Source organism: Cupressus sempervirens, chromosome 9, assembly GCF_028749045.1.
Source record: "Cupressus sempervirens isolate cs-2001-9-10 chromosome 9, ASM2874904v1, whole genome shotgun sequence".
In the NCBI taxonomy this organism is placed as follows: domain Eukaryota; kingdom Viridiplantae; phylum Streptophyta; class Pinopsida; order Cupressales; family Cupressaceae; genus Cupressus; species Cupressus sempervirens.
This window is the reverse complement of record NC_143126.1, coordinates 71,774,281-72,062,638: the sequence shown is the minus strand read 5'-3', so window position 1 is coordinate 72,062,638 and position 288,358 is coordinate 71,774,281. Positions and strand designations below refer to the sequence as shown.

At 34.1% G+C, this 288,358-nt stretch overlaps 2 protein-coding genes and 2 pseudogenes across 4 annotated transcripts; 1 reads left to right on the top strand and 3 right to left on the bottom strand.

The window, feature by feature from the left end:
• Positions 1-94,928: 94,928 nt before the first annotated feature.
• Positions 94,929-135,015, bottom strand: LOC149537672 (monooxygenase 2-like; annotated as a pseudogene).
• Positions 135,016-155,280: 20,265 nt separating this feature from the next.
• On the bottom strand, positions 155,281-220,410 carry LOC149537671 (uncharacterized; annotated as a pseudogene).
• Positions 220,411-224,381: 3,971 nt separating this feature from the next.
• On the top strand, positions 224,382-227,766 carry LOC149537670 (monooxygenase 2-like). Of its 2 annotated transcripts, none has more exons than XM_089799014.1 (6): positions 224,382-224,617; positions 224,880-225,026; positions 225,105-225,170; positions 226,093-226,273; positions 226,381-226,609; positions 227,059-227,766. In XM_089799014.1, the coding sequence occupies exons 1-6, from the start codon at positions 224,493-224,495 to the stop codon at positions 227,583-227,585; spliced, it is 1,275 nt and encodes a 424-aa protein (XP_089655140.1). In that variant the 5' UTR covers positions 224,382-224,492; the 3' UTR covers positions 227,586-227,766. The 2 variants fall into 2 exon arrangements, with proteins under 2 accessions (XP_089655140.1, XP_089655141.1); XM_089799015.1 differs by having other exon boundaries at positions 224,869-225,026.
• Positions 227,767-257,269: 29,503 nt separating this feature from the next.
• LOC149537669 (monooxygenase 2-like) lies at positions 257,270-260,125 on the bottom strand. 2 transcript variants are annotated; one of them, XM_089801500.1, is made up of 6 exons: positions 259,781-260,125; positions 259,516-259,662; positions 259,361-259,426; positions 259,001-259,181; positions 258,665-258,893; positions 257,270-258,135 (listed from the first exon to the last, which is right to left on the bottom strand). In XM_089801500.1, exons 1-6 carry the CDS (start codon positions 259,903-259,905, stop codon positions 257,594-257,596), a joined length of 1,290 nt encoding a protein of 429 aa, XP_089657626.1. In that variant the 5' UTR covers positions 259,906-260,125; the 3' UTR covers positions 257,270-257,593. The 2 variants fall into 2 exon arrangements, with proteins under 2 accessions (XP_089657626.1, XP_089657625.1); XM_089801499.1 differs by having other exon boundaries at positions 257,270-258,126; positions 259,781-260,043.
• Between the last annotated feature and the right edge of the window lie 28,233 nt (positions 260,126-288,358).

Here is a 288,358-nt window from a genome sequence, read left to right as displayed (position 1 = left end):
TTTCCACTCAGCATATGCTAGCTGATCTGCATGAAGCAAAAATGGGAAAAGACATAGCTGAATTTGTTAGCATTAACCAACCTACAAATGAAGCCCCAATTTTTCTAAGACTATTAATGTTCTATGAAAAAACTCAAATAGATTTGACACCTAAATTTATGTTTTGATTTATGTCTATTTCAACAATATACAATTAGCATCTAAATTTTTATTTTCAGTCAAGGACCATATTTTATTATTTACTAGCTCAAATTTACTAAATGTCTACCCAACATCATTTCCACCAATGACTTCCTATTACACCTCATATTGTGATTTTCTATGAGGCAGAGAGAAATTCCCCAATCCATTGAGGACCTAATTTTATATCCCTAATGATCTTTTGAATACATATCTAGATATTTGAATTATCATGTAACTCTATAAAAATCATTCATACCACTAATGAGAATTATGCCATCAATGCCCTTGGCCTTCAACTCATCGGCCTTCTCAATAAACCTAGGGACATGCTTTAGGCTCCAACCAAATAATTGAATTGTAAAAAAAATGTTTTAATGATTTATCAATCACTTCTGCATGATCAAATAACAACCACCACCATAAAACCTTTAATAAACCCTAAAAGCTTTTTTTTTTTAAATTACTCCCAACAAGAGTCATGTAGAGAAAAAAGTGAGGAGCAAATCCTAATTAATACTTTCGACAAAATTTAGAAACAAAAGTACCTACAGGTAGGAGTGAAGGCACCAGGAATGCCAAAGAGAATGATATTCTTGCCAGCTACAAGAGAGTGAATAGACACTTGCTACATATTACCTTCTTCATTGAAGTAAGTGAGGGTTCCATCTAGAATCTTATCACCAATAGCAATCGGAGTCATTCTATGATTTGATCTCTTGTATGACATAACATAATTCATAAACTATTTTCTTTTTTTGTTATGACCCCGAGTTGGTCAAAATTTTGACCAACTTGGAAAAACATAAGTTGGTCAAAATTTCAACCAATTCGGGCATAAAAGCATCATTTGGTCAAAATTTTGACCAATGCAGAGATGAGAATGAGAAAAATAAGATGAAATCATAATTTTGGTCAAAAAATTTGGTAGAAAAACAAGTGCAAATGTACTAGTGGAAATTTCAACCGAGTGCCAAAGATTGTCAAGCATTGACAATATTTACCATGAATTATAATATCACTGATTTTGTCTTTAGAACATGAGTTACAATAGTTGGGCTGACTTTTTGAATTATGATTAAATTGGTATTGTAGACAACTCCAGTAAGTTTTGATTTGGGTTGGTATATATGTAATGCATTGTATCACATCCAAGTAATAATAAGAAGGATAATATGATGAGGAGTGTGAATTGAAGAAGGCTACAAGTAGTATAATGGACAACAGATATTTATCTATCACTATTAGGTGATCATTGAAATATAAGGAATCTCATTTAGCAAATTAGAGTTGTAGATCAAAGATTGGCCACTGGTTCATCCTAACAGGTGCATTAGTAAAATCCTTTAATAGGGTAGAATTAGTAGTCTTTTGTTAAATCTCTTAATCAAGTGCATACTTCATTCTATGTTTGTAAATCCTTTAACAAGGTGGACCTCATAGTCCTTATTTCTCCTAATAGGGAAGATCACCAAAAGTGGTCAATCGTAAGCCTTAACATGTTAACTTTATAGTGCAGTACTAAAGCTTGTGGGTATCATCCCCACTCTAGTTTTACTTTCTAATTGGAAGGTTTTTGGGTCACCATATCTTGTGTCAAAATGTTATGAATGTTAAAATTCTTTCATTCTTTCATGTGTACAATTAGATAAGAATATTTTATGAAGGATTAAAAAAGTAAGATAAATAAATTATCAGTTCCTAATTCACCCCTCCCATCTCAATAACCTTGCTTACCTTATATTTCCAACAATATGGGGAAAGGGGTTAGTTAGACATCAAGATAGCATACAGTCTCTTCTCATGGTGAGAAGAGGGAAGAAATTCAAGGTGTATGGGCCCTTGCATGCCAATTTCATTGATCTTTCTTTGGGGGGATACGGAGGAGAAAGTGTGCAAGTTTATGTGAATTTATAGCCTTGGAAAAGGTATGTATATTGTATTTTTTACATTGAGAAATCTCCTAATTGGTAGTCAATTCTCACCCTTACATTATGGGTTTGATGTGAATCTGATTGTGTAAGCCTTGGATGTGTGTTTTTGTGTTGTGTTTCATGTTGTGAGAATTGAATTGGTTGTCTTCTATCTCAGTGGGTGGTCTCTTTTGAGACCTATGATGGGAATTGAACAATACATGGTTAGTTCTATATGTTTTTGTAGATTTTGGATTAGCCTTATGATGGAGCCATTTTGGAATTGGAGCATTGAAGGTGTTCTTGATGTCATTGTGTTGGAGATTTCTCCTTTGTAATACCTTCTGTGTATTGTGCATTCATGTTGAAGATGAATTTGTAAGGAATGGATTAAGAGTTGTAAACTTAAATGTTGTTAATAGAAATGCAGTTATTATATGAAAATAAGCAAGTTATGTGATCAAGTTTCATTGGAGTGTAAATCGTATCTTACCTTCAAATGTATTTCTTTGCAAAAATCTAAAGTTGGATACTCTCTATTTCCTTATTGAGATCTTGGTTCAAAACAAAGTGATCAAAAGTTCATGTTACAAAATATTGATGTATGAATTATTTAAATTAAAGTTGCAATAATCTATTCCTAGGATCATTATTTTAGTACAATATTCAATATTTATTCATTTACCCAATATTACACCCTAAACTCTATCTAGGGATATCATGATAGTTCAAAGGATTATTGACCATATTGCAAATTAAATAAATAAATTACCTATTATCTATATTCAAATAAATAATCCACTTAATGAGATACATAAAACAATAATCTATAATACTACCACTAAACACCTAGCAAAGAAACACCTTGTTGAAAAGGAGAAAATAAAAATACCACCCCATGTATTTGAGAGAGCCAAAAAGGCTTTCTAGAAAATGTATTGCAAAAATTTTTAATCCGTTTGGTGATAGAGAATATTCCTCCTAAGGATTCCCATCTTAAGTATAAAATGATTATATAAAACCTATATACATAGACAATATTTTAAAATAAAACCTCTTTAAAAAATATATATATCATCATGGTGCAAGGAGGATATGAAAAATTAGGGCCAAAGCCACACCTAACTGTCCAAACACCTTACTGAGTAAACACAATGGAAGAAACACACAAAGAACAACACCAAAGAGAGAGAGAACACAACACTTTACTGATTCATCAAGTTATCAACATACATGTCTAGCTATAAGGCCTTCTAGGTTACAGTTAGATACAAAATACAACTTCAAGATCTATAATCCAACTTCAACTTTGCAATTATAGAAAATATCTTCATTGACTCTCCAATTCCCTCCTTGATTAAACTAAACCAAATACCTCTACTTATACTTTCCAAAATGGCCTACAAAATATTCTAGATTATTACATAATAGAAATCTGACCTAAAAATGGTCTACACTCATCCCAAGACATGATCTCACATTAAATTCATGATTCAAATTAAATATGAAATTCAGCTCACACAGAGAGCCAATCATAAAAAAAACTCAATCAAGTAATGAATTGAGCATCAAAAAATATTAGGTTCACTTGGAACATAAAGGAACACTTGGTCAACATTGGACTACTCGGCCAACAATGCATGTACTTAGCTAAAACTATGGGTACTTAGCTAACACTACAAACTTGGTAAAAAAAACTTCCAGAATGAACAAAAGAGTAGGATTACAAGGAAACCTAGGATGCTCTTGCATTAGACTACCAAAGTTTAAAAGAAAGGATTCTCCTAAATCATGGAACTATCACAACCTGAGCTGAATCCAACTTAGATTGAGAAATTTATGTAGCAAATTCAATTGGTCTATTCTTCCACTTTGCCAAATAATCATAGTAATACTTTCCTCCTATTCTCATAACAACTCTACATTCCATAATCTTTTCAACCTCTTCAATTTACTTCCCAAGATAGTCATTTGATACAACAACTCTATCATCTAACTCATGATACTTATACAAATCAACAACATTGAATATAGGAGATATATCCATGTCATTAGGTAACTCAACTTTATAAGAATAACCACTATAAAAATTCCTCAAGACCTTATAAGGTCCAAACTTCTTCATCTTTAGCTTACTATATGTTCCAGTAGTAAATCTACCTTTCTTCAAATGAACCATCACCTCATCATAAACTCAAAAAAACATGATGTCTTCTAGACTGATTAGGATTCTCCTTACACTTTTCATTACTTTGTTCCAACTTCAACTTCACTTCCTCATGAAAAGACTTCATAAAACCAAAAAAGTATTTCCCTTCAAAACTTCTCTTTTCTTCACCAACAACATCCCTCAAATATGATATTCCTCTAGGCTACATTCTAGTAACAATCTCAAAAGGTGCTTTCTCTATACTCCTATTTACATAATTATTATATGCAAACTCAACTTGTGCCAATACTAGCTCCCAATTATTTGGCTTATCTCCAACTATGAATCTCAAAAAATTACCCAACCTTCTATTCACAACCTCTTTCTCTCCATCTATCAGTGGATGGAATGTAGAACTAAATCTCAACTCAATATCCATCCTTTTTCACAAAGTCCTCCAAAAATAACCAACAAACTTATTGTCTCTATCAAGAATAATATTTCTTGGTAATTTACGCAATCTGATAATCTCTTTGGAGAAAATCTTAGTAACATGTACAACATCTGATGTCTTCTTACATGGTATAAAATGAGCCATTATATAAAATCTACCCACAACAAAAAATTTGCAATCATGCCCTATTGTTGTCTTAGGTAATCCATGAACAAAATCTATACAAATGTTACTCCAAGGTTTCTTAGGAACAAAAATAGGTTTATACAATCCATTATTTTGACATACTCCTTTTGCAACTTGATAAACTCCACAAATCCCTACAAATTTTTGAACATCCTTATACCTCTATGGCCAATAATACTTATCTTTTAGAAAAATCAATGTCTTATAAATTCCAAAATGTCTAGCCAATCCACCATAATTCTTTTCCTTAATTAAATTAACTCTTATAGAACTTCTTGGTATACTTAACAAAATTCCTTTAAATAACATACCTTCTTGAATGAAATACTCATCATACTTACTCATTTGATCTAATATATTTGGTGCTCTACACTCTCTCCATGCCTCAAAAAATTTAGTTTAGTAGCATAAAACTCTTTCATTTCATCAAAACCAAGAACTTCAACCTTAAGCTCAGTTAGAAAAGAACGTCATATGCTCAATGTATTAGCAACTTGGTTAGTAACTCCACTTTTATGCTTGATCACAAATGTGAAGCTCTACAAGTACTCAACCCACTTCATATGTCTTTGATTCAACTTATGTTGACTTTCCAAATACTATAAATCTTTATGATCAGTAAACAACACAAACTCATTAGGAATCAAATAATTTCTCTACTTCTTCAAGGCCTGAACAATAGCATAAAACTCTTGATCATACACAAAATACTTCTTTTTAGCATCATTCAACTTCTCACTAAAGAAAGAAATAGGTTTACCTTCTTTACTCAACACAGATCCTATTGCACTACCACTTGCATCACATTCAACTTGAAATACCTTATTGAAATTAGGAAATGCCAATATAGGCAACTCAACAACCTTTTTATTCAAATTTTAAAAACTCTTATCAGCTCCATGTGTCTACCTAAAATCTTTTTTATCTCCTCTCATTATCTTAGTCATAGCATTACAAAAAAAATTAATATTCTTTATAAACTTCCTATAGAAACTTTCGAAACCATGAAATGATCTTACCTCCCCAAAATTCTTATGTGTAGGCCATTCCAAAAAAAATTTAACCTTCTTAGGATCCACTCTCAAACCATTAGCTAAAATCACAAATGGCAAATACACAATCTCCTCTTGCATAAAAGAACATGTTTTGAAATTAATCATCCACTTCTCCTTTTTAAATCTCTGCAATACTTGTCTAACATAATCAAGATGTTATTCCTTAGTCTTACTAAATTTTAGAATATCATCCAAATAAACAATCATAAACTTACCCAAAAATATTTTGAGAACTTCATTCATCAACCTCATGAAAGTACTAGGTGCATTAGTAAAACCAAAATGCATTACCAACCATTCATACAAACCATCTTTTGTCTTGAAAGTAGTCTTCCATTTATCACTTTCTCTAATTTTTCTCTAATGATAACCACTCTTCAAATCAATCTTGGTAAAATACTTTTCCCCACTCAAATAATCCATTATATCATCCATCCTTTACATAGAAAACCTATACTTCATTGTAATTTTTCTAATAGCTCCAGAATTAGTTCACATTCTCTATTCTCCATTCTTCTTAGGTGATAATACAATAGATACAATACATGGGCTCAAAATTTATCTAATCAAAACTTACTACAATAACTCATGCACTTGTTTGTTAAGTTCCTCATTCTTTGTAGGCGTCAATCTATATGGTGCTTTATTTGGAAAACTAGCTCTAGGAATCATATCCAAACAATGATGTATACTTTTTACTAGTGGTAAACCATAAGTATAACCTATGCAACATTTTTTTTATACTCATTAAAAAATCTTGAAAAATCAAGTATAACCCAACAAGGTCACTAAGCCAGCTCAAGCCAAGCTAGCTCCAGCAACAAGGGCTACTACAAGGGCCTCCAAAAAAAAGGCTAAGGAATAATCAAAAGAGAAGAAGAAGGTCAATGACCAACCTACTAAAGAGCCAAAGAAAAGAAGAAAGTATGTGGCATAGCCAGATACAAATGATGAGGAGAGAACAGAATCAGAGGACCACAACCAATTTAGAGTGGTAAGTCATCCTCTAAAGTCTACAATTGATAAACTTTGTGAAAAAGTTAAGAACATAGATATAAATGATTTAAAGACTCTTGATTTCAATAAGCTTAGTAGGGAAGATCAAAATAAAGTAGAGGAATATGTGTATACCATGATGGTAGAATTAAAAAACACACCACTAGAACTTGGCAATACCATGCCCAAGGAACTGTATGAGATAATTTAGAATAAATGGCATTATTGTCTAAAAATGGAAAGGGAGATCAGAGAATCTACCCTAGCTCAATTAAAGCGTAATATGAAAAAAGGTTAAATAACAAAGGCTAATAAGAAACATGGTGGAAAATTTGTATCTAAGTATAGAGCCTTCAGCATCCTTCAAAACAAGATTGAGGATGTAGTAAATAAATCCACACAATTGTGGAAAATAGTTTATATGATAAATGATGACAAGGTAGATGAAACAAATAAGGAAGAAACCAATGCCAGGGAAAATCTAGAGGAAAAGAAAATAGAAGAGAACAAAGGAGAGGAAGAGAAGCAAAAGGAAGGAACAACAAGAGCTAAAGAAGAAAAGAAGAAAGAAGAGGAAGATAAGAAAGATGAGGAGGATAAAGAAAAAGGTGAGGAGGAAGAAACACAAAAAGAAGAAACTATAGCAATAGCTAAACAATAGCAAGAAGAGGAACAGAGTATGCAAAAAACACAAATGCCACCTCCTAGCCCTCCTCATACAATCATCACTCCAGCAAACACAATAATTATTAAGGATGTTCCTGACAATTCAGCTCAGAACATCAATCCCCTAACTATAGAGGATCTCTCCAAGATCCCTCACCAATGCACTTTACAAGAATAGTTATGCACAAGGCCTATATTGGTGAGTGTAGATGAACTACAAAAGGTAGTAGCAAAACCACAAAGAGAAAAGGTGAAACCAAAGGAACCACCTTTTACTTATAAAGATACTAGCACCAAGATTTTGATGCTTCTACCTCCCCCAGTAGCATGAGATACATTGTATAAGCCTAGTATAGTAGAAGGAAAGTTAGATGAGAAGGAGGATACCTCAAAAGAAAAGGAGTAGCCTTTCATATAGACATTGGTACAACTACCAAAAACTAGCACTCCTAAAAAGACTCTTCACAAGTTGAGCACTGAAGTAACACCTTTGCAAATCTCAACTCTAGGCTCGAGCTCAACTAGAGTGGCTAGGGTACTTCACTATGGAGACCCTAAACTAGATGAAGACATTGTAATACCTTCATATGACTCCAAGACCATCACAATGAAACAAATCAAGGAGATGCAAAATGCATTAGATAGAAGGATGAGGCAGGAAATACTCAGGAAAGAGTTCAAACACAAGAAAGAACTACATGAGATTAAGGACATCATTATGGATGCCTTCAATTTGCAGTCACCAGATGAAGCAAAACCAATAATAGAGCAAATATCAGATATAGTTGACCAGGTGACCAATGAAGACTAGGATACTAATGCTAAACTCATGGAATCGTTGGAAAGAAAATTTCAAGGGAAAGTAAATGAGAAGATATCAAGTGGAATAGCACTTGAACAAGTTGAGTTGGCCAAGAAAATAGGCAAGGTCAAAGTTGTACTTGAGAACATTTTATCATTGTATAGAAAACTGTGTGATTTTTCCAACTTCACACATGAAACAAGTAAAAGAATAATGAGCTTGGAAAGAAATTTGAAAATCTCTAACATGCAACTGCCAAAGGATCCAGCTCAAAGTGAGAAGCATTTTGCACAATCACTTCACACTCAAAGGGAGTTAGTTGTACTCATAGCAGAGGAAGCCAATATAAAGGCTAAATTGATGCAAATTCAATCCTCTATCACCCCACATTTGGAAGTCCTCCACAAGGAGCAAGTATATGCAGAAATAGTTTTAAAGAAAGATCCAAATCTTTCTACACTTGATGGACTTGTACACCTTGCTACAAAGACTGTCATCCAGCACAAGTCACTTGAAATTTCTTTGGACAATTGGGATACAACTCTAAAAATAATAATGGAGGTAAATAGAAACTTTTTGGCTAAGTATGGTATTAATCCTTAGAACCCTTTGACATTAGTGTCAAAAAGGGGGATATATATGTTTTAGGGGAAATATAAGGGAGATATAATAGTTTTATATAACTAAGGGGGAGAATACTATAAATTTTTTATAGAAAAAATGGGAGATAAACAAAATACAAAGTGAGGGGGAGATATAAATTTTTTCCCAATCATATGGAAGATACAGATCACAGGTACAAAATATAGGAATAGGGCAAAAGACAAAGAGTATTAGGCACACAGAATTTTGGTTTCAAGAATGTCAACGCACAATTAGCTCAAGGGGAGTAAACAAGGTATTTTGAATAAATTTTGAAATTTTGTACATATATAGAAAAGATTGGATAGGGTGCTCATAAGGCTAAGATTAATAATGCATAGTTAATTATTTTTGACACTCATGTCAAAGGGGGAGATTGTTGATCTTAGAATAGTTTTGACATTTGAGTGTCAATGCACTTAACCACTTCTTACATTGAAGCTAAGTACACTATGTATGTTGAGTCACAGTATGTGCGGAGTCAGAATTCCAACAAGTGTTGAGTAATCTTCAGGTGTCGAGCATTATATAGGTGTCAAGTAAGCAATAGATGCCAAGTGATATATAGGTGCCAAGTCACAATTGATGCCAGGCAAACTAGTATGCTTCATATGCTAAGTGAGTTAGAACTATACATGTGTTGAGCAAGATAGAATGTAATAGGTGTCAAACAAACTAGGAAAATATATGTGTCAAGCACCAGTAGTCCAATATGTGCCAAGTAACACAGAATCAGCATATGAGTTTGTACCCTCACAAAATTAGATGTAAACCACTTTTGGAGCCAAAATAGAAGGATTTTGAAGGAGAAAAAGGATACAAATGAATCTTTTACATTTCCTATGTGATTAGCATGCAACCAATCAGAAAAATTGAAAAGGGATGCAACCAATGAGAAAAGTGCAAGGAATAGGCAAGAATTTAAGATTCTATATGGTTCGTAGATCCATACCTAAACCTAAGTCTTCACAAGATTTAAAAGGAGGTCAAAAACTCCATTGTAAGTATGGAAAATAATAGTAAATGAGGAAATTATAATTCAGAGTGAAGTAAGAAAGACTGAGGGGAATAGAGCAGCAATTACATATCCAGTTGATCAAAATAGTACAAGGGACAACGGACACGATTAGATATTAAATCTCAAAGGATCAAGATTGGAAAGAGAAGATCAAGTGCCTAAAATAAGAAATTGAAGATTGTAAGCAATCAGGTCAAAGTTTTCTAATACTTTATTGCCAATGTATTAGATGTTGGAAATCCTATATTGATAGGTTAGCTTAATAGCTAGGTTGGAGAACGTTAGAAGAAGGTGATTGAAAATCCTATTGTATTAAGTGGGTTTAACAGGCTATTGTAAATCCTTCAATAGGGTAACACTTCATGTAAAGTGTTTTCAAATCCTCTAACTAGGTCACTATTGACATAGTGTAAAGCCTTTAACAGGCCAGGCTTTTTACAGGGCAGACCATTAGAAGTGGTCAAACATTTATTGTTGCAGTAATTTTTTGTGGGTATCATCCCCACCCCAGTTTTACCTTCTTATTCCTAGAGGGTTTCTAGGTTACCAAATTTGGTTTTATGTGTGTTATGTGCATGTGTTTACTTTACGGATATTTGATGTATTTGCATGCATGTAGTTTACTTTCAGTTATTTTCTTTAAAGGATTGTTGAAAAGGTTAACAGAGTGGTACTTCTAATTCACCCCCCCCACCCCCTAAGAAGTACTCTTCCCATTTTGAAATTCCAACAAGTGAGGTATGACCTTTCAACCTAGTGACTATAATTTTCACCTTCCTATTATCATGAGTGTTTTCAAACTCAAAGAACTTATCCATATCATAGATAAAATCCAACACAACATTAATGTCCAATTTTTCATCATAAGGAACAACTTCTACAACAAGATTTGAATGTACCTTAGACAATACCCTTAATAATCTTTCTTCATCTTGATCTTCCTTAGGTTCTAGATTAGGGTTTGGTGCTATAAGTTCATCATTGTTCACATCATCAAGATGTGGCCCTCTCCTTTGGGTTGTCTCCACATCATCTAATTTGGCTACAATTTATCTCAATGTATCAAATATGACATTATCAACATTTCCTCTACCTTGAACCATCTTTATAATTAGGTTCATGTAAGATCATAACCCTCTACAAGTTATAGGTCATATTTGTCACTTTGCATGCCTACAAACAAATTCAAATTAGGGTTCTACATGATCCAATCTCTACAAGGATGAACCTCAAGATTTTATATCATCTGGTGCAATGAGGGTATGAACAACTAAGGCCAAAGGCAAACATAGCTATCCAAACACCTTGTTGAGTAAAAACAATGGAAGAAAAACACACAAAGAACAACACCAAGGAGAGAGAGAGAGAGAGAGAGAGAGAGAGAGAGAGAGAGAGAGAGAGAATTCAACACTTTATTGATTCATCTAGTTATCAGCATACATGCCCAATTGTAAGCCCTTCTAGGTTATATCCATATACAAAATACAACTTCAAGATATACAATATAGCTTCAACTTTGCAGTTCTAGAAAATATCTTCTCTAACTCTCCAAGTCCCTCATCCCTTAAACTAAACCAATACTTCTACTTATAATTGCCAAAATGGCTTAGAAAAGATTCTATATCATTACATAATATAAAGGCTAGCCTTAAAATAGTCTAAACTCATACCAAGACACAATCCCATCATTGTATTCATCATCCAAATTAAATATAAAAGTTTTCTCACACTAAGAACCAATCAAGAAAAACTTGGTCACAGAAGGAACCAAGAAACTCTTGAAGTTGATGAAAGATCAACCCCACAACTCCCAAGAATCGCCTACATACAAACACCTTTCATAGAAAGAGAGAAGTAAAAAGCTATGGAGGCTAGAATTGCTAGATCCATAGATGAGACATTCTTGATGAGCAAAAAGAAAGATTGCTATTATAAAAAATGAATTAGTTAATAATTACAAAGAAAGATCATCCTTATAAAGGAGATCAAAACCCTTTAAAGGTATAACCTTGGGTGCATCATAATAATTAATAAAAGAAATAATTATTATATGCCTAAAGTTTAGCTTAAGAAAACTAGAGTTAATTAGAAAATATCTAATTACTCTAACACCCCCCTCTTAAGATAAACTTAGGGAGTAGCTAAAAACTAAGAAACTACTATATAAAGTAGATTTGGGTCCCAAAAAACAAATCCTAATGAGGTACCCAAGCACAACCAAATCTCTGAAAAGAGAAGAAATAGAGAAAATCAAATATGAAAATACCTACTCCAAAAAGGGGTGGAAATAATGCTAAAAGAACTAGTGAAGGAATGGAGAAGCCTCCAACTAGGGAATGTCCCAAAAGATAGGAATATAAGATGATCATGAAGAACATCACTGAACCATGTAGATGTTGTAAAGCCCTATCAAAAAGAATTACTCATCTAAAGAACCTTCACTAAAATAGAACCTAACTAGGTAGAGAAGACTGTAATCTGTATCAAATCAAAAGGCACATAAAGGGAAAAAAAAAAACTCAAAGATAGAGATGGCATGAAACACCAAAGCCTAAAGAGTTGATCAATTGAACATGGAAGGTTGTAACTAAAGTATAAATGAAAGGAAGAGTTTATATATGGTAACTAATCCATCTCACTGAAATGCATAGGTACCTAGCCATTGCATCTACCTAGTATATAGGAACACAAAATTGAATACATATCTCACTCCATCAAATCAAGGAAGCATGAGGAACAATAGAAGAACCACCCCAATGCAAACAAGTGTGAGGTGACAGCTAATTGGAAAAGTGGGCCAAAAGAATTGCATGTTAAGGAACCATGATCAAGATGCACTAAAGAGTACATATGTGTGTACTGTTGTGATTAATTTCATACATTTCATGAGGCTAATGTCACAAAAGGGAAGCTCACTAGACAAAGGAAGATGGCAAACAAAGGAAAAACATCAACCCCCAGGGAACTTTAATCATTAGTAGTGCATGTACAATAAGACACAAAGATGAATCCTAAGAATACAATAATCTACATGAGTGTCCTCAGATGACACTACTCAAATCAAAAGGAAAAACAAGGAAAAATAATTGAAACAAAAATACCGATGGAGTATGGCACTTTATCTAAGTCTGTTTCCAAGAATGCATACAAATGATGTTTAAATAGACTAGAACAGACATAAGACTAATATAATAAATATTACAAGTCATGAAAAATCATCTAAAGCAATGAAACCAATCCCAGACCTAAAAAATCCAAGATATCTGCTAGGATACAAAAATGCAAAAGATTAAAAAGAATGTACCAAGAGAAAAATCTGAAAAAATAACTAGCATCACTAGAAAGATCTTGAAAAGACCTTTCAATGAAACAAATAATTTCCAAATCAGAGATCAGATGCTCAAGATATGTCTCTCAGAGTACAAAATGGAACTCCTAACATTGACAATAGAAAAAACTATCAAAAAAATCAAAACTGAAAACTAACTATATTACTGTGACAGGCTCGGAACTAGCTTTTCGATGATATGTTGTTTTGGGAAAATAGAGTCTATATGCCTAAGATATGAGAAAAAATGTGAAGGTAGGTCCAAACAGAGCCTACAAAGGTGATAAAAGTGATGATGCAATGCTGATATCAGCAAGTGAAGAGCATAAATTTGATGGTCAAATAGTCGTTGAGGAAAAAAAGCCATAAAATGAACCCTATCAAAAACAAATTTGATCACCAAAAATAAGGTAGAGATGTGAAAATATTATTGTCGATAAAATGGTCAATGCTAGAGAAAAATCCTCTAGCCAAAATAAACTCCATGTTTGAAAATACGCCATGAGAGCATCTCACCCAGATGCAGTAAAATGCATCACTAGTGCTAAAACACACATTCAAGTCAAGTAACTTAGATAGGGGAAATATAATTTGAGTGTCTTCAATATTTTCTTAATCACCAGGCATGTAAGTGGGCCTTGGACTACATGGTAGGAGATCTATGTGAGGGTATTAACTTTAGATCACACCTTTATCATTGCTAAAGACATTGGCCTGGCAAAATTTGTGGCAAAAGAGGAGCCACATGGAGGTTTTTGGTTTAAAGAACATACACAATTAAGGGAGTACGAACCTCTAACAAAATGTCACCAATGCCCTATCTCCATAAAATTCACCCCCATGCACATAAAAAATGCCAATAAACAAGTAGCAGGGCCACTCAATGTAGCAAAAGAGTCTAATGTGGCAGTGTGGGACTGATGGTCCAAGTACCCATGCAAGTAAAACCCATAGCTCTTCCAAAATAATAGGCAAAGCCAACTATGCCAAAGAAATAGCCACTACAAAATAGTGGAGGTTCTAGTTGAGCTTGGGTGGATATGGGACACATGCGACATGAAGGACATGTAAAATCAACAACTCCCATAAATAATCATATAAGCCACACCCACCTCCCTCAACTATTTCATTTGCTGCTAGTTTCATTTCAGCACAAAATTATTGAATCTACCGCAAGACCCCTATCACCAATGACCAGAACTAGGGAAACTTTCTTCACAGACCTCACCTAAGTTAATGCAATATCCACATCCTTTTTCTAGAGCTGCTTATTCAAGTTGTAGAGAACTTGAACCAAGGGCTCCAAAAAAGGCCACTTGTTAACCACCACCTCCTATGCCTTCCAAACCTTTGCAGCAGGCACAATCTTCATTGCATCTATGATCATCTTGGTGTTCTTAATGTATTCTATGCACTACCTCATGGTCTACAAATCTCAGAACACTAGGGGAGCTCTCCACATCATCTTGATTTGTGAAAATCAAATCAAAAAATTTCTCCAATAAGAATGTGTGCATGCTTTAAGATAGAGCCCATGAATTTTTTGAAGACTCCCAATATAGGAGGTGTGGCATTATGGGAAAACCCATACATTGTAAAAAAACTACATTGATGTGTAGCCCAAGAAGAAAGTTTGGCCAGAGAAGGATGCATTTTTAAAAATGCATTTTGTGTGCATTGAGGAGGCCTCATCTATGACCAAACATCATGAATCAACAAGGCATGGGTCCCAAAATTATTGGCCCAATATCCTTAAAAAAAGACAAATGTGCATACCCATGCACATTCTTAGACTGCATGGTGAATGAATGGGTATCTTGCTTGTGCACTAAGTACAAAGAAAGTCCATGTTTTAAAAATATCAACATCATCATTTTTCACAAAATGTTCATGCTCTTTCTCTAGAAAATCATATGCACATTAAAAAAACAATTTTGATAAATAAAATAAAAAAATTAGTGTCTTGAAAATTGTGGCCACATCAAAACATCTTGGATGCAAAAATATGCCTCAGATTTCAATAACATCCAAACTGGACATATTTTGAATGGAAATGGGGGTTTTTAGGTGCTCTAAGATCAAGGGTAATGTCCTTTTTTTCTCAAAGTGCCTTGAAAATCAATGAATCCCCAAATCTAATAAAAAAATGTTGAAAGTTCAAATCTAAAAAATGATGCCAAATCTCTCTAGAACAAAATAGGGGCATAAAGATCTAGAGCTCTGATACCATGTTGAAGTTGATGAAAAATCAACCCCACAGATACCAAGAATCTCCTACATGCAAACACCTATCATGAAAAGAGAAAATAAAAAGGCTATGGAGGATGGAATTACTAATCCATAGATAGGACATTGTTGATGAGCAAAAAGAAATATTGTTATTATAAAAAATGAATTGGTTAATAATTACAAAGTGAGATCATCCTTATAAAGGGGATCTAAACCCTAAAAAGGTCTAACCTAGGTTGCATCATAATAATTAATAAAAGGAATAATTATTACATGCCTAAAGTTAAGCTTAAGAAAATTAGAGTTAATTAGAAAATATCTAATTACTCTAATAGCATCAGAAAATACTAGGTTCACTTGGCACATGAAGGAACACTTGGTCAACACTTGATAACTCATCCAACACTACATGTACTCAGCTTAGAACACTATGGGTACTTGGATAACACTGCAAACTTGGTGAAAAAACTGCCAGAACAAACAAAATAGAAGGATTACAAGGCAACCCAGGATGCTCTTACATCACATCTGATGGCCTAAATTTTCACTAAACCTTAAAAAAAAAATTCTTATGAAAAATAGGAAGAAATATGGTTTTATGACTAGGGTTTCTTAATTTGTCATTATTTTTTAAGAAAAAACCCTAACTTCTTTTACTCACACCTTATGGTTTGCAAGGTCATTGACACAATTCAAGGTAGGAGAATCCCCACATGAGATGTCCTAGACCCCAATAAATAACCATGTAGTGGAAACACAATAACAATGCAAGATCTAATGCCAACTTATAATAATTTATTCATACATATAATTGATTAAAGGTAATGTGTTGGGCTATAAGGCCTTCTCGGTTATAGTAAAATATAAAGAAAATAACAATTTTGTAAAATCCATCAATATCCAATCCAAACACTTGCTAGTCCAGATCCACACTCTGGTAGAAACCCCCAACGAAGATCTTAGCTTGTGTTCACAAGCCCTCCAAGAAATCTCCTTTTTTTCCATATGCAGCCCTACCTCTTCTTCAACTTCATCCAAGTGTAAACTGCCTCACATTCGGCACTTTGTTCACAAACTCAAGAAAACTTACTCTTTAGCTACTCTCCACACTCACTCCCCCTTCAAATGAATCAATCCTCTAAAATTAATGTCTAAAAGACTCCACAGACCCTAATTTATACCCATCTAAGCCACAAGTTGACCACAACACAAATTAAATACTCATACATAAATTAAATGCCAAAAGTTGGTCTCCAAAAGAAATTAAATGTCTAAAAATTGATACGTGAGAAAAATTGTGATATCTCCTAGCCCCAATTGAATTATAACTTGTGCTTTGAATTTAAGGTAGTGCTTTAGGTCCTCTACAATTCCTTAAGCTTCAAAAGGCTAATTCCTTAAGGATGTCTTTTCATTCATCCTAGAATTCACACACAGAAACCCACTACGCAAACTACCAAAAATTGATACTCCAAGAGAATTACCATATCTCCCAACTTATAATGAATTTAGATTTTTAATCTTAATTAGTGATATTAATCTAGGATCTTTTTAGTCCATTAACTTTGTATCCACTAACTCATTACACAAAATTATTTATATGGCCTACAATAGGCACCCAAAAACTAGAAAACACATCTCCAGCAGCAAGGTAAAATGGCTCAAACTTCAACTCAATCCATCTAATCTCTATGTAATCATGATTAAAGGTTCTTGAATGTCTCTCCAACACATCCCTAACCATGACAAACATAACTCCATCAAAATCTAAGCTTGATTCTCCTACATTAGACTCCCTAGGTAAATAGAAAAGTATGTCTCATACTTTGATGCCCAAAGAAAGATATGTGACCTTCTTCATCTTCACCAAAGGATTCCACTTCATCAAAGTCAATAGAAAAAAATCTAAAAATCAACCATCTATGCTTCATCCACTAAAAAATTAGAATCAAATATATATCAACAACCCAATTAGCATGCTCAAACCCAAGAACAAATTGAACATAATGCTTCATCAATAGATCTTTATCCATATCAGCAACTAGTGAATCCACACCAACAACAAAAAACTATGCATCAATAGCAACATGTAGATCTCCATCAACACATGAAAAACTCAAAATATTGGAAATCTCATTGTTCACAACAAGATGCTTTAAAACATACAAGTCACCATCAACAACAACTAGATCATCCATGACCAAGTGCTATGCAATTTCCATGTCAGACCTAACTAACTAAGCATGAAAATCAACCTCTATCCAGGAATATCTTTAACAACAACCTCCAACTACTCTACAAGTTTTGTATCAAACTCCAAAAACTAATCAAAAAAACCAACCTCTTCCACCTTGACCTTGTTATGCCATCTTCTTTCTTGAACAAGTCTCTTAACTGGCCAGACAACTCTCTTCTAGATTGGTAAACTCTGGTACCACAAATATCTATAGAATGCCTTCCTCATCTTGTCCTTATCTTGATCAGTCAAACTGGTTTCAAACTGAGCAACCTCCTTCTTAGTTTGATCAAACAAGCTAGCTTCAACCTAAGCATACATCTTAGAAAACCTCCTTTCCATCACATCATGAATATTTGAAATCATCTCAGGGTCCAATCCTCTCAGAGTCATCTCCCAGGATCTTTGTAAACCCTCTGCAATAAATCCTTCCCACAATCCTTGCGACAAAAAAAAAAATTTGCAAGTCAGATTGCAACCTACCACCTCATATGAACAATCAAAAACCACATCACAAGTCTAGGACCATGGATCTGCAATCCACAAACTCTCTAGGATCATGTCTCAACAAGATTAGTCTTTGCAAGCCCTCTATAATTTCAAGCTAAGACCATGATTTTCCACCTTGCAACTAAGAGATCTAGGACTCCACAAAGAAAATCCACCAACAAATCAAGATCAAATTAGATCTACTTCTCCAATCCAAGTCTTGGTGCAAAGTACCACAACTTCAACAATCTATCTACATGCTTAGGAACAACTGTGCTCTAATAAAATTTTCCCAACTAATTAACTTGTACAAGATTCCTCTCCTAGCCCCTAGCAAATAACCACATAGTGGAAACATAATAACTGTGCAAGATTTGATACCAAATTACAATAATTTATTTATAGATATAACTGATTACAAGAAATTTAATAGGTTGTAAGGTCTTCTTGGTTATAACCAAATGCAAAGAAAGTAATAGTTCTAAAAGATCCCTCAAGATCCAATCCAAACACTAGCTATTCCAAATCCACACTCTAGTAGAAACCCCCAAGGAAGATCTCATCTTGTGCTCGCAAGCCCTCCAAGAAATATCCTTGTTTTCCAGTCATAGCTTTATCTCTTGTCCAATGTCATCCAAGATTCAAGTGTAAACTACCTCAATTTTGGTTCTCTATCCACACATTCAAAACTCCATCACTATCCTACTATAAACTGCCTCACATTTAGCACTCTATCCACAGACTCAGGAAAACTTGCTCTTCAACTACTTTCCACACTCACTCCCCCTCTAAATGAATGAATTCTCTAAAATGAATGTCTAAAAGACTCCACAAGACCGCTTACTTATACCCAAATAAGCCACAAGTTGGTCACAACACAAATTAAATACCCATACATAAATTAAATGCCAAAAGTTGGCCTCTAATAGAAATTAAATTTCCAAAAATTGATACCCAAGAAAAATAGCAATATCTCCTAGCCTCGATTGAAATAGAACTTTTTCTTTGAACCAAAGGTAGTAATTTGGGTTCTTTACAACCCATTAATCTTTAAAGTTCTTATTCATTAAGGATATCTTCACATTCATCCAAAAATTCATGCACCAAAACCCAGCATGCAAACTACCATAAATTGATACTCTAGGAGAGTTTTCCATATCTCCAACTTATATTCAATTAGGAATTGTGACCTTATCTAGAGGTATTAATCTAGGCCCTCTTTAATCCCTAAAATTTTCATCCTCTAACTCATTACAAAAAATTAGTTACATGGCCTACAATAGGCACCTAGAAACTAGAAAACACATCTTCAGTAGTAAGGTAAAATGGCTCAAACTTCAACTTAATCCATCCAATCTCTATGCAATCATGATGAAAGTTTATCCAATGTATCTCCAACACATTCCTAACCATGAAAATCATAACTCCATCAAAATCCAAGCTTGATGCTCCTGCATTAGTCATTTAGGTGTTGGTTTGCAAATAATAAAAAAGGAATATGATAAAACTTTGGTTATACATATAAATATTTTGATCCCTAAGTTCTTTGTTTTATTTCATGTTCTGTAAGGTTGTAAACCTAAGTTTTTTAAGTCATGAATTCATGAAATCATTTTGATCTCTAGGTCTCTCCATTATGCTTTCTAACCATTTTGAGGGTATCAATGTTTTAAAGTAGTAAGTCATGAGGTTCACACTACATCTCGGGCAGCAACCCTCCTCATTAAGTTAAGGTCATGCAGTGGAGAAAAGCCACGTAATATAAAAATGGTGATCAAAATCCATTTTTTCACTACATCGATTGTAATCAAAGATGAAGTTGAGAGTAGAGAAGTGGAGATAACTGGTGGTTGCAACATCACAAGGTTAAGTTGTGAGTTAGAGTTTGTGGATGCAAAACTATGAAAGGGATAACAATTAGCTCCAAAGTTAGTGTTTGCATCATCGTGCAGGTTAAGGATGACATGTGTTAATCATTGTGAAGATGTGAAGAAGATAAGATAAGGGTTTCATAACATCACCAGTATGAAAGATGTTAAGCTCTAAACTTTGGAGACTCAGAGATGTATGAAAAATAAAAGTTTCTCTTCTTTGCAAGGATAAAAGGTGAGTAAAGATAGTAGTTTTTGATGAAGAGATAAGTTGTTCTCACAACTTCATGAGCTTCAAGTTTTTGTAAGGTTTTAAACACGAGATGTGGAGATAAAGGATAAGTAACCATTCAAGATTATAAATTGTTGGGTTGATGTGGTTAGTAAGATGGTTAGTTGAATAGTTGGGAAGCTATAAAATTGTTATGATAATTTAATTCTCCACTTCATCAGTTACTTCCAAGAAACTTAAATTTGAGTTGTGATGGAGCGATAAGGTTCGATTTGAAAGTTAACACCACATCTCAAAAGTGTTAAATGGTAATCTTTTAACTAGTTTAATGTCACATAGAAGGCTATGAATCATGTTTCACAGGTTTACATTGTAAAAATAATTATGTGATCATAGTGCCTGCCCTCGTTTACATTTTTTTTCTAGTTACATTGTTTCTATCATGGACGAACTCTATTAGACTAGTTTTGGGTTGATAGTTAGTAGCATTGTTTTGAGACTATTCGATATTGTGCTATGGATTCAGTTGATATATGATGAGATTACTTGGACTCTACATTTCATATATGCATAATGATTATTACATTATTTCTAGTTATTGATGATGATTAGTTAGATGGTTTATTATCACATGTGTTCTCTTATGGATACTTACCCCATACTCGCATGTGTATGGTGTGCGTGTTTTTTTTCTTATGTATGGCATTTCTGATGTGGTTAAGGAAGGGAGTCGTAGTCACCTGCTAGTCAAGATCTACATGATGCACCACTTCCTACCATTGCCTATTTAGCTTAGCATATATATATTATATGTACATGCATGGATTTTATGCAGGTTGCAGGTACCGGGTATCGACTTCCCTGAATTGTTGGGATGAGCGTACCCTATCACACTATCTCAATGGTAAGAGAGGGGAGATAAATTCTCAAGTCCAAATCCTAAACCCTTAAACCTTTTGTCCAAGAAAGGTAGGACAAGTCTACAAGATATTTTACCTTTCGAATGTGTCGGATGACATAATTCATGATTTTAACCCTTTAGACTGATTTTGTATGGATTGTTCTATGATGGGTTCTCATATTTTATTTTGGAAGTCTATGGTGAATTCTTTATTAATTAAGTCTAAATTAAAATATTTAATTAATAATGTAATTATTTTGGGGAAAATTAATATAATGTCATGATCTTTAGATATTTTGATTAATTAAATGGGAATTAATTGAGAAAAAGAATTAAATAAAAGAAATTAAAATTAATAATAATAATAAATAATAAATAAATAATAATAATAGAAATGGTAAAAGAATTAAAATAAAAGTTATAAGTCTACCTAGGAGTAAGCACCTCTCTTGATTGCACATATGTCAACAACGCAGGAGTTAGCGCACAAATTAAGCACATGGTGTCTACAACCTTGTGACTCATCTAGAAGGTTGCAAAAGGCTCGTGCTTAGTTGTCAATGTTTATCTCATCTTCTGGTTGTTTCTAGAAACATTCTAGATGCTTCTTGAGAGTTCTTTATATTTAGGCGCTCCTAGAAGCTCGGAGAGCATGTTTGGAGGACCCGAGAATGTTGGAGAAGGAAGGAGCTTGCTCTATGGATTTTGAGGAGAAGTGAATTAGCATCAGTGTCCAGGTAGACACTTGTGAATTTTGCATATGATAATTCGCTTCTTGCACTTCTTGTCTTCTTCATGTCTTCTAAATGCTTTCTGAGGATTTTCATATGTTGAATATTTTGGTTGTATGCATTTTGTCATGGGTAGATAAATTTTATATGAGAAAATTCCACATGCATAGATCTAAGGAATATATGAGATTATGGTTTTCTTATGATTATGGACAAACCTATTAGAAGGAATAAAGGGTAAATTTAGAGAACAATTATTTTTAAAGGGAAATTCTTAACTTATAGATTTGGAAAGCGCTTTTTGTTTTAAAACTATGTATATGTTCTCTTTTAAATATACAAATCTACATACATACATACATACATACATACATACATACATATATATATATATACATGATGTAGTAGTAACATTCTCCATGTATATATACATATATACATATATATATTTATACATATATACATACACACATAGATATATATTAAAAAATTCTATATACATACATAAATGCTACTTATTTAAAAAATTCAGTGGAAAGATATATATTAAAAAATCTGAATTATTTTGTTTGGAAAAGTATTTTTGGAAAATGTTTTTAAAAAAATTATTTATACATATATATATATATATATATATATGGGAGGGGCGGGATATACCGCCCCCTGTACCCCATGCTTACTATTGTAGGCTGCGGCACCGTACCTATAGTCATAGGTACTGCGACAACCATCATAGGCCTTGCAACGGCAGCAGGGTCGCGCAGCTTGCTGCCCAAAGGTAGCGGCCTTTTTAAACAAATGTCAATGTCTGTGTTAATTCGGTTTTTTTTAAAATAAATTTTAATGTTATGTTATAAAAAGTTATGAAATCAATTTTTGATTAATTTGATTTTCATAATTAACATTATTAAATATTATAAAATTTTAAATATTAAATATTATAAATTTTATTATTAATAATTAATAATTATTATATTTATTATAAATATAACTTAATTATTTTAATAATTAATTGTCTTTTAGATTATTACTTTAGTCTAATAACATAGATTTAATTTAATCATATTTAAATGAATAATATATAAATGTGGATGAATTGTATTGTTTACATTCAATTTTCTTCATGTCTTAAGGGAATGATGGGGGTCTATTTCAAATGTCATATACTCTTAGAAACATCTTAAAATATAGATTTAATGGGTAATGGGGAGAATACTTTTATCTACCAAACATATACATGGGTTAGGAAAAAATGTACAAATTTCTCCACTCGATATCTAAATTTGAAAATGAAAACTGAGACCCCCACACTTTATTCAATTGTGTAATTTTAGCAAACCAAAACATGTTCTTGCATTTGTGTTTTCTCTATGCTTCTTGTTTTGGGTTTTTCGGTTGACTAGATTTTTGACCAGTTATAGGATGTCTACCAAAGACCTGGGGGTTATGATTGTGATGTCATGATGATGTCTCTTGATCTCGATCTTTTTAAACCCAACCATGGTTATGTGATGGCATGCTCTATGGTATGTGTGTGATTTACTTATTGATATTGTTTCCAGTCCTCTTGTGTAAGCTATGACATATGTAACCATTTATGAGTATCGATCAGTTGTATTTGTATTACTTTCCAATTACTTTGATGGGATTGAATTGTTTATCTAATATTGATGATGTCATGTTGTGACATGTTTTGACTCGACCATTTTGGAGGCTTCAATCAGTATTACTTGAGATACTTTTGGTTGCTTGTTGAGAACCAATGGATATTTTGATTATCATTGATGCCTTCAATTGCCAATAAAGAACTGTTGTGGTCATGATTATCTATGGATGCTTTTTAATTGCTCATGGAGATTTGATGCTCTTATTGTGGATTATCTTTTTGGTATTTTTCTAGTCACTTGTATAGGACTGTGGTGATTTTTTGATTTATGATTCCATGACCTTAGGGTAGGTTATCTACTTGTAGTGTCAGGAAGTGGCTTGCAATGGGGGTTGGGGCCCTAAGAGGCTACTAGGGTAACTCATTTTAAGTTGTTTTAATAAGAGAAAACATTACACCTAATACTGACTTAATGAACCTAATAAGATAATTATTTCTTCTCACCCATGCCTCAAGTGCTAGTACAGACTAGGATGGGAGTAGAGAGAATGCTTGGTTGCAACCTTGCATTTCATAGTATGCCTTGTCAGTATGAGAGGATACTAGTGGCCGCATAGGGATCACTAGGGGATCGGGGTCTATAGAGAGACTACTAGGGTAACTCTAGCGTGATCCATGCAATGACACTTTCCTTCTTACATAGTAGGTTTCTTACATGTCTTTGTTGTGCCTCTAGGATTAGATGTCAGTTTGTGATTGGAACTTTTGAGTTAGTATACTTTTAGGATTCCTGGACTTAGAGAGTATTTGTGCTATGTGAATTGTTAGCTTGTTTGGGACTTGAGATTATCTCCTTACCACAGTGGGAGTGGACCATTTAGGTTCCATTTCATCAAGTGGTAGTGCTTTTTCACTCTTACCATTTGAGATCCGATTGAGACATTATGGCTGATGTATTCTTTGATTATGATGGTGGACACATATCCTTATTTGATGATTTGCATCTGTTAGATGATGTTATCTTATGCTTTATCTTACATGTTAGATTTCTTTTTGCATATGATGTAGTATGTTTTAGGAGTGACATTTCTATTATGATAATACTGATGATCTCTTCGGTGATTTGGGATGTTATGCACGAAGGGATGGCTAGGGCCCACGATGGTCTAATGATGCTATTTATAGTTGGGAGGAACCGTGCACTTAGATAATTATGTGTTGTGATTATTGGTTATCTTTTATGATGGATGTTTATATCTCTTATGATGATGTATCATGTATGGTATTTGGTTTCATTTACTTTATTGCATCATGGACTAGAATTAGGATGAAGATGTACTTTATTTTCACATATGTATATTCTTTTATGTCTTTCATACCTTGTTGCATGTACAGTGGATGATTGAGCATTCTGAAAATGTAATTTACTAAAGGGACATTTGGAACAAAGTATATTGTTAAATAACATTGGACTTATCATTATTATTTCATTAGGATGTGTTGTTAGATGGAATCATTAATAGTTAAATTAGATGTGATTCAATGTTAAGGGATCCTTAAGGAATGTAACTTGTTATGTATGTTTATGTTTACTTTTAGTTGAATGATGTTATTGCTTTCACTACTATGTTATGAATGTTTTACTTTCATGTATTAAAAAAAAATGCTACCAAACTTAGTGAAACTTTAGGTCAATTCTTTGGAACCCTTGGTGGGGCATTACAGTGATGGTGAAGTAGAGATAAATGAATAATGTGACATCTTAGGGTGAAGTTGATGGTTAAATGAATAAGTGGTGAAGTAGTAAGGAGGTTATGGTAACCATGTTTATTTTGTATGGCCAAGATTAATGAAGGTCATGGAGCTGTTGAGAAGTGGAGAAAAGGGTGTCAATCACCAAATTGCTACCTTATGTTTTGAAGGTAAAAAAATAGAAGATAAAATGCATTTCCAAGATGGCACTAAGTGATGAGTTGGAAGTAGGAGCGACATACAATTTGAATGCAAGACAGCTTCTGAAGTACAAAAAGGATTTTCTGCATGCTATTTTAATTCCACTAATGCCATGCTTTGATTTAGAAAAAGGAGCTAAAATGTAAAGATATCAAGAATTTTATCACCAATTCCAAAAATTTTGAAATTACAGAGTAGAATTGAGTTGTAGAGAAAATCTTAGCAGAAAAAGTTTAGTAACATTGTGATAAATTAAAATTGTTGGTGTAAATAAGTATTTACTATTTACACTTTACTTAAGTTTACTTAGGTTATAGAATTTTCATATTAGTTATCATGTGGACACTTAGGAGTTTGCATATTCATATGAGTTGTCATGTAGACAACACAGTAGTTTGCACTCTAATTGAGCACATGTTGTCTACTGCATCTCTTTATGAGATACTCATTTACATTGTTGTATATACATTCATGCACAATGGAGGATAATCTACTCTTTGTAGACATGTGCTTAGTTGTTATGCTTATCTCTTTGTTGATTCCTAGTCATATCAGTTGCCTTCATATACAAGGCACTTCTATATTGTATTCATCCAATTATTTGAATAATCCAATTATTTGATATAGATTCTCATTTTATCATCATTTGTCTCTCTTGTGCTATCTGCTAAGCTTCTTGATCTTGGCATTTCATTCTTGTCTTAGGAAAATTCTTACATGGTATTAGAGCTATACCAAATTCTTAGAGCCATAGGAGTTTCATTACATAGCCATTAGAGAGTTTTTTTTTAGGTGAAGATTGGAGCTTGTTGGTGCAATTCATATGTTGGCATCACATTCAATAGGTCAAAAAATCCCTAAATCAACTTTTATTTCATCAACATCAGAAATTTGAGGTGAAATCTAAAGTCATTTAATTTTTGGAGGTGTGACAATGGTGACTGAGGAAAAATAATTACAAAGGTGATTTTCAAACAATGATATCTCCCTCATACAGACTTTGTTTTTTGAGCAATTTTTTTTTGGGGTAGAATTTCATGATATACACATTGTTGCAAATTGTTTGCAATCCTTGTTACTAATTTTTTCTAAAAATTGGAAATCCTAATTTTTGTAACTTCAAAGGCTTAATTCAGGGTCATCTGGACACATATTCAGGTGCTATTTTTCTTAAAGTGAATGAATTTTTGTCTACTTTCCAAATCTAGTATTAGTTTGGAGTATTTTTAGTAGATAGTACTTTCAATATTTGGTCATTTATGGCCTATTTTGGCACTTGTAATTAATTAGATCCTTGAGAGTTTTTATGTCTTATCTTCTTTGAGTTTGATATAGATTCATATTTTTTATTGTAACCATGAAAATCAAAAGTCCACTTTGATTCATTTTGATAAGTGGAAATTGTACACACACTAAGTATAAACTATCAAAATCATCCATTTTGGGTAGTTCTTTAATTGATTTATTTGGGGGGTGTATCTTGAGTGTTTCCACTTCTCTTTCTCTTGTGTTCTTTTAATTTGCATCACGGTTTCTCCTAGGTTTCCACTCTTAACTAAACATTATTATGCTAAATGGAAAATTAGAGCATGGAGTAAAATGATGGAAAAATTTTTAATTGATTATGTTGATGGAACCATAGTTGCACCATGTGATCTCGATAAACTAAATGAATGGAATCATAAAAATAAGGTTTCTATAGGTACTTTGAGGAAGTATGTACATGAAGATATTATCTTCTATATTGATAGCTATAAAACAATAAAGGAAGCATCGGATAAGTTTTCTAGCTTGTATGCAAAAGTAGACAAAGCTAGGGGTTTTGAACTTGATGAAAATATCATGTCATTAGATCCAAAGGAGTTTAACACAATTTAATACTATATATCCAAGGAACATGAGCTAAGTTCAATGGTTAAGAATTGTGTAATTAACATGGAGGATGAAATATTGATCTATAATTTGATTAGAAAACTTCCTCCAGAGTATGCATCATTTGTTTCAAGTTTCAAGACTCATAAGTTAACCTTATGTTCTTCCTAAACCATGCCTTCATTTGATTCCTTCACATAGATGTTGATGGTAGAAAAATTAAATTTGATGAGCATGGGGATTCTCAAGTCTTAAAAGTCTAAAGCATTGATGGATAGTAAAGGGAATCAAGGAAAATGGTCTGACAAGAAGCCAAAATCAAGGCAACAAAATTCACAACAAGAGAAAGAACACTCAACCTCCTCACTACAAGACAACTCCAAAAATAATGGAAAATCATCCAAGAAGGAGAATAATGGTCATGACGAACATCATTGTTACAAGAAGGAAATTGATGAACTCAAGAATCTTCTCAAGAAGAATCAAATTACTCTACCTTCAAGAATGACTACTTTACCCTCTTCTTCACATTTATATTTTTGTAAAGGAAAGGATCACATGGGAAAAGTTCAAGCCTTAGTAGCTACTTCAAGTCAAGATTCAAATAGATGGCTTCTAGATTTAGGGGCTTCTCGTCAAATGGCATCTTCATAGTCTATGTTTTCATCATTTGATCCTTTTCATACTCCACCTATTTTTATGAGAAATCATACTTACATAAATATTATTAGGAAAGGAACTATTGATAAGGGAGAGGCATACTTCAAAGATGTGTTGTGTATACCTCAACTAAGTCATAATATTCTTTCCATCTATCAGCTCACTCATGGAGATAGAAGAAGGACTATGAAATTCACACCTGATTTAGTTTTTATTAGAGACTTGCCAACTAGAGAGATCATTTCTAAAGAGGTGGTTGATCATACATCTTGGCTATACTACTTCTCACATTTTTCTCATGATGATGAAAGTGATTTCTCAGCAGATTCTTCAGTAGATTTTGATCACACTTCTAGTGTTGATTTAGACTTTAAGGAGGACTTTGTCTACTTGAACTTGGGTGTTCTCACATGTAATCAAGTTCTTGAGCCATCCATTTCTTCTCCTCCCATTGATATTCCATCTACTATTGTTATTGATGATAGTTGTATTCACATAGCCATGCATTCAAATGATTCTGTGTTGTAGGATATTCATTCTCTTCCAGACTCAACCCCATGGGATGACTACTTGATAGGTATTTTCTATTTTTTTGTGGAGACCTAAATTATAGATTTGGGAGACACTATTGTTGACATTCATCTTCTCTTTGGTGAATATGATCCTTCTTTAGTTATTGTGAGGGATAATTCTAACCCTCATCTTCATTCTCTACTTGATCAGTCTTTCGATGTTGACATGATAGTAGATCCTTTGATATAGTTGATGGAGGAGGTCACTTTATTTTTAGAGAAGATATTTGAGACTTTGATACATGTTCTACATTCATGCTCAGTTGAGCCTAATTTGTCTTTTTCAGTAGATTGGCATAGTACACATGATTTGAAGGAGGTACATTTCAATATCGACATGGGGACACTTGAGCAGATTTTAGAGATTTCATACATTTTGAGGTTTTTCCCTACAGATGGGAGAGGCTTCATTGGTACACCTTTGGTTTTGTTTCTTCCTAAGGGTAGGAATTTCATTACACACTCATAGTATAGTTTCTACATTGATCCTAGAGCATCTTTTATTGGTGTACATTCTACATTGGGGGGGGGGGGGGGGGGGGTTACTTGGTCTATCTTCCTCTTCTTCTCTCTTGTGGGGATGGATCTTTTCCTCACATGAGGTATTCTCTATTGTACTTATCTCTCTTTTTGGAGGGGGGTTTTCCCATGTGGGTTTTCCTCTTTCTTTGCTTTATGAGAGATTGCATTGCATATGTTTTGCAATTGTAGTTTGTATATGGGCACCTAATATGGCCTAGTAGCTGAGACCCATCTTGCATTATTATCTAGGTTTTGTGAGCTTAAGTACATTTCCCTAAGTTTCACTTAAGGGGGGGTTTTCATATAAATAAGTATTTACTATTTACACTTTACTTAGGTTTACTTAGGTTAATGCATTTTCATATTAGTTGTCATGTATACACCTAGGAGTTTGCATATTCATATTAGTTGTCATGTAGACAACACAGTAGTTTGCACTCCAATTGAGCACATGTTGTCTACTACATCTCTTTATGAGATACTTTTTTACATTCTTATACTCTCATTGTTGCATTTAAATTGAAGCACAATTGAGGATAGTCCACTCTTGGTGGACATGTGCTTAGTTTTTATGCTTATCTCTTTGCTGACTCCTAGTCATATCAGTTTCCTTTGTATACAAGGTACTTCTATATTGCATTCATCCAATTATCTGATATCCATTCTCATGTGATCATAATTTGTCTCTCTTGTACTATCTACTAAGCTTCTTGATCTTTTCATTTCATTCTTGTCTTTGGAAAATTCTTACATGGTATTACAGTTATACCAAATTCTTACAAAAGCAATGGCACAAAAGGAGGGAAAATTGATGGCACAGGTTAAAATTGAAGAATCTCCATCAAGTTCTTTAAAGGCCAAAAGTCCTAGCCCTTTTACTGATGAGTGGTTACATTGATTTCCAAGTTCATTAAATATTTAATCTACAAATCACCATGCTTTGAGAGATCCTTATAGTTTTTATAGAGATGCAAAGGTGCCAGACAAAATTGGGAATGAATTGTTTTGGTTGTTTTATAACAAAAAATTAAGGTCCCTATAACAAACCCCTGGGAAAGAAATTTGGGAAAATTGGTTATGCCTAAGGTTTTTGTTGATGTTGATTTGTTGAAGGCACTGATCAAAGCATACAATCCTATTAATTGTGCAATCCATAAAAGCGACAGAATTATACTCTTCGTGTTGGACAAGGAGACTTTTATTGAGGCCTTTGACTTAGGGGGGCATATGTCATTTCTTATTGACTTGGAAACATTTAATGATGATTTCAAAAATAACAAGAATTTCTACACTAAGAGGGCCATGTTGAGAGATATTCCAAAATCGAAGAAGGAACAAGGAGGCATATCAAAGAAAGTGGGAGATTACATTCCTCTAGGGAATTTCCAAAGATATCTTTAGAATATAGTATTTGGTTTGAACAAGGTCTTTGAATGGGACTATGGATGGTTATGGTAGACTCTATGTCATGGCATTGAATATTCAAGATCTACATACAAACATTGGGTATGACTTTGTCACCTACATAGAAAATTGCATTCATGATGAGATTGTTTCTACTCAGCAAGGAAAATCAAAAAAAAATTAATTTCATCATTATTCTTTACTGATACATTTGATTTTGTACAAGAATGTGGGATACATTTATCCAAGTTTCATTGAGAGCACACAAGAATTTGGAGAGAATCTTCCTATACAATGATGGACTAGGGTTTGGTAGTGATTCTACTCTTCCTCAAATTCAATTTCCTATTACAATTATTTTGTTTACCCTATATTAAATATGTTGGGGGTTGTAGTAGAAAGGATTCCTAGAGATGTTAGGAAATTTCTCAAACCCTCTAAATGCTTTGATAAAGGAAAACAATTAGGGCATGATTGTGGAAGTATTTTTCTATTATAAAATTGCACAATCATTAGGGTTTTTGAGTACCCTCATCCACCACATGTCCTTCCTAGATTTGATCTAGAAAGGCTATGAATTGTTGAATTCTTTTGACAATTGATATAAACAAATTGGGAGTATTTGGGTTGTAATGTTAGGAAGGGGAAATTCTTGTGTAGATGTTACAAGTGTGGGGATTTTGGAATTGGTAAGAATGCAACTCAAGAGACTAATGCATTTCTTAGGAATTATAAATTTCCAAGTTCTCCTACAAGAACATATGATCTTTTTGATGTTGTTAGAAATGCTTTGAGGCAAATAAGGGGATATAACTTGCCATTAAGTAAAAAATATTGGGAAGAGGATGTCATTGCAAATTTTCTAGATGAAATTATATGTAGAGATAGGACAATAAAGTGGAGAGAGATAATGGGTTTTGAACAAGAAATTAAGAAAATCAACCCTCTTTTATGGGGTTCTATCATGAAGGATATTGTCCTAGATTTGATAGGTGGATTAAATTTTTTGATGAAATTATAGCCCAAGTTCCTAATGAAATAAAGAACAGAGTGAATCCTGAGTCTCTTGATCCTAACATTATATTAGAAGTGGATGATGATGAGGAGAAGCCTAAAACCTCAACATGGGCTTGGGGAGGTGGGAAGAAATAGAAAAGGATTGAGATTCCTCAGAAGGAAAGGGAGAAATCCTTATAGGTTATGCCAAGGGGTAGTCAATACTTCAATCATGCAAGGTGAAGATTTATGATGGAACAAGAAAATGAGGAGGAGAAGAAGGCAAAGAAATTGGATATCTAGAGACCAGGATGATAGATGATAGAATCATAGAAGCTAGAGAGTCTATGAAAGATGAAAATGTAATAAAAATGGAAGAGTTTAAGAGATTCCTTTTTAAAATAAAAGAAAAATAATTTTCATTGCAATCAAATCCAGGTGACTCCAATGAAAAAGTAGCAAAGATGGTCAAAAGGCTAAAGGAGTGTGATCTTGAGAGTGAAAACTTAACTATAGAGGAGGCAAGAGAGTTGATAAAGAGAAGTGACATGATCATCTTTATCAGATGGGAAATTAGTTCTTCGTTATTTCTTGACCAAATGAGAAGACATGAGAAGACAATTTCTTTTGAGGATGTGAATCAGCATGGAGAATTGAGAGGGTTTGGTTACAAAATTGATGCTTAGGCTATGGAAATATGGAGCTTAGCTCCAGAAATTTTTTAAAAAACAACCCTCATGGAAGTTAAAGATTCCCCTAGAGGGAATGTAATTTTCTAGAATGTTCACTCTACATCCAGTGATTAGATTTATGGATTGTTGAAATCAACATGATTGTTGGGAATAATTAGAATTGATGTGTTACAAGAGAAACTATACACAAATTTTGAGAGATATGTGGATACAAGGAAGAAGTATGAGGAGGAAATGAGAAGAACATATGTTTTAGAACAAAGAAATCTTCAACTGGAGAATGAGGTGAAAACATGGAAAATACTACTAGGCCTACTATTGAGGTTGAAGACAAAGGTGTGCAAACAAATGATTATGCATTAGGTATAGGTGATATAGCAGACCAACCTATGGTCACTAATTTGGAAGAGATAGAATCAAGAAAAGAGACAAAAGTTAGAACAATGCAAAATCTGCTAACTCATAAGATAGACTCTTTGAAACACTCGTCACAAAATGTACACATTAGCTATATTGTTTTGTAGAGAGTTGAATATCAGTGTTCTGAAGCAATTTCATTATTATCTCCTTTGTTCACAACATGGGGTCTATATACATAGTTTTTTTCAAAATCTTATACCCATGCTAACACAAAAGGAGTTACCTAAGGGAATAAGTATCCTTATTAGAAAATTGATTCATAAAGTAAAAGAATTAAATAGTTTCTTCTTGGAAAAATTGCAGCTGATCCAGAATAAAATGAAAAAAAAATTGCTATAGGGACTCTCATCTTTGTGCCCAACATTATAGATGAAAATGGAAATGTGAAGGAGATGCAAGAACGGTCATCTTATTTTGATGACATTCTAAACCATGTGAGATTTTTTGCATACTATAAAAAAGAGGTAGATACCACAATAGTTTATGATATGATTGATTTTTTGTATAAAATAAAATCAGAGATGGGAAAGGTCACTGCAGAAGTGAAGGCCATAACAGATGTGAAATGAAATAAGTACCTTGACGAACTAAATACAATCAGATATGCCACCTAGCCATATGTTGACACTAATATAGCCATCTAGGAGGTCATAGCTAGTATAAAGGTCGTACAATCCAAAGATAGTTATTGAGCAATTAGAAATCATAGTTGAATGGAAAAAAGATAAAATAGAGAAAAGAAATTGATTATAACAGGTTGTTAAAATTGCACACATGCTCATCTTAGAAACAAACTTAGAGTGTACCTAAGGAGCAATCACCACCTACCATTTTTGGAATTGATTTATATCTTTTGTCCAAGTACAAAGAATGTTTTGCAAGAGAAAGTATCTGATGTCTTTGTACTTATTTTTTAATCAAGTTTTGACAAGTGTGTAATGCCTACCCCTAGTTTACTTTTCATGTTGTATTGTCATATTCTTTTAGGCCAGTTTTATGATTATGTTTTATGGTTAGTAATACTTGGTTACTAGATTTGATTGGATGTTATTTCAGACTCAGTTTATAATATGTGATGAGTTAGTTATTTTATGTGTTCATGATTATTTTGATGATGATATATGTATGTTCATATAGTGATTCAGTTATTTCATGATGATACTTAGGTGGATGAGTTATATGCAATTTCTATGGTTACTTACCTCATACTTGCATGTGTATGGTGTACTTGTATGTTTTACTTTATGTTTGACATTTCTGATGTGGTTGAGGGAGGCAGTTGTACTCACCTTCTAATCAAGATCTACATGATGTACCACTTCCCACCTTTTCCTATTTAGTTTAGATTTATATGTGTATGTACATGATCAAATTTTATGCAAATTGTAGGTACCAGGCATTGATTTCCTTGAATTGCCAAGATGAGTGTGCCCTATCATAGTATCTCAATGATAAAAGAGGGGAGATAATTCTTGAGTCCAAATCCTAAACTTAAGCCAACTGTCCTAGAAAGTAGGACAATTATCTGAGTCATTTACCCGTCTGAATTTGTCAAGTGACTTGTATTTGTGATTTTGACCCTAGAGTTTGAATCTATGCTTTATCTTTCTATCCAATTTTTAGATTTAGTTGTGGGTCTGTTATGATTTTCAATTAAAAAATAAATCAAATAAAAAGGATTATTAAATGATTTAATTTAACAAAAAAATTAGAAAGAAAAACCAATATTTAATTATATTCAATTAATTGAGAAATTATTTAAATAAAATAATTAAATTTAAATATCTAATTAATTCTAATTTTGGCATAATTATATTTATTTAATTTAATAATTATTATTTAGGAGTTTCATTTTTTTAAATTATGAATATTATTATTAGCTAAATTAATAAATATATTATTAAAGGCATCTTGTAATTTAATAAGAGAGAGAAAGAATTAATTTAATAAATTTTATTTTAATTAAATTTCAAAAAGGTTGCACATGAAATTAAAGTATAATAAAATAATTAAGAAAAAAAATTCATGTGATTGCAAAATTGAAGCCCTAATTGGAGAAAGCTCTATATTAAGAAATTAGAGCCTATTTCTCCACACATAGATTTAGAGGAGCCAATTTCTAAGAAGAGAGTTTTTGAAAGAAAGGGAATTTTCTTGTGAGCTTCATGCATCCATTTATTTAGCATTAGATTTAGATAGGATCTTGTCAATTTTTTGCAATAGTTTATTTCTTTGAAATCTCTCTCTTCTCTGTGTCTGAATGGAATTATTTTTAAAATATTTTTGAGTTGAAACACTAAATGATAAATTTACTTTTCATTGTTACCAAAACCCTTATTTGGTAAATCTTAGAGATTTGTAGTTAGATTGATTAAAATCAAGATGGGGGTTTGGAAAAGAGATCAAATTTTGATATATAAAATTCGATTGGTTGTTTGTGTTTTCCCTATTAGATCTATTGACAAAAAATTTATTTAAAAAAATATGTTAATAAAAATTACCACAATAAATATTTACTATGATAATTTTTATCACATGTTATTTGCTGGAAATCATGGAAATATATAATTGTAAAAAGGGTCATTACTTCCCCCATCCCCCTTCCCATACTAATATAGCAGTTGGCCACAAAGACAAATAGGGATGTCAACTACAGCCAAGGATTCCAATAGTAGGTCTGCTGATAGCAGCCAGTGCTGTTGTTAGCAGTAGGGTCAAATGGACCTAAAATGTTTATTTTTTAACAAATTATTTTTTAAAACTTATTATTCATAATATATTTAATATTAAATAATTATTAATATGATTAATGTTAAATATTATTATTAATTATTAATAACTTTTATTATTAAAATGATAATTATTATTATTAGATAATGTTAATATTATTTTAATAATGATTTACTCATTATTATAATACTAATTTTTAAAAAATAAAATAAAAAATAAAAAATACTAATTTAAGTTATTATTTAATTTTAATAATATTTAAAATATATATACTTAGTTTAATTAATTACAAGTTTTGGGATTGAATTTTAGTTTTTAAATCAACTAGGTATAATGGAATTCTTTGTTTTAAATCTAATTTTGATTTAATTAAATGATCTTTGATCTGTAAAAGGGGAAATTTATAAACTTTTGTAAATGGACTTTTAGGGATATATTTTTTAATGAAGTTAAAAAACTTGAACCCTGGTTGTTTAAATCAAAATAATTTGTTGTCAAAACCAACCAAAATCTATGAATCCACTCTTGATATGATGTATGTATTAGTTTGTGTTGGGTTTAGGGTTGACTTAGAGTGTTGACCAATCAAGATGTTTACCAAAGGCTTGGGGGGTATTCCTCTATGATGTTTTTATGGTTATTATTTGGTTACGAGCTTTTGTACATGACTATGTTTGTCATGTATTTTATATGATGAGTTTTGATTAGTGCTTGTTAGTACTTTCTAGTTACTTGTATAGAAATGGGGTGATTATTGTGATTTTCCTGGTGTAACCATTAAGTTTTGATTAGTTGTCTTTTGATGTTTTCTAGTTTCTTGTATAGGACTGAGGTGATTATTATGATTGGTCTTTAGGTGCTTTCCAGTTGCTTGTAAAGAACTGGGGTGAATATTATAATGTACCTTTAGGTTTTTTTCAGTTGTTTGTAGAGGACTGAGGTTAATATTGTGTTTGATATATAGGTTCTTTCTAGTCACTTGTAAAGGACTGAGGTGAAAATTGTGATTTTATGCATTGTACTTTTTATGAGCTTAGGGTAGGTAATCTATGTGTGCCTTAGGAAGTGGCTTGCAATGGAAGCCAGAGCCCTAAAGAGGCTACATAGGTAATCCATTGTAAGTTGTTTTAATAAGTGATAAGATTTTATTAAATGGGAGTAAAATGAATTAATAAGTCTTTTTTTTTCTCGCCCATGCCTCGAGTGCTAGTACAAGCTAGGAAGGGAGTAGAGAAGATGCTTGGTTGTGACCTTGCTTCATTAGTATGCCTTATCTGTATGAAAGGATACCGATGTCACATAGAGACACTAGGGAGCTAGAGTCTAGAGAGGCTACTAGGGTGACCTTAGAGTTGGCTCATGAGATGACACTTTCCCACTTGCATAGTAGTATTCCTATGTCTCTTTGTTTCCTCTAGGTTTAGATGTTACTTGTGTCTTGAAACCTTTGAGATATTTTTCTTTCAAGTGTTTCCATGACCTAGACGTTGGTTATAAATTATGGATTGATATATGTATGGGACTTGAGTCTATCTCCTTAGCATGATGGGAGTGGGCTATTTAGGTTCCACAAGGTTGGGTGGTAGTGCATTTTACTTATACCATTGAGATCCAACCATTGGATACCATTGCTAGATGTACCTGTGCAGTTGTTCCTTTCTTTCTAATCTTTTTTTTTAAGATGGATGGTTATACTCTATTGTATTGTATTTGATTTTCGGAGATCTTATGATATGATGTATTTTATTTATAATGTATATTGTTTGAGATTTTCATACTCTGTGACTTGTACATTGGATGATTATGCCAAGTGGAATCCTATGTAATTGTTTATTATTTTAATGGATTTGTACTTGTGATTATTCTATGATGTGGATTTGATTGTATTGGATTTAGTATTAATAAATCTTATATATATATCTATGTGTGTGTGTGTGTGTGTGTGTGTGTGTGTGTGTGTGTGTGTGTGTGATTCAACATCATGGAGCCCTTAAGAGATGTAATCTATTTATGATGGTTGTATGTATGTGAGCTATTGCTTCTGCTATATTATCTATTTTTGTTATTATCTTTTAAACAAATGTTTGACAAACTTAGTGAAACTTTAGGTTAATTTCTTTTGAGTTCCCTAGCAAGGTGTTACAAAGTGTCCTTCCATCTATAGCTTGTGTGCAATTCATGTCTTATAAAAGGATTTCCAAGATGTGGAGTAAGGGTCTGAATTCTATTCTCTTTTAGTGCTAATGCTATTTATAGTTAGTCCAAATTTTGTGTCAATTGTATGTTATTTTAGATTTGTATTTCAAGAAAAAGATGATTAATGAATAAAATTCCTATCATATTTTGAGTTATACTTTGATTCTTGTATCAGATAAATGTATCATTTTCAAGAAGATTAATACAAAGAGGGGAATTAATAAATATCTATATCCTAAGTTTTTGTCTCCTTTTTCATAAACTTGTTATTTTGAGACTAATTGAGCAAGTTTAATGCAACTTGGATAGGTTGTATATCAATTCATTGTTATTTTTAATTTGAGCAATTAAGTAAATGCTTTTGTGAATTGATAAGGTTTCTAATTATATGAGGGGGATGTCATAAGAATAGGATTTAGGATTAATAGCTAATAAGTTTAGTTGCAAGTCAATTCAATATATCAAAATTCACTAATATGGCTTTGTGTAACAATGGATAAGGCATTGATCATTAATTAAGATGCAAATTGAAGTAGCCTTTGAGTAGCACAAATCATTTTAAAATCAAATCAATATCTATTTTTTTAAGAGAGAGTTATATGTCAGCCATACACTTATTGGAATAGATTTTGAATATGTAGTTATTTAACATTTTAATTAGTCCTAAATTGGTTATAATAATAACCAGAATCAAGTATTAGTATAATAAAAAAAGTGTAAAAGATATCAAACCAACCTAATGTGCATAAGTGCACCAAGTTGTGGCGCCAAAAAGATGACACCCTTTTTTTCTAACTTTAGAAAGCTCATAGTATGCACTTTTTAAAACCCAAAAATTTTATAAATGGGCTACAAACCCACAACCCATTTATTTTTTCCTCATTTTGTAACTTCCTCTCCTCATAGCACATATGCAAATTCAGAAAATTGAAGATTTTTTCCACCTACCTTGTCAATATGCCTCCTCGTGGTCAAAGTTTGAGATCGCAATCACGTCGTATGTTGTCTAGCCTTCCTTTTGCATTGTTTTATATGTTTTTGTATTGTTTTGTAGGTTTTTTTCAATTTTTATTTAAATTTATTTATTTATTTAGATTGCAATTGGTTTCTTATCAAGAAATGTGAATAATGAATTGACAATTCTCCAACAAGATCAAAACCAAAACCCTCAACAAGATCCAAACCGAAACCTTCAACAAGACCCAAACCAAAACCCTCAACATAATGATAATCAAAACCCTCCATAACAAGAACAAGAAATTCCACAACCTACACTGATTGGAAGACCTCCTCCTAGCACACAAGACAACATCATAAATGAAATAGAAAGAGGCAAAAATGAATTAGAAGAACTCATTGATAGGGTGAAAGCTTGTGGACAAATCAATTCAATGAGAGCTTAATTGGCATCCTCCCTCGAGTCCATTACAACCCACGTAGCTTATGTTAGTGGTCTATTGGATATGTGGTGGCTTAAGAGGGATGATTAAAAAAGATATTATGCAAACAAATTATCATATCAAGATGTAAAAAAAAAAAATTAAATACCAAAAGGTAGCATTTGTGCATTGTTTAGAAAGCCCGGTGAACAAAATACTATTTAAGAGACAACTAAATGGTTCCCCATCCATTGGTGCATACATGATGGTATTAGAAATAATTTTTAGGATAGATGGTGGATGGTTTTTAATTCCCCTCCCTGCAATAATCATGAGGTCCCAATTTAAAGAAATTGTATTATGAGTTCATCCTTGGGGAGATCCCCAATAATTTTGATATATTAAAATCTCAAGTTAGAGGTGGGGGGTCATCATTTGAGAGGTCAAGGGCACATCATGACCCTAATGTAGTTGGGGCATCTGTTGTCAAGCCACAGGGTAGGCATGTGACTATTCCTTCAGTTATGAAGGAACATGTAGGGGTCAGCACTCTAGGGACTATTAATGCTTTGACACAAACCCTTATTCATTGCACGAGTCCATTAGTTGAGGAGGAGCCTTTTGTGCATCACGGTCACATGTGCACATCATGTGGATCCTTATGCACATTTGGCAGTCATGCTAGAGATAGTGTGGATGATGGGCTAGTCACTAATTAGTTCCTGAATGAGACATTTGGCATTGACACATAGGTAAATTACAATTATAATAAACTAACTTGATCACATTTCATATGTATAGTGAATGACTAATTAATTAGCATGTATTGACATTATTCAAAATTTAGGGTCAAATTGTTGACGGCCCTAGTAGCAATCCCCTAGCCCCATTTTTTGTCTCGTCTACAAGTCCAGAGGTATGTATCAATTTAATAATTTAAATTAATACATATATTTATTAAGTAATCATATGAAGGATTGACAAAAAAAATTATGCATATGCATCAGTTCTCTACAAGACCGTTGACATTCACTAGGGACTCTGAGTCTAAACATGATACGAGCTTCATAGAGGTACATTTGTTTCATGTTAATTTAATTCATTTGATTATATTTGTTTTATGTTTCATATTACATGTAACATGTATTGTATGACATGCAGCTCTCGACATCTAAGATTCCTCATTTTTGGCAGTCGATTCATCGTGGAGTGGCTGCAGCTATGGCTAGTTCATAGCCATTAACTGTGGTATGAAAGAATTTTGTTGGTTTTAATTGTCATTTATAATAGTTAGTATCAAAATTTCTAATGTTATTTATAAGTGATTATATTGATTGAATTTTTGTAGGGTCTTGTTACACTCGATCGTCCACAAGCCTTTGAGATGGACTTGCAGAGTGACTATTTGATGGTGGTAAGAAAATAATTAATTTTGTTTGTACATATATTTGATTTCAATGTACAATAATTATTGATTCATATCTACTTTTTTTGTATCAGCTTGAGTTAGAGAAGAGCCTCAACAAGAGGATGAGAAAGCATGTGAGGAAGACCCCATCATCCCTATCATCTCCCTCCACATGATGACCAAAGACCTCCAGAGATTTATTTCCTTCCCCTCATGGGAAGAAAAAGATATAGTTGATAGACACACATGTATAGGCATCAGCGGACATATATGTTGGATTTTATGTTAGTGGACATATTCGATATACATTTGATGTAAATATGACATTTTATATTTGATGTATGACATTTATTTGATGCATGACATAATTAGACTTATGACATTATTGGTTAATATATGATATGTTTTTTCATGTACAACATAATTGGTTATCATAATATATTATGTGTTTGTTAATGTATGACATTATTGGTTATCATTTTATATTATATGTTTGTTCATGTATGACATTATTGGTTATCATAATATATTATATGTTCCTTCATGTATGACATTATTGGTTAACATAATATATTATATGTTCATTCATGTATGACATTATTGGTTATCACAATATATAATATGATTGTCCATGTATGACATTATTGGTTATCATAATATATTATGAGGTTGCATGGGTACTTGTACCCACACCCCTAGTACTCATACCCATGTACCCAAGTACTAGGTACATGTATCCCAAGTACCAAGTACTTGGTGGAGAGCATCATAGCTAAGGATCTTGATTGAGATTTTGGATTTTTTTTTAGTTTTTGGTTTGTGTATCAACTCATTGTTTATAAAGCTTAATTCAATACCTAATTAGTTTGAAACTTTGATAGAATATTGATTAACAATAAACCTTATCACCATTCAAGCATAAGTTTATCATTTCCAATATGTCATCGTAATATGATTTATGATCTTGTTCATGTTTAAAGTTTTCCTTCTCTATTATTTATTTATCAAGCTCAATTCAAGACCTGATTAGTTTGAAACTTTGATACAATATTGATCAACAATAAACTTTATCAGTGTTAAAGCTAGAAATTTATCATTTGCAATATGTCATTTTCATATGATTTATGATCTTCTTGTTCATGTTTAAAGCCTACCTTATATGTTATGCATCTAAAAATTTATCATAAATTATTATTACAAACATTTAACAAATCTGAAACTGAAAATAATACATTACATTTGCAAACTTTATCACTATTCTTGATTTGAAAAGTCATTGTCATGACTCATAAATTTAGGTTTTCTATAAATATAAAAGTATAATTAAAAATAAAGTTTGACATACCCAAGTAGCCCTATCCCCTATTATTAAAAATAGTTGTACCTATACCTGTACCCTAAGTACTCCAAGTACCCCCATCCTCATACAACCTTGTATATTATATGTGGATCTTGGTTTTTTCTCCACACCTATGTGGTCTATAGGATCTCTTGCTACTTAGAACATCCCCTGACCTTGCCCAACCTCCTCACCAGGTTAATTGATCCAAACTTGCAGCATCACTCCCTTACTCTTCTAGGAACAATATCCTCCAAAAGTTTTATAGGTCTACTAGGGTACAATAGCACTCCCCAATCCAACTAAGGTTTTCATGATACTCTAAGGTTTTATTGGAACACTTTTAGTATGCTTGAATGGATTAAAACAATTTGTTTATACCATATTTCAAGATTTCTTCACAAAAGGGCTACAAGGAGAGCCCCTAATTAGGCCTCCATCTGGATTTCTAGGGTCAATAGCTCCTTTTTCTTAGAGTTTCAACACCTTTATCCTTAAGAAAAATTGATACATAGGACCCATGCTCAAGGATTTTTAGGGTCTCAGGGTGCATACAGGTTGTACAAAAAAGATAACAAATTTGAGGGTTTGGTAGGGTTTTCTCGGCTCTTTGTTGACAGTCCCTAGTTAGGCATTGCCAAGCTCACCTAGGGCTTGGTCAAAGAATTATTTGCACTTACTTTTAGGGCACTTTCTTGCATACTATAATACATCAGGATCTATAGCCTTGAAATCCAAAAGACCATGGAATTTCCATGGTGGAGACAAGACTTACATCCCTTTCATGATATACAACTCCAAAACTGGTAGCAGACAGGTATCTTTGAAGAAATTTACAAAACCTTCCAAAACTTGGTCACAAACTATAATTAATGCATGGAAAATGAAAAAAAGTAAAAAAATAAGACAACTACAACATGCAAAAAAATGATAATAGGCACATGATTTTCCTCCAAACAAGATTAAAAACTAGTAAAATATGTGCTAAAATAGTCAAAATCTGCTACATACATTCCAACAATATGGATTCATACAATAAATGAGTTGCCAACCCTTGATTAGGGTTCCTCCAAGCATAAATAGGTTACTCCTCAGGTTAGAGATAGATTTTAGGGCTTTTTCAAAGCTTCTTTACAAAGTACATGAAAATATTATACCTATGTTGGAACCCAATATTGGTTTTCATGACAAGAAAGAAGATATTCTTAGTCAGTTAAATATTCTTTCTTGGCAGTCTAGGAGAACTTGAGAAGATTAGCTTAGAGCTAGTAGAGTTCTCAAGGAGGAAGAAGATATAGATGAGGTTCTTAGACAAATACAACAACAAAGACAAAGACAAAACTGAATAACCTCTAGAAAGCAAGAATCCCAAATATCTTAGTCTGTGAACTGCTAGGAAAATTGGAGTTTGCTTTCTCTAGACAACAAAATAGATCTCAAAAAAGGGAAGGTATTCCTGATTCTATATTTCAATAATTACAAGACCTTAACTTCTCACCAAACCTTACAGGGTCTAGGAGAAAAGCAAAAAGTAGACCATCTCCTTTGAAGGAAACCCAATCAACTCCCACCCTACAATTTGGAAAACTTAAACTTTACATGGGACAAATCCTCCACCTAAAGTCACTATCTCAACTCTAATTGCTACAATGGCTCAACCATGGGAGCTTCTACCTCTTATGTGCTAATATAAACAACCTACCTAAAGGAGCTAAGGAAATTCTACCCAAGTTCAATGGTAATTCCTATCGAGAGATGGTTGAAAATGTAGGAAATCCTTAAAAGTTTGTCATCTTTATAAATTGTCATCTTAAATATAAATTTGATGTAAAAAAATAGGGCAATATCCTAGTAACATTATAATATCCTACATGCACTATTCCAACAAGAAGCCAATAGATCCTAAAGACTTAGGGCAATACATTGTGCCCAAAGTAGCTTAACAAAGGTAAACATCATTTTCGTCAAAATTTTGGTTCAAAATTTCAAAGTTCAATGACTCCAAAATCTCATTTGCTAAAAAAATCCATACTTTTTTAAGTCATCCAAAATTTAAAAAATCTCCCCTATGAGTACCTTAGATTTAACCCTAACAAATTGGATAAGTTGATTGAATATGTCATAGGTCATTGATTTGTACCTAAAGTTGTTGATAAATAATTAACTAATGTTTTATCTTTAGAAATCGGTCAAAATTATGTAGTTCATTCCTCCATTGTTAAATTTGAGGCTAAAGTTGTTTCATATGACAAATATTTCTCATTAAATATGAAGCTCAAACCATTCTATATTTCTATGTTCATACATAACCATAAGATCAATAATTGTATAATTGACTCTAGGGGCTTTGACAACACAATTCCTTGTATGTTTTGAAATATTTAGATCCACCCCCCTCCCCCTAGCTAAAATGTTTGGTAAATGGTCTTTTATGGATCATAAGAAGGATCCCCTAGCACAACAAATAGAAAATGCTCAATTTGCATTAGCCACTCATCTAGGCAAGACACTAAGGATAACTATTTTGGTTCCTAATAGCCTAGTTAGTAATGACATGTCAAGAAAGAGTTTTTGTAGGGACTTAGGATGAAAAGTTAAATTGTATTGGTCCCAAGATACTATACTAGTGGGTAAGGAAATTGTGACACTCCAACCAAATAGAAAGTATATGTACATGTCTTTCATCAAAAGATCCCTGAGCCCAACTACATTATTTTAGGAGGGGAAAAATTCAATCTAAAGTTAATAATAAGGATTCCCTATAGGATATTGAGTTGAATGGTAATTTTTCATCCAATAGTATAGGAGTTGGTGTAGTGTTGGTATCACCACAAGGTGATAAATTCCCTTATTCTTTTAAACTATAATAAAACAACACAAATACAACAATGGAGTATGAAGCCTTGTTGGTAGGAATTGTCGACCCTTATTGTTAGGGAAATATTAAATGTGAAAAACCCAAGGTTAAAGAAGTATAAAATAGGGCATGGGATGAAGTAGAAATATTTGAGGATTACCTTATAACCATAAAAAAAATCATGTTCAAAATGATTTTTATGATCACCCCTTTACCTTCTATCATGAGTCTCCATCATTGGATGAGATGACATATCTAGCTGCCACAGTCAAAGATTGTTACCCTATGGCATTTAATGAGCCTTAGGGATGTTTTAGTTTGGCATGCCTGAGAATGTTTAAGCACTCAACAAGATAGGATGAGCTTGGGGCTAGTGTTTACCTAGCCACCCGGAGCTAAAAAAATAGACAATTTGATCCCATGATGAAAGGTGAGAGAGATTTGGCAATTGGCAACTTTGTACTGCCCAACACAACAAGTTTCAGCATCGCCTGAGATGGCATCACAAAATTGAAATGAAGTAAGATCACCAAAAAGTGAGAGTTTTTATTGTAGGTCTCCACAACATGGTCATGTAGGACCTAGAATTGCATCCATACCTTGCACGAGCTCTAAGATATGCCCCATCAAAGATCATTGCCCTATGGCATTTAGTGATCCTTAAGGACATTTCAGTTCGGCATGCCCAAGAATGTTTGAGTGCTCAACAAGATGAGATGAGCTTAGGGTTAGGGTTTACTGGGCTACCTAGAGCTAAAGGAATAGATAGTTCAATCCCATGAAAATGGTCAGGGATATTTGGTAGTTGGAAACTTTGTACTTTCCAACACTACGAGTTTTAGCATCACTCAAGATGGCATCGCAAAATCAAAATGGAGTAAGATATCCAAAGAGAGAGAGAGGTTATTGTAGGTCTTTGCAACATAGTCCTATAGGACCTAAAAATGCATCCATACCTCGCACAAGATCCAAGATATACCCCATCAAAGATTTTTGCCTCATGGAATTTAGTGACCCTTAGGGACATTTTAGTTTGGCATGCCTGAGAATGTTCAAGTGCTCAAGGGGATGGGATGAGCTTGGGGCTAGTGTTTACCTAGCCACCTAGAGCTAACAAAATAGAGAGTTTGATCCCATGATGAAAGGTGAGAGATATTTGGCAATTGAAAACTTTGTACTGGCCAACACTGCAAGTTTTTGCATCACCCGAGCTGGCATCGCAAAATCAAAATGGAGTAAGATCATCAAAAAGTGAGAGGTTATTGTAGGTATCTACAACATGGTCATATAAGACTTAGAATCGTATCCGTACCTCACATGAGCTCTGAGATATACCCCATCAAATATCACTACCCTATGGAATTTAGTGACCCTTAGGGATGTTTGGGTTTGACATGCCTAAGAATGTTTAACCACTCAAGTGGATGGGATGAGCTTGGGGCTAGGGTTTACCTGGCTTCCTAGAGCTAACAGAATAGATAGTTTGATCCCATGATGAACAGTGAGGGAGATTTGGCAGTTGGCAACTTTGTAATGGCCAACACTATGAGTTTCAACATCACTCAAGATGGCATCGCAAAATCAAAATAGAGTAAGATCTTCAAAGAGAGAGAGAGAGAGGTTATTGTAGGTCTCCACAACATGGTGCTATAGGACCTAGAATTGCATCCATACCTCACACGATCTCTGAGATATTCTCTGTCAAAGATCGCTACCTTATGGCATTCAGTGACCCTTAGGGACATTTTGATTTGGTGTGCCCAAGAACATTTGAATGCTCAACAGGATGGGATGAGCTTGAGGCTAAGGTTTACCTAGCCATTTAGAGCTAATAGAATAGAAATTTTGATCCCACAATGAAAAATGAGGAAGATTTGGTAGTTGGAAACTTTGTATTGGCCAATACTATGAGTTTCAGCATCACCCAAGATGGTGTCGCAAAATCAAAATAGAGTGAGATCTCCAAAAAGTGAGAGAGGTTATTATAGGTATCCACAACATAGTCCTATAGGACCTAGAATTCCATCCATACCTCACATGAGCTCTAAGATATGGCCTATCAAAGATCACTACCCTATGGCATTTAGTGACCCTTAGGGATGTTTTGGTTCAACGTGCCTAAGAACGTTTGACTGCTCAATGGGAAAAGCTTGGGACTAGGGTTTACCAAGCCACCCAGAGCTAACAAAATAGATAGTTTGATCCCATGATGAATGGTGAGGGAGATTTGACAGTTGGCAACTTTGTACTAGCCAACACTACGAGTTTTAGCATCACCCAAGATGGCGTCACAAAATCAAAATAGAGTAAGATCTCCAAAAAATAAGAAATATTATTGTAGGTATCTGCAACATGGTCCTATAGGACCTAGAATCACATTCATATCTCGCACAAGCTCCAAGATATGCCATTTCAAAGATTGCTTCCCTATGGCATTTAGTGACCCTTAATGATGTTTTGGTTTGGTGTACCTGAGAATGTTCAAGCACTCAAAAAGATAGGACAAGCTTGGGGCTAGGGTTTTTCTAGCCACCTAGAGCTAATGGAATAGACAATTCGATCCCACAACCCTTTTCCCACTAAGTTGCAAATTTGAGCAACTTTTACAACTTCCAATAATGCAACTTTGCACAAAAAGTATAAGTTTTACATTTTTCACTTGATTCCACTTCTAAAACTTGGAAAAGGTTGAACAAAAAAAAAAAAAATTATTTCCAAATGCTCATCCCTTCACCAATTCCCAAACTCGTGCCATTCACAAATCAACATGCTACAAGAGGTCAAATCCTTCATGGTACTTGACCTAGGGCTTGATTGGAAAAATCACAAAACACATCCTCTAGTTTTGAAACCCTAGAATCTTATAAAGGACCCTTCTAACTACCATTTCACAAGTGGCCATGAAATTTCTACCAAGGAAATTGCAATTAGGGGCCCATTTTTGTTGCATGCACCAAAATGTTGTCCTAAAAACCTAGTTTCACTAAAAATGCAATAACTTGAGTTAGAAAACACATAAAATGATGAGACCAAAATAAAAAGAAATTTGATTCAAAGATATATCTCAAAAATCCATCACATCTAGTCTAAAAGTTTGTACATTTCATGCAGCATGCAAACAACAATAAAAATGACTCAAAAACTAAATTTCTTTCATTGCAACTTCTTCCAATCCATTTATTAACTCCCTCCAGACCTCACAAATGAGTTATATATATCTCATATGTATATTTTAATGGTTAGAACCAATATTTTAATAGTTATAACCCTTTTTCCACTAAGTTTCAACTTTGACCAACTTTTATAACTTTCAACAATGCAACTTTGCACAAAAAGTGCAATTTTTACATTTTTCACTTGATTTCACTTCTAGGAACCTAGAAAAGGTTCCAACATACCTAAAACCAGCTAAAAAAAAAATCAATCCTATGATTTCTTCACCAAAAACATTAAAAATTATGAATTTTCCTAATGAGCAACTTTTTCTTATAAATTGCATAAACTTCCTTAAGCATACAAAATGGTGTCTTTATTTGACAACCAAGGACTTCTCATCCAAGGGTTGTTTATTCTAGCATAAGTAGGTAAAAAAATATGAAAACCAAAATATAAACCAAGTTTCAAGCACCTATCGGCTTATCAATTTCAAATTTGGTATAACACCTAAATTTGAGGTTGATGCTTTTTCATATTAGTATGATGACAACTCTACCATGGTTGTCTATCGTTCCATTAAATTATAGGAAATCTCATGATGTATTTGAAGAGGCCCTTTGATACCTTTGTATGTCTCTATGAACTTTGTAAAAATCACTAGATTGGGATAGTATCGAAGATCATGGAGGGAACATTGCATCTACTAATTCTATTTATCATTATAATGATGTATATTAGCATGTATATCTTTAAACTATTGTGTATTTTACAATTGATGATCTCTTTGCTTGTATCAATTGCATCATATGAATAATCCACACCATTGTTCCCACCAACTAGTCTCAAAACTCTAATTAGAAACTTCTACATTTGTGCAATTCTTGCTCATATGAATAAAGATCTCACAAAGTATATAAATATACCTCAAATGATTAGAAAACCTATCTCAACTTGCTCTATTAAAAAAAAAAAATTGTTACATAGTGCTTTTTTGGATTTGGCCTTGTAATAAGTTCCACTCTATACTCTAAAGATAGGTGTGAACCAAGTTCAGTAAGAATTGTGAACAAAACAATGTTTATGTCTCCTTTATTAGGTCGATTTGATATATTAGAATACAAATGAATTTGGAAAAGATAGGACTTGACCAAATGACCCTAAGGACTATTAAAACTTTCTAAGGATCACAAAAATCCTATTTGCATTGAAAAACCACCAAAATTGCTTATTTTTGATCCATTGGTACAATTTGGCACTCTGGCTTATAATGGCACCTAGAGCCCAATTGACCTTAAATTTTGGTCTTATTACAACATTCTTATTAATGTTCCAAATCCAAAACTAGAACCACTATCCATTTGCCTTGGTGCCCTACACCAATTTCCTTCAAGCAAAATGATGTAACCATCCAATTTCTATTCTAATTGTGACTTGGGGATGGATTATTAACATGTATCATATGTAATTATGCATACTAATGTAGGGAATAGTTAGAGGATGTAGATGATTGGTGCAAAGTCTACAGCCTTAATCCACCAAAACCTTCTTAAGTGCCTAGTAGCATGCAACCCATTGCAAGATACCAAACAAGGTTTCTAGCCTTTACCCAATGCTAACCTTTATCTCTTCAAATGGACTCCACTTCTTCAAGGTCTTACCCTCTCCCTAGGGTTCTTAGAAAACTTGGGCCAAAATAAGGCTTTAGCGACACTAGCCCTCAACTAAGCCAAATAGGAAAAATTAGGTAAAATTCTTTCAAGGGTTCAAAAAAAGACTTTTTTTGTCATACTCAGTCCTATCCCACATGAATTCATCCACTTTTAGGCTTCCCACACCACCAATAGACCTATTTCCCAAATCTAGGCCTAGAAATCCTAGTAGGTTTATTTTTAGTTTTCCAAGGTTAACTCCCAAACTCCCTAAACAATGTGGAAAAAAAAAACCTTTTTGGATACCCTTTTATAGGCTCTTAAAGAATCCAAAGACTCATGGGCTGATCCTACTCAAGCATACCCAAACATCAACTAGGATCACAGTCCTAATAGGCCTAATTAGGTTGGCTTTCCAAGCCAAGTCTCAAGAGATGGGGACACAAAATTAGCACAAGAACTTGGGACTCTTCCTCATCATGCCAAAAATCCATTTCACCCTTCACCTTGGTCATTACAACAAGTCTAAGAGTTTTACACCAATTTCTCTTTAAAACCGGGCTGAACACATGGTGATGTTCAACCTAGGGCCTAGAAGCATAAATAGTAAACAAAGTTTTCTGCCCCTAAAACTCTACCATATGTAAGAATACACCCATAAATTTCTTCCCACCAAATGGCATAGAGATTCCACAGTTCAATTGCAAGTTAGAGGGCCATAAGTGCAATCTAGTCAATTTACAGGCTTACCCAAGCAACCCTCAGTAAAATGGAAATATCTTACACAAATGAATAGATCAAAACCTTAAACCAAATGAAAATGAAATATACTTCAAATATCTATCCAACCATATCAAATTTTTACATTTTTCAATCTATACACATCTCTACAATAGCAAAACACAGAAAAATGGCAGAAAATCAAATTTTTATTGCTTCAAAAGACATCATATCTGTACAACCATCACCCACTAAGGCTTGTATGGTCATCTAATACATATATGTTTCCATTAAAATGGTTATAACCACATTTAAAATGGTGGTTGTAATGTACACTTGGTTTTTCAACAAAATTGCAAAGTTGTCAGCATTTTTGTAATTTTGCTTTAACAACTTTTGCAATTTTGTGCAATTTTTGACATCTCAACTCCTAGACACCTAAAACTTAACCCAATGACCCTAAGGACCTTTATAACCTTATAAGAAACATAAAAATCCTTTTTTCCTTGAAACATCACCTATATTGCTCATTTTTGACCCCTCGGTTCAATTTGGCACGCTGGCTTATAATGGCACCTAGAGTCCAATTGACCTTACATCTTGGGTCTTATTACATCATTTTTCAGAATTGTTTCTAATTCAAAACTATTATGACACCTATCTATTTTCCTTGGTGCCCTGCACCAATGATCATCCAACTGGACAAGTTTGGAGTGCTTGGGTGCATAAAAATGCATTAAATTTGATGTCATAGGTATAACAACGAGAGATCTGCCTAAAGGAGGCCATGGTTTTATGTAAAAAAATCAAATTAATCATCATAAACATGGTTTTGGATTAACTAATAGGTCCTGGAAGTGATTTCTTAGTCAGATTTAAAAAGGCCCTAGTTTTTGGCCTTGTTTGGTGATTGTTTCATAAAAAGCACATATAGGGAGTTGATGGGTTCAATCCAATTGAAGAATCCTCACTTTATGATCATATTAATATACTTTACAAATTTTTATGGTTGGGAGATAATTATTTCATATAGTTCCTTTGCAAATTGAGGGGTTTTTATGCCAAAAAATTGGCCCATAGTGTAACAATAGAGACTTGTCCCAAAAACAACCATACCTCATCTCTTGATATGTTATAGAGAAGCCAAATGGGTATCATAATCTTCAGTTTATTTTTTTGATGTTATGGAAAAATGTGGATAAAAATGCAAGAGGACAGCATTTGAGGGCTAATTGGGGCTTGTAGGCCTAGTAGGCTGGGATGATTGGTTTACCTTAGAGATAGGCCCTTTCAATTTGGTAAACTATTTATTTGTGGTGTATTAGGGTATTCAAAACCATTATATTACTAAGAATTCTTTGGATAAGTCATTTACTTGATTTAGGAAACTTAAGCCTTAAGGTTGCATTTTGAAACCTATATAATTCAAACTTCTACTACATGCAAAATACTTTCTAACACTTTCAACTTGTTAAATGGGCTATCCCTTTGCAATTCCATGCTATGGATCTTCCCTAAGCTATAGACTTATCCCTTAAGTTGCTCATTTCCATATGGTAAGGTATGCCTTGACTTTTAGGCCAATTAGTGACTCTTCTAAATACATTGTGACTTCCTACACCCTAGCTATCACACCTAGGTCTAATGACCCTTATTGATGCACAACACATAGTCTACTTTTTCTACTTAGTTCTTAAAACTCTAAGGTTACCCAAACCCACTTCAATATGATGTCTTAGTTTCCAGCCTTTGCCAAACGATGACCTTTACTTATCCAAGTGGACTCTACTCTCCTAAGGTCCTTCCCTTTTCCTACGGCTCTTGGCAAACTTGGATGAAAATATGGCTTTAGGGACACTTTCCCTCAACTAGGCCAATTAAGGAAAAACAAGTAAATAGGTTTCAAGACTTCAAACTTAGACTTGATTAGCATTTCTAGGACTAAACTACCAAGATTCATGCACTTTCAAGGCCCCAACACCTTTAAAGGATCAATATCCCTAACTTAGGCCTAGAAATCCTAGTAGGTCAAAATTTAATTTTCCTTGGAAAACTTCCAAACTTTCCAAAGGACAACACTAACTTATCACCTTTTCAAATACCTTTTACCTAGTTCTTGAAGACTCAATGAATTCTCCATTATCTTCAGATTAAAATATTACACAAATGTAAAAAAATGTTAGATTTCTAAGATAGATATCAACTTTAAACAACATATAAAATGGCACTAGCTTTTTATGTAGAATTACCCATCTCAAATGAAAACAACAAATAATTTCTACCCAAAAAAAAAATACATGAACTATCTAAACAAATTATAACATAAAATATACTATTTAGATGAAACCATGAATGATGATAATGTACCTAGATTGGCATGCACATCATCATCAACTTTAACATAGAAATCAGCATCCTATTTAGTGAGTGTTGTAGAGAAGTAGATCTTGGTATTTGTTGAGACTTGATGGTACCCTTCAACAAGTTCAAGTCTGATGAAGTTATTATGCTTTGCATCTTCTTCTTCAATTGCACGATCCAAAATGCCACCTAGTGTAGCATTGTGCCCAATCACAAACCTTATCACTATCCCCTTCTCCTCCTCCAACTTCTTTTCTTTGTCCCTGCCATTCTCATTTCCTATTTCCCATTCTATTCATGGTCTTCAAACAAGACAAAGTAATATTCAAATTTAAAAACTTACAATTGTTACAATTGCTTTAGTTGAGTATATTTGTTGACCTTGTGGCATCCAAGTCTATCGAACAGAATCACATCATTTTCTATTGCTAAAAGTAGTGTTAATTCCCACCAGAACAAGTGTTTTTTTGGCTAAAGATTTATTTTCTTTCTCCACTCCATTCATCTTCATTCCACTCACAACTCTTGCTGCTCCTAATTCCATTTCTAGTGAAGATATTATTTTGTCTAATGACCTGCATCACTCATGCCCCTTTATATTCTTCAATTGAATCTTAAAACTATCCATTAGAATACCACTTATCCCAATATATTCAGCTAATTTAAACTTCTCATACATTTATATACATCTTAGATGATGACACATCAAAATTCAATCTAGCATTATAAGATGGGTTTTATAAGTTTATGATTCAAAAATAAATTTATTTTGGAGTTTATCTAAAATAATTACAGATGACAAAACAAATAAAAGATAAAAGCATGTTAGTCATAATGTCATTATTGGTAACAATGTTCCAAATGCAAATTATTATTTGTTTGAGCTTGTAGCAATGATCAAGAGGCTTACTAAATGGCTTGATGAGTCTTGGAAACTTCTCCCAGTATATCCTTGCTTTCACCAGTTTCAAGTTTCTGGTTACATACACACAATCATAACTTTACATCATAAATCATTCACATTCTAACAATTTTCATGTTCTTTCATTACATTTTGATCTAAACAAAAAATTCTAAACTTTCACTTATTCAAATGACTAATTTGAAAATGGGTCCTATTAAAGAATATAATATAAATTCAAATAATGTACCTAGATTCTAAACAAATCAAAACATAAATCTATGATTTAAACTTATCTCATCACTTACACATAATAACAATACCCACCTTGTCATGTGGATAGTCTTGGGGGAGAGGTTGTAACATTGTATTTGGATCCAATTGATCACTTTCTCTCTCTCTCCCTCTCTCCCTATTCAATCTAATGAACCAACTAGATCTTCTCTACATTTTAATGTCTCAAGTATTTCCTTGTGGTCTAACTCACAAAATTTTCAAAGAATCTTATTATGTGGTTTTCCACCATATTTTATCAAGTGGACATTTGATGCAACAACAAGGTTTGAATAATGAAGAATCTTCCTCTCTGTTTTCCAATCCTCGAATAAACACAAGTTAGGGTTCTTCAGAAAATATCATCTAAGCCATGTGTTGGTTACAACCACCACACCAATATGGTACTCTAAAGCTTCACCATCTACAATCAAGTGATCCAAATTTTTTTTATCTTGGAAACAACAACACAAATAATAATTTGTCCCTTCTTCATTGTCTTCAGGTGCAATAATAGCAAAAACATGGCCTGCAGTGACAAATGTACAAAATGTGGTCATTAATTTAGAAAATACTTAAGTAAAGTTATAAAGTTACATATTGAAATTACAAAGATATATAAATATGTATATTACTAGGTTGCACTAGATCAGACAAGTAGTCAAATTCAATAGATGAATCAATCTCTACCATTTTCAGTGCTTGTGGGGGATGATAGGTGTCAATTCGGTCCAAAATTTGTATATCCCATTTGTCCACCCATTCAGTTGACTCAGAGTCATCCCAATTTTCCTCTACACATGATGGACAATAGCATGCCACATTTTTTATGTGTGGATACTCCATGAACTTGCATTAGAGCTTCTAAAAGAGTGCAACTCACTGGATCCTATTAGTGTGCAACAATCCTCATATGGTGCAATGTTAGTATTATCTATAAACCAAAAAACTCTACAAACCATAGACTCACCTTCCTTACCTAGACCCATTATAGCATTACACCACTGGATGATGCATTTTACATCTATCAATATTGCTCCATCTTTGTACTTTAGTTCTTCATGAGCTCAGGCTTTTTTGATGGATGCACCTGCACCATCATGCTCTCCCTTTCCATGACCAGCCTCTATAAAATTTCACATATATTGAATTCTACACAACTTGTGGATCCTGCTCAACTAATAGAACACCAGTGCATTCTTGAATTAAGATGTGCAATTATCTAACCAAATAATGTGTTGATGATATGTTATGCCCCTATTAACCAAATCTTCATAAAATAGTTGAAAACAACCATGTACAAACTCCATATAATGTGATCAATCATCACTAATGTAAAAATGGTACTCCCTCAAAATCTTCCTGTCATCCTCTGTACTTGTAGGTGAATGGATGAATGTTATGTAAACAAATATAGAAACCTGTTCAGAAGTATAATACTTTGCTTGCACCTCATTTTGTGGTTGTAGTGTGTAGTTTTTTACAAAGTCTACAACTAAAACAATGGTATCCAATGGAAACATATCCTTGCACAACTTGAATTGCAAATCTAGCCATCGAACTCTATGTGTATGCCTTGCACACCTGTAAATAATCTTTTCATAAAAAATATTCATGAACTTATACACTGGAATCTTTTCAATGACTAAATCGCATATTTTACCTTGTTTCCCATCTTTTAGAGCATATGTCACTATCTTAAATTTTTGATAATCTACTATTTCATTTCCAATTGCATGTGTACTATCCATATGTTCACATGTTGATAAAAGTTACAAAGAGCCACAAAATAAGCATGTACCATCCAAGCATGATATCTTGTAAAATTGTTGGGCATCCCCTATTTCACATAAAATGTTGGATAAGAATTCCCTTGAGGATCTTGGTGGCTCATTCATGTCACAATCTTGCAAAATAAACTCAGAATGCAAAAATACACATATATGCCTTAAAACATCAAAATGGTTAGAAAATTCAATATGTATCCTACAACAACAAGTTGTGTGTGTGTGATTTTTCTTCACATAAAAAGGTTTTCTCATTTAAAAAAAATCTTTGACTTATTCAAATTTGAGGATACATACCAATAAATTTTGCAAAAAATTATGTCTAAGTTGAGCCTAAAAAATGTTTCTCATGTGGTCATGATTTTGGCTACCAATCCTCCTTCTTACAACATCTCTTTGATTAGGGGAAACATGTGTGTTATTTTTTTAAAAATCTTTGATCAATGATTTCAAAGCTTCACTAATTTCTTTATCCTTTCGCAATAGTCTACCGCTAAATGTCCATAACTCATTTTTTGTTGGATCTTCCAATCTCTAATGCCTTAGCATGGCTCTCCTTAGAGCACCTCTACCAATTTTCAATGTTTTTTTTGTCTTTCTCATGATTTGAGCTTTCTTCATTTGGGTACTTACTATTGTCAATGTAAGTACTTGTCTTGTGATATTACTATCTTTGGTGCATGATTTAGAACCCACTTTTTCATAAGCACTGATTAGATTCTTTACAATCCTTTTTTTTATTTGAATCGTCCATTGTTCTTAGCCCAAGAATCTTCATGATAGGCCTAAATTTCAAATTCCTCATCATTTCAACAAATAATTGGCATTGGCATATAATATTTAATTCTTCAAAGAATAATCTCCACATACGATTAACTTTTCTTTGACAAGTACACTTGCTAATCTTGTCAGGCATTGATTTCAAAATATTAGTATCAATATCAACCAAATATTTTGGTCTTCTAAAATGAATTCTAAAAGGTGTTATAATTTCTTCCATTCCCTCAACATTTTGAACATCAACATAAAGTTGAGTTTTTTGCATACCATGAACCAAAGATGATGTGCCTTGGCAATAAGATGCAAAAGATGGAATATCACCTACTTGATATGTTAATATTGTGTCTTCAGCATGACATGATGGAGTGTGTACATCATCAGATCTACAAATTAGTGTCTTTGCAACATGAGAGGATGATATAACTCCAAAATTGGAAGGTGGTGTAGCTTCACAATTCAATTGTCTTCTTGAGTGTAATAGTCTCATTCGTTCTCTTTGTCTTTCCTATTCTTCCTCTTTGTTTCTTTGTATCAGTGGTTCTTTTTCCTCTTCAAAAGTTAATTCTTCATTATTGCTTTGCAATTTTCTTTGTTCACGTAGTAGCTTAATTTTATCTCTTTTAATTGCCAAATATCTCTCCCTCTCTTCATTTGTTTGAGTTTTTGTTTTCTTCCTTGGCATGATGATGATTTCTACATGTCAAATTATTCATACATCTGAATTACTTACAATTTGTAAATTACAAATCATTCAAATACATATAAGAATTACAATTATTTCAATGAATATACAATATATATCAAATAATTTTCCAAATTTCTAACCATTTCCAAATAACAATTCATTCAAACATACAAATTTCAATGAATTCACTATATATTAAACAAAATTTCAATTTACAATCAAATTTGTCTCTATATATCAACAAACAATATTTAAAAATGACTACACTAACCTTTTCTATAGAAAGAATATTCAAAAAGCCTTCAAATAGTGTATTCAATGATTGAATTTGGTGTTTGCTAGCTTCAAATAATGTTTGCTAATGTCCAACAGCTTGAAACCAGTATTTTCTATTGGAACAATAGAAAGCACAATAGATAGAAAGCAGAATATGGATCGAAAGGGACCCAGACTTGCTTTGTGACCTTTTTTGCTGATTTCACATAGTGTGTATGCACTATAGCACATACGCATTATAAAGCGTGTATGCACTATAGTCCGTACACACTATGTGAAAATACATCTCTTTCTATCCCACCATCCCCCATCCCCTACTCTCTCTACCTCTCCCTACTCTCTCTCTCATCTCCCATCCCCTACACTCTCTCAGTCTCTCTCTCCTCTCCCATCCCCTACTCTCTCTTTCTCTCCCTCTCCTACTCCCTCTACCATTGCCTACTCTCTCTCACTCTCTCTCTCCCATCCCCTACTCTCTCCCTCTCCCACTCCCTCTCCCACCACCTACTATCTCTCTCTCCCTCTCTACTCTCTCTCTCTCTCTCTCTCTCTCTCCCATCCCCTACTCTCTGTCACACTCTCTCCCATCCCCTACTCTCTTTATTACACATATTCCCATTCCCCCTCTCTCTCTTCCTCTCCCACTCCCTCTCCCACCACCTACTCTCTCTCCCCCATCCCCTACTCTTTCTCTCCCCTCTCCCATCCCCTAATCTCTCTCTTTCACACACCCACACACTCCCATCCCCCTCTCTCCTCTCCCATCCCCTACTCTCTATATCTCTCACACACTCCCATCCCCCCTCTCTCTCCCTCTCCCACTCCCTCTCCCATTGCCTAATGTTTCTTTCTCTCACTCTCTCGCTCTCTACTCTCTCTCCCCCATCCCCTACTCTAACTCTCTCTCTCCCATCCCCTACTCTCTCTCTCTGCCACCCCTACTCTCTCTCACTCTCTCTCCCATCCCCTACTCTCTCTCTTACACACACTCCCATCACCCTCTCTCTCTCCCTCTCCCACTCCCTCTCCCACCACCTACTCTCTCTCTATCTCTCTCTCCCCTCTCCCATCCCCTACTCTCTCTTTCACACAGACACCCATCCCCCTCTCTCTCCTCTCCCATCCCCTACTCTATCTCTCACTTGCCCTCCCTCTCCCACTCCCTCTCACACTACCTACTCTCTCTCACTCTCACTCTCACTCTCTCCCTCTCTACTCTCTCTCACAATTTCACACTCTCTCCCATCCCCTACTCTCTCTCATTCTACTCTCTCTCCCCTCTCTCCCATCCCTTACTCTCTCTCTTTCACACTCACACTCCCATCATCCTCTCTCTCTCACTCTCCCTCTCTCACTCCATCTCCCACAACCTACTCTCTCTCTCTCCCCTATCCCCTACTCTCAATCTCTCTCTCCCATCATGCACTCTCTACCACCCCTACTCTCTCTCACACTTCCTCTCTCTCCCATCCCCTACTCTCTCTCTTACACACATTCCCATTCCCCCCTCTCTCTCCCTCTCCCACTACCTACTCTCTCTCTCATACCCTACTCTCTCTCTTTCACACACCCACACACTCCCATCCCCTTCTCTCTCTCCTCTTCCATCCCCTACTCTCTAGATCTCTCACACACACTCCCATCCCCCCTCTCTCCCTCTCCCACCACCTATTGTCTCACTCTCTCACTCTCTCCCTCTCTACTCTCTCTCCTCCATTCCCTACTCTCTCTCCCCCCTCTCCCATCCCCTACTTTCTCTCTCTACCACCCCTACTCTCTCTCACACACACTCCCATCCTCCTCTCTCTCTCTCCCCTATCTTGATCCCTCTCCCACTACCTACTCTCTCTTTGCCATCCCCTACTCTCAATCTCTCTATCCCATCTCGTACTCTCTCTGCCACCCCTACTCTCTCTCACACTTCCTCTCTCTCCCATCTCCTACTCTCAATCTCTCTCCTATCTTGTACTCTCTCTTTTCCACCCCTTCTCTCTCTCATACTTTCTCTCTCTCTCATCCCATACTCTCTCTCCCATCCCATACTCTCTCTACCACCCCTACTCTCTCTCACTTCCTCTCTCTCCCATCTCCTACTCTCTCCCCTCTCCCATCCCCTTCTCTCTCTCTCTCTCTCTCTCTCTCTCTCTCTCTCTCTCTCTCTCTCTCTCTCTCTCACACACACACACACATACCCATCCCCCCCTCTCTCTCTCACTCTTTCTCTGCCTCTCTTATTCCCTCTTTATGCACTATTTAGGTCTCAATAGTGCATGCACACTAAAGCGTGCACACATTATTAAGACCCAAATTTAAAAAGCTTTAAATAGTGTGTGCACACTATAGGGAATACGTGCTATTCAAACCTTTGCATTCTACCAAGCCTAAGGCTTGGTTTTGCCTTGGGGATTCAACCCAAAGGTTTGGAGTCCATAAACTAGTTTGAGACGTGTTTTTCTACAAACATACAAAAATGATTGATTTTTCTTATGTGATCTCCTTCTAGATTCCTCGTGGTTCAACATCAATAACATCAGGTTACATGATATTGTAGGTCTCTGTGTTAGCTATATAACCATATAATTTATTTTTTATTTGAACTATTTCAAGCCTTTCATCTATAATTTCTTTTGAATGTATGTCTATTTTTTGTCCAAAACCAACATGTACTAATTGGTTTGTATATTTTAGTTCATTCATCTTATTTTGCAACAACCTAGTTTTTTAGAAACTAGACTCCATTCTACACACTTTGAAAAAAAGAAGTTTTGATTTTAGATTAGTTTTCAACCATTTCTAGGGGGAGCATATAGATATTTCATGTTTTTGGGATGTGTCTAGTTTAAAATATTATTTTTAAAAAATAAAAATTATAAAATTACCCAAAAAATCTAGGATAAACTACATAGTGTTAAGTAACTTTTGACCAGAGTGATTAAAGAATTTCAAAAAAAAAAAAGTTAAAATTTTAGGGGGACTAGACTTTGTATTGTGTTATATTTTTTTGGAATAAACAGTACCACTTTCTATGGCCCCCTTTTTTGAGGACCTAAAACTAAACTATTTTGAAAAAAAATTAGTAGTTTAGAAACTAGATTCAAAGGACTACTACTTTTTTTTTTGTGATATAGTAAAATTTTGAGTCTAACTATCTTCAAATTCTTGTTGAAATTCAAAAATTGCTAATTTATGAAAAAAAAAAAAAAAAAAAGGTGTCCACTTATACCCCCTCTTTTGGCACCACAACCTAGTGCACTTACCCACATAACTTATATTACTAATCAAATATTCCTTGAATATGATGTCACACCTTATTAAACATAAAACTAAGGTTTAATCAACTAACTTAATCAACTTGAACTAAGTGTTCTTGAAAACACTTAAACTTAGGGTTTCAAACCAGTGTAGTATATTGAACATTGACTATGCATCCTCATGCAATGCAATCAAAAACTCAATTGTTGCCTAGACCTTATAACTTAGAACTAACCTTGTCTTGTTGACATCCTTCTATAACATAGTCTATGTCAGTATGTGCTTAACATAGTTGTTATTGACTATATAAAAAATAGTATTCATGTATTTTTCCCCTAATTTTGGGCACGATAGGAAGGGGGCAACTATATAGACTAGTAAATAAGAGTAGAATGGCATGACATGACCCAAGTCAATGCAAGACAAAAAAATATGAAAAAGGTAAATGAAATACAATTGTAAATAATACTGCTAGTGGAAAAATAAAGGACATGAAAATATTACCCTTGATGTAACGCCCCGCCAAGGAACCCAAAATAAATTAACCTAAAATATCACTAAGTTTTTCAAATATTTTTTTTAAGATAATAACATCAATAGATAATATAGAAAAATAAATAACTCACATACATACAACCATCAAAAATATATTACATCTCTTAAGGATCCCATGGCATTAAATCACATTTATAAGTTTATTAATATTAAGTTTGAAACACAACAAATCCACATCAAAGAATTATTACAAGTACAATTCCAATTTAATAATATACAATTACATAAGATGCTACTAAGCATAACTAAAATGCATAATCATCCATGGTACAAGCCATAGGGTATGAAGAGCTCAAAGAATATACATCATGAATACAATACACCAACTCATAAGATCTCTGATAAAAGAATACAATACAAAAGATTAAAACCATCCAATAGAAATATAAGATTAGATAGAAAGGATCAATTGCATAAGAACCTCTCCTAATGACATACAACAGTTGGATCTCAATTGTATAAGTAAAAAACACTAGCATCTGACCTCATGGCAACCTAAATGGCCCACTCCCATTGTGTTGAGGAGATAATCTCAAGTCCCATACATATATCAATCCACAAGTCATAACCAACATCTGGGTCAAGGAAATCTTAATAAAAGAATATCTCGAAAGGTACCAAGACACAAGTATCATCCTATCCAAGAGGCAACAAAGACACATAAGAAATCTACTATGTAAGTGGGCAAGTCTCATCACATGAGCCAACTCTAAGGTTAACCTACCAGCCTCTTTGGACTCCAACCCTCTAATTTCTCTATGTGGCACCAGTATCCTTTTGTATAGACAAGGCATACTAATGAAGCAAGGTTGCAATCAAGCATCCTCTCTACTCCCATCCTAGCCTGTACTAGCACTCGAGGCATGGGCAAGGAAAATAATGAATCTTATTAGTTCATTCTAAACCCATTTAATGAAATTTTATCACTTATTAAAATAACTTACAATTGGTTACCTAGGTAGCCACTCTAGGATTTGTCCTCCATTGCAAGTCACTTCCCAATGTACACATAGATTACCTACCATAGACTCATAAAATTACAACTCATAAAATCATAATTTTCACCTAAGCCATTTATAAGTGACTAGAAAGAACCTATAAATAAAACACATTAATCACCTCGGTCCTTTACAAGCAACTAGAAAGCATCTAAAGACAAATCATAACATTCACCTCAATCCTATGGAAGCAACTAGAAAGCACCACAAGATAAATCACAATAATCACCTTAGTCCTATACAAGCAACTGGAAAGCATCCAAAAGAAAACTAATCAAAAACTCAAAGGTTACATTAGAAAAAATCACCATAATCACCTTAGTTCTATACAAGCAACTAGAAAGCATCAAAAGATAATTGATTCAAGGATCGAAGGTTACACCAAAAAAATCACTCTCTCACCTCAGTTCTATATGAGAAACTAGAAAGAATTAACAAACAATAGTTCAAACTCATCATGGAAACATGTGACACATCACCATGGTCAAGTATAAAATATTGTATACATAACACCAGTACATAACAAAATCCCCAACCCTCTGGTAACATCTTGATTGGTCAAAGTACTAAGTCAAACACAAAACCCATAGCAGTAAATCGCACATCACATAAAGTACATACAAAAGTAACTTTCATAATTCATTAGGTTTTGGAAACATAAAAGTTCAATTTTCACTATGGTTTCAAGTTTTCATTTTTTTTTTCGATTATTATAGTTTGATAGGGTTTTTTATTACAATTCAGGATTTTCATTCTCATCTTTTCAAAGTGGCACTTTTGTTGAGGCTTTTAGAGTTTACAAAATCTCAAAAGAACTTTTTTGGCTTCTCAATTAACAGCTTTTGAATAGCTAGTGATAAGAACAAATACACCTAGGGACAACTAACTCTCAAGCTCAATGCACCTATTCAGACACCAAGGCCAAATATAAGGCTATACTCTCCTTCTTCTTTAGGCTCTACAAGACCTAGGTGGGTGGACCTCAAATTCTTTATATGGTACTAGTGTAAAGGCATATAACTGAATCTATAAAATAGATAAAACCCCTAAATCTTCTATGTTTATGCAAGCATTCATGGACATGAAATAGCTAATAACAAGACACATGAACCTGATAAAATAAGTGAGGGAAACTTCCTTTTAACTCTTAAACTGGAAGGGAAGAGATATTAGATTAATGATTGAATCAGCATAACAGAGGTATGCAATAGAAAGAACATGCAATCTCCAAGTTGATTAGTCCCTTATCCATTAGGCATAAACCAAGTCAAAACACACACATGGATACCCAAAATACTTAGATATTTGATCTATCTATCTACTTTGAAAATAGACATCTATCTTCAAATGAATTTCATACTTATCAGATCCTCCTATGGTCTCTACAATTTTTTCAATGCATATCAAGAAAATTACTTAAGTTATTGACCCAATAGCAAGACACATAGTGGCATACAACTTCAAAACCAAGTCGCAACTAGATAGTATGCACTTTGGGCATATATCAACTAAAAACTACAAAACCATAGAAAAGGAGATAAATTCAAATTTGAAACTTTCAATGAAGTCATGCATTTAGTTCCTTGAAATCAATACATCATGTGTATGCAAAAATCAAAGAATAACACAAGGGATGACTATATTATTTGAATGCTTTAGAAAACTAAATTGCTGATGTTGATAATAGAGATATTGTTGAGAAATGTGGAATCACAAGTATGGAGGAAATTTCAATTAGATTGGAACCAATTAGACTAGAACCAATAGAGTCATCATACAGCTATGAAAATTTCCAAAACTGGAACCCCTACAATGAGAAATGAAGAGAGATTTATAAATAAGAAGAGGCTCAGATCAGAAATCTGATTTTTCCATGTGTCTGACTGAAAACTCTTCATCCTGTTCTTGTTAAACTAATCTTCTATCTCCATCTACTAGCAACCAAAACTGATTAATGTTGTTGCAGAGTATCTAATATATCTCCTTTAAAGTTAATGAGAAAACCCCTTTCTAAAGGAATGTCAAGTATCTAATAAGATGTGTGGAAATTTAATTTGATTTGGTTTGTCTTTATCTTCCCTCAGTCATGAATCTCTTCAGTTGCTTCTGTCAAAAAACATATCACTTGCAACTGCCCATTCAAAACATTCAATTCTTGCTTTATGATTGTTAGAGAATCTAATCCTATCTAAAGATCATCCAAATCTAATTATATTTCAACTGAAATAGTGATCTTCATTTATACTAAGGATGCCCCAAAAATATAAAACTAATTGTATCTTCTTCTGTTGAGACCTATGTAAGAACTGACTGCAAAAATGAAAAGTACATCTTCTATTGGTTTTGGAAGATTATTATACTACATGTTTCTGATGAAAAGAGTATCCTTGAAGTTGATTTGAAAATCCAAGCCTTGGGCCATGAACAGAGTAATTAAATGGAAAATTTTTAAAATGTTATATAGTTTGAACTATACAATATCATTAAAATCATTTGAAATACTTCAACTTTTCAACTTCAACTGTGCATTCAAATTGGAGATATTTGAATTTGAATAATTTGTTTTTCATTTTTATCCTTTCCTTTAGTCACTGGATGCCACTTGTCATTTCATCATTTTCCATCTCACCCAACTGGGCTCCACAATTTCTATGCAATATTTTTGAGACATTTGAATTTTATGCTTAACAATCTCATGTGCATACAATATTATGTTGAATCATAGCATCTTAACATTATAATTTTCCTCTCCTGATCTTACTTCAAACCTGGCAATTTCATAATATCTTCGCTCCCCTTAAACTACCTTATGATGTTACGATGGGCATAGCATCATAACATCATTTCCCCTATCTCTTGATCTTATGGTCAAGGCAACGCTTCTATCATAACATCTCCACTTGAAAATTCACAATCCCCGATCTTACTATACTATCGTATCATCTTAAGTCCTTTTCAATTTGCTTCACAATCTCCTAATGTCGTAGGATTGCGCCTCTTCCTTCTTCATGTCCTAAAGCTATGATGGGCCTCCATGATGGGCCATTTGGCACTTTCTTTGGCTTGCACTTGATTAGTCAAAACTTATTTGACTTTGCTGCCAATCTAGCCATAGTGTGTGCCTCCACATGTGCCTCCATGTTTTTTATAGCAGCTTCCTTGATGACATTTTAACTTTTGAGTGATGTGGGTTTTAAACATCTCACTAACCCATTTTGTGTCCAATGTGGGATAAAGTTTTATAGGTTACTCTTCATGTGAAAAACCTTGCAACATACGCTGACCTAGTAACCTTGTGCAATTTTCCATGGATTGCAGCTCCTCCCTTTCTCATGGAGCTCTGCTAAACCTAGTCATGGATTTCTCTACAAAACCTATTGCACAATTCCCTCACATGGGCCTCAACATGTATGAAACAGGACCTTCCACTATTGTGGGGAGAGGCCTTAAGCATCTTCAACAACACACACTCCAGGAATATGTTGCAATGTAATCCCAAACTAGTGGTCTTCGGCTTCAAATCTCACCATCTACTAGTGAAAGCATGGAATCGGAGGGCTCTACCCTTAAATCACTCCTCCACATATACTCTTCTCTTTCATGTCATCCTCTTTCCACTTATCTTGTCATGGGAGTGCTCACATGCCACATGTGCCCTTTTCCTCTTCATTGCATTATCGTGAATGCTCTTCCTATTCCTTGCTCTTTAGCTCTAGGGTCGTCTCCACTACTGTTGCTACTACCTGAGGTGGATGCTTTTTTTTGTTTGTCAATGGAAAACTCTATTCACCTACTTCCTATAGATCTTCTTAATGTCATTTATTATTTTGGGCATCACTATATGATGAGAATGTTATGAAGAGGTGAAATTGGTAGATTGCTCCCTTTCATGTTGTGCCTTCTTGTTGAATGTGGACACTCAAATTTTGTGGATGCTCTTTTCATTTTGGGTGTGAGTAATTCATATTTGACCACTGAGAAACATCCCTTCATGGCATATGCTGGATTATCTCTAGTGTCTTTCGCTAGAAAGCCTATAGGTGTAAACGTATGTGCCTTAGATGTAAGATGAGGTTGAAAAGGAATGAAAATGTGTTGGCACGACTAACAAATGTATATCATTTGGACACTATGAAGGGTGGAAAGCGGTATGTGCAGGATCATGGTGTGCCAAAAAGTGGCGATCTGAAAAATATGTAGTTCTAAAATGCCTCAAAGAATTTCAAAATCTATTCCAACTTTTTTCCCACCCATCCTGATACTAAATGAAAACAATTAATACCTTTATAATTTCTACTATATCTTTCGATAGCAACCTTATATGGTCATCTTTAAAACATCCCGAAAATGTGTTTTTTGCATGTTCTTATGTGTTTTTTACTTCAAGCATGTAGCTGACGACTTTTTTTAAACCAAAATTTGATGTAATGAAAAGGGTTTCTTAAGAATGTTCTTAGCTTTTCATAAATGTAAGGTTTGTCAAATTACGAGTTCAGTAAGTAATTATTACTTATTTTCTAATGGAGTTAGCTGCAAAGTGTTGATTGACATACTGGTTGAAAATTAGCTATAACTTTCAAACAGTATAAGATTTGTGAAATCCAAAAGATGCATCACATTCTATGCTTCAACTAGTATAAGAAAAAAAAAAAACTTAATTTTGATTTTTTTTGAACTAGTTAAGGTGGTCAGACACGGGAGTTTTTTAATTCTGAAAATAGTATAGTAGAAAATTCATAATTAATTATTTATTTGGAATAAAAATTCCCAAAAATATGCATCACATCTAGGCATGAGGCTACTTTTCATATTTAAAATTATATTTAAAAATATTATCATTTCATTATGATTAAGGTGGTCAGACATACACCTACTTTTTATTTTCGCCCTAAAATTTTTGTAGTACTACATTAAAATCCAAACTTTTGACCAATCAAATATTTTTTTCTCTAGATAAGGCCTTGTATTTTAGAAACTAGATTCAATTTCCTACAGATTATTTTCTTACAACTTTTTGCTATAAAGTCTAGAACCACTTTAAAATTATGTGTCAAGTTGACATAACCCTGATTTGCTGGTTTTTCACTGCCACTTAAGGCCATAGTTTGGTACACCATGATCCTGCACATACCCAAAGGAGGAACCGGAAAATATTTCAATAAAGAGTGGGAGCACTAAAACATCATTGCACTATGTTTTTGCAAAAAGTTATATAAATCTATGATTTGGGCTCATGACAAATAATAGGGTGCATTTTGCAAGCATTGAAAATGAGGTACTCAGAATTGCAGAATAGTAAACATCAGTAGAACTATGGTTTTCACAAATGGAATGGACTTGGGAAAGTGTGCAGATGGATTGGTCAAGACTCAAAAATTAGCAAACTTAAAGTATTTTTGGATTGGGACATAGTAGTACAATCAATTTGGTCTCATATATCATGGATATAGAGTTATGGCATCTTGAACATTGGAACTCATCAATCTGCATTCTATGATACCAGTTAAAACTTATAACTTGCATTTGGAATCATGTTTGAAAATTGATCAAACAGATTCGTCATAGGCTCAAATCTGAAACATAGAAACTATGTGGCCTTTAGAATATAATTTAAAAGGAAATTTCTTAGTATGGTCAATTGGGCTAAAGTTATAGTCGGTTAAACAAGGCCTCCCAAAATTTTGGGCAAATTGCATTAGCCTGACAAAGATAAGTAACCAACTTCAAGGGATTCAAAACCTAGCCAAAACTTACCAAAATAACATGAAAATTGAAACATAGGTCTAGTGATATGCATACTAAGTACTCCCAAAGTGGAGAGTCATGAAACATTACTAGGCACAAGCTACTCAAAAGTAAAATAGGCCTCCTATCATTGTTTGACACAAGAAAAAATATAGAATTGAACACTGCTCAAAATAGAATTTTACAAAATGACTCAGAATGACAATTTATCACTATAGGATGTATAGACTTATTGACTACAAGGTGCAAGAAACAGAAAACACCTTATAGCCCTCAAAATGATAGATATGTACATATGCAAGAAAAACACATATAGGGTACTCAAAAATGGGAATGTAATTTTGAGTCCCATCAATGGCTTTGTTTGGGGATGTATGTCCCTGGCATGGAAAGGATTTAGATCTCTAGAGGAAGAAGACCACTCCAAAAAAAACTTTCTCAAACATCTTATTGAAAGCAGAAAATCTACTCTAACTGTAGAAGATGGTAGCCCTAGGCCACCAAAACTTCTCAAAACTTCTTACCTCTATCAAACACATAATATGCATTTACATATCTCTGAGGTAAGTTTTAAGTATCATTTCCATCATTTTCACTGCACACATCATAATTATAAATTAATGGATTAGGTGAAACAAAATCATTCTCATAGTGCATATAAAACTTGAATCACTTTCTTCATCTTGCTCACTATGAAAATGCATATCAGCATGCTCACATAGACAATTATCAAACTAAAAACCATCATAAACATATGATAGATGCATGTTATCAAGAGGAAACAGAAAGGCTTCATATTCCACCTTGTTCACAAAGTTACACATGTCAAGAAATTGCAACTCACCTTGTGTAACTAGATGTGAGGATTATGTGAAATCTGATCCCTACCTACTTGCAGTATTGTTACTCATCAAATTAGATTTGTCATTCACAAAAACTCCTTCACACTCAAAAAATTGATCAGTCACCAAATTTGAAAATTTATCTTGAAAGTGTTGACCTAAAATATGTTGATCACAATCATTATCTTCATCTAACAAACTATGAGAATGAATCTTGAAATTATCAATACAAGAGTTATCAGCATATATAGAAAATTCATAGTCAAATTGACAACTTTCATTATTTTCCTCTTCATCCCATGAAGCATCAAGACTTATTGCAGCACAATCACCAACCTAAAAAGAAATTGAAATAGTACCAAAGCTCCCTTCAATCACATCCCCTGCATCTAATAAGTCATCATGTGCACATACATTTGAGGTATTGTCATATGCACCTCCAAAATTTGACAAAGATAGTTTAGATTCTGTATCTTTTTCTACATCAAACTTTGGGGAAGTGACTTGGCTAAATAAAGAAACATTATAAAGGAAAATATGAGCATCCTTAAAAGAACTTACTAATTTTTCAAAATCATGAGCCAATAAAGCTAAGATATCATCAGCGCTCAAAAAGATTGCCTCAGAAATCTTCTCCTCTTAGTTGTGATTATTATCTGGATGACATGAAGAGCTTACAATGTGAAAAATTGAAATCATCACTACACTCATTTTCATCATAGGAATCATTACCTCTACTAATGTTTTACACTTCTTTAATCTCATATTCACTATCACAAGACTCATTTTTAGTTATATATCCATCTTCCTCATGCTGGTTCCAATCATGTGATTCATTAAAAGTTGAATCCATCTTTTCAAACTCAAAAGATAGATTTTCATTGTTTATGGATTCATTATATTCTTTACTACCTTGACTTCCAGCACACTCATTATCATCATTAGAAGATATAGTATGAACTCTATTGTTATCACTTTCCATCTTCTTGATGAATTCTCCAACTTGCATAAGCTCATGTAATCTTATAGTTGTTGTCCAGTTAATAGAATCAAGCCCAAGGGAGTCATAGCGCTACCAAGGCAGTTGTGACTATCCTTGATAGCCTTTGCCTATAGTCGTAGGAGAAGAAGGAGAGAGGACTGGGGGGTTGGGGGTGGTGGCCCCCACCCACTATAAAACTATATTATATGTTTTAAGAAAAAATAGCAAGCCCTCTCTCAAAAACAAATCGCACAATCTATATTCAACGGTAATTTTCATCAACATTGTTTTACTTATATATATATATATATATATATATATATATATAAGATCCTCCCAATAAGATCTTATATATAAACCTGTAATAGACAATCGAAATAAATTAACAAATCTAGGTTTTTTTTCTAACCCCATAACCTAATTTTTAACATGTACCATCTTCTATTTATTTTACTCATTAATTTTTTGTTCCCACTATCTAGAATCAATAAGCAATGCTTCAAGGGGACTATTAATGATGACAAACCCTTAAGTTGTTGTTCCTATGGAAAATGAATGGAAGTAAGTTTAATCCTCTTGCTCATGAATAAATTTGATTTGATTTGATTTTAGGAAAAAAAATATAGGAAGAGGGGGGAATCATCAATGCTAATAAATATGGAATTATAAAATAACCTATACTTTTCAACATATATTAGTGAATAACAAGCAATGGATTGCCTAGAATTTCTTCAACACTAAGTATGGTCATGGATCAGAAAGTGCACGTGACATATGTGCTTAAATTATTTGGAAAGATGCCATGTCCAAGGCTTGTGCTCTTAAAAAATTGGTTGTCATAGTATGTGGCAATGTGCCATAATTGTAAGAATTGCTAAAAAAAAATAGACTGAGATTTCTTCAATGTTGAATATGGACATGGATCACAAAGTAAAAAATGACATGTATGGTGGTGGTATCAAATTCACATCAAACTACTTATGAATTAATCATCAATGGAGAATATTGGGAATGATTGTCAAATCTCAATAATTTTTATCTTAGAAAATGTGTCTAACAAAAGACAATCCAAATAGGAGGATAACTTAAATGTATATGAAATAAATGTAAAATGGTAATGTGTAAGAGTCTTTTGAAGAGTCAATTTATGCATGATAAAAGGAATTAAACCATCTTATTGTGATTCAAAAGAGAATTAAATGCTTTATATATTTTCTTGTCTATTGTTATTTGGTTTTTTTTTTAAACATTCACTATCTATTACAACATATTTAAATAAAATGTATATAATTGTTGGTTTATAATGGAACACCTTAATGAAGGCCAGTAATTGATTAAATTTGAACTGAACATTTAAATTTTTGTCTTGGTAGGTATAAAGAGAGTATTTTATTCAATTTGAGATGAAACTGAAGGAAATATTACAAAATTATCATCGAGAATCATTAATATTTACCAAGATGTTATGAAACATTTGTTGCAATTAAGAATTATTAAAATAGTAGAATCGTTAATATTTAGCAAGGTATTATGAAACATTTGTTACAAGGAAAACTTATTAGGTCACTAATTCATGTTTTTTATATTAAATCTATCCTTGCAAGCCTTTAATTTGATTCATTGTTGTCTTTTTTTATCACTTTGTAAGTAATTTTGTCCTACCTTTTTAAGTGTCATGAATTTCTTTGTAGTATCGGTGTAACATTGAAATGTTGTTTGGAACAAAATTAGGTCAAAGAGAATTGCATAAATATTAGATGCGGGTATCTAACATGTGTTTAAGCTTAGCACCTAGTTTCAACAAGAGTTGTGTTGCTACAACTAGAGTCCCTACTTAATGTTAAAAATAGATAGCTAATTTTAATTATAGTTGTATTTTTCCTAATTATATTTGTGCTTTTATTTTGCCAGTATAATAGGACACCTTGAGTTGTACATCAAATAATTTGGATTCAATTGTAAAAATGTCAATTGCAAATAACTCCAATATTTAAATATTAAGCTATGAATGATATACAAATAAGGTTGTTATGCTTTAAAAAAAAATGCATAATTATTTTTAGAAGTATCCCTATGATTTGTGAGAGGTTGTTTATACAGATTTGAAAGCTTATGCATTCATATATAGTGGTTTATTTATTTTATTTTAATGATCCAAATATTTTGTTAACTTTAATAAGTACATATATTTGAAATACTATGGAGGTCACTGACATAGATATATGCATGAAGAAAATAAGTCACTGGCCCAAATGTTGAATGAGAGGTAATATAAAGAACAAAATAAAACTATATAGATTATTACTATAACAAAGTGTCATAAGGCTTGAATAAGAAGCATTAAAGAAAACAAAGATCACATATTAATGTGTGGCTACATAACAACATTCGTATCTTCTAAATTACTCTATGTAATATGATAATTAAAAAATTTAGAAGATAAAAATGTTTTTATGTAGAAGATAATATGTGACTACATAAAAACATTTTTATCTCATAAAATATTTTAGGAGTGCATATATGAGATTCCTCTAGTAGCATTAGTAACAAAATAAAGCTTATTTAGAAACACAAATTTGAATGTAGAAAGTAGGAAAATAAGAACAAATATAAATGTAGAAAGGTAAAAGTCAATACAACTAGAGAGGACATTAGATCACTGTCCTTATTTTATCAATATTTATGAAGTTGCAATTGGAGTCCTTATCTTATATAGAGAATACCAAAGAAAAGTTTAATTTGAATCTCCAAATAAAGTCTCTTAAGGAAATATGAAGAAAATTGATTCCTTAATATTACCAAATAATATTAAATATATAGAATAATATATTTACTATACCTAAAAAATAAGAACATTTAAATAGAATAAGCATTGCAATTAACTTGAAAGAAATATTACTTGAACAATATTGAGTTAGAATCTAGAGGCAATTTCATTGGTGGAATCATCTCAATTTTAAAAATAACATTCCATTAAATCTTGTGTAAGTTTAATTAATTAGTCATAATTATATCCTCCTTTTTCCATTATTTAACTAATTAACTGAGAATTTCATCTTATATCTCCATAATTTTGTGTTAGTAAAAGCCCATTATATCATACATGACTATAGACCATGTAGAATATACCCAATTACACAATTTTCTAACATTTATTAATTAAACTAAAATTCACAATATAACTTTAATTGGAAGGAGCTTGCTATTACTATCCTCTAAAGCTGTAAAATGTAATTAATATGAAGGAGAACCATTTGGTTTGGAATTTCAACTAAAGAAACCTAAAATAATTTAATATAAAGACAATCTTTAATTGTGTTTGTTGATTGACAAAGTAGATGTCATATCTAAATTATGGAAGAAATTGTTTGATGTTAATTTTAGAGAACACATTTATCTCGATGTACATTTCATGTTAAAATTTTGATGTTAAATCACGATTAACATCAATGAACACATTTTTAATGAATTGAGTTGCAAATCATTGGCACAAAATATGCTTGCATTTATAAATATTTGTAAAGATTAGTCAAAGCTAATTTCTAGACAAAATTGATTATTTGTTTTGCATAATCAAACAATGCCTTTAATAGTTTCCTTGGTAGAGAAAGAAAAAAAATTAATCTTGTTTTACATACAGGATGGTGTTAAACTTATAGTGTGGGGAGAAGAGATGAGCTTAAATCTAAAGCATCTAGAGCCATTGGAAAGTTTCCCAATACTCCATCCAATCTTGATTAGTTAGTTTCAGGCATTAGAGGTGAGGGCTTATCTCTAATAGAAATTATTGCATTGTATGTGGTAATAGATCATACCATCTTACTCATATTCAATTTTTGTCCCCACCATCTAGAATCAATGAGAAAGGCTTCAAGGGAAATATTAATGATGACAAACCCTTAAGTTGTTGTTCCTATGGAAAATGAATGGAAGCAAGTTTAATCCTCTTGCTCTTGAATAAATTTGATTTGATTTGATTTTAGGGAAAAACAAAATAAGAAGAGGGGGGAATCATCAAAGCATTATCAAGAAATTAAATGCTAATAAATATGGAAGTATAAAATGACATATACTTTTCAAGATATATTAGTGAATAACAAACAATGGCTTGCCTATAATTTCTTCCACACTAAGTTTGGTCATGGATCAAAAAGTACATATGTGACATCTATGCTTAAATTATTTGGAAAGATGCCATGTCCAAGGCTCATATATTTAAAAATTGGATGTCATAGTGTGTGGCAGTGTGCCATAATTGTAAGGATTGCTAAAAAAAAATTGATTGAGATATCTTCAATGTAGAATATGGACATGGATCACAAAGTAAAAAATGACATCTGTGGTGGTGGTATCAAATTCACATTAAACTACTTAGGAATTAGTCATCAATGGAGAATGTTGAGAGTGATGGTCAAAGCTCAATAATTTTTATCTTAGAAAATGTGTCCAACAAAAGACAATTCAAATAGGAGGATAACTTAAATGCATATGAAATAAATGTAAAATGGTAATGTGTAAGAGTCTTTTGAACGTATATGAAATAAACGTAAAATAGTAATGCGTAAGAGTCTTGTGAAGAGTCAATTTATGTATTATAAAAATAATTAAACCATCTTATTGTGATTCAAAAGAGAATTAAATGCATTATACATTTTCTTGTCTATTGTTATTTGGCTTTTGTTTAAACATTCACTATCTAGTACAAAAAAATTTAAATAAAATGTATATAATTGTTGGTTTATTTCTCTGTAAATATATTAATATGAAAAGGAATAAAAAAATATATATTCAACAAAATGAACAAGAATATTGAGTGCTTTCAGAAATATTGATTGTAAATGGAGATAAATCTAAGATTTAGATTTATAATTTCTTGTATTCTCTAAATTGTTAGGTTTATTAAACATAAAATGTCTTTCCCAATGTTTGTAAATTGTGAAAAAAAAAAATTACTTTTAATGAGGTGAAAGTGATATTATTATTAAATACTATTATATAATAATGCTAAATAAATTTCTAAAGAATATAGACAAATATTTGTATAATATTAATATTCAATAGAATTATAGATAAATTAATCTATATATTTAATAACGGGTCTCATGTAGTAATACTGTAACAGAAGTAATAAATATAAAGAAAAATAATTATTATTTCAACAAGCTAAATTGTTAGTAAAATTCTATAAAAGAAATCACAAATTTGAAGTTATATGGTTTCATGTGTCATAGAAACAATCACAAAAGACAAAGAAGTTGATATGTTCAACTTGTTAAGATCAACCTTAGACAAAAATAACAGTTACATGCAAATATAACCAATATCAAAAAATAATAGATCGCACATAAGAGAACAAAAGACACCAAGATTTAACGCGGTTCACCAATTCCTGGGCTACGTCCATCAATAGCAAGTCCAATATTATTATGATCCAATGATTACAACCTGATTACAATCTATAATCCCTTACAACTCAATACCACCACAAGAACCAATTTTTGCATCACACCTTATGAAAACCCCTAACCCTAAGCTCCTTTTATACAAGAAATTTTACCACTTTAGGATTATAATTAATAGTTACATGTCTACCCAAAATCCCGATAAAATAGGGCCAAAAATTTTTTGGGCCGATGCCCCGAGCCCCAAAGAATTATGATGTACAATAATATCTTGATCAATCATGAAAAAATAACATGACTAATCAGTGAAATTGGCATGATGAAAAGAGAGAGGTGAAAGGTGATCCTTAACATGTTGTATCATACACTATGTGTTATCATTGATTGAGAATCAGTAGTAGAAAGGAGGAAACCATTTGAAGTCAATAGAACAAACAAAGACCTTTGCTAGTCTTACAATGATTGAGACAAGGCAATTTATACAAATGTCAAGCCTTTATAGAGGTACAACGTACAGTCTTAGGTGGAACAAATGGATGTTGAGTCACCATTGATGTGACATGATAAAAGCATAAAGAGGAAGTGTGATGTGACATGTTTACATATTAGAACCTTCAAAAACAAAAGGGTTGAAAGCTAGATAATAGGACTCTAGGTAGGCTGTTAGGTCAAACCAGTCTAGGTACCTATGAGTAGGTAGTCATGGGTGTCTTATGACTTACTTATATGAGAAATTCAAATTTGAATACATCGATTGAGTGAGATTTTGGATATGGTTTTGGCACCCAAAATATGCAGTCTAAAAAGGTTTTGTACATAAGCATTATGTACATTGTTGATGTTGTGAAGAGAGAGTAAGAGAAAAAAAGAGTTGTAGAGCTAAGGAGCCAAATAGAAGACATGTTTCTAAAGATAGAAAGGAACAAGAAATCTAGAAAGGTGATACAAAATTATTCACAAGGCAAGCCAAGGCAGAAGAAAATGATTAGAGGATCTCCAAAGATTAAACAACTGATCTACGAGACAAGTTCTATCATTCTTTAGATCAACCATTTAGTTTGTTTTCTGACCATCACAACTATGCTTTAATTGTAAATATCTATAAATCCTCTCACAAGGTACCTCTTAGGAGTGTTTTGAATCCTCTAACAAGGTAATCTTCATAGGCTTATTGTAATCCTAATAGATTACAAAAAGTCTTAATATGATAAGTTCTCAGAAAGAACATTGTAGCTCTTGATAGGGAAACCTTTTATCTACAGTAAAAGGCTAGTGGGTATATTAATCCCACCAAGGTTTTCATCCTCTCAATGAGGGTTTTCACATACAAAAATTGATGTGTCATTGATGTATGCTTTATTGTGTGAGCTTGCATGGTTCTATTTTGTTGTTCTTATCATTATGTTACTATTAAGGCTCCTGATATTGAAAATATTTAAGATAGTATCTCAAATAACTAGTTTTAGACTAAGTACTAATTCACAACCCCGCCCCCACCCACTCCCAACTAGTTTCGCACAAACATGGTTTACGAAGTTGAGTGTCAAAACTGTATATCGACAAAAAAAAATACTTTCCATATTTATTTCCATGAAAAGAACAAGATTTGACCATAATTTTGAATAAAATAAGAGAATACAAAAGTCCATGAACAAGAAAAGTTGTTGACCAAAATTAGTCGAGAAAACCATAAATATCTCAACACAAGGTATTACATGAAAATCAAAGATAATCTTGAAAACAATAGCTAGAAAACTATTAGCAAGTTTTGACAACCTTGTCTAAACAATTAATATTGTGTAAAAACCAAATCATCATGTATTATGTAAGCAATTACAAAACACTAAATTGTTGGTCAACTAAGTCAAGGGTTGACCATATACCAACAAGGCAAAAATAATTTCCATATTTTTTTCATGAAAAGAACAAAATTTGACCAGCTTGTCTAATAAAATAAGGAAATACATGATCTGAAATTTGGTTAGTAAGTAAATTATTTATAAAAATGTATTGAATCATAGTTATTTTAATTACATAATAAGAACTTCCAATAATTGAATTTTCTATAAAAATAAAAATAAAAAAAATTAGAACTTTTTAAGTCCTAAATAATAAGAAAATAAATTGAAAATTTATGTTTTCATTGACTGATATTTTGACATTTAATAGTTTTCATAAGTTCATAAATATATAATATTTATAAGAATCTGAAATAAAAAAAAAGTTATGATAATCTAGCCAATAGGCGATTACCTAAGCGAATCCTAGTTTGACCACTATGTCATCCTGACAACTAGTCCGATGGAGGAGCTTCCCCAGCAGCCACTCTTGGAATGCTAGCAAGTTGCTTGCAATGATGGGCTTTACAACAACTTGTCTATTATGTAATCTTCCATAGAGCTACTATAGTATCCTTGCCATCTAGTTTCCCTCGTCCATGTAGATTATTTGATTAGCATCAGAAATGAAGGTGGTTCGTGAAAATTACTACCCTGACTAGGATATATAAAGGATGTGTGGGGCATATGTTTACCACACTCACATTTATAGTGCAAGATTTATTTGGGGGAAGAAATTACAACATCAGATATTTGACAATGGAAAGAGAAAATGGAAATTCTTCTGTGGGAAGCAAATTGAGTAAGGGCACTAACATCAGTGCAATCTTGTAGCACATCAAAGCTTTCATCCTTGCATAGATGGTTTGCATTGCTAAAAAAAAATATCTAAAATTTAGTGTCATGTTTTGTTTGATAATGTTGCAGGGAAGAAATTGTTAGTAAAAATGAGGAGGAATTGGGTGAAGTAGATCTTCTAGCTCAAAGAATTCACTGTAATGATGATCTCTACCATCAAGGGTTTCTTTTGGTCAAACTCTTAGTGGATGTTCTATTGATTTGGGCTAGCTTAGTAGATCATGGTAACATGTAAATATTGTTATCTTCTGTTGTTTTGAAGATCTGCTTACTTGTGATGTATCCTTAACTTTAAATACCAGTTTTATGGACAAAACTATTGAAATGAAAAAAGTATTTAAATGCATGTAATAAGTGTACGTAGTTCAAAGTGTTGTTCAATTGAGACCTCATCAAATTCAATTACACTCTTGTCCCACAACTAGAACTTGAAACCAAGAATGTTGTCATTGATTTTTTGGGTCCTACTTCATAAGAAAAACTTTTTTAAAAATTTAATTGAAAATATATAATTTACTAAAGCTAGCAAGAGGACAATGCTTAGAGCTAGAAGAAAAGGTGAACATTTATAATTCAACAGATTATTTAGGAGGCCCAATATCTGTTGACCACAACATTACTAGAGATTATGCAATGGAGCTCCATGGAGGTCAAAAATATAATAGATTTTTCCAGAACTCCTTTGATTAATGAAAAGGATATTCCAAATATGGAGAGAAAATCTGAATTATGTTATCATAAAATAGATCAAAATTGATGTCAAACCAAAGGACATCAATCAATCTTTTAGAATTCTCATCCAAAACCCAAATAAAATAAAGTTCAAAGACTTAAAATCAATATCATCAGATACAAATCTTATAGAACCTTTGAATTTTTTCCATCCAAAAGTGAGTCATAATATGTCAACCCCATATTCCATTAAATTTTAAGAACCTTCCCTTTCTAGCAAGAGTAGCATATCTGGAAAAGGATGCCTTCAATCTAAGCTATGATGATCAAGTAATGAAAAATGCAATTGTTGGCATTAAGTTAGTATTGCCATTAGTGACAACACTTATCCATATCAGTATAGCTACCGAGCTCAGCACTTAATTCTCTACTCTCACCAAGCATTCTAGTGTTAACCAAGCTTTGAAGAGTTCAGTAATTTACACCAAGTAGATAGTGGCTACCGAGTGAATATAGGCAATGTGACGATCAACAGTGTCTACCGAGCTTCATAGTACCTATCAAGTTGTAACGCCCCACCAAGGGATCCAAAAGAATTAACATAAATTTTTACTAAGTTTACCAAACAATTGTTTTTTTAAAAGCATAAAAAATAAACCATTCATATCAAACACATAGTAGCCGAAGTAATAACATACAATCAATTATAAGCATACATAATAGGTTACATTCCTTAAGGATCCCAAGATGTTGAGTCACATTTGATCTAATTAATACTAAGTCTAACCACTACCACATCCACATGAAAGAATAAATAGAAATTCCAATGTCCATATTACACATTTGTTCTAAATGCCTCTTGGCAATCAAATTTGAAATGCTCAATCATCCACTGTACATGACATAGGGTAAGAAAGGCTTAAAAGAATATACATATGTAAAAATAAAGATACATCATCCTCATCGAATCTATGATATAAGTGCAATAAAGTAAATGAAACCAAATTCCATACATGATACATCATCATAGAAGATATAAACATCCATCGTAAAAGATAGCCATAAATCATAAACACAACACATAATTATCTAAATGCATGGTTCCTCCCAACCGTAAATAGCATCATTAGACAATCGTGGGTCCTAGCCATCCCTCCATGCGTAACATCCTAAATTATCGAAGAGATCATCAGTATTAACATAGTAGGAATGTCACTCCTAAAACATACTACATCATATGCATAAAGACATCTAACATGCAAGAATAAAGCATAAGATAAGTAAATAACATCATCTATCATATGCTAATCATCAATATAAGGATACATGTCCATCATCATAATCCAGGAACAGAATGAAGATAGATGCCAACAAATAATGCTCCAACCACGGTGTCTACAGATGGATCTCAAATGATAAGAGTGAAAAAGCACACCACCCGACCGCGTGGAACCTAATTGGCCCACTCCCACCATGCTGAGGAGATAATCTCAAGTCCCAAATAGGATATCAAATCACTTAGCACAAAAAATCTCTAAGTTCAGGAATCCTAAAAGTACACTAACTCAAAGGTTCCAACACAAACCAACATCTAATCCCAGAGGCACCACAAAGACATGTAGGAAACCTACTATGTAAGCGGGAAAGTGTCATCGCATGGATCACGCTAGAGTTACCTTGGTAGTCTCTCAATAGACTCCGACCCCCTAGTGATCCCTATGCGGCCACTAGTATCCTCTCTTACTAACGAGGTATACTACGAAATGCAAGGTCGCAACCAAACGTTCTCTCTACTCCCATCCTAGTCTATACTAGCACTCAAGGCATAGGTGAGAATATACAATTATCTTATTAGGTTCATTTAATCCCCATTTAATGTAAATATTTTCACTTATTAAATAACTTACAATGAGTTACCCTGGTAGCCATTTAGGTCCCTAACCCCCATTGCAAGCCACTTCCCAACACTACAAGTAGATAACCTACCCTAAGCTCATGGAATCATAAATCTCAAAATCACCACAGTCCTATACAAGCGACTAAAAAAATACCAAAAGATAATCCACAATAGAAGCATCAAATCTCCATGAGCAACTAAAAAGCATCCATTAATAATCATGACCACAACAGTTCTCTATTGGCAACTGAAGGTATCACTGATAATCACAATATCCATTGGTTCTCGAAAAGCAACCAAAAAGTATCTCAAAGTAATACTGATCGAAGACTCCAAAATGGTCGAGTCAAAACATGTCACAACATGACAACATCAAGAAATAAATCAACACTTCAATCTTATCTAGGCAACTAGAAAGTAACCCAAGTATAACTGATCGATGACTCAAAAATGGTTAAGTCAAGTATCTCAAATACATACACCTTAGCTTCACACAAGAAGATTGGAAAGCAATAACAATCAATAAATACAAACATCTCATAGAGCATACCATCAGATTACCATGGTTGGGTTTTAAAAGAATAGAGACCAAATAACATCAACATGCCATCACATTCACATAACTCCCAAGCCTCTAGTAGAAATCCTAATTGGTCAACACTCTAGGACCACCCAAACCCAAAACATGGATAGCATAAACAACAAAATACAAACACATATTTTATTTTTCTTTCGCAATCACATGGTTAAGCCAAATATTAAGTTTCAGTTTTCGTTTTCAAGTACACTTCAAGTGTATAAGATTCTTCATTTAATCTCCAAGTCAACCCATTTATCTTTTCGAATAAAACATAGAATTATCCCTCCATTACTTTAAAATAATTTCCTAAAATAATTAGAAGATAATTATTTACTTATTTAAATCATTAAACCAATTCCCATTGACTTTTAATAAAATCATTGCATTATTTTACTAAAAATCAATGTTACTAATAGTTAAATGAAACTCCCTTAATTCCAAGAGCATCTCCCATTATTAAAATCATAAGAATAATACTTATCAAATTTCAAATAATTAGTTTACAATTTCCTTAAAACACTTCAAGGACAAGCATTTATTTAAAATAATCTTCATTGATTTTAAGTGAAATCAATCTCATTAATAATTCAATTATTTAATTCTACTAAACACTTATTAATATCTCTTTTCTTTTGCCCTCATTTAAAAATCCATTTACTTAAGTCGACTTATAATTAATTACACTTCTTCTACTATTAACTAATCTTAATTAAATTTGATTTAATTAGATTAGATAATAAATCATAAAACTAATGCATATTAATAAGATTCTACTTTTATTCGAACCCAAACCCGAATCAATTTCCAAATCTTGATTATAAATGTCTTAGATCTATATTGGTTTAGTTTTTAATTCATTCCATGCTTTGATAGATTATTTTTGTGAAGCTTAAGCACAAAGAACTCCTGGTTATGGAAAATGGAGGAATGATTGTCATTGAATAAAACAGTCCCAGTACGGGGGCCATAGCTCCCTAATGAATTGTTGGATCGAGCCGAATTTGAAATATATTAGAGAGGGCCAAGTTTCGCCAAATCTGATCAGAGTGATCGAATAAATTTGGTATAGATGAAAAGTTATGAATGTCTGAGTTCAAGTCTATGTAAGGGGCAGCGACAGGGCAGTTTGTGATGAATTTCCTCTATAAATAAAACTGGGGTTTCTTAATGTTTCTTTGCAACCAAATAAAAATTAACATACATATCTAGATTCCAATTTCAAGATTAAAGATTCGTTCATGGAGTATATTCAGACACATATAATAGACACGGTGAAGATAGGAAGAGAAAGAGTGCAAATAGAATATGTAAAAATCACAAGTGCACCTAGATACTGATGCAAATTTGCTATGCCTCAGAAGTCCATAGAAAAATCCCTTCCTTCTCCAACATTGGCCATTCCTCCAAGAATCAAACCAAACGAAACCCCCAAGTGACTAGAAGTGCTCGTAGAAGCATATGAGCATGTAGAAGCATATGAGCTTCTCGAATGCATGTAAGCTTGTCCATACACACTAGGAGAGCCTCTATTTAAAGCCCTCTAAGATGCATCTACAATGTGCCTAGAAAGAACTAGGAGATAAGCATGACAACTAAACACGTAACTTCCACGACAAGAAGATGGACATGATGAGGTCTCTAGAATGTTGTAGACACCATGTGCTCAAATAATGTGCTAACTCCTAAGTGTAGACAACATGTGCATAATTAGACTGCAAACTCTTGTGTTGTCAACATGACAACTCCCAAGAGCTCGCATACTCCTATGTGAATAAATATTAAAATAATGCACATTAATTTATTTAATATTTTCTTTATTTATTTTATTAATTTATTAATTTTTAAATCTCATGCACTCACTTTAATAAATTCACTTGTTTTATCTTAATATTTTTATTTTTTTAATCGCATGCACACATCATGCAATCTAGAATCTTTTAATAATTTAATATCTTTTCCACTTTTAAATTTATTTTTGAAACTTAATTGATAAAATAAAAATGAGCTATAAATATATTATTATTAAAATAAATATTGTCACATTCCAAATTTAAACTTATAACTTTTATCTTCAAATTTAATTATTTTTATTTATTTAATTTCTCAATTAATTAAATAAAAATAAATATTAAAATATCATATTAATTTTCTATTTAATTACATCATTAATTAAATCTTTTAATTAGACTTAATTAATAGAAAATACATCAAGAACTCATAAAGTAAAATACAAAAATCCATCAAAGAAAAACACATACAAAATCAAACTAAGCGGTTAATATCACGAATTACGTCATCTGACATATTTGGAGGATACTCAACTCAGATACTTGTCCTAATTTTTAATTAGGACAAATGGCTTAAAGAGTTGGGATTTGGACTTGAGAATTTATCTCCCCTCTCTTACCATTGAGATAATGTGATAGGGTACGCTCATCCTGGCAATTCAGAGAAGTCGATACCTAGTACCTGCAACCTACATAAAATCCACACACGTACAAGCACAATATATACTAAGCTAAACAGGCAATGGTAGGAAGTGGTACATCATGTAGATCCTGACTAGCAGGTGACTACGACTCCCTTCCTTAACCACATTAGAAATGCCATACATAAAGAAAATAACATACACACCATACTCATGCAAGTATGGGGTAAGTATCCATAAGAAAACACATATGATAATAAATCATCTAACTAATCATCATCCATAACTAAAATCACTAAATAATCATCATGCATACATGAAATATAAAGTACCAAGTAATCTCATCATATAATAAGTTGAATCTGATAATTATCAAAATAATACTAGTAATCATCAACATAAAACTATCATAAAAGAGTTCAGCAACAATAGCAAAAATGCAACCTAGGGCAGGCACTACATGAGCAGTAAGCTTGTGTCATGCAGATTCAGTGAAAACCGAGCATTGGAAGAAATAGTGTTTACCAAGTGAAGCAAGGTAAAATCAGTATGCAGTATCTACCAAGTGACACTACATCTACCTAGTCACCAGTGGTCACCTAGTTCAGAACTACATCGAGTGATTAGTATGGACCAAGCCTTCACTTCTACTAAGTGCATTATGATGCCGAGTAATGTAGTGGGCACTGTGTATTAGAAGGTCACCAAGTCAGTTCAGTGAACCTGAGTTATTTACTATTGGGCTGACTTTGTAATGTATTTGTTCACTTGTGTTTTGGCCGACCTTGTAGTTTTGTAAATTTGAAAGGTATATATGTAAGGTGTATTGTAAGATATCACATGTATGTATGAAGCAATAGCGAAGTAATATGAAATATTTGAGAAGTACATGTGAGAGATTATCAGTAGTAGTTCAAGGAATACAGCAAGGTCATTATAGAGGTAGAAAGGTTATATCCATCACATAAGGTGATCAGTGCATAAATGATCTTATCAACAATTAGTTGTAAGTAGATCCACTGCTTCATCTTAATAGGTGAATCAATTTCTAAATCCTCTAACAAGGTAGACTTAACAGTCTTTGTACAAATTTCTTAATCAAGTGCATACTTCATTGTATGTTTGTAAATCCTCTAAAAAGGTGGACCTAGCAATCCTTTGTGCTCCTAACAGGGAAGATCATCAGAAGTGGTCAATGTAAGCCTTAACAGGCCAACTTTATGCTACAGTATTGAAGTTTTATGGGTATCATCCCCACCCCAATTTTACTTTCTATTTGGAAGGTTTCTAGGTCACCAAAATATTGTGTTCTTTTGTGTGATGAATGTCTTATCTTTTAGTACTAATGTATGTAGTAGCATAGATGGATGTGTGGTAAATTTAAAAGGAAGAATTTAGAGTTATTGATTCACCCCTCCCCTCTCAGTAGCTTATCATATATTGAATATTTCCAACAGCAATAATATACCTTTTACCTTTACTTTAGCTCAGTTTTGTCTTATATTGATGAATCTAGTCAAATTAATGAGTATTTATGCAAGTATCTCACACCTCGCTATAGTCTCAAATGTGTTTCTCTATCATCGAATTCTTCCAATGCTAGCGGGGGATTGAGAGATTATGGTATTAGTACACAAGTATAGCTATTTTTACTTTGGTGGAGATGGAGAAGAAGAAATATTATGCCCTTCAAGTGTAATGAATCGATTCACATCATCCAAATGAGGAATGGAGAATACTTGTGAGGCATGCACAAGGAAAAGGTGGAAAGTTATGATTCTTTTATGATTATTTTTATCACAAATCATATTGTTATTGTTTTTAGTTGTACAGAATTGTTATTGATTTCTTTGAATAAATAGAAATATAATTTTACATGAATTAAGTGGTCTTCTAAGTAGTACAAGGATTGTATAACTTTTATTTATCATTAATTAAACACCTCTTGGTGACTTCCTCATTGCATCATTTTTTCACCTATGATGATAGGACTTTCGCGTTCCCACACTAATCTGTTGTATAAAACATATTATTGTTTTGAGACACTGGAGTCAAGATCAACATCGATTTAGATATTGGATATTGATACACATTTCAAAGGATGATATTACTTTAGTATTGTTATTAAAGGCCATGTTACACATACATGCATTTTTTTTAAATTTCTAGAAGGCACATTCTATACTTCGAAAATGACACTTTTGTGAAGGCTTCAACATACAAAAACAAGAAAATTAAGCTTTTATGTGCGCTTGAAAATGGTGGATCTCTTTGTGGTGAGAGGTTTGACAATCTTAACAAGACAACCTTTTATCTATAGTAAAAGGCTAGTGGTTATATTAATCCCACTGTGATTTTCATCCTCTCTCTAAGGGTTTCCATGTACAGAAATCCATGTATCATTGATGTATGCTTTCTTGTGTGAGCTTGCAGAGTTCTATTTTGTCATTTTTATCATTGTGTTACTATTAAAGTAAATGATATTTAAATAATTTAAGATAATATCTCACCTAACTAGTTTTAGAGTAAGTATTGATTCACCCCCACCCCCCTACCACCACTATCGGTTTGGGACAACATGGTCAACTAAGCCAAGGGTCTAAGCCAAGGGTCAAAACCATATACCAACAAAATAAAAAATACTTTCCATATTTATTTCCATGAAAAGGATAAGATTTGACCATATTTTTGAATAAAATAAGAGAATACAAGAGTCTAGGAACAAGAAAAGTTGTCGACAAAAATTAGTCGAGCACACCATAAATGTCTCAACACAAGGTATTACATGAAAATCAAAGATAATCTTGAAAACAATAGCTAGAAAACTATTAGCAAGTTTCGACAACCTTGTCAAAACAATTGATATTGTGTAAAAACCAAATCATCATGTATTATGTAAGCAATTACAAAACACTAAATTGTTGGTCAACTGAGTCAAGGGCCAACCATTTACCAACAAGACAAAAATAATTTCCATACTTTTTTTCATGAAAAGAACAAGACTCGACTAGCTTGTTTAATAAAAAAAGAGAATACACGATCTAAAATTTGGTTAGTAAGTAAATTATTTATAAAATTTTATTGAACCATAATTATTATAATCACATAATGAGAGAACTTCCAATAACTGAATTTTCTATAAAAATAAAAATAAAAAATTTAGAACTTTTAAGTCCTAAATAATAAGAAAATAAATTGAAAATTTATGTTTTCATTGACTAATATTTTTACATTTAATCATTTTCATAAATTCATAAATATATAATATTTATAAGAATCTGAAATAAACAAGTTATGGTAATCTAGCCAATAGGCTTTTACCTGGGAAAATCACAGTTTGACTGTCACATCATCGCAACAACCTGATGGAGGAGCTTCCCCAGCCACCACCCTTGGAATGCCAACAAGTTGCTTGCAAGGATGGCCTTTACAACAACCTTTCTATCTCATGATCTTCCATAGAGCTATTGTAGTAGCCTTGCCATCGAGTTTCCCTAGTCCATGTAAACTGTTGGATCCGCCTCAAACACAAAGGTGGTTGGTGAAAATTACCACCCTGACCAAGATATATAAAGGATGTGTGGGGCATATATTTACCACGCTTGCATTTACAATGCAAGATTTATTTGGGGGAAGAAATTGCAACATCAAATATTTGACAATGGAAAGAGAAAATAGAAATTCTTCTATGGGAAGCAAATTGAATAAGGGCACTACCATCACTGCAATTTTGTAGCACATCAAAGCTTTCTTCCTTGCACAAATGGTTTCCATTGCTAATTTATTTTCTCTAAAATTTAATGTCAAGTTTTGTTTGATAATGTTGCAAGGGAAGAAATTGGTAGCAAAAATGAGGAGGATATGGGTGAAGTAGATCTTCAAGCTCAAAGAATTCACTGTAATGATGATCTCTATGATCTCTACCATCAAGGGTTTCTTGCAGTCAAACTCTTAGTGGATGTTCTATTGATTTGTGCTAGCTTAATAGATCATGGTAACATGTAAATATTGTTATCTTCTAGTATTTTGAATTGCATGCATTAAGAGAATCTGCCATTAATACCTACAATGGACAAATGCAAAGATATTGTGGTTGTACGAGGGGGTGTCGCGGGCCTAGCCATTGTGCTTGCTCTTCATAGGTAAGTACCAAATATTGCAACAATTCTTCAAGTTATCCATTGACTTAAAGCATTCATTTTTTCATTTTTTCAGATTTTGTTGGGTGTATATGTGAAGCCCAACAGTCTTTCATTTATTATTTACATTTTTTATTGTTTCCCTCCAATTTTTTGTCTCTTTATTTCTCTTGAGACTCTATATATATGTATTGGAGGTTCATTATTTCATATTGTATTCGAAGAGCTAAAGCTACAGTTGTGATGTAAAGTTTAAACTTTAACATTAATAGGAGATCTTCCTTGCAGTGTGGACGTAGTCATAATTTGTGGTGAACCACGATAAAATCATGTGTTTGTGTTTTTCCTCTTTCTTGTTGTTCTGTTCTTTCTCAGTTTGTACTTTCAATGAACTTCACAATTGGTATCAGAGCTTGGCATAGTCACTGGAAGTGATTTGGGTGTTTGAAAATCTAGAGTCATGGAAGATTTGCAAGTGTAAAAATTCTCAAGATAGAATTTTAGTTTATGGAAAGTTCAAATGCGTTCATTGCTAGTCAAGCAAGACTTGGAGGTAGCAATTGATGGAAAAGAAAAGAAACCAGTTGCAATGAAGGATGAAGAATGGGATAAAACTGATGAGAAGGAAGAGGTGGCAATCTTTTTTTCTTTATTATGGAATATTTTATTCAATGTACAAAATGAATCTACGACCAAGGAAGTTTAGAATAAACTTCAAAGTATGTACAAAATGGCCTCAGTTGCAAACAAAAATATTCATTATGAAGAAGCTCTACAAGCTGAAAATGAAGGATGGGAATGCAATGTCAAATCGCATAAATGATTTGAACACTTTATTATGTCAAGCAACCTTGGTTGGCATGACACAAGATGATGAATCTAAAGCTATCATCTTGTTGTGTTCATTACCTAATAGCAGGGATCCCGTTGTTATGGCAGTTAGCACTTCTAACTCCTCAAAGAGCAAGTTGGTCTATGATGAAGTAATGGCAACTCTACTTAGTGAGGATATGCAAAGAAGCAAAAAGGAATCCTCACCTAGTGAAGCCTTGACAATTGTCAACAAAAAAACTAGAGGAAGAAGCCAAAATAGGGGAAGGAAAAATCATCATAGAAGATCAAAATCAGCTAGACGCTTGAAGTCAAAGGAGAAGAAAGGAGGAGATTGTTGGTTTTGTGGCAAAAGTGGTCATGTGAAAAAGCATTCTAGAGGTTATAAAAGAGCACAAGAACGAGTGTGGGAAATTCAAGCCAACACCATCTATGACAAAGATGATAGTGTACTAATTTTATCTACAACCAATACTACTTTAGCCTCGTGGGTTTTGGATTTAGGTGCATCATTTCATGCCTCTTCGTGTATAGATAAAGCATGTGAAACAGTAGGCAAAGGAGATATTTTATTATCTTTGAAAGGAGGTGTTAAATGGCTATTAAAAGATGGAACTAAAGAGAAATTTAATTTTCATAAGTTAGTTATATGAACAAGGTTTTGTCTCTTCTCTAACCAATTCATGGAAAGTCACAAAATGATCCATGTTAGTTGCAAAAGGAGACAAGATTGGGAATTTATATATTATAGAAAATATTGGTGAAGTGGGGGTTGCCATGATAGTTGAAGATAGCAATTCAGAGTTGTGGCATCAAAGGCTCAGTCACATGAGTAAAAAGGGCCTTATTATGCATAAAAGGGAGCAATTACCAGGGCTGAAACCAGTTGACTTACAATTTTATGAATATTGTCTCTATGGAAAATAGAAGCGGGTCAACTTCTTAAGGACTAGACACAAAAAGAAAAGCACTCCTTTGGCACTTGAGTATTTCAATGTGTTCAGACCCATCAAGGAAAGCTCTATTAGAGGAGAAAACTTCTTCTTCACTTTCCTTGATGATTGCACAAGAAAGGTATGGATTTACATATTGCATAAGAAATTTGATGTTTTTAGCAAGTTTAAAATTTTTAAGGCTTTAGTTGAGAATTAGATTGGCCACGAAATAAAGTGCTTGCAAATGGACAATGGCAGAGAGTTTTGCTCATTAGAGTTTGATTCATTTTGTGTAGATAATGACATCCATAAAATCAAGATTGCTCCATTCACCCCACAAAAAAATGGAGCAACGGAAAGGATGAATAGAAAAATCCTTGAGAAAGCTCATTGTATGCTTTCTAATGTTGGTTTAGGCAAGGAATTTTGGGCAAAGGCATGTAATACAATAGTATATTTAACCAACTGAAGTTCCTCTTCTCAATTGGATTTTGGCATCCCAGAAGAAAAATGGCTAGGAAAGAAAATTTCATATTCTTACATCTGGGTGTTTGGATGCAAAGCTTATGTACATGTTCCAAAGGAGAAAAGAAGGAAGCTTGATCCAAAATCACAAAGAGGCATGTTTGTGGGCTATGGTGAAGACCAGTATGGTTTCAAAATTTGGGATCTGGTTGGGAAGAAAATTATCAGAATTAGAGATGTTGTCTTCAATAAGAAGGTATTTCTAGCTCTCAACATAGAAGAAAAATATGCAAGTAAGTATATCCCTTTCTCTATTTTTTATAATAATTCTAATGCTAACAGATATCAAAACAATTTTTCTCCAAGTATTTTATCTCTCAATTCAGTTCTAGCTCCTACCCCTTTGTCTACTTCATCCACTAGCATGTGGAGTCATTCCAAGACTACTAGTGAATAGAGTATTGATGAATCAGACAATCAAAATAGAGATGATAATTCTTTATTTGAGTATAGAGAAAATCAAAACCATACTAACCAAGGAACTCTCCCTACTGATGTTTTTGGTCATAAAGTTTTAAGGATGTGAACATGTCAATCATGGGTGAGGTGGACTCCACACAAGAGCCTCACCCTTGGTCTTCCCTACACCACACCAAGCATGGGCAAAGACTCCCTCACAGTGTACCATTCACCTCTACAGTCAGTCACATAGGAGAAGTTCACACAAACCACATAGGGAATGTACATACCAATCACCAATAGCATGTTCAAGTGGTTGAATTAAGCCTACTTAGGGTTAGAGACACACAAAATAACCATTGCACAAGGATCTCCCATATTGATAGGGAGGAAATCACTGACAGGGATGGTTCATGTGAACAGCCATAGGTTCATTTTCGCCTATATCAGCCTGGTCCCCATGTGAATCTAATAACAAAACCTGATACACATTTTCAAAATAGCATGAGGACTGTTCTTAGCAGAGACAAGGATGAATGTCATGGTTTTAAATCCCTACATCATGGTCTCTCTAATCAAGATCTTTACAACACTCAACCATAGGTTTCTCATTACCACATAGCTCCAATCTGGTAGGAATTGGGTGATATTGCTCTCCAACATGCAGGAGAATTGGATGACTCGAACATTGGATCAAGTCCACCCATGAGTCAGCATGAAGCCAGGGCTCAATTTTCAAGTGAGCAAAGTCAATCACATAGCAGTGATTCAATATGGGAATTGTGCATACAAATATTAATCACTCTAATTTTAAGAAGAGTCATTACACATCTTCAAAGGGAAATGACTTTGAACTCCAAATATAAAACTCCTAGGATAAAGCAAAGGGACATTCTGATCATAATGATAATGCTCGGGGATGGAGGAAATCAACTTGACAGAGAACGCTTCCTACCAAATTCTCTGGTTATGAACTATTATATTCTGAAGAAAGAGCCATAATGTTTTCTTTCAGACCAAGTTGAACCAGCAAGCTTCAAAGAAGCTTGCAAAGCATCTGATTCTCACGAATGGGAGGTAGTGATGCAGGAAGAGATGGATTCTCTATTGCCAAATAAAACTTGGGATTTGGCTCCTTTGCCACCAAATCAAAAGCACTCAAAAATTGATGGATTTATCGGTTGAAAGATGAAGGAAAAAATTAGAAGTGCTACAAAGCCAAGCTAGTTGTTAAAGGTTTCGATCAACAAAAGGGCATAGATTTCAATGAAATCTTCTCATCCATGGTTAAGATGACTACAATCTAGGCTATTCTTAGTTTAGTTGTTGCTCATGATCTTGAACTTGAACAGCTAGATGTAAAAATGGCATGTCTCCATGGTGATCTGAATGAAGAAATCTACATGATGCAGCTCGAGGGATTCATTAAATGTGGTAAAGAAAACTTATATTGTTGATTGAGGAAGAGCTTGTATGGTCTCAAGCAATCTCTGAGGCAGTGATACCTCAAGTTTGATCGATTCATGACTGAAAATAACTTCATTTGGTTTTAATTTGATCCATATGTCTATGACAATAAGTTACCTGATGGTTCCTTTATTCTTTTATTACTCTATGTTGATGACATGCTTGTTACAGGCTCATCTGTGAAGTTGATTTTAAAAATAAAATAAAAGATGTTACAAAGGTTTTCCATGAAGGACTTAGGGGTAGCAAAATAGATATTTGGCATGGACATTATCCATGATAGACACAAGAGGAAAATAAAGATTTTTCAAGAACACTATAATCTCAAGGTATTAGAAAGATTTGGCATGGTGGATGCCGAACCATCAACACTCCTCTTACTGATTGTTTTAGATTATCTTCAGCCATGTGTCCCAAGACACAAGAAGAACTAAACTACATGAAAAACATCTCATATTCTTCAGTAGTGGGTAGTCTTATGTATGCAATGGTTTGCACTCGTCCGAATTTTGTCCAAACTGTGGGAGTTGTCAACAAATTTATGAGTAATCTAGGTAAACAGCATTGGGATGCAGTTAAGTGGATCTTAAGATATCTTAAGGGCACTCTTGATTTTTTATTGTGTTATGGTGGCAAAGACACTTCACTTGGAGGTTATACTAATTCAAATATGGCTAAAAATTTAGATACTAGAAGATCTACTACTGGTTATGTATATACCTTTGTTGGAGCAGCAATCAGTTGGGCATTGAAGTTGCAACAAGTGGTCTCACTTTCTACTACTGAGGTTGAATACATTGCTCTCACTAAAGGAGCAAAAGAGTTGATTTGGTTGCAATGTCTATTTGGTGATTTTGATTTTCCTCAACAAGGATCAGCCTTGTATTGTGGTAGTAAAAGTGTCATTGACTTAGCCAAAAGTTTAACTTTTCATAACAGGACTAAGCATATTGAGGTACATTATCATTTCATTCGAAGTAAACTTGAGGAGGGCAAACTTAAGGTCTTGAAGATTAACACCAAGAAGAATCTAGCTGATGCACTCACAAAGGTTGTTCCACGAGAGAAGTTTGAGTTTTGCCAAGCTTCTCTCAGCATTGTAAAGAAATAACAGTAGGGGATTCAAGGGAGACTCATACATTACAATAGTTGGACTTCAAGTGAGGTTTTTTGGGTGTATATGTGAAGCCCAATAGTCTTTCATTTATTATTTACATTTATTATTGTTTCCCTCCAATTGTTTGTCTCTTTATTTCTCTTGAGACTCTATATATATATGTGTGTATTGGAGGTTCATTATTTCATATTGTATTTCAAGAGTTGAAGCTACAGTTGTGATGTAAAGTTCAGACTTTAACATTAATAAGAGATCTTCCTTGCAGTGTGGATGTAGCCACAATTCGTGGTGAACCATGATAAAATCATGTGTTTGTTCTTTCTCAGTGTGCACTTTCAGCGAACTTCACAAATTCTGCATTGAATTAAAGGAATCAATTATTTGAACATTCACATTCTGCATTGAATTAAAGGGTTAAGTTTTTCGAACTTTTAAATTCTTGATTGAATTGAAGAATTCAAGTTTTCAATTCTTCAACTCTCTATTCTCAATTTCTCACAGCACCATTTTAGGGTTGGATTGAAGAGTCGGTGCTTGAGCGTGCCGATTGCCTTCGAACTACCGGCGATGCCTTCATCATGTGGCCAAATGCCTGGAAAGCACTTGATGCTCTTGGTGTATCAAATTTCCTTTGCCCATTTTACTCTTAACTTGATGGGTAATTTAGCTTAATTGAGTTTATCTTCTCTTTCATATGAGTAGTAATGCAGAAATTCATTTTCAAGAAGTGGGTGTGCAGGATTTAGGGTTCTCCAGTTTGTACTGGTGTTTGCAAGAATGTTCCCCTGAAAAGACGATGTCCTAACCACTAGACGAAAGGGACCCCCTTCTATAGAATTCGTCGCCATAGGTACGTATCCCTCGACCGGGTATAGATTCTATCATACCGAACCCCTACCTAAACCACTATTAGAAAAGGGTGGGGGGGATTGGGATCCGAACCCCTGCATATCCAAACCGCTGGTTGTTCTAGTAGCAGGGTGGGGGATGCACCCGATGAACCCCGAGCCGAGCCGCCGGCGAGTAAACGAATGATTACTCGAAACGAGCGAATCTAATCATTTTGTTGTTTTTCAATCTAATTGCTAATTGAAAGAGTTGTAATTGATAATACCCAGCGTAGATCTGGGAAACTTGATTTGATTTGACTTTAGCATTGAGGAAATATTTGTAGGGTACATGAGAAATAGCTTAGAAAGCCAGAAAGTTGTGCTCAATATGTCTGGGTCTCTTTACTTTCAGCTTAAGATTGCCACTACTTATATTTAGGAAAATATTTTGGCAAGAGCAAAATATAGGTTTTCATGTAAAATTGGAGTCTCCCATTGTTTTGATAGAGGATTTACGCGCTGCTTGGGAAGTCGGGCTCAAAGTTTCCTCTACCTGTTTAAGGATTCCATTGAATTCTTAGTAGAGTTTGACCAATTTTGTTTAAAGACTGATCTTATTGAGTTCCACACTTACAATTTCTAAGCCAATGTTGCTATGGAGTTTTTAAGCTGTAGTACAATGAAAAACAAGTTTCTATGTCCTTGTATCCAATTTAAAATTTATTTCAGAGTTATTAGACAACTAAGCTACTTAAGAACTATCTACCCGTGCTTTAGATTTTCTGCCCTTCTCTTGAGCACCCACTAGAAGCCTCCATCTCAAAAGAGCTAGTAACATGGATACTCTGTATTTCTGTTACGCATTTCCATACAAGATAAGATGTGGTTTCAATGTAATAGCATCCTTATTTCCCTAGTTATCTATTATTACTCTACAACTCTTTATTTAATAGATTGAGAAATCCAGAAAAATTAAATGTTCTCAGTCGCACAAACCCTCCATAGGACTACAGCCTGAATAGGAACAAAATCAACCTAATAAAGATCCAGTTTAAAATGAGACTGATGAAAAACTCATTTTTATGTATTCATCGATACAAGCATGAAATTGGAAACTCGGTGCATAGAAAGAATGGCACTTTTGGAAGCACTGGCCAAGGAATTGCCTGTGGAGAGCATCAGATTCAACTCCAAAATCGTTTCCCAAAACATAGATACACTCTCCCCTTTCACCACATAAAGCTTGCGGATAAGGTAGGAACATCCCTCACAGCAAATGTAGGGACTATCATCTCCATAGTACGAAAATAAAGCTTTTTCACTCAGGTTTTCCAAAAGTCCCCTTTTCTTAAAATATACGTTCCTTATCCCATAGTATGGGTTGCAGACTGTGATAGGATGCGATGGAATTTACTCAGTGGTCCCAAGATATATGGACCTCCCGCCAGCCTTATTCTCAATCCTTTGCCCCAAACTTGTACCATGAGCTTCTCGAAATGGTGGCCTTGTGGATATGTGACCATACCCCTAATGGAAGTGCGTCCCACTGATTTTGCTGTTGGGAGGCCCATATATCTTGCAACAACTGAGTACACTCCATCACATCCCATCACTATCTGTAATCCACACTTCAGAATAAGGAATCTAGGTTTAAAGAAAGAGAGCTTCCAGAAAATCTGAGCGGAAAGTTTTAATTTATTATTATGAAGATAATAATTTCTACCTTTGCTGTGAGGGATGTTCCGTCTGCAAGTTCTACAATGGTGAAAGAAGAAACCTTGTTTTCTGTAGGGAAACAATTTTAAAGTTGAATCTGATGCTCCCCTCAGGCAATTCCTTGGCCAATGCTTCCAGAAGTAACATTCTTTCTATGCACCGAGCTTCCGGTTTCACATTTGAATCCCTGAACAAAGAAAATGAACTTTTAATCTTTTACCAGAATTCCCAATTTGAAAAACCATCTCTATCAGAGGGCTAGCTTTTGCTATTCACAATCTATAAACTTATGTATGGGGACCAACCCAGATTGTTTTATCCTGTGCTTTTATAAAATATAGAGAACATTTCCTTTCCTTACCTTTTCCCCTCTCTCTTCAGACTAACATTCTTGAAAACTCCAGTGCAAACTGAAAACCCCCGATTCCTGCACACCCAAATCATAAAAGTTTGAATCTAAATAACCCATGAAAGGGATAATAAATGACGAGCATGAGAAATTTAAAACATAAATTACCCATCGATTTGGGGGTAAAATGGGCGAAGAGAATCTGATACGCCCAAAGCATCGAGTGCTTTCCAGGCATTAGGCCACATATTGAAGGCAGCGCCGGCAGTTCGAAGGCAATCGGCGCGCTCAAGTACCAGACTCTTCAATCCAACCCTAAAATGGTGCTGGGAGAAATTGAGAATATAGATTTGAAGAATTGAATGGAGACACAGAATTGTTTAATTAAATGGAAATTTCTACAAAAATGTTGAGCAGTACTTACTTATGGAGTGCTAGTGCAGTGGCTAACCTGCAACGCCGCCTCCTACAATCACATTATCTTCTTCGCCAATCGATGGAATGATTTTCTGAATTTGGCAGAGGCAGAGAAAGAAGAATTCATCAGGAATATCTTTGCGGATTAGTGTGGAATGAGTAAAATTTGTTTGTAGTTGTTGACAAATTGAGCATGCATTCGCATCTTTCGTCGTTGCTGTAACGACAATGGAGAATCGCCAGACTCTATACGTTGTAAGAACACTGTTTAAATCACAATTTTCAATGTAATTTCTAGCATGAACGTCATGTATATTAGATGACTCGTGCTAAAATTTCAAGACTAAAATTGTCTCTTCATTTATTCATATTTATGTTCCCTAACTATATTTTTTTAAAGGCTCGCATATAAGATAAGAAGATGATTTGGATAGATTGTAAGAGCATAAACAGTAGTTTCTATCTTTCTTTATTTAAGTGCAGGTTGTCATTATAATTGGAGAGGTTAAAGTTCAATGGATATATATCATGAATTTTATCATTTAACAAATTACGATTTGATCATGAAATATATAATTCATATATAAACATATAGATATCTATGTGAATTTATTGACATATACAATTTTTGTGGAAAATTGTAAGATAAATAAAATTTGTTAGTAGTTTGTTAACGAATTGAGTGTGCATTTGTATCTTTAGTTCTTGTAATCATGATTATTGAGAGTTAATAGACTATATTGGATGTCAAAATACTGTTTAAATTAAATTTTCAATGTATTTCTAACATGAACGTGATGTAGCTTATTTTTAGAGAAAATTATGAGATGACATTTGACAAATTTTAAGACTAAATGTGTCCTCTTCTATATATTTAATTCATGTTATTCACAAAATTAGATTTTTTAAAGAATGGCATAAAAGGAGAAGGTTTGGATAGATTGTAGAAACAAAAACAATAATTATATCTATCTTTAATTTCTAATCTTTTTTTATTTGATTGGAGATTGTCACTATATTGAAGGTCAAAGTTGAATAGATAAATGTCATGAATTATGTCATTTAAGGATTATAATTAGTTCATGATATATATACAATTATTTTATATATATCTATATGAATGTACATGCATGTATGCATGTGTATATGTGTATTTCATTGTTCATTCTAATTATAAGTATTACTATAATAATCAATAATGAACATATTCTACTTTAATACCTGTTATGAAATTTTTATTTTCATTTGTCTAATTTTTGGCAACCACAAATATTTATTAAATATACAACACTAGGTTTCTTAACGAATGATCTCTCTCTCTCTCTCTCTCTCTCTCTCTCTCTCTCTCTCTCTCTCTCTCTCTCTCTCTCTCTCTCTCTCTCTCTCTGTAATGTCCCCATTTTAGCAGTTGACCAAGTGTGTGTGCGTTAGCCTTGTTCTACATGGTCCCGAGGGCTAACGAAGGGTTTAATGGGATCTTGGAGTGTTTTGGCCTAGTCATTTCCAGTTTGGGCCAAAACGAAGTTGATTTACTCAGTTTCAGGCATACTTACTATTTTTAGTAAGTCGGCAGGACACAGTGCAGGTCAATTTTGGTGATTGGATTCGATACTCCTCGGTGAGTGCTTTCCGATGAGCTATCACTCGCATTATTCGGAGTCCGATTGCTAATACATTTTAATGCTTGAAGTTTTATTAAAGTAACGTCTAATTTAATTGTAAAATATTAAAGTGTTACTTTAATATTTATTTTATGGTGATGTGTACCCAAGGGAGACATAAGGGGTATTTTAATATATGTTTTATATTACACATCTTTATCCCACATTGCCCATATGAGTTGAGCGGACCCGTGGGAATAGAATAAAAGGAAGCATTTGTAGCTTCATTAGACAAGTTGAATATGAGAAGAAATTGGTGTGTGAGTTGCAGCTTTGTTCTTGGCATTTGAGGACGTCTATCCTCTCTTGTAACATTCTAGACGTCATTCCCTTGGGGTTTGGCCTTTGGAATTCTTTCTTATTGGCTTCATTATCAGGCAATTTAGTTGCATTTCCGGCTACAGGCAGATTTGATATTTTGCTCGTATCTTCTTCACTACTTGTTCGACGCTTATGCTGCTTGGAGGGAATGGTATTATGAAGGTAGTGGACTGATTGGAGGACAAAGTATTGTAGCAGCAAGTTTGTAAGCATGGGCTGGAGTATTATGACAATATTGCTGAAGTAATTAGTGAGTTGATAAATCTGCCATGTATTTGGTTTTATGAATTCTGAAAATAACATTTTATTAGCAGCAGTTCATTTCCACTTTGCATATTATTGTAGTTTCTTTCTTGTTTATGTTGTATGATACCAATTCCATGCACGAAACACAACAAACAAATAAACGTTTGATTTTCAGAGTTATAAGGAGTTTTAAGAAGTTGAATGCAAACTGTTTGACATAATTCCTTTCAGCAATTTGGTTTAGTTAGCTGGGACATCCAAGGGTGTCCATTACAGTGGTATCAGAGCTATAAGTCCTGCCATCCTGTGGAGGTCTTATAGGGAATTTGGAACAGCCGGATAGAGGGAAAAAGTAAGTAAAAAACACAGGCTAAGCATTTATGTTTGAGCATGCGACAGGGGTCTTATAATTTCCGCGATACCAGAGCAAGACAAAATAGGATTTCAGACTTGCAAAGCAAACAGTCTAGTACATCCGTGTAGGGGGACATTGAATTCAACCATACAGACACAGAGGAGATATTCTGTGATCAGGACAATAATATGGGTGATCGAGATGACAGGAATACAGGATTAGGCGGAGGCAGAAATGCTGGTCCAGATCAGGGGGAGGTACTGTTCCGACAGTTACTAGATACATTAGAGCAGGGGCAACGTATGCAGCAGGAGAAGAATAGGCGAATGGACATGATGTTGCAGCTCATGGCTAGACAGATGGGTGTCAATATTAATCCAGGTGATGCCAACAACAGAAACAATAACAACGAGGGAAACAATAACAACGGGGGAAACAATAACCATGAAGGCCAAGGCAACAACAATGGTCCTGAGAATAACATTAATGGTAATAATGGACATGGCAACAATGGGAATGAGGCTGATAACTTTAGACACGTTGCACGCCCAACACGGACTGCGAGCTCGAGACCTCTTCTACCCACTTTTCCACCCAGAGATCCGGTTCATCCAATAAACGAACCGCAAATTACCGAGTTACAGGATCAGTTCAGGAGGGACTAGGAGGCTAGTGGACCAGAGTTTCAGGCGAATATTTCTCTTAGAGATTATATGGACTTGAGGATGAGACACATGCCTAAAGCAAGAGGGAGGAATCAAAACTTTGAGCTGAGGAAGAAAGTTGGAAAACTTTCTTTACCTTATTATGATGCTTCAGGGAAGATGACTGCACGAGCTTGGGTGCAGAAGGTAGATACATACTTGCAGCTAAATCCTATGCCTGAGGAGGAGGCTATCAAGTATGTGGCTATGCACTTGGATGGCATTGCACATGAATGGTGGCATCATGGCATGGTGACTTTGGGGCATAATCAGATTACATCCTATGAGGAATTCACCGAAACATTGATTGGGAGATTTGACACTAAGGATCCCGAGTTACATTTCAAGGAGCTAGCACAGTTAAAACAGTCAGGTTCTATGGATGCTTACATTGCCGAGTTTCAGCGCTTGTCTGTACTTGTTACTGATATCTCTCCTAGAAGATTGGTGGTGTTATTTTGTGATGGTCTTGCTGATCCATTACGAGGTTGGGTGAAGGGAAATGATCCACTCACGTTAGCTAAAGCAACTAAAAAGGCACGAGATTTAGCCCCTTCGGTATATAAAGGAAAAGACCATTCAACAGATTCTTCCTACCGCAAGGACAAAGACAAAAATCATTTCAGAAAGAGTATAGCAAACCCAAAGAAGGATCAAAAGGACTAGACAATAAAACCTTGAATGAACTTCGAAAGAAGAAGCTGTACTTCCATTGTAGAGAGCCTTGGGACTTATCTCATAAATGTTCTCTCAAGGCTAAGGCAAATCAAATGGAGTATTTTTCAGCAAAAGAGTCAGAGTCAGAAGGGGAGGATCAACACTCCGATTCAGATGAGGGTAACACTATAGAGGAGAGCAACATTCCTAAGGATGATAGATCGTTGGCACGCTTGACAGGGATCCAAAAGGCAATCACATTTAAGGTCAGGGGTACTATCCAGGGGCAGAAAGTGATATCTCTTATTGACACTGGGGCTACACATAACTTCATAGATGCACAGTTGGTAGCCAGGAGAGGGTTACAGACAGAGGAGCATGATGGGTTTAGAGTCATGGTGGCTAACGGTGATAAGTTATTATGCACTCGAAAGATATCTAATCTTCGCATCGGGTTTGGAGATAGCTACGAGTTGGAGAATGAGTTCTATGTTGTGGACATGGGAGATTATGATGTCATCCTCGGCATGACATGGATGGCTTCACTAGTTGAGTTCACACTCAATCTAGCGAAATTGGAGATGAGATTCCAGCATGAGGGCAGAACTGTGGTACTTAGAGGGCTTTCAGATGGAGGTTGCAGAGTAGTGTCCTTGAGGAGAATGCAGAGACTTTTTCATCATGATGAAATAGAGTGGGCGGCAGAGTGCCACATTATGCCAACTTCACCAGAGCCACAAGAAAAAAGTCATCCACTAGATGTCCAGAAGATACTGGATAGACACGCTAAAGTATTTAGCGATATTCCTCATGGGGTTCCTCTTGACAGAGGGATGGAACATGTTATTGAGCTTGAGGAGGGAGCCAAACCAGTTATGATTACTCCCTATCATCATCCTAAGAAACACAAGGATGAGATAGAGAAGGCAATTAAGGATTTGTTGGAGATGGGGCATATCAAGCCCAGTAAGAGCCCTTTTGCTTTAGCAATAGTATTGGTAAAGAAGAAGGATGGGACGATGCGCATGTGCATCGATTACAGGGCATTGAGTAAGAAAACAATTAAAAACAGGTATCCCATTCCTAGGATTGATGAGCTAATTGATGAGTTGCATGGGGCATGCTTCTTCACCAAAATTGATTTGCGATTCGGATACCATCAGATCAGGATGAGAGCAAAGGACATTGAGAAAACAACCTTCCGATGTCACTATGGCCACTTTGAGTTCATGGTTATGCCATTTGGTCTAACCAATGCACCTGCTACATTTCAAAGTTGTATGAACCAAGTATTCAGGAAGCAGCTGAGGAGATTTGTCTTGATCTTCTTTGATGACATCTTGGTCTTCAGTAAGACCTGGGAGGAGCACTTACATCATCTAGAGGAGGTGTTATCTATTCTAGAGAGAGAGTCATTGTATGCCAAAGAATCTAAATGTGAGTTTGGCATGACTGAGCTCCTTTACCTGGGGCATATCATTAGTGCAGATGGCGTTCGGGTTGATCCCGAAAAGATTAGAGCTATTGTAGAATGGCCTACTCCCACAAACCTTACACAGCTTAAGGGATTCTTTGGTTTATGTGGTTTTTATAGGAGGTTTGTTAAGGGATTCTCACAGATTGCTACACCCTTGACAGATCTTACCAGGAAAGGAGCCTTCGTGTGGACAGGGGCAGCACAAAGGTGTTTTGAGCATTTCAAGCAGGTAATGTCTTCATGTCCAGTTCTAGCTCTACCGAATTTCACGAAGTCTTTTGAGCTTCATTGTGATGCATTAGGTGATGGGATTGGAGCAGTATTGATGCAGGAGAAGCATCCCATTGTATTCGAGAGTAGGAAGCTCTGAGGAGTTGAGAAAAGTTATTCTGTCTATGACCGGGAGATGTTGGCCATAATGCATGCATTGGCCAAATTTTGATCATATTTGGTAGGTGGACGTTTTGTGATCAAGACTGATCACAACAGTATTAAATACTTCATGAGCCAGCGTGATCTTAATGACCGGCAACAAAAATGGGTGACTAAATTGCAGGCTTATGACTTTGACATAGAGTTTGTCAAAGGTAAGAAAAATGTGGTGGCTGATGCCTTATCTCAGAGACCTCACTTATGTGCTCTGGCAGAGATTTCAGGAGATTGGAGAGATCGGATTATAGCAGAGTATGTCGGAGATGCTTGGGCTTCTAGATTGATTTCAGGTACCATACAGGATGATCGCTATGAGGTGATAGATGGATTGATCAGAGTTCAGGACAGGGTTTATTTGATTCCGTCATCACATTTGAGAGAGGCGATACTGAAGGCATTTCATGATGCACCCACAGCTGGACATCCGGGGGTCTTCAAGACCTACAGGCAGATCCGAGAGCGGTTTTCATGGAAAGGGCTCAAGGATGATGTTCAAAGGTATGTCAAGGAGTGTGTGGTTTGTCAACAGAATAAGGGAGAACACACATTTCCTGTAGGTTTATTAAAGCCCTTGCCCATTCCTGATAGGAAATGGGAAAGTATTTCGATGGACTTCATCACTGGTTGACAACGAGTGCAGGGAAGGGATTGCATCTATGTGGTGGTGGACCGCTTGACGAAGTTTGCTCACTTCATTGCTATTCCGTCCACTTACACAGCAGCACAGGTGGCAGATCTTTTCTTTAAAGAGATATTCAGGTTACATGGGTTTCCCAGATTCATTGTCAGCGACCGGGATAGTAAGTTTATGAGTGTTTTTTGGCAAGAGTTGTTTAGGTTGTGTGGTACAGATCTTACACCTAGCACTAGTTATCATCCGCAAACAGATGGGCAAACAGAGATTGTGAATAAATGGGCGGAAGGATATTTGAGAAACTATGTAACTACACAACAAAAGGCTTAGATCAGATGGTTGCATATGGGAGAGTATTGTTATAACACCACTTATCATATGTCCATCAAGATGACTCCTTTCATGGCACTCTATGGTTATGAAGCACCTAACTTCATAGATTTAGTTTTGGGGGATAGTAGAGTGCCCAAAGCCAAAAAATTATTGCAGGATAGTTAGGACATCCTAAAAGTGCTCAAAGAGAATATACAACAGGCCCAGAATCAACAGAAATTGTATGCTGATCAGCACCGAATAGAGCGCAGTTTTGAGGTAGGGGATATGGTTTACTTGAGGCTACAACCATATAGACAGTCATCGCTCAAGAAGAGCGGAGCTGAAAAGTTGAAACCTAGATTTTATGGTCCCTACAGGGTGATTCGCAAAGTGGGCAAAGTCGCCTATGAGCTTGAGCTTCCAAAGGGCAATCGAGTGCACAATGTGTTTCATGTGTCTAGGCTTAAGAAAGCCATTGGTCAGAGTGTAGTGCCTTCTGCAGATTTACCCCCTTTGGATGAGGAGGGGAAGCTTGTGTTAGTACCTGAGGCTATTCTGGATACCAGAGAGAGGAAGCTTAGAAATAAGATAGTGAAGGAGTATTTGGTCAGATGGAAAGATCTGCCGGAGGAAGATTCTACATGGGAGAGTGAGCAGGTTATTCAGCAGGCTGGACTGAGATTGCTTGAGGACAAGCAATTTCAAGGGGGGTGGACTGTAATGTCCCCATTTTAGCAGTTGACCAAGTGTGTGTGCGTTAGCCTTGTTCTACATGGTCCCGAGGGCTAACGAAGGGTTTAATGGGATCTTGGAGTGTTTTGGCCTAGTCATTTCCAGTTTGGGCCAAAACGAAGTTGATTTACTCAGTTTCAGGCATACTTACTATTTTTAGTAAGTCGGCAGGACACAGTGCAGGTCAATTTTGGTGATTGGATTCGATACTCCTCGGTGAGTGCTTTCCGATGAGCTATCACTCGCATTATTCGGAGTCCGATTGCTAATACATTTTAATGCTTGAAGTTTTATTAAAGTAACATCTAATTTAATTGTAAAATATTAAAGTGTTACTTTAATATTTATTTTATGGTGATGTGTACCCAAGGGAGACATAAGGGGTATTTTAATATATGTTTTATATTACACATCTTTATCCCATATTGCCCATATGAGTTGAGCGGACCCGTGGGAATAGAATAAAAGGAAGCATTTGTAGCTTCATTAGACAGGTTGAATATGAGAAGAAATTGGTGTGTGAGTTGCAGCTTTGTTCTTGGCATTTGAGGACGTCTATCCTCTCTTGTAACATTCTAGACGTCATTCCCTTGGGGTTTGGCCTTTGGAATTCTTTCTTATTGGCTTCATTATCAGGCAGTTTAGTTGCATTTCCGGCTACAGGCAGATTTGATATTTTGCTCGTATCTTCTTCACTACTTGTTCGACGCTTATGCCGCTTGGAGGGAATGGTATTATGAAGGTAGTGGACTAATTGGAGGACAAAGTATTGTAGCAGAAAGTTTGTAAGCATGGGCTGGAGTATTATGACAATATTGCTGAAGTAATTAGTGAGTTGATAAATCTGCCATGTATTTGGTTTTATGAATTCTGAAAATAACATTTTATTAGCAGCAATTCATTTCCACTTTGCATATTATTGTAGTTTCTTTCTTGTTTATGTTGTATGATACCAATTCCATGCACGAAACACAACAAACAAATAAACGTTTGATTTCCAGAGTTATAAGGAGTTTTAAGAAGTTGAATGCAAACTGTTTGACATAATTCCTTTCAGCAATTTGGTTTAGTTAGCTGGGACATCCAAGGGTGTCCATTACTCTCTCTCTCTCTCTCTCTCTCTCTCTCTCTCTCTCTCTCTCTCTCTCTCTCTCTCTCTCTCTCTCTCTCAATGTCAAATTATGAGGTGTAGGAAATAAATAATCACTACGTACACCAACATTATATCGACTAACATCTTGTGTTATCTAGCTAAAAGTTAAGTCTATAGTATCACTATTATTTATCATACAAAGAGTGTACTAATTATGGATAATACAAATAAATGAAGATTATCTAGATTAGAATAAAAATTTAAGTGAAGGTCCATGAATGATATAAAAGTGGAGCAATGATGAACCAATGTTTACATGAAACATGAAGGATCATCTTATATGATGGAGATAATTGATTAAGTATGGATTAGATGCATATGAAATACATATGATGGTTGGAAATGAATCGAAAAGCTTATGTATTTAGGCGAAAACGGCAAAAATTGGAATCTCAAGAGTGGATTGCATGTAGACAAAGATGGGCTTTTGTGGGTATGGCCAAGAATGCAAGTTGGGATGCATATGGATGTATACAAATGGTGACCTTGGTGTTTCAAAGTGTGACCTTTTACAAAAATCAAGTTGTATAGAGGTAATTGCATGGAAAGTAATTTACATCTAATTGTTACTTAATATAAACATGTAATTAGGTTCAAAGGATGGAATTACATGTAAATGCAAATCAATGTAATTGCATATTTTGGAAAATGAATGAGATATGCTTTGATGTGTGTTATTCTAATTAAATAAGTACATTATGGTGGTTGTGTTCAATGTTATTCACTAGCCCTGCCTTCTTAGCTTTATAAGCAATGCTCTATATGCTATTTCATCCATCTCAACATTATTCATGTTCTAGGTAATTATTTGTCACTTTGTGATGACTTATATTTGTGTGTTCTAATGGGAGGTTGATCACAACTTGCAGTCGAAGATACAATATGATGAAAATCCACACTCATCGCATTTTGACACAACAATGAATAATGATATTGATCATGTGAAAGATGGGAAAATAAATAGCAAATGGATGACTAGGATAAAAGTTACAAGCTTAAAAGTAAGCAGAAGCTTGAGCTAAGAATCAAACCCAAATAATTCCCTACTAAATTTAATAAAGAATAAATAAAAATAAATGTTAAACTATTTAATCTATCTTAATACTTGTGATATTTTTGAGTCAAACTCATTGACCCATATATCATGAATAGTGATTCACACATGAATCCATGTCTCTCATGAGAATAAATGGAACACTTAGCACTCATTGGATCTAGGTGATGCTCATAGAGGTGAAGCATTGGGACTTCCCAGGAGGTCACCCATCCCAGTACTACTCCATCTCGAGCATGCTTAACTATGGAGTTCCCTCCACAATTAAACCCACTCTACTTGCAGCCCCATTTGTAAAACCTTCACCAAGTGTTGTGCCTTACCTCCTACTTATCTATATTAAGACTTGTTTAAATAATTGTTTCCTAAAAGCAATAAAGATTATAATGCAAAACTCCTTCAATGATATTTCAACAATCCTTAATTGATTTTCAGCATTACTCATGTCAAGTTATTAGTACATATACTTGTAATCATGTCTACTTTAAAATTATTTCTAGATTTTAATTGATGCAATTTTATTAATATTTCAACTTTAACAAATTCTTTAAAAAGTACATTAGATATATTTATATATTTAATAAATTTATTATTTGTTAATAAATTTTTAAGTCAATGTATTAAATAATAAATAAAATATAATGATGATTAGACTTTGGTGGTTAATATAATGGTTAGAGTTAAAGTTTTGATAGAGTTAGACTTCAAAGTGAGGATTTTGTTTTATGATTTATAATTTCACACAATAAACCATCAAAATAACTCTTATTTGCCCAAAAATGAAGATGCAAAAATATACCAACAATTGGGTCACTTTGCCATTGAATTATGCAAGCACCCTCTAAATTTTACAAGGTACAACTCCCTGATTAGATTTACAATGAATAAGATTTAAGAAAGATTTTAACCTAAAAGTGAAGGCTACCTACGCTATTCTTGGATAGGGGGAAAATTATTACAACTAAGATAGAAAGAAAAGATTTAGCATACAGCAATGGAAGCATACAATATTCACACACCTATATGCACTCTCAAAAGAAAGAGAAGGATTAGACAAACAGGAACAACCCCTGCAATAAATGAATACGGTAGTAGAATTTGATTCCATTATTTAGCTCGATTAACACCTAAACCAAGACTGAGAACAATATTAAGAACACAATCTTCAAGATGATAGAACCTTCATTCAACTCAAAAAGAATACTATTTCTAAAATTATTACTAACAATCAAATTATTTCAGAAACTAGAGAAGGAAAATAAAATGAACAATTCAGAAAGCAATCTAAAACTGCCCCCTTTACACAATCTAAATTTTCCCCAAATGTGCAACACATAGTTTGCAAAAATAGTAGAATCTTCAAGACTCTCTACACCCTAGAAAGGAGATGCACACTGTCTTGACTTTTTAGAAAAAGAAGAACCCATTTTCTTCCAAATTTCTCCCATTAAATAAACTTCTCGAGAGCTTTATTCAATTTCATAACTGATTCTTGGAAATTATCAGGAATTAAATCTCCTTTCCTTTGATCATTGTCCACAGTCACCTTCCTTTATTCATTTCCTTCTATAACATACAGTCTTTATAAACATTATAATTAAGAATTTGTGGATATCATTTTATAATGTTTATAAGAAGAATTTGACATGTGGTATTTACTGGTGATGAAATGCTATCATCTTTTCATAATTGTCATCATAGTTTCTATAGTCCACTCCAATACCAATAACGTTTGATCTATAATAAATATGAGAAAACTATTTGGGATAGTTTTAGAAGACTGGGACTCCTAAAACATATACAATAATTAGTCAAATCTAATAGTTATATTAAAGGTTATGGCCCCCAAAATATGACTCATTTTCTATTATCTACATTTTGTGACATTTAGTGCTGATTTGACAGTCCTGCACTCATAAAATTGTAACTTTTCATCCATAAAAAATTTGATAAAAAACTTTGGTTGATATTTATAGAATTAGATTTGGAAAAAATGTTTGAAATTCAGCCTGATCCAATGGTCGGATTGAGAAATTTAGCCCCCAAAATATGACTAACATTTGTGATTTGCATTATGTGACTATTAATGTTGATTCGATAGTGTTGTGAATAGACATATGTATTTCACAAATAAGGACACGTTCTAGAAATTTCTCTTGTTTTAATTTATAAAATTATGTTTACTCACACATATCCAAAGATGAGCACAATCCAGTGGTGGGTTTGAAAGTTGTGACCCTCATTCTGAGACCCAATTTTTAGTTTTTAGAAAATATGTTATAGTTGTTAAAACTGAATCTTTAAATTGTTGTACCTCTTGAATCACATGAACCTTCGAACTTGAACTTCAATTTTGAATCTAGAGTTTGAATCTTAATATTATTGAAATCTTCATTTTGAATATTGGACCCTAACCAAGGAACTTACAACATGAAACTACATTATGGAACCCCTGAACTTATTGAACCTATAAAAAGTTGGCCAATGAATTTGCATTTGAATTCACATTCCAAATCTGAAAATGGTGTACATATGAAAATGAAGTTGGAATTTGGGCTCTACAAACTCAAACTTTGAACCATTAAATCATTGAAACTTGTTCAGCAGGTACAAGAGGTTCAGGACCGCTTTGTACCATCTGAACCTATTTTCTCAATCTCAAGTTTTGGCATGTGTGTTACTACATTCGTTGTTATAACAACCAATCTAAAAATTGCCTTCTTGTAACAAGTCTCCTTAAAGAATTTTTGAACACGGATTAGGGGAGACTGTGAGGCAAAATATGAAAAAGTTATCAAGGGGACCGAGATACCAAGTTTTAAAATTGGGGATCAGAACGCCAACTAATAGATAACATCAATGTTAAGGTTGGAGTTAGGATTTTATTAGGGTTTAAAGATTTTTATTTTATTAAGAAATATTATTCCAACAAATGAAATATCTTCTATTAAAATAATATTTAAATTTAAAATGTATTGATATACCTATTGATTTTAAATGTTGTTTTAAATTAATGTCTATAACAATAATAATAATAATATAAGAATGTCTTTAATAATTTTTTAAAAATAAACTACTTAAAATTTAGTCATTTTGGAGTTGTGACTTACAAATTTATGTGAACATTTTTTAATAAAATGATGTATTAGACTTGGAATTCATGTTGGGCTTCATAGTCCTTTCCAATGAGATGGTGATTCATTAAGAATAAGAATAATTGTTATACAATGGATTGGAATCTTTTACTAAAGAATAATAGGAGGATTTTGAATTTGAGCAGGTTAAAAAGACAGGGACCTAAAAATTGCTCCATCAACTTAGACTTTTTTTTTCTCACACTCATTAATCATCTAAAATTTAGAAATCAATCTTATTATTAATTTATATCCATATAGTTTATTAAGGTGAATATATTAAATAATAATTTAAAAAATTATGAGGTTGAACATTTAAAAATAATCCTATAAAATCAAACCAATTTAAAAAATATATACTCACTAATAATAATAAAGAAATTTGCTTGACTAATTGACTATAATAAGTGGATAAAATATTTTTTTTATTAAATAAGAGTAAGACAATGGAGTTGTTCCTTACACATCCACAACCCAAAGACATTAAAACCAATAACTAGAAATGAACAAAAAATTCAATACTCTAACAAAATAAAAAACTTCAATAGTTCAACAACATATTGCAAACAATATTTAACAAAAAATACAATCAATTGAAATAGAGCCTAGTAGCATATCAATGTTATAACAATAACAACTAGCTTTAAACTACTAAAATTTTTACCTTAGAACTATAGTCCAGTAAACTGCAAGTACAACCAAAAGCAAACTATAAACTAAAATTTTGTCTTTAAATCATATGAAAAATATAAAAAAGAATTTGAACAAATATCCCTCAAGAGAAACTAACAATATTAACATTAAAAACTAAGAGGAAGTTATGCATGATTGAAATGTTTGACGTAACATCCAACATGATGGAGCACATGGCTACAATCCTATGTCAAGAGAATAACTCTTTATAATTTCCTTCATCGTCAACTTTCCTTTCCCAAAATCTTCATTGCATGAGGTACATGGATGTAGAAGAGTTGGGCATCATGCAAAAGATGATAAAACAATTTAAAAACTATGATATCTTAGTAATTAAAAGTTTAGCTGCACACACACACACACACACACACACACACATAATAGTTTACATAGTGATTTAAAATTCTTTTGGTAAAAAAAATTACATGAACTAGGAGCATTTATTTTTTCTGTTATTTTTTTCCATGTTGTTTTTGAGCTCATGTATTTGAAAGTAATATTTATATAATTGTGATTTTCAATGTGTTTGGATGTGTTGTCTCTAAGTGTCTTTGAAGTGGGGATGATTGACTACTAGTGGTGATAATAGTTAATTATTAAGTATTAGTGGCACAACAGTCAACCATGTTGGCCAAGGTGGATCCCTCGTATCACTTTACCAATTTTATTAGTAAGAATGAAGGCAAAGAAAAGGGACAACTTAAAATAGATGAAGGTTGATTTTCCATTAGCTTTATTTTTATTTTATTATCTAGATGTTGGGCACTGCCCATGTGACTTTATTTGAGGAGTAATCTTGGGTTCTACTTTTTTTTAAATTAATATGTGTATATATTTTTATTTAATAGTAACTAATGCACATTTATTAAAACAAATGTAAAGTAAGTCTAATATGACTAAACTCAATTAAGTTTACAAGAATCAATATTGAAAAGATTAAAATTGATAGATGACATTTTTATTTTTCTTAATGTAAAGTTGATGAGTGAAAACTCTAACTTGCACATAAGATCTATTAGGCTATAACGTACTTTGAATCTATGCTATGTGGAGATGATTCCATCACTGAATGAGAGGCATTTTCACAAGCAATATAATTTTACAGAGAGTGAAAAAGAAGTTGATTTATTCTCTATAGAGGGTAAGTGCACCAATCTAGCATAAAAAAAAGTGGACACCACACCGAAAAAAATTGAAATTTTCAATAATCCAATTGAGTTTCTTTAAAAGTGAAATGTTGGCCAAGCTTGGTATCCAAGCCTAGCCATTATACTTTACAAAACCTGATCAGGTTTTGTAAAGTATATATTTTTTTCTACTGTCCATGTTTAAGGGTATTTTTATACCCTCAAACAACAACAACAGCATTAATTGCATAGGAGAACACCAAAACCCGATCGGGTTTACCATAGAAAATGATTTTCAATTGCATCTCCATCTATCGCACCCCACAAACAAGGTAAGTCTTTATTTTATTTGTCATTTGTATATTTTTTTATCAAATTTTGTAATTTATAAGTTTTCTAATTGTTTTATAATATTGTTAATATAGATGCATCACAAAATCCAAGAAAATGAGGGAGAGAAGAAAGATCAACTTCTACACAATCAAACCCTCCACCCGTCATGACACAACCACAAAACACTCCACCCACTATGACACAACCACAAAACCCTCCACCCATAGTGACACAACTACAAAACCCTCCACTCAATGTTCCTATTCGATAACCATTGCCTCCTATAAACCATTCGTGCATACAATTACATCATTTAACTACTACACAAGAGGACCTCATAAATTTCCTCTCATAAAATATTCTAACATTACCCAAATGGCCAATAGGTTGTGGTTATCTACACTTGATCACCACTTAACCCTAGTGAATACACTGAACAAATAGCCCAAAATGCAAATGAGGTGTCTATGGAGGTTACAAAATGGGGTACATGGAGAGATAGGTGTTATACATTTTATGCCAATGGTTTATCATATCAGCAAGTGAAAGATAAAGACATAAAGAAAGGTACTATGTGTTCTCTTTTCATGATCCTATATTTGGCAACTCCCTAATACACACAATCAAAACTTTTCCTATTCATTAGTGCACTCATGCTAGGATGAGATCATGTTTTTGGGATAGGTGATATATGGTATTTGACCTACCACCATGTAATAATTATGAGGTGCCTCTATATTTTTTGAGAAAGCTATATTGTGAGTTCATCCTTGGCAAGAAGCCAAACTACTTTAACATATATCAGTTCTAGGGTAGAGGGAGAGGCTCTATGTAGGATAGACATGGGGATCATAGGGCAGTACCACAACATAAGATGAGATGTATAGCATGAAAAACTATGCCTTATGTTGTGCTCCCATTAATTGTAAAGGATTCTATTGATTTACAGACTCTTCATGCAACTGCATCATCAAGAAATGCTACCATTTAGCATGGCACATAGTTAGGTGGTTTTCCTTCACCTATGGTACCCTAACCATCGTTAGATGTACCTTTAGGGTCATCATATCATGCAACAGCTCCATCATCATCACCTATTGCACCAAGGTCATCACAGCATGTGAATAATTTATCATCATCACCTATGGCACCTCGGTCATCACAACCTCTGACAACTCCATCAACATCACCTACACCACCAGTGTCATCTTTACTTATGTCACCTGCACCACTAGTGTCATCTCTATCTCTAACACCTACACCACCAGTGTCATCCTCACTTGTGTCACCTACATCATCATCACATGCATCATTATAGTCTTCGAGGCCAAATAAGCATTTTTTCTTTAGCTATCAGCACATGTCTAATGACATAGATATGGAGGCAACTTAGGATGGAGTGTCATCTCATCCATGTATACATTGTGGCCATACTTTTTATTCATACAAAGGTGGAGATTTCATACTCACGGATGATTTGATGGCGATGGTCTTCGATAGACAAGGGACATAGGTTTGTTTGTTTGTTTGAGTCTTGACATGATATTATTTAATCAACTAAATATCATAAAAGTTTTTATTTTAAAAATTATAGATCACTCTAGATTGATATGTGAAAAAATATGTAATGCAAGGTGCAACAAGTAGTATGAGAACACCATAGAGTACTCATTTTTCTAGAGGTGCGAGGCTAGGAGCATGAACACTTGAGGTAAAGTTTTTAAAATATTCTTAAAAGTGCAATAATACATTAGCTTTAAAATATTGTCTCTTAATAGTATGACACTAACAACCCTCTTATAGATCCACTTTCATCTCCTACCATCATTGAAACCCTCTCATTCATCAAATCCATCCAATTCTCATCCACGTCTCTTGCTCCTAGCATTACCCAAACCCCATTTAATGAACCTCATCAGTTTTGAAATGATATTATTTAATCACCTAAAAATATCATAAAATTAAAAAAAAAATTAAATTTTATAGAGAACTTTAGATTGATATATTCAAACAATATGAAATGCAGGGTGTAACAAGCAGTACAAGAACACCACATAGTACTTGTTCTGCTAGAGATGTGAGGTTAGGACCAAGAATACCTGAGGTAAAAAAATTAAATATTCTTAAAAGTACAATAACACATTGGATTTGAAATATTGTTTCTTGATTGGAATTCTTAAAAGTGCAATAATACCTTTCCATCTCCTACCATCATTGAAACCCTCCCAAATTCATCAAATCCATTCAATTCCCATCCACATATCTTGCTCCTAGCATACCCGAACTTCATCTAATCAACCTCATGTGAGTTCGTCCTCCATACACCCATCAACATCAAAGAACCTCCATATCACATAAGGTGTCTTGCAGGAGTGTGGAGATCATGAATCTCCACTTTTATTTCTCGAAAAGGTGCCAAAAGTTCATTCATATCTCTCTTTTCCTTCTTAATCTCTTTGTTTTCAATTTCTAGTCCTTGTATTATCCTTCCAATATCATCCTTCAAGTCCTATTGTCTTCTTTCCCTCCTATGATCTTTTTGTTGTTATTGTTCCTTCTTTCCATTTACAACATTATCTCATATTTATAACAATACTCTTTACTATTTTATAGGGCTTGTCAGGGGCTAAAATTTCTCAAATTGATGATGCCATGCTTTCTGCCATTAACTTTGGCCTTGAGGGCTATGTGGTATCATAGTTTGCACACCTATCAAGTTTACAATTTCAGTTGAACTCATGATGTGTCTTGTTGATTCCTCTTGTGTTACATTTTTTTCCTCTTTAGGGTACTCTATATAGCTCGAGGTATGGAGGAAAGGGAAAGAAATCAGAAAGAACACCAAAACAAACAAAAAAAGGTATTAAATACAAGTCAAGTTTATATTTTGGAATTTATTATGAATGAATTTATATACATGTACTCAATATTGATGAATACTTATTGACTTATTTGTTGAATATATGTAGAAACAATTTAGTTTTGTAGAGTTGATGAATGCTCTTGAGACTGTCGATGTTGAGGCAATCGAAGAGATAAAATTTTATATTTTCCTTCTCATAAATTTTAGGTTATAGTATGCATTTATTCTATATATATATTAAATAGTTACATTTACAAATGAGTACATTTTTTTTTAGTTTTATAATAATTATCAACAATTTGTCTTATTAACATGTGTTATTTACCTTTTACCTATTACAACACTCTTTGAGACTTCGTGCAAATCCTTTCCCATTTCATTTTATTAGGAGTCTCAAGCATCAAGGATGGGGTAAAACAACAGAGGCTAGAGGTATGTATGTAAAGCCTTAGTTGAAGCCCTTTTGTGATCTCAATTTTGATTGCTTGTGTGTGTGATAGAAAACCCTAACGCCTACACTACAATTCTAACATTTTAATGCTTACCATGCAGGTTGTACCTCATAACAACATTGATTCATCAATGCTTGTACCTCTTGCTAGCATAGGAGATCTAGCTCAAGCTGTAGTATGTTTTTTGTTTTTCTACTCTATTTTTAGTCCCTAATGCCATTCTATAATGCTAACATTTTATCACTTATCATACAGGTTGTGCCTCCCGTGAGCATTGATTCATTGATAGTTGTGTCTCCCATCATCACTCTACCTCATCATTTTATGAGGAGTCCCACCCATCAATGAAGGATCCCATTACCACTATCATTTAGTCCAACTATGGGACAAAGGGATGAGGTAATGAACAACTCAACTATCCATAATTTAGAACCCAATTTCTATTTATTTTCATATTACTTATATATAAGATATTTGATAGTGTTGGTGAGTCACAAACTGCATCAAAGAGGCTTAGTTTTGATGATTCTACATAGTCATAGATATTGATAGTGATATACATATGTAGTTGTGGTCATCACATGACATTGACATATATTCAACTTTTGTATTGTATATATTCGAGATTTGTATTGTGCACATTCAACATTTATATTGTACACATACGTTATTTGTCAGGTATTCAACTTTTGTATTGTATATATTTGATATTTTTATTGTGCATATTTGACATTTCTATTATACACATTTGACATTTGTTGGGTATTTAACTTTCTGTATTATACCAATGAGACATAACATCTTTTCGTAACTATATGATTTATATGACATAATATATTGTTCATTTTGATATACATTAAACTTGGATTTCTATCCAACCTATTCAATGTGTGCATATAAACTTGTATTTTAGTGTACTTTCTTGTAATTAATCAAAGACATGAATGTTCATTATTTTATATAGAAAATGTAACATGTTTATCAAATTCATTATAATATGTAACCATATGTCAGTTATTTTCATGTAATAAGACATGAACGTAAAAATATGTCATGATTTTTGTATCTATGTCAAAAATTGCAGCCCGATAGTGCACAAAGACCCTTAGGGATGCTTCAATTCGATACCGTTAGAGGGACATTGTGGCTGAAATGAGGTTGTTCCTAGGCTAAACCTGACCAACTAGAGCTAACAGAGCATACGATTCAATCCTAAGACCAACAATTTGAAATGTACGCAACCTTGCTCATTTTAACTAAGCAACATTGTAACTTTTGGCAATAAGAAAGATGCAAATGCCAAATCCAAACAAATTTAAATTTCTAAAAATTAAGATAGGTTGTTGTAGGCCTAGATAATGCTATCATGTAGCACCTGGTAGCTCGTCAATACCTTGCATGAGCTCAAAGAAATGCCTGATCAAAGATCATAGCCTGATGGTGCTTAGAGAGCCTTAGGGATTCTTTTGTTCAGTGTGGTTGATACTGTTGGAGGGACATTTTGTTAGAAATAGGAATTAATGATAGGGGGTGAATTATTAATCTACAAGCTTTGGCCAACAACTAGATATTATTTCTTATTTTAAACCTTAGATAACAAAGTAATAAAGTAATGTTGAGTAGTAATAGTAACCATGCACAAAGATAACTCATAACACCATATTTTGTTAACTAGGGAAACCCTAGCCAAGGGAAAACCCTAGTGGGGATGATACCCACTAGATAATATACTGATATATAGGTTCCTTGTTAGAGGATGGACCCTATTAGGAGTCAACAAGAAAATTTAGTAGAGATAGTCCCTGTTAGGAGACTTTGAATCTCTATTAGGAGATTCCAACCCTATTAGGAGTTGTGCCAACCCTATTAGGAGTTGTAGTATAGTAAATGCATAATGAGCCCACTTCCAAAACATGCATTTCTAATTACAAGAAGAGCTCACTGCCCAAATAAGTAATTAGACTTCTGGAACATAAATTTTGTCTCAGTTTAATCTCGGATCACAAAATAACTTCACAAACTTTGCATTTATCTCTTTCATAGTAAGTTTGCATATCGCAATACTCACACAACTTACATCGTAATTTATTCACTTCTTATTGCAAGATGTCCTTTGCATTAATACCATTTCTTTACACAAATTGTTGCTAAGTTGGCTAAGACCATAATAGACTTTTCCAACTTAGAGTAAACATCTAGGATGTTAGCCCTAATTGAAAAAGTAATTATTTTGTAAACAAAATAATTATTTTCCTTCAATTTTGTTGTCCTATTTCACTGGTAAAATATGAATACCTCTTTTCCATATAGTTTGTACTAAATTTTGTAATTATACACATCACTATCAACATGTATACTATCTCCATCTAACTTCACTAATCATAATATAATGTCACCAACAAGTTACAAACAAAATAATACATTGTTGTACACCAAGTTCATACTTAGACAATTTTTCTGATGTCAAATGCTAATTATCTTTATTTTTGAGGTTTCCTGTAAGCATGTACATCATGTGTGGCCATAAATGAAAACAATTACATATCCTCATTAGCCAATTGTCAACAATCTCCTCCTTTGGCATTGATGGCAACAAAATAGGAAAAATTGGCTAAGTGACAAAAACTTTAAAAAATACAGTAACATTACATCTATTACAACTTATTCATTTTTCATATGCTCCCCCTTATAATATGATTTCATAAATTACAATACTATCTTTTCTTTACCTAATCTACAATTTTCTCATGCACTTTCTCCCCCTTTGACATCAATAACAAAAGTTAGAGTGTCAAAAATTGTCAATCTTCTGTCAAAATATTTGTAAACATCTACTTTAAACTGGTAGTATCTTCATGCAATCATCAAAATTTTCTTTCAAACTATCTAGACCTTTAGTCCATGTATCTTTGGTTACTTTAGTAGAGGTGAGAATTACACATAAGGCATATGATGCAATCTCAACTACATTAAGGTTGGAGTATAAAAAGTTAGAATAAGTGTCCTTGGCCTTGACACATTCCTCTAATTGTTTCTCAACAAAAGATATTTTCAGAGCAATAGATTCAATACTATTTTTAAAAAAATTTCCTTTCAAAGTTCTAAATTCCTAATATCATTGTGAATACTAGCCACTTGTCCTTCAAAATTATCAACTTTACAAGATGGATATTATATCTAACTAGATAGAGCTTCTAGCTCACTCATTTTTCCTCCAATCTGACTGTCAATATCCTTAGTCATCTTGTGAGATAGAGTAAACTTAATTTACAATATCTTTTCATCCTATTCACACTTTTGAAGTTCATTGATACAAGTACCAAGACTTGTCAAATAATTCATAATGTTTTGACAAATGGTTCTAAACAAGTTAGCATCATGTGAGATTTGTGCCTTAGATTCTCCAACATTCAACAAATTTGTGAATTCCTCATCAAATGACTTTAGCACTTCCTATACCCTCTATTTTAGATCTACCTATGTGTTTTGCATTACTAGAGTACTATGTAATCTATTAGTATCCTCCATCAAGGTTTTTTGTAGGCTCTTCACTATTCTGTTCTTTTCAATGAGTTTTTCTTGGATGAGATCGAATCAATTTGATCATCATCATTAGTTGTTAGGATGGCAAGAAAAAGTGGAGTAGATGAACTAGAAGGTTTAGTGTCATCTTCCCTTTTCTTATTGGTTGCCTCTTTGACTCTTCTCTCTTCTTCCTCTCTTTCTTCTCTTTCCTTCCTTTCATTTTCTCTCTTTTATTCTTCTTCTGATATCTTCTTCTTTTCTTCCTTTATTTTTCTTCTCTTTTTTTCTTCAATCAATCTTTTCTTTTCATCCTCTATTTTTCTTTTCTTCTCATCTTCAAGCAATTTCTACTTGGCCTCTTCTACTTTCCTCTTCTCTTCCTCTAATAACCTCTTCTTCTATATCTTTGAAATGAGATTTAGGTGGTTTTGAACTCTCAAACGGGTTAGTATCCTCAATGTTAATGGTAACATTGGTCTAATCTATCTACATTGTGTCACTTCTCACTAACACTTCCAAGGTTATGGGTTCCGGTGAAGATGTTTCCTTAGAATCTATCATCATTTTCCTTATAGCCACCATAGTCTCACTTCTTAATTTTTCTTTCTCACCCACCATAAATAAAAATGGTCTTACCTTGTTCCTCAAGTATAGTGCTAGATTGTTCAACAATCTCCTGATTTCTTCTTTGTCATCAGTCTTGCAAGTAGTCCTTAGTATAGACTTCTAAAGTTCTAAAAAAAATTCTCTAGCTAGGGCATTATTCTCCATAAGTCTATCATAGACCTTTTGGTTCATCTTGCCTTCAATATCCTTAAGTTTCATATTATTGGCTATAATGCATCTCATAGTAGAGATATCAATATGATCTTTCTAAAAGTTTTTATACAAATGATAGAATTTGTTCATCTATACAAAGTTTCCTTCATTAGAAATAGCTAAGTTTATCTTGTCTATCTTCATCTTCTAGGGTTACCAAGCTTTTCTTTTTTACTACTTAGAAGTTGTTACCTTCTCTACTTGTTTAACTTCTTCTTCTTCTTCATCTTCACTAGACTCAACAATCGTCAAAAATTTATTTTCTCTCTTTCCTGGTCATGTGGCTTGTTGTTTGACCCTTCTAGTATTTGTGGTTATAGCTTCTACTAATCTCTTAGGTTTTATCTTCAGCTCACTTGGTTACACATCTGATACTATTGCATAGAGAATGCATTGTTCTAAAGATATCTCTACAACAGATACTGACAAAGGTTGCATATTTAGTATACCTTGCTTCATGGTTTGTCTAACTACTTGTGACTCACTCTTAGTCATACCGACCTCTAGAAAAGCTTTCTTCATTATAGTTTTTATCTTCTTGTAAGATGCCTTCTCCAAGGATGCCTAATGAGCTAACTGCGTAATCTCATCACAAGTTCCAAATCTATATTTTGCTTAGTCCTTCTCTAATTTCAATAGTAAATAAATATATCCAACTATTGTTTCATCACTCAATTCATAACCTAAGGGATCAAGAATGTTTCTAGAGGTTCTATTGCTTGAATATAAGTAAAATCTATATCAATCATAACACAAATATCTTCCTTAAATCTGTCTACAATTACAGGTGCAATTCAAAATCTTTGTCTCATTTTATTTTGAAATGATTTCATAAACAAATTCCCACTATTCAAAATCTTATATGTTGGATTTCTTCTACATACTTATGTGATCTTCTCCATTGTACTTCTATCACTACTCGTAATCTCTATGACTAATAAATATGGAAATCTTTTAAGCACATGAAAGAATATGTGATTAATCAGTGACTGAATTCTAAACACACCATTCTTAGTCCTCTTGATATTTTCTAGGTTTTCAAGAAGTTGCATTCTTAGTGTTTCACTAAGATTAACTTGTTCCTTCTCAACACATATCTTGTAGGTTGCATAGATGAATCTAACTGACAATTCATCAATCTTTGAACTTGTACATACAGAGTAGGTAATGATTCTACTCAGGAATCTTACATCATCTTTCTTAATGGTGTTGATCACCATGACCTTTCCATTATAAATTACTTTAGTATAACTCTCAACTTTCTTCTTAACCAATTTCTCACCTATGGGTACACTACCTTGTTTACTAAGACCAGTTACCTCATGAATAAGGTTAGCTGAAATATCAACTACACTATCTTGCATCCATATTTTCCCATCATGTATTCTACCTAGTATAATTTGTGTCCATTCATCTATATCCAATTCATACTAAAAATGATATTTGAATAGGTCTAGTTCCTTCAAGTGTTCAAATCTGGGTTTCATAGTTATATCATGATTGAAAACTAATTCCATATCCTTTTTCATATATTCACTCCCAAAAGATTAAAACTTACTGGTAAGATAATTTCCTATATCTTCCAAATATACTACATTGTTTGGAGTAATGGATAATGCTAAGTTAGGGTTCCCTTCTATGGGTTTCATGGAAACAACCTTCAATATTGGTCTCTCCTCATTCTCAACATTGTGAACTACTAACATATCCATGCTTCTAAGAAATATGAACTTTTATTGAATAAATTCTACAGAAAAATGATAAAATACCTCTTTCAAAAATAGGGTTTGCTTCAAAATCACCTTGACAAGTCTCTTCTGAGTGCTCTCTACTTTGAATTTATTTCCAATGAAGTGGAAATCAATTTTTTACTCTATTTATTCCATAAACTTGAACTTGCATTTATTATGTACTTTACAAACATGAAAAAGTTGCCAATCACATTTTAAAATCAAATAACTGCTCAAGATCTTCTATCCAATTTTTCGATGCCAGAAGTTAAGTATCTTTATTTTTGGAGTTTCATGTAAGAATGTACATCATGTGTTTCCATTAATGACAAAAATTACAAATCCTCATTAGCCAATTGTCAACAATCACCCCCTTTGGTATTGATGGCAACAAAATAGGGAAAATTGGTTAAGTTTTTGTCACTTAGCCAATTTTCCCTATTTTGTTGCCATCAATGCCAAAGGGGGAGATCATTAACAATTAGCTAATGAGGATATGTAATTGTTGTCCTTTATGACAACACATGATGTGCATGCTTACATTAAACCTCATAAATGAAGATACTTAGCTTTTCACGTCAAAAAATTGTCTAAGTAGACCTTCGTATACAACAGTGCATTGTTTTGTTTGTAACTTGTTGCTGACATCATATTATGACTAGTAAAGTTAGATGGAGATAGTATACATGTTGATGATAATGTGTATAACCTCAGAAGTTAGTATGGATTGTACAGAAAATAGATATTTGTGTTTTACCATTGAAACATGACAGCATAATTTAAGGAAATGAATTATTTTGTTTATAAAATAATTACTTGCCCAATTAGGGCCTACATCCTAGATGTTTACTCTAAGTTGGAAAAGTGTATTATGGGATTAGGTGACCTAGCATCAATTTGTGTAAAGGCATGGTATCTATGCAAGGGACATCTTTCAATAAGAAAAAAAATGTGATATAAGTTGTGCGAGTATTGTGATATGCGAACTTACTATAAAAGTGAGATATGCAAAGTTTGTGAAGCTATTTTGTGATCCAAGATTGAACTAAGAAAGAATCTATATTCCATAAGTCTGATTACTTATTTGGGAAATGATCTCTATTGACATTTCAGTCAAGTTTCTTGATTAGTGACATACACTTATTCAAATTGTTAGTATCTATCAAGCTTATTGTACAGTTAACAGTGTTAACCAAGTAATTCAAGCTCTACCAAGTTCTACAATTGCTTCTGAGTACCAGAAACAATATTCAATTTGTACAAAGCAGTTTCTACTAAGTTGGTGATTGTCAATGTAAACTGAGCTTCTTAGTGTTTATTGAGTTTCTCAGTACAAACTAAGTTCTACAATGGTTACCAAGTTTGCAAATTCAACATTGTGAATCCAGAATTGACTGAGCCACATAATGTCAACCAAGTGATTCAGTTTATACTAAGCTCATAGTAATAGTGTTGACTGAGCTATGCAGTGTGAATCAAGTGATTCAATTTATATGTCAAGTTTCGTAGTGTTCACCAAGTCACCAATACAGACCAAATTTAGACTACTTAGAAGTGATTAGTATGGACTGAGCTTCTATGTCTATCGAGTGCATAAAAATTTCAAGCATTGACAATGGATGCCAACTATTATAACCTCAATGAGTTTGTCTTCATAACCCGAGTACCTACAATTGGGCCAACTTTGTGTATTTTGGTGAAACTTGTATTGTAGCTGACTTTGATGAATTGTAATTTGGATTGGTATATATGTAATGTATTGTATCACATCAAAAGGTTAAAAATAAGATTATTAGATGTGACATACAAAGAATAGAAGTGTGAAGTAAAAGGCTATAGTAGCATAAGGAGTAGCAAAGATTTATCTATTATAGCAAGGTGATCATTACACTCAAATGGATCCCATTTAGTGAATCAAGTTGCAGATCAGAGATCAGCCACTAGTTCATCCTAATAGGTGGAATAGTTAAATCCTTTCATAAGGTAGACTTAACAATCTTTTGTAAATCTATTTACCAAGTGTATACTTCATAGTTTGTTTGTAAATACTTTTGCAAGGTAGACCTAGTAGTCCTTATTGCTCCTAACAGGGTAGATCATTAGAAGTGATCATTGTAAACCTTAACAAGCCAACTTTATATTGCAGTACTAAAGCTTGTGGGTATCATCCCCACCCCAATTTTACTTTCTATTTGGAAGGTTTTTGGGTCACCATATTGTGTGTTAAAGTGTTATGAATGTTTTAATGCTTTCAATTTTTCATGCATGCAATTATATCATAATACACATAAAGGATTAATTAGTAAATAAATATTAAGTTTTATTGGTTACTAACTCACCCCTCCCTTCTCAGTAACTTAGCCTATCATATATTTCCAAAAAGCTCTTCTTGTAATTGGAATTGCATGTTTTGGCAATGGGCTTATCTTGCATCTACTATACTACAACTCTTAACAGGGTTGGCACAACTCTTAACAAGGTTGGAATCTCCTAATAGGGATTCAAAGTCTCCTAACATGGACTCTCTATATTTAATTTTCTCATTGACTACTAATGGACTCCATCCTCTAACAAGGAATTTATATATCAGTATATTATCTAGTGGGTATCATCCACATTAGGGTTTTCCCTAGTAAACAAAATATGGTGTTATGAGTTATTTTTGTGCATGGTTATTGTTATTATTGAGCATTACTTTATTACTTTGTTATATATGGTTTAAAGTAAGAAATGATATCTAGTTGGAGATCAAGTTTTGTAGATTACTAATGTAGACGCTTAAAATCGTCCCTAAACACTATATTAATTAATTTTAATATTACCCGTGACATTGTAGTTAATTATTAATTAATTAATTAATTATATTGGTCACATTTCGCTACTTATTTAATTAAATTATTTTAATTAAATGATTTTATTCTCTTAAGTATTTAAATCTAATTTAAATACTTCTAGCCTTAATGTGTTAAATTAATTTAACACATGATCCTCCATGTTTCCCCATTTTTAAATAAATTTTATTTATTTAAATCCTCACATCCTATTAATTCCTCTAAACTCATGATTAAATTAAATTTCATTTAATTTAATCTTAAGCCTAACCTAGAGCCTAGCCTATAACCATCATTTTCATCCTCTTAAGCCTAATTCTTCTCTAATCTTGCTTAATCATTCCTAATCATCTCCCTAATCCCCCTCATTAGCCTAAGAGTGTGCTCACACATGTGTGAGATGGCATGCCTACACACTCTTGTCTCCCACTCTTCTTCTCAAGTTTTCTCACACATGTGTGAGCAAACTTTGAATTCTTGACCATTTGCATGGCTTGCATGTCACCTTATGTGACACCTACATGGATGCCACCTCACCAAGTGCTCCCTCAAGCCTATAAATAGAGGCCTTGTCTCAAGCATTTGGCATCTCCTATTATTGAATTGTTACCATGCCATTTTGAGTTTTGAGTTTTCATGCTAGGGTTTTCATTGTAGTTTGAGTTTTCATAGAGATTTTTAGGAGAATACTAACCATTTGGTAGCTGGTTTATCTTTGCATTTGCATGGTTTAGCTAGTTTGCCTTTGCATTTACATGTCCTTTGCATTTACTTGTTAATTTAGGTTGCATATCTTGTTAGTTTCTTTTTTGGATTTCATATTTTCACCATTGAATGTTTTCAAGTATGGCTTTCTCCATAGCCATTTCTTGAAGTATTCTTCATTTCATGTAGTTTAAGATCATATTGCATACTCACTCACATTTGCACATTCACTCAAGAGATTCACTCCATTGTTGTGTTCGAGAGAGCACACCAAACATACCCTCCATCTTAACACACCAACAAGGCCTCTCATGGGTACCTTTATTGAGTTGTAGAGGTGGTTGGAAGACTTGATTCGTTGGCTGCTTTGAGTTGCAAAACTCAAGCAAGCATTAGTTTAGTTTTCTTTCATTTGATGAATTCTTATTACATGTTTTGATTTCAGGTCTTTAACTAATGTTTTTTTGTTGATTCATGCTCCCAATAGGTCACATTTTCTATTCAAACACCCCCCCCCCCCCCCCTTCCCCCAACAATAATTCCTATTTTTAACACATTGTGGCTAAAAGGAGGTTGGTCCTAGCCTAATCCCCACCAACTAAAGCTAACGGAGTAGATGATTTGATCCTAGGACCAACGGTTTGAAATAAACACAACCTTACTCATTTTAATTAAAAAATGATGCAACTCTTGGAAATAGACGAGATATGGATGCCAAATCAAAACAAAGTTGAATCTCTAAAAATTGAGATAGGTTGTTGTAGGGATAGATAATGCAATCTCATAGCACCTGACAGTTTGTTAATACCTTGCAAAAGCTCAGAGAAATGCTTGATCAAAGATCATAGCCTGATGGTACTTAGAGACCCTTAGGGGCACTTCCATTAAGTGTGGTCAATATCATTGAAGGGAAATTGCAGCTGAAATAAGGTTGTTCCTAGCCTAAACTTGACAAACTCAAGCTAACAAAGCAGCTATGGATTGCTATGAAAAGGAAAAATTGTCGATTAGGTCCTAAGTTGGTCAAAAGTTGCTCAATGAACCAAAAGTTGTTGAATAGGCTAAAATTTGTTAGGGATGGGAAATTGAGGTATTAGTTTAATACGTCCTAGGAATCTTAACTTACATCCTAGAATAGTCCTAAATGGACCATTCGACCAAAAGATGTCAAGAGTAAAAATTGCTCAAAAGTTTCAAAGTTTCTCAAAAAGTTGATTGAGCAACTTTTGCAATTTTAATTGACCCTGCCTTAAACTTAACCAGAAACCTTACCTATGGTAAAAACCTAGCTATTGAGATAATGGGTTTTGACACATTACATAATATTGTTATATTGTATTATTTTATTTTATAATGTAATGTTGCACCTAGATGGACATGCAACATTTAAAGATTCCCATGAGATATACATGATGGTTCATATTGTAACATTGTGATAATATTTCATGTAATTATTTAATATTGGGAAAAAGAATTAAATTTCCAATATTATATGTGCAGTCAATGAGTTAGGTAGCATATGGTTTATGTAATCCTACTTGGTGATTTTGTGGGACTTGCTACTATATAAGAAGCCACAAGGGTGGTGGTTGGTGTGGAGAAGATAGAAGGCAAAAGAGGAACAAGTTGAGCGGTACAATGCTTGACAGGTTAGCCAAGGGACCACTTGTGAAGCTTGGAAGCATGGCATGGGATGTGTGGATTCATGCTTGCTGACATGGATTTCTTGGTTGTGGCTATGGCATTAAATACTTCCATGGTTTTATTGTAATGGTGTTTTTTGCTAAATAATACATGGCGATGGACGCTTTTGGATACTGGGTTTTTTCCTCAATGAGGGTTTCCTAGGGTATATCTTGTGTCACAGTTCTATAGGTATGTTGTCAACTCTCTTGCATGCAAATTTTAATTATATATTTATTTCAGATCTATTATGGGTTATGTGGAAATGGTTATATTTTTTGTTGCAAGTTTCCCTTACAAGTGGTATCAAAGCTATGGTTTTATTATTGTAACCCTAGATTGAATCCATAGGAATGCATGAGCAGATAAAAGAAAGGGCAAGATATATGAGTTTTTATTGTAAATCTGGGGGTTTTGGATTTGCTATAGTGATGGGCTATTGGTAGATTTTGGGCATGTGAAATTTTTAGACAAAAGAATTTTTTAGATGTTTCACTTAAACGAGGATTTTAGGGGGAGCTTGCAGAAATGAGCTCCTTGGTAAAAATAGACATCATCATTGGATCTGGTTTGATGTTTCCATAAATTTTGATATATAATATGCCCTAGTTTGGCCATGTTCAGAAGAAATGAAGTAGTTTTTTTCATTTCATCCCATGATGGCTGTCAAATTTAATCTCATTGAAAGTTTTCGTCAACAAAATTTGCAGTGAAAATGGTAAAAAGATTGTCTTAGTAAAATGACCATAACTTTCTCTTAGGATATCAGATTTCAAACTTCTTATAGGCGTTGGAAAGCTAATTAAGAGAACTACAATTTTTTGTAGGTTTGGTTCTATGATATTGATATTTTTTTAGGTTTTAAGAGCCTAAAAGTCAAATGTTAGTTATTTTGAGCATAAATCAGGGCATAAATTAGGCATATAAAGTCAGATTTTGGAGATCAATTAGGCAATGAAAATCTCTTCGAGAGCTCTACACATTGGTTCAGATTTGGTGTTGGTTTGGCATGGTCTACTTTGTGATATATTGATCTAAACAATTTATGGTATATATTGACTATGGTAACATTATGAGTTTATGACATTGTATATAGTTGAATTTTATGTCATTGTATACTTAGTTCATATTTCAGATTGTTCTTATGGTGATATGGTTATCAGTTTTTGGTTTGGATATATATGATGACTTGTTGGGTCTACAAGTTGTGCAGTGTTGTAAGCAATCTATATTTACAAGTTGCATTTATAGCTTGGTTATGGGTTCTCTTTACTTGTTGATCTTTCATTATTGATGCATATTTAGATTGGTGTCTTGGATTTGGGTTTTCTATACCCTAAGTCACATGATTTGCTAATTTTTCTTTATATATAAGGGATGAGATATTGCTACCAAGGACAGTCATGGTGGAGGATTGTGGTTGACTATTTTATGCTAACAGGTTAGACATTTTGAGAGTTAGATGCTTGATTCATGGATGTGATCATGATGCCATAGATTTTTACATGACATGGTTGGATATAGAGGTACACCCTAGATGTTAATTGGTTTGGATTCCTAATTTGGTTATGGTGGTATATCATCTTGGTTGAGGATCATGGTTATTTTGTTTTTTTTGAGGAGCTCATGTTGTTGTAGAAGCATCTTTAACATTTGCATGGTGTACTTGTTATCTTCATGGTGTGTGAAGATGGTTAGATCTTGAGGACTTGATTATCTTCATGGTGTGTGGAGACGGTTCTTCACAGTATGTGGAGTTAGTTTTCTTCAATGTGTGTTGAGATGGTTGCATCTTGAGGACTACTAGAGTTCTTGGTAAAGGTGTGGTTTATGCTTTCATTTGACATGATATTATTGGTGTTAGGATGGTTTCATTTTTATGTCATGGTATACTCTTAATACATGTTTAGATTTGTGACATATTAGAATATGTTCATATGGAGCATGTTATCACTTTGGATGAGATGGTTAGATCATGTTGTCATGTTTATGTTCCTGAGGCCATGGTTGGAACTTTGGCAATTATCTTGGTTGAGTTTTTTGTATTGAGTACATTGATCATAAGTTGGATACTTCATGATATTGATATGTTGCATTTGGAGCTGCATGGATTGATTGGTTATAGGTTCTTATGGATACTTAGAGACAGTGGTGATGCTGATTTCTCTTGGATTAGAGAAGTATTTGTTGGGACAAATGATGGTTTCAACAAGAAGTCCAAGGGGAATTCACCTGATATGGACTTGAGAGGAGATTTTTCTTAGATGAATCTTGGTTGGAGACTTGGATATCTTGACAAGAATTCTGATTCTGCACTCTTGGCCTACTCAACAGTTTTCTACTTGAGAGGTATAGCCCATTGTTTCTCTCAGGTGCATTATATGTATACTCGTCTTTCATGGATATGGATATTGAGCTATGGTACATGAGTTAGTTCTAGAGGATTCTTTGGAGAGGTGGATTAGCATTTCTTATCTCCATTTTTCATATGTTTTTATGTTAGTTGAGTTTGGAAGATGTTTTTATATTGGGCATATTCCTTGGATTAGGAATGGTTTATGAGTTGATCTTCTTGTGAGAGGCTTACATCCATGATTAGTTATACGGTATGATTTGGGTATTGTTGAGGTTTCTGTTAGATTATGGTGACTGATTAGGAAAGTACTATAGATACTTCATAATTAGTGGGGTTCGGGGCATCGCCTCGGGAAAAAAAAATTGGTATTATTCGCCAATCATTTTGGTACTATTTGCCATTCGTAGATTCGCCACTAAAGTTATGGCTAATTATGGCCGACATGTTATAACCCTAAAGTGGTTTAATACTTGTATAAAAGGGTTTAGGGTTGGGTATTTTTCATTATGTTGTGATGCGAAATTGGTTCTTGTGGTGGTATTGAGCTGTAAGGGCTTGCAGATTGTAATCAGGTTGTAATCACTGGATTGTAAGAAGATCGAACTTGCTATTTGGTGGACGTAGCCTAGGGATTGGGTGAACCACATTAAATCTTGGTGCCTTGTTTTCATTTCTGTGTGATCTATTATTATTTTTTATTGGTTATATTTGCATGTAGTTTTTATTTTCTGTCTGTGGTTTATCCTAACAAGTGGTATCAGAGCGAGGTTGTCTTTTAGTTATCCTCCGTAGGAAAGTCTCATGGTTAAGTGGGAGTCTCACGGTTGAGTGGGAGCAATGGTAGATGAGAGTAAGCTAAGGGTTGATAGGTTTAATAGGTAGAACTTCCAATTATGGAAGATGAAAATGGAAGACTATCTATATCAGAAGGATTTATGGAAGCCTTTGGAAGGCAAAGTCAAGAATCAGGGAACTATGTCAGAGATTGAATGGGATGTTTTGGACAGAAAGGCACTCATAAGCATTTAGTTATGCTTGGCACCATCGGTGGCATTTAATATTACAAAAGAAAAGACGACAAAAGATTTGATGAAAACCCTAGCGACACTATATGAAAAGCCCTTCGCTTCAAACAAGGTATTTCTCATGAAGCATTTATTTAATATGAAAATGGTAGAAGGTGGATCTATTGTAGATTATTTAAATGAGTTTAATACTATTACTAGTCAGTTATCTTCTGTGGGTATCAATTTTGATGAATAAATTAGGGCTCTCTTGATTTTGTATTCTTTCCCTGAAAGCTAGAATGGCTTGGTAATGGTGGTGAGTAATTCTATTCCTGGATCTAGTACCCTAAAATATGATGATGTGATCGATGTTGTTTTGAGTGAGGAAACTCATAGGAAATCCTCAGGTGGATCTACATCAGGAAGTGCTTTGAATGCACAAAGCAAGGGTAGAATGACTAAAAGAGGAAGTAACTCTGGAAATCATGAGAAATCAAGAGGAAAGTCAAAGGGGAGGAGGTCTCAATCGAGAGGACCAAATGATTGCTGGTACTATGGAAAAACAAGGCACAAAAAGAAAGATTGTTGGAATCGAAAGAAAAATGAAGGAGATAAATCAGATGGAGACAAGGAGGCAAATGTGGTAAGTAACAAATCCGAAGAGGATTTTTTGCTTCTGTCTTTAGAGAGTGTTGATGATTCATGGGTTTTAGATTCTGGTGCTTCATTTCATGCTACACCTCATAGAGTTTATTTCATTGATTATGTCCAAGGGGATTTTGGGCTTGTTTATTTGGGGGATAATGAACCCTGTCAGATTGTTGGAAAGGGAAAAATTAAGATTAAGTTGCAGAATGGGAATCATTGGCTACTACATGAGGTAAGACATGTTCCAAGGTTGAGTAGAAATTTAATTTCAGTCGAGCAACTCGGTGATGAGGGTTGTGTAGTTACTTTTAATGATACAAATTGGAAGGTTTCAAAAGGTTCCCTTGCAGCAGAAAAAGGTGTGAAAGTAGGCACCTTATATCTTTGTACAGGTCATATTGTTCCTACTACTTTGATTGTTTTAGAGAAAAATGAATGTTCAAGAACAATTGTTGCAGTTGAGTAGGGAGAACAAATAGTTGTTGTAGATTTTGATACAGCGCTATGGCACAACAAACTTGGGCACATGAGTGAGAAAGGTATGAAAGTACTTCATTCAAAAAAAGTTTTACTAGGTCTGAAATGTGTTAATATGGATTTTTGTGAAAGTTGTGTGTATGGAAAACAAAAGAGAGTGAGTTTTGTAAAGACTGGGAAGGAAAAAAAAAAGAAAAAATTAGAGCTTGTGCATACAGATGTATGGGGACTAGCTCAGGTATCTTCCCTTGGTGGCTCTCATTATTATGTTACATTTATTGATGATGCAACTAGAAAAGTATGGGTTTATTTCCTTAGACAAAAATCTGATGTATTTCAAACTTTTAAGAGATGGAAATGCTTGGTTGAAAATGAGACTAGTAAGAAATTAAAATGTCTTAGATCTGATAATGGTGGTGAATATTGTAGTCATAAATTTGAAGATTATTGCTCCACTAATGGTATTCATAGACAAAAAACTATTCCAAGGACTCTACAAGAAAATGGAGTGGCTGAACGCATGAATAGGACTATAATGGAGCGCGCAAGGAGCATGAGGTTGCATGCTAGGTTGCCCTTACACATGTGGGTGGAGGATATCAATACTATAGTATATTTGATTAATAGAGGTTCCTCTACTCCTTTGGGTTGTGGTATTCTAGAGGAAGCATGGACTAGTAAGAAGGTGAGTTATTCTTTTCTCAAGACCTTCAGTTGTGAAGCTTTTGCTCATATAGACTCTGAAAATAGAACCAATCTAGAAGCTAAATGAAATAAATGTGTCTTTGTTGGATATGGCATTAATGAATTTGGTTATAGGCTTTGGGATTTTGAAAATCTAAAAATTATTAGAAGTCAGGATGTCAGTTTTGGAGGATGGACAATTAAAGCTGGAGAAGATACATACCAATGACAATCTAGCAGATATGTTGACAAAGGTTGTAATAAGGGAGAAGTTGAACTCCTCTTCAGCTTCAGTTAGTCTTTTAGACTGAACATGAATAAAAGAACAACAGAGTCTAGGGTGGTTTGATCCAGTGGAAGCCCCATGTGGTAGTGGTATTGCTACAAGATCAGTCTCCAAGTGGGAGATTGTTGTTTAGTGTGGAGCCTGATCAATCACCAAGTGAGAGATTGTTAGATTGTGGTGACTAATCAGGAAAGAACTATACATACTTCATAATTAGTGGGGTTCAAGGCATCACCCCAAAAAAAAAAAAATTGGTACTATTTGCCAATTGTTTTGGTACTATTTGCCAATCGTTTTGGTACTATTTGCCATTTGTAGATTCACCACTAAAGTTATGGCTAATTATGGCCGACATGTTATAACCCTAAAGTGGTTTAATACTTGTATAAAAGGGTTTAGGGTTGGGTATTTTTTATTATGTTGTGATGCAAAATTGGTTCTTGCAATGGTATTGAGCTGTAAGGGATTATGGATTGTAATCAGGTTGTAATCACTAGATTGTAATAAGATCGGACTTGCTATTTGGTGGACATAGCCCAAGGATTGGGTGAACCACGTTAAATCTTGGTGCCTTGTGTTCATTTTTGTGTGATCTATTATTTTTTGTTATTGGTTATATTTGCATGTAGTTTTTATTTTATGTCCGTGGTTTATCCTAACAGCTTCTTGGTTGTGGTTTTTTTAGAGGAGATCATACTTGCATAGTTTACATCTAGAGGTGTGTGTAGAAGGACATGATATAGGATATGATTTGCATAGTTTTTCTTTGATCTTGGTTATCTTCTTGGATGTCTAGTTTTTCTTACATTGGATTTGAGATTGGTTAGAGATTGTGATCACTAGTTTGTGCTCATGTATCTCACATGAGAGACGACATGGTTATTAATTTATCTCTTTCCTATGTTGGTTGTGGAGAGCTTGAGAGACTATTGGAGATTTTTTGTGAGATTTATTCTTGCAAGTTAGTGGTTTATGTATTGTGGATGTCCTTGATACTACATGGATTCACTTCTTTGAGATGGTGTGAGTGGATTGGTTATATATTTGACATTATCTTTTGCAGTGGGAGCTTCTTGGTATATATGTGGTAGGTATTGCTCTTAAGGCTTGTGATTGTAGGTTATAGATTGGATATGTTGATGATGTGAGATTCACTTGGTATACCTTTGGAGGTATGGATAGTTGGAAAGGTTTGACACTTGCTATGGGTTTTATTTTAGCTATGGATATTTTGACAACTATGGATACATGTGATTACCTTTGGATCAGATTTTTTGAGCTTAGCATTTTAGTTGGTACAGGTTTTTATGATCTTCTAATGTATTAGGTTGGGTGGCTCTCTCTTGGGATGGCTTCTATGTATGTTTTATGGTAGTGGCATAATAGGAGGTGAGATCATTCATGTTTGAGATGCTAGATACTTTGATTTTGTTCTACGTACCAGGATGGAGTGTATAGTGTACTTTGATCCATGATGGTGGATATGTTAGGATGTTTTTTCCCTTGTTCATTTATGTGGCTACAAATTGACCCTATGCAATATATACAAGTGGTAGATTGTTGAGGTAATGGGTGTTGCACACATTGCATAATATTCTTGTATTGTATTATTTTATTTTGTTATATAATGTTGCACCTAGATGGACATGCAACATGTAAAGATTCCAATGGGATATACTTGATGGGTTGTATTATAACATTGTGATAATATTTTGTGTAATTATTTAATATTGGGGAAAAGAATTAAATTTTCAATATTAAATTTGATGTCAATGGGTTAGGTAGCATATGGTTTTAGCACATATTTTATATAATACCACTTGGTGGTTTTGAGGGACTTGCTACTATTATAAGCAGTCATAAGGGTACTTGTTGATGTGGAGAAGATAGAAGGAAAAAAAGAAAAGAGTCGAGCAGGACAAGGCTTGACAAGTTAGCTAAGGGACCATTTGTGAAGCTTGAAAGCATGGCATGGGATGTGTGGTGTCATGCTTGTTCACATGGATTGCTTGGTTGTGGCTATGGCATTGAAGGCTTCCATGGTTGTATTATAATGGTGTTTTTTGATGAATAATACATGGTGATGGATGCTTTTGGAGGCTGGTTTTTTCCCTCAATGAGAGTTTCCCAAGGTATATCTTGTGTCACAATTTTGTGGGTATGTTGTTTATTCTCTTGCATGTGAATTTTAATTGCATATTCATTTTAGATCTATTATGGGTTATGTGGGAATAGTGTTTTTTTTTTGCAAGTTTCCTTACACTAACCCTAACTCTTCATTGACCCTATTGATTTCATGATAATATCATCATCATGCCTTGTGCCAATCAGAGGGCCATTTTAAGCCTTAAAAGGGGTGACATAGTGTAACAGCAAGGACATTGTCCAAAACAACCCTATCCAAGCTTTTCATATGTTGTAGAGAAGCCAAATGGGTGTCCAAATCTATAATTTATTTTCCTAGTGTTTTGGGAAATTTGGAAGAAAAATGCAAGAGGACAGCCACCTAAATCTATATAAGTTGAAGATAATTAAAATGTTTTTTTAAGGATGTCAACAAACTCACACAAAAAAATATGGCATACAGATATGCACATGTTACATATTTTCTCTTTCTTATATAGAAATTTTGGTATCTAAATATACACATGTGACATCTCTTATTGGATTTTTATACAAAATATGGTAGATAAATATGCACACGTTACATGTCTTCTCTTTTTTATATACAAAATTTGGCATCTAAATATGCAAATGTGACATCTCTTATCATATTTTTATACAAAATATGGCATACAAATATGCACATGTTACATGTCTTCTCTTTTTTATATACAAAATTTGGCATCTAAATATGCACATTACTGTGAAATTGCAATATTTCGCATAACATATATTAAAAAATTCAAAATTATTCCACCATATGTAGAATGATTCAGCTATATAGTACACAATCAATCAAAAGAACCTTTTAGATCAACTCTAACCCTTATTCTATCAAGTATTACCCCATAATCAGATTCACATACTTTCCACAACTTGTTAAGAGGCCTACCACGATACAGTATCAATTGAATATTTGTTGCAACAATAAGGTTAGAGTAATGAAGAATATGTTTGTGTGTCTCAAAATCCTCAAATAACCACGTGGTAGATTTATTGATGGGGTGCCTTCATTTAATTGTAAAGACAATTTAAAGTCAAAATTTCAATACATTATACATGACAAGTTGACTTAAAGAGATATTCATGGTAGGGGATAAAAATATAGTACCTTCTAAGGTATGTGCCTGTCACAATGATGGATCCTATTGGGTACTCAATATCCTCACCATCAATGACTGCAGCTATTAGTTTCTATTTGGGATCTATACACCGACATAAAAAGTAATTTGTTCCTTCATCATTATTCTCATATGAAATAACTACACATACATGACCTGCATTATATAGAAGGATAAGTTAATGGAAAAATTGAAATTAATCTATTTTAACCAATTATTAAATTCATAACTTAGTACCTAATTCAACTAGGTCAAATACATGCTCAAAATCCATTGATGCTTCAACCTAGTTGAGTTGTAGTGTTGTACGAAGTTGATATGAATCAATTGGATGCAAAAGTCTACAAGACCATTGGTCAACCCACTCTTTTGATTCACATTCATCCCATAAATTATGCATACACAAAGAGAAAATCATGCAAGCCTTCTAGTATGAATAGTTGGTGACATTGTATTTGAACTTCGAAATGAATGCATCTCACTTGATCCAATAAGTGTACAACAGTTATCTTACAAAATTTCAATGTTAGATTCATGTATTAACCAAAAATATCTAGAAACCATAGACTTACCTGTATTACCTAGTCCCATCGTAGAACTGTACCATTGCACAATTGTTTCATAATTTTCTAATATTGTGCCACCTTCATACTTTAATTCCTCTCTACTAAGGGCTCTTTTCACATATGCTCCAGAACCATCATGCTTTCCCTTTCTATGTCCTACCTCAATGAAATTTCAAAAGTGTTGCACTCCACTTGTCACATGCACCCTTCTCAACCAATAGAACATCCTTGAATTCTTGAATTATGTGGTGTAATTGTCTAACCATATAATGTGTTGATTGTATCTTTCATCTCTTTCCGTCAAATTTTCATAGAAATCTCTAAAATATCCTTACACACACTCTAATGAATGAGTTTAATCATCACTGATATAGAAGTGATACTCTCTTAATATTTTTCTATCATCCTCTGTGCTATCATTTTCATGAATAAATGCTATGTGTACAAAAATTGACACTTGTACAAAGTTGTAATACATTGGTTGCACTTCATTTTGAGGTTTAGTATATAGTTGTTAGTACCCAAGGTGGTCTCAGTTTTAAAACTTTTAGTTTCAGAGGTTGAACCTCTTTGAATCACTTCGAACTGAAGTTTGAAGCAGTTCAAAGAAGTTCAAAATGATCCAATAGTCCAAATTTTTCATTCAGCAGGTTTAGTTCAACAATTTCAGAATCTCATCATTTAGGTCCAAGTTCTGCCAATTCAACAGTTTCGAGAAAGTGCAAAGGTATAGGTCAAGATGGAGATCAGTTCAGTGGCTTAAAGATGCAAAGTGGTTCAAAAATTTTAATATACAGATTCAAAGATAGGTTTCAGATTCAATGTATTCAAGATCTATTATCTGGTGCAGAGGTGTAAGGACCATTTAATTCAGATTCAGAGTTTTTGAACCACTTCGAACTGAAGTTCAAAGTAGTTCAAAGCGGTTTGACAGTTCAAATGGGTTCAAAAATGAAAATTGATTAATTTAGAATGGTCAAGAATCTATGTTCAACTTAGTACTCAAATCCAATCACTGCTTATAATTCAATTTCAGTCAGATAACAGTTTCAGAGGAAGCAGAAGTGTAGATCAAGATGAAGATCTATTTCGATGGGTTCAATCACAAAAGTTCAAAAGCATAGAACCTGTCATTTTTTATATCAGTCTACATAAGAAGTTTTACAAACTCAAAATCCATTTTAGGGGCTTGGTAATGATAATATTTAGATGATTTGGTGGTCTCCAAATGCAATGTTCAGCCTTATTCAATATTTTGTTGATTTCTTCAATCATGATGGAAGATTCTTTTGAGGCAAAGCATAGAATTATAATGGATTATGGGAATTGGACATTGAGAAACCAAAGTATTTAGAAGTACAAACCAATCTCAAGGGACATACAATGATCTTACATTAGAATTCATCCATCTTAAAATGGAACAAACATATACAAGCAGAAGAAATCCTAGATTCTCTGATGGCAGAAAAATAGTCATATTTTGGGGGTCATATCTCAGAATTCAACAATTTGATTGTGCTAAATTTTGGATATGTATTTTAAATCCTATTTCTCTAAATCTTCACCAAATATTTTTTTTAGATCTGATATGGATCAAAAGGTACAGGTTCTTGAGTGCACCACTTCCGGATCAGCAATAACAGTGATGACAGAAAATAGTCATATTGCGGGGGTCATATCTCACAATCTAATAGTTGGACTGACTTAAATCTTGTATATGTGTTGTGAATTCTAGTTCTATAAATTGTCTCCAAATATTTTTGTAATATTAACTATGGATCAAAAGTTATGGGTTCCTTTTTGCACCTCTATTAGCTCAGCAACATCAGTTACAAAATTTAGACAATCAAATTGGGTCTTAGTGCAAGGGGGTATAACTTCCAATAGAACTATTAGATTTGGCTCAATTTTAGATATGTTTCTAAGAATCAAGTTATGCATGATCTGACCAAATATTTTTCTAAACTCATTCTTGGTTAATGAGTTACGACCGATTGAGTGGGGCACTATCAAAACTGTCAATGACAGTTACAAAATCATAATAGAACCTCATCACTAGCAAATGCCACTTGTCAACACGAGTATACCATAAGGGCCATGAATTTTCAAAGATAAAAGACTATTTTTATAATGATATAAACACCAAAAGAAAGGGGAAAACAAAAGTTTTTTCAAGATTCAGTTAGGAAACTGAAAAGCCATGGGAAAGAGCAGATTAAATAAGCAGCAACAGAGTAAGGGAGGGGTTCCATTTTTTTTCTCCAAAGGACTGCAGACTTTGTGCTACAACAGGGAGGAGAGGTTTCTCCAATTTTATTTCATTTTCTTATGAATTTTTGGAGGGAAAAGCAAGTTTTCATTTTCCTATTCTAAACTGTGTGTTAACAATAGGAGAGTTTTGATTTGTTACAGCTTTCTTTAATGGTGATTGTAATAGCAAGTGCATCTTTATGCTTTCAGAGGAGGGAGACTTGAGATTTAATTGTTTTTTAAAACTTTGAGTTTGAGCAATCTACTTTCCACTAAGTGTGATCTTTGTGTCACTTTGGTTTTCTCTAAAATATGTTGTTATATCTCCATATCTTCATTTCTGCACTTTCTCAAGAAGATGGATAATGTGTTTCTTGATTCTATCTATTGTTAGGGTGAATGGAATTTGTGTCATTTACCATTTAATTTCTTGTAGTTGTTTAGTTTTTCCCGCACCTACTCTGTATTTATAGGTAGATGTTTGATATCCTTTTATGCTTTCTGGTAAAAGCATTCACATTTGATTCATTGAATATTTCACACGGGGAGCTGTACCCGATAAAAATTTAGAGGAAGGTTATCAATCCATGATAACCTATCTAAATGTTGGTGTTAGTTTGTCCTCTCACTTGGGCATTCAGGGTCAGATTTGCACATGTTTTCTTGGAGGACAATTTGTTGACTAACAATAGTATTCAGTGAAGTCAACAACTGACACTATTGTACCCAAGGGAAAAAGTGTCCTTACACAACTTGAATTGCTTATATAACCATCTAGCTCTATGTGTATGACCTATGTAGTCATAAACTATTTTCTCTTGAAATAATTTCATAAAATCAGCTACACATACATCACTTTTCACTAAATCACACCTCTTTAATTATTTTCTGTCTTTAACACCATATACAACTTATTTGTACTTTCCAAAAGAAACTAGTGTCTTACTAATTTCATGCATTCTATCTAGATGTAGCATCTATGCAACTTTTGAAAACCACCACATTGAGGGAAAAAACCTCTTAAATACATGGTCTTATAATAAATGCACCCATCATCTCATTTACATAGTACACTTCCAAAAATTCTCTTGGTGACTTAGGAGGTAATTGTAGACCACAGTCCTGCAATATTTTGTTAGTATGCAAAGTACACCATTTATAACGATAAACATCATAATGCATAGAAAACTCAACATGATCCCTACAACAACATGTAGTGCGTATATGATTTATCATAATGTAGAATGGTTTTTTCATCTCAAAAAATCTTTGGCTGACTTTAATTTTAGGAAATCTTTGAAGAAACATTTCATAAAATTGTGTTTGAGTAGTATCCAAAACATGTTTTGCATGTGGCTCACGGTTTGTTTTACAATTCATCTTTTGACAACATCTTTTTGGTTTAGTGAAGCCCTTATGTTGTCACACCAAAAGTTTCTATTAATTTTCTTAGTGCATCAACAATAATTTTATCCTTACATAGGAGTCTACCATGGAATAACTAAAATGAAGTCTCATTAGAATTCTCAATTTTCTCTCACCTCACAAAGGCTTTGACTAACATTGTTCTACTTATCCTTAATGATTTACTTATTTTTTTACCATACGAGTTTTTTTTCATTTCATTTTCCATTATGGTTGACGTGAGAACTCATCGAGTTGTATTAGCATCTTTAGTACATGTTTTTGAACCAATAGATTTGTATGCATCAAAGAGATTTCTAACAATGGTTCTTTCACTACTTTTTTTAGATGTTCTTAATGATAGAGTAATTATATATTTTCTAATTAACTCTAGTTCACTTAAGCTAAACTTTAGGCATCTAATAATTTATTTATTTTATTGATTATTATGGTGCAACCTAGGTTAGACCTTTTTAGGGTTTCGATATCCTTTATAAGGATGATCTCTCATTGTAAACATTCAATTGAGAATTGAGACACTTTTCTTTTTATTATTGTAATCTACTTTTTTGCTCATCAACAATGTCTCATCTATGGATCTAGCAATTTCTACCTCCATAGCTTTTTTCTACTCTCTTCTGTAATAGGTGTTTTTGTGTAGGTGATTCTTGGGAGTTGTGGGGTTGAATATTCATCAACTTCAACATGGTATCAAAGCTCCATAACTTCATGACCCTATTCTATTTGGGAGAGGTTTGGCTTGGTTTTCAGATCTATATTTTTCTCTTTCAAAGGATTTAAGTTTTCAAAAGTGTTTTACATTAAATTTGGGGGGACCTATTTTTCGAAGCACTGTGAGCCCAAAAAAAAATCATTGTTGAGCTTAGAGCACTCAAAAACTCCCATTTGCATATAAAAGATGTCATGTTTGAACGTTGTTGAAATCTGAGGCAAAAATAATTTTGCACCTAGGTGGTTTTGACCTGAGCACAGAAAATGAGGCAACATCTTTTTATTTTCTGTCAAAAAAAACTGCAAGCCTTTTGGCATTTTGAAGGAAGTAGAGCTGTGGGGGACTCATGCTACTCATAATCTTTGCTAGCACCTTGGGAGTTGGCATATTTTTTGGGAGTACAATTTTCTTTTGTTTAAGCCATTTTTCATTGGCATATTTTATGGACCTGAATGGGTGGTTACTGGTTGTTATACCAGCCTTTAGTAGATTGGAGGCAACATTTCTTGGTCCACCTACCCATATAAACCATTACATGGTCCAAACAAGCAGATTGGAATTTTGAACCCAACTACCCACCTCTTCCTCATTCACCTTTAGTGTCCACATTTTTTGAGGCTCTATTGTGAAGGAAGCCTTCTTTTATTTGGTACCTGACACTGGTGCCTATTTTTTATAGAAGACTACTTGGTCTGTGATTTTAGAAGGTCTTTCTACTATCAATGTAGCTGCACCAACCTGTGACTACAACGAAGTGAGGAAGAGGCCATGGGGTCGATACACTACAGAGATCATGCCAAGAAATAGAGGGTTTGGCTTAGAACTTCTAATTTTGGCAGACTTGACATGCCAATTAGAGGTTCCTAGCCTATATGCACTCATCTTGTTTGCAACAGCCAAATTAGTGCATTATTTGGTGGTGGATTTGTGTTGGTTTATGATTCTTGGTAGATTTTAACTTTTGGTAGATTTGGAGGCATTTTTTTGGGGATCCACTACTTCAGTCTCTCATTATGCCACATGATTGGGCCATTACATAGTTAGGGGAGCTATTTGCATTGATTGGTGGTCTGAATAGGCCACATTGGACATCTTTCTCCTCCTTCCCTACATTTACCTCTTATCTTTTCTCTTCATTGGATGTACCTTGGTTTTGGCACATGTTTTAGATTTTGAATGCATGGTTTATTCATTAGTTTCAACTCACCACCATGGATGTCCTACACCACCATTGCCCTACACCTGTGGTTCTGATGACACTGTCCTCCTCCTCTACACTTCAAAGCTCCTTTGGCATCCCTTCTCTTATCTATCATCTTTTTTTCGTACTATGTTGACAAGATCTTCTCACACACGATGGTTTTGAGGTTTTTTGGTTTGGTTAGTAGTTTTTTATCATGCCCCTTCTGGTAGTTTTGACAAATCTTTTGGAAATTTATTAGACTAGAAGGTTCTTTTTGGCTTGCGCACATGTTTTGAGTAGCTACATCAAAAAATAATTATGCTCCACATCTTCATTTCAGTGAGGTTGTGCAAAATAAAAACTATGGGGCACACATTTGATTATGGGGCGTTGAAGCCACTTTAGATTTTCATTAGATTGGTAAGCACATTTTTTGGGTGGCTCTTGTTCTCCGTTTTTGGCAGTAGTACTTTTTGTTATAATTTTTTGATTAGAGGGAATTTCATTTTTGATGTCATTCTAGTCCAATAGATTGTTGACCTTGGAGCATCCATATTTAGGAGATGTAAAGCTCAGCAACACCAATAGGCTTTGATCGACCTACCTATCCATTTCTCAACATCACTAATGACCCTTTTGTTGGTTGGACTATATTTTTTATGCATTCCTAGTGTCAATCACAACATCTACAGCTTGCATTGGAAAATGATTTGTCTCCATCAGCACATAGTGGCATTTTGTTTTGGTCTCACATAGTTGGTGATTTTTTTTCAGGAAGTGGTTTTTATGGTGAAGAATATTTTCTTTTACAACTCACCTTTGTATGACATCAACTCAAAAACCCTCTACCTAATCACTATGGGCCTGTACCTAACTCCTCTATGCATGCCCATTGGCCATTGGATTTTTTTTGGCACTGACTCTTTTACTGGTAACACTATTTTTTACATTGTCTTATTTCCAGTGATTGGATATTTTTTATCAGTATAAGTCATTTTTCTGGCATTTTTTGCCTTGATGGCCTTTTGATTGTCAAATTTGGGCTCATTACATACTAATATCAGTGCCACATCAATACTACATTAGCACATACTGCCACCTCCTTAGCCTCTATTTAGACCTACCTTCACATTTTTTCTCATATCTCAATCATACAGACTCTATTTTTCACAAATGAGATATCCCCAAAAAGCTAGTTCTAAGGTTGTCACAATGGTATAGTTAATTTCTAGTTTAGATTTTTTTGGTGGACATTTCTGATATAAAAGTAAGGAGTTTCTTTTTGCACTCTTGGAGACATATCTTGACCATCTGATATCCGATTTGGGATTTCTTTATATCATTGGAAAGGTCTTTCTAAGATCTTTTCAGTGATGTTGGTTATTTTCTCAAATTTTTCTCCAAGCACATTCTATTCAATCTTTGCATTTTTGCATTCTAGTGGATATCATGGTTGTTTCACTTCTGGGGATAGATTTTATTGCTTTAGATGATTCACCGTGACTTGTACTATCTATTGTATTAATCTTATGTCTCTTATGGTCTATTTATACATCATTTGTATGAATTCTTACAAATGCATTAAGACATACTACATCTATATTTTTTCTTCAATTGTTTTGCCTTGTTTTGTCTTCTAATTTGAGCAATGTAATCTAAGGACACTCATGCAGATTATTGTATTCTTGAGATTCACCATATCTTGTGCCCTATTGTACATGCACTACTCTGATAAAGTGTCATGGGGGGTTGATATTTGCCTTGGTTTTCTATATTCATTTATCCAATGAGTGTCCCTTCCTATTAAGATCAGATTGAAAAATATCATTGTTGAGGGAGATTGTTGTGATTAGATTACAAGAAGGAGATTATTGAAGAATATTGCATGTTTCAATTATTATTTTGTCACTAATGTCAAGCTTGCCATCTGTTGGTAAGACAACTACTTATATGATTTAAGTACTATCACTTAGTTGATTGATGAAGAGGATTTGATCAAAAGATGTAACAATAGCACCTAGAGGAAAGGTTGAGTTATGATTATGTAATGAAGTACAAGAATCAGTTAAGATAAGGATTACATGATGTATTGGTAATCTACTTAAAGTTACAAAGACTGGTTACACTAAGAAAGTTTAGAATCTAACATGTTACAGAAAGGTTGTTTTCCAAGCTTGACCAAGTGGAGAGTAGGTGTTGACGAAAGACAGTGCAAGCTGAGCAGAAAATTAGTTGGAGCTGAGTAAAAGTTCATTCTAGTGTATGCCAAGTAGAACAATGGATGTCAAGTAAAGTTTAGTTGATGCCAAGCACTATTAAACTTTAGTTTGTGCTGAGTGATTTTATAGAGGATTTTGAGCAATGCAATATGTATTGAGCATTAGAAGCTAGATAATGTTGAGTTGCAACATTATTTTAAAGATTATGAAATCGATGAATCTAAGATCACAAGTTTGTTCTCTTGGAATTTGTAAACCAGGTGGAAGATAAGATTGAGGAGCTGGAGGCACATAATTCAAGGTAAACCATTTTTCGGCAAATTCAAAAAATATTCAAGGATAAGGTTTTAGAAGAGATGTAAAATGTGGGATAGATTCATTATATCCTACCTGATCTATCCTAACCCTAAATTGGATGATGGAAAATGAGCATGAAAAGATCTTAATTTCCTATTTATAGGAATGACTGGTCAAAAGAAAAAGTGCTAAGTGTGAGAACTTAAGGAAGACAAGAACTCAAGGTTTTTTGCTTCATCAAGTGACCTAAGAGAAGAGACTGCATTGGCATGTTAAGCAAGAAGGCTTAAGGATATGAATGTTTGAAGGGTGAACAAGATGTCAAAGCTAAAAAGTATGAAGGCCAAGTAGAATGCAGGACTGAAACAGTGATTTGTAATCTATAAATGAAGTTGTAAGTTGTTATCATGTCAAGTCTTACTATTACTCTCTAACAATTGTATCAGTCTAGGGTAACTCCTTTGGATTAAGGTTGACCTAATAGTCATTTATAAATCCTTTAATCGGGTGACATTCCAAGTGAATTTTCTAACATCCTCTAACAAGTCCCACTCCTAAAAGGGTGATTAAAATCCTTTAATAGGGTCACATTTAACAATTTGATATTGTAACCTTTAACAGAGTTATCCTTTCACAAGGCATCACTTTAGAAGAGTGAAAAAGAGTAGCATGTTACTGATCATTTTTCCCAAACTAGGTTTCCATGTAAATCATTATGTCAAGTGTGTTGATGAATCTATTATGTTTCATGTTCACATTTTTACAAGTTGATTTGACAGTAACCTACAAGTTTTTAAGGGATTGCATAATCTTATGGATGCATGCATGAAGGTAAATGTTTTATGGGTTCACTAAGCTATGAAAAGTAATTATAAAACTAGACTTTGGATAACTAATTCACCCCCCTCACCCCTCCCCCCAATTATTCTAAAAGTATTCCAACAAATGGTATTAGAACAATCTGCTTAAGAGGACTAGGTTAAAGGTACTAGAAGCACAAAGATCAAGATGTCAAAAGGAGAAGTACCAAAGCTCAACAGAGATAACTTTCCTACATGGAAAATTTTGATGAAGCTACACCTTAGAGGACTTGGAGATCGTGCACAACCTACCATTACCACTGAGCATGTTGACCCTTCTGGAGCCCAACTATTGAGGATATGAGAAAGAAGAAAGAACATAACCAAGCAATGTTGGAAATTGCCTTTGTCCTAAGTTATGTTGAATTTGACGATATCAAAGGTCTTGAGAGTGCAAAGAAAATGTGGGATGTCCTAGCCACCATCTATAGAGGAGACACCAATGTTCTTAGAGCCAAAGTTGAAAGTCTCAAAGGTATGTTTGATGACACAATAATGGAAGAAGGTGAAAATATTGCTCAATATGTTGCAAGAATAAAAGAACTTGTTAATTCAATAAGAGGAGCTAATGGCAAAATAGATGATGACATTGTGTTAAGAAAAGTTTTAAGAACACTACTACCTATATATGCTATTAGATTCTTTGCAATTTAAGAACGAAGATGCATACCAAGGAATGATCTATCACTTGAAGGACTAGTAGGTAGACTCACTGCTTTTGAGCTATCTAACTTTGATAATTAAAAACTTGAGAATATTGAATCTATTTTCAAAGCTAAAGTATCATTGAAGGAACTTGATGAGAAGAAGAAAAAGAAAAAGATAAAATATGTATCTAGTGACAATAATACATGTAAAAATTTTCCTAAGGCAATAATTCAATACCAAGATCAAGAAGCTCAATAGATAGCACAAGATAGACTAATGATGATCAAGTGAGAATCTCAATAATGATCAAAAATAATAATGGATATTAGATGAATACACACTAGAATTTCCTATATATAAAGGCAACTAGAATGACTAGGAGTCATCAAAGAGATAAACATCAAAAGTAAGCACATGTCCACCAAGAGTGGAATATCTTCCATTGTGCATGAACATATGTGCAATGATGAGAGGATAAGAATACCAAGGTGTATCTCATAAAGAGATGTAGTAGACAACATGTGCTCAATTAAAGTGCAAACAACTACATTGTCTACATGACAACTCAGATGAATATGCAAACTCCTAGGTGTCTACATGACAACTAATGTACTAAAGCATTACCCTAAGTAAACTTAAGTAAAGTGTAAAAGGTAAATACTTATTTACACCAACACCCCCCCTACTTAAGTGCAACTTAGGGGAATGCACTTCAGCTAACAAAAGCTAGATGAAAATACAAGATGTAATGTGGGTCCCAACTACTAGGCCATGTTAGGTACCCATGTACAAATGCAATGAAATACATACAATGTGATCCAATGCAATGCAATCTCTCTAAAAATGGAGAAAGAGGGAAAACCTCATGGGAAAAACCTCCTCCAAAAAGAGAGGTGAACAAATACAAGATGCATGCAAGGATGGAGTAATCAAAGCCCCCCTAGTATGACATACATCATGCATGTACAATCATATATCCCCCATAAGAAAAATACATGACGGTATCCCCCCATATTGAATAATCTCCTACAAGGATGTCATGAAGACAAGTAAGTATTCAATGCCTACAAAAGACATTTCTCCATTTAGGAAGAAGATACACCAAGTATAGGTGCAAGTATACTTCCCATTGTGGAAGGAAGATGGATTAGGAATCCATATGTAGTATGCTATGTATGTTACCTCTGAATTCTGCTCATATGTTGACAAGTCCTTATTGAATGTAGATGCCACAAGCCAATCTGGTGGATGCTCAAAAGAAGGTGGCAAACAAGGTAACATGTCCATGTATGAAAGTGAATCAAACTCCAAATGCAAGGAATTATCCTTATAGGAAGATATGGAAAGAGAAGCAATGTAGCCTCCTCTTAATGAGGAAAGTACACCCATAAAAGAAGCTCCTTGATGATTGAAGAAGCTACACCATGGAAACTGAATGATGCTCCTTCTTGTAGGAAGAAGTGCTGCCATAGGTGTAGTAGAGAATGCTCCCCAACTAGTAGGAAGAATCCTCAAAAGATATGATGTTTGAGGAAACTAGAATACAATATTTAAAGACTGATATATCTCCTTTGAAGTAAAAAAGTCCTCCTCCAACTACTAAAAAGAAGTGTTCACAATCATGTCAATCTCAAAAGAAAGATCAAGTGGTTGAGAGTTAGAGTATTCCCTCACAACAAGTGAAGAAGAATTCTCCTCAACAAAGAGAAGATGGATTTCATCAATAATGTCTCCCAAATCTTCAATGTAAGACTTCATAAACAATACTACAATGTCTGGAAGGAAGTCATCCCATAAAGTTGAAATAGGAAGACATGGTGTTTCCTACTGCACTGAATCAAGAGCATCTATGGCTGGAACTAGATTAGTAGAAGTAATAGGAGCATCAAGAAGTATGATCTCAACTAGAGTTTTAGGTACCACAACTAGAGTTATTGGAGGTGGAATGTCCTCTAGTAATGAAGGGACTCATGGATATCCATATGCTTTCTAGAGACACATACAAATGTCATGAGGACTACTTGCCTTACAAAGAGGAGCAAATGATTCCTTACTCATATTGTTATACATAAAGTAAAGAAGAAGATAAAAATCTCCCTAATTAGTATTAGGTGGAAATATCTTTAAATATAGATAAGGAAACACATCCTTATGTTCTCTTAGATGATCAATCATCAAAGCACTCCATTTCTGATAGTTCCTTTTTGTCAATTTGTGAATCTTAAACCAAAGTGACACTTTTGGCATGACTCCATGAGATCAAATAATGTATGCACCCCCAAAATGCAAAAGAAAAACAAATAAACACCCCCTAATGCATAATTTGGCACTTTATATTTAGCGCAATTACAATGGCCACTTACCAATTTAGGGTGTAAGTGGACTTCTGATTTTGATGGTTACAACAACTATGAAGCTATATTAGACTCAACAAGATAAGGCACAAGACCTCTGAAAGATCTAATTAATTACAAGTGCCAATAGGCCAAAATGAGACCAAATTTGGAAAGTACTATGTCTACTCAAAATTACTCCAAACTGATATCAGATCTAGAAAGTAGACAAAGATCATGTACTCTCAAAAAAATAGCACCCGAATATGTGTCCAAATGAGCCCAAACTAAGCCTTTGAAGTTGCAAAAATTGGGATCGGCAATTTTCAAAAAAAAATTAGGAACATGGATTGCAAACAACCTGCAACAATGTGTAGATTACAAAATTCTACCCCAAAACAAAAAAAATTGCTCGAAAAAAGGAGTCTGTATGAGGGAGATATCACTTATTGAAAATCACCTTTGTAATTATTTTTCCTAAATCGTCACCATTGCACCTCCAAAAATCAAATGACTCTAGATTTCACCTCAAATGTCCAATTTTAATGAAACAAATATCAATTTGGGATTTTTTATTTTACCTTCTAAATGTGATGCCAATATATGATTTGCACAAGCAAGCTCCAATCTTGACCTGTAAAAAAAATCTCTCCAATGGATATTTAATGAAACTCCTATGGCTTTGATACCATGTAAGAATTTAGTATAGCTCTAATACCATGTAAAAAAATTCCTAAGGCAACAATTCAACACCAAGATCAAGAAGCTCAATAGATAGCATAAGAGAGACTAATGATGATCAAATGAAAATATCAATAATGATCAAAAAAATAATGGATATAAGATGAATACACACTAGAAGTATCTATATATAAAGGAAACTAGAATTACTAGGAGTCAACAAAGAGATAAACATCACAACTAAGCACATGTCCACCAAGAGTGGATTATCCTACATTGTGCATGAATGTACATGCAACAATGAGAGGATAAGAATACCAAGGTGTATCTCATAAAGAGATGTAGTAGACAACATGTGCTCAATTGGAGTGAAAACAACTGTGTCATCTACATGACAACTCAAATGAATATGCAAATCCCTAGGTGTCTACATGACAACTAATGTGCTAAAGCATTACCCTAAGTAAACTTAAGTAAAGTGTAAATACTAAATACTTATTTACACCAACAATACAGATGAGGATGTTGAACAAATTGATTCACTACTAACAAGAAGATTTCACAAAGGTAAAGGTAAGTTCAAAGGTAAATTACCTATCATTTGTTTCAATTACAATGAGGTTAGTCATATTGCTACTAGATGTCCAGAGAAAAAAAATTACAGAGGTGGTGACAAGTACAAGAGTAGAAGAGATGAAGATAGCAATGACTACAAAGATAAAGGAAAAAAGTCATGCTACATTGCTAAAAAGGAAACATCTAATGAACATGATGATAAAGTGGTGCATGTTGTGATGAAGGATAAATTTGATGAAGATGATGCAACTACACTTGTGACTTGTGTGAACAAAAATGATAGATGGATCATTGATAGTGTGTGTTCATATCACATGACTAGAGACAAAAGTAAGTTCATTTCCTTAAATTGTTATGATGGGAATAGTGTAAGATTTGGTAATGATGCACCATGTTTGATAAAAGGAAAAGGTTCTATCAAGCTCACTGATAAGATTTTATGTGGCAATGCTTACTATATTGAAGGATTTAAGAATAATCTCTTGAGTGTGTCACAATTGAATAATTTGGGATGTAAGGTTGAATTTGAAAATAAGGTTGCTAAGATATATGACACAAATGGAAGACTGGTTGGAAAAGGTGATTAGACTAGAAGTAATCTATTTTATCTTGATATAGATGATGCTACTTGTCTAGTTGTAAAATCTGATGATGTATGGTTGTTGCACAAAAGGTTATGTCATGTCAATTTTGATAACCTAGTCAATATTTGTAACATGAGAAAGGTTAGAGGTTTGTCTAAGTTGAAGAAACTTGATAATATAAAGTGCAAATAATGTCAATTAGGAAAAATGACAAAGTCAAGTTTTAAGAGTAAAATTTATACCTCTAAAGGAATACTAGAGATTGTTGATGACTTGTGTGGACCAATGGATATACAAAGCTACAAAGGAGATAAGTATATTATGTTGTTTGTTGATGATTATTCTAGAATGATGACAGTTATGTTTCTTAAAAAGAAATATGATGCTTTCCAAATGTTTAAGTGGTATTTGGCAAGAATTGAGAAGGAAACATGTAAAAATTTGAAGTGTTTAAAATCTGACAGAGGGGGAGAATTACATCAAATGAATTTGAGATGTTTTGTACTGATAGAGGAATCAAAAGATAGACATTTTCCCCTAGAACCCCTCCAGAAAATGAAATTTCTAAAAGAAGGAATAGATCTATAATGAACTATGCTAGAACACCCATGATGGAGAAAAGTGTTGCTTTGAAATACTGGTGAGAAGTTGTAAGTACAGTTGTCTATACCTTGAACCATGTACAAGTCAAGAAAGATACTCATTCAACACCTTTTGAACTATGGTATGGATACTCACCCAATGTAAAATACTTTAAGGTATTTGAAAGAAAATGCTACATTCTTAAGGATTTTAGGAATGGTAAAATATATGCAAAAAGTGAAGAAGGTATATTCCTAAACTATTCCACAAGAATTAAATGTTATAAGTATTTGAATACTAATACGAACAAAATTATGGAAAGTGCAAATATGAATTTTGATGAATATACAGAAGTGTATGAGGCTAAACCTATGAAAAAGATTAGATGAATACAAATCATTTGTATACTCTTATGAAGGTATGCATGCTAAAGAAGATGCTACAAATCAAGCCACAAACCAACAACTAGTGTTAATAACTGTCAAGTCACAGACCATGAATGTCGAATTGCATTCGGGAATCTAGCTACATTCAAAAGTTGAGTTACATAATGAAGTTGAAACACATTTTGATTATGATATTAGTAGAGATGTTGAGTTACCTGACAAAGATGTATGAAATTATTCTTAAATAAAAGATCAAATGAAGAAACAAGAGTTGAACTAACATTGTCTAAATATGTCAAAAGACATCATCCTACTGCACAAGTTATCAGAGATAAAGATGCTAGATCAATGACAAGAAATAGATTGAGAAATGATACATGTTTGTTGAGCATGAAGGAACCCAAATTAGTAAAAGATACATTAGAAGATGAATACTGGAGTAAGGCCATGGAAGAAGAGATAGAACAAATTGAGAAAAATAAGTTATTGACTCTAGTTACTAGACTAGAAGACAAGAATGTGATTGGCACCAAGTGGGTATTCAAAAACAAGATAGATGACAATGGTGAAGTAACAAGGAACAAGGAAAGATTAGTCTGCAAAGGATATGCACAAGAAGAAGGAATTGACTATGGAGAGATGTTCACCCTTGTTGCTAGATTGGAAGGAGTAAGAACTTTACTTGCTTATTTTGCATACAAAAGTTTCAAAATTTATCAAATGGATGTTAAATCTACATTTCTAAATGGCATATTAGAAGAAGAAGTTTTCATAGAATAGCCATAAGGTTTTTTTGATACGAACAACAAAAATATGGTATGAAAATTACACAAAGCTCTATATGGTTTGAAACAAGTACCAAGAGCATGGTATGAGAGACTTCATAAGTATCTTGTGAAGATTGGATTTGAAAGGACTGATGATAACAGAATTCTATACATAAAGACAGAGAAAGGCAAAAGTATTTTGTTCTGTGAAATTTTTGTTGATGATATCATATTTGGAGGGCAAGTTGCCTTATGTAAAGCTTTTACAAATGAAATGAAGTAAGAATTTGAAATTTCTATGTTTGGAGAGATCAAATTCTTTGTCAATTTGCAAGTATACTAGGTGAAATATGGTATATACATCACTCAATCAAAATATATAAAAGAAATACTGAAAAAAATTGGATTAGAGGATTCAAAACTAGTAAGTACACCTATGGTGACAAGAAATAAGTTCTCAAAGAATGATGATTCAGCTTAGGTGAATCAAACATTGTACAGGTTTATGATTGGCAAATTGCAATATGCAGTACATAGCACACCTGACATTGCATTATCTATAGGGACAGTCACAAGATTCTCTACTTATCCCAAGGAGAATCATTTGATGGTTGTAAAGAGAATAATGAGATATCTGAAAGGAACAAAGGAGTTTGGTCTATACTACAAGAAAAATGAGAAATTTGAATTAAGATCCTACACTAATGTTGATTGGGCTGGAAACATTGATAACAGAAAAAGTACCAGTAGAGGAGAATTTTGCTTAAGCAAGAGGTTGGTTACATGGACTAGCAAGAAACAAAATTGCACCTCACAATCTATTGTTGAAGTTGAATATGTTGTTGCTGCTATGAATTGTACAAACATTGTATGGAGCAAACAACTACTCAGAGGAATGAAGGAAGAGATCATAGAACTAGTAACACTTTATTGTGACAATACAAGTGTTATCAATATATCAAAGACTCTTATGATGCACACAAAGACTATGCACATTGCAATCAAGTATCATTACTTGAGAGAGTTAGTTCAAGATAAGGAGGTGAAGATGGAATATGTCAACACAAAAGAACAAATTTTTGATATCTTCACAAAAGCATTAACTAAGGATGCTCATGAATATCTAAGAGGTAAACTAGGGATGATACACCTATCAAAAGCTATCTAACTAACTAACAAGAGTTTCCTGCATCAAACAAGCTAATTTTCATATGTTACAAATTGATTCAGAGGATCTTACTTTAGGAGCTGTTTAAAATAATCAAAGAGCTAAAACTTCAAATTAGTCACAAGCAAGGTGATAGAGGGAGAAATTAAAGAAGCTTATATCTACATGTTAAGATGACAAGTCTTTGGGATTGTTGTCAAAGAGGGAGAGATTGTTGATCAAGAGGGAGATATCAAGAGATAATTGCCAAGGAAGATGGAGAGATTGTTGATCAAGCTAGTATAATTACTAAGGGAAAGTTTTACTGATCAGAAGGAGAAATACAAAATAGATCTTAGAAGGAGATAATTTTTTATCATAAGATTTACTAAAGAGAGAGAAATCTTAAAGAGGGATAAATTCTAACATCTACCTAGTAAGAGGGAGATATAGTAAGAGGGAGTTATAAGAAAGAGTTTTGTAACCTATTCAGAAGATGGAAGTTGTTGATAGAGGGAGAGATTTCAATACAAGGAATTATTTTCTTTTTTGTATTGTCTTACTATTTTAACCTAGTAAGTTTGGTTGAACAAGGTGTTTTTCCATTTGGTTGATCAGTTTGTTTTTCCATCAATGCCAAAGAGTGATATTGTTGAGATCATATTGAAAAAGATCATTGTTGAGCTAGATTGTTGTGATTAGATTACAAGAAGGAGATTGTTGAAGAAGATTGCATGTTTTGATCATTGGTTTTTAACTAATCTCAAACCTATTATCTGCTGGTAAGACAACTACTTATACGATTTAAGTAATATCACTTAGTTGATTGATGAAGAGGATTTGATCAAAAGATGTAACAATAGCACCTAGAGGAAAGGTTGAGTTATGATTATATAATGAAGTGCAAGAATCAGTTAAGACTGTGATAACATGATGTACTGATAATCCACTTAAGGTTACAAAGGCTAGTTACACTAAGAAAGTTTAGAAGAAAAAGTTACACAAAAGTTTTATGCCAAGCTTGACCAAGTGGAGAGTAGATGCTGAGAAAAGACAGTGCAAGCCAAGCAAAAATTTAGTTGGAGCTAAGTAAAAGTTCATTCTAGTGTATGTTGAGTAGAACAGTGGATGCCAAGTAAAGTTTAGTTGATGTTGAGCACCAGTGAACTTTACTTCATGTCAAGTGATTTTAAAGAGTATGTCGAGAAATGCAGTATATGCTGAGCATCAGAAGCTAGATAATGTTGAGTTGTTGCATTATTTTAAAGATTGTGAGATCAATGAATCTGAGCCATCAAGTTTGTTCTCTTAGAATTTTTGAACCAGGTGGAAGACAAGATTGATGAGTTGGTGGCACAGAATTCAAGATAAACCATTTAAGGAGAATTCAAAAAGGATTCAAGGAGAATTTTCTAGAAGAGATGTGGAATGTGGGATAGATTCATTATATCCTACCTAATCCATCATATGATGGAAAATAAGCAAGAAAATATCTTAATTTCCTATTTATAGGAATGATTGATCAGAATCAAAAGTGCTAGGTGCAAGAACATAAGGAAGAAAAGAAGTCAAGGTTTTTTGCTTCGTCAAGTGACTTGAGAGAAGAGAATGCATTGGCATGTTAAGAAAGAAGGCTTAAGGATATGAATACTTGAAGGGTGAACAAGTTGTTAGAACTGAAAAGTATGAAGTCCAAGTAGAATGGAGGACTAAAAAAGTGATATGTAATTTGCAAATGAAGTTGTAAGTTGTTATCAAATCAAGCCTTACTATTACTCTCTAACAATTGTATCAATCTAGGTAAACCCTTTGGATTAAGGTTGACCTCATAATCATTTGTAAATCCTTTAACCGGGTGACATTCCAAGTGAATGGCCTAAAGTCCTCTAACAAGGCTCACTCCTAATAGGGTGATTGAAATCCTTTAACAGGGTCACATTTAACAATGTGTTTTGTAACCTTTAACAAGGTTGGCCTTTCATAGGGCATCACTTCAAAAGAGCAAAAAATAGGAGCATGTTACTGGTGGTTTTTTCTAAATTGGATTTCCATGTAAATCATTGTGTCAAGTGTGTTGATGAATCTATTTTAGTTTATGTTTACATTTCTACAAGTTGATTTGACATTAACCTACAAGTTTTTAAGGGATTGCATAATCTGATGGATGCATGCATGAAGATAAATTTTTTATGGCTTCACTAAGCTATGAAATTTTTTTATACATTTAGACCTTGGATAACTGATTTAGTTATTCTAAAAGTATTCCAACACTTTAGTATATGAGATTGATCACCTCAATATACACATATGTACTCTTTTGTGCATCTTGGTCATGGTTCCTTGACATAAAGTTCTTTTGGCCCACTTTTCCAATTGCTTGTCACCTCATCCTTGTTTGTATTGGGGGGGTTCTTTTGTTGTTTCTCATGCTTCCTTGGTTCGATTAATCAACTCTTCAAGATTTGGTGTTTCATGTCATTTTTATCTTTGATTTCATTTTTTTTCCCTTGTGTGCCCCCTGATTTGATGCAGATTATAGTCTTCTCTACCTGGTCAAGTTCTATTTCAATGGAGTTTCTTCAGATTAGCAGTTACTTTCAACAGAGCTTTGCAACTTTTACATGCTTCAGTGGTGTTTTTCATGATCATCTTTTGTTCTTATCTTCTAGGACATTCCTTAATTTAGATGCTTCTTTAGTCCTTCATTAGTTTCTTTTAGCATATTTTCTATCTCTTTTTGGAGTAGGATTTTTCCCATGTGGTTTTCTTTATTTCTCCTCTTTTCAAAGATTTGGTTTTTCTTGGGTACCTCATCAGGCTTTGTTTGTTTGGACCCAAATCTACTTTTATTAGTAGTTTCTAGGTTTGTAGCTACTCCCTAAGTTTATCTTAAGGGGGGTGTTAGAGTGATTAGATGTTTTCTAATTAACTTCAGTCTACTTAAGATAAACTTTAGGAATCTACTAATTAATTTCTATTATTAATTATTATGACGTAACCCAGGTTAAACCTTTTTAGGTTTTCAATATCCTTTATAAGGATTATCTCTCATTGTAAACATTCAATTGAGAATTGACTCTTTTATTTTTATTATAGAAATCTACTTTTTTTTGTCATCAAGAATGTCTCATCTATGGATCTGGAAAATCTTGACTCCATAGCTTTTTGTTTTTTATTAGGTAAAATAGGTTTTACAAAGATCCTAAAACCCAAAGTTTTACAACAAAAAGAGCAAGAAGAAATAGACTAAACAAACAAAAAACTCCCACAAAAGGCTGGAGACAAAAGAAGGCCCGAAGCCAAAGTACAAAGGCCAAAGACAGAAAAGAAAAGCTAGGTGAACAGGCTAGTGGCCATCTATGTCCATGGCCTGTAGGGTTTCTGTAGCATCATTGTCCTTCTGACTAGCCATGCCCTCTTGAATCCTAGTAGGAGTGTTCATCTGGTTCCCCTAGTTCACCTAGTCACTAGCCTCTTTCTGAAATTCATCCTAGTTGAATCCTTGCTTTGTATTCTACTCCACATCCCTTTCAAGGCCAGTTGTAGTTAGATAGTCCCCCAGATTGACAATATTCTTATTCAAGGTGTGAAGGGTGTCCACTATCTATTTGGTGATTATTTGGTGGGCAGAATCTAACCTCTAGACCTTCTGCTCAAGCTGGGTGACTCTGTCATCTTGATTGTCTCTGGAGACCTGGCTGTTGTCTTTCTCCTGGCTACCCACCTGGTCCTTACTTCCTCTGGCTTCTTGGTCCTTGTCAGTATCCTGGTTGTTGGGCTGGTTGCTCCTGTCCTTCAGAGCCTCAATTTCCTAAAAAAGCCACTTGATGGAATGAAAGTTGTCAATTAGACTATTCTTTGCATTGTTCAGGAAGTTGAAGCCAATTTCTCGCACATTGTCAGAGATAAGCAAAAGAGTCAGGTCAATGAGCTCATCGTAGTGGGTACTTTTGTAAAGGTCCTCCAACACCTAGATTTTAGCAGGTTCTCTAACAATACCCAAACTGACCTTGTCCCCATAGAAGTTCCTCCAAGCCCTCCTCTTGTTCTTTCTAATTACCTCCCCCCCTTTTTCAACCATGATTTCAATCATCTCTTCCAGGTGCAAAATGGGAACCTCCTAAGGAAAATTGGGCAAAGTGGGGCTGGGGGGCACATCAACAGGGTCAGTGGGATGTTCTTGGGGTAGGGTCTGGTTCACTTTCCTTTTCTTGGGGTTAACCTTGGGGTCCATAGGGGTCACCACCTCCTTGTCATTTTTTCTCCCCTTATCTTCTTCCATCTCACTTTCCTTCCTCATCTTTGAGTCCTCCTCCTCAAACTCTGCATCAAACTCCACATCATCATCACTAGCCTCTTTCACCTCCTTAGGATGAGGGGAGGGGGGGATAGGGGGAAGACATTCGGGGCTCTTCCTACTAGGGATGCGGGGATCACGAGTAACAGGGATAGCTTTTCTCGAGGTATCAATTAGTGTAATAAGTGTTTGCATGTAGGTGATTCTTGGGAGCTGTGGGGTTGACCATTCATCAACTTCAACTCTTAACCCCAAAATTCTCATTGTCTCTCTAAATTTTAGATTTTTAACCATTTCAACAAGTTGGCATCTTCCACTTTGATTTAAATTTTCAAAATAGTTATTCCAAATCTTTTGAACAATTATCCTACAATTTCTTTCTAACATTTTTCCATGCATTGGCTTCAAAATATTTTCATCAATGTCAATTAGAAACTTTAGTTTTCTATAAATTATTCTATGAGATGTTGATGTACATGCATGCTTTTTATTTGCATTACTTACATTATATGCATTCATCATTTCAACTTGAGATGTTGCATTAGGGGCATCATGTGACGTAAGTGTATTTTTCATAATCATCTCAATTGAGGTATGTTGAACATTTTTATTTGTCAAATTAGTGTTTTTTCAACATCAATATCAATAGGTAGATTTTTTGTCACTTATATTCGAGACATCTAATGATGTACCTTCACGTAATCTCCTCAGACGCTCCCTTGTTTTTTCCTTTGTTGCCTCTCATTTTCCAATCATTCCTCTCTTGTTCTTTCCCATGATTGTAGATGTAAATTATCCTACAAATAATAACATGAATAAAATAAAAAATAAGATACTAGCATGATTATTTTATGCTCAATCATAAGATACTAACATAAAATAAGATGTTGGCACATGAAAAATATAAAATTTAGCATTTCCAAGCACAAAAACCTTACACTTGCATATTTGGTATACAAATGCATGTGAATAGTAGTATAATCTAGTCTAGACTGCACTGAAACAGCAAAATAGTCATTGACATGTTGTTTTATTTAAAATTTTCAATAACCCAATCAATTCTTGTATAACTCGACCAGGTTATTAAGTTCTAATTGCATTATTTATATGGACAAATAAATCGATCGTGTTTTGTATAACTCAATCATAACCCATTTGGGTTCTGGTTTACTACTACACAAAGCTAGATTGAAGGAGGGAGGGATTGATGGAAAGAATGAGAGAGAGGGAGAGGGTGAGGATAGGATAGAGAGATAGAAGGGGATATGAAGAGGGGAGCTAAGTGAGAGAGAGAGAGAGGGGGGGATTTGATAGAGGTAGAGAGATTATGGGATGGGGGAGGGAGAGAGATTATGGGAGATTAGAGGCTATAATAGGAAGAGTGAGAGAGATGAAGAGAATGAGAGAGAGGGAGAAAAGGGGATAGGAGAAAGAGAGGGAGGGAAAAGAACAAAGAGAGAATGAGAGAGAGAGAGAGAGAGAGAGAGAGAGAGAGAGAGAGAGAGAGAGAGAGAGGATGTGTGTGTGTGTGTGTGTGTGTGTGTGTGTGTGTGAGAGAGAGAGAGAGAGAGAGAGAGAGAGATACAAAGAGGGAGGGGGAGAGAGGGGGGATGGAGAGAAGAATTAGAGGATATGATAGAAAGAGTGAGAGAGAGAGAGAGAGAGAGAGAGAGAGAGAGAGAGAGAGAGAGAGAGAGAAGAGGATAGGATAGGTAGAGAAAGGGGGGAGAGAGAGAGAGAGAGAGATGAAAGAGAGGGGATATGAATGTCTACATGCACGTGTGTGTGAGAGAGAGAGAGAGAGGAGAGAGGGAGAGGAAGAGGGCGAGGGAGAGAGGGAGAGGGAGAGGGAGAGGGGGAGGGGGAGGGGGAGGGAGAGAGAGAGAGAGAGAGAGAGAGAGAGAGAGAGAGAGAGGGAGTGAGGGAGAGAGAGAGATATTAGGGCATATGAGAGAGAGAGAGATTAGGGTATGATAGAAAGAGTGTGAGACGGGTGGAGAGAATGAGTGAGCGAGAGAGAGAGATTAGAGGATATGATAGAAATAGTGAGAGAGAGAGAGGGAGAGATTAGGGATATGATATAGAAAGAGTGTGAGAGAGGTAGACAGAATGAGTGAGAGAGAAGGAGATAGGAGAAAGAGAGAGGGGGGATATGAGAGACATAGAGTAGGGGATGAGAGAGAGAGAGAGAGAGAGAGAGAGAGAGAGAGAGAGAGAGAGAGAGAGAGATTAGGGGATATTCAAGAGAAAGAGTGAGAGAGAGAGAGAGAGATATGGAGAGGATGTGGGAGAGAGAGAGAAGGGGATAGATAAAAGAGAGGGGGGAGATAGAACACACACACACACATAGAGAGAGAGAGAGAGGGGGCGGATGGGATGGAGAAAGAGAGAGGGGATAAGAAAAAAAAAATGTGAGAGAGAGAGAGAGAGGATGGCATGGATAGAATAATTAGAGGATATGATAGAAAGAGTGAGATATATATATATATATATATATATATATATATATATATATATATGAGAGAGAGATGGGATATGAGTGTGTGTGTGTGTGTGTGTGTGTGTGTGTGAGAAAGAGAGAGAGAGGATGGAGAGAGAGATTAAGGGATATGATATAAAGAGTGAGACAGAGAGAAGGGGATAGGAGAAAGAGAGATAGGGAAAGGATAAAGAGCGAAAATGAGAGAGAGGTAGTGATGTAGAGAAACGATGTGTAGTGCCATTTTCTTTTCCATTATATTTACCAAACTCTTTTATGCCTATTTCATGGATGTATTAGTTTCAAGGATATTATTTCTCAACTTGGACTAGAGATATATCAACAATGATTACTTAGTTGACTATATTTCATGTGTTGGTTAATGATTATGGTTACTGGTGCATTAATTATGCTTTAATGATTCATAGTTGATTAATGGGGTTCATTTCATAGAAATGTCGGATGATGCTTTAATGATGATTCCTTCATATTCGTAATGATGCATTATTTTATTTGAGCATTTGATGTTTGACTTATAATTATTATGGTACTTACCCCATACTTGCATGTGTATGGTGCGTATGTCTATTTTATCTTTTTGTTTGTCATGTTTGATGTGGTTAAGGGAGAGAGTTGTAGTCACTTGCTAGTCGGGATCTAACCAATGTACCACTCTCTGCCATTGCTTGTTTAGTTTAGATATATTTATATACATGTACATGCTTGTCTTTTATGCAGAATATAGGTACTGTGCATTGACTTCCCTAAATTGCCAAGATGAGCATGCCCTATCACAATAACTCAATGGTAAGAATGGGGAGATAATGTTCAAGTCCAATCCCAGCCATAGCCTAGATACTTGTCTTGCAAGGAGGACTCGTAACTGACATTCCACCCTTTTTAAAACCCATGAGTTTATCTTTGTCTGTGTTATTTGATTTTGAGCTTTGGTCTGTTGTGGTAATGTTGCTTTTGTGTGGATTTTGCTACGTGATTTATATGGTAAATAATTTAATTATAATATTTTAGTTAATCATATAATATTGAGAATTATTAAATATTATTTTGATTGAAAAGAAAATATTAAAGTATGAGAATATTTAATTGATTAAAAAACTAATTAAATATGTGCTTTAAATTAAAAGTATTAATCTAAATGTAGAAGTCTAAATTTAGAAAATCGGTTAAAGAGAAATTAGAATATGATGATATAATTATGTACTTTAGTTTAAAAGATTTAATTAAAAGTCTAATTTGACAAGTTGGACAAAGAGATAATTAAAATATTAAAATATTATAGATTTAATATTGCTTTACTATAATTATTTATTTAATAATAATTAAATTAGAGTTGCATTTAAACAATGAACTTTGATTATTATTATTAATTTAAATAATAAACTATGCTTTAATTAGTGCTTATACTAATTAATAAACTGAAGGAAAATAAAATATAAAAGAATAAAATTTAAAGATAAAGTTATAGTTCTAATTGTGGCATAGCTATATTTATTTAATTTAATGATAATTATTAAGGAGTTTTATTTTAATAATAAACTCTAAATAATGTGATTAATTAAATTAATAAATATATTTAAATTAAATAACTAATTATTTAAATTAAGATATTTTGTAATTAAATATCTAAAAAAGTTGTGCATGAAAAAGTAAAAGGTAATAAATTAGTAAACAACAATTGATCAATGAGTTCCCTCTTGTAATTGCACAATCAAAGCCCCAATTTAGGGGAGAACTTTTTATCAGATATCTAGAGCTTATTTTGCAATTATACAAATTTTGGGGAGCAAAATTCAGAATTGAATCAAAAAAAAAATTGAAAGTTTCAGAGGGTTTGAATTTGCATGCATTCACAAGTTGTCTCAGATTTTAGTTGTGGTTTTGAGGTAGGGTTTGAAAAACCATTGTAGAATTTTATTGAAAGATCTGTCTACTTTGTGTCTTCCTGAGTGTTTGCATATTGCTTATTAATTTATTGTAGTGATTGTTGAATAAGTAATTATGTTGTAGATTTTGAAAAATGAAAAGTTATTAATTAAAAAACTTGATTGAGGAAAAATCATAGAAAAACTCTAGAAACTTATTGTGACTGTATTCTTATAAACCCTTTTCTAATATAACAAAACATTTTGGTTATTGCAAGTTGGAAGAAAATTATAAATTGAATAGTTAGGGTTTCAACTTTAAATTTGTCATTAGAATTATAAATTTTCTAAATATAGATGAATATTCTTCTTACATCTAAAATAATAAAATTGCAATATTTATCTAGAAAGCAAAAGATTAATTAAGAGGAAAGCATGTTGTAATTAAACGTATACGTGCATGTTAAAATAAATATGCTAAAAATAGAAACTAAGTATAGCATGGCTACATGCATGTGAAAATAAATATGCTAAAAATAGAAACTTAAGTACAATATAGTTAGATGCATGTGAAAACAAATATGCTAAAAATAGAAAACTATGTATAGTATGCTTGCATGATTTGAGAGATCAAAGACATGCAAAAATACTAATTGCATGTTTATTTTTATTTTATAATTTAATTTAATTTTCAGATTTATTTATTTAGAAAATAAAAATTTATTATTATTAATTAATTTTGAAAATTAAATTAATACTACTCATTTAGTTATAAAGTGAATGTTAGTGTTAGTGATTATTTAAGTCTAATTAAACTCTGAGTTGCATATAAATGATTTTATAATATTAATACAAGAGGGAAGGTATTAAATAAATATTTATAATTTTATTATATTTTAAAAGAAGTTGTGGTAGAGTTCACTTTGTAATCATCTAGTTAATGACTATTTCACTTTATGAGAAAAATTATAAATAATTTGATTAAATTTATAATTTAGCTCTAGTTGCATTATGAATTAAAGGAAAAGTAAATGTTAATTACGACCATTGGGTGAAAGGAAAGTCTCTGGGTAGTGGTGAAAAAGTGGTTCAATGGCAAGGCCCTTCATAGTTCGATAACGAGGAATCTTCAAAACAGGCTTCAATTCATAATTCCAAAAATTATTCATTTAGGCAGGAGATAATTTCAAAAATCTTGCATTCCAATGTTGACCAGAGGAAAATGGGACCCTCCTCTTCTCATCTAGGTTCGAAGAAGGGTGCACTTGGCAATAGCCATTGTCTTTGTCCTACGAAACAACCCATTTTTGATATTTGCCTCGAAGCTCCACCTATTTCTTCAACACCCATCACTCAGTCCCCCTTAAGAGATATGGTCAATAGTTCTAGCTTGGACAAAGGAACAGATACTTCATCTTCAGCTAAGTTTCTTGGACTGGATGGATTGAAATCATAGCTACTATCTTCAAACCCAAGTGGTGTGGCCCAAGATCTACATAGGGCTCCTTTCAAACCAAATAAATCTCATCTGGTCTAGCGAAAAAAACAAGTCCCTATAGTTTATTCCATTTAGCCTCATGTTTATTCCATTTAGCCTCTTGTACAACATTCACATCAAGTGGCAATTAATTTCTCAAGTCATTTGTTGCAAAACTCGGTAGATTATCTTCAACAATTTTCTCTCAAAGGTAAGTTTTCATCGAATCTGCTAGTTTTTTCTAATATAAAAGCGTGGATTTTTTCTTCGTGGTCAGGCCTTAAAGATATCTTTTATATTGATTTGGAATCAAAATAATTTGTAGCTTTATTTGATTCCAAGATGTCTAGGGATTTAATCCATAAGAAAAAAAGTTGGTTTTTTTGTGGGGTGAGTCTTTTCACTATGGTTTGGATTCCTAATTTCAAAGTTTAGCCTGCTGATGTTCAATTCTATCCCTATTGGATCTCTTTCCCATCTTTACCTCTTGAGTATCGGGACCCCCAAATCATTGAAATCTTGGCTAATAAATTGGGAATCTTTATTAAGCATGACCTTATTCCTTATGATCATCCACACCTCAATATTCAAGTTTACCTTATTCTAGATATGCGAAAATCTTTCCCCACACATATCTCCATCAAATCTTAGTGGGCTATTTGGAATTAGTCCCTTAAGGTTCAGGATGAGCAAAAAGTACACAAATTTCAAACTTGATTAGGCCATTTCAACTCTCAATGCCAAATGTCAAACCAAGGAGTACAATTTGTTTGTTCTGACCATAGCTTAGATCCCAACTTATGTTTGAACAAAGTAGTTCCAGATAAGGACATGGCTCCTATAGAACCATTACATGATCATAATAGCTTGGTCTTGAGGAGAGCTACAGGTTTTTAGTTCTTTCATGGTTTGAAAACTCTCTTTTTTTTCCTTAAAAGCTCTTCCACCTATTCTAAGGAGTTACACTTTGATATGTCATTTAAGTTCCCTATATGCAACAAGGCTCCACTACTATTGCAAAATCATTCAAAGTCTTCTAAAGCATAGGTTTTGTTGGCTAAAGATCAGTTTGTAGATTGGAAAACTCTTCAAATTGGTGATTAGGTTGTTTCATCAATTGTTTCTAATATTATTTATGAGATTAAAAAGTTTGTGATATTGGTGAGCAGAAGAATTAGGATCTTAATGACATGCTTAAGAGGAGCTGGTATTAGATTCCCTTACCATCAATGACCCTTTAGGAGTGGAGGACTATTTATTCAGCAAGTAAATAATAATTTTCCCTCTCAATATGAGGACACAACTTTGGGAGAATGTGAGGTTTCTAGGGATAAGTCTGAACTACATTCCCAGAAATCTCTGACCTATTTTGATCATCATCAAACCTTCTCAATTATTCAATCTCCTCTCCATTAATACTCTTGCAAGAATCCTAAATCAAGAGGTAGACCTAAAGGTTCTAAAACTAAATCTGAGATAGCTTCAGGGGTTCAATCTACTTTGGATGATAAGTTTTTTATTACTAAAAGAGTGACGAGGAGAACAAAGGTTTCTTTTTGTCAGAAATGAAAATAAACTCATGGAATGTAAGAGGCATTAATGCCTCTGACAAAAGGAATCATATTCACCAGTCAATTGCAAACATGAAAGTTGATATTGTTATGTTAGAAGAGACCAAATTATCACAAGTTTCATTTGATAGTACCCTAGCCAAACGGCCGAAGTGGTCTTTAGTTCATTCTCCTAGCAGTCGAGCTTCTCATGGCCTTGTTATTCTTTGGAACCCCTTATTAATTCAAGGACATATTATCTTTCAACATTCCAATTTTCAAGTGCTAAAGATGTCAAATTTTGATGTTTCCTTCACTTTGATAAATGTATATGGTCCTAATTCTTCACAAGACAAGCTCAAAACTTGGGATAAGCTCTCTCAGTTAATTCAAATGCAAAACTCCCATCAAATTATTTTGGGAGGTGATTTTAATGCAATCCTAAATCAAGAAGAGAAGGTTGGTGGCATCTGCCCTCCTCTAAAAACTATTCAGGATTTTTCACAATTTGAGGCAAACAACGACATCATGGATTTTAAAATCATGAATGGTAGTTTTACACGGACAAACAGGAGGGCAGTTTTTGCATAAATTACAGTTCAGTTGGATAGATTTTTGCTATTGCATGATTGGAAATTAGGTAATCATCATTTTCAGTCAAAAAATTTGTCAACTCTAGACTAATCATTTTCCAATCTCCATCAACATCAGTAAACCTGCCAGTGTTAATCAGGATCAATACAAAGCATCTTTTAAATTTGAAAGTTTGTGGTTGTGTCATCCATATTTCTTGCCACTTGTAAAACAATGGTGGGTCAGCACTCCTTTTGTCTTAGGTTTGAGGATGCACCAATTTGCATGTAAACTTAAACATGTTAAGACTCAGATCAAAAATTGGAATCGGCATGTTTTCAAGAATGTCTTCAAACAAAAAGAGGTACTTAAGTCACAATTAGAGGAAATCTTTAACATCACTATTCAATATTGGATGAATCATGATATTTATGTGAAACAAAAATATCTCCAACAAGAGTGGGAAGAATTGTGTGGTAGGGAGGAAGAATATTAGTGTCAAAAGTCGAGAGAAATATGGTTAAAACAAGGAGACAAAGATACAAAATTCTTTCATGCTTCAACACAACAAAAAAGAGCTACTCAAAGTATCTTTCAAATTAAAGCCTCAGAATCAAGTAATATTTTATCTAATGCTTAGCAAATTAGAGCTGAAGGTGTCAAGTTTTTTTTGAATCTTCTTGCCCCTACAAAATATACATCCCCCCTTCCCTTGCAAGTGGATGATCTCCTTCAATCTATCCCAAAAATGGTGTCTTCGGATCAAAATTCAAAACTTAAGGCTCCTTTTACCTTGCAAGAATTGAGAGAGGTAGTATTTTCATTTCCTCCTAACAAAGCTCCAAGCCCAGATGATTTTACCACACTATTCTTTTAGAGTTGCTGGGAATTTATTGGTTGGGATCTTCATATTTCCTTGGAAGAATCTCATAAAACCAGATCCATGCTCAAATATTTCAACTCTACAAATATTGTTTTAATTCCAAAAATTAAGGAGCCCAAAGCATTTGCTAACTTCTGCCCAATTTCTCTTTGTAATTTGACTTACAAAATTATCTCCAAAGCTATTTATTTATCTCTTCAACACCTCCTTCCACATATCATGTCTCCCAAAAAAAGTGGGTTTGTTCCCAATAGAGAAACCATGGAGGGAACAATGGTTGCTCATGAAGTTCTTCATTCAATCGGACATGCAAAAGCCTTATGACAGAGTTTTCTGGTCCTTTCTTTTTTTAGTGCTTCAGAAGATGGATTTTTCTAAATAGTGGTGTAAATGGATTAAAGTATGCATTTTGGCAGCTTGGTTTTTAGTGATTGTCAATGGATCTGATTCAAGTTTCTTCGCCTCTACTCAAGGTGTGAGGCAAGGAGATCCACTTTCTCCAGCATTATTCATTATCACGGTAGAAGCTTTTAGTATAAATATCAAATATTATCACCTGATGGGTAAGTGGAAAGGTGCAAAATTTGGGGGGACATCTATATCGGTCACACATTCTTTGTTCTCTAATGAAACTCTATTGTTTGGAGCCTCACAAGTCTTAGAGGCTAAACAAATTAAGAAAACTATTTAGCTATACTCAAAGGAATCTAGGAAAAAAATTAATTCTCTGAAATCTAAGATCTTTTTATTTAACACTAATAGAGCTATCTTAGTTAAGATAGTAAGGATTTTAGGCTTCTCTGAGGATACCTTGTCATCTACTTATCTTGGCATTCCTTTCTTCATGGGTTCTAATAAAACAAGTTATTGGGAAGGTGTTCTCCAAAGAATTAAGAGAAAAGTGGTGTCTTGGAGAGTTAGATGGCTTTCACTTTCAAGTAGAATTTTACTTATAAAATCAATCCTTTCTGCTATCCTAAACTATTATTTGTCAGTTCTACACACCCCCTCATTAGTCTTAATTGAAATTCAGAAATTAGTCAGAGGTTTCCTTTGGGTGGGAAATATGACAAATGAAAAGAAAAATCCTTTGATTTCCCTTCAAGATATGGCTTTTACCCCTACAGCTAGAGGTGATGGTGTGAATGACTTGGCATTGAGGAACAAAGCCTTTGGGGGTAAGTTGGTATGGCAGATGTACTCTAAACCTCATTCTTCATGGTGTCAAATAATGCAACAAAAATATCTTGATAATTCTAATTGTCATAGAACTTTTTCCATTTTAAATCCCCCAAGGGATCTGTTATATTGGATTTTATGATTGCTTCTAGAGACCTTGTACTCAAGTTTATTTCTTGGGAATCAAATTGTGGGGATAAGATCAAATTTTGGAGAGACTCTTGAAATGGTCAACCCCCACTAATCAAACTTCCAAATGTTCACGATATGATGGCTACCTCAGAATTAGCTTGGGGAAGTCTTGTTATTCATTTCATAGATGAAGTATGCCTCCATTCAAGGAGAGTTATTTGGAAAGATCTGGATCAACTCTTCTTAGATAACCAAAACAAACATCTCTTTCATAAGATTTTGGCGGGTAGAACGGCATTCATTTCCAAATGTGAGGATTGATCAATTTGGCTTCCAGCTGCAAAGGGGAAATACTTAATTAAAGAGGGTTATAAACTTCTTTAAAACATTGCCTTGGAGAAAATCCCTTTAAGAGCATATATGTTATGTTGGAATAATGTGGTGTTACCAAAGGCAGGGTATTTTTCTTGGTTAGCTATTAAGAATAGAATATTAACAAGTGATCATTTGGAAAGGTTGAAAGTTACTCCTCCTTTTAAATGTGTTTTCTGTCAAGATGAATATGAATTAGTGGATCATCTTTTTGCAAGTTTTTAGTTTGTGTATCAGTGTTGGATGTTTTTTCTCTGAAAATTGAATTGCTTCACACCTTTGCACAATAAAATTTGGGATATTTTTCAAACATGGCCTATCCTCTTCCCTGATGCATTCTTTGGAGGAATCTAGAATTGCATTCCTACATTAGTAATCTAGGAAATTTGGTGGGAAAGAAATAAGAGGATTTTCAAAAAAGATTTCTCACCCCTAGTAAAGGTTTTAGAGGGCATTGAAGGATCGATTTCAAAGACTACTAATGTCAGTGTCAGTAATTGTAAAATCAATCCACCTATTACCACATGGGATGGAAAAATCATCTGTGAATGGAAATTAATATTTATTCCATTGGGGGTCAAAGTAAAAAGAAATCAAGATAAAATTGATAGATCTTCAGTCTGTTGGCAGCCTCCACAACCAGGATTTATGAAGGTCAATTTTAATGGGGCTTCTAGAGGAAACCTAGGTAAGTCTGATATTGGTGCTTGTATTAGAGATTGCAAATTTTTTGTTCTTGAAATTTCAATGGCTCCCCTTCCTTCTAGGACTAACAATTTAGTAGAGGCTAAAGCTTTATTTTTAGGTTTACTTCTTGCCAAGAAAGGGGATTTTCAATGGGTTCAGTTAGAAGGTGACTCCTTAGTTATAATCAATGCATATATTAAGAGACAAACGTAATCATGGAAACTTCATTATATACTACAAGAAGTTTGGAATTTAATTGATCAAATTAATAAAGTGACAATTTCACATACATATAGAGAAGGAAATAAAGTTGTGGATTGTCTATCTAACCTTACTTGTGATGGATTCAAAAAAATTACATTGCATCCTTTCGCATCCATTGAGCTTCACAAAGAATTACAGAAACTAATTTTTTATGAGATAGAGGATTGCCAGTAGTAATTGGCACTCTTTCTCATATTTCTATTGTTGGCATTATGGTGTCTTCTCAATTGTTGCCAACCTCCAGCATTTGTTGAGCTCTAGTGTTTGTCGAGTTTTAATGCTTGCTGAGCTATAGTGTTTTTCGAGATCAAGTGCTTACCGAGAAAGGTAGGGTGATGCTCTTATTGAGTTACTCGATCATAGTATTTGTTGAGTGTTTCAGGCCAGTGCTGACCAAGTGCTTGTTGGGCATCAAGTGATGATGTGTTGACCGAGCAAGGCAGTTATGGCTGAGTATAGAGTTGACTGAGTGAATGGTTCTCACCAAGTTCTTCTTAGGTAATAATGACCCATACAACTCCATTTTTAGGGATTTTTTGATTGCATTTAGAGACATATACATCTCTAGGGAATTAAAATATGGTGACAAGACCAAAAAAGCCTTTTCTCAAATCATTATGGCATGTATTGGGTGATATTAAGATAATTCCTGCCATTTTCTTTTTCACTACCCAGCGTCATGTAAGTTGTCATCGCTCGAGTATGCTTTGATTTCACATTGGCCACATGGCTTTATTACATATGGCAAGATCAACACAGAAATCAATTTTGCAATATTCTCACATAGTTTTGATCCTTCACACACTCGAAACGTATTCACAACAAATGAATAATTATTATCTTGTACGGGTATTTTCTATCATTTTTATTAATGGTGACAGTGGCTTATTTAGCTTCATACATTGATGGAATTGAGTAATCTTCATCATAGCCTATTCAAAAATGTCTTCATCTTTGGAGTTATGTACCAAGTGTGAATCTTGCAATTAGTTTCACTAGTCTTTGCTGCCCAAAAAATTTCATATTTGGATTAACCCCAATGTCAATGAAGTTTTTCTACCCCTTCATATTGATGATAGGGCCATGGAAACAATGTTCATCATCAAGTCTCCTTCAATTTGTCAGGGTCTTTGGCAGGTAATTGGTGAAGTAATTTTATGCCCTTCTGTGAAACATTTCCTATACCCATCAAATGTTGTGTCCATTTTTCTTTCAAATGCCATGGACTTGTTATAGTCATTTCACTTACTAGAAATTTTGGCAGCAAAAGTGCTTCTTCCTCATTTTTGGAATGAAAATAAACTTGCAAATGTCATCTAGCAGTATGATCTTTGGTCAGGGAATGCTTTATTGGGTGGTCTATTTCAAAGATCTTAGTTATTAAAGTGACATGAATTCATGGTCATGTTTGATGCTCTTCAAAAAGCCTTTGAAAAATAGAATCCCTGCATTATTAAATATGCTCTCCAAAACACTACAAGGGCCTTGGATCACCATTTGGAAGATAGAGTTAGGCATACTAGTTATGCTATATTGGATTTGTTGAGCCTATCCAATTTTGATTATTAGATTCATGAACAACCTCCATTAGGTGTATTCCAATATTCACAAGATGAGATGGTTAGTTATTGGGTGCATTGGCTTGGTACATCGACCGAGGCTACATCACATGAATCATAAAATGTTTAAGAGTTAGATACTATAGATGATGTTGATGCTAGTTCAAGCTCGAGATGGGAGGTTGCTCCATTTCCAAGTTTGGACTTTGGATGGGGACACTCTCTACAAATTGGTTCAGCCTCTTCTTCTGCTAAGGGTGTTTCATGCGAGGATATGGAGGAATGAAAATTCTAAGGTTTGAAGGTCTTCCATTTGGTCGGATTTTTTGACAAATTGCATGTACTTAATCATTTTGTATTTCTTGGTCGAGTTTAGGACCTTCATGCCTATTTGGTCTAAATGTATTTGAAATTGTAACTACTCAAAAAAATTTGAATTCTGATGGGAATATCCCCTCATTTTGTAATTTTGATTACATTCATCAATATTATATGTTATAAATATCAATGTTTAATACTTGTAAATATCGATGTTTAATACTTGTAAATATCACGACGATGTTGGGTTTTCTTTCTGGTTCTTTCCCAATTGAGCACTTGAACCAATTTTATTAATATTAATATAATATATTCAATGGCTTGTCCACTTTTGCCAAAAAAAATATTGGACTTAAATAGAAGTCAAATTAAAATTTTAGAAATGAAATTAATATTAATATTTAATCTAATAATATATATTTATGTTATTGATTAAATCATTTATGATTTAAGATTATTTAAATTAATAACATGGTAATATTGCATGATATTTTATATGCACAAAGAGATTGGATATTTAAATACTTATTGTTTTAAATAAGTATTAGCATAACAATTTATATTAACATATATATTCTTAAATTATTTATAAACACATCCTTATGACCCAAACTAAGTAAGAGAAATTGTTGGAATTAAATCATGTGGCTGAAAACTATGTATTTTCTAATATTCTATTTATAGTCTTGTGATGTTTATTTTCTTAATAGTTTTTCTTTGTGGGTTGTTTAGTTGGTAAAGTTAGGACGTACACTAGAGGCAATTTTTAGATTTCTTTTATGATCATTTGACTTGATGTCATGACGAACTTTATGATTTGAACTGAGATTTATGTTTTATAAGCTTTATGCTATTGAGCATTTATGAAAACTTGGGTTTTGAGAACAAATGTTATTTTTTGGGTTACCTATTAAGGAACAAAAATTTGATTAATATTACTCTTGTGGTATGGGACACTATTGTGGTTTGTGATTTTTGGGAAGGTAGTCTAAGTGCATGTCTATGGGAGTGGATTGCAATGGGGTTTGGGGCCCAAAATGGCTGCCAGGGTAACTCATTGTAAGTTGTGTAACAAGTGATAACATAGTAATTAAAATATCTTGCCTAGCCCTTTTCCTTAAGATACATTAAAAAGATAAGTTAGAGATTTTTCCTCATCCATGCCTTGAGTGCTTGTAAAGACTAAGAATGAGATGGAGATGATACCATGAGAGGTATGACTAGTTTCCTCATCATCATGAGAGGGTATTCTAGTTCCACATAGAGTCACTAGGGGGTCGGGGTCTTGAGAGACTATCAGGGTAACCTTAGAGTTGGCTCATGTGATGACACTCCATAGTATGTAGCTTGAGTCTCCTTCATGGTTTTCTTTTTTATTTGCATCTAGTGGTGTACTTATTGGATATTACTTTTGATGATGCATTTATTGTGAGTTGTTACTCATTGATTGGATGTCATTTATTGTTGACAATTTACTTTTATTAATGAATGATCAGTTATTCATTGGTGGTGTTTTTAATTATTGGAATTAGTGATTGGTAGTTTACTTTTATTGGTGACAGTTGTTATCTATTGGTCATTGTGCTTATTAAACTTGTCATTGATTTTGAGGTGGTTGTATATTTTTGGTCTTGGTATTTGTATCTTGACTTGGTATGAGATGTTAGTAGTGGAATGATTGTCATTTTGATTTTGATTATCTCTTCTTCTTGAGTAGTTTTTATTACCCTTGAGGTAGTTTTGGCTCTCAAGATTCTTTGCCTAGGATTATTTTATGATTTGATTATCTGTGTGTGGATTGTACATTATCTCTCCTGCACAATGGGAGGGGGAGCCTGATTAGGTGACCACGTAGTCGAGAGGTAGTGTATTCTTTCCATTTGGGTCCCCCTTAGATTGACAGATGTTGGATGCTCCTTGATATAGTGGTACCATTATCATTCTTCCTCTTATCTTGAAGACTTCTATTCATTTGATGTATCTATGTATCATGTGTTTTGAGATCCCACAGGATATTATAATTGTATATTGATGTACTTGTATGATCTATTTTCACATACCTTGTGGCATGTGCAGTGGATGTTATTCATTGGATGTGCTTTCATATTATTAGTTGTACTTACACATTTTCTTATATGATTATGTATGTGTTTATTAATTTTATGATTATGAATATTGTAATTAAGACTTAAACTTATTAATAAAACTTTATTAAATGTGACTCAACGCGAAGGAACCCTTGAGGAATTGAAACTATATTTGTAATTGATTACATGTTCTTGATGTGTATGTATATATTGCTTCTGCGTTATTATTACTTTAGTGTTGTTTTAAAAAAAAAATTTAAATAGTTTAGTAAACTTTGTAACATATTAGTTTTATTTCTTTTGAGTTCCTGAGTGAGGCATTACAGGATGGGATAGAGAAAAGGATTGAGGGATATGATAAACACTTTTTTATTAGAATACATAACTTGATCTCTCTCCCTCTCTCTCCCTCCCTTAGTCTAACCTTTTCAAGTAGTAATACAAAACTCGATCAGGTTTTCTATAACTCGATCTGTTCTTGTACAACCCAATTGGGTTTTGAATGCATTTTTTATTTTCATAACTTGATTGTGTTATTTGAATCCAAAAAACCCAATCAGTTTATGGCTTGGTGATATCCTAGGAAATGACCCAAAGGCTTGGGAGACTATTTTCCCTCCATTCTTTTCCTTTAGACATTTTTTCATCATCTAAGATGAATTCTCATCTTTGCCTTCATCAAATTTCTAATGGTGAAGTGGGTATGTCTAAAATCACCACCATAATCTTACATTCCTTCTTAGCTTTCTAACCATACAATTTTTTCTTTTTTTGGACAACATTAACATTGTAAACTTTATTTACTTTTACCAATGCCTTGACATTCCTCACAGACATATGTCTACCATTTTTTTAATAATTTTGTATATACTTAACCAAATTCAAAATAAATTATATATTACTATTCTACACTTGATTCTATACACTTTTTTTAAAAAATTATTTTCAATTATCTTGATGCAAATTATGCTCAGCACACGAACAAGTACCAAAATTTCATGATGTGGTCAATTCAAAAATTCATAATTTCAAAAAAATATTCATCATAAAATTACAAAAAAATACACAACTTCTATATATGACTCTTAATTATCATCCTACCTAAGGGATATACAAGATACTAAATATAACTTGGTCTTTTGTGTTGCACACGAAAATAACTATGTTATGTTTTCTAAAAAACCCAAGAACAATTTTTCATGTGTGTAGGGTTTGACCCACCTAATCTTATCCATTTTGTAAAAAGCTCTAGTATTTTAGAAAGTAGATTCAGAGTACTACTATTTATATGTTTTACATATCTTGTCATTTTTAGTGGATGACCCTCAAATGTCTCATCCAAGTTCAGGTTCACCTAATTTTAGAAGAAGTAAAAAATGTGTCCACTTATACCCCTTTTTATACACCATCTTGGTGCACTCACCCTAAATCTTAATATGGATACTTGTTTTTATCTCCCATTGGGGGGGTCCCTTTGTGGGTTGACCTAGCAATATCAAGTTTGAAAAGGTATTAAAAAAGAGAAATTTATTATATGATAACAAGACTTTAATCTCACAATCTTCAAAATCTATGATTGAACATTAAATGAAAATACGCTCCACCAACAATAGTAGCCAAATAATATTGTTATATTCCTCAAAAGAAAAATGATACAATTTGTAAGATCACATATTTTCATGATTAATTGCAATGAAGAGATCCATTTCTATTATAGACTAAAAATATAAAATAGAAAACTAGAGCTAGTTATGAAAACTAGAGGTACATGATACACAAAACATACAAACTAGAGCATATCTAAATTAGACTAAGATAAATTTAGACTCACCAAGTGAACATAAGTTAAAGCATGAATGTGCAAACATGTGCTTAATGTATGCATAATATTATGCATGAGAATATTATAGAGCAAGTGCAATATAAATAATCAAATCAATATATGCAAGTGTGTTAAATAAGATAATATGCACGCTCTAACCAGAAAGGTAAAGAGATATAAACAACTATCCTAGTAAGTTATAGACCTACTATGGGTCATGAAAAGGGAAAATGCTACTACAAAAGGTGAAATTGATAGTCTATCAAATTATGAGATCATAGTCAACCCATAAAAAATAAAGGGAATCAATCCTTAAGGAAAGCTTATCTCCATTAAGAGATCCAAAAAAATGGTTAGTCTAAGGATCAAATGAGAGAAATCAGTCAAAGGACCAAATGAATGAAGGATTAGTATTAGTATCCATTGACTAATTCATAAGCCATGATAATGTAAACATGAATGCATAAGCAATTTCATTGTGGGTATGAAAAATGTGAAATAAGGAGTAGAGTGGATGCCTCCATGTCAAAGCAATTACAGATGCCTTAATGAGAGAAATGGCTTTAACAGAGAGCGCATGAACCTATGAGACATAATTCCACTATGAGATGCCTCCAAGTGGACATATAGAGGGAAATGAACACATGATGAAAATGAGCACCAAAGGAACATTCTAACTCCACGGTTACTATGGTGATATAATAACTTATGTTTATCATCTTTAAATATCAACTATCAACAACAACAAAGGTAGTACAACTAGAAACACAATGGAAGGTCACATAAAATATATAATAGAGAAATTTTTGGCAAACATTAATGAGACAAGAAATAAAAGTACCTAGCATTTTTTATAATCTGTAATCAAACAACATAAAGACACATTTACAGATAATATCACACAATGTAAAATGGATACAATATATAGACAAAACTATATGTAAATAGAATAATTCCACAAGACTTCAATTCCTTTGTCACTTATACCAACAGAGAAACAAGGGTCATATAAAGAAATCTAAAATATATATATATGAGAAGAAACACATCACAAGGGAAGCACATAACAATATGAAAAATAAAGAAATCTACAATTCAAGAGGAGTTGATTAAGCATATTGCCTAACCTTCATATCGATCTTGTTAGGATCATCCACAAACATAAATAATAATTACATGCAAAGATAATCAATATCAAAAAATAATAAATTGCACAAAAGAAAACACAAGACACAAGAATTTAACGTGGTTTACCTAAATCGCCCAATGATGACTCACTCTACTCAAAGTAGTTCATTTCACACTTCTCTAAGAGGAGATGTTGCAAGCTAGTCTATTGTATAGTATAATTAGAGAAGTAATGCCCACCTGTAGTTTGCTTTTATGTTTTGATTGTCAAATTCTTTTAGGCCAATTTTGTGCATTGATTAGTTTTAGAGATATTAGATTAACAGTATTACGATATTATTTCATGACTTGAATTAAAAATATATTGGTTATAATTGCTTAGTTGATTTCATTTACCGTGTTGTTAATGATGTCTTGATGATTCCTAATTTAGTAAATGCAGTTTCTTTCATAACAATGTTAATGTGATGTCTTTAATGATTATTAAGTTTGTATTGATAGAGATGCATTGTTATACCAAAGCATTTGATGTTAGATTTGTGATTTTTATGATACTTACCCCATACTTGCATGTGTATGGTGCGTGTGTTTGTTTTATCTTTCTATCTAACGTATTTGATGTGGTTAAGGGAGGGAGACGTAGTCACCTACTAGTCGAGATCTACATGATGCACCACTCCCTGCCATTTCTTGTTTAGATTAGATATATTATATACATGTACATACTCATCTTTTATGCAGGATGCAGGTACTGGGCATCGACTTCCCTAAATTGCCAGGATGAGCGTGCCCAATTACAAATACTCAAATGGTGAGAATGGGAAGATAATGATCAAGTCCAATCCCAGCCATAGCCTAAAATACTTGTCCTACAAAGAGGACTCGTAGCAGACTATCTACCCTTTTTAAAACCCGTGAGTCTTTTGTGCATATGTTGTTTTATGAATCTTTGATGAATTTTCTATTAATTAAGTCTAATTAAAAGATCAAATTAATGATTTAATTTAATGGAAAATTATTATGACATTTTAATACTTAATTATATTTAATTAATTGAGAAATTAATTAAATAAAAAGAATTGAATTCGAAGATAATAGTTATAAGTTTAAATTTTAGAACGTGATAATATTTATTTGATTTAATAATAATATATTTAGAGTTCATTTGTAAATAAATGCTAAATATTATTATTATTTAAGTTGATAAATATTTTATCAATTAAGTTTCAAAAATATATAAAAAGGAGAAAGATATTAAATTATGAAAAGGTTTTAAGTTCGCATGATGCGTGCATGAGATTAAAATATAAAAAATTAATTAAAAAGATAAAATATGTGAACTTAATAAAGATATTTTAATATAGTGTGCATGAGATTTAAAAGTTAATAAATTAAATAAAAGTGAAGTCAAGTAGAAAATTAAATAAAGTAATTTAATAATTCATTTGACGTGCATGAAAGAAATAATTAAATTAAATAATTGTAAATTAGAACTACTGGAGATAGAAACCCTAAAAGGTAGTTAGAGTTTATATTAGAGGGTTTTTTGGGTCATTAAGGCACACAAGTTTTGGAGAGCAACTCGGAGGGTTTGGAAAAGAAGGAAATTTTTCGTGACTTGAAGGATTTTGCTTGCAGTAGGAATTTTCATCTAGCTGTCAGAGTTTAGCATCAAAACTAGGTAGGTTCCTGAGTTTTCATTCACCCAGTTAGAATTTTCTTATTTAGATAATCATGTCTTCTTCATGATTGTTGAAATCAATTTCTCTAGATTTGGTTGCATGAATTTATTACTTTTTGTTTTGAATCCAGGATAATTCTATTGTATTTCGTATGTATGGTAAGACTGAAAGAAAAATACATCAATCTAAAAACCCTCATCTTTCTAGATTAAAGAAATTAGAATTTAATTTGGGAAGTGTTTTTAAAAAAAAAAAAAAATTAGATTGAAATTCAGATGGGAAGTATTATTTTCTCTATCAGGTTAATGTTGAAAACAATTTTTTAAACATAAAAATAAAAATTAAAAAAAATGTTTTTTAAAATAAAAATCTTTTATATATTTACATTCTAAAATTACTCAAGAAAGAGAGGTTTATTTCATTTTAAAAGAAATAAGTTTTAAACAAATTTAATTTAATTATAAAAAATTATTGTTTTGTTGAGTGGCCTACACGATTTCCTGTACCTATGATGGTAAGGAATTGCAGTGGTCGCACGGCTTATTAAGGGCTGGTGGCTTATTTAAGCGCCCCCTTTCTAAATAAAGGTTAAACTTGCATGTTTAGTATTCGATTTTTATTTTAAAACAATGGTATTGGGCATGTATAATATTAAATAAGAATCATTAAATCCCAATCACCGTCCAAATTCGTAGGCATGTGAGCCACGTAATTTCTTTACCAAAAAAAAACATGCTTCCTTCTTTATCTTATACTTTTGCCTAAATTACTTTTGTCTATATTAAATAATCGTGAGTTTCTAAAGATGCCTTTTTCCTTCATTTATAAACATTGAGAATAACTTTAGGAAAAAGGTATTTAACTCATTTTGTATTTAGTTTTATTAAGATGTATTTAATATGTTTTTTAATATGATTTATAAGTTTGTTTTTTATTATTATTATTCACATTAATTGATCTTTTAAACTTACTTACCTTTATATATATATATATATATATATATATATATATATATATATATATATATATATATATATATATATATATAATTTCTTTAATGCATAGTTTAAATTATTTTATATTATATGAAAATAAATAAATATTTATAATTTTAATTATAATAAAAGATGTGAGTCTATTATAATATTGATTGTCATTAAATTGGATTATATTCAATGCTAAACATATTGTGTGGTCAATTGGAAATTATACACTTATGTATTTTTGGATATTTTGTGAGTGGTTAATATTACTTGTATAATATTGTCTAAGGTAAACCTTATTTTTTAACTTATATAAATATAAATTATAGCTTTATACTTGCAGTCTTGGGTGTATTATATAAATGTTTATATCCAGTTAATATCATCATCATGTATGTGTGGCCCTAAGGGTTATGTAGTTAGCCTACTAGGATGTACACCAAAGGTCGCCCTTGTGATTTATTTTATGATATTTCTCTACTTCAGAAATTATCTTGAGTCTATGTTTTCAATTTGGAAGTTGCATTTATGAGTTTGTCTACATGGTGTATCTATGTTTATTTGGGTTGGGAGAACTATCTTATTTTAAGGTTGCCTGTTAAGGAACCAAGTTTGATCATTATGGGTGTTGTGGTATGGGACACAGTTGTGTTTTATGTTCTTAAGAGAGGTTGTCTAGGTACATGTCTTTGGGAGTGGCTTGCAATAGGGGTCCGGGACCCAAAGTGGTCAGTGTCAGGGTAACCTATTGTAAGTTATGTAATAATTGATAATCTAGTAATTAATATTTTGGGGGGGAAACACACTAAAAAGACAAGTTAGAGATATTTTCCCCGCCTATTCCTTGAGTGCTTGTATAGACTAAGGATTGGAATAGGATTATAGTATAACTAGTTGTCTCATCATCTTGACAGGGGTTTCTGGTTCCGCATGTGTCATGTTGAGGGTCTGAGGTTCAAAGTAACCAATCTAGGGTATCTCAATGCTTGAGGGTTCGAGGTCTATTAAGAGATCAGTCCAGGGTAACTCAAGTAGTTTGACCATGTGATGACACTCCCTAGTATGTAGCCTAAGTCTCCTCTGTAGATTTTGTGTATCTCTAGTGGTGTACCTATTGTTGAATGTGTTTATTGTGGTTATTTAATTTCATTGATGATGATTGGTGGTTCATGGATGGTGTACTTTTGACATGTGGTTCTTGACTTAAGGTGATTATCTTTTGTTGACTTATCTTATGATCTTGGTCTTCGATTTATATTTGGTTCATGTATGATGTTTGGTTATGTGGTGTTGGTATTGGATTGAGTGTTCTTTCTTTTCAGATTATTTTATCTTCTTGAGTAGCATGTGTTACCTTTGAGGTAGTTTTGGCTATTAAGAATTCCTTGCCTAGGAATGTTTTATGTTTGATTAGCCATATGTGGATCATTCATTATCTTCCCTGCACAATGGGAGTGGAAGCCAAACTAAGTAACCATGTGGTCGAAAGGTAGTGTCTTCTTACCATTTGGGTTTTCCCTCATATTGTCAGCTAATGGATTTTTGTTGCAGAAGATGTACCTTTATCATTCTTATTTCTTATCTCAGAGACTTCTTTTCAATTGATGTACTAATGCTATCATGTATTCTGATGTATTTTATCTATTAACACATACCTTGCGACATGTGTAGTGGATGTTATTTATTGGATGTACTTTCATTGTATGATTTGCTTATGTGATTATGTATATGTTATTTCTTTATGATCAAGAGACATTTTACTTGAAACTTAGACTAATTAAATTTAAACTTCTTAAATGTGACTCAACATAAAGGAACCCTTAAGGAATTGAAATTGTATCTGTAATTGCTTATGTGTATTTGATGTGTATGTTCATATTGCTTCTGCATTAATGTTATCTTGATGTTGTTAAAACCTTTATAAAAAAAATAGTTCAGTAAACATTGTATCATGTTAAGTTTATTTCTCTTGGGTTCCCGAGTGGGGAGTTACATCTGGTATCAGAGCCTGAGTTTCAACATTGGGAACTCTAGGCATAATGTGTGTCATCACTTGAGAAATTAGTAAAATTGAAACTTATTGAAACAAAAAATTTATATTGACATCAAACTTGAAATCAAACTGTTGAACAACAAACTCTGAAACAATACAAAATTTTGATCATGGAACTAGAAAACTTATAAAACTTTTTGGATTATTGCTTTATGTTGGTAAGTTACGACCTTATGGTTATGATGGATTCTTAGATGTCGTTGTTATGTTTGGGTTTTGTAGGAGAGATGAGCTCTAGTTCTAGATCCATTGCTAAGGGTCATAGCTCAGGACATGGTAGAAGTCATGGGAAAGCTAGTCACTGTAGCCCCTCCTTGGTCCATTTAGGGGATCCTATCCAAGAAGAGGCTAGAGGGGATGATAGTGTTAAGCAACATGCTAAGATAGAAAGACTGGTTACTAGAGACTTGGTTAAGCAACTAGAGATAGATCCATGAGTCCTAGAGGGAGGAACCTAGAGAGCAAAAGGTGGTCTAGCCAGTCCATCCAGATGAAGGACCTACTACAAGTCAAAGTCAAACCTTTCAACGGAGAAGGTACTGGATATGATGCTAAAAATTGGTTGATCGTACTAGATAGATGTTTTTCCATGCAAGACTTTGACTCCAATGTCAAAGCAAGATATGCCATCACCCACTTAGAGCACTTCGCAGCGATTTGGTGGAATATGGAGGAGAAGAAACTTGGGATAAATATGCAGACTATCACATGGGAGTTGTTCCTTGAATACTTTCATGAGTGATTCCTATCAGAGCAGTGGCAACAAGAAAGGGTAGATGAGTTTCATGACTTGAGACAGGGTACCAAGACTATGGTGGAGTATAAGCATAAATTCTTCGAGCTTATGTCTTATGCAGGAATTAGTGATAGCTCACCATTGATGGTCCAACATTTCATTAGAGGACTTAATGCTAACAACATTGGGGGTGTTAAGGTTTTCCAACCTAAAACTCTTAAGGATGCAATATTGCGAGCTACTTTAGTTGAGGTGAGTGTGACTGCAGGTCAAGGTGGCCTACCAAGTGTTCAAGCTAGAGGGTCACCTTATTCAAGAGCATCTAGGGATAACCAGTCTCAAGGAGCTGGAAGTTCTAAAAATTCTCCTAACCTCTCTAAGGGTATTCAGGAGCAACTGGGAAGAAAGTTCTTCCATGGTAACAATGGTGGTTCACAGTCGGGGAACTATCGTAACTGGAACCATAGTATGTGCAATAGGTTGGATCGAGTTCCTCAAGGTCATAGTCAGGATGCTAGTGTTGGTAGTTTTCATTAGTCACGTGCACCTCGAGCTCAAGGAGGCTTTAGTGGAGGTTTCTACTTTTGTGGACAATATGGTCATAGAGTGACCAATTGCCCTGAGCGTGCACCTCAATTTTGAGTAAGAGGCCTACAAACTTTAAGTTTTCAGTGGGGAATGGTCCAAGGGGACCCGCGTATCAAGTTTTGAGTTTGATTCATGTTTCTTTTTAATGGGCTTCCAGGAGTAAGCCTGCTTTTAGGGGGGGTGGATGTTATGCCCACTCATATTTTGCTTTTATGTTCTGATTGCCAATTTTTTTTAGGCTGATTTTGTGCATTGATTAGTTTTAGAGATATTAGATTTACAGTATTACGATAATATTTCATGACTTGAATTACAAATATATCAGTTATAATTGCTTAGTTGATTTCATTTCACATGTTGTTGATGATGTCTTGATGATTCCTAATTAGTAAATGTGGTTTCTTTCATAACAATGTTAACGTGATGTCTTTAATGATTATTATGTTTGTATTGGTAGAGATGCATTATTATACCTAAGCATTTGATGTTAGATTTGTGATTTTTATGATACTTACCCCATACTTGCATGTGTATGGTGTGTGTGTTTGTTTTATCTTTCTGTCTGACGTGTTTGATGTGGTTAAGGGAGGGAGTCGTAGTCACCTACTAGTTAGGATCTACATAATGCACCACTCCCCTCCATTGCCTGTTTAGTTTAGATATATTATATACATGTACATGCTCGTCTTTTATGTAGGATGCAGGTACTGGGCATCGACTTCCCTGAATTGCTAGGATGAGCATGCCCAATTAGAAATACACATATGGTGAGAATGGAAAGATAATGATTAGTTCCAATCCTAGCCATAGCCTAAAATACTTGTCCTACAAGGAGGACTTGTAACAGACTATCTACCCTTTTTAAAACCCGTGAGTCTTTTGTGTGTATGTCGTTTTATGAGTCTTTGATGAATTTTCTATTAATTAAGTCTAATTAAAAGATCAATTTAATGATTTAATTTAATGGAAAATTATTATTACATTTTAATACTTAATTATATTTAATTAATTGAAAAATTAATTAAATAAAAAGAATTGAATTCAATGATAAAAGTTATAAGTTTAAATTTTAGAACGTGATAATATTTATTTGATTTAATAATAATATATTCAGAGTTCATTTGTAAATAAATGCTAAATATTATTATTATTTAAGTTGATAAATATTTTATTAATTAAGTTTCAAAAATATATAAAAAGGACAAAGATATTAAATTATGAAAAAAATTTAAATTCGCATGATGCGTGCATGAGATTAAAATATAAGAAATTAATTAAAAAGATAAAATATGTGAACTTAATAAAGATATTTTAATATAGTGTGCATGAGATTTAAAAGTTAATAAATTAAATAAAAGTGAAGTCAAGTAGAAAATTAAATAAAGTAATTTAATAATTCATTTGATGTGCATGAAAGGAATAATAAAATAATATTTAAATTAAAAAGAAAACTAATTGCGCATGAAAGAAATAATTGTAAATTAGAACTGGTGGAGATAGAAACCCTAAAAGGTAATTAGAGTTTATATTAGAGGGTTTTTCAGGTCATTAAGGCACACACAGGTTTTGGAGAGAAACTCAAAGGGTTTGGAAAGGAAGGGAATTTTTCGCGACTTGAAGGATTTTGCTTGCAGTAGGAATTTTCATCTAGCTATCAGAGTTTAGCATCAAAACCAGGTAGGTTCCTGAGTTTTCATTCACCTAGTTAGAATTTTCTTATTTAGATAATCCTGTCTTCTTCATGATTGTTGAAATCAATTTCTCTAGATTTGGTTGCATGAATTTATCGCTTTTTGTTTTCAATCTAGGATAATTGGATTGTATTTTGTATGTATGATAAGACTAAAAGAAAAATACATCAATCTAAAAACCCTCATCTTTCTAGATTAAAGAAATTAGAATTTAATTTGGGAAGTGTTTTTAAAAAAAAAAGATTTTAGATTGAAATTCGGATGGGTAGTATTATTTTCTCTATCAGGTTAATGTTGAAAACAATTTTTAAAAAATAAAAATAAAAATAAAAAAATAAAATAAATATTTTTTTTTTAAAAGAGAGAATTTTATACATTTATAAATCTTTAAAAATAAATTAATTTATTAAAAAACATTTTTTAAAATAAAAATCTTTTATATATTTACATTCTAAAATTACTAATGAAAGGGAGGTTTATTCCATTTTAAAAGAAATGAGTTTTAAACAAATTTAATTTAATTTTAAAAAATTATTAAAAAATTTACTGCTTTGTTGAGTGGCTTGCATGATTTCCTATACCTGTGATGGTAGGGAATTGTAGTGGCTGCACAATTTATTAAGGGTCGGCAACTTATTTTAAGTGCCCCCTTTTTAAATAAAGGTTAAACTTGCATGTTTAGTATTTGATTTTTATTTTAAAACAATGGTATTGGACATGTATACTATTAAATAAGAATAGTTAAATCCCAATCACCATCCTCCAAATCCGTAGGCATGTGAGCCACGCAATTTCTTTACCAAAAAAAAAACATGCTTCCTTCTTTATCTTATACTATTGCTTAAATTACTCTTGTCTATATTAGTTTTATTAAGATGTATTTAATATGTTTTTTAATATTATTTTTAAGTTTGTTTATTATTATTATTATTCACATTAATTGATCTTTTAAACTTACTTACCTTTATATATATATATATATATATATATATATATATATATATATATATATATATATATATATATAATTTCTTTAATGTATAGTTTAAATTATTTTATATTATATGAAAATAAATAAATATTTATAATTATAATTATAATAAAAGATGTGAGTCTATTATAATACTGATTGTCATTAAATTGGATTATATTCAATGCTAAACATATTGTGTGGTCAATTGGAAATTTTACACTTATGTATTTTTGGATATTTTGTGAGTGGTTAATATTACTTGTATAATATTGTCTTAAGGTAGACCTTATTTTTGAACTTATATAAATATAAATTATAGCTTTATACTTGCAGTCTTGGGTGTATTATATAAATGTTTATATCCAGTTAATGTCATCATCATGTATGTGTGGCCCTAAGGGTTATGTAGTTAGCCTACTAGGATGTACACCAAAGGTCGCCCTTGTGATTTATTTTATGGTGTTTCTCTACTTCAGAAATTATCTCGAGTCTATGTTTTCAATTTGGAAGTTGCATTTATGATTTTTTCTACATGGTGTATCTATGTTTATTTGGGTTGGGAGAACTATCTTATTTTTAGGTTACCTATTAAGGAATCGAGTTTGATCATTATGGGTGTTGTGGTATGGGACACAGTTGTGTTTTATGTTCTTAAGAGAGGTTTTCTAAGTACATGTCTTTGGGAGTGGCTTGCAGTAGTGGTCTGAGACCCAAAGTGGTTAGTGCCAGGGTAACCTATTGTAAGTTATGAATAAGTGATCATCTAGTAATTAATATGTTGGGGGGGAAACACACTAAAAAGATAAGTTAGAGATATTTTCCTTGCCTATGCCTTGAGTGCTTGTATAGACTAAGGATGGGAATAGGATGATAGTATAACTAGTTGCCTCATCTTCTTAAGAGGGGTTTCTAGTTCCGCATGTGTCACGTTGAGGGTCTAGGGTTCAGAGTAACCAGTCCAAGGTAACTCAACACTTGAGGGTCTAGAGTCTATTAAGAGATCAATCCAGGATAACTCAAGTAGTTTGACCATGTGATGACACTCCCTAGTATGGAGCTTGAGTCTCCTCTATAGATTTTGTGTACCTCTGGTGGTGTACCTATTGTTGGATGTGTTTATTGTGGTTATTTAATTTCATTGATGATGATTGGTGGTTCATGGATGATGTAGGTTTAACATGTGGTTCTTGACTTAAGGTGATTATCTTTTGTTGACTTATCTTATGATCTTGGTATTCGATTTATATTTGGTTCATGTATGATGTTTGGTTATGTGGTGTTGGTATTGCATTGAGTGTTCTTTATTTTTAGATTATTTTATCTTCTTGAGTGGCATGTGTTACCTTTGAGGTAGTTTTGGCTATTAGGAATTCCTTGCCTAGGAATTTTTTATGTTTGATTAGTCGTATGTGGATCTTTCATTATCTTCCCTACACGATGGGAGTGGAAGCATGACTAGGTAACCACGCGGTCGGGAGGTAGTGTCTTCTTACCATTTTGTTTTTCCCTCATATTGCTAGCTAATGGATATTCATTGCAGAAGATGTATCTTTATCATTCACTAGTAAATTTTGGGCTAAATTTCGACGCAAAAAGGTCACAATTTCAACAAGAGAAGGTCGATAAAGCCACAAAACTTGTTGTCAATCTTTTTTGGTCGATTTTTCGCGACATTCATTTTGAGTTACAATTTTGACTTCATAAAGGTGGACTTACTGACATGAATTTCGTCGATTTCTCTAGTCAACCTGAACTGTTATTTTCTAATTTGCGGGCGCGGGTGGTCGCAAATGCAACGTAAACCTACCTCAATTTGGCTTCTAAATTCTGACCAAAACCCCTTGCTTTTCTATGCCAATTCCATACTTGCAACATCAAAGGTGACCAGTTTGGTGTCACAATTGAGATCAAGATATGTAGAAATTTCAACGCACTATCCCAATTATTTTGAAAGCTTTTCTCTCACAGGATCCTTCAAAACTACACAAAACTTGATTCTAAAGCATAATTTCTTGATGCATGAGAGTCAGGGTATCATGCACATTTCTATCTCCACGCCATTGTTTCATTCGTCAAATGATTTATTTTATACAAAATAATGGGAAGGAGGAAGAAATGTGCATGATATCCTATTTCCACCGAGCAATTATGCTTTACAACTCAAATTTTGTGAAGTTTAGAAGGCTCCTATGAGAGCAAAGCCTTTGCAATAATTAGCACAGCGCATCTAAATTTTGGTTCCTATAGGGAAGAATAAAATTAGGAAAGAATTATTTATCAGGAATGAAAGCCAATAATTTCATCTATTTTTCAAATAGATAAACGTGACAAAAAAACGTACAGTCCCAATCACATCATCATAAGAGCGCATATATAACTATAACTATAACTATGTCTAAAACCAACATAATTTACAAATATCCACAATTCAAATATTATCCCTTGATTTTTTCTTTAATGCAAAGTTTTAAATCAACTATGTTATCACCCTGGATGTAATACCAAACTATCATTAGGCTAAAGTCTGCAGCAAGATTTACGATTTAGAAATGCAAGGAGAACTACCCAACCAAAGTAGAAAATGACATGAAAAGTTAACAATCTAGATGAAATATTTCTAGCAATTGAACTGTACATTATAGAAACAAAAAATTGCCTTAAAATTGACACCTCACTAGTTGTTCATTTGCATCCATAATGGTTTCACAAAAGTTGAAAGCTTACGATTTGTCAAGAACACAAAAGGCACTCGTAGTTCAGCTACATAAATAAAACTAAAGTAGTTCAATTATACGATGAGGGAAAGAGACTATCAATATCGATTGTGGAGTTGCAGGTAGGTAAGCGATAAACATAAAAAGGTAGTACAAGATTTTAATAGCAATTGTAACCTTCACAGTTTTTCTCAGTAGTTTTGGGTCATTAAATTGGATAGAAAATTGATAGTAAAATGTGAAAGAGAACACACATAATGTCACATCAAAATAAGTTTGCATCCTACACATGAGTATGCATCAAAACTGAATTTTTACCTCCTCAATCTATCTGTATCAATAAAGAAATAAGACATTTTTGTAATACAAAATTCTTGAACCCTATTCCACTATAATCTTTCAAACCTGCAAAATAAAACAAAAGCCATAAGAACTAAAATAAAAGGATTTATTTCTAACAAACTATCACAGATGCTTTGTATATACCTTAGGACATGATACAAGCTATTTCACAAGCAACACTTAACATTCCAATTTTTTTCTCATTTACTAGAGTGATGATAAACTATATGCAAAGTAGAAATAGTGCAGCATAATAGATGATTAGTATCTACAATTTTTAATACTGAAAATTATAAAGAATTTAATACTCACAAGTGTCGCTACCTAAGAGAATGCAGCCCAAGTTTATCATGATCTCTACAGCATTCATTGCATTGTGAATATCCTACTTATTTGCAAACACTAGTAACACTGCATCTCGTAGTTCATCTTGCAAGAACAAGAAACTTAAATGATAAAAAAAATTCTATGGATAACATAAAAATAATTGTTAAAAGAATGAGGCCAATTTTACACATAATAACCAAAGTTGCCATGAGGAAGACATGAAATCTTCTTGATCCATTTTCCAATTGTGTTTATACAATCCTAAAAATTCACTTTGATAGTTCTGACTAATTATTGTTGGAAGGATTTTATTTGCTTCATCAAACAAGTGTATATTGTAGTCTTGGCTTCTTGTATTTTTCAAGATAGTATCATTACTCGTCTAGTATTGTTCAAACTGAAAGGATGATATTGATATGTTGTTTTTCTATAATAGCCAAACAAGGGGTTGTTAACCTTTACACAAACAAGGGATGAAAGCATAAGCATAGGGCATCAACAACACAACAAAAAAAACCTCTTCCTATGCACTTGGACAAAAGTCTAAGCAATGCTATTGTTAGGATTGCAACAAAGGAAACCCCACTACAACCTGTCAACAAGGCCCAAGAGTGATTATTTAAGAGTCAACATTATCAATAGAATTTTGTTCAAAATAGAAGTGGAAGCAGTTACTTCAACAACATAGGCCACAAGGCTAGCGGGCATTGCACCTGAAATACAGTCTAACATCCAAAATTGTGACAAGAATGGAAGTGATAAATGTCTAGCTCAGACCAACAGCATGAGAAGCATCAATATAATCAAAAAAAAATTCTTCTTCATTAGAAAAAAAGTCCTCAAAAGGAAAATCTAAAAAAGAATCAGAAGCTCTAATTGTCAAATGGTCATTTTTCATGGCCCTCCATCAAGTGACAGCACCTATCCAACATAAAATGGCAATCATTAGGCATGTATCCTATAGAGATGCAATCTCTACAACAAAATGGAAAAACCTCATATTCAATGCTTCACCCATGGCCTCTCATCAACCATGATTGAAGTGGAGAGATCTCTACTTCAACTAGAATACAAACATAGAATAGCCCAAAGTTGTACTAGATCCATCCGATTTTAGGAACTAGCAAAGGGAATTTCCAATGGCCTCGAGCAAAACAACTCACAAAAGTGAAATGAAGATGAGGAGGAAAACCCAAACATAACTCACATAGGTATAGCTCAATGTCACCAAACATTAGGGACTTCAAAGATTAGTCACCCAACAGTGTAAATCTTAGAGGCACTAGAGACTCTAATAATTTATAGACCATACTTCTGCACTGATAAAAGTCCATGTTATCACCACAAAATAGGATAAACTTTGCATAAGACTTGACAGCCCAAGCATAGCTCCTTCAATCAAAATTTGACAGACAATTATCTAGAGCAGTCAGCGGGTATAGAACCACCAACAAGAGAAAATATCCTAGCACCTAGAAGCCTAGCTTAGCGCTACACCAGGTGAGTCAAACCCCAACAAAAACCATCCAATGAATCTCTTCTGATGGGGTGTGTTACGAGTATATTAAGTTCCCCTCTTTCTCCAAAGTGGAAAACATCATGAATTTTGAGTTCAGATCTATGTTATGTAATATTGCTTTACTCATGTTTAGAGATCCTTACAGTATATTCAAAGATACTTATTATATCTACTCTATAATAAATGGAAATGTAATAGCATACTAGCATCAGAGTTCATAACCCACATCAAAAGTGGTTAGTTACACAAGAAGAAGCATCCAACATGGGACATGAGAAACAAATTCAAATTGATTTCTCCTCTATTATCAGAGGATCATAGTAAGGCACCACACAAATTCTCAAATATAAATAATAGTCAACTGTCATTTTACTTAGATCCCTATGAAAATGTAGCACTAAAATACAATATACATTGGAGTTAGGAATTTGGTTGACAACCAAAATCAATTGAATTGAAATAAGAAACTTCACCAAAGAATCAACTAAATATGTAATTTTAAGCATATTTTGCTACTCAAAATGTTACGACTTCTTCCTTCTTGACCTTAAACTCGTGACATTTTCTAGTTTTACAAGGGGAAACATGATCTCTCCAACTATTAGTTCTAAGTGGCTTCCACCTTAGGCACATAGAGTCTTTGAACTAGATAGATAAAATAAAAAACCATGCTGAAGACCGTGGAAATAGAGGATAACATGGAAAATACCAAACAACAAGTTGGATGATGATGAAGACTACAGTAAAGGTAGAAGATCCCAGACATCATCAATTAATACCAAACTACCAAATGGAGTATACAAACTTGAAAAGATAAGACACACCTTACAACTAAATGAAACTCTAGAAGCTACCATCAAATGGCATGACATTGAATCATTACCAATAAATGAATATAACATAGAGAAGCTACTAGATATGGTATTTCTATTCATTTTTCAAATGAAAGAGTGCAGTAGGTATGCAACCACGACTAAGGAAAGTGCAATTTCACACCATTTTCCATGTTGATGTTGAGATACAAACCTATGCAATCCAATCTCCCAAGGAATAGATAGCACCACGTATCGCCATCTTTTCCAAAATAGGATTTGTCATAAAGCGATGTTAGAATAGTTATTAAAATGATCATAAATTATGTTGTTATAGTAAAAGAATACTTTAACTTAAGAAAAAAAACTATACAATATTAAAAGATGATATCGCGCTTTAAAAATTAAAAAGGTACCTATAACAAAGAACTTCATTTCGACTTGCTAATTGGTTTTTACTATTAACTATAAGTGTATCTTTAAAGTTTGAGCTTCACTTGGTTTCGAGAATAGTTAAATATTCTCTACTTAACAGGGCCAACCACATGAAGGTGGAAGCTCATTTGGTCCCTCCCCCCGCCCCCCCTAACATCACTCTAAATTCCCCATTAACATTTAATAACATTCAATTCATCCATTTTTGAAATATAACATTCAATCATTATAATCATATGATAACATTCATTAACACATAAAATTCATAAGCACACAACATTCATGAATAATTCAAGAGTAAGTCATTCATGAATAATTCATTAACACCCAACATTAATGAATAATATTCATGAACACAATATTCATTAACAATATTCAAGAGTAAGTCATTCATGAATAATCATATCTTTTTTTCTTTCTTGCCATTTCTTTTTTTCATAAAATTTCTAAGAGGAATATCAATGTCCTCATCATCCCCATTAACATTTAATAACATTCAATTCATCCATTTTTGAAATATAACATTCAATCATTATAATCACATGATAACATTCATTAACACATAAAATTCATAAACACACAATATTCATGAATAATTCATTAACACGCAACATTCAAGAGTAAGTCATTCATGAATAGTTCATTAACACCCAACATTAATGAATAATATTCATTAACACAATATTCATTAAAAATATTCAAGAGTAAGTCATTCATGAATAATCATATCTTTTTTTTTTTCTTGCCTTTCTTTTTTTCATAAAATTTCTAAGAGGAATATCAATGTCCTCATCATCCCCCTCCTCTACTAGTTCTAACACATGTGTCCTCCTCATCCATTTACGAACATCATGAGGCCATTGCACTAAAGGGGGGTCTGCTGCAATAACAAGTACTTCATGAGTTAAATTCATACCATTTTATATTAGTGAATTACAAGTTTTATTTAAGTAAAAGAACTATAAATCAAAAAATTAATTTAAAAGAACAAAACATAGATTTTCTTTACCTGAATGTGCAACATGATCTACCTACTGATCAGTCTGAACATCCTCCAGCACTCGTTCAGCACGACATGATTCTATATCCTCAACACAAAAAGGTTACACCAAGTTCAATTAAAGATGTTAAATTGTATTAATAATTATATAATTAGTTTTAAATAACAAATGAGCACCTCCATCGATAGTACAATGCACATCAGGGGCTTCATGATGCTGCGTATGATCTGTGTCACGATTAATAGGTTGCATTGCAATGTCATGCACATTATTATCAAATAAATTTTTGCTCAAGTATTCAATTTCTAATATATATTTTGGCATATTTACCTGTGCACATGATGCAGGAGACTGTTCGGTTGGGGCAATAGAAGTTTGTCATAGGCATTCAGCGACCGTTGCATAGCCTTGCTTGAAGGCAATTTTTTTGTGTTCTTCTGTGGCCTCCAGATTAAAATCAGCACCCTGCATTTTTTTATTAATTAAAAAAATTATTTTCATTTTATAAATAATTTTTCTTTTCAATTCATTTATTGCTACTTACAACACATGCTTTAATTTTCGAATATCCCCCAGAGCCAAGTCTGTGTTGCCCAACCTTTTCCAGCCTCGCCTTTGTTGCCTTTGATGTGTCCTGCAACCTATGAAAAGTTTGAAATATGTTAGATGATATAGATATAAAGATCAGTACTAAATAGTGGATTATTATATATTGGTATGAAGGTTTTAGCATAAAGTAGCACGTTCCACCAAAAATATGAAAAAAGGAAAGAAATTATGGCATCATACTTTTAATTGACATGTGTAATCATGTTATTCATCCATGGAGTTCATGCTATTTATCCATATTCTGACATGCCTCTCCATAAAATTACACATCAATTTTGACAATCTATATTATCCATTGTCACACAAAGTAAACGATAAGCTAAAAGTTCAAACAGCTAGCAGATTTTATAGATTAAATTTTTTTTCCATCAAAGATAAGTCAATTTAGTTGAATAGGATGTCAAAATATTTGGTAAATTGGGGGGGGGGAGGGGCTTCATGGAGGAACCACTGGTTCAAACTATAGTTTAGAGTCTATACGCTTAGTGGAAAGGCATGAGTCTGGTCGCATTACCTTGGTATCATTACCTGCTAGTTCTTGATGTCCTGCAGAGTATCCATAGGTTCCACACTCAAAGTGTTTTTATCCCCAAGGTTGCAACAGGTATAAACTTGAGGGCGAATGTCAGATTTTAGATTGTTTTAGTAGCATTCCTTTTTAACCATAGCTGAAAAGTAAGTATTTTTTTGTTTTCAATTTAAAAGACATCACCTTTGTGCATCAAGTGCTTCTTTAGCCTCCACACTACATGGAACTAATTTTATAAATGGTGGTTGTAATTAAAACAAAATCCCCACTAATTTGCTAAGATAACTAGCAACTAACAGGAACTACCTAGCATTCTTCTAGCAGAACACTCACGACTTAAGACTTGTCTTAATCTATGTTTATTTTCATTGCTTCTAGCAGTGGAGCACCATTCAGAATGTTTAAGAAGATCAAAAATGTTACATCATAGTTTGGAGGATGTTTCATATAGTCTACATCCACAAAAAATGATTTCAAAGGTGACAGTTGGATAGAAAAAATTTTAGATAAGCTTCAACTATTCTTAAAAGTCACACAGTAAAAGAAGAATTAAGGATAGAAAAAAATAAAAAGTCAACTTTAACACTTTTACTATAGAAATTAAGAAGATTAGTATGTGATCATGTTTAAACCATTCGCTTTAATAATGCCACATAATTTTGATCCTATAAATAAGGTATAAGAGTTTAAGAAATAGTAAATTTCATAGAGTGGAAAGAAATAGCAGAAATTATCAGCATTATTTATAAGAATGAAATTTGGGTTAGTGTTTTCCAAGAAAAAATTCATAACTTTAAATGCTTGCAAACAAATGCTTTCATGCAAATTAAAATAACATAAATGCTTACACTTGTAGGGGACATGGCCAATAATGGAGAATGCACGCACAACTCCTCCAAATAAGGAAAGCATTGTAGAACTTTGACATTAGCAAAATCTTCATCATCAGAGCAGGTGATTTTCTTGATCGATTTCACTTTTGCAAAATGTTCCAAAAGTTGAGTATCAGTTTCCAAATAGAGACATTTAGGCAAACAGAACCTCACCATTATCTTACTAGGAAAACTACAATCAATAATTCTAATGCTTTCTAAGAGTGGACAATTTGCATCCAGTGTCATATATATATCATTGACACGTTGGAGGGGTGATACAATCAAAAGATCAAAACTAAGTGTTGATCAGAGCACTATCAATATCTCAAGTCTCAAAATGATACATCAAATATACAATGAATCTCATGATCAATATAAAGATACAAAAAGGAACAAAAGATAGCATGGACCTAACTACACCCTTCCCCCTCATCACCAGGAGGAGGAGTAACATATGCATGTGCAGGAGGCACTACACCATCAGAAGCTCAAGCATAATCAAAGAACCTTGAGACATGTTGAGCTAGAGGTACTGCATTTTCATATACTACATAATAATGAGCAGCTCGAGAGGTATGATGATGGGTCTCATCTCACTCTAACTCTATATATCTCTTTAGCTCTATGATCTTAGACCATAGATCTACTATCTCACAGTTCCCCTCTTCTAGCTAGTCATGCATCTCTAACTATAACTTGCACCTATAACTTGCCCACCTACCTCTGAGAAGTCCTCAATCTCTCCCTCACATGTCATAGAGAATCTTGAGTCTATGCTAATACATCTCTTATGGGTGAAACCTGTGGAGGCTAATTTGGCATGTCATCATCCCCTCCTCCACCCACATCCTATTGTGGTGGCTCCTCTACCCTAGGTCTCCTGCCATCACCTCCTACTACACCCATGGTGCTCATCTCTCTGTGAGTTCTCACATGAGTAGGCCTATGTGCCTATTCATTGTTGCTCGATCTAAGATCCAATCTAACAGTATGAGAAGGAATTGTAACAAGAACTACTAGTGGCCATTATAATGGTCTCTCCTCCCTCAAAGGATGTTCTTGTGGTTGCTAAACATCAGGGTGTGGTGCCTGACAAACTACCCCTATAGGATCAGTTATATGAGGAAATGAATGTGGGGCCAAATGCTCTATGTACTAGGGAATGACACCATCATTCACTACATCTAGAAAGTAGTCCCACCCATAAATGGTAAGGCCACTAAAATCTTCCATGCATCTAATTGGGTCCAATCTAGGAGAACAACCTTTCTTTACCTCCTCGGTGAAACAAGTGTAACTACAGTACTCCTGTGATATACTGTATTGATAGTCAAACTGTCTCTAGACATGGGTTAGTGGAAATATCTCTATCTTCAATGAAGATGGCCATTCATTGGCTAAGATACCAACATGAATCCTAGCTAGGAGAAGACATCATCTTATGGCTCTATGCCTAGCCATGGTCTATAGGTAACATACATCATGTCATCCAAATGAAGTCTCAAATAGTTTGTCTTACCTAGTGTAGGCTGGATCATCTCTCCACAATACCAATAAATATAAATCTACAAGGGTCATTGTCAGTCCTCAAAGATAGGAATGTGATTGTTGTCATTAACTTGTGTTTCTAGCATTGAACGTGATGCTTATTATTTTTAGGAGACTGACCATTAGTAAAATTCTTGCAAAGTTTTTCAAAAAAATTGTACTTGTCATTACAATTACTGAATATCATTTATCACCTATACTGCTAACACATACAACTATGGTACATGTAGTTGAGCATTACTATATTTTCACGACATAATATAGCTATATGTGAAGTTACAAGCGCACTATTTATATCTTATGTAGGATTTATGCCTAGATTGAGATATATACAGTTGTGTCAGCATTGAGATTGAGATTTATAAGCAATTGTGTCAGCATATGAATTTAGGATTTATAAGAAATTGTGTCAGTTATATCTTATGTAGGATTTATGCCCAGATTGAGATTGAGATTTATAAGCAATTGTTTTAGCATATGAATTACATACCTTTCATCAATAGATAGATTAAATTGAGCTAGTTGAAATTGTTGATACTGAAGTTGAACCCTAAATTTTCTCATTAATGTACTAGTAGTTAATACTATTGCATACCTTTTTGGATTTGCTAGTGTACTTTCTTTTGGACGTTCCTCTTTCTCCTTTGCATCCAAAATGAACTCATTCCAGTCCCTCACTGAAACAAAGGGAGGACGCTCGTACTTCAAGTTTAGGACTAGGATCTTTCTATATGTGTCCCTCACAACCTTAAGATGTCTGGAAGCTTTTTGTAACAATTTCTTATGATAAAAAATATTACTACCAAACTCATGCTCTATATCTTTAATGAGCTCATATTTTAATTTTTGATCTTGGTAGTTCCACCTTTTAAGAAAAAACACAAAATTGTTAGATATAGCTAGTATAAGAAAAGACCCGAATGAAAGGAAAAATGTTGCACCAATTAATGATATGAAAAAAAATAGTGGGATAAAATTAGTTCAGTTATGGTGTTCCACCTTTTATGTATGGTGGGCCCGAATCTTCACAGCTTGAGGTCATAAAGCCTCCTATAAAATGTATCGTTTTCTACAAAAAATGTCATGGGATAATTAATAGTAAGAACCATTAAAATGAATCATGCAAAGAATACTTTCCATAGTGAATAAAAAATAAATAAAATGAGATACATTTCATCTTTTTAGTGATCTATTTCAGGGTTGGAGGATCAAATTGACCAAAATTGACCCCAAAAAAAGTTTGGAAAATTTTTTAAAATGTCTAAAACCAGTCAAAACTCTACTAGGGTTCTGCTGTTGATGTTCTGAAACTAAAAAATGTACTGTGACTATATTAATTATACCTTGAAAAAAAATATAGTGCATAATACATATAACTTGTCATGACCTTCATTTTTTGTCATTCTTAATTGATGTTGTCACTGATAATACCTGGAATATTATGGAAAACAAATATTGCTAAAATAGATAGTGAAGCTGAAAGTGAGCACTCTAAAACTCTAACAGGCAATAGAAATGATGTGGGAAATCATTGAAAACTAAATATTGAATATGAAAGAAGACTCCCACTTTTGGTTCTCTATAGAAAAATTGGTTAGTATCTTCTACTAAAAGCATGAAATTGCAATGTACCGAATTGCTAAACTAGAGAATTACTAGTATAGACAAAAGGTCATTGATAATTCAGATGATCCTACCAAACCCCTAATAAAAAGGAATTCCAGAATAATTAAACAACTTGCACAATACGACATACTAAAGAAGGTCATGAGGCATCACTCCACATCAAAAGCCCTTGCATTCACCACTTCCTATCATGTTTATGTCTTGCAAGAAAATCCTTATTACAATATAAAAAATAATTATTTAAAGTCCCTAGAATCTTAAGACATTTCAAAGGCATTGATTCATTATCGTCAATCAACAATGATGTCTGCATAGCTCCCGTGCTAGAAATACGAGTAGCTCTAGGAAAGGACGATGAATTATCACCAATACATGCACTATGATCCGCATTTGGTGGCATACTAGATGGTGCATCTCCTACCACAAAAAAACAATACACTATGTGATGCACCCAAGATTAAAGTACATATTATCAACTCATAATTAACACAAAACCAAATATATCAAAACAAGGATTTACCAACTAGACGTCCCCTTGTTGCCAACATTGCAGTCGGCAATCTCGTACAGGCGTCCGTCAATCTCGTAGGAGTCTCCTGCACTGGATGACTTGAACAATACATTGTTAGCAAAGACATTCTGAAATAATAAAAGTAAGAGTTAAGAAGTTTTGAATGTTTGAAATAAAAAATTCCTTCTAACTTGTCAACTAAAAGATTATTTTACCAGTGGCAGTCAGAGCTCTGCTACTACTGGCCTCACCGCATTGTCCTTGACCAAGTTGTGGATCAATTGCCGAAAATTCCTGTATAACAAGAATTTAGTAGTTAAAGTTTCTTACAACTCTTTAAAAAAATTGCACCAATAAAGTATTTTTGCACATATTACATATTTTACTTCACAACATAAAAGATTATAAAATATAAATCTTTGTTGAACTTTTGTTATAACTAAATATTCATTGGAGCTTACTTCATAACGATGAGCTTGCACTCTCAAATCTGATAGCCTCTTCATCATCTCCTCGAATTCCATATTTGCCTCATCCAAAATTTTCATTGCGTCTAAATTATTTTTTTAAATTTTTTCTTCGACATTTTATGAAATTGAGAGTTTCAGCAATATCCTCATCAAAAGGCATAGCTAGTGGCTAGGTACTTACTGTAGACACCTAAATTTGATTACACTATTTTAGTAATCCTATTTAGTTATCTAAAAAGGCATTATTAATTAAATTTCTATTTAATTAATCCTTTGTCATCCCCTAGTTGATTAATTTAATTAATCATCTATAGTCCTAATTGATAAATCAAATAATCTATTATTTATCAATTAAATCCTATTCTTCTATCTAATTCCAAAAATCCCCATTTATTAAATAAATCTATTTGATAAATGAAATCCTCAAATTCAAAAACCCCTAACCTATCTCTAATCCTCCATTTAGCCTAATCCACCCCATCCACCCATACTAACCAAGCTTAGCCACTAACTCACCCACCCTCATTAATGCCATCCACTTGCACATCTCTAACATCCCTAATCTAATCTTAAACTCAAGCCTAATCCACCCCCTAATGTTGTCACATTCCTTAAACAAGTTTAAGACTTTCCTAATCCAAACCAAAGTCTCCCCTCAAAAAAACCCAACCACTAAGTCATGAGTGCTCTTACAAAACATAAAGACTCTTACAAGCCCACTCATGACTCTTACACCCATCTTCCACACTCTTCCCTCTTCCACACTCATTCCTCTTACATCCCTCTTACATACTCAACCCCACTCATCGTGACTTTAACCAACCCTTTACCCTACCCTCTCACACTCATCCTCCTTGTGACAAGTGTCACCTTCCCATTGGTGCTAAACAAGCACAATCCATGTGCTCTCCTTTGAGTGCATCCTAGCCCTCCTTAAGCCTTCATCCATCCTTGTATCTAAGCTCTCCATCTCTCTACCCCTTAGCCTATAAATTGAATCCCATCCCAAGCCATTTAATCAACAATCTTTGAGCTAAAGTTACCATGCTATTTTGAGAACCAAAGCCATCAACCATACCCTTATAATGCCAAATTGAGAGCTCACAAAGCTACCAATTTGCCATTACCCACCTCCATTGAAGCAGCTTTTGAGCATCTTGAGCATACATCCACAACAAAAGGACACATCTACAGAATCAAGAAAGCATGGAGTGCTCTTTCTTGTGAGGTTTGCACTTCTTGTTTGCTTTCTTTGTCTAAGCATATATGTGAATTTAGTTTTTGGTTTGTGAATGTTTACTTTATTTGTTAATGTTCTTTGCATACTGATTCTGGTTCTACATTTTGGCACGCCTGGTGGGACCCCACTATGGGTCATTTAATCATCTATTTTCATCTATATGTCATTTTTCTAACCATCTAATGTTTTCTGTTGTTTGAGTGTGTTGTGAGGGTGTTTTGCTTGTTTTTGTAGGTTAAAGAACGCACTTAGAAAGAAGAAATACCATCTAAAAAAAAAAATTGCATTTTTCAGCTTTTTTTGGCGCGATTTTGGCGTCTGCAACCTGTTTTGTCTGCGAAAATCGACTTCTGCGAAAATTCGCGTCTGCGAAAATTGACATCTACGAAAATCCGCGTCTGCGCAAATCGACATCTGCGAAAATCCACGTCTGCGAAAATCCGCGTCTGCGAAAATCGACATCTCTGCTTGTCACCTGGGTTCTGTGCTGCAAATCTGTTTTGTCCTCTTCATATTTTGGCGCCTCTGTAGTTCAGCATCTTCGTATTTTGGCAGACTGTGTTCTCTGCTTGCTTATGTTCTATTTCTGCTTTACTATTTCTGCACTTTGTAGCTAAAAAATAAAAAAATAAAAAAATAAAAATAAAAATAAAAATAAAAAAAGAGTATAAATCAAAATTTGACTTTTAGTGGTTCCGTAGGATTTAGACCATTTTAAGCATTTTTACGCGTAGAAAAAACAACAAAAAAAGTTAAAAAAAAATTTCCCATAGTTAAGCTCTCATTTTTGAAGATTTTGGCTAACTAACTAAAATTGCTTTTTTTTTTTTTTGTCTCATTGCAGGTTGGAGCACATATGGAACCACTAACCATGTTTCTTGCAGGTTTTCATGTTGCTAAAAAAAATGAACTTGAATGTTTAACCATTTGTCTTTGAATGCATGTTGCTAAAAAAAACAAAATGAACTTGAATGGTCAAACACATTTTTCATTGAATGAATGTTGCTCAAAAACACACTCTTGAATGTCATGGGTTAAAATCAACTTTCTTTGGAATGCATGCTTAAAACAAAAAAAATCCAATCTTGAATGCCAAGGATCAATTAACCATTACAAATCTCTTTTTCACATGCAATCTAGGTAAAGTTGGATTTTTGGACATTTAAGAAACTTTGTTAAGTTAAAATACAAATTTACAAAAATCAATTTGAGTAGTTCCTTGGACTCACCTCTTTTCTAATCACCCATCAAATATTAACCATTGGTTGCAATCTCAGCGCCATTTATGGGGATGGGTCTACTTGAAAAAGGTGTTAAATGTTCCACAATCTAACTCACTCACTTGGTCTTTGAACGTTTGCTTTAACTTTATCAAAATTCTTAAATGGTCAAAACTCTAGATTAAATCGATCACACTTCAAGTTTGGGAACTAAAATTGAACAACAACTGACGTGGAGAGCCTCCGGGCGCGCGCTTGAAATTGAATCTCACACACTTTTGTTTTGGGCTTAAAACAAACTCACACTCAATCTTGAATTCCTTAAAGAAAATTAATCGATACTTGACGTGGAGGGCCTCCGGGCGCACGAGTTTGCTTTTGTTGACCCTAACTCTTCTTATTGTGTGCATTCTTCGATCGATTTACTTTTGTTGGCGCTTCAAGTTGGAATTGAACATTGTCTATTAAACATGAGTGTTTGCAAAGTCTAGATTAGCACACATAAGAGTCAGTTGGTAAAAGAACAAGTGTGTTTTTTAGCCCAAGGTCATCCAAGTCTTCTCTCCCCTTGTCGTCTTTCGAGGCCATCTTGGGTGCATAAGATTAGGATCCAAAACCTTGTTTCTTTTTTAGGAGGCCTGCTTGGGGATTTCATCACCCCTTGGACGATCTCAACTCCAGCATTCCAGCGGAGTATAAGAATCGGGAGGTGAATCGAAAGACATCTCTCTTGGGATCAAGATTTTTTCATTCGGGCTAAGCCTCAAGGAACTTTATACCCTTGAGAAGTGAAAGAGGAGAAGTGGGTTACCACTCCTCTCGGCTGTGTGACATCCTTTTGGTCTCATCTACGGATTTGGGCCTCACGTACCTTGCATATATCGAAGACTCCCTAGCTAAACCAATTGTCTACCTTGCAGAAAACCATCTAGGATGTTAATGTGTTTGGAGTGACTGATCGAAACATTTGTAGAACATACACACTCCTTGGCGCAAGTACCACATTCTGAGAACCACAAACTTCTATCTGGGTGTTCCTATCTATTGCTTGTTTTTATTTTACTTGTTGAATGAATGTTTGCCAAACTTGGTCAATCCTAGCTTAGGGAACACTTAGCGTAGTCACTGCCTATTTTGGAAGTTGAACAAGTTGAAGCAAAACAACTGAGATTTTTCCCAAAGCCAAGCAGATTCAGGAATTTATGTCGGAACAACCCAAACCCAAACAGAAGTTTCACAAGGTCAAACTCAAGCCATCTCTAGCATACCAAGAACTTTCAGCCAAGAGAAAAGCAATAACACCAAGCCCACGAATTTCCAAACTCCACAAAGCAGAGGACAAAGCTACCGACGAAGCACTTCAAGAGGCCTGGTTAGAGCGCACCATCAAATTTAGCCAACATCCAGGAGTTAATCCTGCTTATGCCTTACCAACTAGGCATGATTTCTATGATTAGACACCCTTGTTTCTCCACATTTCTTGGATAAGCTTCACTTTAGAGTCATCTTTGTAGAAAATCCAGCCATCTTAGGTTATCCCCTTAAGCATTATTAGCTCATCCATATCATTTAGAATCAAACCATCTAGCCAGCAATCCAAAATCTTCACATCTAAGCTTTCAAAATTGTTGTCACCTTGCTAAAAGTTTGCCATTCCTAAAATCTTCCAAATCCACCAATCTCACCAAGGTTATCCCTTTGAAATAGCTTTGTCTAGGGTAATCTAGCTTTGTCACTTGTTATCCCTCATCACCTTGAGCTAAAGGTTGGGATTCACAAGTGGTCAATCTCGTGTTCTTCCTAAAGGATCATCAGTCTATCCTTAAGTTGACACAATCACCACCAAGCTTGCACATAGGAAAGCAGACCTTTTGTGCTTTGACAACATATCTTTGAAGTTAGAATCCCCAACCCAATCCTCCTTAGGTTTTTTCATATAGCTTTGCCTCAACCTAGGAAATCATTTGCATAGAAAAGCCTTCCCCCTTTTGCATCCATCAGCATTATTGCATCTCATCCCTAGGAGCATTTTTCATGCCACCCATCACTCGCTTAGCCAAGAAGAAAGAAACAATGGAGCCCTATCATTTGGATCAAACAGCCTCACCCCCCTTGAGCACTCAGCCATCCTTCAGCCCAGAGCCAGCTATGCCATCACCTACTGACATTGAAGCTTTCATGAACCAACCAGGAAATGCAGTATTGGTAAACGCCATTATAGACAAAAACAAAGAGACAATCATGGCTAATTTTCGAAGGGACAATGTAGGAACCTTTGACTTTGGAAGACCCCCTCCATTATCAGATCCATCTCACCCATTGTTTGGGCAGCTGCCACCACCCATAGGCTCTTATGATCCAAATTATCCTCAATTTATTCCAAAAGAAGAGCCTCCAGCCAATCCATATGACCCAACAGACCCAAACATACCATCATCCACCCAAGTTGAAATCTCCATGCCGCAAGCCAACCCAGCCACCACCACTCCATCCTTGGTTCATACCTCTTCGCTCCAGACCCCCTTTACCCAAAACACCTCACCATTCACCCCCTTCACTATTGCTACTGCTCCCCAACCTAGCCTTCCAAATCCACCCATCTCCCAAATCAGTGCTAACATCTTTGGCCAACCTCAGCAATATACAATAGGGATGCCACCCATGGGGCCAAGTAATCAACCTTTCATCACCCCCAGCTTGTTCACCACAGCCCAAAGCACAATCCCATCATTTCCATTAGGTCTTGGGAGCTCAATACCACCAGCCACAAATTCACAAGCTACTACCTTCACTCCACAAAGCTATCAAAACCCACAAGCTACTGCCAATCTTCTACCAAGCTCCCAAGTGACCCTAGCTCCCACCACCACTCTACCAAGCTTCCAAATCCAGCCACAAAGCTATCAAACCCCATCAGTTCCATTCCCAAGCTTTCAATTCCCACCACCTCCACCACCAACTAATCCATTACCTCCAATTACCAACTACTTTTCAATGCCACTTCTAGGAGGTAATCCACCACCCCAGCCAACCACCAATTATTTGCAGATGCCATCCCAAATGGGGGCACAACCCACATATATTGGTCAAACCCCACAAGCCCTCCAATCCTTTCCCCAAGCCTCACAACCATCTTATACCTTACCTCCACAAAGAAATCCATTTACCCCACAACCAGCTTATGTTCCTCAATCCCAACCTCAAATCACATATCAACAGCAAGCCTCGCAGCACATGCAGCAATATGCGCCACCTCCCCCTCAACAACCCGTCATCCACCATGCAACTGCCCAAACAATGTACAATCCCTATCAGCAAATCCCTCATAACCATCCATATTCAATGGCCCCATCCAGCACATACCTACCTCAAGGCACTCCTACATTGGAGGCACCCCAACCATCACCTATCAATTCAGAGTGGGAGCAAATGAAGACAGCTCTGAAAGCCATCCAAGAAGGGAATGATCCAAAGACATTCAAGTTTGAGAATGTGTGTCCTTACCCATTTGACAGAGCCATTACCACGACACCATTTCCCAAACACTTTGAGGTACCTAAATTTGACAAATTCAGAGGAAAAGGAGACCCTGTCACACATATCAAAGAATTTTACATGCATTGCCAGGACGTGGCATACAATGATGTCTTCCTCTTGCGCCTTTTTCCCAAAAGCTTGGCTGGACCAGCTCTTGAATGGTTTTATAGAATCCCCTATGGCACAATTAAAAACTTTGCTGAATTATCTGAGGCATTTGTAGCCCAATATGCCCATCTTGTTGAAACAGAGCTATCAATAGTTGATCTTGTCCACACCAAGCAAAAAGGTGGAGAAAGCCTTGCCAAATACCTGCAAAGATGGCAAACCCTTACCACCCGCATATCCTGCACCTTGCCAGAACGCCATGTGGTGAAAATGATTATTGATAATGCACATCCCAGCTTGGCTCACCACATGACCATGAACTGTTTGCAGACCTATAAGGATATCAAAGAGAAAGGAATGATCCTTGAGCAAGGAATCATCAAAGATGGTGTGGTAAAGATTTACAAAGAGGCCAACCAAAATTAATCACATTCCAATGACAAGTCTAGGTATTGGAACAAAAACAAGCATGTTGCAACAGATGGGGTTACTGACACCAGACATGTGAATATCGTTGGTCCTTCTCAAAACCAGTCTAACCCATCATATCAAACAAACAACCAACAAGCTACCAATTACCAACAACGAAATAACCAAAGCTATCAAAACCACAATACAAGACCCAACTTTCAAGGGTCTAACAATCAAGCTAATGCCATCAATATAGCTGCAGGGCAAAAGCCCAGATTCCAACCTGCAACTAGAAACTATACACCCCTTGGTGAGCCATTGGATGTTATTTTTGAGAAATTGGCTAAGGAAAACCTCATCAAATTTCCTCCTACCCAGCAAATTGATCCAAGCCAATCCAAAGCTGCATGGTACAAGGACAATGAGTATTGCAAGTTCCATAGGGTAAACGGTCACACCACCCTCAGATGCATGAAACTGAAAGACTATGTGCAAGACCTCATTGATCGGAAGGAAATCACTGTTGGTGCCCAAACCTCTCCCAATGCAGGCTTACAGATTTATCAAAATGCTTTTCCTCCACACAACAACCAAAATCTTGGAAAAGCACCTATCCAAAACAACACCAACAACCGCCAGCCAAACCAACAGCATGGGAAGAACAATGACCACACTTCATCCTATATAGACTATGGTAGCCTTATCGGTTGTATATCTGAGAAAGAGCCTTCTGTCAATGTTATCAATATCCAAGGACTAGACAATGAGTGTGCGGTCACCACTCGAAGAGCACGATTTAACATCGCAGGCCCACCAGTCTCATCAACACCATCAGCTCCATCAAAAAGCTGGTACAATATCTTGGAACACCTTGGGAACATGCCAGCCCAAATATCCATTTTAGACCTTCTCCGCACTAGTCTTGTGTACAAAGACATCCTTGACAGTGCTCTCATAGAATCCCGTGTCCCTTCTGATATCAATGCTACTGATTTTTATAATCTTGTTGGACACCTTTCATCCTCATGTGCCCTATCTTTCAAACCCACCGACATACCCGCGGTTGAGCCAAATCACACCCTTCCGCTTCGCATAGCCATCATGGTATCCAATTTTTCCGTGAAAAGAGTAATGATAGATAATGGATCAGCCTTGAACATTTGTACCCTAAAATTCATAAAACAAGCTGGGTATACTGAGGCAGATATGATCAGTGAGGTTATCACCATCAAAGCTTATGACAACTTGGAAAGGACCACAGAAGGGACTATTTTTCTACCAATCAAGGTTGGGCTAGTCATTCAAGAGACAGTTTGCCATGTTGTTGATCTAAACCTACCATTTAACATCCTCCTCAATCGCTCATGGATTCATGCTATGAAGGCCGTTCCATCCACCTACCATCAGTGCATCAAATTTCCGCATCAAGGCTCTGAGGTAACCATCCATGCCGATCCAGAACCCTTTGCTTACTGCAATGCGGTTGAAGCTTCATATACAAACCATTGCCCTGGAATAGACATCGGCACAGCCATCGCCAGCTCATCCCACACTTGTAATGACGCAGAAACCATCCTTGCCTCCACCCTATCTACTGTAAAGATCAACAACAAAGGATGTGGAGAATATAGTCTATCAGATGCATTTGCTGTCGGAGCAATCCCACTTGATCCACATACCCATGGACGGCCAACATATCACAAAGCTAAGGAGATTCCACCTCCTCGATACAAACATTTTGGCCCAACCACCTTTGTGTCCTCAAAAACCCCTCTTCATGAGGAGCTCACTCCAGATATCAACAATTGGCTACATAAGGATGCACCTCCAAGAAATCAAGCACGCCTTGATCACTTCAGCCAGAAGTATCCCCAACAACATAAGCTCGTCACTAAAAAATGGAACTATCAAGGAGGTGGACTAGGACCAGAAGAAAGGGGCATGCAATGTCCCATTGAAGCAAATGATTGGGAAATAAAGTCAGGTCTTGGCTTTGGCATACCCACAACTGGGGGCACCAACAAGAATGGTCACATTTTTTTGAACATCCACCGCGACCTTGTCGAAATCGAAGACATTCCTGAGGAAGTTGAAAAGAGAGCCTACGACGATATCCCAGACCAAATCTTCCTAGGAGACTCTGTTCTCTGAGAACTATCCATCCATCTCATTGACCTACCACTTGCTCATCCATAACTCATAGGTTGGGACCAACCAAGTGTCATACATATTGATGAGTTCGCATCAGAGGAAGGACATCTAAGATTCATGGGAGCTGAAACTCCTCATAAGAAGACAAAGCCAGATTCTGCCTACATCTACAAGCTAGATCCCAAGGGGTATTTTGGAGAAAATCCCCAACCTAGTTTCGATACACCCAAAACTAGAACTAAGGTAAATTTGGGACTAGCTAAGGCAGTGAAGAGAACCCCTCAGCAAGAAAATCCAGAGCCACAAGAAGAACATGAGGATTTAGTATTGCCTCCTCAAGATAATCGACCAGAGGTGTCTTCTATTCTAATAGAGGATACTAGAGAAGTCAACATTGGTTCTTCAGAGATCCCTAGAATTGTTCACATTGCTGCATCCCTATCACAAGACCAAGCTGACCTCCTCTTTGAGGTTTTACGAGAGAACATTGGCCGATTTGCATGGTCATATCAGGACATGCCAGGACTTGATCCAAAGCTTGTAGTTCATCATCTTGCAGTCGATCCAAAGATCAAGCCCTTCAGACAAAAGCTTAGAAAAATGCACCCCAAGGTGGCATTACTAGTCAAAGCTGAACTAGAAAGAATGTTAGCTGCTAAGGTTATCCGACCTATTGACTACTCAGAATGGATCTCCAACATGGTCCCTATCACTAAGCCTTCCGGTGACATCAGAATTTGCACTGATTTTAGAGATCTTAACAAAGCTTGTCCAAAGGATGATTTTCCCTTGCCCAACATAGATATGATTGTAGATCTTACAATTGGACATGAAATTCTGTCCCTTATGGATGGATTTTCTGGGTATAATCAGATCAAGATTGCAGAAGAGGACCAGCATAAGACAGCATTCACTACCCCTTGGGGAACCTTTTGCTACACCATGATGCCTTTTGGCCTAAAGAATGTTGGGGCTACCTATCAAACAGTTATGACAGCCATTTTCCATGATCTTATCCATAGCATTTTGGAGGATTATGTGGACGATATCCTAGTCAAATCTCACACCTTCATGGATCATCTTGCTGACCTGGAGAAAGTCTTTGATAGGTTGGCCCAATATCATCTCATGCTAAATCCCAAGAAGTGTGTCTTTGGGGTCACATCTGGCAAGCTTCTAGGCTTCATAGTTTCTAAACGAGGTATAGAGATCGACCCCAAAAAGGTCAAGGCTATCTTAAACATGCCTCCTCCCCAGACACTGCGACAGCTTCGCTCTCTTCAGGGGAAACTTCAATCTGTTCGGTGCTTCATCTCCCAACTTGCAGATAAGTGTACACCATTTTCACACTTGCTAAAGAAGAATGAGAACTTCAAGTGGGATCTTTTATGTCAGTGCAGCTTCGATCAGCTCAAGCAATATCTCACCAATCCCCCTATCTTGGTTCCACCAGTTCCTGGTCGTCCCTTGATCTTGTATATATCAGCAACACCTACTACTCTAGGGGCACTTCTAGCACAACATGATGATTATAGCAGAGAGAGAGAGCCATCTACTATATCAGTAGAACCCTAGTTGGTTATGAAATCAATTACACTCCTATGGAAAAAGCTTGTTTGGCAGTTGTTTTCTCAACTCAAAAGCTTCGCCACTACATGCTAAGTCATACCATCCAACTAGTCTCCAAGATTGACCCTCTCAAGTATATGCTCTCCAGAACAGCACTTACAGGCCGTTTGGCCAAATGGGTTATGCTACTAAGTGAGTTTGACATCCAGTATGTGGACAGAAAGGCAATCAAAGGGCAAGCTATAGCAGATCACCTAGCTGATGCACCTCTAGTAGATGCATATCCTTTGCTCACAGAATTTCCAGATGAGCATATCTGCCTAATTGAAGAACAGCCCCCATGGAAGCTTTATTTTGATGGCTCATACACCTCTCATGGATCAGGGGCAGGAATATTATTAGTTACACCTCAAGGAGATTACATTCCAAAAGCCTTCAAGCTACAATTCCCTAGCACCAACAATATAGCAGAATATGAAGCTCTTGTAGCAGGATTAAAGATAGCTGCAGAATGGAATATCACTGAGTTACAAGTCTTTGGTGATTCCCAACTCATCATCAAACAAGTCTTAAATGAATATCAAACCAAAGATGAAAAGCTATTACCCTACAAAGAGCTAGTTGATTAGCTGACCCAGCATTTTACAAAGCTTCAGTTTACACAAGTGCCTCGAATGCAGAACAAGGCAGCAGATGCCATGGCCACTATCGGTTCGCTCTTGGAAATTCCCCAAGAAGCTACGCAGTATGAGTTTTTAGTTGAGCAGCTCCTCACACCTGCCTATGCGAATGAGGATTCAAACCGTGTTTGTATCTTGGTTGGTCCCCAATCCCCTTGGTACCATGAAATTCACGCTTACCTTAACGATGGTATCATATCCCCTCACCTCACACGTACCCAACGCCAAAACCTCATCCGAAAATCATCCCGCTATGTTATCATAGCCAATACCCTATATCGTCGAGGTTATCACGATACTCTCTCTTGATGTTTAGATGAAAATGAGGCCGCGATGGCATTAAAAGAAGTACATTCTGGACTTTGCGGTGCCCACATGAGTGGTATTGTCCTAGCACGACAAATCCTTAGAGCAGGCTACTATTGTCCTACCATTGAAGAAGACTCTTGTGACTTTGTCAGAAAGTGTCTCCCATGTCAACAGCATGCAAATCTTGTGCACGCTCTAGCACAGGATCTACAGCCTATTGCACCACCTTGGCCTTTCGCTTGTTGGGGCCTTGATCTAGTTGGAACTATCACACCTCTCTCATCTGATGGACATAAATGGATAATAACAGCTACAGACTATTTCACTAAGTGGGTGGAAGCAGTCCCCCTAGTCTTAGCTACAGGAGTTCAAGTCTCCAAGTTCATCTTGTACCACATTGTTTGTCGCTTCGGCATCCCATCCACCATCTTCACTGACCACAGAGGTAACTTTGAAAATCTCAACATGGAAGAATTATGCACTTCCCTCCGCATCCATCACCGCTTTTCTAGCCCATATTTCCCACAAGGTAACGGCCAGGCAAAGGCAACTAATAAAACCCTCCTCAAAATCCTAAAGAAAGTTGTCAATGATTCCGGCCGTGATTGGCACCTTCAAATAAATTCGGCTCTATGGGCCTATCAAACTTCCTTCCGTACATCCACAGGCACAACTCCATACTCCCTAGTCTATGGTGCTGAAGCGGTATTACCTATAGAAGTTGAACTTCCCTCACTACGCATATCTTTGCGAGGGCAAATCTCAGATGAAGAATACAGAGTAGCTCGACTCACCCAGCTAGATCTCTTAGACGAAAAGAGACAACAAGCCTATGACCATCTCACAGTCTATCAAACTCGTCTCAAAAGGAATTTCAACAAGAAGGTGCTCCCACGACACTTTCAGCCAGGTGACATGGTCCTCAAAGAAAATATGAAAGTCCAAGCAGATCGAGAAAAGAAAGGCAAGTTTGAACCTACATGGCTTGGTCCCTATGTGGTTACTACCTCCTTTGGATCCGGAGCCTATCAATTATCTACACCAGAAGGAGAACTCTTGAATGATCCCACTAACATCATTCATCTCAAGAAGTTCTATGCTTGAAGATCCTTGGTATACCTAGCTTTTGAAAAAATACAAAAAAAAAATAGTAAAGAGAAATAAGCGTCCAATGGTGAAAACTTGGCAATTCAAGCGCCTTGGATAGGTACCTTGGTGAAAACCTGGTAATTCAGGTGCCTTGTGTGCTAAAGACTAATCCATTATCTATCACTATCCTATCCCTCATCCATCCACCCACCATCCCATAAAACACCTGCTTGTTCCCTTGGTGTTCCAATCAAATATCCAAAATCTGATGGAGCTTGTCAATACCTCCTGTACAACTTATAAATCTTGTACCGAAGCTTGTATTATACCTTGTAAATCTTGTACCATACCTTGTATATATCCAAATCTTGTCCAAAGCTTGTACCATATTCCAGCTTGTAAATAATCTTGTATCCTAGCGTGTATCCTATCACATGCACACACAGAATCCCATTTTCCTTAAGCTTTTCACAAACCATCTACCTATCCACCTATCAACTATTATAGACATCCCATCCTTCACAAACATTTCCATCTCACAAAAAACCAAAACATGAACAAACTTGTCCATTTGTAACATATCTTGGTCTGTCAGCTTATACATCCTTTTTAGCTTAGTATCATTGTATCTATCCGTCTTTCATGTTAGTTCATCCTTGGTCAACATCTTGCACACATCGCACACCTTGGTTAGATATTCCAATGCATCCTTTAGCTAGATCTCCTATCACCAAAGTGTTATCCTTCTTAGTTCAGCTTGCCAGACGCATCACTCATCCAGATCCATCAGCTTAGGTGCTCTCTGATAGATTTTTGTAGGATATAGCTTTCCTCATGTCTGATCTTGGTCCGTTAGTACCTCGTCCTACCCATCTCGTTGGCAAACAGTTCTCTTTTGGATTTTCACTTTCTTTTGATTTGGGATCTTCCCTTTTGGGTCTTGAAATATCTTTTCCAAGCAATCTCCTTGTTCCCTCCTCAAGGTTGCCATGATCTTCCATATCATGGTATGCTGCGAATGGGGCAATTAGAGCGTAAGGTCTTGATCAGGTCTTTTGCTTGTTTTCTTTTTCTGCTTGTGGGTTACCTAGTGTCGTTTCCACGCTGCTTCCTCTGGGATTCATGTGTGATACTGGGGCAATCCTTGTGTGTTTGTTCTGAGTTAGTTCGTCAGTCCTCTGGACGGTTGGTGAAAAGGCCTTAATGTTCTTGGTAACCTTGGCAATTAACCAATAGTCCTATAGCAAATCTAGTGCTCAAATACATGGTGGTACTTCTCTTTGAAGTATCCCCCCGCTCAAAAAGCTTCAATGGATTCCTTTTATAGCGCTCCGCTCCTCCATCTCCCCCCCCCCAATCTTGGAAAGTCTTAAGCTTGCTTTACTATTGTGCCTCTGATTTCCCTTTATCATTCTCCCGTAGTGAGAGTTTGAGCTAATTCAGCCCCTTCTCTTCGCCAACCTGCGTCTCAGCTCATCTCAATTTCTTGTACTTTTCAAGAAGTCGTCGAGCCTCATTTCTCTCCCCGTTGCCTTCTTGAGGGGGCATCATCTAAGTCTAGTCTCTCCTCTTCTTATCCGAGACTGGGGCAACCTTGTTGCTAAAACATCTTCCTCATGTCGTCTTCATTCAAACTTCTTTGAAATAGTGTTGTCTCAACACTATGTCAAAGAGGGGCAAAATGTAGAAACCTAAATTTGATTACACTATTTTAGTAATCCTATTTAGTTATCTAAAAAGGCATTATTAATTAAATTTCTATTTAATTAATCCTTTGTCATCCCCTAGTTGATTAATTTAATTAATCATCTATAGTCCTAATTGATAAATCAAATAATCTATTATTTATCAATTAAATCATATTCTTCTATCTAATTCCAAAAATCCCCATTTATTAAATAAATCTATTTGATAAATGAAATCCTCAAATTCAAAAACCCCTAACCTATCTCTAATCCTCCATTTAGCCTAATCCACCCCATCCACCCATACTAACCAAGCTTAGCCACTAACTCACCCACCCTCATTAACTTGCACATCTCTAACATCCCTAATCTAATCCTAAACCCAAGCCTAATCCACCCCCTAATGTTGTCACATTCCTTAAACAAGTTTAAGACTTTCCTAATCCAAACCAAAGTCTCCCCTCAAAAAAACCCAACCACTAAGTCATGAGTGCTCTTACAAAACATAAAGACTCTTACAAGCCCACTCATGACTCTTACACCCATCTTCCACACTCTTCCCTCTTCCACACTCATTCCTCTTACATCCCTCTTACATACTCAACCCCACTCATCGTGACTTTAACCAACCCTTTACCCTACCCTCTCACACTCATCCTCCTTGTGACAAGTGTCACCTTCCCATTGGTGCTAAACAAGCACAATCCATGTGCTCTCCTTTGAGTGCATCCTAGCCCTCCTTAAGCCTTCATCCATCCTTGCATCTAAGCCCTCCATCTCTCTACCCCTTAGCCTATAAATTGAATCCCATCCCAAGCCATTTAATCAACAATCTTTGAGCTAAATTTACCATGCTATTTTGAGAACCAAAGCCATCAACCATACCCTTATAATGCCAAATTGAGAGCTCACAAAGCTACCAATTTGCCATTACCCACCTCCATTGAAGCAGCTTTTGAGCATCTTGAGCATACATCCACAACAAAAGGACACATCTACAGAATCAAGAAAGCATGGAGTGTTCTTTCTTGTGAGGTTTGCACTTCTTGTTTGCTTTCTTTGTCTAAGCATATATGTGAATTTAGTTTTTGGTTTGTGAATGTTTACTTTATTTGTTAATGTTCTTTGCATACTGATTCTGGTTCTACACTTACTAATGCTACTTTACCCTTATCCTGAACATCAAATTGTGAGAGGAATATTAGTAAAACTATCATAAAAACTAAAAAATCATAAATAAAATAATGTAATAATATAATATTTTTCAACTATCTAATTTGTATTTTTTTTTTTTAAACTATCTAATTTGTACAATTTCAAAAAGGTTTACCCTCGCTGAAGAAGGGGTGGGAGTAGCATCCTGGTGATCTCTATCATCTGTCAGATCCATATTGTCCCATCACAAAGATTAAACATGAAAAATTCAGCTAGTTGAAAGCAATAGATAGCAAAAAAAAACTTATTAACAAAATGGTAAGTAATACTTACAGCCCTTATGATAGTAACTTTGTTTGTATCTATGTGATTTAAATGGTAATCGATTAGCAGTTCTTCCCGTGCACTTATTGATTTTATTGCACAAACAAAAACTTCATTCCCCTCACGCACCTCAAATATGCAATTGGGTTGCTTACTAGTTGAAGAAGGTCACATACTATTTATAAAACCTACAATATTACCTATTGCTTTTGGTCTCCCATCAATGTACATAGAAAATCTTTTACTTTGATCATTTTCTTTCCGTTGTATATAATTAGTTGATACCCCATACCTATGCATACTTTTTTTATATCGAACAATCTGCATCCAATCATTGTAATTATAACATGGACCGACATACTTGAACAATTCGACAACTTTTTTGTAACATACCTTTATCCCATCCATGGAAAATAGGCCCAGACCATGTAATGAGGATGGAGCAATGTGATATATCCTCTCATTAGCACAAAAATCTATGTTAATTGGAGGTAGCTCATTGGGTACCCATTCTTTCTCAATGTGTGAGTATCGAAAGGGCACCTTGGTGTCACCTTTGGTCTCATCATCATAAGAACATGACCCCCCATTAGCAAGGAAAAATTGCATGCGTTTATCAAAAAAAATTCTATTCTTTTGACCTCTAGTTGATCTCCCTATTTTAGCCGTACTACATGTAGAGCTTTCATCTACCAGTTCCTCATTTCCCTCATTCGATGTAGATAGATCTGACAAGTACCTATTTGGTGGGTCCTGCAATCCATCAAATGGAAAGTGAAAGTGACAAATATAAAATGTAGTAAGTTGAAAGTGATTATACAATTATATTTCTATACAGACCTTCTTTGTCTATATATACATTATATGATTATATAATATGTCTATTTATAACATACGTGCTCAATGATAAACAAGAAGAATATAAGAAAATTATGTCTATTTATTGACTTATACCTGTTGATCCATGTCACTATGCACAATCCATGCCAAACGGGTCAAATTTCCTGTAGTCAATTGATTGTTTGCAAAAAGGGTGACAATCAGACATAATATAAACATTGGTAATTATAAATAACATATGTTGTAATCATTAGAAATGAACACAATAAATATGTAATCAAATTTCTTGAATATGTTAATCATTTACCTTAAGTTAGCTAAAAATTACATGATACACATTTGCTACAAATAACTTAGAAGACAACATGAACAATAGGCAACATCGCAAACATGAACAAATTTCTCTTATATATGGAATGCAAGATCATCAAAAGAAGGGGTGACGATGTACCTGTAGTCAATTGACTGTTTGCAAAAAGGGTCATAATCAGACACAACATAAACATTGGTAACTATAAATAACATATTTTGTAATCATTAGAAATGAACACAATAAATATGTAATCAAATTTCCTGCATATGTTAATCATTTATCTTAAGTTAGCTAAAAATTACATGATACATGTATGCTACAAATAACTTAGAAGACAACATGAACAATATGCAACATCGTAAACATGAACAAATTTACCTTATATATGGAATGCAAGATCATCAACAGAAGGGGTGACGATGTTTGTAGTCATTGATTATCTTCTTCTTCTTCTTCTTCTTCATCATCATCATCATCATCGCCATCATCATTGCCATCATCACCATCATCATCGCCATCATCACCATCGCCATCATCATCATCATCACCATCATCATCATCATCATCACCATCACCATCATCGTCATCACCATCATCTTGATCTTCATCATCTGCTTCTTCATCATCTTCAATATCTTCTTCTTCCATAACATTATACTTTATCAGCCTTCCTCTTGGATCATGTCTAACAACAAATGACCAACCTTGTTTATGTGGAACCTCTGAGTAAAACACTTGCTCACATTGGCTTGGAAGAACATAGGGCTCATCTCCAACTAGCTCAAACAACCTTGTATTGATCATTGTAAATCCATTATCATGTTGAATAACCATTCTATCTGGATCATTTTGATTTAGTCGTAACCTGTACCATTTGACAATGAATAGAACTACTTTGAAGGTGTTAAATTCATACTCAATTATATCATCCAAGATGCCATAGTATTGATTTTGAGATTTTTGAGAATGTATGTTGTTTCTAGATGATATATTGGTGACCTCAAAAATTGCAGTTATCCCAGAATCACAAGTTTTCTTTGTGTCATCCAACCTTTTTATGTGAAATTTGTGGCCATGATAGTACATAGCTTTGTGGTGCTTGCCATGCAATTTTTGAAGTGTGTGTAAATTATTTGCATCGTGAGTTGATACGAAACATACGTCGAGTTATGATCATTAATAAATTTCTCCGTACCTCTCCACCTCTTAAACCCTTTACTAGACCAACTACCATCGACATAACATTGGAATCTCCATTACGATGAGCTTCTATAATCAATGAAGCAACACCTTCCCATGTTAATGGGCAACCATTTTGTTGATCGTTCAATCCATTCCATCATCCAATCAAGATTGTTCACAATATACAAAATAACATGAATTACCTTAATAAATGTATGTCAATCATGTGTTTTCAACCCTGGCCCAAATTCACTTTTATTTGATATGACATTGTTTATGTTCGCAACAAATACTGTGGGAAACCGTATTTTTTTTATGACTTCTTTTATAGCATTGCTCTGTTGCTCTAACAATAACCAACTAAGGGCACTTGTATCAATCTGGTCTCCATTGTTATTTGATCGAATGCCATTTTTCATTGCATGGTTGGATTCTTTAATGTCACTACAAGTTTTGACAATTTGATCTTTGTCACGCCTTCCATCCAAGATTTTCCATAATGTCTCTACTACATTCTGTCCAATATGCATAGGATCAAACAAATACACAATTAGGAGTTGCTCGTAGTATGGAAACCTAGTAAATTGCATAGGATAAGTTTTTTAGTCCTTTTGGAACTTGGTCGTTGATGTCTTGACAACCTTCACAAGCATCAATCACATCATCAATAAATAAAACACAATATCGAAATATAAATTTGAAACAAAAACCATCAAATGGAATGACATTACCTCGACGATTTATTTTATTGTATGCCAACTTCCATAGGTGAGGTGTCATTCTCTCTGGCTTTGACGTAGTCTCTTCTAGACCATTGAAAAGATGTTTTTCAGTAATTCGGTACTTATGATTTATGTGCAGAGTGTCTATTCTCATCAAACACCTGCTTTCTTAAACTTTTTGAATGATGAGATTGCGTCTTTGGACCACAAACTAGACATGCAAATTTACCCTTTGTCTGAAGACCTACAAGATCGTGTATAATTTGATTAAATGTGTTAACTTTGACATACCAAAAAAGAGGTGTCAAGAAGAGAACATACCACAAAAATGTGTTAGCCTAGGGGCATCGTGTATTGTCCATACAAGCATTGCATGAAATTGAAATTTTCTTTGTCCTATTGGTCTACAAATGTCATACATACTAACCCCATTCCATAACACCAACAACTCGTCGATAAGGGGTTCAATATATACGTTGATATCTTTAACTTGGTACTTACCTAGTTGAATGAGCAAAAACATTACATAATTATTTTGACCATTTGATCGATTAGTAATAATAAATTAATTTAGATGACCACTAAATCAAAAAATACCTGGAACAATCAGTGTCAGCATTATGTGCTCTCTCTTTATGGACAACCAAGGAGGTATGTTATTATTGATAACAAAAATAGGCCACACCGAGTAAGTAAATCTCATCTCTCCATAAGGATTGACACCGTCTGCTGCTAATGAAAGCTTTAGATTATGAGGTTCTTCTTTAAAGTGTGGCCATTTTTCCTCTATTTCCTTAAATGTTGAACCATCTACAGGCATTCACATAATGTAATCTTGACTTCTATTGCGTGCATGGTAATCCATAAATTGTGCCAAGCTATTGCACTTGAATAATCATTGCAGATGTGGAATAATGGGAATATGTCAAAGAACCTTGCAAGGCACCTTTTTTGTTAATCGATCTGATTGATATCTACTGATATGACAAGTAGGGCATTGTGTTGCAAATTCATGTTGTTTATGATATATAATATTATCATTCAGACATGCATGTATTGTTTGATACTCCATTCCAATATCTTTCATGATGGTAGATAATTCTCAGTACGAGTGAGGTAGAATGTTTGATGGTGGTAACAAACACTCACCTATCAACCTACAACCAAAAATATAATTTCTTAATTTAAAGAATATTAATTGCTACACGAACCCAATGTTAATTGTAAGGGAACTACGAGTAAAATAATGAAAGAAGATGGCATACCTTAACATACTTGTCATTGCTATGTTGGACAAACCATTCGTAACCTTCAAGTTCACCAATAGCAATACAGTGGCAAGAAGAGTTGTTTTGGAGCCTTCATATAGGGACTGGTGTGCCTTCTCAAGTAAAGGTACATCAAGCTCTATGTCATCATCATCTTGATCATCGCGATCTTCATCATCCTGGTCTTCTTCCATGGTATCATTACCTTCTACTTCAATATTCACACCTCCATGTTCTCGCATTTGGAAATCCGCATTCTCTAAATTGTCATGGTCCATAACATGAAACTCAAGGATGTTGACCTATATGAAAATAATGACCTTATATTAACCATGACCATGATGTCATCATCAAATCATGTCTTATGTAATTTATAAACTATTAAAATACATACCAATGGGCGATACTCATTTCCCCCTTCAATGTGACCATGTTGCCTACAATGTTTCTCAGCTGTTGTGATTAGATATCTTTGAGTCTTTAAGCCCTTACACATTTTGCAAGGACAATAACATTTTCCATCACCTTTTATTTTTAAGTTAGACCACAGTCTAGCAATTGTTTCCCTATTTTTTTGTGTGTTGATATCGTCAGACATGGTCTTTCTTGAATGGAATGACTCATTGGTGGAAGAAGGATGATTTGTTTACAACCTACAGATGGAGTAGTAAGAGGAAGACAAATATAAAAAGGAGCTAGGTCTCTGAATCAAGTAGGAGTTAGGACATGCTGGAGTGGGGTCAGCCCAAGATATTTTGGAATCTTGAAGAACCTGGTAAAGGGTATCTGGAAAGGTGAAAATAAACAAGTATTTTTATAGCTACAAAGGAGGAATCGAGAGCATTATAAATAATGAAGAAGAAACTTAAATCCATACAACTTCACCTCAATTTACAATTTGACCTTTTTGCAAGTGAAATATGACAATATACAAAATTTCCAATCACATTTTCACTTAAAAAAGAACACCAAATATACCTTTGTTGATTAGTTTAACATAGATTGGTGAACAAAAAATTCATAATAAAAATCTGATTTTTTTCCACACTTGTTCAAACCATATAATGAAATGACAAAAAATGAATTGTATACGAGTCACTCCAAATCCTTAGCTTTTAATATGCTTCATAGATGAGATTGCATTAAATATGTTTTGAACAAGATGTGGAAAAAAATCAAATGACATAGATATAAGCATTCTCACACCATGAGTGAAGCAACAATTGCATAAAGCTTTATTGCAAAAAAATTGTCAATATTATTTACATTGTACATACTTGTTTATATAATGCTTCAATTCCTAAACTAAGAAACTATAGCTAGTGTTTTAACCATCCATAAAAATAAAATTACAGTGCAGATGTATGAAATTATATGCATAACTACTCCTATACTAGTTTATAACTACTATGGAAGCACAACACTGCAATCACAATACCAAATCCAACTCCATAACTTAATCCTAATCCCACTACCCACCATTGACTCTCCATTATATCTTTGCTGCTACCAACTGTAGTCTTATTCCATTTTGCTTGATGCTCTCTACAACCTGAACCACAACCCAGTGTCGTATTTTCAAGGGGAAACCCATGAAGGTTGGGGTTTCCTAAAAAGGAGGAAGCCTCAAATGTTGTGAATTTTTTTCCCTATGGTATTAATCCTGACAACATGTTGTTTGAAAGATTCAATACTTCAAGGAAGGTTAGATTTAAAAATTTGAAAGGAATTTTTCCCAACAACTTGTTTTCTAAAAGATCTAGAGACTCTAAACAAGCCATGTTTGCCAAGGATTCAGGAATTGAACCACATAGCTGATTATTTGAGAAGTTGAGAGAAATTAAACCTTGGAGGACTCCCAATGCTAGAGGAATATTTCCTGAGAGGTTGTCATGTGAGAGATCCATGAACTTGTCTGCATAGATTATCTTCTCATATGTTTGAATCCTTCCTTTTATCCAAATTGTTACTTCATCCTCGAACTTTGATTCATAAGGAGAGTCTATATTTAAATCAGTGAAATAAGAGAAGGTAAGTCGTTCATCAATAATTTGAGATTGATTGACCATAGTATATAGATTACTTAGATCTTGAGGGATACTTTCTGATAAACAATTACTCGATAAATCTAGAATTTGGAGATTCTACAACCTCATAAGTTGGGATGGAATTTTACCTTCGAAATTATTAGAGGTTAAGCTCAAAATTTTCAAATCTTTCAGCTTTTCAATCCAAACAAGAATTTTACCTTCAAATTTATTATTTCCCAAATCAAATATTTTGAGACCTATGCAATTTGAAAGGGACGGAGGAATATTACCTTGAAACCTATTGCCATTGAGATTTAGTGCATGAAGAGTTATGAGATTTCCCAACTCCTCTGGAATCTCCCCTTCCAAATCATTGTGAGCCAATTTTAAAACCACTAATTGAGAACATGACTTGATAGTTGCAGGGATCTTGCCGGTCAGCTTGTTATTTGACAAGTCCAAAATGCCCACTCTATCTGAATTTGTGCAAGTAGAACTTGGAATTTCTCCGAAGAGGTTATTTCCTGACAATGACAAAAAGATCAATGCCCAAATATCTGATGGAGGTCTAATGTTTGGAATCGAGCCATTAAACATATTATTTGACAGATCTAATAGGAATGAAACAAAATCCAGAGTAGGAAGTGTGCCATACAATCTATTCCCTTGCAAATCCACAACAGAAAATCGATGGGATATCTATCAGGGTAGAGAACCTTCCAGATTGTTATCTGAAAGAATGAGCGTATCAAGATTAGGAAGATCCCACAACCACAAAGGAATATTTCCCTCAATGTTGTTACTTGAAAGATCTAGTTCCTTCAATTGATATTGTTGGGACAAAAATGCAAGGAAAGCACCTTCTATATTGCAAGACCTCAATGCCAAGTACTCCAAATGGTCAAACTATGGAATCCAACTTGTAGATATAGTAATAGATAACTGATTTTCATAAAGGTCCAATCCTTGTAAGCGAGATAGATTTTCGAGCATCTGAAATGAAATGTTGCCTCTTAATCTATTGGAAGCAAGCGCCAACACTTTCAAACTGGCCATCTTCAAAAGAGAATCTGGAATTGTTCCTGACAGCTGGTTATCACCCAAATGTAGCTCACGTAATGTTGAAAGCTCACATAGAGAGTGTGGAATCTGGCTAGTCAGATGATTATGGCTGAGTAACAATACTCTTAAACTTGCTAGCTTTGAATTGGAGTCTGGGATTCTTCCTGACAGCTGGTTGTTACTGAGGTCCAGATGTGCAAGGGATAAAAGGCTGTCAAAAGAGGACGGCATAGTTCCCTCCAAATTATTACGGGACAGATCCATGGTCTCAAGTTTTGAATAGTTTGCAATAGAGTGGGAAAACTTTCCACTTAAATTGTAGCCAGAAAGAGATAGAGCAACAAGTGAGTTGGAATGGCCTAAAATAAAAGAAAGGTTTCACTTCAAGTCATTATTACCACTAAGGTCAAGATTTCTCAATTTCGAACGGGGCATGAAATTGGAAGGGATGCAGCCATTTAGATTATTGTAGCTGAGATCAAGTGAAACCAACGAAGATGCATTCTCAATCCAAGAGGGTAGTTAGAATGGGAATGAATTCCATGATAAATGTAGATGGGACAAAGAGGTCAGATTTGATAGATCTGGAATATTACCTAACAACCCATAACTAGATAGTTGAATCTGGGTGAGATTGTGAAGACCGCTGAGGGCCTCACCCCAGTGCTCTGAGCCCATTGTTAGGTTCACTTCATTCATTCCCAAGAATTCAAGGCTTCTCAGACCTCTGGCCCATACATCAAACTTACCACCCTTAAATTCCCAATTATATGAAAGATCCAGATGATGCAAGCTTGACACATTTCCCAACACTAGAGGAATCTCACCGCTAAATCCAACATTTGACAAGCTAAGAAATGAAAGCCTCTGCAGTTTTGAGAACTGTGGGGGAATAGACATACCTTGAAAGTAATTCTAGCTGAAATCCAAGTGTTATAGGTGTTGCAGATCAAACAGCGATGGATGAATTTCACCACTCAACTGATTGCTTAGATCAAGGGTAATCACAAGCGATGTATGATAATCACAGCCAACACCCTCCCACTCGTAACAATTCAATCCACGCCAAGAGGATAACTGACCCGAGGAAAGATAAAGGCCACCCTTGAAATCTAATAGAGAACTTCTCTCATCTTCGATACATGCTATTGAAATTGACATATTAAGTTATGGAGTTGGATTTGGTATTGTGATTGCAGTGTTGTGCTTCCACATTTATGAAAATTACAATGCAGATGTATGAAATTATATGCATAACTACTCCTATACTAGTTTATAACTCCTATATTGTGATTGTTTAACTCCATCACCCAAGAGGATGCCAAACAAGATTAAGTTTTACCAGAGATGTCAAAAAATTACATTCAGAAAAATCTAATTTATAGAAATAACTACAACAGGTAAAGCACATTTGAAAGATAAAAATAGACAACTTATGTATATAAATCCCAAAATCGTTATGATTCAAAGTATTACTTGACTTACAATTAATAATTATGGAAGGTTTTGTTTTCACTGCAGTCAAAATCCATTAAAAAAATGGGTGAAGGTAAGGTAGGGATATACCAAACTCGCACTGTAACGTGGTTCCACATTTATAAGACACAACAAAAAGTGGTTCCACATTTATATGACACTTTTGAAATATTAAAAATATATTAGTTCACCATAGTTTTTAACTCTCAAAATATTAAAGAAATGATATTCTATGATGCCAATGTTTTTCCTAAATGCTAGACAAACTACATTAGAGATGTATAGTATTTCATATACTACTACTCAAGAGTTCTAATCATTTAAAATTGTAATAGAATAATTACTATATATTAAATTTACATTTATCTCATGTGGCCTTTACCTTATTGTTCACTTGTTGTAATGCTTATTAATGGATCATGTACAAATGTGTTATGAGTTTTGGAAGATATTACCTTATCTCATAGACATCCTTGGTATCAAGACTAGCTTGGTTGTATATATGCAAAGCATATTTTCAACATTTCCATTTAAAAGGATACTTCTACATTTTCCATTATCTCCTCACTAAAACACAAAACACTAATTCTGAGCCATAAGTTTCCATCAATAAAATACAGATGTATTAATAAGACACAGATCAATGCAAAAGCAAAGAAGAAAAGCTTGGTGAGATAAAGCCACATAATAGAAGGAAAGAATTATAGGAGAAAATTGTTAAATAGGCACACTAAATTGCTTGTGGAGAACATTAAAATAAAGTCAATGAATTGAACTTCTATGATGCCCCCAATCCAGCCGATCAATGCACCACTACAAGTGATAAACATGACATTTTTAATTACCCTTACAAATACCCATAACTAGTTGAAAAAGCTAAGATTTGTGCATCTCAAATGCAACTAGAAATTTTTTGTTAACACTATTTTGTAACCCTGCAAATAACATGCAATTAGCAAAAGCACCAAACTTCCATTAAGTTTCAAGCAGATTCCATTTGATGTAGAAGAAAAGAAATATCAAACCAATCAGCATATTAGTTTCCTGATTTCCACCAGTTCTAGAGGGCCTATAAGCAAATGAGAGGGAAATTCCCTTAGTGATGTAACATAAACAATTATTGTTCTTGGCTCTCAGTTGAAGAGGTTTCAATACAAGGCTCGCACTCCCATACCAAGTAACAAAGACGATTGGTGTTCTTCACTACCAATTAAGAATATCCCAATCTAAGGTTTGTGCTCTCATATCAAGTAACAAAAAAAATTATGGTTCTTGGTTCTTATCAAAGAGATTTTTCAAGCTAGGTCACCAGCTTCTATACCAAGTAGCGAAAATAATTATTGTCCTTGGCACTCAACTAAAAAGGTTTCAGTCTAAGGCTCTTGCTCCCATACAGACTAGAACAAAAACAATTATTGCTCTTAGCTTACAATTGAAGAAGCTCTAATCTAAGACTCATGCTCTCATATCAAACAATAAAAAATTATTATTATTCTTGATTATTTGTCCAAGAAATATTAATCTAGAACTCAGACTCTTATATCCAATAACAAAAATATATCATTCTCAACTATCAATCCAAAAAGTTTCACTCTAAGAATTCTACTTCCATATCAAATAACAAATATAATTATTGTGTTGCTCCCAATATAAAAAGTTCCAATCTAAAGCTCATGATCCTATACAAAATATTATTAAACAAGCTAAGATTTCTTCAATCCATAATAACTTCTCCAAATACAGAATATTATTCATCAGTTTTACCAATAACCAAAGTAATTGGTAGAAAAAAGGTCACAGGCTGCAGATTCAAACCATTGGAGTGTCTAAAAGAAATTGCATTGTACAGCTGACACAAAACATGAGCCAAATTGTTGCATGAAGCTTAAAATAGTGAAATAGTTGAAGTCAATGAAGTCAATCATAACGTAGGTTCAGAAAATCTAAATGTTTTTGGTAGAACTTGCTCAGCACACTGAATTAAGATCTGAATTGTCAGTTTTTCAACTCCCCAAAAGTAGGATGCCACAGCAAAAAAATTGCCTTGTCAGGACAGTGTTACCCTATGTAATCAGAACAAGTTTCTATGTTCGGCCCCGGGTATATATGGGAAGTAATCAGTGGTTAACCCTACACCTCAGACATAAGGATTTCATACATAATTAGCCAGACAAAAACCTTATCAACTAAAATTTTATATATTACAACCCTACACAATGTCGTGGTAAAGACAAACATATAGCACTAAACTCTTACCTGTTACAATGGTCCCTACACAATGTCGAGTCCTCTCTTCTGGAACCCGCCCTTGAAAATCTATGCCCTCTTGCAAGCGAAATGCTGGAAGTGAAGGAGTTGAAGTGGTGGGTCAATAGAGGTCGACCACCGGCACATCAAGAAGCATTCCAGCGATTGTCATACAATTCTATGCCTAAAATTATATGGCAATCGCAAACCATCGAAAGCCCGCCCTTATGTTCTGTTCTCCGGACTCGCAGCAACCCTCGCGCCAAATGAAATGTGTTATATTTTTGCCCTTTTTTTTTTTATGCTGCGATGTGTGTCGCAATTGCGACCAACACGGGCATGTTATAAAAAAAAACAAAAATTTTCTTTATAACTCGACCAACCAACCCATTTAAAATACTTGGTCGCAATTTAGGGTAAAATGCATTAGTGATTCTTATTTCTTATCTCAGAGACTTCTTTTCATTTGATGTAATAATGCTATCATATATTCTAATGTATTGTATCTATTCACACATACCCTGCGACATGTGTAGTGGATGTTATTTATTGGACGTACTTTCATTGTATTACTTATGCTTTGCTTATGTGATTATGTATATGTTATTTCTTTATGATCAAGAGACATTGTACTTGAAACTTAAACAAATTAAATTTAAACTTCTTAAATGTGACTCAACGTAAAGGAACCCTTGAGGAATTGAAACTGTATCTGTAATTGCTTATGTGTATTTGATGTGTATGTTCATATTGCTTCTGCATTAATATTATCTTGATGTTGTTCAAACCTTTAAAAAAAAATAGTTCAGTAAACATTGTATCATGTTAAGTTTATTTCTCTTGGGTTCCTAAGCGGGGAGTTACAGAAGTAGTGATGGTACCATATTTTTCCTACGTACAAAAAAAAATTAAAAAATGAGAAGATTAAAAAATTGAGCATATGAAGCGTAACAAAGTCACTCTAATGCCCATTGTTTTATTAAAGACCCTCCTCCGACTAGCACTGCTCTCGCCACTTGAGGCTTTATGCTTTTCTTTAAACAATTTTTTGGTGAATAATTGTTAATCTGACTTTGTGCCATTTGAACTTGCAGAATGATTGTATACCCCAACCCTTTTTTTTGGTGAATATGTATCTTAATATTATAAATGAATGGAAAGCTCTATTCATCGAAAAAAAATCACCGCTTAGGCATACCCATCGCACCTGAAAAAACGTTTAGACAGCTCGGCTCTTCATCGTCCACAAATAATCAAATGACACCACATTCTCGTTCAATATTTGTCTGAACTTGCGATTTTTATAAAATTCTGAAATCCAAAATACTTTGTCGGTTCTTGCATTGTCGTGACTAGGAGTACTGATGTCATTTAAAGAATATAAACTCTGTAGAGGCTCGCGTAAGTATGCGGAGTGGGTAGGCAGATTTTTGTTTTGTGGTGTACCTTTATTTTACTTTTTATTTGCATTCTGCAGTAGCTTAATGGAAAGAGATTCCTGATAACGGTCGAACCCTGTAATGCATATATATCAATTTCATGTATTAAGAGAATCTTCCATAATACCTACGATGGACAAATGCGAAGATATTGTGGTTGTAGGAGGGGGCGTTGCAGGCCTAGCCACTGCGCTTGCTCTTCATAGGTAAGTACCGAGTATTGCAACAATTCTTCAAATTGTCCATTGAATTGAAGGGTTTTATTCAATTTTTCAGTTGTATTGAAGAATTCGATTCAATTTCTCAATTTCTCCATTGAATTAAAGCATTCATTTATTCAATTTTTCAAATTCTGCATTGAATTAAAGGATTCAATTATTTGAACTTTCAAATTCCGCATTGAATTAAAGGATTCAAGTTTTCAATTCTTCAAATCTATATTCTCAATTTCTCACAGCATCATTTTAGGGTGGGATTGAAGAGCCTGGTGCTTGAGCGCGCCGATTGCCTCCGAACTGCCGGCGCTGCCTTAATAATGTGGCCGAATGCTTGGAAAGCACTTGATGCTCTTGGTGTATCAGATTCTCTTCGCCCATTTTACTCTCAACTTGATGGGTATTTTAGCTTAACTGGGTGTATCTTCTCTTTCATCTGAGTAATGCAGAAATTCATTTCCAGGTTGTGGGTGTGCAGGATTCAGGGCTCTTCAGTTTGTACTGGTGTCTGCAAGAATGTTCCCTTGAAAAGTACCGGCAAAGGGTAAGGAAAAGTATGATTAATTGAAACAAGCGAATCTGATCTTTCTGCTGCTTTTTAATCCATTTGTTAATTGAAATAGTTGTACTCGATAATGCCTAGTGTAGATCTGGGGAAATTAATTTGAGTACGGAGAAAATATCTAAGGATGACAGAGCTTAAACAGCCAGAAAGCTGTGCTCATTATGTCCCTCTTTACTTTCAGCTTAAGGTTGCCACTACATTCCCTTAGATGTATTCATGGACTGATTCAGGGAATATTTTGGCAAGAGCAAAATAATGATTTTCATGTAAAAGTGGAGTCTCCCAAAGTTTGATAGAGGATTTAGGCGCTGCTTGGGAGGTGGGGCTGATAAGAATTTGACAACTTTGTTGAGAGACTAGTCTTATTGAGCTCCTCGAATGAATTTTTACAGCTTTATAGTATAATGGAAAACAAGTTCCTAATTACTTTACAGTTTTAATTTTTTAATTTTGAATTTGTTTCTGTGTCATTGATTCATTAGACAGCTAAGAATGTTAAGAACCCTCTGCTTGTGCATTACCTTAGCATCCATTGTATGTTTCCCTTCAAAATAACTAGGCACGTGGATGCTCTGTAATTGATGCGGTAGATTTTGTTCAGTCATTTTTCACATTTCCAAAAAGTTCATGGAGCCATTCGTGGAGCATAAATACGAAGTAGTGCTTTCCATGGAATGGAATTCTTATTTACCCAATTAAAAAAAATCTCTGTAACTCTTAATAGACTGGCATTTCCACAAAGTTCTTAAATTTTCTTACTAGCATCCACCAAAAACATTGGTTGATTCACTCCGTAGGACTACAGTTTGAAAATGAACAAAATCAACCTTATAGAGAACCGGTAATTGGTTTAGGAAATGAGATTTCTTGTGAAAAAGTCGAGTTGCTCTTATGTATACAGCGATTCAAGCATGGAACTGGAAACTCGTTGCATAGAAAGAATGGCACTTTTGGAAGCGCTGGCCAAGGAATTGCCTGTGGAGAGCCTCAGGTTCAACTCCAAAATCGTTTCCCTATACAGAGACACACTCTCTCCTTTCATCACAATAGAGCTTGCAGATGGAACATCCCTCACAGCAAAGGTAGGGACTATTATCTCAATGACAAGAAAATAAAGCTTTTTCACTCAGATTTTTCAGAAGCCCTTTTCTTAAAATATAGGTCCCTTATATCGAAGTATGGGTTACAGATTGTGATAGGATGCGATGGAGTTTACTCGGTGGTGGCAAGATATATGGGCCTCCCACCAGCCAAATCATCCGGACGTGTTGCCGTTAGGGGCATGGTCACATTTACAGAAGGCCACCATTTCGAGAAGCTCATGGTGCAGTATTGGGGTAAAGGAGCCAGGGCAGGATTTGTTACATGTAGCGACAATAAAGTTTATTGGTTTTTAACCAGGAGATCCCATCCACAAGGTACTGCTGAGTTTTGTTACGGTTTGAATTTTATTAGTTAAGTTTTTATTTCTGGCATGCTTCGAAAGATGAACAATTCTACTACTGAGCTATTATTATCAGAAAGATTAATTTTACATCTACCCAGAATGTAAAAACTACTCACAGAACGAATTGTTTCGTACCCTATTCCAATTGTTTCACAAATAGCTTGAAGCTATAGTACTCTATTCCAATTGTTTCATGATTAGTTTGAATCTTCCCTACTGAGAACAAAACCCTTCAGCCAGACAATTATTTCATGCCCTTTTCCTATTTAAGTAGCTCGGATTTCATTTTCAAATGACCATTACTTTAAATTGAATCTGTACCAGTGACAAGTTTAAATTTTTCAGTCAGTAACCATTTTCATTCTTTGTTTCTATTAATCATGAAGAGCTTGCAATCTGAGCATCAATTTGGTCTGTTAGATGAAGAGATCTTTGGGGATGCTGAGAGGGTTCGACTTTCAACTCTGGAGATGGTAAGAGCTTTCCCGGAGCCCATTGCAGAGCTAATAAAGTTGAGCCCGGCAGAGACCATTAACTTGGCAGAACTGAAGGTGAGGTGGGTGTGGCCATGGGAGTGGGGAAGGGGGATGGAGAAGGGGAAAGGAAGCGTAACCATTGTTGGAGATGCATTGCACCCAGTGGTCCCTGATCTTGGCCAGGGAGCCTGTATGGCTCTGGAGGACTCTGTCCATCTTAGCAGATGCTTACAAGAAGCTATCAAATCTGTAAACATGGCGGAATGGGGAGAAGCCGAAGTGGAAAAGATAGAGTCCTGTTTCAACAAGTACCTACAGGAGAGGAGATGGCGAATATCTGGTATTGCAAGTGCTGCATTTGTGATAGGACTAGTACAGGAGGGATCCTCACGACTAGCGCGTTTTGTTCGTGATTGGATTTTCTTCCCTTTGTTCTCTATGAGATATCTCTTCTACTTTTTTCACTCATAGACAATGGAATCCTCTGCCAAACGAGCTTCATCCTTCATTCTTTAGAGAAATGAATGTACCTATTACAATCTTGAAGACAATACCTAATGCATCATTTTGGCATTTTTCAAGCTTTAAAGACGACTCATATTCTAGATGTAAATGTGAATGGTTAACCACGACACAAAGATGTTGGAAGGAATTCTCTAGAGTGTTTCATAATTAGACAGTTCGTCCCTGTCTTGCATATACTCTCCTCTACAGAGAGGAAATTAATTTTTTCATTTATCTATGTTTTATTAATTTCTGTAATAATTTTTTTCTTTTTAAAATTTTTTTTTTTAAAAAGTCTTTTTATTTGTAAATGTATTTTTTAGATGCTATTATTAATTTATTTTTTTAATTGGAATTTTTATTATCTTTTAAGTAAAAGAATAATAATTAATAATTAATTATTCATAACTAATTAATTATATCTTTTATCTCAAGAAGTGTTTATAAAATAGAAGTATATGACACTTGCATTTTAGTTTATATAATAAGTGTTTTATGATCAGATTTGTGTTTTTGTTGTTTAGACATTGGTAAAGATAGTTGCCTATGGGACAGAAAAGACACTAATGCATGATTAAAGATTACAAATACTCTAGATGTAAATGTGAACAGTTACCTAGACACAAAGATGTTGGAAGAAAGTTAAGAAATTCCCTAAGTATTTCATAAGAGTGGGAGTTATTAAATTTAATAGTCGAAAGGAAATTCATTCTAAATTAAGAAAACACGTTTGGTAAAGTATTTCATTAGAGTTGTTATTAAATTTAAAAGTTAAAGTAGGTTGGAAGGAAATTTATAAAAGAAACTATTTTGGGAGAATTTTTTTGCATTAACATTTTGGATCACACTTGGCGATTCATTATAAGATGTAATTGATGCAGAGCCACACCTTGGAAAACTCAGGAGGAATCAGTCACTCAACTGAGTTGCTTCAAGGGGCATCTACAACCTTCAGGATCACACACTAAAATCAGATTCAATAAACAAAACTTTGAAAACAAAATCTCCAAAAATATCTTCTTGCTGCCTCTAGATAGGCCTGCACTCAGACATGAATAACTCTTGAACCAGATCAAAACTCTTCAATCGCTCTGGCGAGGATGGGCGTAATTAGGCCTATAATAACATATCCAAAGCTCATGAAAATCCAACGGTGCATTTGGGAGATATTACCCATGCACTAAGACTAATTTTCTGCAAACATACCGAATTCGACCCAAAACAAAGACTTTTTAATTTTCCGCAAACTATCAACTTGTTTCCAGTGAGAAGATAAGAAAAATCCATTCAAAATTCAGACCATCGAAAACTTGCACAAAGACAAAATAAAAAAAAACATTCCATATCTCTCCAAATTCGATTCGTTTCTTACATAGCCGACTGGCTCACCCTTAAAACTGACTTTCTTTTTCCTATTAAAGGATGTGAAACGTTTTCTTCTTATTTTAGAAAAGAAGAATGTCTTCTATCCAAAAAAAGGATAAGAATCTGAAACGTTTTTCTAGCAATATTAGACAGTCGTTTTCTAAGTCAGGAATATTCCAAAAACTGCCTACTACCTATTATTGGATTCTAAAAATCATTAAACACTCCACCTACGAACTAAAAAAAACTATTCTAATTTAAGATCCACACACCTGGTCCTAGGTGGCTATATCTAGAGAGCTTATCAAACTGCTACTCTAGGTATGCCACCACATGTAGGACATTATTACAAACTTCAAAAACTAAAAGCATTTAAAACATAACATTAAATTCCCTATTACATTTTCAACAATGTTGCCTCCTATAGCGTTTCTCTTCTCTGCCACTGCAGCAGTAACAAGAGAGTTGAAGACAAAAGAAGACAATTGAATACATAAGAAATGTTATTTAAGAAAAAATATTTTTGATTTAAAGATTACATAAAGGAAATGGTGAAGTCAACATATTCATGTTATTGTTATTTAATTTTCCGTTGATTTTGGTAGAATATTTTTAATGTAATTACATAATGATAAATTATATATTTTTGTGTTAAGATTGATTCATACTTCAATTTATATCTTTTTGTATTTTGTCCCGCTTATATTTTCTAATTCAAGTCACCTTTCATCTATTACACCTCATTCACTCTCACTTCAATACATTCCTTCTGCATCAATGCTATTGTTTATCTTCCATAGTAATTTTTGTATCAATTTAATTTCAAATTCCAAATTTCTCACCCTTTTTCACCAATTGTGGAATTCAAAGTACATTTTAAAATTTCGTATAATGTGTATGGGTTATAAAGACATAAAAATAAATGCTTCTAAATTGAGCATACACTATAGATATGTATAGATTTACACATATAATGTATCTATGTGTGTTTGTATGCATGCACAACTCTACTCACTTTTCCTCTCTCATCTTCCTTCCCCTATTAATGTTTGTATATGTTTTGAGCCCTAATTCTCCTCCTTGAACTCTATCTCATCTCTCTCTCTCTCTCTCTCTCTCTCTCTCTCTCCCTCACCCCCACCCTCTTCTCTCTTTGCCTCATGTATCTCACACTCTTCTATCTCATGTCTCTCACCTTCTCATACTCTCTCTCATTCTCTCCCTTTCCTTGTGTTTCTTTCTCTCCCTCCCAAGGTATTTTTTAGTGGCTAATATTCACAAATTGGCTAATTTTAGATTTTTATGGCAAGTAATTTGGCTAATAATTTAAGATTTGATATAACCTAAATCTATAGTTTTATAAAATTTAGTTCTAGAATATTTAAAATCGCTCAATAATTTATTTTATTGAAAAATTTAAACTCAAATATTCACCACAATATTCGTTACATGATTAGATTTGAGTCACCTAAATATAATATATTATTGAAGAAATTAAGTTGAACTGACCAATAATTATCATAATTATTAGTTACTTTAGGGATATATCACCAATTTATTTTTTACTATTAATTTAAAGTATATGTAACAATCCTTATAATATTCCACGAGGTAAAAATATGTTCAATTTTGATTTGTAATATTCCATGATGATTAATGAACTTCCAATTATTATTGAGATTCACCAATATTTTATACAAAAAAATTATGATTTGAAAATAATCGCCAATATTAATCATATTTAGAATAAAAATTTGAGAGATTCGCCAATCGAAATAACTTTGTTTTTTCACAATAATGAAATATTCGCCAATTTTTGATATCTTGTTTTGGAGGCGGTTTTCTTAAAGTTTACCCTGCAGTCCCTCCCTCCCCCCTCTCTCTGCACCCCTCTATCTCTCCTTCCCCTCTCTCACACCCTCTATCTCCCTCCCTCCCTCTCTTTCTTTTTGATCCTTCTCTCTCAATTTATATTGTTATCACCCTCTCTCCCTCCCACCTCTCTCTCTCCCCCATTCTCCCTAACACTCTCCATCTCTCCCTATCCCCTTCTATCTCCCTCCCTCCCACCCTCTCTAATATCCCTTCTTCCTTGTTACTTCTACATAACACATACATAGCTATGTAGAACTATAACCATAATTACCAATGCTACAAAAGTTCCATAGGTTATGAGCAAGTAAGCTTTCAAATAGTTTTGTTTTTTCTTTGAATTCTTCTTCTTCATACATTTCCTGAGTTATGAGGATCTGTAAGGCCCCTTCCCCAGTACCCTACTATAAATCCTAATAACACAAATATGATTAGATTTAGGAAGAATTGGGAGATGAAATGTCATGTTTCTACCTCTTATGTATAGAATGTGAATTTTATACTGTTATCATAGACCTTATGATAGAATGATGGTAAGTAGTTTCCAGGATTTAAGTATGCCATGACTGGTATTTTCCTTACCAATATGAACCTGAGATCTTATTGAGACTAATATACATTTTAGTCATTGTTGTGCTAAGTATCGTATTTGAAATAGCATTAGGTTGATAAGCTAAAACCCTATAGAATAAAGGCTCGAGATATCATAATTTAGTAAACCATGTCAATGGAGCCATACTATCTTATGGCCTATTAGGATAATTGAATTAGAGGGTTACTATGGAAAAAATGAATCAACACCCACACATTTGAATATTACTTATAGTCACAGTTGAAAGTTGTTATCAAATTTGGATAAGGGTCTACACAATAGGACTCAGTATGATGTAATGTGATAAGTCAATTTTTGTCCAAATAGTATTACGTGGATGTGTTGATGTTCAAAGGGACATAATTTATGGCCTAATAAAATATAATAGATTTATTCGATGATTGATTTTGAAACTACGTGACTAGGCAAACAATCTTGATTTCATGACATAATTGATACACTTTATAATGGGTTATATCATATTGATAACAAGATAGTGTTAGTAATCAAACTATATTTAATTGAATCAAAGGATACTAGTTGTGATGTTTACATTTTGTTGATTTGGGACCTAAGATATGTATTTAGAACTAATTTTCATGTTGGTTGATTTAATGGTATAGATTCAACATCTCATCATTATGATAGGAAATGGATTATGATGTGGTTGAAAATGTTAGTTGGATCATTTGACTAGATATTAATGTTGATATGCAGATTCTGATATTTTAATCCTTTAAACACAAAAATGATTAGAAAATAAAAGTTGATTATGAAAATTGAGTATGTTAATGTGAATTATTTAATATGAAATTTGTGATGCACCTATATACATGTATTTTATATGATTTTTCATTGGATTGTTGATGTTCGAGTTTAGTGTGTAGGCAATTGAACAATGGAATTTAATTGGGGAACCAAGATCCAAACTTTTGTGGACACAGTATAGCTAAGGCGAATATTTGAAAGATTCAAAAGCCTCGTTGTGATGTGTTTATTTTGTAACCATGAGTTTGCATGTGTGTAATAAGTTTAAATTCATGAGTAAGTAGGGACATGTCATTGTGATGTGTTATGTGTTTTAATGTGTCACTTGACACTTGTAATTATTTGTGTTGATGACATGTCACCTAGGGTTTTGGTCATGGGTGGACTTAACCTTAAACTAATTATCTTACAAAATATTTAAGCAAAACCACTTGGAGAAAGGATAGAATGGGTCACCATCAAGGGAAAATTTTGAATTCAAACCTGACAAGGATTTTAGAGGTAATAGGTGGTCCCAAGATGCCATTTTTGTGAAAATAAGCTACCCATATGTTAGTATAACATGTTAGGGGCCTAAATTTGACCATGTTAATGCTTAGCTAACCTAAGGGGGCACTTTACCAATGCCTTCCTCCACCAATTTGAAATTTAAGTTGTCACATGAGTTCTTCCCCATGTTTCCACTAAGTCAAAAATAGCAACTTGAGGGGGTGACAAGGTTGTAAGAGGAGTGGCTTGATGTTTTTGAAAAATAGCTATTGGGAGAGCATTTTTAGGGAGACTTAGACAAACTAGTGGGGTGTTCACCCACTCTAAGTTTAGAGACAATTAAGGTTTGGGAGGAAGCTAAGGAAATAGGGAGCTCTTCAACAACTTTCATTGGCATTAGCTAGGACAAAGGTTGGTGCGCATTTCATGATTCTCATTGCACTTGTTCATCATTTAGAATTTAATCATATTATGAATGGAAATATGTAATGTATGTGGTGTTGTATTTTTTGCTATGTGTAAAAGTTGTGATGAAATTCTCTTGCATTTTCTCTTGATTTTGTGTATGAGATGTTTATGGGTGTGAAGGCTTCACTAACCCTAGGGAGGGAAGAGATGCCTTGGTTGAAGGGTTTAGTTAGGCTCAACATTGAAGTTAAGAGATTTCCCTCTTGGAGAGGGTTTTGTTGTTCATGGAGTATGGGCTCCATTAAATCCATATGCCTTGTTTTTTATGGAGGTATAAGTGTATTTTGATAGCCTTGAAGAGGCATTTGTATTATGGGAGGTGTAAGTGTATCAATTGGTGTGATGAGGAGAATGTATTTGATAGCCTTGAAGAGGTATTATGCAATTACAGATGTATATGTGCATATGGATAAGGCATTCTCCTCTTTGGAGAGCCCACCTTCACCCATTATTTCATGATTCCAATAGTGAATCATTGTGTTAAACCTTGGAGGGATTGTTTATGTGTTGTGATGTTAAGTTGTATGTGTTGTTATTGGCATGGGTGTAACCTGTTTGAGTCTTGTTTCCCCTGCTCAGTGGGTGGTTTCATAGAAGCCTAGGATGGGAGGTGAGCCTCCATGGTTCTTGTTGTTTTCTTTGTGATGTATTTTTAGATTTTGTGCTCAAGGGATCAATGGAAAAGAAAAGCTTGGAATGATCATATTGTAGTTGTTACTCGAAGGAGAAAGCTAGTCATTGTACATTGTACATGTATTGGAGAATATCTCCCCATCTTATTCGATTGTTGTTGTAGTGAATGATTGCATAGTATCATGGAGGGGATATGCCATTTTGTAATATATTTGAAAGGATGGAACCTCTCTGCATATCTTGAGCATTGTGTTTGTAAAGTCAAATTCCCCATTGTCTGTTTGTGTCATATATTGTGCAAGAAAGATAATCATGTTATGTACATTATTGTGAGGAGTAGATTTATGTAAGAAAAGAAAGAATTTGGTTACTATTATATGTATTGTATAGTAGAATGCATTCAAATACATAATGGAAAGAGTGTAGTTGCTTTATAGGATATAATAATATGCTTTAGATGAAATGAAGAAGAAATTTTTTGTTTGGTATCATAATGGACATAGTTAGGTATGAAGGAGATCTTCATTTTATACACATCATAATGAAATGTAACCCCATGGAAGAGATGGAAATCTTGGAAAATGGTTATAGTCGATTGTATTGTAAGTTCAATAACATTCAATTAGGTGTATTGATATGGAAGGATTGACACACCAAAGAGTCTTTTATGGAGAGTAAATAAACTCATACCAAAGGACAATTTATTGTTTTGTTACTCATGTAACGAATATGCATTGTTAATAACCTGCCCAACTAAACCATGAAGTAATACAAGAGATTGTATTTCAATTCGATTGTCCATTTAGCTAAACTCCACTAAGAATTAGACTATCATTAAAAGACTTTCAAATTTTATTATTTATGGAAAGGAGAAATATATTGGTTCTATATTTGATCATGATTCAACTCATTACTTGTGTAAAGAAAAAATGATTTCAAATAGATCCATTAAAATTTCATGAGAATATGGAAGTAATGCCAAATCACTAGCAACCCAAGATTTACAACATCATATTTGAATAAAAAGGATGAGCTCTATACATCTCATAACATAAACTTCAAGAAAAGTTAGGCTTGTACATTCACATTTTACACTCTGGAATTTGTATGGGAGAGGGAAATAATTCCCCTCCCTATTACAGACAAATAAAATAATAAAAAGTATATTCCTAAGAATCTCCTATATGTAATAGAAATAAGGTCATAAAAAAAACAATAACATTATTAAAATTTAAAGCAAAGCATAAGATTAAGCTTTAGAAAGAAACCCGTGACTAGAACTTAGTACATAAGTACATTCAAAATATAACTATTATAAAATAATAATACAATGCTTATAATCTACTCCATTAAGGGGGAGGCCACCTTTTTAAAAAGACTTTCCTCTCCTTTAAATATTCTACGCTAAGGGAGGAGACCAATCGATATATGCCTTGACATGAGTGACCAGATCTCACATTGTAGCCCGTGGCTATACAACCACGAAAATGCACTCCCTTTACATTGTTTTTTCTAACTTTTCAAAAAAAAATCTAAGTCCTCTCCTTCGTAAGGAAGTGCATTTTTCGTGGCTATATAGACATTGCCCACATTGTAGCACCCCCCCAATAGAAACTCGTGATTTCCCTCTTCCCTATGTGGACCCTATTTTCCTTGGGACCAGGCAAACAGTGTGGAGCCACTTGGAATATGCGCTCAACCTAGCGCTAAGGGAATCATGGGTGGTGGGGCATGTGAGTAGTTAGATAGGGATGTGTGCGCTAGGTTTAGGTAGGTTAGTAATTTGTTAATTTTAGTTAGTAATTTGTTAATTTTAGCCATAGTTTATGTTAGTAAAATTTCAATAATGGTAATACGTATATTTTTAATTACTAAGTGGTAGTTAGTAACTAATATATATAGGTAATGTATTTTATATATAGTAACTACTATACACACCATATGTTGTGTTATAGATTATGCTTCAATATTACATGGTTAGCACAATATATGTAAACATAAATATTATGTGATACATGCATATCAAAATGCTTAGATTTAATTGAGGAACTATATACCAATATCCTATCATAAGCATAAAATTGGGTGATGAGTATACATACTAGGGTAAGTGCACAAAGTTGTGGTGCCAAAAGGGGGGTATAAGTGGACACCTTTTTCTTGAAATCTGCAAATTTTGAACTTCAACAAGAATTTGAAGATAGTTACGCTCAAAATTTTTAGATATGACCAAAAAAAAGGTTGTAGTCCTTTGATTCTAGTTTCTAAACTACTAATTTTTTTTCAAAATGGTTTAGTTTTAGGTCCTCAAAAAAGGGGGCCACAAAAAGTGGTACTGTTTATTCCAAAAAAACATAACACAGTACAAAGTGTGGCCCCCCTAAAATTTTAACTTTTTTTTTTTGAAATTTTTTAATCGCTCTGGTCAAAAGTTACTTAACACTATGTAGTTTATCCCAGATTTTTTGGGTAATTTTATAATATGTTTTTTCTTTTTATGAATTTTTTAACTAGACACATCCCAAAAACGTGAAATATCTGTGTGCTCCCCCTAAAAATAATTGAAAACTAATCTAAAATCAAAACTTTTTCTTTTCAAAGTGTGTAGAATGGAGTCTAGTTTCTAAAAAACTAAGTTGTTACAAAATTTGATGAACGAGCTAAAATCTAGAGCCCAATTAGTACGTGGTGGTTTTTGACAAAAAATGAACATACATTCAAAAGAAATTATAGACGAAAGGCTTAAAATAGTTCAAATTAAAAATAAATTATATGGTTAGATAGCTAACATAGAGACCTATAATGCTATGTAACCTGATCTTATCGATACCCAACCACGAGAAATCTTGAAGGGGAGCACAGAAGAAAAAACAATCATTTTTTGTATGTTTACTGGAAAACACGTCTCAGGCCTGTTCATCAAATCCAAACCTTTGGGTTGGATCTCCAAGCCAAAACCTAGCCTTAAGCTTGGGTTTGATTAAGGTTTAAATAGCACGTGTGCCCTATAGCACGCACGTGCTATATCATGCACGCGCTATTTAAACCTCAGTTCTAAATAGTGCGTGCACGCTATAGGGCGCACGCACTATAGTGTGCATGCACTATTAAGATGTAAGTTGCAAAAGAGAACTAGGTGGCGGGGGGGATAGGGGAATGGCTATGTGTGTGCATGAAAGAGATAGAGAGAAAGTAGGGGATAGGAGAGGGGAGAGAGTACAGGATGGGAGAGAGAGTAGGGGTGGCAAAGAGAGGAAGTGTGAGAGAGAGTAGGGGTGGAAAAGAGAGAGTGCGGGATGGGGGAAAGAGATTTAAAGTAGGGGATGGGAGAGAGAGGAAGTGTGAGAGAGAGTACAGGTTGGGAGAGAGAGATTAAGAGTAGGGAATGGGGGAGAGAGAGAGTAGGCAATGGGAGATGAAGTGGGAGAGGAAGAACTCAAGAGAGAGTAGGATGGGAGTGCATGTGTGTGAAAGAGAGAGAGTATGGAATGGGAGAGGGGAAAGACAAAGTAGCTCAAGAGAGAGTAGGGGATGGAAGAGAGAGTAGGCAATGGGAGAGGGAGTGGGAGAGGGGGAGACAAGGGGGAATAGAAATGTGTGTAAGAGAGAGAGAGAGAGAGAGAGAGTAGGAGATAGGAGAGAGTGTGAAAATTTAAGAGAGACCAGAGGGTAGCAGAGAGAGAGAGAGAGTGGAGAGGGAGAGAGTGAGAGTGAGAGTGAGAGAGAGAGAGAGTAGGCAGTGGGAGAGGGAGAGCAAGTGAGAGAAAAATTAGGGGATGGAAGAGGAGAGAGGGGGGATGGGTGTGTGTGTGTGAAAGAGAGAGAGTTAAGAATGAGAGAGGGGAGAGGGAGATAGAGAGAGTAGGCAATGGTAGAGGGATGGGAGAGAGAGGGAGAGAGTGAGAGAGAGAGAGAGAGATAGTAGGTGATGGGAGAGGGAGTGGGAGGGAGAGAGAGGTGGAATGGAAGCATTTAAGAGAGATAGAGTAGGGGATGGGAGAGAGTAGGCAGTGGGACAAGGACTGCGAGAGAGAGAGAGGGCGGAATGGGAATATGTATTTATTTATAAGAGAGATAGAGTAAAGGATGGGAAAGAGTGTGAGAGTTTGAGAGAAAGTAGTAGGGAATGGGAGAGAGAGTGAGAGTAAGGGATGGGAGAGAGAGAGAGAGAGAGAGAGAGAGAGAGAGAGAGAGAGAGGAAGAAAGAGAACTTGAGAGAGATAGACAGTAAGCGGTAGGAGAGGGAGTGGGAGAGGGAGAGGGAGAGGGAGAGAAATAGGGGGGATGGGAGTGTGTGTGATAGATGTAGAGAGTAGGGGATGGGAGAGAAGAAGAAGAGTGGGGGGATAAGAGCGTGTGTATCTATGAAAGTGAGAGAGTAGGGGATGGGAGAGAGTGTGAAAGTGTGAAAGTAGGGGGTGGCAGAGAGAGAGTACGACGATAGGGGAGAGAAAGTAAGCGGTGGGAGAGGAAAAGAGAGAGGGTGGATGGGAGTGTGTGTGTAAGAGACACAGAGGAAGGGATGGGAGAGAGTGTGAGAGTGTGAGAGTAGGGGGTGGCAGAGAGAGAGTACGATGATGGGGGAGAGAAAGTAGGTAGTGGGAGAGGGAAAGAGAGAGGGGGGGATGGGGGTGTATGTGTAAGAGAGATAGAGTAGGGGATGGGAGAGAGTGAGAGTGTGAGAGAGTAGGGGATGGGAGAGGAGAGAGAGAAGGGGATGGGGGAGAGTGTGAGAGAGTAGGGGATGGGAGACGAGAGAGAGAGCAGGGGATGGGGGAGAGAAAGTAGGCGATGGGAGAGAGAGTGGGAGAGGCAGAGAGAGCTTGTACAGGATGGGGGAGAGAGAGAGTAGAGAGGGAGAGAGAGAACTTGAGAGAGAGAGAGAGAGAGAGATAGTAGGTAGTAGTAGTGTGAGTGTGAGAGAGAGTAGGGGGTGGTAGAGAGAGTACAACGATGGGGGAGAGAAAGTAGGCAGTGGGAGAGGGAGAGAGAGGGGGAATGGGAATTTGTGTAAGAGAGAAAAAGTAGGGGATGGGAGAGAAGAGAGAGAGTAGGGGATGGGGGAGAGAAATTAGGTGGTAGGAGAGGGAGAGGGAGAGAGATAGGGGGGATAAGAGTGTGTGTGAGAGATCTAAAGAGCCAAGGATGGGAGAGGAGAGGGGGTGAGAGAGGTAGAGAGAGTAGGTGGTGGGAGAGGGAGAGTGAGAGAGAGTAAAGGATGGGAGAGAGTAGGAAGAGAGAGAGGGAGGGGATGGGAGAGACAGTAGGGAGGATAGAGAGTAGGGAGGATAGGGAGTGATGTGTTTTGAGAAAGTAGGGGGTGGCAGAGAGAGAGTACGACGATGGGGGAGAGAAAGTAGGCGGTGGGAGAGGGAAAGAGAGAGGGGGGGATGGGGGTGTATGTGTAAGAGAGATAGAGTAGGGGATGGGAGAGAGTGAGAGTGTGAGAGAGTAGGGGATGGGATAGAGTGAGAGTGTGAGAGAGTAGGGGATGGGAGAGGAGAGAGAGAGTAGGGGATGGGGGAGAGTGTGAGAGTGTGAGAGAGTAGGGGATGGGAGACGAGAGAGAGAGCAGTGGATGGGGGAGAGAAAGTAGGCGATGGGAGAGAGGGTGGGAGAGGAAGAGAGAGCTTGTACAAGATGGGGGAGAGAGAGTAGAGAGGGAGAGAGAGAACTTGAGAGAGAGAGAGAGAGATAGTAGGTAGTAGTAGTGTGAGTGTGAGAGAGAGTAGGGGGTGGTAGAGAGAGTACGACGATGGGGGAGAGAAAGTAGGCGGTGGGAGCGGGAGAGAGAGGGGGAATGGGAATGTGTGTAAGAGAGACAAAGTAGGGGATGAGAGAGAAGAGAGAGAGTAGGGGATGGGGGAGAGAAATTAGGTGGTAGGAGAGGGAGAGGGAGAGAGATAGGGGGGATGAGAGTGTGTGAGAGATCTAAAGAGTCGGGGATGGGAGAGGAGAGGGGGTGAGAGAGGTAGAGAGAGTAGGTGGTGGAAGAAGGAGAGTGAGAGAGAGTAAAGGATGGGAGAGAGTAGGAAGAGAGAGAGGGAGCAGATGGGAGAGAGAGTAGGGAGGATAGAGAATAGGGGGGATGGGGAGTGATGTGTTTTGAGATAGTGCGTACGCACTATCTCAAATCACCAAAAAATGGTCAAAAACCAACCTTGGGGCTCATTTCATCCATTTTTAACTTTTGGTCTATTATGCTCTTTGTTATTCCGATAGAAAACACGGGTTTCAACATCTAGCAAACACTATTTCAACACTTTTGGAAGCTAGCAAACACCAAATTCAATCATTGGATACGTGATTTGAAGAATTTTTGAATATTCCTTTAATAGAAAAGGTTAGTGCAATCTATTTTAAATATTGTTTGTCGATATATAGATACAAATTTGATTATAATTTGATATGTTATGTAATATATAGTGAATTCATTGAAAATTGTATGTTTGAATGAAATGTTATTTCGAAATTGTTAGAAATTTGACAAGTCGTTTGATATATATTGTGTATTCGTTCAAATAATTATAATTTTTATATGTAATTGAATAATTTGTAATTTACACATTTTAAGTAATTCGGATGTTTGAATAATTTGACATGTAGAAATCATCATCATGCCAAGGAAAAATCCAAAGATTCAAACAAATGCAGATAGGGAGAGAGATTTGACAATTAAAAGAGATAAAATGAAATTACTACATGAACAAAGAAAATTGCAAAGCAATGATGAAGAATTAACTTTCGAAGAGGGTCAAGAACCACCAATACAAAGAAACAAGGAGGAAGAATTAGAAAGACAAAAAGAACAAATGAGATTGTTATGCTCAAGAGGACAATTGAATTGTGAAGCTACACTATCCTCCAATGTTGGAGTCATATCGTCCACTACACCATCTTCGAATGTTGGAGTCATATCATCCGCTACACCATCTTCCAATGTTGAATTCATATCATCCTCTCATGTTGAAGAGACACTGATTTATAGATCTGACAATATACACACTCCATCATGTCATGTTGAAAGCACAACATCAACACATCAAGTAGGTGATATTCCATCGTTTACATCTTATTACCAAGGCACATCATCTTCGATTCAAGGTACGCAATACACTCAACCTTATATTGATGTTCAAAATGTTGAGAGAATTGAAGAGATTAGAACACCTTCTAGAATTCGTTTTAAAAAATCAAAATATTTGATTGATATTGATACTAACATTTTGAAATCAATGCCTGACAAGATTAGCAAGCGTACTTGTCAAAGAAAAGTTATTCATATGTGGAGATTATTTTTCGAAGAATTAAATATTACAGGTCAATCACAATTATTTGTTGAAATGATGAGGAATTTGAAATTTAGGCCTATCATGAAGATTCTTGGGCTAAGAACGATGGATGATTCAAATGAAAGAAATATTGTAAAGAATCTAATGAGTGCTTATGACAAAGTGGGTTCTAAATCACGCATGAAAGATAGTAATATCACAAGATGAGTACTCACATCGACAATAGTAAGTAGCCAAATGAAGAAAGCTCAACTCATGAGAAAGACAAGCAAAACATTAAAAATTGGTAGAGGTACCTTAAGGAGAGCCATGCTAAGGTGTGAGAGATTAGAAGATCCAACAAAAAATGAGTTATGGACATTTAGCGGTAGACTACCGCGAAAGGATAAAAAAATTAGTGAAGCCTTGAAATCATTGATCGAAGATTTTTTGAAAAATAACACACGTGTTTCTCCTAATCAAAGAGATGTTGTAAGAAGGAGGATTGGTAGCCGAAATCGCGAGCCACATGCGAAACATTTTTTGGACTCAACTCAGACACAATTTTTTGCAAAATTTATTGGTATGTATCCTCAAATTCGAATAAGTCAAAGATTTTTTGAGATGGGTAAACCTTTTTATGTGAAAATAAATCACACACGCACAACTTGTTGTTGTAGGATACATATTGAATTTTCTAACCATTTTGATATTTTTAGGCACATATACGTAGTTTTGCATTCTCAGTTTGTTTTGCAGGATTGTGACATAAAAGAGCCACCAAGATCTTCAAGGGAATTCATATCCAACATTTTATGTGAAATAGGGGACGACCAACAATTTTACAAGACAGCATGCTTGGATGGTACATGCTTATTTTGTGGTTCTTTGCAACTTTTATCAACTTGTCAACATATGGCTAGTACACATGCAATGGGAAATGAAATAGTAGATTACGAAAAATTCAAGACAGTGACATATGCTCTAAAAGATGGGAAACATGGTAAAAGATGTGATCTAGTTATAGAAAAGATTCCAGTGTATGAGTTCATGAAGATTTTTCGTGAAAAGATTATGTACGAATATGCAAGGCATACCCATATAGCTCGATGGTTGGATTTGCAATTCAAGTTGTGCAAGGATATGCTTCCATTGGATACCATTGTTTCAGTTGTAGATTTTGCAGAGAACTACACACCACAACCACAAAATGAGGTGCAAGAAAAGTATTATACATCTCAATAGGTTTCCATATTTGTTCACATAACATTCATGCATTCACCTACAAGTACAGAGGATGACAGGAAGATTTTGAGGGAGTACCATTTTTACATCAGCGATGATCGATCACATTCTATGGAGTTTGTACATAGTTGTTTTCAACTATTTTATGGAGATTTGGCTAATAGGGGCATATCATATCGTCAACACATTATTTGGTCAGACAATTGTGCATCTCAATTCAAGAATGCACGGATGTTCTATTGGTTGAGCAGGATGCACAAGTTGTGTAGAATTCAATATATGTGAAATTTCACAGAGGCTAGTCATGGTAAGGGAGAGCATGATGGTGCAGGCACATGCATTAAAAGAGCCTTGGCTCGTGAAGAACTAAAGTACAAAGATGGAGCAATATTGATAGATGCAAAATCCATCATCCAATGGTGTAACGGTACAATGGGTCTAGGTAAGGAAGGTGAGTCTACAGTTCATAGATTTTTTGGTTGATAGATAATACTAACATTGCACCATATCAGGATTGTTGCACACTAACAGGATCTAGTGAGTTACACTCTTTTAGAAGCTCTGATGCAAGTTCATAGAGTATCCACACACAAAAAATGGCATGCTATTGTCTATCATGTGCAGAGGAAAATTGGGATGACTGTGAGTCAACTGAATGGGTGGACAAATGGGATATACGGGTTTTGGACCCAATTGACACCTATCGTCCCCCACAAGCACTGGAAATGGTAGAGATGGATTCATCTATTGACTTTGACCGCTTGTCAGATCTAGTGCAACCTGGTAATATATATATATATATATATATATATATATATATATATATATATATATATATATATATATATATATATATATATATATATATATATATATATATATATATATATATATCTTTGTAATTTCAATATGTAACTTTATAAATTTTACCCAAGTATTTTCTGAATTAATGACCGCATTTTGTACATTTGTCACTGCAGGCCATGTTTTTGTTGTTATTGCACCTGAAGACAATAAAGAAGGGACAAATTATTATTTGTGTCGTTGTGTTGAAGCCAAAAAAAAATTAGATCACTCGGTTATAGATGGTGAAGGTTTAGAGTACCAAGTCGGTGCGATGGTTGTAACAAGCACATGGCTTAGACGATACCCTATGAAGAATCCTAACTTGTGGTTATTTGAGGATTAGCAAACAGAGAGGAAGATTCTTCATTATTCAAACCTTGTTGTTGCATCAAATGTCCACTTGATAAAATATGGTGGAAAACCACATAATAAGATTCTTTGGAAAGTTTGTGAGTCAAACCATGAGGCAATACTTGAGACATTAAAATGTCGAGCAGATCCAGTTGGCTCATTAGATTGAATTGGGAGAGAGAGAGAGAGAGAAAAAGTGATCAATTGGATCCAAATACAATGTTACAACCTCTTCCCCAAGACTATCACATGACTAAGGTGGACCGTATTGTTATGATGTGTAAGTGATGAGATTTAGTTTTGATTTGTTTAGAATCTAGATACATTATTTGAATTTATATTAGATTCTTTAATAGGACCCTTTTTTTTAATCTTATCTTTGATTTTTTACTGTGTTAATTCTCCATTTGTAGGTCACCAAAGAAGAGGGCTAATAAAGTTGATGCACAAGTGATAAAGGGTGAGATGCCAAAATCATCTGCGAAATAGTATTATCAATTCACATCCTCAATATTTATTAGTGTTCTTTGTTCAAGTACCATTGTATGCTAATCATCTTATGCCTAGAATTGCAGAGGTTAAATTATGTCAATACTAAGGTTTGTAGCATCAATACTGAGGTTTTTAGCATCAATTGGTCACACTAAGTATAGTAGTTGTATCATGAATCCTTCTGAACCAATATGACTAAGATTCTCGAAAGAAGACTAAACCATATCATCTGTCTACTCCCTCTTTATATAAGAGTTTGTCAAACAATGAGAATGAAACATTGATTATTACCCCCCCTCAATGTAAAATTCTCATTGATTGCATTTTGTAAAGTTTTAAGTCACTATCAACCTCTATATCATTGTATTCTTCTTATCATCAAATTACACAACAATGAGAATATGAACGATGACTTCTTCACATGAACTTGACAATTATAAATGCTACACCTTAATAAATGTTTAGGCTTGGTCTTTACCATTCGAGCTTATAATACAATACATTGGCTTCATTTGTATTTGGAAGTATTTATTATGTTTGTTGCAAAAGTCATTCTTCATTTGCCAATATGAAAATGTGACTATCATGAAAGGCATAGTCTTATAATTTGTAATTTGTATAATGCTATAAAAGCTAGGTTGTGGGTTTGAATCCATACAACCTATGATGAGTGAATAGTGTCATGCAAAACACCCTTCGTTTCTTTTTCTATTTCAAACACATTCAACCATAATTACCATCATTACCACTACCAAGGGATGAAGTCTTGTAGGCTTGTAGGTAAAATTCTAATTGGTAGTGATATCCTTAACAAGGTGATCTTGCTATGAGGCAGACTAGTATCAGTGTCCTTTGCAATACTCTCCTTCTAGTTGAGAAGCATATTTGACCCATTCTCCTAATTGCTTCCCTCCCCAAATTTTCCATTGCCCCCATGACCCTCCTTCTCATGCATTTATTCTATTTATTCTTCTACCTCCTCCTCCGCTTGGCCATTTTGCAACTCCATCTGGATGGAACTCTAGCCTTCCTCAAAACTATTATACATGACCTCTCCTTCTTCAAGATATTCTATAAAAATTTCCTCAACCCTTGAACCTTTCAAAACCCCAATCTCAATGGAAGGCTTCTAGACCAAAGGAACTAGTAGATCCGGTTCTTTAAGAGAAAGAGACAACAAATCCAATTTTCTAGTGACTAGATGGAAAATTGGGGAAATCATTTCAATTAGTTGTAAATAGAAAGGAATTATAAGTAAACTATATCAATATAATAAGTAACTTAGTAATTATATCAATATAATTTAATTACTAAGAAAATGAATTTATTACTCTAACATATAGTACATTATTTTGCACACAAAGGTGTTGAATTTGATGCTTAACAGATTTACATACATGTGTAATAAATAATAAGTGTTGTAGCTTTGGGATCAACACTATAAAATGAAGGATGTCATACTACATTCACAGAGGTACCAAAATATTTTATTTGATATGGAGACAAAAGAAAATGTGTATTCTTCATAACTGCATTTGAGTCTCATGTATTATCATTTTCAGCTATTGACATCAGAGATTCCTTTACATCTTCATCATTGTATTGATCAATGAGTCCTTATTGTACTCACTAGTTTTAAGCCAATGACTAAGGTATGAAAGAGTTTACATTAAAATTTCATTAGTACTGAAATTCAATATAAAATTCATATATAATTTTGATTGTAACATGTCGAGTTACAGAAGATTCTAGACTAATGGACTAGTGAGCATGTTAGGAAGACCTCGTTATATACACCATCTCCCACTTGTTGGCAGTTAAAGACAATTAGGGATTTATTTTGCTCCCCTAGTTGGAAAGAGTATATATCTAATGATGTACATTTTACACCTATATGGCATTATTGGGCATATGTTTTGTATAATTTTTTCTATGTATGTCATTTTTTACATATATTTCATGTATGACATTATTAGACATATGCTTATGATGTTTCAAATTATTGATAAATGAATTATATGATATTATTAGACCTTATGGAATCAACTTTGATTTTTTATTATCACATTGGTTTGATGCTTGTATTACTGGATTAGTTGATTGGATGCTAAGATTTGATGATTGTGAATTTTAAGATATAATATTTCACAAAATCAAGAAATTTCATAAGGCATATTACCTTAGAACCATACAATTTTTTTTATATTTAAAGATCAATAGCTATCCATAGCTTACAAAGTTTAGCACCTTTATGTTGGTTGAATTCTTTGTTGAAATTTGTGACTATGGCTACATGAATGGTTTGAATGTATGATTTTATCACATGTTCTAGATGTTTTTGCATATGAATGGTTTTATGCCACTTTAATTTTATGCCTATAAAACACTATATACAATGATGCTTCTTGTTAGCTTCAATAAGACCCTATCTTGCGCAACATGCTAAAACCTCAATAATGATGTTTTTTTTGTTCATAGTTTGAATACCCATGTTTGTAGAGTTTGATTCTATTAGTTTGATTTTATTAATAGCCCCATGATATATTTTTAAATATTCCACATGTTTGGTTTTATATTCAATCAATCAACATATTTTCCTTTTAATTCTTCCACATTTGGCATATCCATCTAACAATGAACTTATGATACTCCCATCAAGAAGTGCATGATTGCATGGTTTTATGGTGGATGTCCCTCTCTTTTTTAAATTCCAATTTTATTCATCTACATGAGCAAGGGAGATCAATTCCATTTCTTTCAATTGTATTTAAAGGTCATTAAAGTTTTTTCAAACAATGTGATTAAATAAATATTATTCAACATTTACCTCTATCATCAAGGTTGATTCATTCCTCCTCTTATTTTACCAAATAATTTGGATGAATCACCCATGGCTCCTTACATTTCTTGAAGAAAATTTTCAAAGACTTTGCAACATGTCTTCTCTTCTTCCATATAGTTCATGTTCATTGAAGACATTTGGTCAAACAATATATATGCTTTGTATATTCTCACAACACCAATAGTCATGGTACAATGCTTACAAGATCCATAGTTGAAGAGAAGCTATGTGAAGCTTCTAGAACCATGGACCTATACTTAATTTAGTATTATTGCATCCATGTTACTTATGAAAGTGGAACTTTCACATAGATAAGTAGGGAAACCAAAATTGAAAGCCAAACTTAACATAGAAAAGTAAAGCAAGCCTCAACTATATTCTCATTAAACACTGTGAATTCAAATATCTTTGATGGGGCATATCTCAGAGCTCGTGCAAGATATGGATGAGGTTCTAGTTCCTACAGGACCGTGTTGCAGAGACCTACAACAACCTTTCTCACTTTTTGGAGATCGCATTTTGTTTTCATTCTACAACGCCATCTTGGGTGATGCTAAAACTTGCAGTGTTGGCAAGTACAGAGTTGCCACCTACCAAATCTCTCTCATCTTTCGTCGTGGGATCAAACTATCTACTCCATTAGCTTTGGGTGGCTGGGTAAACCCTATCGCCAACCTTGTCTTGTCCCCTTCAGTGCTTGAACGTTCTTAGGCACATTGAACCGGAATGTCCCTAAGGGTCACTAAATGCCACAGGGCTGCAATCTTTGACGGGGCATATCTCAAAGCTTGTGCAAGATATGGATGAGATTCCAATTCTTACAGGACCATGTTGCAGAGACCTACAATAGCCTCTCTCACTTTTTGGATATCACATTCCATTTTCATTCTACAACGCCATCTTGGGTGATGCTAAAACTTGCAGTGTTGGCCAATACAAAGTTGCCACCTGCCAAATCTCTCTCATCTTTCATTGTGGGATCAAAATACCTGCTCCATTAGCTCTAGGTGTCTGGGTAAACCCTATCCCCATCCTCTTATTGTCCCCTTTAGTGCTCGAACATTCTCAGGCGCGCTAAACCGGAATGTCCCTAAGGGTCACTAAATGCCACAGGGCTGCAATCTTTGACGGGGCATATCTCGGAGCTCATGCAAGATATGGATGAGATTCTAATTCCTACAAGATCGTGTTGCAAAGACCTACAATAACCTCTCTCTCTTTTTGGAGATCACATTCCATTTTCATTCTACAACGCCATCTTGGGTGATTCTGAAACTTGCAGTGTTGGCAAGTACAGAGTTGCCACTTGCCAAATCTCTCTCATCTTTCCTCATGGGATCAAACTGTCTGCTCCATTAGCTCCAGGTGGCCGGGTAAACCCTATTCTCAACCTCGTCTTGTCCCCTTCAATGCTCAAACGTTCTCAGGCATGCTGAACCAGAATGTCCCTAAGGGTCACTAAATGCCACAGGGCTGCAATCTTTGATGGGGCATATCTCGGAGCTCGTGCAAGATATGGATGAGATTCCAATTCCTACAGGACCATGTTGCAGAGACCTACAATAACCTCTCTCTCTTTTTGGAGATCACATTTCATTTTCATTCTACAATGCCATCTCGGGTGATGCTGAAACTTGCAGTGTGTGATGGAAGGATCTTAATTATATTGGTGGAAAGCATATCTAGCATGTCATTTTTGGAAAGACAAATCATGAAACTTGGTAAATTTTTCATAAGTTAATTAAATGTGTTACTACTAGATTATGTAAATTTAGGATTATATGATCTCCAAGAGTTTGGTTATGTTCTTTAGCGCACCTTGGACGCAAGGTAGTGTGTAGCTTCTACTCCCTCTTTGTGAGTAATGTTAGTCACTTTGTATATGTAAATTGGTTTTCAATTGGGTATGTTATTTTCAACCTTAATGGCGATGAAGGATTAGCTTGAATCAGCTTGTAACTATCTAGCCACCAGATTTTCTATGATTCCATCAAATGTGGGTTTTGTTCATATTTATTTATTTATTTTTAGTTTTTGTGCTCTTAACCTTTGAGGCTTTGAATTTAAACTTGTGCACTTTGGTTTTTGAAATTTTATGTTCTTGAGGTGGCTAGGAGGTATGTTCTATGTTGCTAGTTATGTGTTGTGATGTTCTCTATCAAGTTCAATGTGGAACAGTGATAGAATGTATAAGGGAGTAGATTGCGAACAACATACCATTCTCCTTTTTGTAATACACTATTTATTATGTTTTAATTCCACTTGGACCCATTCCTCTTTTGGCAATCCCTGAGATTGCCAATTCTTATTAATTCGAGTAGAGACAAGATGAACTAGATTAATATAGTGACCTATAGATTGAAGGAGGATGGTTAAGAAATGGTCTACCAGAGATCAGCCAAGGATAAGGATAGCATACTAAGAAAATGATTATTTATCTGCTGGATATAAGTCTTTTATATAACAAACCATTTATATGCATCGTAAAAGAGCTGAATATAGATTTGAGACATATTGATCACCTGCAGTCTGATCATCTTCACAGGTATGCAACTTTTGTTTCATTGTTTCATGCAGATTTATTGAACTTTCTTTATGAAGTCATTTATAGATGGGATGTTCAAAGTTTGAGTTCCTATGGGGTGTCAATACTTTGACTATACTTTAAGTCAACGATTATCAATATGGGAAAAAATGGAACTCGTTGTATTTTGAAGTACTGAGAAGATGGCATTGCCCTTCCCCAGGAGTTTCAGAAATGGGAGACATTAGGTAAGAGAGTGAAAATGTTACTATCACTTCAATGCACATGACACAATTGGAAATGCAAATTTTGATGGTAATCATTTTGTGATAAGGGAGAGACTAGGGATGATCATTGTTACTATCTCTTTAGTAGTGAATTTTTGTTTTCTCTTGAATTTGGTGGTGGGGGATCAGTGGTAAGTCTCCTTGGATATTCCTTCTTATGATGTTAGTGACAAGTGTTGCTCTTTGAAAACACTTGTACACTCTTTTTTAAATTATTAAATAAAAATAGAGAATTGTAAGTATTAAACATGATTAGCCTTTAGTTCCTAGAAGATCTTTATTTCCCCATCAATGCATTTAGAAAGTTAAGTTTTAAGAAGATCATAAACAGAAAAAGTTAGAGAAGCGATTTAAACATTTATATTGATTGGAAACATATGAGTCTTGAGTTTCCTCTGCCTTTTAAAGAACGTTCCTTAGCTAGCATACCTAATTCCACATTCCATAAGAGTGTCATTGTGCTAAAGATTTAGGAAACCAACTGCTCTAAGATAAAGCTTCCCGGTCAATAATAATCTAGCATATTGAGGTACATAATACTTCTCAATTAAACTTGTGTTAATTCAGTATTAATTTTGTAATTAACTACAATTTCAGTATCTGTGTACAAGGGGTGACTGACAAAACTATTTGAGGTCCAATTTGAAAATATATTTGTAAGGATCTCAACCAAGGTTCACAACTTCAATGATTAATACATTCATTCAGGCTAGAACCTCACTACAAAAAATAATATATAAAAAAGGTAGTGAATAACGTCATGTCTAGACCCAAATCAACCAATGAAAGTCAAATCAGCATAATGTGGAACAACAATATATGCATTCAGTGGGTTGTCATAAAAAAGCTTCAGAATAAAATTCATGTCTAGAATTAAAAGACCTTAAAGAACATTTATGCTTGTAACACAAATGGCCATTCAAAACTGAATATGATTACAATATGTGAAATAGCATTACAAGAACTTGTAATGCTCTTGTGAACATCGTGTTAATTCTTGTAAGAATCCCTAAGATGCTTGTTATACTCAAAATTTGGTTGAAATTGAATTAATTTTTATCCTGTCGGTTAATTGGCTTAGGGTGATATATGCTTCTTGGATGGAATAATGAGTTCGTGATTAACTCTGTATTAAGATTCATAGCATCTTCTAGTTATTTGCAAAGGAAATTTATAAATTAAGCTCATGTCATATGGCTTGCTTGAGAAATATGTCTGTGTTCTTATTGATGGGTACTAATGACTGTCCACATTTAGTTCTTCAATATCCTATTTGACAAGCTTTCCATAGACATTTCTTTGCCATACTAAGTATTTTTGAAAACATATTTGAGTAGAAGCACTACAGTAGATACTACATGATGTTTTAACAAATAAAGTAATGGGTTAAAGACTATTATTTTCAAGGTATAATGTCATAGTATTTTAATTGTAATGATCTTAGACTAATGATATTCTTGAAGGTAACTTTGAAATGCAGCAAGAAAGACAACCTATAGCCAAGGCTATATTGTGCCTACAACCAAAGCCATAAATGCTCATAGTCAAAGCCACTAGTGCACATAGCCAAAGCCATGGATGCTTATAGCCAAAGTTACGAGTGTTCACAGCCAAAGCCATGAGTACATGAAGTCAATGATCACAATTGTTTACAACTATTCACCAGAAACAGCTTCTTTGCAATTTTTGAGAAATACTAATAAAGCAAAAAAGAACATCTACTAGTTGGTAGACATAATGGCAGCTCTCTAGCAATTGAATTGAATTTCATACATGCACATATCTAATTTAATTTCATACACAAACATATCTAATTTAACGTCATACATGAACAAACATATAATATAAAATGATAACCAATAATGTCATATACATTAACAAACACATAATATATTATGATAACCAATAATGTCGTATATGAACAAACATATATCATATATTAACCAATAATGTCATACATCAAATATAGAATGTCATATGTACATCAAATGTATGTCGAATATGTCTCTCTGATGCCTATATATATACATGGGGAAGGAAACAACTCTCTCTATATGTGTGTGTGTGTGTGTGTGTGTGTGTGTGTATCTCAACTACATTTTTTCCTTCCCACGAGGGGAAGGAAACAAGTCTCTCGAAGTCCTCTGCCGTTGTGTGGAGGGAGACAGTGGAGATGACGGGGCCCTCCTGACACGCTCACTTGACCTCTTGTTGAGGCTCTTCTCCAAGTCCAATTGATACAAGGAAAGTAGATATGAATCAATATTTATTATACATTGAAATCAAATATATGTACACACAAAATCAATTATTTTCTTACCGCCAACAAATAGTCACTCTGTAAGTCCACCTCAAATGCTCGTGGACGATCAGGCATGACAAGACCCTACAACAATTCAATAAATATAATCACTTATAAATAACATTAGAAATTTTGAGATTAACTATTATAAACAACAACTAAAACAAAGAAAATTCTTTCATACCTTCGTCAATGGCTATGAGCTAGCCACAGCTATGGCCACTCCACTATCAACAGACTGTCGCAGATGAGGAGGTGTGTCTGACATCATGAGCTGCATGTCATACAATACACGTTATATCTAACATGAAACATGGAATAAATATAATCAAATGAATTAAATTAACATGAAACAACTGTACCTGTGTGAAGCTCATATGATGTCTATGCTCTGTGTCTGTGGTAAAGGTTGAGGGTCCTGTGGAGAACTGATGCACAGGCACAATTTTTTTTGTCAATCCTTAATATGATTAAGTAATAAATATATGTATTAATTAAAATGATTAAATTGATACATACCTCAGGACTCGTCGAAGGGACAAAAAATGGGCCTGGAGGATTGCTGCTAGGCCCAACAACACTTTGACCCTAAATTTTGAACAATGTTAATAAATGCTAATTAATTAATCATTCACTATACATATGAAATGTGATCAAATTAGTAATTTACCTGTGTGTCAATGCCAAATGTCTCGTTCAGGAACTGATCGGTGATAAGCCCATCATCCGCACCATCTCTGGCATGAGTGCCAAATGTGCATAGGGATCCGCATGAAGTGCACATGTGACCACGACGCATAGAAGGCTCCCCCTCAACTAATGGGCTCATGGAATGGATGAGGGTCTGTGTCAAAGCATTAATGGTCCCTAGAGTGCTGGCCTCTACATGTTCCTTCACAACTGAAGGAATAATCACATGCTCATGCTGTGGATGGACCACAGGTGCCCTAATTACATTAGGGTCATGACGTGCTCCTGGCCTCTCAAATGATGACCCCCCACCTCTACCCTGGGAGTCTAACATATCAAAATAATTGGAGATCTCCCCAAGGACAAACTCACAATATAATTTCTTCAAAAAATACATGGGGACCTCGTGATTGTTGCAAGGAGGGGCATCAAAAACCATCCACCATCTATCCCAAAAATTATTTCTAATAGCATCGTGTATGCACCAATGGATGGGGAATCGTTTAGTACCCTCTCTAACAGTATTTTTCTCACCGGGTTTTCTAAATAATGCACATATACTACCTTTTGGTATTTCTTTTTTTTTAACATCTTCATATGACAATTTATTTGCATAAAATCTTTTTTGTTCATCTCTCTTAGCCCGCCAAATATCTAACTAACCACTAACTGAGGCTATTTGAGTGTTAATGGATTCGAGGGATGATGCCAATTGAGCCCTCATTGGATTGGTTTGTTCGGATTCTTTCAACCGAGCAATGAGTCTTTCTAATTCAGTTTTGCCTCTCTCTATTTCATTTATTATATTTTCTTGTGTGCTTGGTGGAGGTCTTGCAATTGGTTCAGGTTGTGGAATTTGTTGTTCTTCTTGAGGAGGGTTTTGATTTTGAGGTTCTTGAGGGTTTTGTGGATTTTTCGGTTGATTATGGACATTTCCTGATAAAAAAATCAATTGAAATTCAACTAAATAAACAAATCTAAATGAAATTTGTAAAAATCCTACAAAAGAATATCAAAAACCAATAAAACAATATGGAAAACATATAAAACAATGCAATGTTAATTTTATATCACTTACCTCATTGTCGTGGGTGTGCTCGTTGTCTTGGATTTCGTTGGTGAGGAGGCATTTTGGCAAATGGTGGTGAAATTTTGCTGTCAAACCCGCGTACGCGCTGTTGGAGAGCCAAAAAACAAAATGAAAATGATGGGCCGCAGGTTTGCAGCCCATCATATAACTTTTTGGTCACAGAATAGCGCGTACGCGCTATTGAAAATTAGAAAGAAAAAAAATACTTGTCATCTTTTTGGCACCACAACTCGGTGCATATGCCCACTAGTTAATTGTTCTTAATGTCATTATAAGACACAAAAAATCTATAAATAAGAATATTTAAGATGCCAAAAAATATGGAACTCCTAATGTAGCTTCTATCATTGAATATGCATATGGTAGTGTGCCTATGTCTTAAGACTACCTTTATATTATCAACTTGAACATAAGGCATCATTAGGAATACCTTGCCAGAAGACCATGTAACATTTTAACTATAGGGGTTCGCATAGAATCAACTAGGTCCTTACATGGATGTTACAATGATCTTGAGCCCTTTCAAAATTTCCAACCACAACCAAACATGCCTTAAAAAAAAATGATCACCATCGTCGAATCTAAATTCATTATAATATCCAAGGCTTGTTAATTATGTCAACACAACCTAGACCTAAGATTACCATCCAAGTTGAGGTATGAATACCATTGTGGTAACGTTGTTATCGGTATATGACCTGATCAAGATTGTGCTAGCACTGGTACTATTGTGACAAGTAGGGCAAATCGTTAGGTTGATAAGTAAAATTGCTCATTATAATCTAAACTTTAAGGCATCACCTTCAATTTGGATAATGATTTTGAGTGTGTCGAGTTAGACCCGAGATGTTATCCTATATGACCATGAGTAGATGTATCTTGTTATCCTTAAGCCCAATTTACAACTTGACTTATGTGAAGCAACCTATTTACCTTTTTATAAAAAAAGAAATATTTAAAAAATAAAAATTTGTAGTTGTTTTTGCCATGTAAATTTTGGGCATGACAGGATCATTTTATATATTTTAATTCCTTATTTGAGGCTTAATTTTACCAAGCCAAAAAAATGGAATTCAAATAAATTGGACAAGTTACACAAAAATTTGAGATATTTTGCATGTGAGCACTTTTTCAACCAACAACTTGCTGCACTTAACTCATTTTTTATGCAACCCTTGTGCATATGCACAAATTGGTACAACTAATGATTGGTTTTGGTCGGTATGGAACCAACACTTGATGGAAATTTTTATCTTTTATTTTAATGAGTTTATAACTTAATAAATTCACTTAATTAATATCCAATGTCTAAAAGTAGAATAGGCATCTTATCAAGATGAGATGATAAGCTCCCTTTGAATGAAAGATAAAAATCCTCTAGCTTCCCATGAGAAGATGCATATGTAGGGCCATCAAGACTTAACCCTTGAGGCTTAGGTATGGATCTAGGATGATCCATATTATGGAAGTTTAACACAATCAAGGTACCTTGTGATATTGAGTTTTCACTTGTTTGGTGACAAAGGAATTTTTAAAACCACCACTTCTAAACTAAATGGAAGATGCTTGGTAATTAAGGTAATGATCAACATTAAGCAAAAACCAATGTTGTGATTAAGGGATGAATTTTCCAATCTTCAAGACTAAAATGGATGAAGCAGATCTTATGCATTGAGAGCACCAAGTGCTTTCCAAACATTAGGTCACATGATTAAGGAACCACCACGTGTTTGAGGGCAATCGACATGCTCAAGTGCTAAGATCTCAATCCCACCCCATAGTAGATCCATGAGAAAAAAAATATATAGAATTGTTTAATTAAATGGAGAATTTTATGAAAATTCTTAGTAGTACTTACTCATGGACTACTATAGCAATGTTTAACCCTACAATGCCCCCTCCTATGATCACAATATCTTGATCTTTGTCCATCATGGGTATCTACATATGATTTCTTGAAACAAAAATAACATGTTCCACAAAAATAAAACAACATTGTCTTTTGTGCATGCTTTCACAAAAATCTTTTCAATGATTAAGGAATGAATAAAATTTGTTTGTAGTCCTTCATCAAATTGAGTATGCTTTCACATCTTTCATGATTTTAGTCACAACAATGCCAGAGTCAATAGAGTGCTTTGGGTATCAAAGATCGGTTCAAAAACACATTTGGCATGATATCAACACTGTGTATTTTTTTGTATTAGAAGATAAATTTTATTAAAGATTAAGGCCAATATTATTTTATTCAATATATCCATATTTATGTTATTCAATAAGCTTAATATTATTTTTTAAACACATAAAAGAAGAATGTTGGGTATGTTGTAATAACCATCATCATTATTTATCTATTAATATAAATTATTTCTAGTAAATTTATTTTTAGTTTAATTCTTTTTTCTATTAATTATAAGTTTAAATGTTTTTTTTAAATTTTCATTTCTCCTTTTGGTTATCCTTTTGATTACTCACAAATGGGATATACTAGAGGATGGTAATTTAAATGATTTCAAATTATTTTCTATTATGCATCTATTTTACAAATATTTTATCAAACTTTTCCATTTCAAAAATATAAGAAAATTTAAGAATCTTTTTTATTATGCAAGTTGTATGTAATTGTGCATTCGATTTTCTTGGAGTGTCCTAATTATTTTTTTTACATATTTATACGATTATCAATCTATATTTAAATTTTTTTGAATAATCTTAAATATAAAATAATAGAGATGTCTTGAGTTTAGTTTCTGAAATTTGAACCATAAATCAATATGTCAATCTTACTAGAGGCAAAACTAGATTCAAATAGAGTGAGTGGTCCAAAAATTGGATAGGAAAGTGTAAGAGTGAATAGAGTGACATAGTTATGTAGAATTTTAAATTTTGATTAACGTAGAGCCTTTGTTTAATGAGGAATTAGGAAGGGTATAATTTAGACATAACAATTATATATGAATTAATTATGTTATGTGCATAGTGAAATAGTTCATAAGATCATAAAATTTTAAATAAATTTTTTAAAAAAATTATAAAAAGACATCTAGTTTACGAATTTAACAAAATAATATATCATAATTCAAAAGCATAATCCTTCTCAATGTTCAAAATTAAAAATAAATTTCATGCCAACAATTGAAATTAAACACAAATATTAAAGTTGGTCAATTCATAACTTGATATCAATACTTAAAACATGAAATGAAAGAAAGATATTAGATTCTCACAATCTATAATGATAAATGTGTAGTGCTTCTGAATTCAATTGTATAAAATTAATATGTGTAATGCTTCTGAATTCAATTGTATGAAATTAATTTGTATTAATATTTCTCACCTCTTTTCTAGATAAAAATTTTAAAAGAAATAAAATTTATTAATCATACTTGTTCAACAGTATAAAAATTATTTCTATTAAAATTTCCAAATCATCACAATATGTGCATCACCCTGTAAAATTCATCTATTAAAAATAATCTAAAGAGGAATTGCCACAGTATCGTGAGGGTGCAAAATTCGCCATCTTACAGCAAGATAAATTCACCATTTTATAGCAAGATTAATTAGCAATTACGAACCTGTGAAAATAATCATAAGAAACTGTGAAGCCAGTTGCCAACAAACAAAACATCCACATGTGCCATCCGTAGCGTCTTCAAAATTGCAATAAACTAATGGCAGCGGGCTGCATCTCCTCCAGTTCATAGAATGAAACGACCAAGCTCACCTTTTTCTGGTTTTGTGCAAAATAAAAAATGGATGGCTAAGGTGGGACGGAATAAAAACTCTAATTTGATGAAAGAGCTGAGATTTGTAGCATGGCTGGGGGTGAAGAAAGCCAGAGGGCTTTATTGGCAAGATTCTGCAAAGTAGAGAACAAATCTCATAGAGAACAAAGGGAAGAAAATCCAATCACGAACAAAACGTGCAAGTTTTGAAGATCCTTCCTGTACAAACCCTATCACAAATGCAGCACTTGTAATACTAGATACTCTCCATCTTCTCTCCTTCAGGTACTTGTTGAAACAGGACTCTATCTTTTCCGCCTGAACCTCTCCCCATTCCACCATGTTTACAGATTTGATAGCTTGTTCTAAGCATCTGCTGAGATGGACAGCGTCCTCTAGAGCCATACACGCTCCCTGGCCAAGATCAGGTGTCATTGGGTGCAATGCATCCCCGACAATGGTGACACTTCCTTTTCCCCTTTCCATTCCTCTTCCCCAATCCCATGGCCACACCCACCTCACCTTCAGATCTGCCATGTTTATGGTCTCTGCTGGGCTCAACTTTATTAGCTCTGCAATGGGCTCAGGGAAATCCTTAACCATCTCCAGAGCTATGGTTCGAACATTCTCAGCATCCCCAGACATCTCTGCATCTAAAACAACTAATTGGAACTCAGATTGCAAGCAAGTTTTGATCAATAGAAACAGATCATTGAAAAAGATTTATTGATTGAAGATGGTTATCTAGTCATTGCTTTTAAATAGATGGAGAATTTGGCCGAATGGATATTCCTTAGTCTTTGGCTCTTAATTGAAGAAGTTCAGCTGTAAGGGATGGGTTGTGCTACCATATCGAATAGCTACAAATATTTTGTAGGACACCTCCATAAAAACTTTAAAAATTGTTAATTAGTTTCTTCAGCACAATACAGTGTTCAATTGTAGTTAAAGATCCCAGTTAGTTATGCTATAACAGGAATGGAGCATGAAATAACTGCTGAGGGAAGATTTTTGTGGTGAATGGAAGTGCAGATTAAAGATAATTAGGTTACTTTTGGAATACTTTTTGGAGAAAGGATTTGTACTGTTTCATTGTCTTTGGATGCATCTTCAATTTAGTAACTTACTGGCGAGGTTTTTAGGTTAATATACTCAAGAAATTCAAACCACAAGTGAAAAAACTAATACTACCTCGTGGCTGTGATTTCCTTGTTAGAAACCAATAAACTTTTTGGTCTGTGCAAGTGACGAACCCTGTTCTCAATCCTTTTCCCCAAACTTGTACCATGAGCTTCTCGAAATGGTGGCCTTGTGGGTATGTAACCATGCCCCTAATGGAAGTGCGTCCCACTGATTTTGCTGGTGGGAGGCCCATATATCTTGCAACAACTGAGTACACTCCATCACATCCAATCACTATCTGTAATCCATACTTCAGAATAAGGAATCTATGTTCAAAGAAAGAGAGCTTCCAGAAAATCTGAGTGAAAAGTTTTAGTTTCTTATTATGAAAATAATAATTCCTACCTTTGCTGCGAGGGATGTTCCGTCTGCAAGTTCTACAATGGTGAAACGAGAGAGCGTGTTTCTCTGTAGGGAAACAATTTTGGAGTTGAATCTGATGCTGCCTTCAGGCAATTCCTTGGCCAATGCTTCTAGAAGTACCATTCTTTCTATGCACCGAGCTTCCGGTTTCAGATTTGAAACCCTGAACAAAGGAAATGTTTTTTTAAAAAAAATTTAACCACAATTCCCAATTTGAAAATCCATCTCTATTAGAGGGCTACCTTTTGCTATTCACAATCTATAATATTATGCAGGGGGACCAACCCAGATTGTTTTATCCTGTACTGTTGAAAAAAATAAAGAACATTTCCTTTTCCTTACCCTTTCCCTCCTCTTTTCAGACTAATATTCTTGCAAACTCCAGCGCAAACTGAAAACCCCCGAATCCTGCACACCCAAATCAGAAAAGTTTGAATCTAAACAACCCATGAAAGGGATAATAAATGACGAGCATGAGAATTTTAAAACATAATTACCCATCGATTTGGGGGTAAAATGGGCGAAGAGAATCTGATACACCCAAAGCATCGAGTGCTTTCCAGGCATTAGGCCACATATTGAAGGCAGCGCCGGCAGTTCGAAGGCAATCGGCGCGCTCAAGTATCAGACTCTTCAATCCAACCCTAAAATGGTGGGAGAAATTGAGAATATAGATTGGAAGAACTGAAAACTTGAATTGAATGGAGATACAAATTGTTTAATTTAATGGAAATTTCTATGAAAATGTTAAGCAGTACTTACTTATGGAGTGCTAGTGCAGTGGCTAACCCTGCAACGCCGCCTCCTACAATCACAATATCTTCTTCTTCGCCCATCGATGAAACGATTTTCTGAATTTGGCAGAAGCAGAGAAACAAAAATAACATGCACCACAAAACAAGATTTCTTCGGGAATATCTTTGCGGAGAATTGCGGAATGAGTAAAATTTGTTTGTAGTTGCAGTCACGACAATGGAGAGTCGCCAGACTGTATACGTTGTAAAAACACTGTTCAATTCACAATTTTCAATATAATTTCTAGCATGAACGTGATGTATGTTTGATGACTCCTGCTAAAATTTCAAGACCAAATTTGTCCTCTTCCATATTTTCATATTTGTGTTCACTAACTATATTCTTTTATTTTTTTAAAGGCCCGCATATAAGATATGAAGATGATTTGGATAGATTGTAAGAGCATAAACAATAGTTTCTTCCTTCTTTATTTAAGTGCAGGTTGTCATTATAATTGGAGATTAAAGTTGAATGGATATATATCATGAATTTTATCATTTAAGAATTACGATTAGATCATGAAATATATAATTCACATTTAAGCATATAGATATCTATGTGAATTTATAGAAATGTTTTTGTGGAGAATTGTAAAGTAAATAAAATTTGTCCTTTGTTAACGAATTGGGTGTGCTTCCGCATTTTTAGTTCTTGTAGTCATGATTATTAAGAGTCAATAGACCATATTGGATGTCAAAATACTATTTAAATTATAATTTTCAATGTGTTTCTAACATGGGTGTGATGTAAGTTTATTTTTAGAGATGACTTTTGAAAAATTTTAAAACTAAATTTGTTCTCTTTTATATATTCATATTCATGTTATTCACAAACTTGGATTTTTTTAAAGAATCACATAAAAGGAGAAGGTTTGGATAGATTGTAAAAATAAAAACAATAATTATATCTAACTATAATTTATAATCCTTTTTTATTTAATTGGAGATTGTCATTATATTTGAAGGTCAAAGTTGAATAGATAAATGTCATGAATTTTGTCATTTAAGGATTAAAGTTAGTTCATGAAATATTTACAATTATTTTATGTATATCTATATTATTGTTCATGCATGTATACATGTGTATTTAATTGTTCATTCTAATTAAAAATATTAATATAATAATCAATAATGAACATATTCTACTTTAATATTTGTTATAAAAAAAATATTTTCATTTCTATAATATTTCTCAACCACAAATATTCATTGAATATATAATACTAGACTTTTGAGGAATGATCTCTCTCTCTCTCTCTCTCTCTCTCTCTCTCTCTCTCTCTCTCTCTCACACACACACACACACACACACACACACTCACTCACTCACTCACTCACTCTCAAGAATGTCAAATCATGTGGTGTAGAAAATAAATAATCACTACGTACACCAACATTATATCGATTAGTATCTTATGTTATATAGCTAAAAGTGAAGTCTATATTATCACCATTCTTTATCATACAAAGAGTGTACTAATTATTAATAATACAAATAAATGAAGATTATCTAGAGTAGAATAAAAAGCTAAGTGAAGGTCCATGAATGATATAAAAGTGGAGCAATGATGAACCAATGTTTACATGAACCATGAAGAATTGTCTTATATGGAGGTAATTGATCAAGGATTAGATGTATATGAAATACATATGATGGCTGGAAATGAACTGGAAAGATTATGTATTTGGGTGAAAAGGGCCAAAATTGGAATCTCAAGGGTGGATTGCATGTAGGCAAAGATGGACTTTTGTGGGTATGGCCAAGAATGCAAGTTGGGATGCATATGGATGTGTGCAAATGACGACCTTAGTGTTTAAAAGTGTGACCTCCTACCAAAATCAAGTTCTCTAGAGGTAATTGCATGTAAAGTAATTTACATGTTATTGCTACTTAAAATGTAAACACATAATTAGTTTCGAAGGATGAAATTACATGTAAATGCAAATGAATCTAATTGCATGTTTTAGAAAATGAATGAGATATGCTTTGATGTGTGTTGGTGAAAAGATGTGATGTACTTGCATGAAGAGGTAGAATGTGAAATGGTGTGAAATGCTCTCACATTCTTGGGAAAGAACCCTTAGCCTTTTCAAAAAAAGAAAATCAAAACAAGCAAACAAAAAACAAAACTATGCACAAAATAAAAACATTCCTTAGGTGTTTGACTCAAACATGACAAAAATATCAAGTTGCTCTCCTATATTCAATTTCAAATTGGAATTTGGGGAAATTCCAAGCATTTAAAAAATGAAGTTCATCTTATTTAAAGGAAATTTTCAAAATACATGGCATATCTTTGAACAAGTGTGCAATAATAAGCCAAAATATGCAACAAAATAGTAAAGGTTTCAAAACTTCTACTTACTTGGAGCTCAAAGAGCCAAATGTGGAAGATTGATAGGTTTGAATGATTGACTTTCCTCCAAATTTGAATTCCCAAACAACTCTTTGACTTTTTTCAATGCTTGCAAATGATGGCTTTGTATGAGGCATTTTAGTATGCAAATGCCAAAAATGTGATATTCAAACTCCAAAATGCAAAAAGTTTTTAGAAATCATCATGTATTTGGACGTTTTTGGGAAAAAGTGTAGTCTCCAAATGCAATAACATAGATCATTTTTTGCTAGGAAAGGTAAAAATATGATCTCCAAATGCATGAATATGCATCGAAACTCAAAAACACCCCTTCCTTGATAAATTTTATGGCTTGTAAGGAATAAATATGGGTGTTTTTGGCAAAAACATGTCTTCCTTTTACATGAATATGAGTCATTGTTTTCCTCAAGAAGAAAAATCATGGAGTTGAATAGCATTTACATGCGTCAAATGCCCAAACACACTCTATGGGAGAGTTTGCATATTCAAAATGCATCTATTTGGAGGTCAAGAAGACAAATTGCACTCTTTAGGCCCTTTTGCATGTATTAAAATATGCAAAATGTAATGTACTTTGGACATTTTTAGCCTTAGAAGGAGAAAATGTGGACTTGAGAAGCAATAAGATGTTTTAAAATGCAAAATCGAACTCTCCCAAGGGCATTACATATTTTATATAGCATGTATTTAGCCATTTCCATACAAATAACACTCTTAGATGGACATGACATGTTTTAAAAACTTAGTTTTTATTTGCCTAAGTCCATAAAAGTGCCTTTCTAGTGAAAATCACACTCTTCGAAGGCAATTACATGTAAATGATATTTTTCATGCAAAGTGGACTCTTGGAAGTCCATTACGTGTATTTCTAGTGTAAATTGTACTCTAGGAAGGCATTTACATGTAAACATGTAAAAGACATGTAAGTTGCTTTGCACAATTTAAAAGACCAATTAAGCACACCTTTAATTAATTTTTGAAGAAATGTCACTTAATTGGGTTTAAAATAATATTTACACTATATAGTAAATATATCATGTGCAAATACTATTTCACAAAGCAATATTTAACTTAGATGTTTGAAATAAAACATAAAGCAACTTTAAAAAATAAATTAAACTATATAGTTAATGAAGTCACAAAAGTGAAAATTTAAAAAAGCAGTCAAAAGGACCTTAGTCTAATGGTGAACTTGAATGGCTCACAAAGAGCCCGTCAAGGATGGTGTCTTGTTGAGTACAAGGCCCAACACTATAAGGGATGAGGTTGGGATCATACCTCAGGTGTTTTTGATGGCATGGAAGCCCCTCAATCCTTGGCCGTAAGATAAAGAGGTGCATGTGTGGGCCTGCATTGGGTTCCTAACCCCTCAACAAAATAAATAAATAAATAACAACCCAACATAAAGTGCTCTATAGTTACTTCAGTGATAAAATAACTAAAAAACATAACATAAAGTCAATTTATGTTATATTTTTCAAAAAGTGAATGTCAACATTAAAATATAACATGATATTTTTAATATGTAATTGCATCTGAAGAATCTAATTTTTGGGAACTTTTGACTACCAAGTTTGAAGTCTAATTAAGCCCTAATATATATCAAATCGAAGGGAAAACCAAAAGCAAGAGATTGGACAAAACAAAAGCACTAAAAGCAACTAAGCACACACTCAAAAATGCAAGAAAGAACATTGAAGGCTTAAAAAATGCAAGAAAGGGCATTTAAGGCTTCAAAAATCAAGCATAGGCTTAATAAAATGAAAAATGAAAAGGACTTGATGAAATCCTTCAATAAAATGATTCATGGTACAAATTGGGGTCAATTGTTTGATCAATGTTAGCCAATTAAATAATGAACTATCTTAGATAAATGTGAAACTAAGTTGAAAAAGTTTTGTACTATTACCAATATTTTATGGTGACAAAATGTGGGACAACACAACCTTGTAAATAGACAACTTGGATTTGAGTAATCGGGTGGGTCTGTGAGGCCTTGCCCCCAACACATCATAGCATAGTTGATACATTATTTTTTTTGATACTCATGACTCAATATGTCGAGACATTGTCAGATGCACTGGACATTATTATGTTATTTTATGTCATGTGATATTTTACTTTTAGATGTTTAATTATGTATTTAATGTTTCATGAACATGTATACTGATGTTGTAGTACAGAAAGTGAATGCAGAATTACAACTGAGATTAACAATTTTATTGTGCAATTTTTAATGGATAACTATATGGGCAGAAATGAGATAAATAGTTAATTATTTGAAAGATTTATGTTTTGATTTATGTGACTATCCGGATGAGTTATAAATATGCATATGATTTTTCTAGAGCTATTGATGTGTGAAATGAGTGTGCAGGATTATTAGTCGGGAAATATAATGGATAATCGAAATTGGACCCTATGTACATTTTGTGAAAACTAAGGTTGAATCTAATGAAAGATGCAAACCTCATTTTTTTTGTATTTTTTTTGTATCATAAATTGAATGTGTGTATCATTCTATAATCATCAAGTGTTAATATTTTGTAACAATGATTTTATAGTGTCGCTTGACACTCGTGATTCATTTATGTATTTCAACATTATAGTTAGGGTTAACTGAGTAACCTAAAGATCTAAGTTGGACTAGGTTAGTGGCCTATTACTAATCAGTTAGTAATCGAGATTAATTACCTTGATCAGGATTAGTGATGAATTTGCATTTTGAGGGTTGTTAGAAAGTCCAAATTTTACAAGCTTTTTTATAGGTCCCTAAATAGTCCTAGAGGCCAAAAATCATAAATTAAGTACCTAGGGGGTATATGTATGAGTTGGGGGCATTTTCCACCCCGCTAGCCCCTTTTGTTGACTTTTGTGATCACCCAAATATCCATTTTTGCTTTATTGTAAAAATTGAAGTTTCACCATGAGTTGGATAAGTTAAACTCCACCTTGAGGTTAGCCTTAAAGACGGGATTGAGTTAGAAGACTCTAGAAGCCTTTAAGCAAGTGGTAGAGTTATGCCATTTTCGTAGGTGGTTGAGTTGGGATCCTATTTACTGGCAGATTTAAGAGAGGAAGAGTGTTCACCCAACCTCTAGTTTTAGAGAGAAAAGTTAGGATTGAAGGAGAAGGAAGGATAGATCTTCTCAAATTTCAATTGTCATAACCTTATTTTGAAGGTAGGAATCCTTCAAGCTCATTTTGTTCATGCAGTGTTTCATTTCTTAAATAGGTTTTTGCATATGTATGTTCGTGTGTTTGATGGACATGTTTGGGATGGGATTGTAATGGGTTTTCTTTAAATGTTTTTCCTTTATATTTTTTTCATTTGAATTTTGAGGGGATTGTAAGGGTTGTATTATCATTACTCACCCTCAGATAGGGTAGAAATGGCCATGTATGGGAGGAAGGCTTTAGTTAGACTCCGACAATGTAGAGTCTCTCCTAATGATGAGGAGAGGAAGAGAGTAAGGTGTTGTGGGCCCCTACTTGTCAATACAAGCCATGTTTTGTGTTTTGGAAATTGAGAAATGGAAGAACAAAAGTTCTTGTGATTATAGCCCCAAAAGGGCACTTGTTATGGTGTTGTAACTAACATCTCCTATCTGGAAAAATCCACCTTCTCCCTAGTTTGGTTCAATGATGAACCTATTGTGCAAACTTGGATGGGAGTGAATGTTTGATTGCATTTTCATGTTAAATTGTTTATCTCCCAGTCAATTTCATTCTCTCCATGGTTACCTTGATGTGTTTACAGATTTTCGTTATGGCTACCCTATTGTGGAGCCAAGAAGGAAATTCAAAGTTGTTATTTAAATTCAAATATGTTGGGAGATTTCTTCTTGGGATTAAGCTCCTATTGTAAAAATGTTATTGATAAACTTACCTTTGAACCAATTATGATCTCGGGTTTTCTTCCCAAGGTCGTCCTTGAATCAAATGAATGAATAAAAAAATGGAATACTTTCCATTCATATGATTTTCCATGTGATTAAATTTATGTGTGTATGTTTATTGGAAATGGATGCAATGATGTTTTATCTTTATGTGACAATCTTAAAGTTCAAATTTGTATTCATGGATTAAATTGTAATTAGAGGAAATGATGATAAAATAGAGTTATGCAAAAATTGATCCCAAATTATGTTAAGAAATTCGATGTTATGATTGGTACTTTATTGGTGTTTTTTTTATTATTAGGAAGAAAAATATTCCTACATTATTGTATCAAAGTAAACATTAACCTCTATGCTATAATCCAACTAGAAAAAAAAAATCCCCCTTGGCTAATTAAATAACCTAGAAAATTTTACACTTAGAAATATAAATGAGACTTGAGAAAAAAAAATTACTTCCTTAAAGAAAAAAAGCTCTCTAGAATTTATATTGACGAAGAAATAAATCCCCTCTTTTTGAACAAAGCATAATATAAAGATTCTTTGAAATATCTTTAATTTGGTTTAAATAAATATTATAAATTTAAATTTTAAAAAAAAATACATAAAATAATTTCTAAATATCCTAACCCAATTACTTAACTTTAATTCATCAATTCCATGGTTCTTACCTTTACTCTCACCTAGAAAACTTTAAGTCTTAACTCCTTATTCTTTTTCCCCCATGCTAGGCGTTGACAAGGCCTCCAAGGTCTGCAAAAGTATCTTTCACGTGGTCCTATGTTTGACTTGTCATGACAAGTGGGCTAGGTAAGGAGAAATTTGGAATCACTGTTAGCATGTATTTTAAGAAGGATGAAAAAACACCTTTCTGAAACTATCTTTACCTCCGCTTGACTTGGGTGCTCAAACCTTTTAGAGATCTTCTTGTTGCATTTTGCAGCCCTTCGGAACCATGAGGAGGCATGGGGAGGCATGGGAAAGAGGTAAGGACAAGTGGCCAAGTGGCCAAGTAAGAAAGTTTAGAAGGAGTTTGGGTTAGGTTAGAAGGAGCCAGTTAGGTGGGTAGGTTAGGGGAAAAAGGTAGTGAGTAAGTTTAATTTTGTATTTTTTTTGTATGTTTTATTTAAAGTTAGATGTTAGAAATTAGTGTTAGAATATGTTAAATTTTAGAAATCAGATAATGTGTTATTTTGTTTAAATATTTTAGTAAAATTTAAAGTTAGGATTTTTTAATTTAAAGTTAAGTTCGTAAGTTTAAAGTTAAAATTAGTTAATTAATTTGTTTGAAGAAATGTCATTTAGTTATATTTAATTTTAATTATATTGTTATTGTTAGATATGTTTTATTTTAGAATAGATTGTAGTTTTAAATATAATTTGTTTAGAATAAAGATGATCATTTGTGTTAGTTTAAATAAAGTTTAGTTATTATTTTTGTTAGATGTTAAATTAGTACTTTGTTATTTTAATTTCAAAGTTTTGATTAGTTAGATTTAGATTTATTTAATTTATTATTAGAGTGATTTAATTACGTGTTAATTAATTTTTGATTAGTTGGAATTTTATGTTTATAAGTAGGTTTATTTTATTTTCGTTTGAATATTGAAAAGTAAATAAAAATAAAATATTATTTTAAATTAATATTATATATATATATATAATTTACCATGTATTATTTAATTAGTTTTGGTAATTTTTAATGTACGATTGACCACATTAATTTTATTAATATTAATATTGTGGAATTAAGACTGACCTTAAAGGATGAGTTAGTTACTAATGGTAGTTAGTGGGAGTGTTTTATTAGGGTCAGATGTAATACAAAACAAATGTCGAAATCGATTAAATAATGAATGTTTAAATATAATAAATTATTTCTAACATTGGTTTTAAACTGAATTGAACTGTCAAGGTATTGTTAGGGAAACCTATATCTGCCTTTCAAACATCTCTATAGTTTAACTTGTGAAAAAAACATATAAATTTTTATCAAAACTTAATGGGTCATGTAAGTCGTAGTCAATCATTTATCCAACTTAGTGGATTTAATTAACTTAATAATTAAAAAAATTATGTGTTTTGCCCCATATTTTGGGATGACAGGGTCAATCAATTCCAATCTAGGGTTGCCTTTTTATGCGGATCCCAAAACCATGCTTCTCATATCTGACTAAGAACCTACTACCTTGGAGGATGAATTCTTGTTAGAAACCAAAGCCTTTGACCCCCTCATAAATAGTAGCACCTAACCATCTCCTCCTACCCAACCCTCCCTCCTACCCTTGACTTGCTATAGAGAATTTGATCATCAATACTTACAAAACAAATTCACCCACTGCTAGATAGTATACAAGGAAAATGAATATGGTACCAAGAGAAAATTTAGCTATATAAGGAGCTTTCATTTTAGGATTTCCTTAAACCTTATTCAATCCTTGAGACTAAATTAACTCTTTAAAAATAATAGAGTAATTTATGCATAAATATTATTTCAATGTGTTGAGTTAAAGTTTCTATCTTTGATTATTATTTGTCGAAAATAATTTGGTTCTTGTGTTTTAATTTGAAGGGATAACATTATGACATTCTAGTTACACTTATTGAAAGGGGGAAATTTTTTATTTCCTTCTCCTTGGTAGACAATCCAAGATTTATGACAAAAACCTAATCCTATCTCATTTTTTATATAAGACTTCACTAGACATGGATCTATAATTAGTGAATTAAAAACATCTAGATTTTACCGACCAAATTCCTAACACCTCTTTTTATTAATCCTACATATTAGTTCATGTTAGCCAATTCACTCTAAATAATCATCATCTCCATGCTTTTCAAATTAAATTTACCCATTAATTAATTGATCCAATGCATCCTATCATAATTCATTTTCTAATTTATTATGATGATCTATTAGTAAACTATTTTTTTTAGTTTTTTTAGTTTTTTAAAAAATTTGTGTGTGTGTGTGTGTGTGTGTGTGTGTGTGTGTGTGTGTGTGTGTGTGTGTGTGTGTGTGTGTGTGTGTGTGTGTGTGTGAGAGAGAGTGAGAGAGAGAGAGAGAGAGAGAGAGAGAGAGTTTTGAAAAAAATGACCATATAATTATAATAATAATAATTTTCCTACAGAGATATGAAGGGAGGAAATATAATAGATGTTGGAGGTAGGCATAATTTTCAATCAAATACGAGTAAGGGAGTTTTTCCCTTTTTCATCTCCTTGAAAAAGAAGCAAACTGGATCTAGATCTACATGGACTTTACATGCTTCAATGAAGTCATAATCAAAGACCCTTTTTTTATTCAATTTATTAACAACATGCTAGATAATGTTTAGGTATAACTGAATCTACATTGTTGAAGAAGACAAAATAAACCATATTTGTAGTAGAAGATGAAGTGTGTATGCACAAAAAAATATCACTTGGTCTATGTAACACCCCAACCACATTCTAGAAGATTATATTACACTTATTTGAGAAGATGTCAATAAGAAACTTTAAGGATTTTCTCGATGACCAGTCTATCTAGAATAGAGAGAAGACCCACCTCACAACACTACAAGAATATATGGAATGATGTTAGATGGCACAATCAACTCTCAATCCAAAGAAGTGTCAGTTCATGGTACCCCAAGTTAAACTAGTGGGTCATGTAGATAGAAAGGGAGAGCTAAAGATATACCCAAACAAGATAGATGTCATCGTTAGATGGATAGTTTAGAGGATGAAAATAGTAAGACCTTTCCACAGGCATGTATGATAGTACTAGAGATTCATCAAAAGCTCCACATAGATCTCTCATCCATTGGACCAAATTAGAAAGAAGGTTGTACAATTCATGTAAAGAGTAGAGTAAGAATAAGTGTTCAAGGAACTTAAGTCTAGATTGGTGAATGTTGGTGTAAATAATTATTCACTATTTACACTTACTTAAGTTTACTTAGGTTAATGCATTATTTTAATATTTATTTATTAGTCACCTAGGAGTATGTGCACTCTTGTGAGTTGTCATGTTGATAACATAGGAGTTTGCACCTCTTTTATGCACATGGTGTCTACAACACAAGAGTTAGCGCACTAATTAAGCACATGGTGTCTACAACATCTCCACTTGAGATACACCTTGTCATTCTTATCCTCTCATTTAGAATGATGGATAAGACGTGTGCTTAGTTGCCATGCTTATCTTATCTCCTGGTTCTTTCTAGAGACATTCTAGGTGCTTCTTGAGATGCCTTTATATATAGACACTCCTAGTGTGTACATTCATCATATACAATACAGAGCAATGTATGAGGACATACTCTAATATATTGATCATACTCTTGTTTTGGTCTACACTTGTGCTTGTGTTCGAGTTCTTTGATCTCGGGTGAATTTTCCCTAAAAAAAATTCTTACATGGTATCAGAGCTATACCAAATTCTTACATGGTATTAGAGCTCTAGGGGAATTTCTCTTCACATAGTTGTTTGAGACCATAATCTTGATTTAGCACCTCGATCTAGATTTGGAGTATCACAGTCATTGGGAGTGTTTAGAGCCAAAGTGGACCTCACCATTGCATTTGGCACATCGATTCAATGAAAATTAGCTATAAATTTAGCTACCCTAGGCCAAAGTCGATTGTGAGGCAAAAAAATTTTACAAATTGACACTCGAAGGCCCCAATTTGCAAGTTCGGATATGTTTTTGTAGATCTACAATTTAATTTAATTCAGATCTCAATATTTTCATCAATCATTTTCCTACAGATTTTCAGAAATTTTTTCCGTTAGTTGCTCCTACAGAGAAATTTTTTTTGTATAGGTACCGGGCAGTGACACCCCAGCCTTGTACCTTGTGCAAAATATCTATAGTATATATTCCATTGGATTGTGGTATATTCTTTATTTTGACGTTCCTTATCAACATTTTCTTGTAGCACATTATACTTTATTGGCAAACTGCACTAGCCAAGCTGATCGAAACCCTCCTACCACTAGTGGCAAGCACTATCCACGGGCGAGCTTCTCTTTACTCCACATCAGTGGGCTTTGTCTTATAAATCATTGTGATTTTAGTCCCACATTGAATGTGGGACTAAACCCACATTTCATGGTGACCCGCAAGTGATTTATCGGCCACCAAAACTCCATTCTTGGTGCACTATCTTTTCCAGCACTGCAGAATATATCTTCAACCCTACACTTTTTTTTGGGCAGACACACGTTGACACTACATCACACAACAGCAGTCCATGTCTACCATGAGAACCCCTCATCTACCACAAGAACCCAGTGTGCAAACTGCCTGCCATGCTACATGTAAATAGCATGGACTTCCTATCAGCACCAACTCGGCCTCATCGACTCAGCATCTTCCACGTAAGCCACCTAAATAGGACCAGTGGTTGACACGTCAACGTATGGTGCCACCTTAGCTACCATGCTACCAATTGTACAAAGCCACATCACTTTTGTCATGTCATCTGGCCATACAATCTATACGCTAACTTTTACCATGTCATCTGGCCATACAATCTATACATTCGTACTACCATGTTAGTAGAGGGGACTTTTTTCACTGACGTCAGCTAGACACGAGAAAAAATTTGATAGCCATCTAACCATCAAAACTAGGCATTTTATAATTGCTGCTATGATCATTTGATCATCAAACTTAAGCACACAATTTTCCTTCCAAAACCCTCTTCAGATGCATTTTTGATTTGGTAGCCCAACTTTGAGAGGCCATAACTAGGTCATACAGAATCCAAATTAGGTGAAATTTTTTTTAAAAAACTGTAGAATTTCCTAAACTGCTCATTGGTGTTATTCTTTTCTAGTTTTGGTGCATGGATTTGTTAGAAATTACATCTTTTGGTGATTATACTTGTCCAATCCTGCATTTTGCAACTTGAAATGCTCCATACGAGCTCATCTGGACTCCTTTTCAGGTTTCATTTTTTTGAAAGTGCTTTATTTTTCATCTACTTTCCAAATTTGCATTTAGATAATAGGGTTGTGTGGATATAAATATCACTTTCAGCATTAGGACGTTTTCCTACATTGTATTCTTTTCAAAATTGATGTATATTTGAGCTACAGTGCTTATTCCAAATTTAGGCCTCAAAAGGTAGTTGTAATAGGAAAAATCAAAAGCATTTCTTGTACATTTTGACAAGTGGCCCATTGTACATGCACCACCTATAAAACACCGAATCCTACATTGGGGGTGTTCTTTGATTTGTTTTTCATATTTGGGGGTTACATTAGTCCATCATGGAAGATGAAGATTTAATTGCCCTGACACCAGATAACTATCAGGAATGGAGTCAATTAGTTATCCCATATCTTAGTCAACATAATGCACTACCGTATGCGAGAGGGCTTTCATACGATGAGGACACATGTTCCATCCTTTGTCATGCACTCTTTCTATTTATGGATATGGAGGTTATGGATTCACTTGATGACTTGCAATCAAAAGATTTATATGATATTTGGATCCATCTTTGGGAGACGTATGGAGATCCACACATCCCTCCATTTCCCAAAGATCTTCTACCTCCAGTTGTAGTTGCATCCTCTCCAGATGAGATCACACCTCCATATGATCCTATTGCTTGTATTGATCCTATTCCAGCCACAAATGCTTTGGATTTAGTGCAGCAGGACACTTCATGTCTTCCTACTTTAACTTCATGCAACGACTTCCTTCCAGCCATTACAACTCTTTTTTGGAGTCTCACATTGAAGATGTGGGAGACATCCTAGATGATATTTGTCTTCTCTTTGAGGTGAATTCTTCATCTATTGCCGCAATACCGGATTCATGTACTTCAACACAATAGGGTACACTTTGTCTTTCAGTTCTAGACTCAAGTGATGATTTATTGACTGACATTTTAGGTTTGTTTGTGGAGTCACACATCGCAAACTTGGGAGACTTCTTTGATAATATACTGCTTCTATTTGATGAGGACGATCCTTCTCCAGTTGTTGTGAGGGCTCACTCTGACCCTCATGTCCATTCTCTACATGATCAATCTTTATAGGTTGGCATGATTGTGGATACTTATGTACAACACTTGTCAAAGGTCTCTTTATCATTTGAAGAGACAGATTTTTCTTTGGAATAGGTTCTACAACAATCCTTGCTAGATCTACACTTCTTCTCAGTAGTTTTGGAAGGATCCACCATCAATATTGACACACGGACACTTGAATAGGTTTCAAAGACACCTTACATTATCAAGATTCTTTCTACACAAAGGGGAAGCATCTCACGAATACCTCTGCCACTATTTCTTCCAAGGGGGAGGAACATCATTTAGCGATCATGGATCAACTTCTACATTGGAGAATTTCTCACTGATCGACATACTACCTTTAGGAGGGGGGGGACTATTACATCTCCTTCTTCTCCTTTTTGGGGGGGGGGGCTTTTTCCTCTTAGGGTATTTTGTCCTTCTCCAATTTCTCTCTTATATATACTAGATGTATGTCATAATGGGGAGGTCTTGATTACTCCATCCATCCATGCATCCTATTTTCATCTCTCTTTTTGGGGGAGGGTTTTTCCCATGAGGTTTTCCCTCTTTCTTCACTTTATGAGAGATTGCATTACATTTTCATTATGTACATGGTTACTTAACATGGCCTAGTAGTTGGGACCCCTCATGCATTTCATCCTAGTTTTCATAAGCTTAAGGGCATTCCCCTAAGTTTCACTTAAGGGGGGGTGTTGGTGTAAATAATTATTCACTATTTACACTTACTTAAGTTTACTTAGGTTAATGCATTATTTTAATATTTATTTTTTAGTCACCTAGGAGTATGTGCACTCTTCTGAGTTGTCATGTTGACAACATAGAAGTTTGCACTTGTTTTATGCACATGGTATCCACAACACAGGAGTTAGCACACTAATTAAGCACATGGTGTCTACAACATCTCTACTTAAGATACACCTTGTCATTATTATCCTCACATCTAGAATGATGGATAAGATGTGTGCTTAGTTGTCAAGCTTATCTTATCTCCTTGTTCTTGCTAGAGACATTCTAGGTGCTTCCTAAGAGGCCTTTATATATAGGCACTCCTAATGTGTACATTCATCATATTCAATAAAAAGCAATGTATGAGGACATACTCTGATATATTGATCATACTCTTTTTTTGGTCTACATTTGTGCTTGCGTTTGAGTTCTTTGATCTTGGGTGAAATTTCCCTAAAAAAAATTCTTACATGGTATCAAAGCTATACCAAATTCTTATAGTGAGAACACTCATTGTAGCTTACTTCATATAGGATAAATAATTTCATATAGATCTGTTGACACCTCTAATTATGTTAGTGGTATCATGTTGGTACAAGCTATATCTAAAGGGTTGAATCACCCACTCTTTTTATCAATCACATACCCTCTAGCATTGAATAAAACCATACTATGTTAGAGATGGATGAACTCAACATGGTATTTTGTATAAATGTTTTGACACTTTCTATTGGTAACATCATTCACCTTCTACAAAAACCATCAAGCATTTATGTAACTTAGTTTTGATCATTTAAGGAAGACTGAGTAGCTGGTTGATCTTGCTATAGGAGTTCACCTATAGTGTTGTAGTATGGTCTAGAAAGAGTCATGTCCTTGTAGACAAACTCTTTTGGATCAAGATTAGACAACCTCTAGTGGGGGTTAATGAGGGTTCTCATAATGCTTACCTAGTTTAGGTTGTAACATTGTCACCATGGAATGAATACATAGGTGAGTACCTATCTAAATCAACATTTTTATGGGATATGCCACCAAGTGTGAAAACAGATTTGGCCCTAAAAAGTAAGAACTTCAACTCATTAATGGATTATTATACAATATGAGGCCAAATTAGGTCCTATGGAGGTCTATGATGCAAGATGAGCATTTTGGGGTCCTAGAAGAGCAACATGAAGGGTTTGCTAGAGGTCACATGGGACTAGATGCTACTGCTTGAAAGTGCTACTGGTCAAACTATGGTATCCAATCCTATATATATGGACACTCAAGAGTGTGCACTCGAATGCAACACATGCCAAAGGGTTGTAAGCCATTAAAAAGGAACTGCAAACCATTATTCCCTTTGAAACACATGAATTTTTTGAAAGGTGTAGCCTCAACTTCATTGAAACATTGAAGGTGAGTTACATGCATGATTGGTAATACATCATGGTGTCCACTAAATATCTTACAAAGTGGATGGAGGGGAGAGCGTTGTTGAATAGCACTACACTTAGTATAGTAAGGCATATATATGAAGAGATATCATAACCTAGTTTTTAATCCCTATTCCAATTATGTAATTATACCAACTTAAAAGTTAGCACCCATTAATTTGGAAGCTCAAAGACATCTTAGGCCCTATTTTAATGATCTCCTAGAACATGGATGCATTAATGTTTGAATCATTAGTTTTTCCACAAATTTTTATTTGTTTTATTAGGTAAAAGTATAAAGTTGTGTCACCTTTCAAGCTAACTTATCAGAATGACTAAATTTGAGTATTTCTATCTAAAAAACATTTTTTTTCAAACATATGATCTTGATAAAATTATTCTAGCTAAGTTATATATGGTCTCACACTTTTCGAATTGGAAATGTCTATTAAATGCATGTTTTATACTAGTTAGTATCCAATTACTAAAACAACATAATTATTTCAGAAAACTCACATTTCAATAATTCTTACTATTTATTATGATTTTTTTTAATAACATATAAATACCATTTTATAGAGCTCAAAGTCAAGAATATTCTCATATAGAGTTCATGGTGTTTTAATTAGATATTGTATATTGTAATTAAAAAATTCTACAAGTACGTATTTTAACACTTGAGAAGATGATGATTTTGAGAAAGATAAAAATATTAAATAATATCAAAAAAATTAAAAATTATATGACGTTCGAGAGGAGAGAGTCCTCTTCCAGAATATATAAATTTCTTTTGGTTGGAATAGATTTATTTCAAAAAATGTCATGGGAGATGAAAACTATGAAAACTATGAATTTGAATAACTTGAAATTTGAATCGTTATGAAAGAGAAAATATAGGTCTAAAGCCTATTTTTATTTTTTATTTTTCTAGCTACATAAATCATTGATAACATAATCTAAGACCAAAGGGAAATAAGTTTATTTCCATATAGTTTTGTGGTGGGAACTAGACCCCTGATTTCTAGCATTTTTCAGCACCTAAACTTCAGTTTAAAAAATATAAAAATATATAATTTTTTATTCCAAATAATTATTAAAATTTATAATCCTAAAATTCATCCATTTCTACATGTCTCATTAGTTTACTTCATTTTAAAGTTCTAAATAATAATACTAGTTTTATGTCATTGAATGTGAACAACTACACTTTTGTTAGTCTTTTCCTTTGTAAAAGGGTGACATAGGTTTTTGCTTTTACCCTATTATTATTTTTTCTCTAACCATGAGATCCTGGAGGGAATCTTGATTTAGAAAATCTCCTAGGTTGAGGCTACTGTTGAAATTAACCTGAGGTGTTTTATCTCGGGGTCCCAAGCCCATTGTAGGATTTTTCATTCCTTTCTAGCCTAGTGCAATTGACCCTTTAGATTTTGATTCTTGAAATAGGTATAAAATGAGGTGTTATACATCATGATCATTCATTATTTATGTAAGTGGTCCACAACTTTTGTAACTTTCATAAGCAAGTATACTTTGAAGCTGTCATTTGGAAGCAAGATTTCAAGGTGCATTCAAGAAGTTCAAGACAAACAAGAAATAATTCATTAAACTCCATCATCTCATGTCATAAATCATGAATTTCCTTCTAAAAATACAACTTCTTTGACATAGGCAAAGATGAATTCCAACACACATCAAAGGACCAAATAAAGTGGAAAAAGAGAACACAATGCAAATCTATATTTTTTTTATTGAAAAAATTGATACATGTTGGTTGTAAGGCCTTCCTAGTTATGTCCATTACAAAATAAAATCTTTATAGAATTATCCTCATACATGCAAGATCCACGATCTCTAAATTCCAAACTCTAACTCTCTATCTTCTACCAAAACTGCTTAAAGCATACAACATGAGTCCCTATTTACACTAGATAAAATGACTCAAAGTACCTATTAGATCCAACTTAGGAGAAAGAAACAACCCCGAATAGGTCCATATGCTTCCCAATGAAGATCCATTTATTTAATGATGACCTAAATTACATGCATTGTCAGCCTAGAAAGAAGATACCAACACATATGAAATTGGTGAAAGAAGAAACCAAGCAACAACAACCATGAACAAAGACACCAAGCCAACTTGATAAAAATAGCAACTGACCACCTCAATGAAAATAGTAATCAAGCAACTCATTGACTGAGCAATCCACCAAGCATGCCAAGAAGTCACCAAGAAAGATAAACCCAAATGTAACTAAGCACACTTCAAAGATACCAAGATACATGATTGCAAGGAAACCTAAGTAGCTCTTTCATCATTGGAGATAACGAAGTTGACTATCAAGGAAGGAGATCTACATTTATCAACATTGCACTAGATTTCAAGCATTAATCCCTTAATGCATTGGATTACACTTAAAATCCATGGATATTTCATACAAAACTTGTAGATCTATTGCATTTGTGAAGACATCCTACATCATGTATACAAGCATTCATACATATTTGTGGATGTTTGGTAAGTAAGGTGAATATTTATTTTTGTCAAGTACTTTTTTATGATTTTTCATTTTGAGGTTAATTCATAAATGGGGACTTGACTAAGGCAAGCTCCCCTCGTCCCCCTCCCCCATTTTTTGTAGGAGCAGATTCATAGTTTTCTGGATTGACAAATTTGCAATTCTAGATCTAGGGTTTTCTATTGTTGTTGGAGCTTCAAATTTGTAGAATTTTGTGCATATTGTTTCTAGGTTGACCTTAACCTCATTGAAGTTACATTCTAAGTCGATCCTCAACCTCAATTGTCAACCTTGACTTGAAGCTTCTAGATCTTCAGGGTTTGTAGATTCCATCTAATTGATTTTGAATCTCACTCAGTTCTAATTTCTTCTATAGTTTGACAGTTTATTTTTATACCTAAACTTACATCCACTACTAGCCTTCAAGTTAGTTTGATTCCTTTCTTGTCATCTGATGAGCACTTACTTTGACATATTGGATTAGATCTCTTGATGTATTTGGTTATCATATACGATTTTACATTACATGCATTTCAATTAGTCAATATACTTGTATTAGATAAATTCACCAAACCCAATCACTCAATTTACATTACAATAAAGGGAAAGAACAACCAATAGAAAGAGATACTTTAGTGTGTATGTTAAAAAGAACTTAGCTTCAGAATTGGCATCCCTATATCCATTTTGGATATGCTAATCGTATTTGGGATCTCTTCAAGGTTATGCTTGAAGTTCTCTCTTTCTCTTTCCCTAATGTTCATAAAAGGTTGAATACCCCCAATTACTACATAATCCTTTGCAATAACCAATCCTATGATTACTCAATCTTTTATGATACAAAAATTGACAAAGGGATATACTTTGTGAACCATGGAATTCTAAGGATAATGATGACAAAATATCTTTCACTTATCAGTTGATGAGCTTAAGAGGTTCCCTAGAATGAGTAGTTCTATTGGTAAATAGATTTGTCACTATAAATTATTCTTCTAGAATGATCGTATTTTCTTTGTGCACAATAACAATTATGCCAATAGTTGGAGATATTTTAGTTGAATCACAATCAAATTGTAATTGCCTCTACATTTGAGAGGGGCAACTCCTTTGTATGAAGTGGTGCATATGTTATTTTTCTATATTTTGCACTTGAAAGTGCATAAAGCATACAAAAAAAAACTAAGAAAATAAATAACATAAACCCCACTAGTAGACATACAATTATGATTACAAAAGGAATTTAAGCATAGAATGCACTGATGACAAAATAAAGATAACATATGAAAAGATGGGCTATTTCAACCCATTCGTATCAAGATACTAATAAATGAATGTCATGAAGTATATTACATGAATTAGGAAAACAATTGGATTCCACCTATACATTAAGAAATTACTAACATAGCATACAAAAAATAGTACAATAACAACTCACAAATACATACAAGACGTACAAGTAGATGCATATTTCATTGTCTTCTTAAAATTTTACATGATAAAAAAACCCTTTTGTACAAAGTGTAATCCCAAAAGTCTCTTTGAAGATTTCTCCAAAGTTTCCCTCTCTGATAAAAAGCTCCCTATCCTTGCAAAAACGTTATATCTATAGGCTTCATTGATAATTAACTTGTAACCACTTGGCTACTTAGGATAACTACCTAGGTGATCACTTGAGATACTTAGAATAACTACTTAGTACAACTACCTAAGTGATCACTTAAAGTAACTAAATATTTCACGATGAGATTTTCCTAACTTTAAATTACAAAAGTGACACAAGTCACTTTTACAAAAAGATAAATAGAAACTTTTCATTTTCAAATTAGGATTTTGTTGATTCACTTTTTTGGCATCATATGATTCCTTTGTCCACGAAACTATCTTACAATCTATTCTATGAAAAAACAATTTTGATGGTCTTCATAAGATTGAGGAAACTCTTTGTCCATAGTACAAAGTGTCCTAGCATTTTGAAACTTTTATTCCAATACTAATGCATTAACAACCTTCAATCTTTTTTGTCCCATCATCAAAGATTTGGGTCTAACTATGTAACATTTCCCAAATGGTTATTACATGACACAATAAACTTGACTTCTTCATTATTCCATCTATGACATATTCTAAAAATATTTTAGGGCATGTTTGGTTGCAAGAATTGGATGCAAATAATTCAGTGTTTGGTTGCAAAATAAAAAACTTGAGTTAGAATATATTTATCCTAATTTTAGCCCAAAATGGGCATGGTGGACTTCCCACTAAATATGTGGAATAGGAATAGCCTATTCGTATTTCACTCTTTTGTAAACTAGATCTAATACTTGGTCGAGTCCGCCAACATGTGTCATTTTTTTTTTTTAGGGAGAGGGAGATTAGGGTTTGTACATAGTTCTTACAACCATTATTCATAGAGCTAGTAGTTATTTTCATTGAAGAACAAATTTCTTGAGGTGAGTCACCATTTTACCTGCTGCATTTTCCTCTAATAGTTTCCATTTTCGTTGTCATCATTCTAATAGTTTTCTTGTAAAATTTTCATTACATCTTCTTTGGCTGCTAGCTAGTGAGAAATTGAGCATTTCCAAAGGCTTTATTTCTTAATCAGCTCAAGGTATGACATTATAGTTTTGACATGGTTTAAAATTTTGTATTTTTGGGGACCTTTATGGTAATAACCATATCATTATTTTGTTGAATAGCCTACTTCTCCATGGTTTCTATTTCTAGCTCATCTAGAATAGATTTCTGACATGTTAAATAGTATGTCTCAAGAGGAGAAACTGATGCAAGGGATGCTAAGAATCTATTTATTTTTTCATCTATAAGTTTGTTAGTTGGAGTATTCTTTACATATTTCTCACAAATTTAATGCCAAATACATGGTTTGTCATAAGCCTCCAAAAAGAAAACTTAGTGCAATACCTATCTATCATAACTATTGATTTGGTTGATCTTGTTTGTCTATGTCTAAGAAACTAATAAACTAATTTGTCATGCCCAAAAATAAGAGCAAAAACACACCAACAATTTTTTATTTTTTTAAAGATTAATAACACCACTACATTAGATATATTTAATTTGCACATGTTAAAGTATAGGTGAAAAGAGAACAGGTACGTGATCTCCTAATGATGTCCTGTCATTTCTATAATAGTTTATAATCAATTAGTAAGAAGAGACCGCTAAATTTGAACTTTCGTTATTAATTTGATTTCAACATTTGTTCCACTATTACTTTAATTTTAAAACAATATATTATTGTCATTTTCCTTTCAATAATCCCTATGAGAGCCAACTAATAAAACATTCTAATTTAATCCAATTATTTTTAAAATTTAATAATATGAACTAGCATAACTTAAATCTACTTAAAAATAAACAAGACGTAAATCCAAATTAACTTAATAACCATTACTAAACTCAAATATTGAGAATTAAATAACATTAGCTTTCTTTTTAGAACAATGTGATCTCTTATAATAAATTTCAATTATTTTTAAGACGGGTTAAATATGCTAACTAACTTATCTTTAGACAACATATTAACCAAGATGATACTAACTTTTCTAAAACATAAGACTTTACTAAATACTAAATTAACTTTATAACCTTTCTTGACAACTTAATATCAAAATGAGAGGTCCACTCAATATATTTAGAACTCTTATTATTATCCATTATAATGTTAACAAATGAAAATATTAATAACCAATATAATTGGATTCTTCTAATAATAATTTGAATAAATGTAACTCTAATTATTTTTGAAATATCACGATCATAGAACTATCTATCTAAAATAACACCTAGCATAAAATTAACTAAACTTTATTAGATCAAACATAAACAAAAAATCTAACCTCCAATAACTCGACTTCATTTCAAACTGGCATAATAATGTCATCTTTACTATAAGATTAAATAATAATTTAATCAATACAACCAACTATTAACTTAGCATTATCAAATTTGTACCCAATTCAAGTTTAAATAAATAGACGAAACTATATCCTAAAATATTAACCATGCAATTTAGAATATCTAAAGATAACTAAACTAAAAAAAATCTAAATACTTACTATACTAAATAATAAATAAAAAAGGATAGTTAAATTCAACTAATCTAGACAATACAACACAACAATTGCTTACAATTACGAACCAACTAGAACATAATAAAAAAAACTAAAACTACACCATACTAAGTAACTCCTATACACTTAAACCGACTATAAATTACATTATAACAAAACTAAATTTCAAAATAATTAAAAAGAAAACATGTAACTTGAATTAATTTTACAAGCTACTCAACTAAACAGGATTAAGCCAACATTATTAATATGAGAAAAGAAACTAAACTTAAACTAAATTTAAAACTAAAGTTTTTAAAACATCTAAATAAACTACACAACAAAAATATTATTTAATGCTAAAAATTTTAATAAAGAAAACAACTAACCTATCCTACCTACCCATTTCCCCTTATCACCCTAGGCCATACACTATCTCCAAGTGGTTGCACGCTGCCCAAGCAGCCCCATGTGCTAGCCAAATCAAATCATGCCCTCCCTTTGTGTTCTCACACCAACCCAAGGGAAATGAGGAATTATGGGTTGTCAAATCAGATATACCCAAGTTCCATGCATTAATCTTATGCTAGCTTCTTTCAAAAAATAAAACCTTAACTCCAACGTCCTCCTAAGTCCAACTTGGCATCAGGTGTGTCAGGTGTACAACAAAGGAAACAGGCCTACCAAATGGTATGTGGGCAGCACACGGCTTGTTAACCAATCAAGCCTCCTTCCATTTGAATTGTGGATGAGTAAATTTTAAATTAAAAAAAAAATCTTTAATACTTCCCTCCAAGCATGCAACGACCATCTTGTTGACCCAAGGGAGGTGACATCATCAGTACTTGTTGCAGCAGTCATGAGTGGATTTTTCCATGCGATGGAGACTTGAGGTTAAGTGAAAAGGGGTAGATGGAAGCTTTAGTGGGTGAGGGTATTTATGTTTAAAAGTTTCTTAGGTGAAAATTTAGGATATTTTCTTTATGTATTAATGTTATATATATTATTTTGGTTCCTCTTCTCTTTTTTTTCATTTAAATATTTAATCATTAATTATGTTCACAAGAATCTAAAAGGGATATACTCTGTCTACAAGGGTAATTTTTTTTTCCTCCATACAAAACACAACATCCTGTAGGTGGATGTTTGAGCATTTTTTTTTTTGAGGTAACTTTTTAAATGATGGATTAATTTCTCTAGACTGGGTCCTAATTTGAAAAAAAAAACACTATCAAGTTGATAACATTATCTAGGAGCTATAATTCCTAATATTTCGATAAGGCATACAAAACGAATAATGCATCCATTAAACTATTAAATAAATTAAGGTAGGATACTAAGAAGTTTTGTCATATGTGATGTACTCAATCCAAAGGCTAAAATTCCCAATTTAAATTGCACTTGTTCTCTTATTGGACATTCACACAAAATATACTTAAGATCAATCATTTCGTTCTTTCATCATTATAAAATTTACAAGAGATTGATTTTACTTTTACTATAATGTAAATCACAAATTTAAATAGTCACATCATTTAATTTTATTGACTAACAATAACCATAATAGTATATCATCATTCTATCGAATTAATCCAATACAAATCAATACGATTACGAGACATACAAATGCTCCAAGAAGAGTGAACATCATCACATCTTTTTTTTAATTTTTAAATAGCATATGCAAAACTGAAGAGAAAGCTATAAACTCATATGCAAGAACATTACTCAATCTTTTCTCTTCTATTAATCAACCTAGTTCAAGGCTCCATCGGGAAAGAACCAATAAGAAAACTTGACATCCTTGTCACTTCCACAAAGGTTTAAATAAATTTTTACATAATATAACAGCATAGATTTGAATTCTCTTCTTGGCCCTTAACAAGGGATCCTTTTCAATATCTTCAATACATCATAGTGATCATGGAGAAGATGAAAACTAACCCAGAGACAATCAAACATAACATGAAAAATAAATCAAGCATGCATCCCCATCCTGGTTTGGACAATAGGTTCAACATTGAACCAGACTAGGGAGAAGGTGGATTTTTCCAATAGGAGACATCGACCACAATACCATAACATAGCCATTTTGAGGCTAAAATCTTAAGAACTTCCATTCTTCCACAAATGCCCTTTCAAGGCCAATAATACAAGGATTTTCATTCTTTCACTTCTTCAAATTTCACAATTTCAAAACATGGTATGTGATGAAAAGTAGGGGCCCATAACACCCTACCCTCTTTCCCTCTTCTTGTCATGAGAAGAGACTCTACACTATCGGGGTCCAACTAAAGCCCTTCCCCCATACATGGCCACTTCTTCCCTATCTAAGGGTGAGTAATACCAAAACAACCCACAAAATCCCTTCGAAAATCAAGCAAAACATGAAAGAAAACCATTCAAAAAAATATGATTCAATTCCTCCCAAGCATACTCAACATACATATAAGCATTCCAATGAAAACCACAATAACATAAGCATGAACCAAGCATGAACAACATGAGCAACATGAAAAAATATGAACAAAGGAGATGAAGAAATCCTACCTTTACAATATGGTTATCGTAAAATGAACAAGTTTGGGATGAGCTTTTCCTTCCTTGCCTTCAATCTTCAAAAACTCCTCTCTAAGACTAGAGATTGGGTAACAACCAAAACTTCTCAAAGATGCCTCTAAATATGATCCTAACTCAACTAGACATTAGGTAAACCTCAAGGTGGAGTCAAGGTTACCAACTCAAGAAGGAAGCAATCAATTTTTGCACTAAAGCAAAAATGGACTTTTTGAGTGACCATAAAAGTCAACAAAAGGGGCTAGGGGGTGGAAAATGTCCCCAACCCATACCCATACCCCTTGGGTACTTAGATTTAATGATTTTAGGCCTTAAGGATTAATTAGGGACCTATCAAAAGCTTGGAATAATTTAGGACTTACTAACAACCTTCAAAATGTAGATTACTCACTAATCATGATTAGGAAATTAACCTCAATTACTCATTGACTAGCAAAAAGGTCACTAAACTAGTCCAACTTAGATCCTTAGGTTACTCGGTTAACTCTAACTATCATGCTAGAATGCATATACAATTCACAAGTGTCAAGCAACACTATAAAAAACTGTTACAAAATATTAACATTTACTGATTACAGAATGATACATTTATTCAAACCATGACACAAATAAAATATGAACAATGGGGTTTGCATCTTTCATCAGATTTAACCCTAGTTTCCACAATCGATACATAAGGTTCAATTTTGTTTCTCCATTAAATTTTTTGGCTAAAATATCTTGCACACATCAGTAGCTTCAAGAAAATCACATGTATATATATTAAAAACCTATCTGGATAGTTACATAAATCAAAACATGAATCTTTCATAAAATCAACTATTTAATTCATTTCTACCCATATTTAATCATCTGAATCACATTATCAATATAACATAACTTATTCATTAGTTAGGCATATCAAAGTACGAAAATAATCATCGTTAGGCATGCATACACCTAATAATCATAACAACACCAATTAAAGAATACTGAACTATCTGAAGCATAAGACTTAATCATCAGGATACTGATATCAACACCCTTATTGTCAGGTGAAAATGCCACATATCATCATTAGTGAAATTTCAATATTTAAATAGTTGAGATAATGTAGAAGTTCTCAAATCACTAAGTATTTAAAACATGGATGTATCAACTACTTTTCATTTCATTAGGACCTTCACAACATAAAACATTACTTCAAATCCATTCAAATCTCCTAGAACAAATTTAACAAGAAAATTCATATTTAATAATTACATACAAGGAGGGTCCTTACATAATTTGGATTTGACCATATTATGAAAACAAGAAAAGTAATGATAGATTTTACTGTACTTGGATAGATACCAAAAGCTTCTCAAAACATTTGCACAGATAATCAAAAGAGTCCTTGTAATTTATCAACAATGGCGATCATTTATGATATAACTAGATTATCCATGTCTATGAAGAGGTTCATGAAGAGATGAAGATAAAAAAGGGATTTATATAACTTTTATTTAATGAAAAAATATGCCCATCAAACTCTAAAGCTTTGTCTATACCTATCGACCTTAAGAATGAATTTTTGAACATTGAAATTGATTTGGAATCATTCATACATATCCTCTCTATAACATCCTATCCAACTCTGTATACGTTAACTTGTGAGAAACTAAGAGAACAAAGAATGCTTAAGTTATTAAAGATCTAACTATTCTTTCTATCATTAAATTTTCTTTTATGTTCTTTTTCTATGGTCCTTGACAATGATTGATTCAATATTACAAAGATCATAGGCTATTTTTCCTATAATAAAGATACCAATTTGGTGTAAAAAACCTTCTGATGGAAGCCCATGAGAGAACTTCTTCCCATTTGCCTTAAAAATTAGCTAAGCTGTGTAGACCTCATTTTCAAGATCTTGATGAAAGTTGCAATCATAAGAAATTTTGTCAATTACTTTTTTCAATCATTTTATGTTGTCTCATGTATTTAGCCAGTAGGAATTCCTTTTTATTTTAGTCAAGTATTGTAGACAAGTTTCAATCGTGTGAACAAACATGGTTGCACACCAAACCTTTGGTGTGCAAATGATCCCTTACAAGTTCCCTTTAGAACTTTACTATATATGTGATACTTTTAACTTTTTTTTTTATGTTTGTTATTTTTTGTTCTGTTAATTATAAATGGGTAAATGAAGGAAACTTCTCTTTTTTTCTACAATTCCATTGTTTATTATTTTGACAAGGGATTGCCATCTTTATGTTTTTGTTTGTATCGTCTATTGTGACATTGAAATCTTTGGTTGCCATCAAAACATGTCTGGGTGTTTTATGAATATTCCCACCATTCATGCTTTGCATTTTCTATTTCGTATGATGGCTACCTTGCTAGGAAATAATACAATTCTTGAAGATTGATGCTTTGTTCATAGAGCTTGGTAACTCCAACTCCACCATTCTAAGCTCCAACTCCACCACTTCTCCAAGCTCCAACTCCACCTTGTTTGTTTAGTTTGCATTTGAAATGATCATAATGGTCTTTAGGTATGTTAATGGATGGTTAGAAGTTAGTTCCAATAATGCATGCATAAGTCTATTGCAAATAATTGATCAATTTCATATTGTCTTTGATGTTACACAAAATGTTATATATTTACCAATCAGTGTATATCAAGCTCACTTGGGTGATGAAGATAGTTTCCTATGTTTGTTGAGCATTCTAGTGTTTGTCAAGTCCAGAAGACAATGTTTACTGAGCTCACTTGGGCATTGAAGAGAAGTTAGAAGAAGTTAAGTGTTAACCAAGCTCACTCGGTTAACAAAGGAAAGTTGGATGTAACCAATGCTAACTGAGCTCACTCGATTACTAAATGAATTTTGTGAAGATGCGGTGTTAACCGATTTCACTTGGTTAACATAGGAAAATCATTTCTTAGTTAATGTCTACCGAGAAGGGTCAGCTAACAAAATATTTTCTTGTTTTGGCATATTGTGTTTAATGAATTTTTTTGTTGGTTCTAGCCAACTGAGGAGATGAATACTAATTATTCCAAGATGTATTCAAGCTGACTTGACAATGTATATGATATAAGGATAAGGTCAAGTTGAGGATTGAATGTGTGTGAGTGTATGGAAGAATAGAAAATACTTAGAGGAAGTAAATTAGAAAAATAAGTAGAATAACCTTGAGAAGTTGCAAAGATACATTTGATTAGAAAGGTTCAGTATTCAAGCCAGTATTGAAATTTGAAATCAAAAATATAGTTGCATCAAAAATTAGTTCATATCATTATTACTCTCTAACCATTGTAGCAGTAAACTAAATCTCTTAACAAAGTTGGCTTAACAACTATTTGTAAATCCTCTAACAAGGTGGCATTTCTAGATTGAAGTGTCTAAAGACCTCTAACAAGGCCACTCCTAATAGGGTTGTTAAATCCTCTATCAGGGTCACATCTAACAATATGTTTTGTAACCTTTAACATGGTTGACTACTAACATGGCTAACTTCAGAAGAGTGAAAATCAATAACTAGTTGCAATTGGTGGTTTTTCCTAAATTGGGTTTACACGTTAGATCTTCGTGTCACTTGTGTTCATGCTATTTTTTTTATGTATATGAAACTAAGTTAATTAAGGCTAATCATAGATAATATCTTAAGTTTTGTGCATTCAGTATTTTCCAAGTAACAATTTTTATTTCAGTGGTTATCGAGTTACAACATATTGTTAGTGTTAATCAAGTGCTTGTGTGTTAATTGAGTAACAATAGTTGCAGTAGAGTTTATGTTTTGCATTGACATCTAAGGGATCTAGGATTTATTTTTATGGTAATTGATTTACCCCTTCCCTCTTAGTTACTCCTCTTAGATTTTCAACAATTGCTATCATAGATTTTGGTGCTTTCAGAGAAAGTGTCAAGGACCCAAGCTAAAGATCAGGATGTCATA

Coding starts and splice junctions, on each gene's coding strand:
- LOC149537669 (XM_089801500.1), bottom strand. CDS start 259,905: ATGTTATTTTTGTTTCTCTGCTTCTGCCAAATTCAGAAAATCGTTTCA. Junction 258,894..259,000: donor GAACATCCCTCGCAGCAAAG/GTAGGAATTATT, acceptor TATGGATTACAG/ATAGTGATTGGATGTGATGG. Junction 258,136..258,664: donor AAGGAAATCACAGCCACGAG/GTAGTATTAGTT, acceptor AGTTCCAATTAG/TTGTTTTAGATGCAGAGATG.
- LOC149537670 (XM_089799014.1), top strand. CDS start 224,493: ATGCATATATATCAATTTCATGTATTAAGAGAATCTTCCATAATACCT. Junction 224,618..224,879: donor ACTGCGCTTGCTCTTCATAG/GTAAGTACCGAG, acceptor GCATCATTTTAG/GGTGGGATTGAAGAGCCTGG. Junction 226,610..227,058: donor CAGGAGATCCCATCCACAAG/GTACTGCTGAGT, acceptor TTGGTCTGTTAG/ATGAAGAGATCTTTGGGGAT.